General features: G+C 49.5%; 6 protein-coding genes across 24 annotated transcripts; 4 read left to right on the top strand and 2 right to left on the bottom strand.

Annotated features, from left to right (window-relative positions):
• Positions 1–21,299: 21,299 nt before the first annotated feature.
• CAPZB (capping actin protein of muscle Z-line subunit beta) lies at positions 21,300–51,405 on the top strand. The gene is made up of 9 exons (XM_073570326.1): positions 21,300–21,461; positions 37,195–37,284; positions 41,623–41,744; positions 42,773–42,886; positions 45,333–45,474; positions 45,557–45,673; positions 45,776–45,841; positions 46,164–46,240; positions 50,843–51,405. Exons 1-9 carry the CDS (start codon positions 21,459–21,461, stop codon positions 50,928–50,930), a joined length of 819 nt encoding a protein of 272 aa, XP_073426427.1. The 5' UTR covers positions 21,300–21,458; the 3' UTR covers positions 50,931–51,405.
• Positions 51,406–52,922: 1,517 nt separating this feature from the next.
• SLC66A1 (solute carrier family 66 member 1) lies at positions 52,923–64,128 on the bottom strand. 4 transcript variants are annotated; one of them, XM_073570321.1, is made up of 8 exons: positions 63,975–64,128; positions 58,277–58,452; positions 57,602–57,731; positions 57,445–57,532; positions 57,196–57,347; positions 56,940–57,032; positions 55,234–55,419; positions 52,923–54,094 (listed from the first exon to the last, which is right to left on the bottom strand). In XM_073570321.1, the coding sequence occupies exons 2-8, from the start codon at positions 58,441–58,443 to the stop codon at positions 53,990–53,992; spliced, it is 921 nt and encodes a 306-aa protein (XP_073426422.1). In that variant the 5' UTR covers positions 58,444–58,452; positions 63,975–64,128; the 3' UTR covers positions 52,923–53,989. The 4 variants fall into 4 exon arrangements, with proteins under 4 accessions (XP_073426422.1, XP_073426423.1, XP_073426424.1 ...); XM_073570322.1 differs by having other exon boundaries at positions 63,946–64,100; XM_073570323.1 differs by lacking the exon at positions 63,975–64,128 and adding an exon at positions 63,886–63,905.
• Positions 64,129–70,605: 6,477 nt separating this feature from the next.
• AKR7A2 (aldo-keto reductase family 7 member A2) lies at positions 70,606–92,394 on the top strand. The gene is made up of 7 exons (XM_073570320.1): positions 70,606–70,925; positions 71,460–71,647; positions 72,102–72,206; positions 90,202–90,298; positions 91,648–91,747; positions 91,816–91,945; positions 92,110–92,394. The coding sequence occupies exons 1-7, from the start codon at positions 70,610–70,612 to the stop codon at positions 92,269–92,271; spliced, it is 1,098 nt and encodes a 365-aa protein (XP_073426421.1). The 5' UTR covers positions 70,606–70,609; the 3' UTR covers positions 92,272–92,394.
• Positions 92,395–92,939: 545 nt separating this feature from the next.
• Positions 92,940–105,220, bottom strand: MRTO4 (MRT4 homolog, ribosome maturation factor). Its single transcript, XM_073570327.1, has 8 exons — positions 105,088–105,220; positions 104,943–105,001; positions 100,524–100,627; positions 96,246–96,327; positions 96,098–96,165; positions 93,898–94,049; positions 93,619–93,695; positions 92,940–93,539 (listed from the first exon to the last, which is right to left on the bottom strand). The coding sequence occupies exons 1-8, from the start codon at positions 105,113–105,115 to the stop codon at positions 93,390–93,392; spliced, it is 720 nt and encodes a 239-aa protein (XP_073426428.1). The 5' UTR covers positions 105,116–105,220; the 3' UTR covers positions 92,940–93,389.
• On the top strand, positions 105,066–128,094 carry EMC1 (ER membrane protein complex subunit 1). Of its 3 annotated transcripts, none has more exons than XM_073570319.1 (23): positions 105,066–105,191; positions 107,218–107,342; positions 107,418–107,483; positions 107,838–107,928; positions 108,106–108,234; positions 108,378–108,504; positions 108,584–108,733; positions 108,927–109,097; positions 109,591–109,662; positions 117,847–117,891; positions 117,973–118,095; positions 118,175–118,271; positions 119,519–119,635; positions 120,153–120,352; positions 120,502–120,651; positions 121,012–121,173; positions 121,435–121,554; positions 121,638–121,775; positions 121,878–122,051; positions 122,129–122,339; positions 126,335–126,419; positions 126,665–126,794; positions 126,864–128,094. In XM_073570319.1, exons 2-23 carry the CDS (start codon positions 107,240–107,242, stop codon positions 127,041–127,043), a joined length of 2,841 nt encoding a protein of 946 aa, XP_073426420.1. In that variant the 5' UTR covers positions 105,066–105,191; positions 107,218–107,239; the 3' UTR covers positions 127,044–128,094. The 3 variants fall into 3 exon arrangements, with proteins under 3 accessions (XP_073426420.1, XP_073426419.1, XP_073426418.1); XM_073570318.1 differs by lacking the exon at positions 105,066–105,191 and adding an exon at positions 105,225–105,354; XM_073570317.1 differs by lacking the exon at positions 105,066–105,191 and adding an exon at positions 105,291–105,515.
• A 15,172-nt stretch (positions 128,095–143,266) lies between these two features.
• UBR4 (ubiquitin protein ligase E3 component n-recognin 4) lies at positions 143,267–277,403 on the top strand. Of its 14 annotated transcripts, none has more exons than XM_073570314.1 (106): positions 143,267–143,420; positions 149,750–149,847; positions 149,942–150,045; positions 150,147–150,276; positions 151,881–152,020; positions 152,320–152,419; positions 152,604–152,745; positions 153,057–153,181; positions 153,265–153,389; positions 153,468–153,527; positions 153,905–154,092; positions 154,234–154,333; positions 154,765–154,905; positions 155,052–155,169; positions 155,634–155,818; positions 155,901–156,060; positions 156,144–156,229; positions 156,939–157,108; positions 174,652–174,934; positions 175,038–175,164; positions 175,265–175,344; positions 175,445–175,573; positions 175,656–175,838; positions 175,925–176,047; positions 176,142–176,481; positions 181,113–181,210; positions 181,293–181,450; positions 181,529–181,741; positions 181,813–181,914; positions 181,993–182,093; positions 187,562–187,760; positions 187,833–188,021; positions 188,094–188,157; positions 188,246–188,437; positions 188,990–189,060; positions 189,185–189,332; positions 189,408–189,632; positions 189,737–189,907; positions 189,981–190,163; positions 190,379–190,537; positions 190,639–190,791; positions 190,886–191,113; positions 191,196–191,353; positions 191,511–191,682; positions 191,757–191,958; positions 192,049–192,212; positions 192,285–192,501; positions 192,949–193,165; positions 193,880–193,943; positions 194,017–194,151; positions 198,050–198,224; positions 198,322–198,462; positions 198,545–198,666; positions 200,049–200,160; positions 200,400–200,471; positions 200,618–200,757; positions 200,854–201,031; positions 201,111–201,215; positions 201,410–201,565; positions 201,847–202,015; positions 202,108–202,204; positions 202,291–202,398; positions 202,481–202,597; positions 202,749–202,958; positions 203,042–203,191; positions 203,291–203,518; positions 203,605–203,683; positions 204,215–204,433; positions 204,516–204,684; positions 204,938–205,082; positions 205,162–205,247; positions 205,339–205,426; positions 205,516–205,709; positions 232,474–232,713; positions 232,812–232,950; positions 233,586–233,711; positions 233,790–233,918; positions 234,019–234,362; positions 234,444–234,534; positions 234,892–234,976; positions 235,130–235,257; positions 235,372–235,501; positions 246,032–246,189; positions 246,322–246,431; positions 246,509–246,650; positions 247,158–247,239; positions 247,574–247,747; positions 247,913–248,034; positions 248,532–248,729; positions 248,828–248,908; positions 249,317–249,404; positions 249,489–249,616; positions 255,298–255,405; positions 255,636–255,755; positions 256,039–256,229; positions 256,432–256,605; positions 270,412–270,511; positions 271,129–271,347; positions 271,875–271,988; positions 272,145–272,287; positions 272,407–272,532; positions 272,619–272,813; positions 273,339–273,563; positions 274,303–274,393; positions 275,010–275,172; positions 276,731–277,403. In XM_073570314.1, the coding sequence occupies exons 1-106, from the start codon at positions 143,296–143,298 to the stop codon at positions 276,793–276,795; spliced, it is 15,534 nt and encodes a 5,177-aa protein (XP_073426415.1). In that variant the 5' UTR covers positions 143,267–143,295; the 3' UTR covers positions 276,796–277,403. The 14 variants fall into 14 exon arrangements, with proteins under 14 accessions (XP_073426415.1, XP_073426408.1, XP_073426405.1 ...); XM_073570307.1 differs by having other exon boundaries at positions 271,126–271,347; XM_073570304.1 differs by having other exon boundaries at positions 192,031–192,212; positions 200,618–200,748; positions 271,126–271,347.
• Positions 277,404–285,969: the final 8,566 nt, after the last annotated feature.

The following is a 285,969-nucleotide window of genomic DNA, read 5'->3' as shown; positions in this document are numbered from 1 at the left end:
TCAATATTGGGTTAGACGCAAAACATTCTTTTAAAATAGAAAATGCCTGAAGTGCCTCAGGCTTCCAATTAACGACATCCGACCCTTTCCGGGTCAAATCCGTGAGTGGTTTAGAGATCTCCGAAAAACCTTTGATAAATTTGCGATAATAGTTCGCGAACCCTAAGAATCGCTGCAGCGCTTTAAGAGACTTGGGTTGTACCAATTCCTTAATGGGTTGGATCTTGGCAGGATCCATGCGAAACCCTTTAGCTGAGAAAAGGTATCCTAGAAACTGTACCTCCTCAGCCATAAAAACGCATTTCTCTAATTTGGCGAATAGAGAATGTTCTCTAAGCCTCTGGAGAACAGAACAGACATGTTGGACGTGCGTCATAAGATCAGCAGAGTAGATCAGGATGTCATCCAAATAAACGACTACACATACTCCACAGATATCTCTGAAGATATCATTAACAAAATTTTGAAACACGGCAGGTGCGTTACTGAGCCCGAACAGCATTACAAGGTACTCAAAGTGGCCAAGGGGTGTGTTAAACGCGGTTTTCCACTCATCTCCATTTCTTATACGGACAAGATTATATGCTCCACGGAGGTCAAGCTTAGTAAACCAACGGGCTCCCAACAGCTGATTAAAAAGATCAGGGATGAGTGGAAGCGGATACTGTTTTTTTTTACAGTGATTGCGTTTAACTCACGGTAGTCAATGCAAGGTCTGAGACCACCATCTTTCTTTTCCACAAAAAAGAACCCAGCTCCAACAGGTGAGGTAGATGGTCTAATAAACCCCTTATGTAAACTGGCTGCTATGTAGTCTTTCATGGCCTGACGCTCTGGACCAGAGAGATTAAATATTCTCCCCTTTGGGAGACAAGAATCTGGTATCAAGTCTATGGGGCAATCGTACTCTCTGTGAGGGAGTAATTTCTCTGATTCCACTATGGAAAAAACATCCTCATAATCTCTAAATGCATACGGTACAAAGGGAGGTTTGATTTTAACTTGGTTCACCGATAGCAATATACAGTTGTCCTGACACTGTGGGCTCCAGCGCACAATATCGCCAAGGTGCCAGTCTATGACCGGATTATGTGTACGCAACCATGGCATACCCAAAATAACTGCAGCTGATAAATTATCAGTCACAAAAAATGACATGTTCAGTATGTAATGTCCCCACTGACATTGCCATTTCTGCAGTAACAAACTCCACTCCACCCTGGACAATAGATGTGCCATTAATCGCAGTGGTTTTAATAGGGGCATTAAGCCTTAGCAGTGGTACACCAAGCTTCTTTGCCACCAAGAAATCCATGAAGTTTCCCTCAGAACCACTATCCACATAAGCCTCCAAACACAGAGATTTTTTAAGGTATGAAAGAGAGATGGGTAAAAAAACTTTAGCCGCATCTGCGGGCAATACCTGAGCCACTGGGCAGGCATGACCAGAACTGCCCAGGGGCTGATGTCCCAGGAGTGAAGATTTCTGTTGTCCAGCGTTTTCCCTGAAGTCTCCAGACTGCAGCATGCTTGTGTAGGAGGATGGGAGTGTTCCTCCAGGCTGTGCAATGAAGCAGGTGGCAGGTGCTTTTAGCCAAATAATCAGCTCAGGCAGGATAGCGAAAAAAAAGTTCAGGGATAATGCTTTTATATATATGCGATATATGTAAAAAAACGATTTTTGGGGGGCGCCAGAAATAATGTGACGTCCGTCTGCGAGTCTGGGCTGCAGTACCACCACATAGTGACTGAATAATACCACACAGAAGGAGCAAATGCTGCCACACCTTGGCTAGACCACATATTACCACCACATAGTGACCAAATAATACCACATACAAGGAACAAATAGCTCCACACCATGACCAGACCACATATTACCACCACATAGTGACTGAATATTACAATACTGATCATTAATAAAAAAAACACAATACTAAGTGCCATTGTATACAGGAATTCTGTATTTACTGTCAGTGTACAGGTAATACAGTGATCACTGGTGACATTATACACAGTAGCTCTGTATATAGTGTCAGTGTACAGGTAATACATGGATCACCAGTGACATTATACACAGGACTGCTGTATATAGTATACAGTGTCAGTGTACAGGTAATACAGTGATCACCAGTGACATTCTACACAGGAGCTCTGTAAAAAGTGTCAATGTACAGGTAATACAGTGATCACCGATGATAATGTACACAGGAGCTCTGTATATTGCGTCAGTGTACAAGTAATACAGTGATCACTATTGTCAGTGACATTATACACAGGAGCTCTGTATATAGTATACAGTGTATAGTGTCAGTGTACAGGTAACACACTGACTCACCAACGACGTCTCTAGCTGAAGTCCTTCATCTTTGGTTTTCTTTTTCATCAAGCACAGACCGCCATCACTTCTTCCAGCCAGGACTCGACCCTGCATAAAAAAACACAGTTACTAAAGCACCACTTCCAGAGCACATTCCCCACTTTTTCCGTTTCTTCTACACTACACATCTGAATACAGACGTGCGCTCACAATCAATATATAATTGGTTATTATGCAACCCACCATTCCAAATATAAATTATAATCCACCACTGTGCACCAACTAACTATAAATAGCCACTTTCCCCATTTAATATATAAATTAATAAGCACCTGTGCCCTTTCCCCCAATTCATTACCAGGCACTTAATCCTCAGCGCCCCTCACTATGTATCTCCCGCTCTAACCGTTACCCCAATTCATTATATTTACATGCCCCTCCCATCTCAATTCATTGTCATGTCTTTCTCTCCCACCCTCTATTCATCATCAACTGCTCTACCCCACATTCAATACATCATTTAATCCCCCACTCTCAAAATTCATTATTTGTTCTCCCCATAGATCATCATTTGCTCTCCCCAGCCCCACCTTCAATTCATCATTTGCTCTCCTCACCCCCCACCTTTAATTAAATTGCTGTGCCCCGTCACTCACACTGAATTCATAATTTGCAGTCCCCCGTCCTCTCACCCACTTCATCATTTACAGTCCCCCCACTTTAATTTGAAGTCCCCTTACTTCATCCATTGCAGTCCCCTATCACCCCGACTTCTTCTGCAGTGCCCCTTCATCATTTGCAGCCCCCTATCCCCCTTCCATTTCATCATGTGCAGTCCCCCCTCAGACACACTTCATCATGTGCAGTCCCCTTCCGCCCACTTCATCATGTGCAGTCCTCCTTACCCCCCACTTCATGTGCTTCCCCACTCCCCCATCATCATGTGTAGTCCTCCTTACCCACCAATTCATCATGTGCAGTCCCCGTTACCCCAATTCATCATGTACAGTTCCCCTTAACCCCCAATTCATCTTGTGCAGCTGAACTCCCCCCACTTCATCATGTGCAGTCCAACTCACCCAACTTCATCATGTGCAGCCCCACTCCCCCCACGCCATCATGTGCAGTCCCACTCACCCCCCCTTCATCATGTGCGACCCCACTCACCCCCCTTCATCATGTGCGGCCCCACTCACCTCCATCATCAAGTGCAGCCCCACTCCCCCCACGCCATCATGTACAGCCCCACTCACCCCCTTCATCATGTACAGCCCCACTCACCCACCTTCATCATGTACAGCCCCACTCACCCACCTTCATCATGTACAGCCCCACTCACCCCCTTCATCATGTACAGCCCCACTCACCCCCCCTTCATCATGTGCGGCCCCACTCACCCCCCCTTCATCATGTGCTGCTCCATTCATCCCCTCTTCATCATGTGCGGCCCCACTCACCCCCTCTTCATCATGTGCGGTCCCACTCACCCCCCCTTCATCATGTGCGGCCCCACTCACCCCCGTCATCAAGTGCAGCCCCACTCACCCCCACGCCATCATGTACAGCCCCACTCACCCCCTTCATCATGTACAGCCCCACTCACCCCCCTTCATCATGTGCAGCCCCACTCTCCCCCTTCATCATGTGCAGCCGAACTCCCCCCACTTCATCATGTGCAGCCGAACTCCCCCCACTTCATCATGTGCAGCCCAACTCACCCAACTTCATCATGTGCAATCTCCCTTACCGCGTCATCAAGTGCAGCCCCACTCCCCCCACTTCATCATGTGCAGCCCCACTCCCCACACGCCATCATGTGCAGCCCCACTCACCCCCCTTCATCATGTACAGCCCCACTCACCCCCCTTCATAATTTGCAGCCCCCGCACTCCCTCATGTGCGGTCTCACTCACCCCCCCTTCATCATGTGTGGCCCCACTTACCCCCCTTCATCATGTGCAGCCCCACTCACCCTCCTTCATCATGTGTGGCCCCACTCACCCCCCCTTCATCATGTGCGGCCCCATTCACCCCCTCCATCATGTGCGGCCCCATTCACCCCCCTCCATCATTTGCAGCCCCACTCACTCCCCATTCATCATTTGCAGCCCCCGAACCCCCTCACACATATAATTCATGTCATAAAGAAAAAAAAAAGTTTGCCATACTTACCTCACAGCCGCCCGCTCCCCAGCAGCCCCTCTCTGCTTCCAGGGTCCGGACTCTGGTACATGTTGGCGCGCGCAATGACGTCATCGCACACGCCTGACCTGGAAGTGGAGAGGGAGGGAGCGGGACTGCAGGTGCAGGCAGCAGGAGCTGTGCACAGCTCCCGGCCGGCATGATACACTGTGACGCGGTGGCTTTGTCTGCTGCCGGCCGCATCACAGTACAGCGTGCATGGCCGCGCACAATTTGCTGTGCGGCCGGCCCTGTAGAGGTGCTGGGGGAGCGGCCCGGGGGGCAGTTGCCTCCCTGCCACCCGGCCCAGCCCGTGCCTGACCAAAGGCGTAGTCAGGAATCCAAGTCTAAACCAGGCGAGCAGCAGAGGTACAAAAACGGCAGACAGTAGCAGAGTCAAATCCAGGCCAAGGTCAGAGTCATAAACCGGGAGGGAGGCAGAGGTACAAAATCGTTAGGCAGTCGCAGCATCAAAAACCAGGCCAAGGTCAGAGTCGTAAACCAGGAGGGCGGCAGAGGTACAAAATCGTCAGGCAGGAGCAGAGTCAGAAATCGAGGCAAAGGTCAGAATCAAAGATAGCAATAACAAACTAGCACACTGGGGAAACCAAGACTATATCTGGCGGCCTGCAAGACAGGCCCCAAGGTATTTGAAGGATCAGGCTATCCCTCACAGGTTCACAGTCTGATGGTGTCATTTGGACCGCCCCCAGGACCAGGCCAGATGGTGATGCACCAACCCTTTCATGACTGACAGAGGAGCGGAGCCTGCGCCCACCAGATGCCTGCGCAGGAGCCCCTTCTCTGTCACCACCACCCACGGGGAAACCACGGCGCCTCCTAGTGGCCGAGGCAGGAACAGCCGTCCCCGAGTCTGACGGTGATGTGACCGCCCGGCGCCTCCCAGTGGTTGAGACCGGAACAGCAGTCCCTGTATCTGACGGCGACGCGACAGTCCGGCGCCTCCCAGTGGCCGAGTCAGGAACAGCAGTCCCTGTATCTGACAGCGACGTGAGAGTCCGGCGCCTCCCAGTGGCCGAGGCAGGAACAGCAGTCCCTGTGTCTGACGGCGACGTGACATAGTGGAGATGGGTGCAATACTGAAGTTTGGCCACAAGATGGGAGTAGAGAGAGTTGTGAGAAATGGACTTAACATCAGCTTATGGCTACGAAACCGCTCAGTCATGGGGGGCGGGGTTACCAGAACTCTGGGAGGAATCCTCAAGGAGGGGGATAAAAAGCAGGTAGAGAGTTCTAGAAGCAGTCAGTCCAGGGAGAGGAGCTGAGGAGAAGAGTAGACCTGGGGAAGAGAAGTACAGTGGTGAAGCTCCAGAAGGGACTGACATCTGAGACAGTCAGGGGGGTGGCCCTGACAAGAGAAGCCGCAGACGGAGAGACAAGAGAAGCCACAGACTGAGAGAGCCTGGGGGTACCACAAGACAGACGGACGGACTCGGGCAGGCGAAGCGCTGTAGTGGTAGGCCTAGGGCAGCTGCAGTGAAAGAGCCGCGAGAGCCGTCATACAGAAGGAAGAAGGAAGCGAAGGTACCCGGGCCTGTGTGCGGAGTGTCTAGCTGCTGCTGTATGTTGCTGCGGTCAAGAGGACGGCCAATAAAGAGGACCTGTTGGACGCACTTCACTCTTGCCGGCTTGTAAAAGGGACATATAATGGAGCGCAATGACAGACTAAAACACATCGAAAGAATAGATATAGACACATAGAATACACACACATATATATATATATATATATATATATGGCATTCTCTTGATGAGCTTCAAAAGGTAGTCACCGGAAATGGGTTTTCACTTCATAGGTGTGCCCTCTCAGGTTTAATAAGTGGGATTTCTTGCCTTATAAATGGGGTTGGGACCATCAGTTGTGTTGTGCAGAAGTCTAGTGGATACACAGCTGATAGTCCTACTGAATATACTGTTAGAATTTGTATTATGGCAAGAAAAAAGCAGCTGAGTAAAGAAAAACGAGTGACCATCATTACTTTAAGAAATGAAGGTCAATCAGTCCGAAAAATTGGGAAAACTTTGAAAGTGTGCAAAAAACCATCAAGCGCTACAAAGAAACTGGCTCACATGAGGATTGCCCCAGGAAAGGAAGACCAAGAATCACCTCTGCTGTGGAGGATAAGTTCATCCGAGTCACCAGCCTCAGAAATCGCAGGTTAACAGCAGCTCAGATTAGAGACCAGGTCAATGCCACACAGAGTTCTAGCAGCAGACACATCTCTACAACAACTGTTAAGAGGAGACTTTGTGCAGCAGGCCTTCATGGTAAAATAACTGCTAGGAAACCACTGCTAAGGACAGGCAACAAGCAGAAGAGACTTGTTTGGGCTAAAGAACACAAGGAATGGACATTAGACCAGTGGAAATCTGTGCTTTGGTCTGATGAGTCCAAATTTGAGATCTTTGGTTCCAACCACCGTGTCTTTGTGCGACGCAGAAAAGGTGAACGGATGGACTCTACATGCCTGGTTCCCACTGTGAAGCATGGAGGAGGAGGTGTTATTGTGTGGGGATGCTTTGCTGGTGACACTGTTGGGGATTTCTTTAAAATTGAAGGCGTACTGGACCAGCATGGCTACCATAGCATCTTGCAGCGGCATGCTATTCCATCCGGTTTGCGTTTAGTTGGACCATCATTTATTTTTCAACAGGACAATGACCCCAAACACACCTCCAGGCTGTGTAAGGGCTATTTGACCAAGAAGGAGAGTGATAGGGTGCTACGCCAGATGACCTGGCCTCCACAGTCACCAGACCTTAACCCAATTGAGATGGTTTGGGGTGAGCTGGACCGCAGAGTGAAGGCAAAAGGGCCAACAAGTGCTAAGCATCTCTGGGAACTCCTTCAAGACTGTTGGAAGACCATTTCCGGTGACTACCTCTTGAAGCTCATCAAGAGAATGCCAAGAGTGTGCAAAGCAGTAATCAAAACAAAAGGTGGCTACTTTGAAGAACCTAGAATATAAGACATATTTTCAGCTGTTTCACACTTTTTTGTTAATTTTATATTTCCACATGTGTTAATTCATAGTTTTGATGCCTTCAGAGTAAATCTACAGTTTTCATAGTCATGAAAATAAAAAAATGTCTTTGAATGAGAAGGCGTGTCCAAACTTTTGGTCTGTACTGTGTAATATATATATATATATATATATATATATATATATATATATATACAGTGGGGCAAAAAAGTATTTAGTCAGTCAGCAATAGTGCAAGTTCCACCACTTAAAAAGATGAGAGGCGTCTGTAATTTACATCATAGGTAGACCTCAACTATGGGAGACAAACTGAGAAAAAAAGATCCAGAAAATCACATTGTCTGTTTTTTTTTAATTTTATTTGCATATTATGGTGGAAAATAAGTATTTGGTCAGAAACAAAATTTCATCTCAATACTTTGTGATATATCCTTTGTTGGCAATGACAGAGGTCAAACGTTTTCTGTAAGTCTTCACAAGGTTGCCACACACTGTTGTTGGTATGTTGGCCCATTCCTCCATGCAGATCTCCTCTAGAGCAGTGATGTTTTTGGCTTTTCGCTTGGCAACACGGACTTTCAACTCCCTCCAAAGGTTTTCTATAGGGTTGAGATCTGGAGACTGGTTAGGCCACTCCAGGACCTTGAAATGCTTCTTACGAAGCCACTCCTTCGTTGCCCTGGCGGTGTGCTTTGGATCATTGTCATGTTGAAAGACCCAGCCACGTTTCATATTCAATGCCCTTGCTGATGGAAGGAGGTTTGCACTCAAAATCTCACGATACATGGCTCCATTCATTCTTTCATGTACCCGGATCAGTCGTCCTGGCCCCTTTGCAGAGAAACAGCCCCAAAGCATGATGTTTCCACCACCATGCTTTACAGTAGGTATGGTGTTTGATGGATGCAACTCAGTATTCTTTTTCCTCCAAACACGACAAGTTGTGTTTCTACCAAACAGTTCCAGTTTGGTTTCATCAGACCATAGGACATTCTCCCAAAACTCCTCTGGATCATCCAAATGCTCTCTAGCAAACTTCAGACGGGCCCGGACATGTACAGGCTTAAGCAGTGGGACACGTCTGGCACTGCAGGATCTGAGTCCATGGTGGCGTAGTGTGTTACTTATGGTAGGCCTTGTTACATTGGTCCCAGCTCTCTGCAGTTCATTCACTAGGTCCCCCCGCATGGTTCTGGGATTTTTGCTCACTGTTCTTGTGATCACTCTGACCCCACGGGGTGGGATTTTGCGTGGAGCACCAGATCGAGGGAGATTATCAGTGGTCTTGTATGTCTTCCATTTTCTAATTATTGCTCCCACAGTTGATTTCTTCACTCCAAGCTGGTTGGCTATTGCAGATTCAGTCTTCCCAGCCTGGTGCAGGGCTACAATTTTGTTTCTGGTGTCCTTTGACAGCTCTTTGGTCTTCACCATAGTGGAGTTTGGAGTCAGACTGTTTGAGGGTGTGCACAGGTGTCTTTTTATACTGATAACAAGTTTAAACAGGTGCCATTACTACAGGTAATGAGTGGAGGAAAGAGGAGACTCTTAAAGAAGAAGTTACAGGTCTGTGAGAGCCAGAAATCTTGATTGCTTGTTTCTGACCAAATACTTATTTTCCACCATAATATGCAAATAAAATGAAAAAAAAACAGACAATGTGATTTTCTGGATTTTTTTTTCTCAGTTTGTCTCCCATAGTTGAGGTCTACCTATGATGTAAATTACAGACGCCTCTCATCTTTTTAAGTGGTGGAACTTGCACTATTGCTGACTGACTAAATACTTTTTTGCCCCACTGTATATATACATGTCAGTGAGACACATATATATATAAATTTATAAATATATATATATAAATATTTATATTTCATAGAGTTCTACATAGCAGAATAGTCGCTAAATCAATAAATCAATTGCCGGCTTCTGTGAAATCAATAAAAAACCTGATATGAAATGACACATGGTTTACATACAGTAAACCATTTAATTTCATTTAATTTTTTTATATGTGTTTGACTAATAATTAGATTAGGGTATGTGTGTAAATTTTGGGACATCTAGGTGTTAAATTAAGGGGTTAATTCGTTGAAAAAAAAATGCATGTGCCACCGCAGTAAATTCTCAACCAGAGAGGGAAAGCCAGTGAGTGAGGGTAGATATTAATAGCCTTGAGAGGGACCATTGTTATTGGCCCGCCCCCTGGCTACAAAAATCTGCCCCCAGACACCCCAGAAAAGGCGCATCTATAAGATGCGCCTTTTTTGGCACTTAGCCTCTCTTTTCCCATTGCCCTGTAGCGGTGGCTAATGGGTTAATAATAATGGGTTAATGTCACCTTGCTATGGATAAGACACCTATCCACTATTAACCCTAGACTAGTAAAGGGTTAAAAAATCACACAGACATTAATTACAAATTCTTTTAATGAAATAAAGACACTAAATTTTTGACCAATTGTATTCCTCCGTTAATCCATAAAAAAACCATGGTCCTATAAAAACAAACAAACAGAAAAGCAACAATATACTTACCTCTCCGCTGGTCAGTCAGGTCCCCCGCTGCAGTCCATCAGAAGGTGTTAACTGGTTTACAACGGGACTGGTGCTAATGTGACTAGCCCTCTGTAAACCACTTTCCCACGCTCATCAGTTAACCTCAGGTCAGCCAGGGGACTCCGCACAGCCTCACTGATGTCCCTTCAAAGACATTTAAAAAAATAAATGAAATGAAATGGTTTACTGTATGTAAACCATGTGTCATTTCATGTCGGGTTTTTTATTAATTTTACAGAAGCCGGCAATTGATTTAGCGACTATTCTGCTATGTAGAACACTTTGAAATATAAATATGTATATATATATGTGTCTCAATTACTAATTTATATATATGTATTCTATGTGGCTATATCTATTCTTTTGTTTGTGTTTTAGCCTGTCATTGCGCTCCATTATATGTCCATTTTGCAAGCCGGCGAGAAAATCTCGGCATACGGATGCAATATGGATGTCATACGGATGCTTAGATGCGCAAAAAACAGAGCCACACCTTGACAACGGATGACATACGGATCACTGTTCAGGGAACATTTCTGCGTATTACGACCTTAAAATACGGTCCGTATTTTTATACGTTGTGTCTGACTCCAGCCTAACAATCCGATACGATCACTGCTGTTACTGGCAGCTACTGGCAGTATAAGGGCCCTATCACACATAGTGATCTCGCTAGCGAGATCGCTGCTGAATGACAAGTTTTGGGACACAACAGCGATCTCACCAGCGAGATCGCTGTGTGTGACAGCGATCAGTGACCGGCCCCCCTGCCGGTATCGCTGATCGCTGTAGGAAAGCCCTGGTCTTTTCTTTGATCGCTGGTCTCCCGCTGGCCAGCATGCATCGCTGCGTGTGACAGGCGGGAGACCAGCGATCAGCTGGTAACTAACGTACACATCGGGTATCCAAGGGACGCACATCTGCGATGTGTACATTAGTTACCAGCTCCCTGCATCAGCGCGCTGGTAACTAACGAACACAGCGACGCCGCGCCAGGCGTCGCTGTGCTGATCGCTGGTGAAGCTGCCTGTTTGGCAGCTCACCAGCGATCATGTAGCGACTCACCAGCGATCCTGACACGTTGATATCGTTGTCGGGATCGCTGGTGAGTCGTTATGTGTGACGGGGCCTTAACACAGCCGGCTCCAGGTGCTTGTGCAGCACACTACACAGTCATGGAAGGTAGAGAGTGACAGACCCCGCACTACACATAGAGGATAGGTAGAGAGTGACAGAACCCGCACTACACAGTCATGGAATGTAGAGAGTGACAAACTTCGCACTACACATGGAAGACAGGCAGAGAGTGACACACCCCACACTACACATAGAGGACAGGTAGACAGTGACAGACCCCGCTCTACACATAGAGGACAGGTAGAGAGTGACAGACCCCGCACTACACATGGAGGACAGGTAGAGAGTGACAGACCCCGCACTACACATAGAGGACAGGTAGAGAGTGACACACCCCACACTACACATAGAGTGACAGACCCCGCTCTACACATAGAGGACAGGTAGAGAGTGACAGACCCCGCACTACACATGGAGGACAGGTAGAAAGTGACAGACCCCACACCACACATAGAGGACAGGTAGAAAGTGACAGACCCCACACCACACATAGAGGACAGCTAGAGAGTGATAGACTCCGTACTACACATAGAGGATAGGTGGAGAGTGACAGACCCCACACTACACATAGAGGACAGGTAGATAGTGACAGACCTTGTACTACACATAGAGGACAGGTAGAGAGTGACCTACTCCGCACTACACATAGAGGACAGATAGAGAGTGACAGGCCCGCACTACACATATAGGGCAGGTAGAGAGTGACAGATCTTGCACTACACATGGAGGACAGGTAAAGAGTGACAAGTAAGAAAGAAACTTGGCACTTAACTTCTGAATGAATGCAGTTGTATTTAATGCAGTCAAATTAAACAAAAGGTTTCAGCCGACGAACGGTGGAAACCGCGTCACTGCAGGCAGCACGCGCACACTCTTTTGACGTCTGTAAGGACGCTGTACAGCAATATGCCCACACCTACTGCTGCTTACCAGCAGCCGCATTTAAATGGTATATATTCCCCTACCTGTTACATTGTCAAAGATCTTTTCCTATCTCTGAGCAGTCTGCTAACTGATGAAGGCCAGACGAGGCCGAAACGTTTTGTTTAATTTGGCTGCATTAAATACAACTGCATTCATTCAGAAGTTTAGTGCCAAGTTTCTTTCTTACTTTACACAAGGTGTGGGACCCTACTTGTGCACCTCTCCAAGTAGTGCATATGGTGTTTTCTTATTAGGTAAAGAGTTACAGACCCTGCTCTACACATAGAGGACAGGTAGAGAGTGACAGACCCCAAACTACACATAGAAGACAGGGAAAGAGTGACAGACCCAGCACTACACATAGAGGACAGGTAGAGAGTTACAGACCCTGCTCTACACATAGAGGACAGGTAGAGAGTGACAGACCCAGCACTACACATAGAGGACAGGTAGAGAGTTACAGACCCTGTAATACATATGGAGGACAGGAAGAGAGTGACAGACCCCAAATTACACAGTCATGGATGGTAGAGTGCCAGACCCTGCACTACACTAGTTCTGCAGGTGAACAACTGGCTACGTCGATGGTGCCGTCAGCAAAGATTTGGATTTCTGGATCACGGAGTGAATTACTTATATGATGGACTACTTGCTAGAGATGGGGTGCACCTTACGAAGACTGGAAAGCATGTATTTGGAAGTCGCCTTGCTACACTTGTAAGGAGAGCTTTAAACTAGAACAACATGGGAAGGGAAGCAAAAGACCAGAAAAAGCCATACACCTGACAAATGCTATTGAGAACTCTGCTATTAGAAGTGGAAAGGAAGAACAAAGACAAAAGAATCTAATTAATAAAAAAATTGGAGAAAGAGAAACCAATCACAAACTAAAATGTTTCTATACTAATGCACAAAGCATGGGCAACAAACAAGGAGAATTGGAACTACTAACACAGGAAAAGAAATATGATGTCATTGGAATCACTGAAACTTGGTGGGACGATACACATGATTGGAATACAAGACTAGAAGGATACAACTTATTTGCAAGAAACAGACTTGATAAACGAGGAGGAGGTGTTGCATTGTATGTTAGAAACGCGTATATCTGCACAGAGATTGAAGCTTCAGAGACTGGGAGTTCTGTGGAAACTGTTTGGGTAAGAATACAAGGACAGAACAATGGAAAGGACACCATTGCAGGCATTTACTACAGGCCGCCTGTGCAAGCTGAAGATATGGATGAACTCTTTATGCATCAAATGGCCAAGTTCTCCAAAAAATATGACATAGTTGTCATGGGAGATTTCAACTATCCAGACATTTGTTGGGAATCTCTCTCAGGCAAAACTAACAGGTCAAGGAAATTCTTATCCTCTCTTGCTGACAACTTTATCTTCCAAAAGGTAGGGGAGAAAACAAGGGGAACTGCTACCTTGGATCTAATCCTTATAAACAGGGAGGAAATGGTTGAGGAGGTAAAAGTGGCTGGGACCCTAGGAGGTAGCGACCATGCTATTTTAGAATTTTGGATAACTAGAGGAGGAAGACCTGTGAAGACTCAGACGTCAAGGTTAGATTTCAGAAAGGCAGATTTTAAGGGATTCAGAAAGAGAATTGGAGGGATCCAATGGCTGGATATCCTTAAAGACAGAAATGTCCAGGAAGGATGGGAAATCTTGAAAAGTGAAATTCTCAAAGCACAATTGTTAACAATTCCGAAAAGAGGGAAGAATAGGAAGCATTTAAGGAAACCAGGATGGATGAACACAGAACTTAAGCACATGCTAAAAAGGAAGAAAAAAATGTTTATAAAATGGAAAGAGGGAGGCATATCTAAAGAAGAATATAATGCTGTCTGCAGAACCTGCAGGGCACAAATCAGATTATCTAAAGCTGAAAATGAATTGAGGCTTGCAAGAGATGTCAAAAGCAATAATAAAGGATTTTGGGGATATGTCAAAAGTAAAAGAAAAGTCAAAGATGCTATAGGATTTTTACAGGATGAAAATGATGAAATGGTAAGACAGGATGTTGAGAAGGCCGAACTTTTAAATTTCTATTTTGCATCTGTTTTCTCTCAGAAAGGAAATGTAACATCAACTGTTCTTCACTGTCCTATTAAGGGAATAGAAGAATCCAGGATATCTATAAACAGAAAGATAGTGAGGAAACACTTAGCTAACCTAAATGAATTCAAGTCTCCAGGTCCAGATGAATTACACCCCAGAGTACTCAAGGAGATAGCAGAAGAAATTTTTGAACCGCTCTCCATAATCTTTGAAAATTCTTGGAGAACAGGAGAAGTCCCAGAAGACTGGAGAAGAGCAAATGTTGTTCCTATCTTCAAAAAGGGGAAGAAGGTGGACCCAGGCAACTATAGGCCGGTGAGTCTGACTTCTATACCAGGAAAGATCTTGAACAGATTATTAAACAACATGTATGTCAGTACCTGGATAAGAATGAAGTGATTAAACAGAGTCAGCATGGGTTTGTAACTAATAAGTCATGTCAAACTAACTTAATTTCCTTCTATGACGGAATCACTGATTGGGTGGATCAAGGAAATGCTGTAGATATAGTATATCTTGACTTCAGCAAAGCATTTGACAAAGTATCTCATACAATCCTTATTGAAAAAATGACTAAGTATGGAATGGACACGGCAACTGTTAGGTGGATTCATAACTGGCTTAGTGATCGGACCCAAAGAGTGGTCGTAAATGGCTGCACATCCAGTTGGAAGACTGTGTCAAGTGGGGTACCACAGGGCTCTGTCCTGGGCCCTGTATTGTTCAACATCTTTATCAATGATTTAGATGAAGGAATTGAGGGTAAACTGATTAAATTTGCTGATGACACAAAGCTAGGAGGGATAGCTAATACTAGAGAAGAGAGAGGGAGGATTCAAAAAGATATAAATAAACTGGAGAAGTGGGCAGCAACTAACAGAATGGTTTTTAACAGGGAAAAATGCAAAGTACTACATCTGGGCAATAAAAATGAAAAAAGCATATACAGAATGGGAGGAATAGGGCTAAGCAACAGCACATGTGAAAAAGACTTGGGTATACTAATAGATCACAGACTGAATATGAGTCAACAGTGTGATGCAGCAGCAAAAAAGGCAAATGCAATTCTAGGATGTATTAACAGAAGCATACAGTCTAGATCACGTGAAGTCATTATTTCCCTCTACTCCTCGTTGGTCAGACCTCATCTGGAATATTGTGTCCAGTTTTGGGCACCACATTTTAAAAAAGACATCAACAAACTGGAGCAAGTTCAGAAAAGAGCGACCAGAATGGTGACCGGTCTGCAAACCCTGTCTTATGAGGAAAGGTTGCAGGATTTGGGAATGTTTAGTTTGAAAAAGAGAAGACTGAGAGGAGACTTAATAGCTGTCTACAAATATCTAAAGGGCTGTCACATTGTAGAAGGATCAACTTTATTCTCATTTGCACAAGGAAAGACTAGAAGCAATGGGATGAAACTGAATGGGAGGAGACACAGATTAGATATTAGAAAAAACTTTTTGACAGTTAGAGTGATCAATGAGTGGAACAAGCTGCCACGAGAAGTGGTGAGTTCTCCTTCAATGGAAGTCTTCAAACAGAGGCTGGACAGACATCTGACTGGGATGATTTAGCGAATCCTGCTTTGAGCAGGGGGTTGGACCAGATGGCCCAGGAGGTCCTTTCCAACTCTACGATTCTATGATTCTATGATTCTACACATAGATGACAGGTAAAGAGTGACATACCCCGCTCTACATATAGAGGACAGGTAGATCTACATATAGAGGACAGGTAGATATTGACAGACCCCACACTACAAATGGAGGACAAGTAGACAGTGACAGACCCAGCACTACACATAGAGGACAGGTAAAGAGTGACAGACCCCTCAGTACACATAGAGGACAGGTAGATATTGACAGAGCGCACACTACAAATGGAGGACAAGTAGACAGTGACAGACCCTGCAGTACACATAGAGGACAGGTAAAGAGTGACAGACCCCTCAGTACACATAGAGGACAGGTAGATATTGACAGAGCGCACACTACAAATGGAGGACAAGTAGACAGTGACAGACCCTGCAGTACACATAGAGGACAGGTAAAGAGTGACAGACCCTGCACTACACATGAAGGACAGGTAGAGAGTGACAGACCCTGCACTACACATAGAGGACAAGTAGACAGTGACAGACCCCGCAGTACACATAGAGGACAGGTAGACAGTGACAGACCCTGCACTACATATGGAGGACAGGGAGAGAGTGACACATCCCACACTACACAGAGGACAGGTAGACAGTGACAAACCCTGCACTACACATGGAGGACAGGTAGAGAGTGACAGACAGAAGAAAGAAGGGGCATTCCAGCTACTAAAATTGATTGCTTTATTCCAAAGTAGAAAATTTTAAAATTACATATAACAGCTTTCTCCCTGCAGACATATGGATGTAATATCGGGCACTAGATCATCAGCTACGCGTTTTGATCCTGAGCGGTTCTTTTTCACAGTACTACACATACAGGTAGAGAGTGACAGACCACACACTACACATGGAGGACAGGTAAAGAGTGACAGACCCCACACTACACATAGAACACAGATAGCGAATGACAGACCCCGCACTACACATAGAGGACAGGTAAAGAGTGACAGACCACGCAGTACACATGGAGGACAGGTACAGAGTGACAGACCCTACACTACACATAGAGGTCAGGTAGAGAGTGACAGAGAGAAAGAAAGAGGGGACAGAAAAAAACATAGAGACAGAGAAAGAAAGAAAGAGAAAGACTGAAAGAAAGAACAGAGAGAAAGAAAGGGGACAGAAAAAAAGAACAGAGAAAAAGAAAGAGTAAGAAAGAAAAAAAGAACAGAGAGACAGAAAGAAAGAACAGAGAGAAAGAAAGAAAGGAGAAAGAAAGAGAACAGAGAGAGAAAAAAGAGAGAAAGAACAGAGAGAGAGAGAGAAAGAGGAAAGAAAAGAAAGAACAGAGAGAGAGAAAGAAAGAGGGGAAAGAAAGAGAACAGAGAGAGAAAGGAAGAGCAGAGAGAGAGAAAGAAAGAACTGAGAGTGAGAGAGGAAGAACAGAGAGAGAAAGAAAGGGGGAAGAAAGAACAGAACAAAAGAAGGAACAGAGAGAGAAATGAAGAGGGGAAAGAAAGAAAGAAAGAATAGAGAGAGAAAGAAATAAAGATTCTATAAAGGTACTATAGCAGCCTGGCTCACATTGTAGTGCCCAACGGAGCCTCCTGATACAGGACATATCATGATCCGCTCACATGGCCAACATCCCCGAGTCCAAGGTGATCCCGCTGTCTGCGCTGTCGGAGGAGGACACGGCTCCGCTCCATACACACGTGGCTCCACTCCGTACACACACACGGCTCTGCTTAGCTCCGTAAACACACGGCTCAGCTCCATACACATCGCACACACACAGCTCAGCTCCATACACCTCGTACAAACGCGGCTCCGCTCCGTACACCTCGTACACACGCGGCTCCGCTCCGTACACCTCATACACACACGGCTCCACTTCATACACCACTGCTCCGTACACCTTGTACACACACGGATCCGCTCCGTACACCTCGTACACACACGGCTCCGCTCCATACACCTCGTACACACACGGCTCCACTTCATACACATCTCTGCTCCGTACACCTTGTACACACACGGCTCCACTCTGTACACCTCGTACACACATGGCTCCGCTCTGTACACCTCGTACACACACGGCTCCGCTCCGTACACCTTGTATACAGCTCTGCTACATCCACGCTGTAAACTCCTCCTGACCCCACACATAAACTTCCCATATCCAGCACTGCACCATGACAACCAGCACAGATGGAGTCCCCTGATCATGTGACCCCCTGACTCCTCCCATACTGTGACCTCATCACAGGTCCTGTGCGCACAGCCACAGAAGAGCGGAGCGATGTCATTGCTGGCTGTGAGGGGCTGCGGGGTGGGTCTCTGGGAGGGCGAGGATGGGGTTGGTGCATGGGTGGGCGGAGCAAAAACGGGACTGTCCCGCGAAATCCAGGATGGTTGGGAGCTATGACCGCCATGTTTACAGTGGAGCCATGCTGCCATTATTATTACCGGCAGTAGATCAGACTGTGCGGGTTATTACAGCTCTGCACCAGGTTATAATGCTCCAGTCATCATTATCCACCGAATATCACCAATCTGCCAGATTGAAGGCAATTGTTACCACCCACCTTTCGTGTCTCCCCTTTTTCCTCATAGACTGTAAACTTGCAAGCAGGGCCCTCATTCCTCTTGGTATCTGTTATGATCTATGTGTTTATGGTTATGCTGTAATGTCTATTGTCTGTACAAGTCCCCTCTGAAATGTAAAGTGTTGCGGAATATGTCGGCGCTATAGAAATAAAATTATTGCGTTGCTATGGTAGTTATTATTATACTATGGAGATTATCATTCCGTTGCTATGGTGATTATTATTTTATTATAGAGATTACACTGGGGAACGCAATTTTTTAGGAGTTAGGTCAGACAACTGTTCTTAATTAATTTTTGGATACTGAATCCAGAAATGATCTCAGTTTTTCTCTATCACGTCAAGTTTTTGAACTATAGGATTTTTGTCGTCTCAAAAATATGTAAACTACTGTACCTAAAAAGTTTTTTTTTTTTTTGTTTTTTTTAAATAGTACAAATATGAACAAAAAATGAAATATATAAGAAATAGGCATGACAAATATGTTTTTTTAACACTATCATGTTTTTTACAAAGGATATATATATATATGCAAGTATTTAAGGTAAAAATATACATTTATAGCTTTTTCTGGAGTGTTTAACTTGAGGACAATCACGTTTGATGCTCCAGCAATAGTCAGCCATCATATGTACATCCCATCTACCCTGGTAACGGTCTTCCATAACCTTCAAATCTTGGTGAAATCGTTCACCTTGCTCATCGCTAACAGCACCAAGATTTTCCGGAAAGTTGGCAAGATGGCAATGCAGAAAATGTAGTTTAATACTCATGTTGCAACCAAGCGCTTTGTAGCTCTCCAATAGTTTCTGAACAATTTCTTTGTAATTACTTGCACGTGTATTTCCAAGAAAGTTCTTGACGACGTCTTTGAATGATAACCAAGCATTCTTCTCAAGATCTGACATAGTCCCGGTGAAATGTTCATCTTTGATGAGCTGTCGAATTTGTGGACCATCAAACACACCAGCCTTGATTTTTTCAATGGACAGTCCAGGAAGTGCCAACATGATGTACTTAAAACAATCGCCGTCAGTTGGCAATGCTTTTACAAATTGCTTCATGAGACCTAGTTTTATGTGCAGAGGTGGGAATAGTATATTCTTCCTGTCAACAAGTGGCTGATGTAGAGTGTTAGGATCTCCAGGTTTAAGACCAGATCTTGGAGGCCAATTCGACTCAACCCAATGCTTTTCTCGAGCTCTGCTATCCCACATACAGAGAAAGCAGGGATACTTTGTGTACCCACGTTGCTGACCAAGAAGGAAGCAAACCATTTTAAGGTCAACACAGATGATCCAATTGTGTGTGTCATATTTCAATAACTCAATAACTCTCTTTACATCTCTATGTTCTTCACGAAGAGAGACAGAATGCCCAATAGGGACTGCACCAAATTGCCATTGTGTAGAAGGACACACTTAAGACTCCGCTTTGAGCTATCAATAAACAGTCGCCATTCATTTGGATTGTACATTCTTGTAGTAAACCAGGAATATTATGGCAAAACACAAAACCGCTGTCACACCGAAAGTACTGCAAAAATGTACTTTCTCTAGTACGAAAGTATGATACCTTCGCTCCTTGTTCAAGTAACTGTTTCTCATTCAGCCTTGATGCTAGTAATTCTGAAGCTTTTTTTGATAAGCCCAATTCACGTGCTAAATAATTTAACTCGTGCTGATCAAATCCCTTACGAACCGAATCCTTGTTACTGTCAAATTCTGCATCATTGCTGTCACTGTGTTCGTCAACGTCACTCAGAACTTCTAGAGATGGTAGCTGTTCGAAAACTGGCACTGGAATTTCAGCTGAATGAGGCATTGGTCTGATAGCTGACGGTAGATTTGGATATTCTATTTTACTTTTATTTTTCCTGTTAAATCCTGATGTTTTCACTAAACAGAAGTAACAGTCTGTGGAATGACTTTTTTGCTCTCTCCACGCCATGGGGATACCAAATGCCAACTTTTCACGTGTTCCTTTGGTCCACATCCGTAAACTCTCGACACACTGCTTGCACACTATGTGAGGGGCCCATGGCTTATCTTGATCACCGAGTTTTACTTTAAAATATGCAAAATATGCTTGTTTGACAAATGCACTGATGTTTGCCCTTTGAACTGGAATGGTGAAAACACCACAAATATAGCAGAAGGAGTCAGGGTTGTTTAGGCATTTACGACGAGAGGAAGAAGGAGCAGACATGATCTGAAACAAAGGAAATATGTACATAAGTAAATAAAACACTGAGATGGAAAGTTACAAGCTTTGAAAACTAACAAAGAAAAAAATCATAAAAGATATATAAATTACAACTAAGCGCCCAATGTAAAGAGAAAAGCTATCACAAATCCTATTTATTCCTACTATGATACATTTTTTGTGTAAAGATATTGATAATTATGACATATTGGGAGCTGTACACACCTCTCACCACACTGTCTCAGTTGTGACTACTCTTACAAGTTGCCACGTAGCTCTATATGAGTCGAATTGTACTCAGATAACAAGTCTTATTACAGAAATCAGTGCAATTGTGCTTTTATGGCAGGTAAGTTGAGGAGGAAAAACTTGACGTGATAGAAAAAAACTGACTACATTTTTGGAATCAGCATGCCAATTTTAGTATAAATGAGCTCAAAAACCCTTAGTCAACAGAAATTTTTTTTCAAATTGTTCTCCAGTGTTATCATTCCATTGCTATGGTGATTATTACTTCACTATAGAGATTATCATTCCATTGCTATGGTGATTATTATATTTCAGGCTCCTCCTCCCTTATTATTATTAAAACACCTGGTCCCGCCCCTCCCGCACAGCCACAGGCTCCGCCTCACTTTCAGTGACGTCACGCTCTCCATACTTGGTGATGGCTGGGAGGAGATGTTCTCATTGGCTGACGGGTTTTAGTGGTGGGCGTGTCCGGAGCACGGCAGCCGCTGACCCGGATGTTCACTCCTAGGTCCTGAGGAAGTGGAGGCGCCGCCGGGCCTACGGGGCACAGCGATACCGAACCGACACAGTACCGAAGAGCCCGGCCTCACCCACCGCAGCCATGGTAACATCAGGAGACGCCCCCAGTGGGTGGCGGGTGGGAAGGACGCCCGCGTGTGATAGTCGGGACCTGTTTGTCACAATGCGCTCGTGACGTCACTCTGCGGGCACTATGACGACACATGGGAGACGGGGGCTTTATAGGACCCGCGGCCCCAGGGTCATACCCCGGCATAACGCCGTGTCCTATGTATAGACCCCCTCGTATAACACCCAATTACTCCGGCCCGTCCTATTTAGAGAGCATCTCTTGTATAACACCCTGTACTCCGGCCTGTCCTATATAGAGAACACCCTGTACTCCGGCCTGTCCCATATAGAGAACACCCTGTACTCCGGCCTGTCCCATATAGAGAACACCCTGTACTCCGGCCTGTCCCATATAGAGAACACCCTGTACTCCGGCCTGTCCCATATAGAGAACACCCTGTACTCCGGCCTGTCCCATATAGAGAACACCCTGTACTCCGGCCTGTCCCATATAGAGAACACCCTGTACTCCGGCCTGTCCTATATAGAGAGCACCCCTGTATAACACCCTGTACTCCGGCCTGTCCCATATAGAGAACACCCCCTGTATAACACCCTGTACTCCGGCCTGTCCTATATAGAGAGCACCCCCTGTATAACACCCTGTACTCCGGCCTGTCCTATATAGAGAACACCCTGTACTCCGGCCTGTCCTATATAGAGAGCACCCCTGTATAACACCCTGTACTCCGGCCTGTCCCATATAGAGAGCACCCCTGTATAACACCCTGTACTCCGGCCTGTCCTATATAGAGAACACCCCCTGTGTAACACCCTGTACTCCGGCCTGTCCCATATAGAGAACACCCTGTACTCCGGCCTGTCCCATATAGAGAACACCCTGTACTCCGGCCTGTCCTATATAGAGAGCACCCCCTGTATAACACCCTGTACTCCGGCCTGTCCTATATAGAGAACACCCCCTGTATAACACCCTGTACTCCGGCCTGTCCTATATAGAGAACACCCCCTGTATAACACCCTGTACTCCGGCCTGTCCTATATAGAGAACACCCTGTACTCCGGCCTGTCCCATATAGAGAACACCCTGTACTCCGGCCTGTCCCATATAGAGAACACCCTGTACTCCGGCCTGTCCCATATAGAGAACACCCTGTACTCCGGCCTGTCCCATATAGAGAACACCCTGTACTCCGGCCTGTCCCATATAGAGAACACCCCCTGTATAACACCCTGTACTCCGGCCTGTCCTATATAGAGAACACCCTGTACTCCGGCCTGTCCCATATAGAGAACACCCTGTACTCCGGCCTGTCCCATATAGAGAACACCCTGTACTCCGGCCTGTCCTATATAGAGAGCACCCCCTGTATAACACCCTGTACTCCGGCCTGTCCTATATAGAGAACACCCCCTGTATAACACCCTGTACTCCGGCCTGTCCTATATAGAGAACACCCTGTACTCCGGCCTGTCCTATATAGAGAGCACCCCTGTATAACACCCTGTACTCCGGCCTGTCCCATATAGAGAACACCCCCTGTATAACACCCTGTACTCCGGCCTGTCCTATATAGAGAACACCCCCTGTATAACACCCTGTACTCCGGCCTGTCCCATATAGAGAACACCCTGTACTCCGGCCTGTCCCATATAGAGAACACCCTGTACTCCGGCCTGTCCCATATAGAGAACACCCTGTACTCCGGCCTGTCCCATATAGAGAACACCCTGTACTCCGGCCTGTCCCATATAGAGAACACCCTGTACTCCGGCCTGTCCCATATAGAGAACACCCTGTACTCCGGCCTGTCCCATATAGAGAACACCCTGTACTCCGGCCTGTCCCATATAGAGAACACCCTGTACTCCGGCCTGTCCCATATAGAGAACACCCTGTACTCCGGCCTGTCCCATATAGAGAACACCCTGTACTCCGGCCTGTCCCATATAGAGAACACCCTGTACTCCGGCCTGTCCCATATAGAGAACACCCTGTACTCCGGCCTGTCCCATATAGAGAACACCCTGTACTCCGGCCTGTCCCATATAGAGAACACCCTGTACTCCGGCCTGTCCCATATAGAGAACACCCTGTACTCCGGCCTGTCCCATATAGAGAACACCCTGTACTCCGGCCTGTCCCATATAGAGAACACCCTGTACTCCGGCCTGTCCCATATAGAGAACACCCTGTACTCCGGCCTGTCCCATATAGAGAACACCCTGTACTCCGGCCTGTCCCATATAGAGAACACCCTGTACTCCGGCCTGTCCCATATAGAGAACACCCCCTGTATAACACCCTGTACTCCGGCCTGTCCTATATAGAGAACACCCTGTACTCCGGCCTGTCCTATATAGAGAGCACCCCTGTATAACACCCTGTACTCCGGCCTGTCCCATATAGAGAACACCCCCTGTATAACACCCTGTACTCCGGCCTGTCCTATATAGAGAACACCCCCTGTATAACACCCTGTACTCCGGCCTGTCCCATATAGAGAACACCCTGTACTCCGGCCTGTCCCGTATAGAGAACACCCTGTACTCCGGCCTGTCCCGTATAGAGAACACCCTGTACTCCGGCCTGTCCCGTATAGAGAACACCCTGTACTCCGGCCTGTCCCGTATAGAGAACACCCTGTACTCCGGCCTGTCCCGTATAGAGAACACCCTGTACTCCGGCCTGTCCCGTATAGAGAACACCCTGTACTCCGGCCTGTCCCGTATAGAGAACACCCTGTACTCCGGCCTGTCCCGTATAGAGAACACCCTGTACTCCGGCCTGTCCCGTATAGAGAACACCCTGTACTCCGGCCTGTCCCGTATAGAGAACACCCTGTACTCCGGCCTGTCCCGTATAGAGAACACCCTGTACTCCGGCCTGTCCCGTATAGAGAACACCCTGTACTCCGGCCTGTCCCGTATAGAGAACACCCTGTACTCCGGCCTGTCCCGTATAGAGAACACCCTGTACTCCGGCCTGTCCCGTATAGAGAACACCCTGTACTCCGGCCTGTCCCGTATAGAGAACACCCCCTGTATAACATCCTATTCTATGTAGAGGTTATCCTCTGTATAACACCCTTTACACCAGCCTGTCCTATGTAGAGATAACCCTATATCACTGCATCCTGTTGGCAGGTGATGTCACATCAGAGACAGCTGTGGTCCCAATGGTCAGGTGATTTCACATCGGAGACAGTTCAGGTCCCGGTGGTCAGGTGATGTCACATCGGAGACAGTTCAGGTCCAGGTGGTCAGGTGTTGGCACATCGGAGACAGTTCAGGTCCAGGTGGTCAGGTGATGTCACATCGGAGACAGTTCAGGTCCAGGTGGTCAGGTGATGTCACATCGGAGACAGTTCAGGTCCCGGTGGTCAGGTGATGTCACATCGGAGACAGCTGTGGTCTCGGTGGTCAGGTGATGTCACATCGGAGACAGCTGTGGTCTCGGTGGTCAGGTGATGTCACATCGGAGACAGCTGTGATCTCAGTGGTCAGGTGATGTCACATCAGATACAGTTCAGGTCCCAGTGGGCTGGTGATGTCACATCAGAGACAGTTCAGGTCCCAGTGGGCAGGTGACATATCAACTGTGCTTACAGCGTGATGTTTCCTCTCCTTGTATATAGCGTGTGCGCTCTGCATATAACCGTATCAGTGCTGGAATCCCCCGCCCCCAGCTCGTGCGCCGACACATTGTAACCGTCCCTGAATGTTCTCCTGTGGCAGTTTCTGTGCTTGCTCTGGATTTCCCTGCCTGCTATTGCGAGCAGCGTTTCTCCGCTACATTGTCTTTCTGCTCCTATGACTCCTCCACTAGTTCCTGTTTGGTCTCTGACGTTCCTGATCCGTCCTGGGTCGCGTCTCCTTTAAGAAGTTTTTAGTAGCTTTGTTTTCCACTCTGTGCTATACTTTGTCACAGCAGTTTTGAGCTGGCTGTTACTGTCAGAAGGCTCTTCAGGCCTGTTACTTGTCATAACTGAAGGTTTGTTACAGTTGTTGGTCCTCTACAGTCTTTTTGTTGGCTGACTGCAGACGCTCAGTGATAGTGCAACCAGCTATCCAGTCTGATGTGTGTAGACAATAGAGGAAATTCAAGACTCGGTGTAATTGTAACAAATCCCGAGCTTAAAAAGTAATGTTTCTATCCAGTGCCAGCAATAAGGAATCCTGCAAAAAGCGTAAAACTTCTCTATGTATTTCTTGTTGGTGGGAGATTCCCCCCCCCCCCAGAGGGAGTAGCCGTGTCTTTCACACCTGAGGCATTCAGGGGTGTAGGGAAGCCGGGTGCTGTGCATTCTGGGAAATCCTATATGGTTTCTTCCTGAGTGGAGAATGTGGGCAGTGCCAGACACCGAGCTTTCTCCTGCCAGCTGTCAGTGCTGCGTGCCTGGTCCTGTCCTCAGCCCCGGGTCCCTGCAGGATGTACATGGCATTTGGTTCCTTTGGTCACATGATCGTTTGGAGGCTTAGTCCCCGCTCCGCACCATGGTCTGGGCACTTCTATACCTGTCTTCCTGCTGCAACAAACATGGCGCTCGTTTTTACCTAAGTTTCCAGCCTAATTGTAATTTTTTCCAATGGTTGCATTATAATACGGGCACATTATGACACGAGGAGCCGCGCCAGGTGCTGCAGCTAATGTCCTGACCGCTGCCTTCAGTCTGAGAATCCTCCTCCTCTTTATTATACACTTGTCTGTCTTGTACGTTCTATTGATATTACAGCTCCAGGGTGGGCAGCGCAGCGCCAGGCTCCACATTCCAGCACATTAGTGCTTTCCCATCTGCTGTAACCCTGTCTCCAGGGCAGCCGCTTCATGACTCTTTCCATTCTGCCCAGCCAAAAATAGATCAGGGTCCAGGATTGCAGCTCGGACGTGGGGGCACGGTGAAGTGCTGGAATTGTCACGGGTGACCCCCCCCAGGCAGGAGATGAGCCTGTACTCACTGTACTCGTATATACACTGGGTAACATGACAGCTTGAGCTTTGCCCCTGGTTGGTGACATCGTGGTCCTGGGCGCTGGTCTGGTTGCTAGGCAACTGAACGATTTGTGGTTGCTACAACATTTCTTTAGTAATCCATCTGTCCGCCAGCTCTGTGCTATGTTCTGCTTCGGATGATCAGAATTTCCAGATTACTGGATGACGTCGTATTCTTAACCCTGTTATTGCTTCCTTCTGAGCTTGATTTGCCGCTGGGTCATTTTTTCTGCTGATTTTTTCCTGAATTTGCATCTTTCTCGCCGAAACGTGACGACTTCCTGATAATTAGACATGAGTTACGCCGCGGCGATGGCGTCTATATCTGTAGGCTTATGGGTGCCTACGAAAACAAATACTTTTTTGTTTTGGTTTTCTACTCCAGTCACCTCCAGAGCTGCATTCACAGTCTGTCAGGAGTCCAAACTATGAGTGAATAAAACTGAAAAGAAAGGCAAACTGGACATCATTTCACACAAAACCCGAACAATGGGCCGGACAAAATTGTTGGCAAAGAGGGTGGTGGGGGGGGGTAGGAGGGCATCATCAAAAATCAGGTGGGATCAACCAGAATCATGTCAACAAACTGTAGCCAAAAAGTAAGAAAAAGAAACATGCCAACAGTCAGGGACCACCAGATAAATAACAATATTTCTTAGGGTATACAACAAGCCAAAAAACTTTAAAAACATTTAAAAAGGACAATTGAAATACACACCCATTGGAGAAATCAAGCCCAACAGACACAAATACACCAATAGGTAGGCATGAAAAAAGGTATTAATTGAACACCATAATATCAATGGAATATACAACATAATAAGCTCTGGCCCCTGCAAGAAAATCAGTCAACATTTTGACACCAAGTGTAAAGCCCCCGTTACACACAGCGAGATCGCTAGCAATATCGCTGAAACGTCGCTGGTTTTGTGACGCAGCAGCGATATCACTATGTCTGATACCTGCGACCGACTCCCGCGCTGGTTATCGCTGATCGCGCGAGAAGGTCCTGGACCATCTCTCGTCGGGCGCTTCCTGCTGGGCTTCCTGTGGCGCCGACGAGCGACGCGGGCGGGAGGACGTCAGGATCGCCGCGTCTGACAGGTAAGTAGCGACCGCTGCGTCGCTGGTGAGATCTGCCTGTGTGGCAGCTCACTAGCGACCACTTAGCGATGCACCAGCGATCCATATCGTTGTCGGGATCGCTGGTGCATCGCTTAGTTTCACGGTACCCTAAGACCACATACCCTATCTACTATATAATCGTCTAATTCTGTCTGTAACGGAAATCCCGCATCGCTGATGGCGTGGAATTCGAATGACGCACGCTACCGTCGGGAGATTTGCGTGACGTTTGCCGCAGGTCATCACCTGCCGCACGGACTTGCTGCCATCAGAGATGTTGACACGGAATTTAAAGGGGATCCGTCACCCCATTTTTGGCCTATCAGCTACAGCCACCCCATCAGGGGCTTATCTACAGCACTCTGTAATGCTGTAGTTAAGCCCCCGATGAAACCTGAAAGATAAGAAAAAAGAGTTAGATTATACTCACCCCGACGTTCGGTCCGATGGGTGTCACCGTCCCGTCCGGCGCCTCCCATCTTCATACGATGACGTCCTCCTCCTTGCGTCTCCCTCGGCTCCTGCACACGCGTACTTTATCGGCCCTGTTGAGAGCAGAGTACTGCAGTGCGCAGGCGCCGGACCTCTCTGACCTTTCCCGGCGCCTGGGCACTGCAGTACTTTACTCTGCCCTCAACAGGGCAGATAAAGTATGAGTGCGCAGGAGCCGAGGGAGAAGCAAGGAGGAGGATATCATCGTATGAAGATGGGAGGCACCGGACCACAACACCCACAGCACCCGACCCCCTGGTGAGTATAATCTAACGTGTTTTTCTTATTTTTCAGGTTTCATTGGGGGCTTTTCTACACAGAATGCTGTAGATAAGCCCCTGATGGCGGTGGCCCCAGCTTATGGGGCAAAAATGGAGTGACAGATTCCCTTTAAATAAACTACATACATATTCTAGAATACCCGATGCGTTAGAATCGGGCCACCATCTAGTAATTCTATAAGAGGCTTGCAAAGAAAACCCTTATCCGACACCTGCACCTTCCTCTGGTCCTGTTCTATAGGTATATGTCTGTGGACTTTACTTACGGCACTCTAATCGCACTGCCGTGGGTAAGCTCACTTTCTGCACTTTATGCCTTCAAGGATTTCTCTTTGTGCCTGCATCAATCCCTCGTTCATGCCTTTGATTTATATTAGTATTGCATGGATTTATTCTGATGTATATCAGGAAGGACGTCCTGATATCATGTAAGTGGGACTTATTCTTTGATAACCATTAACTAAGCAATGCTAATATTTATGTCCCTCTTTTTGCCATCTTCAGGGACTTTTTCCTCCTTTTTGGTTCACTCTATACATGGTAGCTTGTCCAGATATACAAATAGGATTTCTTAATGATATATCAAATGCCGGTTTATATAATTATTATTATGCATTTATATAGCGCCATTCATTCCATGGCGCTTTACATGTGAAAAGGGGAAATAAAATGTATATATGTATGTATACTGACAAGGGTTTTCTATGCAAGCCTCTTATATAATAGGGTATGTGGTCTTATACTTGGTGTATTAAAATGTTGACTAATTTTCTTGCAGAGGCCAGAGCATATTATATTGTATATTCCATTGATATTGTGGTGTGCAATTAATACCTTTTTTCATGCCTACATATTGTTGTATTTGTGTCTGTTGGGCTTGATTTCACCAATTGGTGTGTATTTCATTTGTCCTTTTTAAATGTTTTTAAAGTTTTTTTTTTTTTTTTTTTTGTTGTATACCCTAAGAAATATTTATCTGGTGGTCCCCGACTTGTTGGCATGTTTCTTTCTCTTACTTTTTGACTACACCTTTCAAAAAATGTTGCTAAATAGCCTCGTTTTTGGATTGTTCCAACACACACACAAAAAAAATGAACATGTATAACAAAATGTCTAGCTTCATTTTCTGAAACAATTTCAAGGCTGCCATCACTATCGCCATGACTGTATATTAGTACTGGAGCATTATAAGAAGCTGCTATCGGTCACATTTACAGTGGCATGTAAAAGTCTGGGCACCCCTGGTCAAAATGCATGTTATTGTGAACAGTTAATCAAGATGAAGATGAAATAATCCCTAAAAGGCCTAAAGTTACAGATTATACATTTCCCTAGTAGTTTTGGCCCAAAAAATCTCTCTCTCGCTTTTTTTTTTTTTTTTTTATATATCTCTATATATAAAAATGAATGTGTGTGTATCACCAACCAATCACAAAGCATCTTTCATTTCAACAGAGCTGTTCAAAAGAAGCTGAGCTGTGATCGGTTGCTATGAGCAACAGTTTTCCTTGCAACCAATCACTAAGCATCTCTCATTTCACCAGAGCTGGTTAAAAGAAGCTGAGCTGTGATTGGTTGCTATGAGCAAGTTTTCCCACTTGACAACACCTCAGCATGGTGGGAGAAATCTAGCATCCCTGGGAACATAAGCTCCCAGCCATTGTCAGCCCCCAGAAAGGAGCAGAGAGCACATGACAGAAATGAATCACCCCCTCCCGTGCCCATATACCCATCACACATCCTCCATAATATAGGCACATCTTCCCTCTTAAAGGGATCATTGATATGGATGTCAGAGCAGATCCATCCAGCGCTTTGGTTTTTGACCTCAGGCCTCTCTTAAAGGGATCTCCGGTATAGAAGTTAGGACCGTTCCACTCAGCTCTGTGGTTCTGACCCCAGATTCTCTTAAAGGGATCATTGGTATGGAATTTAGGGCAAATCCACTGCTCTTTGGTTCTGACCCCAGGCCTTTCTTAAAGGGATCTCCGGTATGGAAGTCAGGGCAATTGCCTTCAAATGCTCTGATACTGACCCCAGGCTCTCTTAAAGGGATCGATAGATATAATCATTATAATTTGTATATTGTGTGTGTAATATCTCTATATATAATATCTATCATTTTAAAAATTACAAATCGGAAAACAGGTCAGTGCAAAAGTTTGGGCTCAGATAACTTTGTGCAAGGTTTCAGACCTTAAGTAGCCTGTTACGGTTGTGGCTTATTCACTGTTGTCGTTAGCAAAGGCCAGGGGATGCAAATTTCCCAGCTTTATAAATACCCAGCCTCCTCTAACCTTGTGCCGAAAGCCAGCAGCCATGGGTTCTTCTAAGCAGCTATCGAGCACTCTGAGAATGGTGGAGGCCACAAAGCAGGAGAAGGCTATAAGGAGATGGCAAAGCGTTTTCAAGTTGCCCTTTCCTCTGTTCAAAATGTAATTAAGAAATGGTCGTTACCAGGAACAGTGGAGGTCAAGATAAGGTCTGGAAGACCAAGCAGCATGTCAGTGAGAGCTGCTCGTAAGATTGCTAGAGAGGCAAATCGGAACCCCTGCTTAACTGCAAAAGACCTTCAGAAAGATTTATTAGACTCTGGAGTTGTGGTACATTGTTTACTGTTCAGACGCACATGCATACATATGGCCTTCATGGAAGAGTCATCAGAAGAAAACCTCTCCTGCGTCCTCATCATAAAATTCAGCATCAGAAGTATGCAAAATAACATCTAAACAAGTCCTGTGGACCAATGAGGATAAAATAGAACTCTGTGGCCACAATGATCAAACGTACAGTACAGACTAAAAGTTTGGACACACCATCTCATTCAAAGAGTTTTCTTTATTTTCATGACTATGAAAATTGTAGATTCACTCTGAATGCATCAAAATTATGAATTAACACATGTGGAATTATATAATTAACAAAAAAGTGTGAAACAACTGAAAATGTCTTATATTCTAGGTTCTTCAAAGTAGCCACCTTTTGCTTTGATTACTGCTTTGCACACTCTTGGACATATTTTCAGTTGTTTCACACTTTTTCGTTAATTATATAATTCCACATGTGTAAATTCATAATTTTGATGCCTTCAGAGTGAATCTACAATTTTCATAGTCATGAAAATAAAGAAAAATCTTTGAATGAGAAGGTGTGTCCAAACTTTTGGTCTGCACTGTATGTGTGGAGAAAAAGGGCACAGAATTTTCAGGAAAAGAACATCCACCAACCATTAAAGGGAATCTGTCACCCTATCAGCTGCCGGCACCGACATCAGGGGCTTATCTACAGCATTTTGTAATGCTGTAGATAAGCCCCCGATGTAACCTGAAAGATAAGAAAAAAGAGTTATATTATACTCACCCAGGGGCGGTCCTGGTCCGGTTCGGGTCCGATGGGCGGTCCGGCGCCTCCCATCTTCTAACGGTAACGTTTTCTTTCCTTCCTGTCACGGCTCCTGTGCAAGCGCACTGCTCTGCCCTTTTGAGGGCAGAGCAGAATACTACAGTGCGCAGGCGCCGGACCTCTCCCAGTGCCTGCGCACTGCAGGACTCTGCTCTGCCCTCAATAGGACAGCAGTGCGCCGGAGCCGCGACGGGAAGGAAAGAAGACATCACCGTTAGAAGATGGGAGGCACCGGACCGCGACACCCATCGGACCCGGACCGGACCAGGACCGCCCCTGGGTGAGTATAATATAACTTCTTTTTCTTCTCTTTCAGGTTACATCGGGGGCTTATCTACAGCATTGCAGAATGCTGTATATAAGCCCCTGATGGCGGTGGCCGCAGCTCTTAGAGCAAAAATGAAGTGACAGATTCCCTTTAAGCTCGTGGGAGGGTCAATCATGCTTTGGGATTGTGCTGCAGCCAATGGCACAGGGAACATTTCACGGGTAGAGAGAAGAATGGATTCAGTGGAATTTAAAGAAATTCTTGATGCAAGCATAACACATCTGTACAGCAGCTGAAGGTGAAGAGAGGAAGAGGATGGCTTTTACAATTGGATAATGGTCCTAAACACACGTCACAATCCACAATAGACGACCTCAAAAGGCGCAAGCTGAAATTTTTATAATGGCCCTCACAGTCCCCTGGTCTGGACATCATTGCTATTTTCAGTTCTCCGCAGATTTTCAGAGGATGCAAGACGGCCCAGGAATCTCCCAGAACTGGAGGAATTCTCCAAGGAAGAACAGAGGAAAGTCCCTCAAACAAGAATTGAAAGATTCTTGTCTGGCTACAAAAAATGTTTACATCTGTGAGACTTGCAAAATGGGGTGCTACTAAAGGTCCCGTCACACCTAGCGATGCTATAACGATCCCGACAGCGATACGACACGACAGGGATCGTTGCCGCATCGCTATGTGGTCGCTATTGAGATGTCAGACAGTCCAATCTACCCAACGACGGAGCAACGATCTAGCGTGTCATAGCGACCTTTGTAACGATGTCGGTGGTCGTTGGGACCCTGTCACATTGCATGTTCCATTGACGATTCACACCTCGATGAGGGATGTACTGTGTGACGCTGTATTTACACAGGCGTGGATTGCTCTCCATTTCTCACGCCCTCTCAGCTCTGAATGGTGGACGCTACTGCGTCCTGATTGGCCGTTAATTTAAAAGAAGGTGACGTACTAGCGCTCCATTTCATTAAAAAAATACCTACCATTAACTGGCTAGAGAAGCAACGAAGATGGAAAAGCAGATGATCCAAAATGGAGTCGCAGCCGTTGGACAAAAACAGGATCTCAACTTGGACACACCCGGGTCAGGAACAAAGAACTGAAGCGCTACTTTGTTAGTTTCTTTTAAAAGGAAGCCCGCCAATCAGGAAGCTGTAGTGACCACCAATCGGAGCCGAAGTAGGCGTGGAAACGGGAACGCTAATCCCCGCCTTGTCTTGCTTCTGAGTCGCTAACTAGGTCGTTAGGCTAGGTGTCAAACGTGACGATACAAGCGACTCAGCGGGACATGAGCGACCAAAGAAATGTCCAGACATTTCGGGCACGATCAGCGATACCCGGCAGGGGGGCTGGTCACTGTCACACACAGCGATCTCGCTGGTAAGATCGCTATAACGTCACAGTTCTTAACTTGTATAACTGCGAATCATGCCTGGTGGGCAGCATGTAGGGGATAACTCTGAGGTTGGCTTTGACACCTGTGTGGGTCCGGAGATGCCTTTGTCCAGTGCTGACCATTATAGGCTCCATCACATCTCTTCCACAGACCCCGGGGTGCAGAGATCCCAGAACCTCACATACCAGGAGCGGCTCCCTCTCCGCTTTCACTGCTGAGTGGAGGAGACAACCTGATACCTGAGCAGCTCTGCTATTCCGCCCGTCGGCACATTCCCGCGGCCAGGAGGAGGCACCGCAGGGAGTCTGCTGCCATCCAGCCACATACATGAAGGGCATGGCTGAGCGCGGCCTCTGTGGCGTACTGTGAGCTGCTGCTATCTGTTTTCAGTTTTCATGTGGTTACATTGGTAAGATCTGACGGCTGCAACAAAGGCTACTATAAATAGGGGCAGAGGTCTAAACCGGGACCCCCGAGATCCAGAAAGGGAGAGTTATGTCAGTCATTATCAGAGTGCTCTGGGGACCCCTCTAATTCGCCTCCTTGGGATTAAATGGTGATTAGGTTTCGTTTCGTGATGAGAAGATCTGTCGCCATTCCCACTGGTGTTTTCTTAGGATTCTCCACCGCACCGCCTCTGTGATCTGCAGCTTAATGTGAGATAGTGTTCACTGCTATCAGCCAATTCAGAGCAGGTAAAGCGTGGCAGTCATGGCCTTATGCTGTGGCGTCCCGTACGACTTCTTGTTAATGGTTTTAACCATCAGTCTACAACTTTCCAAAACCGGAATTTACTCCAGTCACATAAAGAGCTGCGCTTACAACCCAGTGAGCAGTGCATTGTGGGAGCCGAGTTATCAATTTTCACCTGACATGGGCGACCAGGAGAAGTTTTGGAAGCAGGTTTGTGTGTGACTGGAAAAAAAGAACACAATCATTCAAAATAAGGGAAAAAAGGCTTTTACAAAGGGACTTATTTTTATTATTTTGTGTGTTGTTGATTGCGGCTCGTTACCGCAGGCCGGTCAGCGGGGGCGCTGTATCTGTGCGTGACAATAGGGGGACGGTTGGCGTCAGTGCGGAATGATTCCCATCTGCTGCCAGGGGAGAACGCGTCCAGCCGCCATGCAGAAAACTATCCAAAACGCATATTGCTCGCAGCGAGGCGTCCTGCCGACCACAGCACGGATGGGATCTTGGCAGCGGATGAAAGGGAAGTCAGATTTCCTCGCTGCCTTTAACAAGGGGAGAAAAATGAAGCTTTAGACATATAAACATCCCGTCAGCAGGATAAACACTGGCGCAATAATCACTGCTGCACGTGGACAAAGCTGGCGGCTCCACTGACCTCCCCCCCCGGTGCTCCGATGTAACCTGAGGCTGTGTGTGAGCATCTGTGTCCAAGCCCAGCATGCCCAGAGGTCTGAATATCTGCCCGCAGCTGTGCCCCACATATCTGCCCCCTATGTATGGATTCACCCCGCGTATCTGCCCCCTTGTCTGCGGCTGTGCCCTGCATATCTGCCCCCCTGTATATACGCTGCACAGTACCACTCTTCCTGTCCTGTGTATATACACTGCACAGTACCACTCCTCCTGTCCTGTATATATACACTGCACAGTACCCCTCCTGTCCTGTATATATACACTGTACAGTACCACTCCTCCAGTCCTGTATTTATACACTGCATAGTACCACTCCTCCTGTCCTGTATATATACACTGCATAGTACCACTCCTCCTGTCCTGTATATATACACACTGCACAGTACCACTCCTCTTGTCCTGTATATATACACTGCACGGTACCACTCGTCCTGTCCTGTACATATACACTGCACGGTACCACTCCTCCTGTCCTGTATATATACACTGCATGGTACCACTCCTCCTGTCCTGTATATGTACACTGCACGGTACCACTCCTCCTGTCCTGTATATGTACACTGCACGGTACCACTCCTCCTGTCCTGTATATATACACTGCACAGTACCACTCCTCCTGTCCTGTATATATACACTGCACAGTACCACTCCTCCTGTCCTGTATATATACACTGCACAGTACCGCTCCTCCTGTCCTGTATATATACACTGCCCAGTACCGCTCCTCCTGTCCTGTATATATACACTGCCCAGTACCGCTCTTCCTGTCCTGTATATATACACTGCCCAGTACCGCTCCTCCTGTCCTGTATATATACACTGCACAGTACCCCTCCTGTCCTGTATATATACACTGTACAGTACCACTCCTCCAGTCCTGTATATATACACTGCATAGTACCACTCCTCCTGTCCTGTATATATACACTGTACAGTACCACTCCTCCTGTCCTGTATATATACGCTGCACAGTACCACTCCTCCTGTCCTGTATATATACACTGCATAGTACCACTCCTCCTGTCCTGTATATATACACACTGCACAGTACCACTCCTCTTGTCCTGTATATATACACTGCACGGTACCACTCGTCCTGTCCTGTACATATACACTGCACGGTACCACTCGTCCTGTCCTGTACATATACACTGCACGGTACCACTCGTCCTGTCCTGTACATATACACTGCACGGTACCGCTCCTCCTGTCCTGTATATATACACTGCACGGTACCACCCCTCCTGTCCTGTATATATACACTGCACAGTACCACCCCTCCTGTCCTGTATATATACACTGCACGGTACCACTCCTTTTTTGTACACTGGGTGTAATTATACATTAGTGCCACTTTGCTCCTGGTTGGATTCGGCTGATCTGTGCAGAGATTTTCAGGTCATGTAATACCTGGCTCCAGATATCCTCAGGGTATGATGTGTGCAGGTGTTGGGGGTCCCAGGTGCTCCTCTGTGCAGGTGTCACTCGCTCCCAATGCTGCCTCAGTCACCGCAGGGACTTCTCATTTGAAGCGACTGTGATGTGGGGTCACTGGACTGATAACTGTGAGGCTTCCCTGTTGGTCTTTTTTTCTCTGCAGTCGTTTCCTCATTTTGTAATTTATTACATTGAAGCAGGCCTTTTTTTTCCTGCTTCTTTTCGCCGTTTGACCTTTAGACTTCCTCTTCCTCTTTAGTGAAATGCTGGCTAATGTGACTCCTATGCTCCGCTCACATCCAGAGCTGCTGCACTTTTCTACCAGTTTCCACCAACTATCAGGGAAAGCACTGCTAGTAATTGTGACTATACTGGTTCAGGGGGACCCTACATTATAATTCCAGTGTCACTGGAGGAATATAGCAGTGTATGGGGTGAGGGTGGTGGGCTCTGAACAGAGTGGGGGCTTGGTAGTCTGATTAGATCTGGTACCAGTTTCTTCGCCATCTAGTCCCCGAGTTTTAACATTTGTGTTGAGAGCATCAGCAGCCTTGACTAAATGCTCCATTAGATTATAGAGGATGCTGGGCAGCATTGTGTGCAGATACACCAGGGTGTGCCCTCGGTAGGTCTGTGGGTGAATGCTGCCAGGATCTGGGAGTATCCACACACAGTGCTGACTACAGACATCTGTGCAGCGCCACCTGCTGGAAAACACTGCTATTAGCGCCACTGCCTGAGATCACACTGGACCGAGCTTTGAAACTCAAGTGTAAAACGGTGAGGAAGGGACAGAAGTCAGGTAATTGGTGCCATACAAGGACTTTAGGGGGCACTGCTGCTTATGGTGCAGTCTTTTCTGTACTGGAGCATTCGCCTGGTGCGGGGATTTGTGTTAAGCATCAGGTGTCTCATGATATAACTTATATTTCTGTATATTTTATCTTTCAGAGTGACCAGCAATTGGACTGTGCCTTGGATTTGATGAGGCGTCTCCCTCCCCAACAGATTGAGAAGAACCTCAGTGACCTCATTGACTTGGTAAGTACCTGATTGTTTGAATTCAGACCGTACTAGTTCTGGTAGGTGCCCTCAGTTGCCTCCTGTCCTAGAACTGGTACAGGCCCTCTGCTCTTCCTGTCCTAGGTCTGGTATGAGCCCTCTGCTCCCCCCTCGGTCCTAGGTCTGGTATGGGCTCCCTGTTCCCCCCCTCCCCCCCCCCCCACTCCCTGTTCTAGGTCTAGTACTGGCTCTCTGTTCTCAACCCTTCCCCCCCCCCCCCCCCCCCACCCATCCTCAGCCTGGTACAGCTCTTCTGTTTCCCCACGTCCTAGGATTGGTATGGGCCCACGGTTTCCCCCCTCATCATAGGTGTGGTACGGGCCTCAGCTACCACCTTCCTAGGTCTGGTACAGTTCCCCTGCTTCCCCCCTCCCCATCCTAGGTCTGGTATGGGGTCCACTGCTGCCCCCTTTCCCGTCCTAGGTCTGATGCAGGCCCTCTGCTTTCCCCATCCTGCGTTTTTTCTATTACTCTACATGTCGCAGACTTCTCTCCTGGTACGGGATCTTGCACTCACATTGACTGTGCCACTTGGGAGTAATGCTGCAATACCTGGTTCTTACATGATGAGTGCACTCTCCCCGTCGGGCTGAGCTTTGTAGTGGAGAGCACAGTAACCCGTGACTAGCCGCCTCCCCAGATTGTTTACCACCATTAGCGAGGCCTCCCGGAGCTGATTAGACCACATTAGCCACCCTGTCAGTCACATGTCTTGTGATCCAGATAAGCCGGGGTGAGAGTGCGACAGGAGCGAGACAGGAAAGAATTGGGCCAGAGCGCTCATCTATATCTGAATAATGGAGCTGGGGACTGAGGCCTTTATGGGTGGAAATCTGCTCCAGGTAGAAGCAAGACCCTCACCGCAGCCGCTCGGAGTCTGGAGCGCACACTGATCAATGCCACTTGCTGATCCACCAGCACTTGCTCTTCCGTCTCTTGGGGGTTGAGGTTGTCCCCGTCTCCTTCATTCATCGTTGCGGCACATAAATGTTATGTTGTAGGAGGAGGGCTATTGTCAGAAATATCTGGGCTCCATTATGCACAGATGTATGAAGTTGTGTCTGAGCCCCCCCCCCCCCCTGTCCACTTCCCACCTGTCAGCTGGCCCCGCCTGGACACTCGCATTTCCCTCTTGGTCCATATCCCAGTTCGCCATCTCTGCGGGGATCTTGTTTCTGGCCAGGACAATGGCCACAGTCTTGCAAGATCGGTTTACAAGCAAGTGGTTAAGTTTAATTAAGTTTGTTCAGATACCTGGCTGAGTGACTCGCGGAGGGGGCCGCGGCCCGGGGGACAACAAGAGGAACCTTGTTCCACGCATGGTACAAGAATCTCATTAACTTCTCTCAATTTGTCGTCTTTGTATTCCTCCTCTCTGAATGTCCCCTGAAAACTTTCTGAAGTTTCATTGTTACCTGCACCCACCTCGACATCCGGAGATTTCTGTATGTCATACCACCCATCCTCTCACCGCTGATAGCCGATCTGTCCACACCTCACTCATACATGACCTGCGTGTGATCTCGGCCCACCCAAGTCTGTCACCTTCCCCTTCATCACAGAGCCAGGTGCATTACATCCAGTCCTTAGTGATAGCTGCCATTGTGCATGGTTCACTAACGTCACATACACAGCGGCCATTGTGCATGGTTCACTAACATCACGTACAGCAGGTGAAATAAGGGTTAAAATACAAAAGTGCTACTGACATTACCAGACCTGGATCCTATAGAAAATGTATGGAAGGAACTAAAACTTAGAGTTCATAGGAGTCAAGGAAGATTCAGGATATGAAGTGTTTGTGTACAAAAATGGGCCAAAATCACACCTGAGCAATGCCTGCAACTACTTTCTCCATAACCAGTTCCTCCATAACTTATGGACATCTATAGTTTGATTTCTTTTCCTATGTGGATTGGATGTTTTTTTTTTTTTTTACTGACATCTGTTGAGAATTTCATGTCAATAGCAGCTTTACAAATATATTTACTTGGAAAATTGTGACGTGTTCAATACTTTTTTCACCTGCTTATATATATTCGACATGACAGTCAGTGTGTGCATGCATTGTTTATCCTTTATTATACTTCAGAGCTTCAATCACTGTTCGGCTGGTGCAGTCACTGTGTACATAAATTACCGTATATACTCGAGTATAAGCCGACCCGAGTATAAGCCGACCCCCCCCCCTAATTTTGCCACAAAAAACTGGGAAAACTTATTGACTCCAGTATAAGCCTAGGGTGGGAAATGCTCCATAGATTATTCCCCCATATGCTGCCCCCATAAGAAGCTCCATAGATTGTTCCCCCATATGCTGCCCCCATTAGAAGCTCCATAGATTATTCCCCCATTAGAAGCTCCTTAAGATTATTTCCCCATGTGCTGCCGCTGCTGCAGCATGTAAAAATAAAAAAAATGACATACTCACCTCTCCGTCGCTGGGTGTCAGATACTCACCTGTCCTGCGTCCATGGCTGCTCACCGCTATCTGCCACGTCATCAGTCAGTGACGTTCAGACTGCAGGGGGCGCGGCGCGCACTAATCACGTCACCGCGCCCTCTGCTGTCTGAAGTCACTGACCGATGACAGACAGCAGCAAGCAGCCATGGACGCAGGACAGGTGAGTATCGCTATACTTACCCGTCCTGACGCTGTGTCTTGAGCCCCCAGCTTCTCCGCGCGCTCTCGTCCTGCCTTCAGCGGTCACGTGGTGCCGCTCATTAAAACTCATGAATATGCGCATATTCATGAGTTTTAATGAGCGGCACCACGTGACCGCTGAAGGCAGGAAGAGAGAGCACGGGGAGAAGCTGGGGGCTCAAGACACCGCGTCAGGACGGGTAAGTATGACCTGACACCCCCGCCCCCCCTCCCCCTCTGACCCCCCGGTGTATATGACTCGAATATAAGCCGAGAGGGGGACTTTCAGCCCAAAAAAACGGGCTGAAAATCTTGGCTTATATTCGAGTATATACGGTACTGATCCTGAGTTACATCCTGCATTATACTCCAGAGCTGCATTCACTATTCTGTTGTTGATGCCTCATTGGTTGTCCCTCAGTTTTCCTAGAGCCATTTAACACTATAGATTCAATTTTTTAGTATGTCATGGATTTCGTTTTTGAAGTTATCTGCCCCCCCCCTCCCTTCCCGCTTTTCTCCTCTTTTCTTCTAGACTGAGCTCATTAGGCATCTGCCCAGGACTGTACAAGGTGCAGGAATGTGACCGCTGCTCTGGGCGCACTAATCGCAGAGCATTCCTTTTTTATTGGGAGCTGGGGGAAGTCTGTGGGGAGAGGGTGGCCACAGCCTTTGATGTGTCTGCTCTGTTCATATCTTTCTTCTTTTTTGCTGGTGTAATAGAATAAGCAGCGATCACTTTAATGGAGTCCTCCTCCTCTTTGTCCTTTCCCTCTTGTTTTTCCCTGTCCTTACCCCTTCTCTCCTCTCTCTCTCCCCCCTCTCCTCTCTCTCTCCCCCCTCTCCTCTCTCTCTCTCCCCCCTCTCTCCTCTCTCTCTCCCCCCTCTCCTCCCTCTCCTCGCTGCTCCTCTCCCCCCTCTCCTCTCTCTCTCTCCCCCCTCTCTCCTCTCTCTCTCTCCCCCCTCTCTCCTCTCTCTCTCTCCCCCCTCTCTCCTCTCTCTCTCTCCCCCCTCCTCTCTCTCTCTCCCCCCTCTCCTCTCTCTCTCTCCCCCCTCTCCTCTCTCTCTCTCTCCCCCCTCTCCTCTCTCTCTCTCTCCCCCCTCTCCTCTCTCTCTCTCTCCCCCCTCTCCTCTCTCTCTCTCTCCCCCCTCTCCTCTCTCTCCCCCCTCTCCTCTCTCTCTCTCCCCCCTCTCCTCTCCCTCTCTCCCCCCTCTCCTCTCTCTCTCTCCCCCCTCTCCTCTCTCTCTCTCCCCCCTCTCCTCTCTCTCTCTCCCCCCTCTCCTCTCTCTCTCTCCCCCCTCTCCTCTCTCTCTCTCCCCCCTCTCCTCTCTCTCTCTCCCCCCTCTCCTCTCTCTCTCTCCCCCCTCTCCTCTCTCTCTCTCCCCCCTCTCCTCTCTCTCTCTCCCCCCTCTCCTCTCTCTCTCTCCCCCCTCTCCTCTCTCTCTCTCCCCCCTCTCCTCTCTCTCTCTCCCCCCTCTCCTCTCTCTCTCTCCCCCCTCTCCTCTCTCTCTCTCCCCCCTCTCCTCTCTCTCTCTCCCCCCTCTCCTCTCTCTCTCTCCCCCCTCTCCTCGCTGCTCCTCTCTACCTTCTAGTTTGCATACCTCTTACCTGATGAGTTGGTCACCTGTGCTTCTCTTTACTGCTTGCTTTAAAGTGTTTTGTTGTGTTGCAGGTCCCCAGTCTCTGTGAAGATCTCCTGTCCTCGGTGGATCAGCCCCTGAAGATCGCTCGGGACAAGGTGGTGGGCAAAGACTATCTGCTGTGTGATTACAACAGAGATGGCGACTCCTACAGGTAACCTCTGGTGCCGCAGGCTGCTCAGTATGATCTGAGCCACCCACTGGAGCGCCCCTTTAAAAGGAATCTGTCAACCCATTTTAGCCCTATCAGCTGCCGGTACCGCCATCAGGGGCTTATCTACAGCATTCTGTAATGCTGTAGATAAGCCCCCCCCGATGTAACCTGAAAGATAAGAAAAACAAGTTAGATTATACTCACCGGGGGGGCGGGGTCTGGTGCGGTGGGTGTCGCGGTCCGGTCCAGCGCCTCCCATCTTCATACGATGACGTCTTCCTTACTTCTGCCGTGGCTCCGGCGCAGGCGTACTTTCTCTGCTTTGTTGAGGGCAGAGCAGAGTACAGCTGTGTGCAGGCACCGGGTAAGGTCAGAGAGGTAGAAATAAGAAGGAGGACAGCATCGTATGAAGATGGGAGGCGCCAGACCAGACCGCAACACCCATCAGACCAGAGCGGACGCCAGGGTGAGTATAGTCTAACTTGTTTTTCTTCTCTTTCAGGTTACATCGGGGGCTTATCTACAGCATTAGGGTCCCGTTACATTTAGCGATGAACCATCGATCCCGACAACGATATGACCCGGTTAGGATCGCTGGTGCATCGCTAAATGGTCGCTAGTGAGCTGCCAAACAGGCAGATCTCACCAGCGACACAGCAGCGATAAACGATCCATCGGCGGTCACTCTTACCTGTCACACCGCAGCGATGATGACTTCCGCCTGCGTCGCTAGTCGGCGCCAGCGGGATGCCAACGAGGAAAAAATGGCCCAGGCACTTCGAGCGTGATCAGCGATATCCAGCGGGGGAGCCGGTCGCAGGTACGTGTCACACAAAGCGAGATCGCTAGCGATATCACATCACAAAATCGGTGACTCTTTAGCGAGATCGCTAGCGATCTTGCTGTGTGTGAAAGGCCCTTTACAGAATGCTGTAGATAAGCCCCTGATGGGGGTGTCGGCAGCTGATAGGGCTAAAATGGGGTGACAGACTCCCTTTAATTTCCCCTCTCCCCTTCCTTACATGCAGGTCACCGTGGAGCAATAAGTACGACCCTCCCCTGGAAGATGGAGCCATGCCGTCCGCCCGGCTGCGCAAGCTTGAGGTGGAAGCCAACAACGCCTTCGACCAGTACCGCGACCTGTAGGTCGTCTCTTGCTGGGGATGTGTGGGGGAAGGGCGGCCGCTACGTGGGACGATGATTGCATCCAGATTCATTTGTTTGGTAGTTAAGCACCAGGGCAACGCAGGAATGGTGGCAGCGACCCAACGCAGGCAGCGTGATGTCATTATTAGGTCATCGGCGAGTGCGGTCTGCACATCACAGCCGACAAGCGATTCTCCAGCTGCCTGGGCAGAGCGCGACTGAGTGTGGGGCCCCGGGGACCCGCAGCACTTTGTATGCTTCTATTCCTATGGAAATCTAACTACAAATCTGCCCCGACTCTGGGAAATGACTGGACCCCAAACATATCACTGAAATACACTTGATTCACGCTGTGTCAGGAGAGACCTGGGGAGTCTGGGGCTGGCACCCTTATCTGCACCAGGCGGGCATCTTATAGCTGAAAATCTGGTGTATGACCCACTGTGAAAAATTCTCACCGCTTGTGTTAGTGCAGCATACATTTTTCTGCAGGAAACAGTCAGCAAGCCTGTATAAGCAGATATTCAGGATCAGTAATGTATGTACACAGTGACTGCACCAGCAGAATAGAGAGTGCAGCTCTGGAGTATAATACAGCAGGTAACTCGGGATCAGTAATGTATGTATACAGTGACTGCACCAGCAGAATAGTGAGTACAGCTCTGGGATATAATACAGAATGTAACTCAGGATCAGTAATGTATGTACACAGTGACTTCACCAGCAGAATAGTGAGTGCAGCTCTGAAGTATAATACAGGATGTAACTCAGGATCAGTAATGTAATGTATGTACACAGTGACTGCACCAGCAGGATAGTGAGTGCAGCTCTGGAGTATAATATAGGATGTAACTCAGGATCAGTAATGTAATGTATGTACACAGTGACTGCACCAGCAGAATAGTGAGTGCAGCTCTAGGGTATAATACAGGATGTAACTCAGGATCAGTAACGTAATGTATGTACACAGTGACTGCACCAGCAGGATAGTGAGTGCAGCTCTGGGGTATAATACAGGATGTAACTCAGGATCAGTAATGTAATGTATGTATACAGTGACTGCACCAGCAGAATAGTGAGTGCAGCTCTGGAGTATAATACATGATGTAACTCAGGATCAGTAATGTAATGTATGTACACAGTGACTGCACCAGCAGAGTAGTGAGTGCAGCTCTGGAGTATAATATGTGATGTAACTCAGTAACTGCATGGTTTATCCAGATGTCTCCCGGTAATGGTTATACTGGTATACATTTATGATTGTTCTCTGTGGATGTCAGCCGAGCATGCTGGGAGTAGTAGTTTAATCTTAGCTGATGACCAACTGAATGACCCTCAGTTTTATCATGAGTTTTATCATGTTGATCCAGCAGTGTGATTTTGATATGTTGCTGTGGGGTCCACAAGACCAGTGCCTTCCTCTTACTGGTCTGTACTGATGAGTGCCCGGCTGGTGTGAGTCGGGGACATGGTCTCCTGATCAGGTTTCAGCTCGGATGTGCAGATGTTCGCTGGCTCTGACTCCAGGGTCTTGGCATGTTGGCCAGGGGGCTGCACCTGTGCGTCCCTGATAGAATTTCACTGCTTATACCTGATTGGGTCAGCTGCCGTCATTTTGAGACTCGACAATCATTCTGCGGTCAGTAACATGTTCCTATTTGATGAGGACGAATCAGAGTTACAGCAGAATACCAAGTGTGCAGAGACTTGGTGTAACGCCGACACTCGGTACGGGGTGGTGACGCCAACACTTGGGATACAGGGTGATGTCGCTGACGCTTTTGGCACCGGGGTGATGATGCCGACACTGTGAACTGGGGCGCTGACCTGGGTATTGGGGAATCATGTGCCCGGTCTTTACTTATTGGGGGGATTCTCTTCTGTTTCTTGTGATGAGTTATTCAGTATTAATGGGGTGGTTTCTTTAACCCTTCAGTGGGCGACCGTGTGCCGCGTGCCAGCAGTGTGGGTTGAGGCAGCACAGGCTCAGCTCTGCCATGTGGTTGCTGTTAGGTCAGCTCCCTCGTACCCTGGGGATTTGTGTGGTTTCAGACATCGCTTTAGCACATTCCTCAAATACCCACAAAAGCTGTTATGTAAAATCTCATCAGCAGCAACCACATCAAACCCCTCCGCCACCCCCATCCCCTCTATCGCCCCCATCCCCCGCTGCCTCACTGCTGCCGCTCCTCTCGTGTTGTTGCGAAGGGTCTGAAGCCGCTGTGACTGTAGGACGGGGTCGGCTCCATTTCCCGCTGAGATCTACGGGGCTCCGTCTTCCCATTACTACGCGGTCAGGTCCGTCCGGCAGCTAAGGGCATTCAGGAGCTATGTAGTGATGGGTCCTGCGGATGTTGGGAGTTGTGTTCCACCTAGTCACATTAGCCCCATGTGATGATCATTTTTCGAAGCCTGTTATGATCCCATTTCTTGCGCCTACAGGTACTTTGAAGGTGGCGTCTCCTCCGTGTATCTCTGGGATCTGGACCACGGATTTGCCGGAGTGATCCTTATCAAGAAAGCTGGAGACGGTTCAAAGAAGATCAAAGGATGCTGGGACTCCATCCACGTGGTGGAAGTGCAGGTAACGGCTCCCTCTGTGGCCACCTGGTGAACGTCTGGGTGCGAGGCTGACCCCAGCTCACGTCTCGTCCTTGTCTTGGCAGGAGAAGTCGAGCGGCCGCACTGCTCATTATAAGCTGACCTCCACTGTGATGCTCTGGCTGCAGACAAACAAGAGCGGCTCCGGGACGATGAACCTGGGTGGCAGCCTCACCCGGCAGGTAAGTGACCGCTCCCAGCTCCAGTCACAGGGCACGCCACCGCAGGGTTAAAATATCCGGAATTTTTGCTTCTGTTTTTCATCATAAACTTCTTCCTTTTAGATGGAAAAGGACGAGACTGTGAGCGACTCCTCCCCACACATAGCAAATATTGGGCGGCTGGTGGAGGTGAGAAGGAGGCAGCTTTTTACCCACCGCAGAAATCGCTTCACCACAAAAGGAAACCGGCACGGGGGGGTGGGGGGCGCGGCGCTATCCTTGTACATGAGTAGACGCGGGGAGGCACTGTCTCCGTACACGGGGACAAGACGGGCTGGCGCTTGCCCCGTATGCAGAGTGTTTCCCACCCTGAAGTCCTAATTGTGTAGCTTACGGTATTCCGCCCTCGTGGTTCCTGTCTGTTTCGGACCCTTGTGCCTGCAGACGTCTTTATTTTGGGTTTTGTCTCCTTTTTTTCCTTTATTCAATAATCTTTGTTTTTCCCCCTCAGGACATGGAGAACAAAATCAGGAGCACCCTCAACGAGATTTACTTTGGGAAAACCAAGGACATAGTCAACGGGCTCAGGTACCGTACTGCACCCCATGTGGTGACATACTCCCCAGCCGCGGGATAATCCTCGCAACCATTAACTATGTCCTGCAGTCACTGCCATCATTGTGGCTGTTCCCTCCCTGAGTTTGGTCGCAGTCATATCCATACTTCTTCCCTCTCCTTTGTGCTCGTTCCCGCTTAACCGCCACCTGTTTTCCCGCAGTTTCATGCCGCTTCTTCTGTCCTCCTCCTGGTGCCCCTTGTCCTCTGCTCCTCCTCCTCCCTTGCCCTCTGTTTGCTCGCAGTGTCATGCCGATTTTTCTCTCCTCCTCACGTCCCTCACCCTCTCCCTGTGTTTGCTCGCAGTATCATGCCGCTTCTTCTCTCCTCCTTCTTGAGTCCCTCGCCCTCTCCCTGGGTTTGCTTGCAGTCTTATGCCTCTTCTTCTCTCTCCTCTTCGTGCCCCTCGTCCTCTGCTCCTCCTCCTTCCTCTCTCCCTCCTGTTTGCCCGCAGTCTCATGCTGCTTCTTCTCTTCTCCTCGTGCCCCTCGTCTTTCCGCGGCCCTTCCATATTTGGTCGCATTCTCATGCTGTTTCTTCTCTCTCATCCTCGTGCCCTTTGTCCTCTACTCCTCCTCTCTCGGCCTCTCCCTCCTGTTTGTACGCAGTCTCATGCTACTTATTTTCTGCTGCTCCTCCTCCCCCCTCACCCTCAGCTGCTGCTGCTCCTCTTCACCCTCAGCTGCTGCTGCTGCTGCTGCTCCTTCTCCCTCACCCTCTGCTGCTCCTCCTTCTCCCTCACCCTCTGCTGCTCCTCCTTCTCCCTCACCCTCTGCTGCTCCTCCTTCTCCCTCACCCTCTGCTGCTCCTCCTTCTCCCTCACCCTCTGCTGCTCCTCCTCCCTCACCCTCTCTCTGCTGCTCCTCCTCCTCCCTCACCCTCTCTCTGCTGCTGCTCCTCCTCCCTCACCCTCTCTCTGCTGCTGCTCCTTCTCCCTCACCCTCTGCTGCTCCTCTTTCTCCCTCACCTTCTGCTGCACCACCTCCCTCACCCTTTGCTGCTGTTCCTCCTTCTCCCTCACCCTCTGCTGCTGTTCCTCCTTCTCCCTCACCCTCTGCTGCTCCTCCTTCTCCCTCACCCTCTGCTGCTCCTCCTTCTCCCTCACCCTCTGCTGCTCCTCCTTCTCCCTCACCCTCTGCTGCTCCTCCTCCCTCACCCTCTCTCTGCTGCTCCTCCTCCTCCCTCACCCTCTCTCTGCTGCTGCTCCTCCTCCCTCACCCTCTCTCTGCTGCTGCTCCTTCTCCCTCACCCTCTGCTGCTCCTCTTTCTCCCTCACCTTCTGCTGCACCACCTCCCTCACCCTTTGCTGCTGTTCCTCCTTCTCCCTCACCCTCTGCTGCTGTTCCTCCTTCTCCCTCACCCTCTGCTGCTGTTCCTCCTTCTCCCTCACCCTCTGCTGCTGTTCCTCCTTCTCCCTCACCCTCTGCTGCTGTTCCTCCTTCTCCCTCACCCTCTGCTGCTGTTCCTCCTTCTCCCTCACCCTCTGCTGCTGTTCCTCCTTCTCCCTCACCCTCTGCTGCTGTTCCTCCTTCTCCCTCACCCTCTGCTGCTGTTCCTCCTTCTCCCTCACCCTCTGCTGCTGTTCCTCCTTCTCCCTCACCCTCTGCTGCTGTTCCTCCTTCTCCCTCACCCTCTGCTGCTGTTCCTCCTTCTCCCTCACCCTCTGCTGCTGTTCCTCCTTCTCCCTCACCCTCTGCTGCTGCTCCTCCTTCTCCCTCACCCTCTGCTGCTGCTCCTCCTTCTCCCTCACCCTCTGCTGCTGCTCTTCCTCCTCCCTCACCCTCTGCTGCTGCTCTTCCTCCTCCCTCTGCTGCTCCTCCCTCGCCTTCTGCTTTTTCCCTCGCCCTCTGCTCCTCCTCCTTCTCCCTCTGCTGCTCCTTCTACCTCGTTCTCTGCTGCTGCTCCTCCTCCTCCCCCGCCCTCTGCTGCTCGCAGTCTCATGTCACTTCTCTCCTCCCCCTCCTTGCGTCCTTTGCCCTATTCTTTCCGCGACCCTCTCCCTGTGTTTGCTCGCAGTCTCATGCCGCCGCTTCTCGCGTCCCTCGTCATCTCCTCCTCCCTCGCCCTCTCCGAGTTTGCTCAGTCTAATGCCGCTTCTTCTCTCTCCTCCTCCTCTTATTCCTCGTCCTCTGCTCCTCCTCCCACTCCGTTTGCACACAGGCTCATGCCGATTCTTCTCTCTCCTCCTCCTCGCGTCTCTTGTCCATTGCTACTCCTCCACTACCCTTTCTGTGTTTCTCTCAATTTCATGCCTCCACTCTCCCCCTCCTCGCATCTTCTGCTCCTCCTCATCCTCTGCATCTCCTCCTTCTTCCCTCTCCATGTTTGCTCAGTCTCATGCCAATTCTCCTCTGCTCCTCCCTCTCTCTGTTTCCTCGCCGTCTCATGCCGCTTCTCCTCCTCTTATCCATCGCCCTCTGCTTCGCCTCCTCCTCCCTCTCCTTGTGTTTGCTTGCAGTCTCGTGCTGCTTCTTCTCTCTTCCTTCTCCTCCCTCTCCATGTGTTTGCTTGCAGTCTTGTGCCGCTTCTTCTCTCCTCCTCCTCGCATCCCTTTGCCGTCTGCGCCTCCTCCTCTTCCCTCTGTTTGCTCGCAGTCTCATGCCGCTTCTTCTCTCTCCTCCACTGGATGCTGTAGATCTATAGATGCAATCCCCGACAACGTTAAGTTTAGGCAACTCCAGCGGGAGCTGTCTCAGGTGCTGACACAACGCCAGATCCTCCTTCAGCCCGATAACTAGTCCAGGTACCCACTGCCCGTCGTCTGGCGGCACCGGTCCCCTGACGCACGCTGGCGGTGTCCGCATGGTGTGCCCAGGAGTGACGTCACGTTCTGCATGGCCGTAGGCGACGTGCATTTCGCCAGTGTTGTGCATGGCAGGATGAGACGAGCAGCGACGAGTCGGTGCCACCTGCGCTCAGGCACGGGCTTCTTAAAGGGATAGCTGTAGTATTCTCAGCTTCTCGCGCCTACTTTGCTTAGATGTGGGGATGCTTTTGGGACAGTGACTGCACGGAGTGACTAATCCCAGAGTGGAGTTTACTGAGACGCATGATATCTAACACCATGTAGTGTGTGGGGGATGGGCTGCACATAGGGGGCAGCTGCTTTCACCAGGGGAGTGGCTTGTTCCTAGTTCAGGTATGTTGTATCATGCTCCGTCCCCCGACTTATTAGAGAGCCCCTCGTAGTACAGTAAACCCTGATGGGACCTGGACCCCTATTAGTTAGAGCAGCGATTGGCTGCCGGGTGACGCTTTACATTACTGCTGAGAGAGGGCCGAGGTCTGTACTGATTACGGGGCATTCACAGGGGTTTCTGCTGCCGGCCTTGTATATTAGACCTTTCTGCATCATTCCGTTGTTTCCGTCCCACACTGTTCTCAAGATCTCTGTTCGTCCTTTGCAAATGGAAATGCGAAGTGTTCACATCCAGAAGCCAAACACCCTTTCAGAACTAGTCCTTCTCACAGCTGAGGGTTTGTTACCGTTGTATCTGTAAATGAAGGGCTGAATCGGACGATTGTCCTGACTGGGTGGAATTCCAAAGTTCATTCCCTTCACTAACAGCAAGCAGAGGTGGTGACTAAGTGTTAGAAGGTAGGAAAGCGTTCATATGACAGATGTTCTTACAGTGGAGCGTACCACATACAGCCACATTTACCCCCACATATGCCACCAGTCACACACTGCCTCCTGCTGGCCCCATAAGTCCTTGCTCCTGTACGAATGATGGGAGTCGCCTCTTCTCTCCGTGATGCGGCAACTGGTGTGTAAGTCGCAACGCTCCCCGGAGGATGAGGCGGACCACAAGAGGACTATGATAATCATAGAATCTGTGTGAGAAATCTCCATCTGGGAGCACAGCGTCAGGCAGCTGCAGGATAAGCCAGTGGAATAATGTTAGGACGGCGGATTATGTTGTGACGCCGGAGGATTTCCTAAAGGAAAATGACATTAATGCTGCGAGTTATGGCGGTGAATTGTCTTTGCTCAGATTTCTCTACTTTCCCTAATTTAACTTGGACACAAACTATTTAGTGTGACCCGACGTGTGAGGGGACATGACCCGACAGTTGAGGGGAGAGCGTGGCGCTGCCCGAGGCGGCATAGGAAGGAGGTGGTGGTGGTGGCGTGGCCTGAGTGGAGGAGGAGGAGGCGGTTTTGCCGAAGGCAAGTAGGGGCTGAGGAAGTTTGACCTGACTGTTGAGGGGTGGAGATTTGACCTGACTGATGAGGTGCGAAGGGCAGAGGAAGTGTGACCTGACGAGCAAGGGTAGGAAGTGGTGCTGCCCGAGGCGGCATGGGGAGGAGGGGGTGATGCTGCCAAAGGCGGGGGTAGGAGGCGGTGCTGGAAGGAGGTGTGACCTGACAGGCGAGGGGAGGAGGCGGCCTGACCTCACTGATGAATCCTATAGGACTGATGTACTGACTATTATCAGCGATGCCCTGTGGGGTTGCAGTGGAGTAACAGTTTGTGACGCGGCAGCACCACCTGTTTTTCGCCATCTTCCCTCCATACAAGCTCCACATTCCTGTGTCGCCCTCACACTATGCCTCTTTCTCGCCCCCTACAGGTCTGTCCAGACGTTTGCAGACAAATCTAAACAGGAGGCTTTGAAGAACGACTTAGTGGAGGCTCTGAAGAGGAAGCAGCAATGTTAAATGTCCTCCCCCTCCCCTTTCATTTCTTATGGTTCCCATCAGTCCCCTTCTTTCTGATTATTTTTGCCCCCACGCCCGTCTGTCGCCCTGTCTGCATCACGTACATAGCCATTCAGCTCCTATGAATAAAGCTGTATGAACCCATCACCGTCTGAGGCTCGTTTCCCGGTCCTCGCGTTACCCAGTTATATACTGCACATCCCTCTCTGCCCTCCGCAGCGCAGCAATGGTTACCTCCTATCGGAGAATGGATGGATCTGTCCGGAGGGTGAAAGAAGAGACTTGATGTTTTCATCATGGGATCCCCGCGGCCCTGACTTCTGCCCCCGATTCTCAGTTTTCCTGGTGACTGTCTGGGGAATGCGTAGGGTTTATTTCCCCCATTTTTTTTTTTTGTTATATATATATTTTTTGTAAAGCTTTAAGTCTTCTATATGAGCCTTCCTGTACTAACAATAAAATGATTCTAAATATCTGTCCTGACTCTGGACCATCAGTCACTGACGGGTGAAATCTACAGGAGCTCCAGTCACATCTGGAGCTGCACTCACAAGTCTGCTGCTTTCCTGTTGGCTCTCAGGCTGCAGGTAACGTCCCACTGCTGCCACCTGCTAGTTACAAGGCTGCTGTATGGAGCCTGGTGTCAACACTACTACTCCCATCATGATGCAACTTGATAGAAAAGTTTCTGTTTCCTGCCTTCACCATTTTCAGGATCTGTGCTTGCTTTCAGCAAATAAAAACCTCCTGTTATGCTTGGATATTAAACACTGGTTCTGCTGCCAAGTCGCACCTATAGAAAAGCAGATTGGTGACAATTATGGAGGACGGGACACTGTCCCAGTAATCTCTACTGACCTGTGGATCAAGGGGAGGAAAGTCAAGTCACTTTGTATTTGGGGTATTCTGTTCCAACAGCCGGAAATACGAGACTATCAGTCAGTACAGCTCTGGCAAAAATTAAGAGACCACTTCCAAATGTTCAGTTTGTCTGATTTTTCTCTTTATAGGTATATTTTTGAGTAAAATGTAAATTGTTCTAGTCTATATAAACTTCTGACAACATGTCTTTGAATTTCCAAGCAATAATTTTTTTTTTGAAAAGGAGAAATGCTTTCAGACCTCAAGAAAACAAGTTCATTATCATTTAGAACCAACAATACTAATGTTTTAGCTCAGGAAGAGTTCAGAAATCAATATTTTGTGGAATAACCATGATTGTTAATCACAGCTTTCATGCGTCTTGGCATGCTTTCCACCAGTCTGTCATACTGCTTTTAGGTGACCTTATGCCACTCCTGGTACAGAAATATAAGCAGTTCTTCTTTGTTTGATGGCTTGTGACTCTACATCTTCCTCTTGATTACATTCCAGAGGTTTTCAATGGGGTTCATGTCTGGAGATTGGGCTGGCCATGACAGAGATTTTATGTGATCGTCTCTTAATTTTCACCAGAGCAATATAGCACCAACATATTCAGCGGCACTTTACAATTATAAATATATTTACAGCCACACTTTTTTAATCATTTTTATTCCAAGGTGGAGAGAACAAAAAATATATTTTTTGGCATTGTCCTTTGTTTGTTTTTTACGGATCCATACCAATGTGGCGATTATCAAATCAGCCCGTTTATATCTTTCAAATATTACATAGATGTATCTTTTTTTCTTTTTCTTTTATAAATACATTTATTAAATTACCTTTTTTTGGTCCTTGCAGGGGACTGACCTCCTGATCCACTGACCCACCCCCAGGCGGGGGCCCGTCAGTGACTCCGGCCTAATGACTAAGGTGTACATAAGTGCCATCATCAGGCCTACGGCCACCATGGCGGGCCATAAATACCGCAGTATAAGGGGTGCTAACTGTGACCCCTCTACCTCTAACCATACAGAGGTGCGTCGCTGAATGTGACATAAGGGGTTAATCGTGCAACAATAAGATTTAGTAAGTGCCAGACTGAACCATCTGGATTATCAGATCTGCTGCTCTTCTGCTTCTGGTCCAGTTTCGTTCATGCCAATTCTGCCATTCTAGATTATTGAATGCCAGATAAAAGGAATTTCAATATAAATATAACTGTTAACCCTTTTCTGAAGTTGTCACATTTCTACAGAAACAGATCTTAGTAGTTTTTTTTTCCCTTTTAAAATAAGATTAAATCTAGGGATGAGCCAATAGCTTCAGATAAAAGGTTATCCGAATAGCTGCATTGGGAACCCGGATACCTGGCGCGCTCCTGATGATCAGCTGTTCGGCGCTACAGGTGTCGTGGCTGTGTGACAGTCACAACAAACAGGCTCTCCATGCATGTGTTGTGACTGTCACACAGCCGTGACACATGCAGCTGATCGGGAGCGCTCCATGTATCCGGGTTCCCAGTGCAGCTATTCGGTAAGCGCTATAGCTATTCGGATAAGCACTTATCCGAAGTTATTCACTCATCCCTAATAAATCCCTATAACTGTATCCTTGTCCTGGTGCGCAGCACACAGAGTAGGGGTCCGGGAATCATTGTCCTGGTGCAGAACAACAGAGCTGGGATCTGGGAATCATTGTCCTGGTACAGAGCGGGGATCTGGGAATCATTGTTCTGGTACAGAGCGGGGATCTGGGAATCATTGTTCTGGTACAGAGCGGGGATCTGGGAATCATTGTTCTGGTACAGAGCGGGGATCTGGGAATCATTGTCCTGGTGCGGTACAGCACAGAGTGGGGGTCTGAGAATCATTGCGCTTGGTCATTTTTCCCTTCTGTATCTTCCCGAGAGAACGGCCGTAAAGCAGCTGCCGCCTCTGAATCCTGTAAAATCACGTTCAAACTGTAAATAGTCCCTTGTGTGACCCCAGAGGTCGACATCACCAATTATAGAAAAAAAAATACATATTTGATACTAAATTTGTTAACAAACGGTCCATTTCCCCAAAGTGTTCCACTAGAGGATCTGATGTGATCTGATGAAGTGACTTTGAAAGGGTTAAATCATTCTAAAATGTCTATTAAAAAAAAAGTGGTGAGGAAGACAAGGGGCTGTAAATCGGGAGAACGCTCGGTCCTCAGGCGGAGAAGCTCCGTTTGTCTGACTGCAGGAGTGGTTCTCGTTCCCGTGTTGTAGATCCATAAGAATTTTTCACCCCAAACACAAAGAATTGGGTAATTATCTGATCATGAGTCAAGAAAAACGTATATATTTTTTTTTTCATTAACTGAAGTTTATTAACTTTTGTTTTTGTTATTGCCACCAGAGGGCACACTATTGGTTTCTGGTATATATACAGTATATAAGGTCAATAGGAGTCTGTACAGATTGCCCTCTGGTGGTAGCAACAGGTATCTTGAGTTCTAAAAGTTTTCAGAATGGGCTCAATAAGAGGCACAGTTAGAGGGGAAACAGAGGCTCCAGGAGCCCAAAAGCAATGCAATCTTAGAAGTACCAAGTGATAGCTGCGGGGCTCATGTCACTTCTCTGGGTGCCCTACACTAAAATAACACATCAACTAAAGTCAGTATAAGTGTATAGGAGAATATATGCAGGAAGGCCATATAGCTGACCTGAGTATTTGACCATAGGCAGGACTTCATTCTGTCTACGGGGAGGCACCTGCCTCTACATTCTGTCCCCGGCCTTCAGGAGAGGCTCCCATATCTGCACTCTGTCCCCAGCCCATGGTGGAGGCACCTTCCCCTGCATTCTGTCCCTGGGCCTCGGGTAGGCGCCCACCTCTGCATTCTGTCCCTGTCCTCAGGGGAGGTGCCTTCCTCTGCATTCTGTCCCTGGGCATCGGGTAGGCGCCCACCTCTGCATTCTGTCCCTGTCCTCAGGGGAGGTGCCTTCCTCTGCATTCTGTCCCTGTCCTCAGGGGAGGCACCTTCCCCTGCATCCTGTCCCTGGGCCTCGGGTAGGCGTCCACCTCTGTATTCTGTCCCTGTCCTCAGGGGAAGTGCCTTCCTCTGCATTCTGTCCCCGGCCCTCAGGGGAGATGCCCATCTCTGCATTGTCACCGGCCCTTGGGGAGAGGCTCGCCCCTACATTCTGGCCTTGGGGGGGCCCCTTCCCCTGCATTCTGTCCCCGGCCCTCGGGGGAGGCGCTCGTCTCTGCATTCTGTTCTCGGCCGTCCCCGGCCCTCGGGGGAAGCGCTCGCCTCTGCATTCTGTTCTCGGCCCTCGGGGGAGGCGCCCGCCTCTGAATTCTGTCCCCAGCCCGCAGGGAGGCACCCGTTTCTGCATTCTGTCCCCGGCCCTCAGTCAGGTGCCCACCACTAAGCTGTACCCCACCCTCGCAGACAGAGCAAAGGATACAATGATGTCCAAGCACATGACGCCCAGGCTCCCAATCAGCCACGACACGTGGTGTAGGATGTAGTTGGCCTCGGACTGGCCGTGGTCGGGGTTCTTCAGCAGGATGCTGAGGCCGTATGTCAGGTTGCCCACAATCACCATACAAAAGAGGGACAGCGCCAGCCCTTCAGTCGATCGTCTCCGGAACTACAAATGCCAGAAAAACGGGTCTAATGCACCATTCTGTAACTTCCTAATATACTTTGTTTCAATTTTCTGTTTCCAATATCTCTGCTTGCTGTCAGTGAACAGAACCATCCTTGTTTTTCAAGCAGACTGAGAGCCAATCCTGCCCTTGTAATTTTTATACAGCTGAGGCTTTGTTACATTGTATCAGTCTCTGTATGGTTAAACACAAGGAGCACAACAAACCTCATCCTGTCCTGATTGTTACAATTTATCAGCTTGGGTGCAACTGTAGCAAACCTTATGCTGTGAGTGGTCTATCAAAGTTCTGGAGATTTTTTTTTTTTTTTTTGGGGGGGGGGGGGCTGTGGCTGCAAGGAGGGAGGGAATCATAGGAAAAACCTATAAACTATAAAATCCAAAATGTATTTAAATCACCTTAAACAAATACGCAATATAAGTACAGATGGCAAAAGGTATATAAAGGAATGATTTAGTTATCAGACTGGTGATCTTCCAGCAGAGGGCGTCTCAGGTCTGCCTCAATGCGTTTCACCCTCCTGGTTCATCATAACTTCATGTTCCTTGATGTCAGCTCATGTCTGTGATGCTCCTACCACATCATTCCTTTATAAGCCCCGCTTGTTTCAAGCCCTGCGCCAAACACATGATAATTTCCTGCCTACACTGCTGTTGTCTGGCGCCGGCATTATCATACCTGGGTGTGCGCAGGTTCCTTCCTTGGACGTGTTCCACCTTGGAACACACAGGTGACCGCGGCTACATCCGGCACCAATTAACACATAGCCAGAAGTGACGACCTCAGCTTAATATGCGCCATCGCTAAGGCGTCCGGACCGGAAGTGATGTGCCGCCCTCCTTATGTCACATGACCAGGCACTGTAACGCGCGTACAGGCCATCCGTACTCATACGTGCCCCCACTATCTGGAGGAGTCAGAGATGTAGACCCATGAGGTTAGTATCTGTACTTAATACCAGGGGAGGGGATCCACAGGGGGCCCCAGATATGTGGTGAACATAGGACATCGGAAGATGGAATGCATAATATCAATCGATAGTTACATAAATATGTGCCGGATTCAATAGCATATGGGTTAGAGAAAAGTCTAAATAGAAGGTCCAAGTGTCAGTTATGGTTACCAGAAGCAGGGTCGGGGGTCAGTGCATCTGGCAGGTGTACAGCACAGAGTATAGGGTCCATAGATGTGGGTACATATATAATCGCCTTTTCATGGTGTGTGTCGGATTGTGACTTTTTTTTTTATAAGTGATGTAAACACATTTTGGATTTTATCTGGGTTTTTCCAGGATTCCCCACTGACTTAGAACTTACAAATTGATTATTTTTCCATAATATGCCTCTGAATACTCAAATCCACTGACAACAAGCAGAGATCTTACAAACGTACAAAATAAGACAGCGAAAAATTCTGTGCGAGCGGTGAATTTTCCAGCATGCATCTGTAGCCTGGGTCGACCTCCAGCCACGAACCCCTCACCAGATGACGGCCTGCTTACGTTAGTGACTATCTGTGGGACCCGGGAGCCGAGGTAAAACATGGAGGAGATGGATCCGATCACACATCCCACGATCTCCTGGGTGCTGAAAGGCTGAAACATACAAACATCAACATGGAGACGCGGTGACCAAGTGTTTTCAGTCAGTGACAGCAAGCAGAAATCTTCATGAAAAGCTGAGAAAGTCAAGAAGAAAGTTGCAAAACTTTGTAGCGTGCTGAACGCCGGCCCTTTAAGGGAAGCCTCCGTCACTTACCTCTTCCCCCGAGCGGTCGGTTGACAGCAGGCGTCTGGCGCTCACTATGGCGGAGCCGTCCTCTGCAGCCGAATCGGAACCGCCCATCAGAGGCAGCAGAGCGGCAGAACCGAGCAGAGCAAATCCGCAGGCGGCGTTTATCCGGAGAGACGCTGTGAAGGAGAGTGGGCGGAGTAATCAGGGGGCCGCAGCTTAGCAATTACACGGGGGGGTCTGAGAGCCCCCCAGCTGAATGTGTGACCCACTTACCGCTCGGCCCCCGATTTCGGAGCTTGTAGTACATGTACAGTGAGAGCATGACGAGGTCGGCCATCACGTAATACACCGCTGTGTACGTCTGCGGAGGAGAGGAGAGGTGACGCCAGGGTCCGCTCACCAAGAGGTCCATTCACGGAGTCACACTCACCTGGATGGGCAGCTGATGGGACAGGAACGCCCCCACAAAGTTACAGGAGTCTCCGGCCAGCCACCCCAACAGGAACCAGATGGACAGTGCCTGGTCCATGTTACCCGTCTTACAGGACTTGAAGTATTGTCTGGGAAGAGAGAAGACGCAGAGTAACTGGCGGCCATTACTGTATAGCACGGTGGACTGGGGGTGGGTGACTTTCCAGAGACCCTGAATGTGCAGCAAAGCAAACTGAAACACAACACTCTACTATATTGCCCGTAAGTTAGTCTACAATGCAGGACTGGTATTCCACTCAGGAACCAGGAGGCCCTGGATGAGCAGCAGTAGAAGCTTTGACAAGGCATGTTCTCCCTATTACTCATGAACTAGGAGGCTCTTGATGAGCAGCAGAAGCTGTGACCGAAACATTCTCTCTATTACTCATGAACCAAGGGTCCTGGATGGGCAGCAATAGAAGCTGTGACACAACATGTTCTCATTATTACTCATGAATCAGGTAGTTCTGGATGTGCCCCCACTTCAGGGCAGGATATTGTGGTCAGACACAGAGACATTGCTGGGTCAGCGTGCACGAGACGCCCGTGGTCAGAGAAGCTCTGTGTCAGCTCCTGAGTCATCCATGTCCTCAGCACAAACCCAACATCCTGACTAATGGATGTACATACTCACGGGAAGGAAGCCGCAACGAAGCACAAGATGGAGAAGAGGCCGAGGTAGATGCTGGCAAAATCCCGGCCATCCGCCGCGCACTCGTGGAACACGTTCCACACCCACACCGTGCCATTCACACAGTCCGAGAAGTTCTGGGGTGGAGAAGGTTTCCCCAGCGCCCACATGCTGCACCCCTGAAAGAGAGCAGGGAAGACAGTCCTCATACATCAGTAATTGCTGCTTCACTCACACCCAGAGCTGCAGGCACAATCCTGCTGGTTCCCCTCCAGCAGACTTCTGAGCGCAGCTCTGGATTCGCCTGCAGAATAAGGGCTGGAGCGCACGGAGACATCGCCCATGACAATGCACAGCGGATCCCCTGGTCCTGGACGGCAGCCACAGCTTTATAGTTAATGTCAACTGCATTGCCTCTATGGCGAATCCACAACAGCAGAATTATAGATGCAGCTTTAGCTGTGACTGGAGTAAAAGTCTGCAACAAAATATGTGTAATATCAGGAATATCGCCGCCATATACGACAGATTCCAGAAGGGTCAGCGGAGCTCCTCTGTCCTGCCCTCTACCCTATATGTACTCCTTTGTGGCCCCCTACATGTGTAGCCTCTATATGTGCTCAGTTGTGGCCCTCAATACTGCTCCTCTGTGGCCCCCAGCCCCCGATATCTGTGTGGCCTCTATATATGCTCAGTTGTGGCCCCCAATACTGCTCCTCTGTGGTCCCCTATATCTGTGTGGCCTCTATATGGGCTCAGTTGTGACCCCTGTATCTTCTCGCTGACATGTTAATTATTCTCATGATTCCAGTATCAGACATCGGGGGCGCTGTGATTCCATTGTGGAGATAGAAAGTTTGTTAACCCTTCAAAATTTTTCATTCCTTCATAAATTTGACATAAAACTTCACACAAGTCCTAAAAGTCGATAAAGAACAAGGTGCTTGCAATCAATGGGATGACGATCAGCGGCGATTGGGTGACATGTTATATATAAGGCCGAGGTCACACTTGCAGCTACAATGAGAGAAACTCACGCGAGTCTCTCGCCTCAATACCCGGTACTGCTGCCAGCACTCGGGACCGGAGTGCTCAGCTGCATAGAAATACATGCAGCCCCACACTCCAGCCGAGTACCGGCGGCAGAGCTGGGTATTGAGGTGAGAGACTCGCGCGAGTTTCTCACATTGTTTCTTGCAACATTGCAGTCGCAAGTGTGACCCCGGCCTAAAGAACAGAAATCTATCAATGTCTGAACTTCACAACATATCTGAGGAAATGTATCTGGGCACAAACAGATTTCTGAGAAGCTCAGAAAAAGGTTACAGAAGCGTTTCTAAAAAGTCTGGACTCCACCAATTCACAGACAGATTGTGCACAAAGGAAGGAAATTCAGTAGCAGTTGATCAAGAACGATCACTCCAAGAACACAAAGGAACCCAAGGTCATGTCTAAAGGCCCCGTCACACATAATGACTCACCAGCGATCCCGACAACGATATCAACGTGTCAAGATCGCTGGTGAGTCACTACATGATCGCTGGTGAGCTGTCAAACAGGCAGCTTCACCAGCGATCAGCACAGCGACGCCGAGCGCGCTGTGTCGCTGTGTTCATTAGTTACCAGCGCGCTGATGCAGGGAGCTGGTAACTAACATACACATCGGGTTTCTAAGGGACGTGCAACCCTTAGATACCCGATGTGTACGTTAGTTACCAGCTCCCTGCATCAGCGCGCTGGTAACTAATGAACACAGCGACACAGCGCGCTCGGCGTCGCTGTGCTGATCGCTGGTGAAGCTGCCTGTTTGACAGCTCACCAGCGATCATGTAGCGACTCGCCAGCGATCCTGACACGTTGATAAGGTCTCACGCAGCGATGCGTGCTGGCCAGTGGGAGACCAGCAACCAAAAGAAAAGTCCAGGGCTTTCCTGCAGCGATCAGCGATACTGGCAGGGGGGCCGGTCGCTGATCGCTGTCACACACAGCGATCTCGCTGGTGAGATCGCTGTTGTGTCACAAAACTTGTGACTCAGCAGCGATCTGGCTAGCAAGATCGCTATGTGTGACGGGGTCCTAAGCAACTAAAGGCCTCGCTCACAACAGCTCATGTTAATGTTCAAGAGTCCGCCCTCAAATGAGCTTGACAGGATTGCAAAGAGAAAGCCACTGCAATGTTTATTCCTTCTGTGCGGTGTTTCTGGCATTCCTAATGACTATGCGACACGGGTGTAATGTATCACATGACGTTTTTATCAGTTTTTATCGTTTTTAACCCACCTGAGAGATGCAAACCCACCACAAAAAATGAACATAATGCACAGGAATGACACAAGTGTCAGACCTTTTCAGGGAAAAGAAACTGTGAAGTGGTAAAGAGAAGTGATGTCTCATTCTTCAGGGGGAGACAAAGCCTCGTTATAGATGAAAGTACAAGACAAGACGGCAAAACCGCCAGCGACGCCGCGTCAGGAATAGGAGCGCTGACGGACACTGAATGCAAAGGGAAGGGGGCGCGCCGGACACCAAACGCAAAGGGAAGGGGGCGCGCTGGACATCGAGGGCATCGGGGAGGTGTGTCTCTGGGGTGCAACGTGTACATCGGGGAGGTGTGTCTCTGGGGTGCAACGTGTACATCGGGGAGGTGTGTCTCTGGGGTGCAACGTGTACATCGGGGAGGTGTGTCTCTGGGGTGCAACGTGTACATCGGGGAGGTGTGTCTCTGGGGTGCAACGTGTACATCGGGGAGGTGGGTCTCTGGGGTATAATGGTTACATTAGAGGGGGTTTCTGGGGTATAAGGTGTACATTAGGGTGGGGGGTTTCTGGGGTATAAGGTGTATATTAAGGGGAGGTCTCTAGGGTATAATGTGTATATAATGTGTTTATTGGGGAGGGCTCTGTCACCACAACCCCCCACCTACTGCCTCCTTCCCATTAGCTGTACTGTGAGCCCGCAGGGGTCTCTGCTCCTCTCCCATCTGTCACTATTTGTTTACTGTAATTTATATTTGTATTTTCTATGTCACTTCCTCACATGAGCAGCCAGGAAGCAAATAATAATAATACTAGGGGTCTCTGTACCTCTGCGCTGTATATCGTGGCTCTCTGTCTCTGCTTCATATATCGGGGGCTCGCCATATATCGGGGGCATCCGTACCTCTGCGCCATATATCGGCGCTCTCTGTACCTCTGTGCTGTATATTGGGGGTAAATGTACCTCTGCGCTGTATATCGGGGGCTCGCCGTGTCTCTGCCCCATATATCTGGGTTTTCCGTACCTCCGCGCCGTATATCGGGGGCTCACCGTGTCTCTGCGCCGTATATCGGGGGTCTCCGTACCTCTGCACCATATATCAGGGCTCTCCGTACCTCTGTACCGTATATCAGGGGCTCACCGTGTCTCTACGCCATATATCGGGGCTCTCTGTAGCTCTGCACTGTATATCAGGGCTCTCTGTATCTCTGTGCTGTATATCAGGGGCTCTCCATACCTCTCCGCCATATACTGGGGGCTCTCTGTACCTCTGCGCCGTATATTGGGGGCTCGCCGTGTCTTTGCGCTGTATATCGGGGGCTCGCCATGTCTCTGCCTCATATATCGGGGGCTCTCTGTACCTCTGTGCTGTATATTGGGGGTAAATGTATCTCTGCGCCGTATATCGGGGGCGCTCCGTACCTCTGCGCCGTATATCAGGGCCCTCCATACCTCTGCGCCGTATATCAGGGGCTCGCCGTACCTCTGCGCCGTATATTGGGGGCTCACCGTGTCTCTGCGCCGTATATCGGGGCTCTCGGTAGCTCTGCACTGTAGATCAGGGCTCTCTGTATCTCTGTGCTGTATATCAGGGGCTCTCCATACCTCTCCGCCATATATTGGGGGCTCTCTGTACCTCTGCGCCGTATATCGGGGCTCTCTGTAACTCTGTGCTGTATATTTGGGCATCCGTACCTCTGCGCCGTATATTGGGGGCTCACCGTGTCTCTGCGCCGTATATCGGGGCTCTCGGTAGCTCTGCACTGTAGATCAGGGCTCTCTGTATCTCTGTGCTGTATATCAGGGGCTCTCCATACCTCTTCGCCATATATTGGGGGCTCTCTGTACCTCTGCGCCGTATATCGGGGCTCTCTGTAACTCTGTGCTGTATATTTGGGCATCCGTACCTCTGCGCCGTATATCGGGGGCTCGCCGTGTCTCAGCGCCATATATCAGGGCTCTCTGTACCTCTGCGCCATACATCAGGGGCTTGCCGTACCTCTGCGCCGTATATTGGGGGATCGTTGTACCTCTGCGCCGTATATTGGGGGCTCGCTGTATCTCTGCGCCATATATCAGGGGCTCTCAGTACCTATGTGCTGTATATCGGGGGTATCTGTACCTCTCTGCTGAATATCGGGGGTCTCCATACCTCTGTGCCGTTTATGGGGGGTATCCGTGGCTCTCTGCCGTATATTGGGGCTCTCTGTAACTATGTGCTGTATATCGGGGGTTTCTGTACCTATGCACCGTATATCGGGGGGGGACGGGGTTCTGTTCCTCTGCGCTGTATATCGGGGGGGGGTCTCTGTTCCTCCGCACTGTATATCAGGGGTATCCATTCCTCTCCGCTGTATAGTGGGGGTATCCATACCTCTCTGCTGTATATCAGGGGTCTCTGTACCTCTGCGCCGTTTATTGGGGCTCTCTGTACCTATGTGCTGTATATCGGGGGTATCCATACCTCTCCGCTGTATATTGGGGGGGGGTCGCTGTTCCTCCGCACTGTATATCGGGGATATCCGTACCTCTCTGCTGTATATCAGGTGTCGCTGTACCTCTGCACCGTATATTGGGGCTCTCTGTGCTGTATATCGGGGGTCTCTGTACCTCTCCGCTGTATATCAGGGGTCTCTGTACCTATGTGCTGTATATCGGGGCTCTCCGTACCTCTGCGCCGTATATCAGGGGCTCACCATACCTCTGCGCCATATATCGGGGGCTCGCCGTGTCTCTGCGCCATATATCGGGGGCTCTCTCTACCTCTGTGCTGTATATCAGGAGACTCTGTACCTCTGCACCGTATATCAGGGGTCTCTGTACTTCTGTGCCATATATCAGGGGTCTCTGTACTTCTGTGCCATATATCAGGGGTCTCTGTACTTCTGTGCCATATATCAGGGGTCTCTGTACTTCTGTGCCATATATCAGGGGTCTCTGTACCTCTGCGCCGTATATCAGGGATCTCTGTACCTCTGCGCCGTATATTGGGGCTCTCAGTACCTATGTCCTGTATATCGGGGGTCTCAGTACCTCTGCGCCGTATATTGGGAGTGTCCATACCTCTCCTTTGTATATCAGGGGTCTCTGTACCTCTGTGCCATTTATTGGGGGGTATTCGTACCTCTCTGCCGTATATTGGCGCTCTCTGTACCTATGTGCTGTATATCGGGGTCTCTGTTCCTCTGCGCTGTATATCGGGGCTCTCAGTACCTCTGCGCCGTATCCGTACCTCTCCGCTGTATAGCGAGGTGGTGTCTCTATTCCTCCGCACTGTATATCGGTGGTATCCGTACCACTCCACTGTATATTAGGGGTATCCGTACCACTCCACTGTATATTAGGGGTCTCCGTACCTCTCCGCTGTATATCGGGGGTCTCTGTATCTATGTGATGTATATCGGGGGTCTCTGTACCTCTGCACTGTATATCGGGGTCTCTGTACCTCTGGACTGTTCCTCTTCCTTCTATGTCTCTTGCCGGCTGTCTCGTGTCTTCTCTTTTGTTTTCCTCTTCACATGGTCACATGACCAGCGGACGTCACATGACTCCAGCGCTAGCCCCGCCCTTCTAGCAGTGACCTCATCACTCCGGAATGCAACAGGAATGGGGGAGCCACATTGTTCTCCTCCTTCCTGTCACATCAGCACTGACTTCCTCGTTTCCTCACTTGGTTTTCCCCTGATTCGTATAGAAGCTTTTGCCATATGGCTGATACCATGGACAGGAGAGGGGGAATACCTGTGGCAAAAAATCAGAAATGCATTTTGTGTCACTTTTTAATTATTTTCTTTTACTTTGCTGGTGATATATATTTTTTTCCTTGGTGGGGTGGAAGGGGGGGTGATGGGGGTTTCAATTTTAATTTTTTGCAGTTTTCTCTACAAGATTGTCGTTGAGAACATCGGAAATCGCACAGATGCCACCGCTGCTGCTAATCTTTAGGGCAATTACGTAACAGTGATGGACGAGGGTGCGGCTGCTCCCACTACTGTGCCGGATATTGGGGAACTCGAAGGACACCTCTGATTCTAATGCCTGGTATATATATACTAGATTATGGCCCGATGCTATCGCATCGGGAGGATGCGATAGCATCACACCTCTTGCCATGTTAACCCTCAACACACACACTCCTCTCACCTTTCACCATCTCCACTCACTCTTTCACTCCACATACGACCCCTTCTCTCACTCCGTCTCTCATACTCACGCTGTCATCACCGCTGCTCCACGATCCCCGACATCTTCTTCCGCCGGCGCCATCCTGGATCCAGACGTTGTCCACGCCGGCGACATGTTCTTGCGGCGACGCCATCTTGAGTATCGTGAAATCCCGCGATACTAAAGATGGCGTCGCCGGAAGAACATGTCGCCGGCGTGGACGACGTCGGGATCCAAAATGGCGTCGGCGAAATCTCACGAGTTTTCGCCGACGCCATTTTGGATCCCGACGTCGTCCTCACCGGCGACATGTTCTTGCGGCGATGCCATCTTGAGTATCGCGGGATTTCGCTGATCCAAAATAGCGTCGCCGCAGGAACATGTCGCCGGCGTGGATGCTGTCGGGATCCAAAATGGCGTCGAGATATTTTGCCAACGCCATTTTGGATCCCGACGTCCTCCACGCCGGCGACATGTTCTTGCGGCGACGCCATCTTGACTATCGCGGGATTTCGCCGATCCAAAATGGCGTCGCCGCAAGAACATGTCGCCGGCGTGGAGGACGTCTGGATCCAGGATGGCGCCGACGGAAGAAGATGTCGGGGATCGTGGATCAGCGGCGATGACGGCGTGAGTATGAGAGACGGAGTGAGAGAAGGGGTCGTATGTGGAGTGAAAGAGTGAGTGGAGATGGTGAAAGGTGAGAGGAGTGTGTGTGTTGAGGGTTAACATGGAAAGAGGTGTGCGGTGACGTCACCGGTTACAACCAGAAGCTGCTTAGGGCATTTATTATTATAGATATATGTACACACATATACAGCTCTGTCAAAAATTTAAGAGACCACTGCACAGTTTTATAAAAATCAGCTTCTCTACGTGTCTGACAGCCATTCCATTCCAGTGTCACTTGAATTCCAATCAGAGTACACCTCGTTCTACTTAATGTGCTTCTGATTAGGTGATCATCTGAACCAAATCTTATTTAATGAAGGAAAGTATAAAAAACCCTGCTGTGGTGTTCACAATCCTCTTGCAATAGGAAAACCTGGATTGCAAAACAAGTGCTAGTAATATCCCAAAAGTAATAGGAATGAAAAAATATCTTTTAACCATGCCAAAGGAGTTGAAAAGAAAAGTCTTGAGTGAGAAAAAGAAGGGCTCAATTGTGGCTTTACTAGCAGAGGGATACAGTGAGCATCATGTTGCCTCCATCCTTAAAATTTCTAAGATGGCAGTCAATTACAACAAGGTCAAGCAGCAGAAATTGGGGACAACAAAGCTACAGACCGGCAGAGGGCGAAAATGGCTCTCCACTGACCGAGATGATCGTCATCTTATTCGAATGTCACTCAGCAACTGCAGGATGACATCAAGTGACCTACAAAAGGAATGTCAAATTACAGCTGGGATGAAGTGCACGGCAAGAACAGTTGGTAACAGGCTCCTAGAGGCAGGGCTCAAGTCATAAAGCTAGAAAAAAGCCTTTCATCAATGAGAAGCACTGTGTCTTGCACGCACTGTGAAATTTGGTGGAGGATCGGTGATGATCTGGGGATGCTTCAGTAATGCTGGAATTGAGCAGGTTAATCTTTGCTAAGGACGTATGAATCAAGCCGCATACAAGGTTATCCTGGAAGAACAGTTGACTCCTTCTGCTCAGACAATGTTCCCCAACTCCGAGGACTGTTTTTTCCAGCAGGACAATGCACCATGCTACACAGCTAGGTCAATCAATGTACGGATGAAGGACCACCACATCAAATCCCTGTCATGGCCAGCCCAATCTCCAGACCTGAACCCCATTGAAAATCTCTGGAATGTAATCAAGAGGAAGATGGATAGTCACAAGCCATCAAACAAAGAACTGCTTACATTTCTGTACCAGGAGTGGCAGAAGGTCACCCAAAAGCAGTGTGAAAGACTGGTGGAAAGCATGCCAAGATGCATGAAAGATGTGATTAAAAAATCATGGTTATTCCACAAAATATTGATTTCTGAACTCTTCCAGAGTTAAAACATTAGTATTGTTGTTTCTAAATTATTATGAATTTGTTTTCTTAGCATAATGTGAGGTCTGCAAGCACTGCATTTTTTGGTTATTTTGACCATTTCTCATTTTCTGAAAATACAAAATTTAGTGCTTGGAAATTCGAAGACATGTTGTCAGTAGTTTATAGAATAAAAGAGCAATTTACATTTTACTCAAAAATATACCTATAAAGAGAAAAATCAGACAAAATGAACATTTTGCAGTGGTCTTGTCACGGTCACGTGTGTCTGGACGCAGCGAGTACCGCAAGGTGAACCCATGACATGCGTGACCCTGGATACACCGTCTCCAGTAAGGCGAATTTAAATAATAAAACGTGCAGCTGGATACGCCACCTCCAACTGGCGAATTTAGGTAATACACGTTATATATACAGTAGTCTGGAAACCCCGCCTCCAGTAAGGCGAATTTAAATAATAAAGGGAAATCTGGGTAACATTAACAATGGTGGGCCCTGCGATAGGGAATCGGGTAAGTGGAGACCTCCTGCACTCCCCTGAGCCAGTGTCCCTGCACTCCTAACGTTCCCTATGCCGGTTCCGCACCGGGCGATGCACAGGATACCTTTTAACCCTAGCTCGCCCTGCACCTAAACCCTCACTAGGGAGTTGGTCGATGCAGAAACTAATCCCACCACTGCACTAAACACACATGAGGAAAAATGACAATACAGGGGAAACACCACTTAGCTTTGCTCTGTTGTGTACGCTCCTAGCAACAGAGCCCACCTACGTGCATCTTCTCCTCCACCCAGATCTATCACCATAACCGGATCCATCACCATAGTGCAGCCTTGGAGCAGAGTCCACCACTAGTTGCAGCTGCCCAGTAAACAGAGTCCCAAAGATGAGTCCAGCTTCTGCCAAAAATTCGAGCATGCTCGAGTCCAACTTTTCTGCCAAGAAGTCAAGCATGCTTGAGTCCAGCTCTCAGCAACCAAGTCCAGCATGGTGAATACAACTCTACACCATAGTCGCCACTCCACCAAACCATGCGAGCACTTCCTGCCGACACCAAAACTGCGACTCCACCACGCCATGCCAGCCCTTCTTGCAGACTCCAACGATGAACTCCACCAATCCATGCTAGCACTCCTTGCAGACTCCATAGCTGACTCAACCCCTCTGGCTGGGCTGGCCAGGACTCTCATTCAGCTCCTTTATCACACAGGTTTGCTTCCCAAATGATGAACTCACAATATCACCAACGGTGACCAAACACACCTGACACTCTTTTATAGAGCCTCACACCTGATTGGTAATTACGTGCACATTAAACCAAAGAACTAAAGTGCAATACCACTCGCCACCACCGGGGCAACTTACAATAAACAACACCACAGTGCAATAATTCTAATGGCCACCGGGGGCAATCACACCACTTTGGCTCACAGCCGAAGGAAAAAAAGTTCATTATGTACATTTAACCTGTCAGATCCACTCTGGATCATGACAGGTCTCTTAATTTTTGCCAGAGCTGTATATACCCCAGGACGGTCATTGCTAGCCCCCAATAACAAAAGGGAACTACTAAACCTGATGTCATGAACATGGTTTCAAGCTCAGCGGGGAGGAGCTCCTTAGAACAAACTTTCGGCCAGAACTGACAAAAACCCAAACTCTGATTTAGCTCAATGCTGCGCCCTCATATTCCACCTAGGTCAACTCATAAGGGGGTTGGTTGTCGGATGTGCTTGGTCTGTTAGACGTTTATGACACCCCCAACTGACAGGATATCGTCACCCCTGGAGATCCCAGGCTGGAGATATTGTTATCATGTTACCAATCACCATTTTACCTTTCTATAGAGATGGCATGGATAGCATCCTCCGAGGGGTTAGGCCGGCCTTATGGTGATGCGAGTAAATGTGCGCTGTTAGTCCCTTCACTACAACGCTGAAAATATGTCTCCCACAGATTTCGTATCTATGCAAACCGCAATATTCATCACTGGCTCCAGAAAGTCTGAGATAATTCCTATGAACACAGGAAGCACCTGTGCTTTTCTGCCTCTGAGTATACGACTCCTAGGCTTATTGGCTGGTTCTCATAGATCCCTTGGTATTTACTAGTGATGAGTGAGCGTGCCTGACTGCTAAAAGAGCATCTTCATGTACTACAACATTATGTTCAAGTCCCCATGGCTGCATGTCTCGTGGTCGTGGCTGCTCGACAGCCTAACACATGCAGAGATTGCCTGTTACAGCAAGGATGAGATTGGGGTGAAGGTTTGGATTACGGCCAGGGATGAGACGCAGGATTAGCGGGGGGGGGGGGGGGTTAGGTTTGTGGCTGGGAGTACAGAGCGTGGTGCAGTGAGGAGCCGAGGATGAGGTTGGGGGGAAAGATTAGGTTGGGGCAGGATTAGTGGGGGCGGTTAGGGTTGTGGATGGGAGTACAGAGCGTGGTGCAGCGAGGATGAGAAGGTTCGGGTTATGGCCAGGGATGAGGCAGGATTAGTGGGGGCGGTTAGGTTTGTGGCTTGGAGTATGGAGCGCGGTGCAGTGAGGAGTCGAGGATGAGGTTGAGGGGAAGGTTCGGGTTGGGGCAGGATTAGAGGGGCGGTTAGGTTTGTGGCTGGGAGTACAGAGCGAGGGGCCGAGGATGCGGTGGAGGTTCGGGTTATAGCCAGGGATGAGAGGCACGATTAATGCGGGCAGTTAGGTTTGTGGCTGGGAGTACAGAGCGAGGGGCTGAGGATGCGGTGAAGGTTCGGGTTATAGCCAGCGATGAGAGGCACGATTAATGTGGACGGTTAGGTTTGTGGCTGGGAGTACAGAGCGAGGGGCTGAGGATGCGGTGAAGGTTCGGGTTATAGCCAGCGATGAGAGGCACGATTAATGTGGACGGTTAGGTTTGTGGCTGGGAGTACAGAACGAGGGGCTGAGGATGCGGTGAAGGTTCGGGTTATAGCCAGCGATGAGAGGCACGATTAATGTGGACGGTTAGGTTTGTGGCTGGGAGTACAGAGCGAGGGGCTGAGGATGCGGTGAAGGTTCGGGTTATAGCCAGCGATGAGAGGCACGATTAATGTGGACGGTTAGGTTTGTGGCTGGGAGTACAGAACGAGGGGCTGAGGATGCGGTGAAGGTTCGGGTTATAGCCAGCGATGAGAGGCACGATTAATGTGGACGGTTAGGTTTGTGGCTGGGAGTACAGAACGAGGGGCTGAGGATGCGGTGAAGGTTCGGGTTATAGCCAGCGATGAGAGGCACGATTAATGTGGACGGTTAGGTTTGTGGCTGGGAGTACAGAGCGCGGTGCAGTGAGGGTCCATGGATGAGGTTAGGTTGGGAAGGTTCGGGACGAGGAAGGATTAGTGGGGGCGGTTAGGTTTTTGGCTGGGAGTACGGAGGCGGTGCAGTGAGGGTCCATGGATGAGGTTGGGGGGAAGGTTCGGAACGGGGCAGGATTAGTGGGGGCGGTTAGGCTTGTGGCTTGGAGTACAGAGGCGGTGCTGCGAGGGGCCGAGGATGTGGTGAATTTTCGAGTTATAGCCAGAGATTAGGCAGGGTTACTCAGGGCAGTTAGGTTTGTTTCTGGCAGTACAGAGCGCAGAACAGGGAGAGGGTGAGGATGCGGTGAGCGGTCGGGTTATGGCCAGGGATGGGGGGTCAGGTAAGAAAATAAAAAAGCCTCACACTGTAATAAATTCCACCAATAACTTTTATAACTTTTTACTTTTAACCTTCTTGTGGGGCTTTGGGAGATCCAGGGTATGGACTGGACTCAGCCACCGATCAGTGAGCGCTTCTTACAGTTTATTGGCAGGATCCTTGCTGCAGCTTTGGCTGTAACTTGAGTAGAGGTCGCAGCTCACCAATTATTAATCTACATCACTATTAATGAGCAGCCAGGGGTCATGTGATGAGGCTACCGCCGCGCATGCGCCTCCCTGCCATGCTGTCAGTGCCAGTGGCCCTCAGGTCGGCTCAGCGGTTGGTCTCCGTTGCTGTGCTCCGTTCTGCAGCCATGTCTCGGTCTCCCCCCACCGCGCCGCCGCCTCCGCTCCCCAGCACCGTCCTGGGCACCATGGAATTTGGGCGCCGCATGGACACTGCGGACAGCGGGGCGGCAGTGCAGGAGTTCCTGAGACGCGGCCACAACGAGCTGGACACCGCCTTCATGTACGCGGACGGGGAGACGGAGCGGGTGCTAGGGCAGCTCGGCCTCGGTGCGGGAGGTAAGAAGAGATACCTTCCGGGATTACTGTGGGTCAAGCCTCAGCTTCATGCTGAAAGCAGCCAATCACTAACTCGTATGGGCGGGACTTGGCGTCAAAAAGAGGCTTGAGGCGCATGTGGCTTGTGCCTGACAGCTGGGGTTTAAAGTTCAAGCCCCATGTTTTGCACGTGATGGCGCATCAGGGGCCCCTGAGCATTAGGTTATGGACATGTCACCAGCAACGTGTATAATGCCCGGATGTCGCTGTAATCTGCCGGTGTCCGCCCTGTTACCGTAAAAAAAATTAGATGTGACTGGTTTGCATGTAATTTACAGCCTACTTTGATAACGCAGGCGTGAACCTTAATGACTGGAAGGTTACAACTGTAACAGACCCTCAGCTGTGGGAAAGGTTAGGTCTATGCAGGATTTCTGTGCTAAGAATAAAGCGGTTTCCGTTCAACAACCGTAAGCAGAGATGGTGACCCCCGACCTGTGTCCGGACCCGTTTATACGAAGGCTCCCGCTGAGGATTCCCCTTTTTCTTCTTCAGTGAAGGTGGCGACTAAGGCCAACCCCTGGGGAGGCAACTCGCTGAGAGCGGAGAGCCTGCGGCGGCAGCTGGAGACCTCGCTAGAGCGCATGCACCTGCCCAGCGTCCAGCTCTTCTACCTCCATGCCCCCGACCACCAGACCCCAGTGGAGGAGACGCTGGCCGCCTGCCACGAGATGCACCAGGAGGTAATGCCCCTCTGGAGGGCCAATGCAAGGAAAGGCTACTGCCGTCCCCCATGCTTTATACTGTAGCGTTACTTGTGCAGTACAAATGAGCTGGTAATCTGATTCTCCAGATAGGTGCCATTATGGCGGTATCAGGCTTGGATTGTATTCTTAATTGTAACTTTAAAAAACTTCATCCTTTTATGAAGAAAAATTTTTGGTCACTTTTTAACATTTTAAGGAGCCACAAGCGGCTGATCTGGCATTGTACTGTTATTCCTGTCCTGGTGGCCAGGGCCTCGTACAGAGGTAATAGTACTGTCAGGTCTCATTGTGGGACAACTGAGCAATAAGAAGCAGAATTACACTCCGAGCACTACATTTGAATACAACAATTTTTTGCGCTGCACTGAAGGGATAGGATCCATGATTGGGGCACAGTGTCTTTTTTTTTTTTTTTTTTTTTCTTTTATAGGGGAAGTTCAAGGAGCTGGGACTGTCCAACTACTCATCCTGGGAGGTGATGGAGATTTACTGCATCTGCAAACAGAGGAACTGGGTGCTGCCAACAGTCTACCAGGTGCTCAAGTGGTTAAATGTAATAAGTCCGTGCAGATCACTGATGGGAATGTTAGAGATATTTCCATAGCAAGAAAATATCCAATGCACACAATGCACCAAATTCTTCATAACTTATATATTCATCACCATTATTATACACTAGAGCTGCGCTCACAATTCTGCTGGTGCAGTCACTGTGTACATACATTACTGATCCTGAGTTACATCCAGTATTATACTCCAGAGCTGCACTCACTATTCTGCTGGTGCAGTCACTGTGTACATACATTACTGATCCTGAGTTACATCCAGTATTATACTCCAGAGCTGCACTCACTATTCTGCTGGTGCAGTCACTGTGTACATACATTACATTACTGATCCTGAGTTACATCCTGTATTATACTCCAGAGCTGCACTCACTATTCTGCTGGTGGAGTCACTGTGTACATACATCACATTACTGCTCCTGAGTTACATTATGCATTATATTTCAGAGCTGCACTCACTATTCTGCTGGTGCAGTCACTGTGTACATACATTACTGATCCTGACTTACATCCTGTAGCTCTTTTTTATTATAAAAAAATCAAAACATAATACATAAGACAGACAAAAACAACATTCCAGAACTAAAAACCAAGACAAAACCATACAGAAACATACAACGCCTGTGCAAAACTTGCAATGTCCTTTGTGGTCCTCAAGCTTTCAAGCTTGGAAGGCCCCCAGCAGGAACTCTCCACCAACACTATACAATTTAAAAAAAAATAAATAAAAAACCCAGATATAATCTATTCATCCTCATGCATACCCTTTCCCACCCCATTCACGCTTCCCACCCATACCTATATACAAATAACAAAAGAAATACTTCCGGCCCATACTGCCTCAAAAGTAGCTTTAGCCATTAACTTGGCAAGAAAACCCCCACCGAGCTTAACACCCCTAACCTTTATTTCTTTTTTTCCATTCCCCCCCCCCCCCGCCCCCCACACCTTTTTTCCTCACCACAGGTCCATATACGTCCATGGCCTATCACTCCACAAGGTCCATAAAAGTTCGTGGCCTTATCACATCTACTTCTCTTGATAGAGCACAAAAGTTTTATGCTCCTCAAGAAAAAAAAAACCCTCCACCATTTGCCTCCGATGTGCTCCAGCATGCCTTTTTCCTCCATGGTATGATATCTCTTTCCACTTGCCACTTCCCTTTGACTTTGGGTTCTTTGATTTTTCCCACTCTCACCTCCCCCATTCACCCCCCTCCCAACCTCACTATACCCTCCCATGCCCTCTAACTAAAGAAAATAATAACACATACACAACACATAACATATATTATATTGTAACACATAATACAAGATGACCAATTAAATATAATTAATTACTAAATACACCATACCCTTCAAAACTTTTCTTACAGGCCCAAGTTCAGTGCCTGCAAGCCCAATATCCATCAATGCTCTATGTTTCCAAAACAAAAGACTAGAGTGGCATGCTTTAGCCCACCACCAGGAAAAGGAGTTCTCGAGGCCCCGTCCCTCATTAACTCATTCACCCTGTCCCTGCTTCTGTCCCTAAAGAAACTGTCCCTATCTGTCCCTTCCCGTCCCTACTCCACCTAACTTATCATAACTAACTCTCTATCTGTCCCTCAGTGCCTGTCCCTCCCTGTCCCTATCTGCCCCTACTTCTGTCCCTAACACACCCAGTGAAACTTGTTATCCCTACCCTCATTCACACGGAGCTAGCTCTCCCTTGAGTGTGTTTTTAAAAGGAGAGGCCTCTCTAAAGCCAAGAGGCCTTCCTCACACCCAACCTTTTGATCTCCAAAAAATGGACCTTCACCAGGTCACCCAAGATGTTTCCTACCACCTCATCCCTTGGGAGGGTTTTTTCCACGTCGAAACTAGGCACCGTGCCTTCCAAGTGTAGAACCTAACCACTACACTGACTAGGAATAAAGTGCACGGGTCCCGGCCACCCAGGGATCTGAACGCTCCATAGGCCCACTCAGCGTAGTAGAGGGATGCCAGCCGCGGCCAACATATGGAAGCACCCACCCTGTTGTAAACCTCTGCATTAAAGGGACAATGAAGCAGGAAGTGCTCCATGCTTTCCAGCACGTCGCAACACTCCTCACGGGGACAACCCCGATCATCGGATTTCCTGCACTTCAAGTTATCCTTTACATACAGCCTCCCGTGGAAGCAACGCCAGGTCAAGTCCCAAAACTTCATGGGGATCCGCTTAGAATTTAAAAGCCCCAGCCCGACCTCCAGATCCCGGCCTGGGCAATCCTTAAGGGCCAGGGGCTTCTGGAAATGGGTCAACAGGACCCTCCTGTCAAGGCATTGCCTCGACATGGTCCTGATTTCCCACATTCCCAGACCCCACCGGCGGATCACCTTCAGAACCGGGGTAGCGTAAGCCGGGAGATGCCCATGAGGTGTGCGTAGGTCCTTCACCCGCCCTCCTGTCTCCCATTCCTGGAAGAAAGGCCAAAGCCAACCCTTGCAGGAGACTACCCACGGAGGAGCCCTCTCTAGCCAGAGGTTGGAGATGTTAGTCTTAAGAAAGGTGTTTACTAGAAACACCACCGGGTTGACCATACCCAACCCGCCTAATCTCCTCGCACGGTATGTAACCTCCCTCTTGATTAGGTTAAGCCTATTCCCCAATTGGAAGAACAGGCTATAGACCCGTGTCCAGAGAGGTTCTGGCAAGATGCACACACTGCCCAGGTATATTAATAAAGCTAGCAGAAAGCCCTTAGCCAGGGCAACCCTTTCCCTCAGGGTTAAAGACCAACCCTTCCATTGGTCCACCTTTTGGGCGGCAATCTTAAGTCTGCCCTCCCAATTTTGCTGGGGGTAATCCCCGGGGCCAAATTCGATGCCTAGAATTTTGGCGGTGGCCTGGGGCCCTGGAAGGGTGTCCGGGAGATCAAAACTGGGATCTCCCCCTCCCAGCCAGAGACTTTAACACTTATCCTGGTTGATCATGGACCCGGATGCCTCCGAGTAGCGCACTACCTCCGACATGACCCAATCCGCCTCCCCTCTCGAGGACACGAAAAGGGAAACATTATCGGCGTACGCCACCACCCTCAGAGGACCCAGAGCCCGCCTGGTCCATCCCGACTCCCGCCAACGGTCCACGATCTACCCTCCTTAGGAAGGGATCGATCGCAAACACGTATAAAAGCGGGCTCAGTGGACAGCCCTGACGGACCCCAGAACCCACCTCAAAAGGGCGACCTGACCAACCGTTCACCAGCAGAAAAGTCTCAGCCCCTTGGTACAAGATCTCTAACCATTTTACAAACCTCCCAGGCAGACCATACCTCAAAAGGACAGACCAGAGGTACTCGTGGTTGACCCGGTCAAAGGCTTTCGCTTGATCTAATGACAGCAAGTACCCCTTCCAGTGACCTGCCCTACCCTGCTCCACTGCCTCTCTGACACCGAGCACAGCACTAAAAGTACTGTGGCCTGGAACAGAGCAATGCTGGGCCCCTGAAAGGAGCCGGGGTGCAAACTTCACCAGCCGATTAAACAGCACCTTGGCCAGAACCTTCCGGTCTGTATCAAGAAGCGCTATGGGACGCCAATTCTCGATACGGGACGGATCCTTACCTTTTGACAGAATATTGAGGGCTGACTTCCTCATTGAGTCGGGAAGAGTGCCCGAGGATAGACACTCATTAAATACCCCTGTCAAGAGGGGGACCAAGGAGTCCCTAAAAGTCTTATAGAACTCGGATGTTAAGCTATCCGGACCTGGCGATTTCTTGGGCCGAAGCCCATCAATGGCCAGTCTCACTTCCTCTTCCCTGATTTCTTCTGCCTAAACACCGAGAGGGGTCACCCCCTGGCTCAGGGACGGCTTCACCCAGGAAAGCAGACATCCTGTCCCGATCCAGATCCTTCTTTTCCAAGAGGTGTGAATAGAAGGATCTGACCACCTCCAGGATCCCTGATTTGGATCTGTTCAGGGACCCCGTACTGTCTATCAGTCCTGTTACCATCTTACAATTCACTGACATCTTACAGTTTCTGTAAGGGTCGGGCGAGAGGTACTTCCCGAAGTCCCTCTCAAAAACCAAAGATGTGTGCCTATCATACTGACACCTCTTGAGTAAAGATTTCACTCTGGAGATTTCCTCACGGTCACCTCCAGTCGAGACAAGCTGCTCGAGTTTCCTCCCCAGAGCCTGATACAAGTGGTGCCTGTTCAGACTTCTGAGGTTCGAGAACTGACGGAAGAACCCCGCCACCCGCTTTTTGAAGATCTCCCACCACTCTGACTTACTACTACAGAGATCCAACAGCGGTACCTGGCTCTGAAGAAAATCCTCGAAGGATTGTCTCACCTCCGCTTCTTCCAGCAGGGACGAATTGAGCTTCCACAGCCCTCTTCCCATCCGAGGAGTCTCTGCAACATTCAGAGAAAAGAAAATTAGACAGTGATCGGAGAACTCCACCTCAACGGCGGACACAGCAGAAAAGATGGCTTCCTCCTTCAAAAAAAACCTGTCTTTTCTAGACCTACTGCTACCCCTATGGTAGGTGAAACCCCCGTGACCTGGGGTGTGCCGGATGTGGACATCCACCAGGCGAGCTTCACTGGCTATGCTATTCAACGCGACGCTATCATAAGCCAGGCGATCTCCGGGACCCCCCCCGGTCACGGGACCTTGTAATGGTGTTGAAGTCCCCACCGAAGACCACCTGCCGGCTCGTAAAAAGAAAGGGCTTGATCCTCAGGAAGAGACATTTGCGGTCCCACTTGGACTGCGGGCCGTAGATGTTGATGAGCCGGAGCTCTTGTCCCCTCATGAAGACATCTAGGATCAGGCACCTCCCCATTTCCAACTCAGTAACCCATCGGCATTCAACAGCTGCAGTCTTAAAAAGGACTGCCACCCCACTATACGGCTCGGCCGCAAGAGACCAGTATGAGGGCCCGCACCTCCACTCCCTCCGTGCTTTATAGATGGCCCCCATGTCTGTTAGTCTGGTCTCTTGCAAGAATAAAATTTCTGCCTCAATCCGGGAGAAAAAATCAAAGGCCGTGAAGCGAGCCGCATCTGACTTAATGCTGGCGACATTAATGGACGCCAGCGTCAACGGGGCGAGTTCAGCCATCATGGGTGATCGAGTTGGATGGCCAGTTTCTTCCCTGCCCCGCTATCACCTCCACCTGGGGAGGGGTCAGACACTTTCCTTTTCAGGGAAGCTCCCGACGCGTACATCCCACCCCCCCCCCCCCCCCCCCCGGTGTCCTCGCCTCCGGGTTCCAGGTCTGTCCCCGGAGGACTTCAGGAGGAACAGTGCCCCCTGAAGGAGCCTCCGGTGATGCCCCCGACCCAGCACCCTCGTCCTGCGGCTCATCATCTGAACCTCCGAGGGCGCTGAACCGGTTGGAGAGTCTGATCAGAGGGGGGTCAGCGGGCCCTTCCATGTGCACCCTGGTGGTCGGGGGCGACTTTGAAGGCTTGTCAGTCTTCTAACCCCCCCCCCCCCCCCGTTTTGCGCTTGGCACGCCCGGTTTTGCCACCTGATGCTGTAGGCTGCTCCTGGACATCCTCATCGACACTTTCATACCGAGAGGAACCGTCTGAGTCAGCCACTTTCTCCTCTCTCTCCAGCCTCCTGATCTCACTCACCGCACTCTCCCCCAGGGCCTCAGAGGCTTTGGCCACGGGCCTGGAGGGAGGAGCAGGCATCACCCCGGTTGCCCAAGGCTCCCTGTCCCTTACCTCCCTGGCGCTTTTCCTGCCTCTGCTGGTACGCGTGGCCCCTTGCTGCATTGCCCTTCCTCACTGGCCCCTCAGCCCTTCCCCCTCCGCAACCACCACCTGCCACAGCAGAAGAAGCGCCACCGGGGGTTGCCCCCCCACGGTCTCCCCCCACCAGGCCTGCAGCGGCATTAGAGAAAGAGTGAGGGCAGCGGCTGAGAGGGTGACCTAGGTCACCACACAGGTGGCACCGAATATCCTTACATAAGGCGGCCAGGTGACTTACCCCACCACACAACGTGCACTTCTGCACCTTGCAGTTGGCGCTGAAGTGGGTGGGGTCGCCGCACTTGTGGCAGACCTTCGGTTGCCCCTGGTAGAAGACCAGGATCCTGTCCCTTCCCGGGAACGCCGAGGAAGGGATGTGGGTGACCGTGCCGCCGGAAACCTTCAATTTGACCATGAAGGTCCAGCCCCCCGACCAGATGCCGAACTCGTCGCTGTTCTTTTTTGGGACCTTGGTGACCTCCCCGTAACGGGAAAGCCACGTCATGATGTCCACGCCTGCGAGTGACTCGTTACATGTAACCACGGTCACTCGCTTGACGGAATTTTGGCGAGACACCGCTTGAGCCACGAAGTCTCGCCATCCGGGCTCTTCTCGCACCAGCTCGTAATTCGACCAGAAGAGCTCAAGCCCCTCTGGCCGCACGAAGCTGACGTCGAAGAAGCGGGACGCCGAAGGATGTATCAGGGCAAAGATGTCATTCACCCCGAAGCCCATCTTAAGGAGGAGCTCCACCACCTTGCTCCTAGGTGGCTAGGCTTCACTGCCCCCCCACCTAAGGCCTGTTTCACACTTCCGTTTTTGTGTCCGCCAAACGGATCCGTTTCCGTTTTTTTGACGGAAACGGATGCCAACGGATCCGTTTTTAAAAAAACGGATCCGTTTTTTTTTACGGATCCGCGGTAACCGTAATGGAAGTCTATGGGACAAAAAAACCGGATCCTGCAAAAAATGGCGGATCCGTTTTTTTACAGAAAACAACGGATTTTGACGGATTTGAAAAAACGGAAGTGTGAAACAGGCTTAAGACGGACCACATTCCTTCTTGGAGGCCCCTGCCCGGCTGTGGGGAGAGACCAAACAGTCCCTCCCCTCCCTTTGATTTTGGAAGGCAGCAAGGCCGTGTCTCTCTATCCAGAAAGTCCACTGTCCTCCCCTCTACCACTATTGATCTATCTCCCCTATTGAGAGCCTCCAGGAAACGGCGGTGCGAAACGCCGTCCCTGGAGCCCGGAGGCGAGGAGACCCCCCCCCCCCCCAGGACCACCCCGACCCCCAGCCGCGGCCCCCGCATAATTGCGTTGGGGTCTCGTGGCCGGAGGGGCAGACGGGCCAGCCCTCCCACCACTACCACCACTTGTGCCAGCACCCTCATTTGTCCTCCCAGTCACTCTCCCATTCACTCTTTTATTATTTGCATTCACCCCAGCATTCACTCCAGCACTTTCACCCACATTCACACTCGCACTCACTCATATCACCATTCACTTCAGCAAACATCTCAAATATGTCCACTCCGCTTTCGTACTCACTCACTCGCACAATTGGTGTTCATAGCAACATTATTTACATTATTTACAATTACTGATCAGTGCAGTTCCTTTCTTTGCCTGCTGGGGGCCCTGAGCTCTCTTGCTGGGAGCTACTCCAGCTCCTGTCCAGGAGCGTCGCTGCCCCTTTTAAATGTCTCAGTGCTGATGACATCATGCACACTGCCCTGGCTGGGCCTAGGAGCAGCAGCAGCTTCTAGTTTCTGCTCCATTTTTTTTTTTTCTTTTCCTGGGTTTTCCTTGCTCTGGGCAGGGACAGCCACTGGCACCGCTCCCTGCCCTGCACTTTTCTTCACCCCCGCCGGCTTGCCAGGGAGCGCCAGAGTCCCTGCACCCTCAGATGAAGGTAGGTGGGCCAGGGACCCCGACAACTCCCCGGCAGCTTTTGGGGGCAGCACAGCATTACTTGGAAGGGTGGGTGGGACAGAGGGCAGCGGGCCCGCCGCGGCCCCCCCGGGCGATGCGAGCACAGCGGGCGGAGCCGCGACCGCTGAGGCCACGCCCCTCGCCAGTCACGGCCACCACGGGCAGAGCAGTGACCCCTTGCGAGGCCACGCCCCCCGGGTGACGCGGACGCAGCGGGCAGGACGACGGCCGAGGAGGACACGCTTCCCCGCATGCCGCAGCCTTTGCTGGCCGGGCAACACTCGGGGAGGCCACGCCCCCCTCACGGACCACCGCCGCCACCCTATGCCCACCACTTGAGACAGGCAAGGCCGGCCACTCCCCCCTCGTCACCCATCGGTGGCAGAGCCCCCTGCACGGACCCCTTTTTGGGTTGACGTGCCGGAGACCCCGCTCTCACCACAGGCGCCGACATGGGAGCGACCAGCACTTTGCACCACCTCAGCTGCTGCTTGATGTTCTGTTCACCCTTCCTAGGCTTCTGGACCCCCACTAGCGATCCAGACTTAGCGGATCCGTACGTGGGGGGCCCAGAAGCCCCAGCACTCGCCGCCGGAGGTGCAGCCCTGGCTGTACCAACTTTACCTGGTGCCAGGCCAGCCCCCCCTGCCACCGAGGGCTGAGCCCGGACACCACAACCAGCACCGACCTCCATGTCGCTGCCCTGGTCTGAACTGTCACCAGATGCGACAGTCAGGTCACAACAGTCATCTCTCTCCCCGCTCCCTTGCTGCGGACCCATCACAGGGCCCGAGCCGAGGTGGGTAGCGGGTTCCACACAGCGGGACAGAGGGTCCCCGGGAAGAGGAGCAAAAACCAGTTGTTCCTCCACGCCTTCAGAGGCCTTACGCCTGCGCCTCCTGTTTCTCCTCTTCGCGGTTGCCTCATCCTCCGGGCAGACTTCATACCCAAACAACAGCGTGCCAAACCGTGCTGGGGATTCCGCCTGCCGTACTTGTTTAAGGATGAGGCAGCCCCCCTCAGAACTACTCCCGCTCCCTCCATCCTCCCCCTCGCTTCCGCTTTCCTCCGCGTTACTGGAGTCCAGCGGGAGGGCCACCTGCTCGGGGGCTATCCCACTGTATGTTACCTGGCTCACGCTGGTGTCCGCCAGGTCTTCAGGTGGAGGCGGCCCGGGTGTGGTGTGGGCGCCATCTTGCTCTTCCTCCTCCTCGCTTTCCTCCACCTGGATGGGGCCTCCTGACCCCCCCCCCCCCAGGAGACCCACCGGACATGGCTCTGAAGCGGTCCTCGTTTTGTAGCTTTTCAGCAAAGGGGCTGCTGCCGGCCATGATGGAACTTCGCCGGCCCTACAGGGCCCGAATCTCCCCTTTCAGCCGCTTGACCGTGGCGGCGACCTCCGCTCTCTTTGAGGCAGGGAGCCTGTTTTTACTGATGACCCGGGCTCCCTCCAACTCCCCCCGTAGTCTCCTGAGCTGCTTGCCGGCCTCCTCGTACTCGGAGAGGTGGGCATGGATGCGGGAGGCGTAGGTGGTAGCCGGCTCTCCCGCAACCTTGGAGCCCCAGATGTTAAGGGGGGGCCCCACCTCACCTCTGCCGGCTGCTGCACCTCCGGGGGAAGGGCCCGCCACAGCCTTCACTTCAGGGGTCCCGGACCCTGGAGCCTTGCGGCCCCCTGGGGTCCGCTTTTTCCCCCTCCCTGGGACTGGCAGCCTGTGCCTTGGGCCTCCTGATGGTGGATGAGGCGGCTTGCCGGGGGGTGGGAGCCAGGGGCACAGCCCCGGCGCTCAGTCTCAGGGAGAGTCCTCTTTCCTGTGAAGGGGGCAAATGGAAAGTCCTTGCAGTAAAAAACCTCCCTTCCCAGGAGCTTAGCAAAACCCTAGCCTGCAGACGCTCAGCACAGACGCTCCTCCTCTTCCTGGGCGTGCCCAGAGCTGCACTCACTATTCTGCTGGTGCAGTCACTGTGTACATACATTTCAGTACTGGTCCTGAGTTACATCCTGTATTCTACCCCAGAGCTGCATTCACTATTCTGCTGGTGCAGTCACCGTGTACATACATTACGTTACTGATCCTGAGTTACATAATGCATTATACTCCAGAGCTGCACTCACTATGTACATACATTACAGATCCTGAGTTACATCCTGTATTATACCCCAGAGCTGCACTCACTATTCTGCTGGTGCATTTACCGTGTACATACATTATTGATCCTGAGTTACATCCTGTATTATACTCCAGAGCTGCACTCGCTATTCTGCTGGTGCAGTCACTGTGTACATACATTACTGATCCTGACTTACATCCTGTAGATCTTTTATTATAAAAATGAAAAACATAACAATAATAACAGAACTAACAAGAATATCAGGCAGAAAATAATCTGTATACTGAACACTGGTCCAGCTGCTCATTCTCTCCTCTTACACATATTATACATATATACAGATTAATAACTTACACCTTCCGGTCTGGTCACCAACAAACTAATAACAAACAAAATAAAATAAACAATAGCAAACAAAAACTATATACACATACTTTTTTTTTATTTTAAATGAAATAACCACAAAATATACAAATATATACAAGACTAAACTAATCACCCCACACTCAAGCCCACCATTCCCAACCCCCGCACTGTACTGAGAGCTGGTCCTGCGTCTCATGCCTCAGTCCATGTCCAACGTCCATAGGCCAGATCAGGCAGTGCCAGAGTTTCCCCAAACACCCCAGTGTCCCATAGTCCCACAAGATAAACCCACCTCCCCCCTTTTCCCATCACCCAACCTAACACCTACACCCAAATCTATATCCCTATATACAATATATACAGAAACACACTACAATACCCGCAAGTCACAAAGCCCAAGTTCAGCACCTGCAGCCCTACATCACTGTATACTGATCACAAAACAAAAATCTACAGTGTCAGCAGCAGCCCACCACCAGGAAAGGAGATGACCAGACTAGGGCACACTAAAAGAAATGCCCCTCCAAAGGAGAGCGGCCCTACGTGTGCCCAGTCTCTCATACTCCAGAGAGCGCACCTTCACCAGGTCACAGAGTATGCTCCTAAACACATCGTCCACTGGGAGGATTTTCCGTTGCGTCGATACTAAGCACCGTACGTTCCACGTGTGATAGCTAACCACTGCGCTAACTAGAAATAATGTGCAGCGGTCCTGGCCACCAAGGTCTCTGAATGCTCCATAGGCCCATTCCGTATAAGAGAGACCGGCCAGCCGAGACCAACCAATGGAGGCGCCCACCCTGTTGTACACCTCTGTGTTGAAGGGACAATGAAGCAGGAAATGGTCCATGCTTTCCAGCACGGTACCACAATGCTCCCGAGCACAGTTCCTGTCCTCGGAGCTCCTACACTTCAGATTGTCCCTCACACACAGTTTCCCACGGAAGCAGCGCCAAGTCCCAAAACTTTGAGAGGATCCGGATAGATTTCAAAAGATGCAAACCCACCCCAAGATCCCGACTTGGGCAATCCCTGAGCACCAGATGCCTCTGGAAATGGGTCAACAGAACCCTATTGTCAAGGAGTTTCCTTGGCAAAGTCCTGATCTCCCACATTCCCAGACCCCACCGGCGAATTACCTTCAGAACCAAGGTAGCGTAAGCCGGAAGATGTCCATGCGGTGTGCGAAGATCCTTCACTTGCCCTCCTGTCTCCCATTCCTGGAAGAAAGGCTGAAACCATTCCCTACAGGAGAATACCCACGGAGTAGACCTCTCTTTCCAGAGGTTTGCAATATTGATCTTAATGAAGGTATCCACAAGGAATACCATAGGGTTGACCATACCCAACCCTCCTAGTCTCCTCGTACGGTAAGTAACCTCCCTCTTGACCAGGTTCAGTCTATTCCCCCATAACAGTTGGAAGAACAAACTGTAGACCCGAGTCCAGAGAGACTCCAGCAAGATGCACACGCTGCCCAGATAAATCAGTAAAGGGAGCAGGTAAGTTTTGATCAGGTTTACTCTTTCCCTGAGGGTCAAAGACCAACCCTTCCATTGGTTCACCTTCTGAGTGGCAATCTCTAGCCTGCTGTCCCAATTTTGTTTGGGGTAATCCCCCTGGCCAAATTTGATGCCAAGGACTTTTGCAGAGACTTTGGGTCCTGGAAGGGTGGTCCGGGGGATCAAAACCAGGATCTCCTCCTCCCAGCCAGAGACTCTCTCACACTTATCCCGGTTAATCTTGGACCCGGATGCCTCAGAGTAGCGATCTACCTCTGACATCAGCCACCCTGCCTCCTCGTGAGAGGAAACAAAAAGTGACATCATCAGCATACGCCACCACCCTCAGAGTGGCTTCTGATGCTGCCCGGTCCATCCCGGCCAACGGTCCACGCTCCACCCTCCTAAGAAGTGGGTCAATCGCAAACACAGCAGCGGGCTCAAGGGACAACCCTGGCGAACACCAGATCCAACCTCAAAAGAGCTGCCAATCCAACCGTTCACAAGCGGGAAACTCTGCCCCACCGTACAAAGTTTTAAGCCAATCAACAAACACCCCCCCCCCCCCCCCCCCCGGCAGGCCATATCTCAGAAGGACAGACCAGAGGTACTCATGATTAACCCGATCAAACGCTTTTGCCTGGTCCAGTGACAGCATTTACCCCTTCCAGTGACTAGCCCTTCCCTGCTCCACTGCTTCCCGGACACCGAGCATAGCACTAAATGTGCTGCGACCTGGAACAGAGTAATGCTGGGCCTCCGAAAGGAGTTGTGGTGCAAATTTCACCAGCTGACTAAACAGCACCTTTGCCAGAACCTTCCTGTCTGCATTGAGAAGCACTATGGGACGCCAATTCTCAATGCACGATGGGTCCTTACCCTTTGACAAGATGATCAGGGCAGACCTCCTCATTGACTTTGGCAGAGTGCCCGAGGAAATACACTCATTGAATACCTCAGTCGAGAGGGGACCTAAAGCATCCTTAAAGGTCTTATAAAACTTAGATGTTAAGCCATCTGGACCGGGTGATTTTTTTTTTGTTTTTTTTGGGCAAGCCCTTCAATCGCCAACTTAACTTCCTCTTCCCTGATCATCTCTGTCAAAACGTCAAGAGGAGGGCTCTACCCCTGGTTTGGGAACGGCTTCAGCCAGAAAAGCCAACATCTCATCCCAATCAAGATCCCTCTTCACCAAGAGGTGCGAGTAGAAGGATCTGACAACCTTCAGGATCCCTGATCTGGATCGCCTCAGGGACCCCATAGTGTCGACCAGTCCTATAACCACTTTACTATTCACTGACATCTTGCAGTTTCTATAAGGGTCGGGCGAGTGATCCTTCCCGCAATCCCTCTCAAAAACCAAAGATGCGTGTCTATCGTACTGACACCTCATGAGCAAAGATTTCACTCTGGAGATCTCCTCGCGGCTATCTCCAGTTGAGACATGATGCTCGAGTTTCCTCCTCAGACCCTGATACAGGCGGTACCTGTTCAGACTCCTGAGGCTGGAGAGCTGGCGGAAGAATCTCGCCAATCTTTTTCTTGAACATCTCCCACCACTCTGACTTACTACTACAAAGATCCAGTAAGGGTACCTGGCTCTGAAGAAAATCCTCAAAGGACTGTCTTATACCCTCTTCTTCAAAGAGAGATGAATTGAGCCTCCAGAAGCCTCTTCCCATCCGGAGGGTCTCTAACATTTCAGAGAAAACAAAATTAAACAGTGGTCGGAGAACTCCATCTCAACAACAGACACTGCTGAAGAGACAGCTTCCTCCTTTAAATAAAACCTATCTATTCTGGACCTACAGTTACCTCCATGATAGGTGAACCCCTCGTGGCCTGGGGTGTGCCGAATGTGGACATCCACCAGGCGAGCCCCACTAGCTATACAATTAAGGGGGAGGCTATCATAAGTCAGCTTGTCGCTGGAACCTCCTCTATCTCAGGGCTTCGTGACAGTATTGAAGTCCCGTCCAAAGACAACCTGCCGACTTGTAAAAAGGTAGGGCTTGATCCTCATAAAGAGGCACTTCCGGTCCCACTTAGATTGGGGACCATAGATGTTAATAAGCCAGAGCTCTTGTCCCTTCATGAGGAGACCTAAGACCAGGCAGCTCCCCATTTCTAACTCAATAACTCGTTGGCATTTCACCGGTGCGGTAAAAGGACCGCCACTCCGCTATACGGCTCGGCCGCAAGAGACCAATAGGAGGGCCCGAGTCTCCACTCCCTTTTGGCTTTGAACACATCTGCCGTATTTGGCAGTCTGGTCTCTTGCAAAAACAAAATGTCAGCTTCAACATGGCTGAGAAAATCAAAGGCCGCAAATCTGGCTGTATTTGACTTTATGCTGGCGACATTAATGGATGCCAGCGTCAACGGAGTGGGTACCGCCATCATTGGTGATTGAGTTAGATGGCTTCTTCCCACTCCCCTTATCCTCTGCCTCAGAGGAGGAATCCTTCCCCCTCTTTAATGACACAGAGGTGTCCATTCCCACGTGGTTTTTCTTTGTCGTCCTCGTCTCCGGTCCAGTCCCTCCCTCCAAGGACCTTACATTCCTAGAAGAAGGAGACTCGGCACCCCCTGTAAGCTCCGCCGAAGCCGGAACCTCACCCTCAGCCTCCTCCTCAGAGGAAGAGATGTTCTCAAGGGCTTGGAACCGGTTAGAAAGACCAACCAGAGGGGAGTCAGTTTTTCCTTCCTTAGGTTCCTTGGTCAGAGCGGGAGAAGATGTTTTATCTCCCTTCTTTCTCTTCTTTTTGGTGGCAAGCTTACGCTTGTCCTCTAGCCACTGCCTACTATCCTCATCCATACTTTCATAATGGGAGGATTCGGAGGCAGTGGCAGTTTCCTCCCTGTGGATCCTCCTGACCTCCTCATCCAACTCATCATCCCTCGGGGCCTCAGCAGCAAGACTGGCATCCAGGACAGGGGTCACCGCAGTAGCCCGGGGCTCACCCAGCTCCCTCTCCTGTCTGCGCTTGTCTAGAAGCCTCAGCTGGGCAGGCATCTTTTTATTGCTTTTCTTCCTTAGCTCCTCAGCTCCCTCACCCCTGCTAGTCCCTTCCCCAGCAGAATCAGCCTCACGGCTTTCTCCCACCAGGGTCACGACTGCATTAGCGAAGGAGCGAGGACAACGGCTGAATGGGTGACCTAATCTCCACACAAGATGCAGCAAGATGGCCGATATCCCCACACAATGCACATTTCTGCACAGTGCAGTTTGCACTGAAGTGTGTGGGGTCGCTGCACTTGTGACAGAGCTTCGGTTGCCCCTGGTAGAAGACCTGGATACGATCTCTACCCAGGAAGGCAGATGGAATGTGGGCAACCGTACCACCTGAGCGCTTAAGTTTTACCATAAACGTCCAGGCCCCTGACCAGATACCATACTCATTGTGGTTTTTCTTTGGCATTTCCACCACTTCTCCATATCTGCCAAGCCACGTCATGATGTCATAACAAGAAAGCGACTCGTTACAAGTCATCACGGTCACTTTCTTGACTTGATTTTGGCGAGACACCGCCTGGATGGCAAAGTCTCGCCAGCCGGGCTCATTTTTTGCCAACTCATAATTCGACCAGAAGAGCTCAAGACCCTCTGGCCGAACAAAGCTGACATCAAACTCAGGCGTGGAATAGGGATGTATCAAGGCGAAGATGTTAATAGCCTTGAAGCCCATCTTCAGCAGGCGCTCCACAACCTTAGAGGACACGCATCACTGCCCCTCCACCGAAGACGGACCACATTCCTACGCACACTACCTGGCCCAACTGTCTGAAGGGACCACACTGTATTTCCCCCATTTTGCTCTCGGAAGGCCCCGAGGCCATGCCTCTATATCCAGAAGGATAGATCAACCTCTCGACCCTCTACTGTTAGTGATCTCTCCCCCCCTTCTTTAGAGCCTCTAGGAGACGCCGCTGCAACATGCCGTCCCCAGAGCCCGGAGACGAGGAGGATGCCCTATTTCCCTCGGAGGTGACAGCGGCATAACTACTAATGGGTACAGCCACCACCGGGGGGGCAACCGGACCAGTGACCACATCAACACCAACAGTATCACTATTACCCATCACCATAACACCCTCTCTCTCCACCAAACCAGCAACCACACCACTAGACAAAGAAATTTCCTCATTCATACCCCCCCACCACATTCACTCCTGCTGGACCAGTGACAACAGACAACATTTGAACCTTCGCATCATCAGGCACAAGGGGCTCAGTCTCCTCCACAGAACTGGAGGCGATCTCACCCCTGGACTTACGGGTGCCCTCCGCATCATCAGTTGGTAGTTTTCTTTGCTTCATTAGGCACCGCTGATCTTTTGCCGCTGTGAGGCGCCACTGATCCTTTACATCAGGATCTTGCGGACCAGCGGCGCCAATGCAGAACAGGATTTTGGGAGGATCGGAACGCCCAGCCCCCTCACACTGCAGCCGCTCCTCAACTAAATGATCAGCGGCAACAGCACTGAGGAGCGCCAATGCTACCGGAGCTGCCCCCGTCTCTAGGCCACTCCCCCCTCCAAGGAGCGCACCACAGTATCGTGGCCTAACCGTATGCCCGCCGCCCTCACTGTCCAGCCTCTCGGCTGATGCACCTGCTGCTACGTCCCCGCTACTACAAGCAGAGATGGAGCTCTGCGCCTCACTACCGTGTGCTCTGTACTCTCCCCACGCCTTTGCACCGGATCCACAGCAGAACCCGGACTGGGCAGGGCAACGGGGCTTATGCAGCGAGCTGACCCTGCAGCTGACTCTGGGTACAGGGAGGGGGGCATATACATAACTCACCACTTCCTGGAGCTTTGGTTTGGTGGTCTTTGTCTTTTTCTTCTGGCCCCCAGGTGCCTCCTCTGGTAAATCATCACCAAGATGGAAGTTCTGAAGGCACACTGGGGACTCCAGGAGCTTGATCTCCGCCATTAGAGCCCCTCCCTGGCCGCTGTTGTCACAGTCCTCCCCAGAGCCAGCAGAACTGTGACCAGATGCCAATGTCGCCTGTCCAGCAGGGAGCTCGCTGCACGTGGCCTGCGGGTGACTTTGCAAGCTGCCAGGTGGGGCTTTTTGCTGGTCATCATCATCATCATCATCATCCACCTAGCTCTCAGGCTGCAGCCCCATCTGCCGTTGCTCTCTGTTTTCAGCCATTTCTCTGAATCTGTCCTCTTTCATCAGTTTTTCTTTAAATGGGCCACTTTTCTCTCTTAGGAATGCTTTCCTCACCTCCAGCTCATTAATATCTAGCTTCAGTTGCTTTACCTCTACCTGGAGTTGGGTCTTCCTGGGTCTGGAGGAACCTGCAGCTTTGGCGCTTGTGCATCGTAGCTCCTCCCGGAGCCTTCTGATGGTCTTGCTTGCCTCTTCATACTCACGGAGGTGGCTTATGACCCGGGAGGCATAGGTGGACACAGACTCCTTCTGCAGCCCCCAACTTTCCCCAGTGAGGTCGGCCTCACCTTCGTGAGCACACAGCTTTCCTCCGGAAGGACCGCCATCTTGCACGCTGCTAGCAGGCTTCTCCATGTCTCTGCAGACCTGGGGGGAGTAGGAGCCACATTGCTGCGACTCCTGGTGGAGCGTTTCACCCCCGTGTCCTCTGATTTGCAGGCCGGCCTGGTCCGGGAAACAGAAGCCTGGGACTTGGCTCCTTCACTCATCCCAGGAAACCCACACCTCCCTGGGTAGGAGAGAGAGCAGGTCCCTGGGTGGAGAGGTGTTGGTTCTCTGGAGCTCAGGAGCACACAGCAGGATCAGTGTCGACCGCACCCACAATCACCACAATGAGCAGCAGCTGAACAGAGCTGTACTCACTATTTTGCTGGTGCAGTCACTGTGTACATACATTACAGTACTGATCCTGAGTTACAGCCTGTATTATCCTCCAGAGCTGCACTCACTATTCTGCTGGTGCAGTCACTGTGTGCATACATTACTGATCCTGAGTTACATCCTGTATTATACTCCAGAGCTGCACTCACTATTCTGCTGGTGCAGTCACTGGGTACATACATACATTACTGATTCTGAGTTACATCCTGTATTATACCCCAGAGCTGCACTCACTATTCTGCTGCAGTCACTGTGTACATACATTACTGATCCTGAGTTACCTCCTGTATTATACTCCAGAGCTGCACTCACTATTCTGCTGGTGCAGTCACTGGGTACATACATACATTACTGATTCTGAGTTACCTCCTGTATTATACTCAAAAGCTGCACTAATTTTAAGCTATGCAGAATCGTGAGTACAGCTCAAGACGTAACTGCATGACCATTTCTCCCTCCAGGGAATGTATAACGCGACCACACGACAGGTAGAGACGGAGCTGCTTCCCTGCTTGCGACAGCTCGGTATCCGGTTCTACGCCTATAATCCGCTGGCGGGTGAGTGCCGGACTCGGCCGCTGTAGCTATTCGGTTCCAGACGCGTTTTAGATTAGTCATATTTATGGTAGCCGTGTAATGTAAAGACAAGGTGCCACAGAATGGTATATAAAATGGAAATGTACTTTATTGACAATAATAAACACATAAGATAAGGTGCTGAATACATAGAGAGGGGCAAAACAGCCATAGGAAAGCCACTAAATCAATGAATACCGCCCACAATAATAGCTGGTTTCACATGCAAAATTAGTCAACAATTGTGGATGCCTGTGAGTAACAAGTGACCACAGCGTCCTATTATATAGTTCAACAAGTGCCAGACTGGCATACAAATGTAAAGTAAATGAATAGAAACTGCAGACGGCACCGCTATTTTCATATATCAGCTGATGGTATGCGTCTGGCAGCAGGCTGTCATCCAATGCTCCTGGGTGCTTGACCTCGCAGCGATCAAATCATTGAATCCAAGTATAGGAAAGGTCGCACTCGACAGGATAAAATATAGCTCCTTTATTGACACATATTTACATGTCAGGTCAGAGTGGTGTGGCAAAAGTGTTCACAAGCTGAAAACGGCCGTTTCGCGCTGTTCAAGCGCTTCCACGGGACCCCCCGTGGAAGCGCTTGAACAGCGCGAAACGGCCGTTGTCAGCTTGTGAACACTCTTGCCACACCACTCTGACCTGACATGTAAATATGTGTCAATAAAGGAGCTATATTTTATCCTGTCGAGTGCGACCTTTCCTATACTTGGATTCAATGATACAAATGTAAAGGACTAGGCAGAAGCTTCTCCCCAAATACACAATTGTCCGTGCACATAAATATGGAAATGCATATGAACATACCAGCAGCAAATAAGTGGAGCTCCCCGGACGTTCCTCTGCCCCTAGTCCTTTACATTTGTATGCCAGTCTGGCACTTGCTGAACTATATAATAGGACGCTGTGGTCACTTGTTACTCATTAGCATCCACAATTGTTGACTAATTTTGCATGTGAAACCAGCTATTATTGTGGGCGGTATTCATTGATTTAGTGGATTTCCTATGGCTGTTTTGTCCCTCTCTATGTATTCAGCACCTTATCTTATGTGTTTATTATTGTCAATAAAGTACATTTCCATTTTATATACCATTCTGTGGCACCTTGTCTTTACTTTACACGGTTACCATAAAAGTGAATAGTTGATTCTGTGGTATATAGTTTCCCCAAGGTTCATGGGGTATATTCACATTTGGGGCATATTTGTGATTTAAGTGTTTTAGATTAGACAGTTGCCTCGGTGATGGGGCAGAAAGATATTTGATGCGAGTTCTGCAGGACTGGGGTTGTTTTCTCTTACAGGGGGGCTTCTGACCGGCAAGTACAAGTATGAGGACAAGGACAATGAGCAGACGCCCTCCAGGTTTTTTGGAAACAATTGGGCTGAAGTCTACAGGAACAGGTCAGTGCTGTACATATGGGGAGGACGGGGCAGTTATTGCTGGATTGTCACTATTGGGGTGTCATCAGGTACTGGAAGAAGTATCACTTCGAGGCTATAGATGTGGTGCAGACAGCGCTGCAGGAGGCGTACGGTGCGGATAGACCCAGCCTGACGGCGGCTGCGCTCCGCTGGATGTACCACCACTCTAAACTACAGGTACGTGCACCTTCTGCAAGAGTATACTGCAGCATACATAGGGCACAGGCATAATGAATGCATTCAGCTAGGACTTCACAAGGTGAGTGATGCATAAAGGAGTGTTGATTTTTTTTTTTTTAGCAGCACAGTTTCAGTGTTTTGTGGGTTTATTTTCTTCTCAGGGGATTCAGGGTGATGCTGTGATCTTGGGGATGTCCAGTACGGCGCAGCTGGTGCAGAACTTGGATGGAGCAGCAGGCGGACCCCTGCTCGCACCTGTGGTTACCGCCTTTGAGGAAGCCTGGAACCTGGTCGCCCATGACTGCCCAAACTATTTCCGCTAAACCAATGCAAAGGATGACTTTTATATTATGATTTCTACCTAATTGCCTTATTTGCCTCATCTCCAGCTGGCAACAGACACTTGCAAAAGATTTCCTAAATAAAATCTGATCTTTGATTATTCACTAGTGGAGAACCTTGCCTGGTCCTGTTCTGTATGGATGGTAAATAGCTGTGCGCTTCTCTAAAGCACCGAATTTCCCTGGAACAGAAATTTTATTCATCTAAGTGGGAACTCTCGCCATCATTTGGCGCACACAATGGTTTATGTGCAAAACTGCTCTAAAGAATCCCCTGCGGATCAGATCCCTACAGCCCCATCCTGAAAGGAGCGGAGGTGTACATGTATTGGCCTCCGCTCCAATGTTTACAGCAGAGGTCCCTAATGCCAGGCCTCCGGGACCCACCAACAGATCATGTTTACAGAAATTTCACATGGAATTATCAATTCTGTGCAATACTAAGGAAACCATGATTTTGTGCTGGATCTTGAGGCTTGGAATTAGGGAACATTGCCATAGACCACAGAGTGGAGGCCATACATTCAGGACGGGGTGGGAGACTCCTGCCTGCTCAGGATCGCCTGTGGCCCCAGCAATCACTAGGTTATTCCCCAACTATAACATACAATCTTAGGAATAGCTCTTAAATTAAACGTGCAAACTAAGTGTTAAAGCCATGTCACCCAGTTTATTACATTCCATGTTCACAATGAAGTCTGTGCTGTCACTCAATACAGAAGAGAGGAGCTGCACCACACAGAGCGTCTATCAGGTGATATTCACTCTGTATATTTATCATGGCAGGAAATGTACACAGAGTGAATATGGCCGTGTCCCTCTTCATAGACACCTAACTGCTGATCACACATGGCCAATGACAATGGTGTATGGGAGGTACAATGTCCGCTGGTGATGGCTCCTCCATCCTGGCAGTTTGGGGCTGAACCCTCCGTGTACAGTAATCACTACACATGGAGCAGTCCTGCATCCAGCATGGCGTCTGCTAAAACACAGTAACGCCTCTGTTCCCCTGGAACATTAAGTCTTTGCATTGGAGATTCATCTCTTCCTATACTGTAACTCTCCAGCAAGCCACTGCCGCGTACACAGGACAACCATTACTCTGCTTCTTCTTGCTCGTCGTCGTCGTCGTCATCATCATCCTCCATCTCGTCTCCCTCTGCAAATTGCTGGAATTCTCCGGTTTCTGACACCCACATGGATTTTATGGACACTTTAAATTCTGCCATTTGATACCCAAAGAGTTTCTTAAAAAAAGAAAAAGAAATCAAGTACAGAACCAAGGTGACCGCACTGATCACAATGTACAATACATTGTACACTAACCAGGATCCGCGCCTGCTCCGGTGTTAGGGTGTCGCCCTCCTTACACACCTCGTACTCAGACAGAAGGGTCACCACTCCTAAAAGGAAAATGGAGGAGCATAGTTACAAGTCAGTTCAGATCTTTTTGGGCCGGGGATTTCTAGGAACACCTGTGATCGCTGCACAGGGAGTACCCCCCTCTTTATTACTGAGAAGGGGTCCCCCAATACCTGCATGTGACCCAACAGGCAGACACTATGAACTGTTCGTATACAGCAGTATGGAGGGACGAGCACAGACCTTTCTTCAGCGTGGTGGGCAGGCCTAGCTGTCGTAACTGTGGCTCCATCGAATGGGTGAACTGTTCCAGGGGCCCCTCATCCAGGACCACTCCGTAGGTGGCCTTGTTCCCGGCCCGGGCAAAATCCATTTCTCTAAACTGATTAAACCATCTGTAAAAATGCATCCACAGGTTAATAAACACCAGCTGCAGTTTGTGCTCCTGAGCTGCGCTCAGTACTGTACTGATTATTTTCATCTCTCACACAGCTGTGACCTCTGAGCCTCCTAATAAACATCCAAATGACAGACCACATATTTCCAGGAACTAGTAACTACACTGCATCTCTCAGGAACCTACGGGGGGGGGGGGGACATGATCATCCCTCCGACCCCAAAAGAAAATACAAGCTTTAACCGCATGTTTGCTCAATAAACTTCTATTTTTTCTCACCCTCCCCTTTATGGCGCTTTTCAAAAAAGTGGTCAGAGCTTAGCACTAGATGGCGCCATACCACCATACAAAATGGTGTACAGTCATGGCCAAAAGTTTAGAGAATGACACAAATATTAATTTTTACAAAGTCTACTGCTTCATTTTTTCTAATGTCAATTTGCATATACTCCAGAATGTTATAAAGAGTGATCAGCTTAACAGCAATTACTTGCAAAGTCAATATTTGCCTAGAAAATTAACTTAATCCCCCAAAACACATTTCAACATCATTGCAGCCCTGCCTTAAAAGGACCAGCTAACATCGTTTCAGTGATTGCTCCATTAACACAGGTGTGGGTGTTGATGAGGACAGGGCTGGAGATCAATCTGTCATGATTAAGTAAGAATGACACCACTGGACACTTTAAAAGGAGGCTGGTGCTTGGCATCATTGTTTCTCTTCTGTTAACCATGGTTATCTCTAAAGAAACACGTGCAGTCATCATTGCACTGCACAAAAATGGCCTAACAGGGAAGAGTATCGCAGCTAGAAAGATTGTTGACTGAGGTGCAATCTATCGCATCATCAAGAACTTCAAGGAGAGAGGTTCCCTTGTTGCCAAAAAGGCTCCAGGGCGATCAAGAAAGACCAGCAAGCGCCAGGACCGCCTCTTAAAAGTGTTTCAGCTGCGGGATCGGGCTACCAGCAGTGCAGAGCTTGCTCAGGAATGGCAGCAGGCAGGTGTGAGTGCATCTGCACGCACTGTGAGGCGGAGACTCTTGGAGCAAGGCCTGGTCTCAAGGAGGGCAGCAAAGAAGCCACTTCTCTCCAGGAAAAACATCATGGACAGACTGATATTCTGCAAGAGGTACAGGGAGTGGACTGCTGAGGACTGGGGTAAAGTCATTTTCTCTGATGAATCACCTTTTCGATTGTTTGGGACATCTGGAAAACGGCTTATTCGGAGAAGACCAGGTGAGCGCTACCACCAGTCTTGTCTCATGCCAACTGTCAAGCATCCTGAAACCATTCATGTGCGGGGTTGCTTCTCAGCCAAGGGAATGGGCTCTCTCTCAGTCTTGCCTAAAAACACAGCCATGAATAAAGAATTGTACCAGAATGTCCACCTAGAGCAACTTCTCCCAACCGTCCAAGAGCAGTTTGGCGATCAACAATGCCTTTTTCAACATGATGGAGCACCTTGCCATAAAGCAAAGGTGATAACTAAATGGCTCAGGGAACAAAACATTGAGATTTTGGGACCATGGCCTGGAAACTCCCCAGATCTTAATCCCATTGAGAACTTGTGGTCAATCATCAAGAGACGGGTGGACAAACAAAAACCTTCAAATTCAGACAAAATAAAAGCATTGATTTTGCAAGAATGGACTGCTATCAGTCAGGATTTGATCCAGAAGTTGATTGAGAGCATGCCAGGGAGAATTGCTGAGGTCCGGAAGAAGAAGTGTCAACACTGCAAATATTGACTTGCTGCATTAACTCATTCTAACTGTCAATATAACCTTTTGCTACTCATAATATGATTGCAATTATATTTCTGTATGTGATAAAAACATCTGACAAACACACATAAAAACCAGAGGCCAGCAGATCACGTGAAAATATAATATTTGTGTCATTCTCAAAACATTTGGCCATGACTGTACTCAGTGGATAAAATCTACATCCTGGCCGGCACAGACTTCATCCATTATCACAAGGACAGTGACGGATGAGTCGGCAGAAATAACACAGTGACAGACAAGACACCAGACATATCTTACTCTCTGACTTCTTGCTCCGTGCGATTGGTGAACAGGATCCCGACTTCTCCTTTAAGAGATTTTCCCAACTGCAGGATAAGAACAATATAAGTAAAACATTCCAGGTGTCGAGCTGTGGACGGAGCGGATTTGTGCCAAATCCTCCTACCTTGTGCAAATTGTCCTTGTACTCATCACACGGATCCTTCCCCAGAGCCACAGTCATCACCTTGTTCTTACCAAAGAATAACCTGGAAGGTAGAAGAGGAGGAGGAGAAGAGGCATCACTACTGTGCGGAGGAGGAGAAAAGGCATGACTACTGTGCAGAGAGGAGAAGGAGGAGAAGAGGCGTGACTACTGTGCAGAGAGGAGAAGGAGGAGAAGAGGCGTGACTACTGTGCAGAGAGGAGAAGGAGGAGAAGAGGCGTGACTACTGTGCAGAGAGGAGGAGGAGGAGGAGAAGAGGCGTGACTACTGTGCAGAGAGGAGGAGGAGGAGGAGGAGAAGAGGCGTGACTACTGTGCAGAGAGGAGGAGGAGAAGAGGCGTGACTACTGTGCAGAGAGGAGAAGGAGGAGAAGAGGCGTGACTACTGTGCAGAGAGGAGAAGGAGGAGAAGAGGCGTGACTACTGTGCAGAGAGGAGAAGGAGGAGAAGAGGCGTGACTACTGTGCAGAGAGGAGAAGGAGGAGAAGAGGCGTGACTACTGTGCAGAGAGGAGAAGGAGGAGAAGAGGCGTGACTACTGTGCAGAGAGGAGAAGGAGGAGAAGAGGCGTGACTACTGTGCAGAGAGGAGAAGGAGGAGAAGAGGCGTGACTACTGTGCAGAGAGGAGAAGGAGGAGAAGAGGCGTGACTACTGTGCAGAGAGGAGAAGGAGGAGAAGAGGCGTGACTACTGTGCAGAGAGGAGAAGGAGGAGAAGAGGCGTGACTACTGTGCAGAGAGGAGAAGGAGGAGAAGAGGCGTGACTACTGTGCAGAGAGGAGAAGGAGGAGAAGAGGCGTGACTACTGTGCAGAGAGGAGAAGGAGGAGAAGAGGCGTGACTACTGTGCAGAGAGGAGAAGGAGGAGAAGAGGTGTGACTACTGTGCAGAGAGGAGAAGGAGGAGAAGAGGCGTGACTACTGTGCAGAGAGGAGAAGGAGGAGAAGAGGCGTGACTACTGTGCAGAGAGGAGAAGGAGGAGAAGAGGCATGACTACTGTGCAGACAGGAGAAGGAGGAGAAGAGGCATGACTACTGTGCAGAGAGGAGGAGAAGAGGAGGCATGACTACTGTGCAGAGAGGAGGAAGAGGAGAAAAGGCATGACTACTGTGCAGAGAGGAGGAAGAGGAGAAGAGGCATGACTACTGTGCAGAGAGGAGGAAGAGGAGGAGAAGAGGCAAGACTACTGTGCAGAGAGAAGAGGCATGACTACTGTACAGAGAGGAGAAGGAGGAGAAGAGGCATGACTACTGTGCAGAGAGGAGAAGGAGGAGAAGAGGCATGACTACTGTGCAGAGAGAAGAAGGAGGAGAAGAGGCATGACTACTGTGCAGAGAGAAGAAGGAGGAGAAGAGGCATGACTACTGTGCAGAGAGGAGAAGGAGGAGAAGAGGCATGACTACTGTGCAGAGAGGAGAAGGAGAAGAAGAGGCATGACTACTGTGCAGAGAGGAGAAGGAGAAGAAGAGGCATGACTACTGTGCAGAGAGGAGAAGGAGGAGAAGAGGCATGACTACTGTGCAGACAGGAGGAAGAGGAGGAGAAGAGGCATGACTACTGTGCAGACAGGAGGAAGAGGAGGAGAAGAGGCAAGACTACTGTGCAGACAGGAGGAAGAGGAGGAGAAGAGGCAAGACTACTGTGCAGACAGGAGGAAGAGGAGGAGAAGAGGCAAGACTACTGTGCAGACAGGAGGAAGAGGAGGAGAAGAGGCAAGACTACTGTGCAGAGAGGAGAAGAGGCATGACTACTGTGCAGAGAGGAGAAGGAGGAGAAGAGGCATGACTACTGTGCAGAGAGGAGGAAGAGGAGAAAATGACTACTGTGCAGAGAGGAGAAGGAGAAGAGGCATGACTACTATGCAGAGAGGAGAAGGAGGAGAAGAGGCGTGACTACTGTGCAGAGAGGAGAAGAGGCGTGACTACTGTACAGAGAGGAGAAGAGGCATGACTACTGTACAGAGAGGAGAAGAGGCATGACTACTGTACAGAGAGGAGAAGAGGCATGACTACTGTACAGAGAGGAGAAGAGGCATGACTACTGTACAGAGAGGAGAAGAGGCATGACTACTGTACAGAGAGGAGAAGAGGCATGACTACTGTACAGAGAGGAGAAGAGGCATGACTACTGTACAGAGAGGAGAAGAGGCATGACTACTGTACAGAGAGGAGAAGAGGCATGACTACTGTACAGAGAGGAGAAGAGGCATGACTACTGTGCAGAGAGGAGAAGAGGCATGACTACTGTGCAAAGAGGAGAAGAGGCATGACTACTGTGCAGAGAGGAGAAGAGGCATGACTACTGTGCAGAGGAGAAGAGGCATGACTACTGTGCAGAGAGGAGAAGGAGGAGAAGAGGCATGACTACTGTGCAGAGAGGAGAAGAGGCATGACTACTGTGCAGAGAGGAGAAGGAGGAGAAGAGGCATGACTACTGTGCAGAGAGGAGAAGAGGCATGACTACTGTGCAGAGAGGAGAAGGAGAAGAGGCATGACTACTGTGCAGAGAGGAGAAGGAGAAGAGGCATGACTACTGTGCAGAGAGGAGTAAGAGGAGAAGAGGCAAGACTACTGTGCAGAGAGAAGGAGAAGAGGCATGACTACTGTGCAGAGAGAAGGAGAAGAGGCATGACTACTGTGCAGAGAGAAGGAGAAGAGGCATGACTACTGTGCAGAGAGGAGGAGGAGGAGAAGAGGCATGACTACTGTGCAGAGAGGAGAAGGAGGAGAAGAGGCATGACTATGCAGAGAGGAGGAAGAGGAGAAAAAGCATGACTACTGTGCAGAGAGGAGGAAGAGGAGAAAAGGCATGACTACTGTGCAGAGAGGAGGAAGAGGAGAAGAGGCAAGCCTACTGTGCAGAGAGGAGAAGGAGCAGAAGAGGCAAGACTACTGTGCAGAGAGGAGAAGGAGCAGAAGAGGCAAGACTACTGTGCAGAGAGGAGAAGGAGGAGAAGAGGCATGACTACTGTGCAGAGAGGAGGAAAAGAGGCATGACTACTGTGCAGAGAGGAGGAGAAGAGGCATGACTACTGTGCAGAGAGGAGAAGGAGGAGAAGAGGCATGACTACTGTGCAGAGAGGAGGAGAAGAGGCATGACTACTGTGCAGAGAGGAGAAGAGGCATGACTACTGTGCAGAGAGTAGAAGAGGCATGACTACTGTGCAGAGAGGAGAAGAGGCATGACTACTGTGCAGAGAGGAGAAGAAGCAAGACTACTGTGTAGAGAGGAAGAGAAGAGGCATCATATTGAGGAAATGTGTGCCATGTCCACCTCCGGGGGGCTTCTCTGTCCTCCATAGACATTAATATGGGGTCCTTCCACGGCAGATATAATGGCTGTGATCTTCTGGGAAGGATTTCTTCAGGATTTTGGAGGCGTGGGGATTTTTGCTCCATCATCCAGAAGATTTGTGGGATCATACCCTGATGTTGGGGGGAGGCTGGGGTCACTGTTAGAGTTGAGTGAATTTGTTTGGATTCGGTCGCAGAATCTGAAATTGCCATATTGGTACCCTATTTGTGCTGAATGTATGTCTGATGATCGGTTTCGAACATATTCGGTAATTTCGACTCCCACTGACTAATGATGTTCGGCTGTGTTCGACGAATATTGCAAAAACAACATTCGCTGCAGATTGTGTTCGGAACCGAATCCGAACAAATTCGATCAACTCTAGTCACTATCTCCATTCTTGGATGGAGCGGCCGCTCATACTCTTCTCTCCATGTCTGTATAGTCTCTTATGATAAATCATAGGGTTGCATCTGTGGTCTGGGTCCCTTTAAAGGGTTATTCCCATCTTCAAATAGACGGTAAAAAAAAGCAATTTATTGGTTATCAAACTTTGCAGCCATTCTCGTGATAGAAACGTTTGTCTACAGCTTGTTGCCTAGGAGACCGACCACCGCTGCTGTCTTGCTTGTAAGCTGCGCTGAATCTGATTGGGATTAGGAGGTAACAATGTGCTCCAGCGATCCTGGCAGCTTCAGAGCAGAGCTTGAAAGCCCTACACAAAAAACATTTACAAGCACTGCACATGTCCTGTGCATCAATAGTGGTCGGTCTCCAAGGCGACAATTTATAAAAAAGTGATAACTTCAGAACGGCTAAAGATTTTAATAGGAAACTGAGAAATAACTTCTATTTACAACACTGTCTGACAATATCCGTCTATGAAGATGGGAATAGGCCTTTACACTGATTAACCCATTGTTCTCAGGACAGTACGAGAGTGGGGTACCGGCTGTGCTTCCAGGCGTTTCGCACGTCCTTCAGCTTGTTGTTCCTCATGTTCTCCACAGACAGAACAAACAGATACTTGTAGGTGTCCACACATTTCCGGAGCTGAAAAAAAAAGAAATGCAAAAATTAAACATAATGTGAATACGGCTCAACCAGTCTTATAAAGTTCCAGAGTGGAGTCCTCATCTGGTGAAGTAACGCTGGGATGATCAGTAGGAAGAAAATCTGACCTAATTCTTCTCACAGTTGAGGGTTTGTTACAATTGTATCCAGTCTGGATTGTGAGATATACAGTCTGGAAAGTTCACCAATACATTGTGACAAGGCGAGAGAGATTGGCGCCGCTGCTAGTGTTTTCCTCACAGGATTGTTTAGGCTAGATATAAGTGTAACAAACCCTCAGCTGTTGGACATCACATACAGATAAGACTGTCTTTTATGTCTTTTCCTGGAAGAAAGAACCCGAGTCTATCAGTGCGAATGGGAACAAATTCAGACAGTAAATGAAGCCTATAAAGAGTTGAAGCTTGAGATCAGGCAGAAAAAAAACAATTATTCTACATTTCAGCCTAATTTGTAATGAGGCCCCCCAGGGGACGTCAGTCTAGGGAAGAGCGGTACTATGGGTCAGTTGGGGGGTGGAGTACCGATATCCAAGGGTACACTGTATTAGCGAGGGGGATAGAGGAGCAGGAGAAACCAACTAGAAACTAAAATGTGTAGACAAATGCACAGAGAATGGGAAACAAACAAGGATAATTGGAGCTGCTAACACAGGAAGAGAGATATGGCATCATAGGCATCACTGAAACCTGGTGGACGATACACATGCTTGGAATACAAACCTTGGAGGCTACAACTTATTTATTAGAAACAGGGTTAACAAGAGCGGAGGAGGTGTTGCATTGTATGTTAGGAAAACATATCTCCCCAGAGATCCAAGCTTCAGAGACTGGTTGCTCTGTTAAAAGGAGAGAAGAACAGAAATAACGCGATTGAAGGTGTTTACTATAGGCCTCCTGGACAGACTGAAGATATGGATATCTTTGTTCTTAAAAAAGTGCAACATAGTGATCATGGAAGATTTTAACTATCCAGATGTTGGGAATCTCCCTCAGGCAAAAGTACTGGGTCCAGGAAATCCTTATCTTCTCTTGTTGACAACTTTATCTTACAAAACATAGAAGAGAGAACCAGAGGATCTGCAATCTTGGACCTAATTGTTACCTACAGGGAGGAAATAGTTGAGGAAGTGAAGGTGGCTGGGAATTTAGGAGGCAGTGATCATGTTACCCTAGAATTTTGGATTACAAGAGGAGGAAAACCAGCGAGGACTCAGACTTTAAGGTTGGTCTTCAGAAAGGCAGATTTTAATGGACTCAAACAGGGTAGGAAAGGTCCAATGGCCGGATGTTCTAAAGGACAGAAATGCCCAGGGAAGATGAGAGATTTTACTAATTGAAATTCTCACCGGACAATCATTAACAATCCCGAAAAGATGAAAGAATTGGAAGAATTTAAAGAGACCAGGCTGGATGAACACAGAAGTCAATCACTTGTTAAAAAGGCAAAAAAAGAAATGTATATTACCATATATATTCGTGTATAAGCTGAGATTTTCAGCACTTTTTTTGTGCTGAAAATGTCATTAGTCATTGTGCAGAAAGCCAGCGGGGGAGGGGGAGCGGCGGCAGGAACCGGTGGCTGGGACATCATACCCTCCTCGTGCCATCACTGAACATCCCTGCATCCTCCATTGTCCCAGGTCCGGCAGCTTCTTCCTGTGTTGAGTGGTCACGTGGTACCGCTTATTAAGGTAATGAATATGGATACGACTCCATTCCCATAGGCATGGAAACATATTCATTACCTTGATGAGCGGTACCACATGACCGCTCAACACAGGAAGAAGCTGCCAGCCCTGGGACAATGGAGGATGCAGGGACGTTCTGCGATGGCACGAGGAGGGTAAGTATGACGGAAGAGGATTGGGGGAGCACTGAGGAGGACGGGGGGAGCACTGGGAGCTGAGCCATACATAGAAGGATGGAACGGGGGAGCCGAGCCATGCATACTGGGAGGGGGGAGAGCCACACAGAGCAGGACAGGGATGAGGTGACAATGCATACCCGGCTAATACTCGAGTCAGTAAGCTTACCCAGTTTTCCGTGGCAAAATTAGGTGCCCCGGCTTATACTCGGGTCGGCTTATACTCGAGTATATACTGTAAATGGAAAGAGGGAGGCATATCCAAAGAAGAATATAATTGCTGTTTGTAGTGCAAGCGTTAGAAGAGCTAAAGCCAGTGATGAAGTGAAGCTTGTAAGGGAGACTAAAAGCAATTTAAAAAAAAAAAAAAAAAAAAAAAAAAAAAAAAAAAGAATTTTGGGGGAATGTCACAAGCAAAAGAAAAATCAAAGATGCTATAGAATTTTTACAGAATGCAAAGTGTGAAGTGGTCATATATGATGTTGAGTAACCAAATTTTTACATTCCTATTTTGCATCTGTGTTCTCTTAGAAAGCAAATGCAACATCAAGTCATCAACTCAGCTTCACATTGCAATGGAAGGAATAAAAGAATCCACTCTATCCATAAACAGAGAGATGTGAGGGAACACTGAGCTAATTTACATGAATTTCCATCTCCTGGTCCAGATGAATTACATCCTAGGGGACTGAAAGAGTTAGGCCGGGGTCACGCTAGAGAGAAAGCAGAAATCAAAGCAAAAGGTGGCTACTTTGAAGAACCTAGAATATAAGACATATTTTTAGTTGTTTCACACTTTTTGGTTAATTATATAATTCCACATGTGTTAATTCATAGTTTTGATGCCTTCACAGTGAATCTACAATTTTCATAGTCATGAAAATAAAGAAAACTCTTTAAATGAGAAGGTGTGTCCAAACTTTTGGTCTGTACTGTATATGTATATATATATATATATATATATATATATATATTCTCTATGTGTATATATCTATTCTTTAGTTTAGGTTTTAACCTGTCATTGGGCTCCATTATATGTCCATTTTGCAAGCCTGCGAGAAAATCTCGGCCTACGGACATTTCTCCGTATTACGCATGGAAAGTACGGACCGTAATTATCGTTGGTTAGTGTGACCCCAGCCTTAGAGGAAATTACAGAACCACTAGCCAGAATCTTTGAAAAATCCTGGAGAAGGGCAAATGTTGTCACTATCTTCAAAAACGGAAAGAAGACGGAGCAAGGAAATTGCAGGCCAGTGAGCCTTACTTCTATGCCAGGAAACATCTGTGAAAAAATTATTAAGTAGAACATGTAGAAGAAACAGTTCAGTTCACCCTCGTGAAGGACTTCATGTGGTCCATGTGTGGAGCACTGGATTCCATCTCAGCCAGACGTAAAAACGTTAGAAAGGTACGATAATCCAGCTCACACAACAGGTGCGGTAAAAAAAATCTGTGCTGTGCCCCAGTGTTGTTCAACATTTTTATAAATGATCTAGATAAGGGAACTAAAAGGTAAACTAATCAAATTTACAGACAATGCAAAGCTAGGAGGAATAGCTAACACTAGAGAAGACAGAGGAAGAATTCAGAAGGATCTAGATAAACTTCAACAATGGGCAGTGACTAACAGAATGGTATTTAACAGGGAGAAATGCAAGATTCTACATCAGAGGAAGAAAACGAAAATTACATCTACAGAATGGGAGGAATAGAACTAAGCAACAGCACGTGTGAAAAAGACTTGGGTATACTAATAGCTCACAGACTGCATGAGTCAGCAGTGTGATGCAGCAGCAAAAAAGGCAAACACAGTTCTAGGATGTATTAAGAGAAGTATAGAGTCTAGATCACGTGAAATAATTATCCCCCTCTACTCCTCCTTGGTTAGGCCTCATCTGCAATACTGGGTCCAGTTCTGGACACCACATCATATAAAAGACATTGACAACTGGAGCAAGTTCAGAGAAGAGCGACCAGGATGGTGAGTGGACTGCAGGGTATGTCCTACGAGGATCTGGGAATGTTTAGTATGTAAAAGAGGCTAAAAGGAGACTTAATAGCTGTCTACAAATATCTGAAGGGCTGTCACAGTGTAGAGGGATCATTATCTACACATGGAAAACACGAGAAGATATGGAATGAAACTGAAAGGAAGATACAGATTAGATATTATAAAAGACTTTTTTGACAGAGTGATCAATGAGTGGAACAGGCTGCCACGGGAGGTGGTGAGTTCTCCTTCAATGGAAGTCTTCAGAGGCTGGACAGACATCTGTCTGAGATGGTTTAGTGACTCCTGCATTGATCAGGGGGTGGGACACGAGGACCCTGGAGGTCCCTTCCAACTCTACCATTCTAGGATTCTAGTGGTAATTTGTCCCCCAGTCTCCCGGGTGCCCCCCGCCGCTGTTCGGCCTCCACTCACCTCCTGGATCAGGCTCTGCTTCACCTCCAGCCCTTTCTTGCTGGTCTTGGTCAGGGACACTGGGAATAAACAGCAGAGATCAGTCAGGTAACAGCTCGGCCCCCAGACACCCGTCATACAGCTGTGGCCCCCGGAGGCCCCTCACCTTTCTTGTCACGCTTGGACTTAGGCATCCTTCTGCTCTCAGTCACGTGTAGCTCAGTCTGGCTGTGTGAGGCCCCCGGCGGCGCGCTGCATTCTGGGATACAGGTCTGTCTCTCTCGGTGCCTGCTGATACTGCAGCCCGCTCCGCGCTTCGTTCTTTCCCGGCCTCGTACACAACAATCACAAACGGTTTCCGGAGAGAGCCGTTTTGTAACGGAGCCAACAGTAGTAGGCAGACAGGCGGCGGACGGAGGACTCAATCCGCGCGGTGAGTGGAGCTTCCGGTCCGTTTCTGTGGTGCTGCTCGGGCGCTCTGCTCACTGCCGGGCTCTGCGCTGTCATGGCGGCCGTGGTGCGGCTCGGGCTGCTGCTGCTCTCTGCGACTGTCAGCGCCGCTGTGTACGAGGATCAAGTGGGCAAGTTTGACTGGTGAGTGCGGGAGGAAAGAGGGGAAGGGAGACTACAGTCACGGGGGAAACCTCCACAGTGCTGGGATATTCAGGAGAGGTCCGCAGAGATGTCCTTCCTCCGACATGTGAGAGAGCGCCCCCAGAGGTGCGGGGTGACAGGAGGAGAGAGCACCCAGAGGTGCGGGGTGACAGGAGGCGAGAGCCCCCAGAGGTGCGGGGTGACAGGAGGAGAGAGCAGCCAGAGGTGCGGGGTGACAGGAGGCGAGAGCAGCCAGAGGTGCGGGGTGACAGGAGGAGAGAGCCCCCAGAGGTGCGGGGTGACAGGAGGAGAGCGCCCCCAGAGGTGCGGGGTGACAGGAGGAGAGAGCACCCAGAGGTCCGGGGTGACAGGAGGAGAGAGCCCCCAGAGGTGCGGGGTGACAGGAGGCGAGAGCCCCCAGAGGTGCGGGGTGACAGGAGGAGAGCGCCCCCAGAGGTGCGGGGTGACAGGAGGCGAGAGCCCCCAGAGGTGCGGGGTGACAGGAGGAGAGCGCCCCCAGAGGTGCGGGGTGACAGGAGGAGAGAGCCCCCAGAGGTCCGGGGTGACAGGAGGAGAGAGCCCCCAGAGGTGCGGGGTGACAGGAGGCGAGAGCCCCCAGAGGTGCGGGGTGACAGGAGGAGAGAGCCCCCAGAGGTGCGGGGTGACAGGAGGCGAGAGCCCCCAGAGGTGCGGGGTGACAGGAGGAGAGCGCCCCCAGAGGTGCGGGGTGACAGGAGGAGAGCGCCCCCAGAGGTCCGGGGTGACAGGAGGAGAGAGCCCCCAGAGGTGCGGGGTGACAGGAGGCGAGAGCCCCCAGAGGTGCGGGGTGACAGGAGGAGAGCGCCCCCAGAGGTGCGGGGTGACAGGAGGAGAGAGCCCCCAGAGGTCCGGGGTGACAGGAGGAGAGAGCCCCCAGAGGTGCGGGGTGACAGGAGGAGAGAGCACCCAGAGGTCCGGGGTGACAGGAGGAGAGAGCCCCCAGAGGTGCGGGGTGACAGGAGGCGAGAGCCCCCAGAGGTGCGGGGTGACAGGAGGAGAGCGCCCCCAGAGGTGCGGGGTGACAGGAGGAGAGCGCCCCCAGAGGTGCGGGGTGACAGGAGGAGAGCGCCCCCAGAGGTGCGGGGTGACAGGAGGAGAGCCCCGCACCTCTGGGGGCTCTCTCCTCCTGTCACCCCGCACCTCTGGGGGCGCTCTCCACCTGTCACCCCGCACCTCTGGCTGCTCTCGCCTCCTGTCACCCCGCACCTCTGGGGGCTCTCTCCTCCTGTCACCCCGCACCTCTGGGGGCTCTCTCCTCCTGTCACCCCGCACCTCTGGGGGCTCTCGCCTCCTGTCACCCCGCACCTCTGGGGGCTCTCTCCTCCTGTCACCCCGCACCTCTGGGGGCTCTCTCCTCCTGTCACCCCGCACCTCTGGGGGCTCTCTCCTCCTGTCACCCCGCACCTCTGGGGGCGCTCTCCTCCTGTCACCCCGCACCTCTGGGGGCGCTCTCCACCTGTCACCCCGCACCTCTGGGGGCTCTCTCCACCTGTCACCCCGCACCTCTGGCTGCTCTCTCCACCTGTCACCCCGCACCTCTGGCTGCTCTCTCCTCCTGTCAGCCCCCAGAGGTGCGGGGGCTCTCTCCATATATATGTATATATATCCCTGTGATGGGGCGGTGTGTGCAGCTGATGACACACATCTTCCCCCCGTGTTGCAGGCGGCAGCAGTATGTCGGGCGCATGAAGTTTGCTGCACTCGAGTCTGGACAAGGAGCCAAGAAACTGATTGCCGCCACCGAAAAGAACGTGATTGTGGCCTTGAATTCTCGCACGGGCGACATCTGTGAGTGTCTCTTCATTGTCTGATCTCACTGATCAGTTGCTGTCTCGTGTCACTGATCACCTCTCTCTCCTGCAGTGTGGCGTCACATAGACAAGGACACCGCGGAGGGCGCCGTGGATGCGCTGCTGATGTACGGGCAGGGTAAGTATACTGTCAGGGCCAGTCAGGAATTCACCTGTTGTATCAAAGGCCCGGACTGGTACTCTTAATTCTCCTTGCTTTACACTGCAGCTCATCTTTAGAATTGCTGTTTTTCATTGTGATGAATTTATTACGTTCACAACTGCAATAACTTAATGTTCCTTTATTACTTAAATTGTCCCTGGTTAGAATAGGCTTGTGTGCTGCATACTGACGAGTTCCCCTGATTATGACGATTCCTTTGCTGCAGTTCCGCTTCTCACCACCTCAGTCATCAAAATTTTCCTATAAACAATGCAACAGCGCCCCCACTGGCGATATATCTGAGACGTATCAAATGCTTTTTTTTCCCAGATGCCATCACTATTTCAGGTGGTCGTGTTTTGCGCTCTTGGGAGGTTAACATTGGGGGTCTCAATTGGGAAGCTCTTCTAGACGCTGGCAGGTAAGAAATTATGACACAAGCAGAAGGCTTTGCTACACTATTAAACAGGACTAATCCTGTATAAATTGTGATGACCAACCTCATACGATCCGATCACCTCCCAGCTCCTCTGCTGTGCGCTGGCCACTCTGCCCCCTGCTGGCTTTCTGTATATAGTGACATTTTGTATTTCTTCAGTTTTCAGGTGGCCGGTTTTGCTGGAACTCAGGATTCGGCACGATACATTGCCGTGCTGAAGAACTCTGCATTATCGCTTTACTATCTGTCCAATGGGCACATGAAGTGGTCCGAACCTCTGCCGGACAGGTACAGTCATAGGTTTTTGCTGTGCAGTCCTCCACACTGTGTCTTCAGTGCGATCTGTAGGTTTCATCCCTCTGAACTCAGTTTGGTTTATGAACAAACCTGTTTCTGGGAAAAAAAAAAAAAGTGTTTTCTTCTATCCCCAGTGGCGCTGTCCAGTACCAGCTGCTGCATTCCTCCTACAAAGGGGTTGTTCATGTGGTGGGAATCGTCCCCAACGATCACATCCGGATCCTGACATTTAGCGTGGATGATGGATCGATCAGTCAGCAGGTTGGTGACCGTCTGCAGCCGCCAGTCGTGCCAGTGGTCTGATTGTGTTCTGACCACTGATCATTGTGTCTTTACACAGTTTCAGGTACCCACTCACTGGCTTCATACTCTACAAGGGACGTGTGGGATCGTCACAGAGGGTGTCTTGGTCTGTGCGGACACCGTAACTGCCTCCCTCCATACCTTGTCCTTGGTTTCCGGGGAGGAGACCACCCAGCATCACCTGCAGGTTAATTACCTCCACTTCACCCCCCCACACCATCACACAGTAGAACCCTCATTGAAGAATGCTATAGTAATCTTTTTCTTAGCCTGAAATGGGTGACAACGCACAGATAACTGCACAATGCAGAATATTATGGGTGAGTGCTTACATAGGATCGTATGTATGATACGTGGTGACTGCCATGTTTTTATTTTAGGCCCTTGGTGTGGAAGCGATTGATGACATCACTGAGCTCGGTGTTGTGACCGCACCACGTACAACCACGGGATCGGCACTGCCACAGTTCTTTCTCCAGATATCTCCACAACGCTTCTTGCTGATGCAGTATCGAGATGGGATCCTCACCCCTCTGCGAGACTTCTTTCACGTGAGTATTTTCCTTTTCTCGAGATTACTACTGATAATAGGATACCTTTAAAGGGGTATTGATGCGTTTGGAAGTTATCCCTTATCCATGTAATGGGGATGACTTCCTGATCGCTCCCCAAGAAGGAGCAGTGGTCGATCATGTGCACTGCCGTGCCATTCATTCTATTCGAGTGCCGAAGTGGTCCATTTAAGAATGAATGAAACCATTCACACGGGGCTTTTCAGAGTCACGGTTCTCGCAACTGGTGGTGATGAACCCACAGTAATCAGGATGTTATCCTCTAATCCATTGATAACTTACAAACTGAGAATACCCCTGTAATCTGACATTTTATAATTATTTCATTATTCCTGGCACCTGCAGTGCCGCTTTGTAACAGCAGCAGTACTGCTTAGGCAGATACCTGTGCGATATTTGCATTCCAGGACTTCAGCCATAGTTATCATTTCCAAGCATGTTTTGTAACTTTTTTTTTTTTCCTATATCTTAGACGTACTCGGTCACTTTTGCTTCCACGGGTGACAAGACAGTGGCAGCAGTTCTGCAGTGCAAGACTGACACGGTGAGTGCCCCATCTCTTATCATTCTTATTAAACCCTTACTGCCATCGGACAGTATAGTACGTCCGATGGCAGTATCCCCCGCTTTGATGTGGGCTCTGGCGGTGAGCCCGCATCAAAGCCGTGACATGTTAGCTGTTTTGAACAGGTGACATGTGCCCGCAATAGGCATGGTTGGAATCACGATCCACCAGTGCATATTAACTAGTTAAATGTCGCTGTCAAACTCTGACAGCGGCATTTAACGCGCGCTTCCGGCCATCGGTCCAGAAATACGCACACCGAATTGATGACCCCCCGATCACGTGACGGGGGTCCCGTCACGTGATCGGGGGGGTCAGGGGTCATCGGTTCGTCTGCATAACAACTAGAGGTCTCCTTGAGACCTCTATGGTTGTTGATGCCGGATTGCTTTGAGCGCCACCCTGTGGTCGATGCTCATAGCAATGCAGTAATTCTGCTACTTATGGGCGATCTGAGCATCGCCTCTATGTAGTAGAGACGATCGAGCTATGGCAGCTTCTGGGCACTACATACAGTAAATGTTATTCTTACTCTGCTCCCTTGGGATATATATTGTCTCCCTTTCCTTCCCCAGCTTACCTTCATGTCTCCTCCATATTTCCTCTCTGTGTCTGTAATGTAATGTTTATTGGATACTACATTTGTATGTGATAAATACTAAACAAAAGTTGAACACTCATTAATAATATACGGGTAATATATGCATAATCCCCCAAGCATATACAAAGACCAACAGGCTATACATTATGAGCATGTATATCAATCATATCTCACAGGCCTTTATCATGTCGCTCAGATAATGTAGATTAATTCTAAGTTCCTAAACTAAATTACGACTACGTCCACTATTTACTAATTCGCAGCCTACTATCTTTCACTATATTATCTCATATGCAAAGTCTCCATTCTACAAAGTAAGACGAGAAGAATTCCACCTCTCCAAGATCTTTTCAAATTTTCCCAAGCATCCCCTGTTCTGATATAATGTGTGCTCGTATGGAACAATCGTATATTCCAAGTCAATCCAAGTTCTAAGAGAGGGACATGAATTACCCATCCACCGTAGTGCCAATACTTTCCGTGCCATAAACAGTGTCTCACGTAGAAAAATCCCAACATGGTGACCCCAAACCTCCTCCTCCCATACCCCAAACAAGCAGACCAGTGGTTCAAGAGGGACAGGAGTTTGCACCAGTGATGACAAGAATAGCGTCACCTCTTTCCAGTACTGTAGGATAGCGGGACATTGCCATATCATGTGAATAAAATCTGCATCTGGTGAGTGACATCGCAGACATTCTGATGATTGGAATCGACCCATCCTAAAAAGTCGTATCGGAGTCAGATATGATTGGTTTATTATATACAGCTGTATCATTCTATTAATAGATGATGATACTCCGATCGGATACTCCAGGATCTCTTCCCACTCCTCTCCCTGCGTATTAGGAATGAGTCTTTCCCACTTCCCTTTAACAGAGCTTATGGCAGATTCTGCTCCCACCGACAGCATGTACGTATATAAAGAGGAGATAAGGCCTTGGGGACCCTGTGAATTAAGAATTCCTTTCAAAGGTAGGGACGAAATGGCACGGCCCTCACCCATACACCTTATGTGTGACTGAAGAGCAGATCTTAGTTGTAAATAGCGGAAAAATTGAGATCTCGGAACATCACGTTTAGCCTGTATCTGTTCGAAAGACTTTAAGGTTCCATGATCATACAGGTCTCCTATCAAGGAGACATTATGTTGAATCCAAAAATCAGTGGACGGGTGACTTAGTAATACCGGAAAATAGACATTTTTCCATAGGGGAATTTCAGCTATGATATCCTTAAATCCGATCACTTTCTTAATTTGCCTCCATACTAATCGTGCCAGACGGAGCAAGGGCAGTAAATGAGGGACACTAGGCCTCTCCAACTCCAGGAAACCCAGTGGGCAATCACTTCTTGTCGCGTTAAGCAAGTGACTTTCAGAATTAGGAAGATAATTACCCTGCATCCATTTACTTAGGGCTTTAGTCTGGTCAGCCAAATAATATAGGAAGAAATCTGGCAGCGCCGCCCCACCTCCCTTTTTAGGCCTCTGTAGAGTGGACAATTTAAGTTTGGGTCTGGTTTTCCCCCACATAAAAGATGTGACCTGGGAATTAAGATTCACAAAGAAGGACTTGGGTACCATTACAGCACTGTGCTGAAGGTAATAGCTAAGTTTGGGAAGTAATATCATCTTAATCAGGTTAATGCGTCCGGCCACAGACAGCGGTAATTTGCTCCAAGTTGCAAATTTAACTCTAACCAGCTCTAGCAATGGGTAGACATTAAGTTGTAAGTCGAGCGTACTGTTATGGGATACATGGACACCCAGATATTTAAAGCTAGATACAATAGACAACGAGGAGAGAGCCTCAAGTCGAGGCATCGGGGAATGGGATAGGGGTAACAGGGCATAAATATCACCCCATCATCTGCATATAAACCTATGGTATCTACCCGACCCGCTATATCTATACCCTTAATACCAGGGGAAGACCTTATACGTATTGCCAATGACTCAATCGCAAGGGCGAAGAGGATCGGGGAAAGGGGGCACCCCTGACGGGTCCCCCTGTGTAATGAAAAGGACTCAGATATGGAATTGTTCACGATAATACGGGCTTTAGGTTTCATATAGTGTTTCGACCCATTTTATAAACTTATCACCAAAGCCATATCTCTGTAGGCATGCGGAGAGGAAAGGCCACTCAAGAGAGTCAAAAGCCTTGGCGGCATCTAACGATGCCAGTGCCCATTTGTTGTCTGACACTAGAGAACTATATTGGACTATTGACTGGACTCGTCTGATGTTAATTGAAGTGCTCATACCAGGCATAAAGCCCGTCTGGTCAGGATGAATAAGGTTTAGTATTATCGAATGTAATCTGGTGGCGAGAATCTTAGTAAAGGTTTTATAGTCCACATTTACTAACGATATGGGACAATAGGATCCACATTCTAAAGGGTCCTTCCCCTCCTTCCTAAGCACTATGATATTGGCCTCGTAAAAGGATTCAGGCATAGATTCCCCCTCCCATATTCCCCGAGATACCTTTATCAGAAGTGGCGTTAATATGTCTCGGTATTTTCTATACAATTCAATAGGGAACCCGTCCGGCCCAGGAGCCTTCCCAGATGCCATGTCCATTATGGCATTCTCTTATCTCTTCCACAGTGAATTCAGCGTCCATAAAGGCTCGCTGATCAGGATCTAAGGTAGGGAATTGTTACATCTGACAAATAATCCAAACACCCCAAATCATCAGAGCCACTTTTAGATTCATATAATGACTTATAATAATCACAAAAGCAGCCGAGAATCTCCTCAGTTGAAGACACCAACGAATCATCCGACTTACGGTTCTGTAGTATTGTGTTAGAGGTATTATATTGGTGCACCAGATAGGCCAAAAATTTACTTGCTTGGTTTCCCAGCTCAAAATAAGACTGGCGAGCAAAGAATAATTTGCGCTTAGACTTAGTGTCCATATGCTGGGTGTATAATCGTTGGGCAGCCAACCACTTAATCCTATTGCCATTAGTTTGGTTAGATATGTATGCAGCCTCTGAATCCTTCAATCGCCGTTCCATCACATCATCCTCCCTTGAGGTTACCCGCTTAATATAAGAAATTGTGGAGGACAAGCAGCCCCTCAGATATGCCTCAAGGGCATCCCAAAATAAATTAATATCCTGAGGTTCCTGGTGGGACAAAATGAAGCAATGCAATGATCGATTGTTCTATCGGTGGGTACTATCAGTTTCAGCCAGAAAGGGTTCAACTTCCAAACCACACTGTTATTTAATTGCCCGTACTTAAGTCTAAGGATGACCGGGCTATGGTCTGAGATCCCTCTACTGCCATTTTCTATATTATCTACCCACATCGCCAGACCACTGGATCCGAATATGTAATCTATGCGTGATAGGGAGCGCTTAGTAGATGAGTTGTATACTCTCCCAACTCAGGGTGCCGCACTCTCCACAAATCTAGCCACCCGCTACCCTCCATAAATTGCGACAGCTGGGTTGCTGTCGGCGAAGGAACCCCCCCCAGACACTCCATCATCCAATCTCAATTTATCAAAACGGTTATTCATGACCATATTGAAGTCCCCCATACAGATAACATCCGCATCTGGATAATTTAGGGCGAAGCTCATCGCCTTCTGAAGAATGGACATATTAGCCGGGAGTGGATTATAAACACAATTACATATTCCCTGGTATTTATCGATGCATATGCGAAGACAAAACGACCCTCAGGATCCCTCCGGGTCTCCCTGGCTTCCCATCTAACATCTCTATGCACCAACAGTGAAACCTCTCTCGAGTATGGAATGCATGGACAGACCATTGTACCCAAGGCTTCTGCACGCACCGAGCTGTAACCTTGGTCAGATGCGTCTCCACCAAGGCCACAATGTGAGGGCGGTAATGTCTAATCTGCGAGAAAACTTTGATCTTTTTCCGGGGGGTTTTTATACCTCTCACGTTCCATGTCATACATATAATCTCAGACCCCATGTTTACTCCGCTGGATATGGCCTACATCAGTACCCGAGTAAAATTTAGAGACACCACACATAGATTGAAACTGCTGTTGGCTGCAAATTCTACCTAAAAAAACAAATAAAACCACTATAAAGAAACATCAAAGTAAAGAAACAAACAATACGGGAGCAAAGTCCTGCTCTCCCGTCATGAAGTAGACAAGGGGATACCATCACTGGGCTCAGTGTCCGGTATTGTTGGTAATCCGGACGCCTGCGGAAAAAGCTCCAATCGAACCATCAATAAAAAGAATTCTGATTAACAGTAGAAACATTAGGATTCCTTCGCAGCAGACCCTTTGTGGGACCGCAGCCGCTTCCACCGGATCCGTAAAAAATATAGAAGAACCTTCATGGACCACCCGGAGCCTGGCCGGATAGATCATGGAGTACACAACATTCTTCTCCCGGAGCTGCTTCTTGATGTCCATGAATTGTGCCTGCTGTTTCTGGAGTTCCATAGAAAAATCTGGAAAAATTGAGATCGTGGCAATGTTGAACTTGATGGGACTTTACTGTCGAGCTAGACGTAGAATCGCATCCCTATCCCTGCAATTGAGGAGACGCGCCAGAAAAGGTCTAGGTGGGGCTCCAGGAGGAAGAGGTCTTGTAGGAATCCTGTGAGCCCGTTCCACAGCAAATGTTGGGGAGAATTCATCTCCCAGAGAAGTTTTGAGCCAGTCTTCTAGAAATTGTTCCGGATGTTGACCTTCCTATCTATCCGGCAGACCAATAACTCGGATGTTATTCCGACGCATTCTATTCTCCAGGTTGTCTGCTTTTTGCCTCCATGCGTTCATAGAGCCCACCGCTTTCGCAAGCATGGCCTCCATGGGTACGATGGTGTCCTCTACCTTGGACACCCTCATCTCCACCTCTGTAATGCACCCTCTCATGGCCTGCATATCTTGTCGAAGATGCCCCACCTCGGTATGCACGTCCTCTATTTTCCCCGTCAGCGATGTCCCACTTAAGGAGATGACCTGCATCAGTTGTTCAGATGCTTGCTTGAGGGTTAATTCCTCCTGCTCACTCTCCTCTTCACCCTCAGGCCGGTTTTTACGCTGAGTCTGGGAGGGGTTATTTCTGAGGGACCGTGTGGTATCAGAATGGTCAGGTCTAGCAAACTCTTTCAATTTTTCGGCTGCTCCTGTCCCCTTAGAGCGGTTCATTTTCAATAGCAATATGGCACAGCCGGGTAACAGTAATGGTATATCCAGGGGATTCTCATATCCAAGTTATGAGCACAGCGGTGCTATAATATAACGGTGACAAGTGTCCCAAGGGCAACACAGAGCAATAGGACCACACAGAAGGATAATATCCCGCTCTGACAAGTAAACGAGAGGTCTTATGGCTGGGGAGAGATCTGCAGCGCCCACAAAGACAACAGCCAGGGAGGGGTCCAGAGGCCCCTAAAGTAATAACACTGGCAAGTTAGGTGACTTAGCAGAGGGGAGTGCGGGGCCCAATCTTCCAGGGCACTCACCACTTCTCCCCTTCAAGTCCTCAGGATGTATGCTCACCGTCCTGTCAGCGCTGCAAGGAGGGAGCCAGCGCCACGTCTCTCACAGCCAGAGCGCGCGCTTCTGAAAATGGCCGCCGCCTCATGCAGGCCCCGCCGGCTGCCCCTACCTATGCAGCTATCAGCCCGCCGAGATTCGGCTTCCCACGGGGTCCAGAGGTGCTCCACAGTCCACAGGGTCCGACACTGGCAGGTATGTCACGGCGGCCCGAGTCCACTGACCGGATTAATTGCAGGATATGAGGAGCGCTCCCTGAACGCGTCCTCTCTCCGCCGCTACATAGCCACGCCCCCCCAAGTTGTTCATTTTTTATTATGTTTTGTGGGACATTTTTACTCAATTTCTATTTGTCTGCAATATTTTTGGGAGTTGTCCGCTTAGCCCATTTTTCTGGGTGTTTACTCTGGGAGAGTGATATTCTTCCACTCTTGGCTACAGTGTAACATTGTGCTTGATGATTATTGTACTGAGCTGCACATATTAGGTATCGCCGTGTTCAGAATTGCCCGATCAATAAAAAAAAACCTGATCACTAAACGGCGTAGCGAGAAAAAAAAAATTGAAACCCCAGAATTCCATTTTCTGATCACCGCAACTTTGCATTAAAATGCCATAACGGGCGATCAAAGAACGTATCTGCACAGATGTGGTATCATTAAAAACGTCAGCTTGGTGCGCAAAGTATAAGCTTTCAACCAACCCAAGATCATGAAAAATGGAGACGCTACCGGTCTCGGAAAATTGCACAATTTTTTAAGCAAATTGTGGAATTTTGTTTCACCATTTAGATAAAAAAGATCCTAGACGTGTTTGGTGTCTATGAATTCGTAATGACCTGGAGAATCAGGTCAGTTTTAGCATTTAGTGAACCTAGCAAAAAAAAGCCAAACAAAAAACAAGTGTGGGATTGCACATTTTTTGCAATTTCACCGCACTTGGAATTTTTTTCCCGTTTTCGAGTACAAGACATGCTAAAACCAATGGTGTCGTTCAAAAGTACAACTCGTCCTGCAAAAAATAAGCCCTCACATGGCCATATTGACGGAAAAATAAAAGTTAAGGCTCTGGAAAGAAGGGGAGCGAAAAATGAAAACGCAAAACCGGAAAAAGATCCGGTCATGAAGGGGTTAATGTGAACGCCCAGTCGCTATAAGCCTCTCAGACCAGCAATTTGTTAGGCCTGTTTCACACATCCGTTTGTCTCCATCAGTCAAAATCCGCTGTTTTGCCAAAAAAAACGGATCCGCCATTTTTATTGTTCTATCCGTTTTTTTCCCATTGATTTGCATTATCGGCGGATCTTGACGGATGGTCATCCGTTGGATCCGTTTTTTTACGGATCCGCCATAATTTTGGCTTCCGCTGCACACTGCGCATGCCCGGAAGAATTGCCTTTGCCGGAAATTTAACCTTAAATCCCGGTCTGGCGGCTGAAAAATTCTCTCTCCCTCTCTCCTTTTTTACGAGCACGGGTTCCTTTGCCGACGGATCCGTTTTCCGCCATTTTGGCGGATGGCGACGGATGTGTGAAACAGGCCTTACAGACCAATTACTTCTTAGGCCGGGTGCCCACGAATCTGATCTAGCAGTGCTTTGGATGCAGTGTTTGATCACTTTGTCTAAAGCGTTGTCTTTGATTGAACGCAGGTGACTCCTCTCTGATTACTAAAGCGTGGGGATTTACCACCTCTAATAAATCCAGTTGATGTAATTTCTGTTGTGGACACTAACGTCTCCACAAGAGACATTGACATGCTGCGGTCTGGAGAAACGCGTTGCATGTCAGTCTCTGCGGGTGATCCGCAGGCGCACATGTACGCATAGTGGACATGGGATTTCTAGAAATCCCATCCACTATGCTCTAACATCTAGCCGCTGCGGGTCTCAAGCTGCATAAATACGCAGCATCAAACCCCCAGCAGTTCCTGATCGTGCGCACATACCCTTATAGCTGAAGGTTTGCTACAGTTATAGAAACTGATGCTTATGTATAATTTACATGTGGATCCGGTGTTTTTCATATATTTTTCATTTTCCAAAGCAGAAAATCCCAGAGGTGGAGATCCCAACCGGACTGAGCTGCTCGCAGGTAACTCTGTCGTTGTAACTCCCGGAGGATTGAGCGTCCGTGATTGATCGCGTCCTGTAACATCATGTCTGTTCTGTGCAGGAGACCTGGTCATGTCCCGGACAGACCTATACTATCAGCCTGTACATGGCGGACAGCGGCCGGAGGCTCCTGGACACCACCATGACATTCACGCTGGAGCAGAGCTGCGTGAAGCCCGACGATGTGAGTGTCTCCATTACTCCTCTCACTGTTTATAATCGTCGCACTGTCGCCTTTCCTGACTTTCTCTGTGTTTTCTCAGTTGTACCTTCAGCTTTTCCTGAAGAAGGATGACTCTGTGGGTTATCGAGCGTTGGTGCAGACCGAGGACAACCAGCTCTTGTTCCTGCACCAGCCAGGTGACCTCTGCTTCCCTTATGGCCTGTGAATTGCACGCTTGTGTAGCATTATTATTATTATTTATTTATATAGTACCATTGATTCCATGGTGCTGTGCATGAGAAGGGGTTACATACAAATTACAGATATCACTTACAGTAAACAAACTAACAATGACAGACTGATGCAGAGGGGAGAGAGGACCCTGCCCTTTCGGGCTTACATGCTACAGGATGGTGGGGAAGGAGACAGTAGGTTGGTGGGTTACAGCAGTTCCGGTGTTGTTTGAGGTGATATCACCGGTAGTGGTGAGCGAGAAGGAGGCAGCGGGGTCTTGTAGGCTGTAGGCTTTCTTGAAGAGGTGGGTTTTCAGGTTCCGTCTGAAGGATCCAAATGTGGTTGATAGTCGGACTTGTAGGGGCAAAGAATTCCAGAGAAGAGGGGCAGTTCTGGAGAAGTCTAGGAGGCGGTTGGGTGAGGAGCGAATAAGTGTGGAGGAGAGGAGGTGGTCTTGGGAGGACCGGAGATTACGTGAGGAAAGGTATCGGTAGATTAGTTCAGAGACATGGGGGAGCCAGGTTATAGATGGCCTTGTAGGTCAGTATTAGTAATTTGAACTGGATACGCTGAGGGAATGGGAGCCAGTGAAGAGATTTGCAGAGGGGAGAAGCGGAGGAGTAGTGAGGAGAGAGATGAATTAGTCGGGCGGCAGAGTTAAGGATGGACTGGAGAGGTGCGAGGGTGTTAGCAGGGAGACCACAGATAAGGATGTTGCAGTAGTCGAGGCGGGAGATGATGAGGGCATGCACAAGCATTTTAGTAGATTGAGGGTTGAGGAAAGGACGGATTCTGGAAATATTTTTGAGCTGGAGGCGAACAGGAGGTAGAAAGAGCTTGGATGTGCGGTTTGAAGGACAGGGCAGAGTCAAAGGTTACTCCGAGGCAGCGGACTTCCGGTACTGGGGAAAGTGTGATGTTATTAATTGTTATAGCTAGGTCGGGTAAGGAAGATCTGAGAGATGGAGGAAAGATGATGAGTTCAGATTTGTCCACATTGAGCTTGAGGAAGCGAGTGGAGAAGGAGGATATGGCTGATAGACACTCTGGGATTCTGGATAGCAGAGAGGTGATGTCTGGGCCAGAGAGGTAGATCTGAGTGTCATCAGCATAAAGGTGGTAGTGTAATCCGTGGGACTTTAAGGCTGTAGATTGCAGATTATTGGTGCTCAGTTTTCTATTAGTAACTATTCTTGTTTATTATCGGCAGGGAAGACCTTGTGGCTACGAGAGGAGGCACTGGCCGATGTCATCACTATGGAAATGGTCGATCTGCCTCTTACCGGGGCCCAGGCTGAGCTGGAAGGAGAATTTGGAAAGAAAGCAGGTACAGGGGTTGTTGGACACAGCAATGGAATTGTGGGGTGTCGGAAGCCTCTCTGGGGGTATTTTGCTTTTTGACCTTTCTTACTGTTTCTGTTATAAGACATTTTCTTATTTTTTTTATGCTTTCCTGGAACCAGCTATTCAAGGTAACGCTGACCTGTATAAACCCTTTATTTATGTAATTGGTTGCTGTAAGCGGCGTCAGTGTTTGTCTGTGCAGTGACGTCACAGTTCCTGTAATTTCAGATGTCATCCAGATTAATATTATAATCCTGGGAAATCCAATTGTGCACAAATCTAAGAGTAGGAAAAAAAATGTTAAAAATCATCATTACTCTTGACTCCTTCGACATGGTGCCTTGTGATCTTGCAGTGATATCAACAGGTGCATTATTCACTGCATTTGCCAGTCAGAATCATGTACAAGACATCATCACTGCAGGACGGGCACGGACCTCTGAAGCAGAGGTGCTGGAGTAGCAAAGGATTTAATCTGCTGTTCCTCTCGCCCCTTGCAGACGGTCTCCTGGGAATGGTATTTAAACGCTTGTCCTCCCAGTTGATTTTGCTGCAGTCCTGGAGTGCTCACTTATGGAAGATGTTTTGCGACGCACGGAAACCACGCAGCCAGATCCGCAACGAGATCAACGTCGACACGCTGGCCAGAGACGACTTCAACCTGCAGAAGATGATGGTGACGGTGACGTCCTCTGGGAAGGTGAGCCGTCCTGCTCCGCACCATACATTACACATTGCCACTATTAACAACTGGTGTATAAATGGCAATGTTATTTATCTGCCACCGATCGGTTTATTTCTGGGTGTCTGAGGTTGTTTGTTTTTGGGTCTTTTTCTCTATACCTGCAGCTTTTTGGGATAGAGAGCAGCTCCGGCAGCATCCTGTGGAAGTTTTACCTGCCAGGAGTTAAGCCCGCAGCCTCCTTCAAGCTCGTGGTGCAGAGGACGACGGCTCACTTCCCTCACCCTCCGCAGTGTACCCTGCTGGTGAAGGACAAGGTGAGAACATCTGTCTTTCATGGTCCAGAACATCATAGGTAGCAGAGCTGAGATTATCAGGTAAAGTGGAGACGATTCCCAATCTGTATTGTCAGTAAGCCTGCTGCATTAAAGGAGTATTTCAGCAATTTCTGGAGCTTGTGTGCACAACCACCTCTCCATTTCTGAGTCCATGCTGGGACCCTGTGCTCGAAATAATGACGAGACCCGCATCTATCAGTTATCTGCTTTACTTTTAATTTATCTTAAAATTAAAGGGTTAATGCAGATCTCGGCACTGCTACATCTGTGCATTCTTTCAGTGAGGATCGCATTTGTCTTCTCTTACCATTTTGACAATATCCTGGTTTCTTTTTTCAGGAGGCAGCCATCACTTCTATCTATGTCTTTAACCCCATCTTTGGAAAGCTGAGCCAGATGAGCCCTCCTCTCCTGCAGCGACCCATCCTTCAGTCCCTACTGCTCCCTATAATGGACCACGACTATGCCAAAGTGCTGCTCCTGCTGGACGATCAACACAAGGTGAGAGCAGAATCATGTCGCCCCCCCCCCTCTGTTGAGCCGCAATAATGTCAGTAATAGTTTGGGAAGTTGAGTGACAACCAATGACCGCAGATAACTATTCCACTGGGAAACAGCAGATCTGCCTCGCTCTTTAGCTTTATGAGACACAGTTTTATGAGAACCCAAAGTAAAATGATTGACAACCATAATGGCCGCTGTTGAAGCTCGGAGTGCCGGACTATGAGAATAACCATGCACTGTATTTCCCAATCCTTCCAGGTCATCCCCTTCCCATCCACCAAGTACGTTTTGCAGCAGTTGCAGGAATTGTCATCGGCTGTCTTCTTCTACCTGGTGGACGCTGAGCGGGGAATACTCACTGGACTTCGTCTACACAAGGTATCCTGCTCTGTGGAGACACATTTGGGGGTTCGTCTCTGTCCTCCTAATTCTTCTGGGTTTTTTTTCACTTCTTCTACCAGGATCTTTCCACAGAAGAGATTTGGGAAATCCTGCTCCCACCAGAGCTGCAGAGGATTACCGTGGTGAAGGGGAAGCGTTCCAATGAGCATGTTCACTCCCAGGGGCGCGTTATGGGCGACCGCAGTGTCCTCTACAAAGTAAGGAGAGCGGTTGTTGCTGCAGCCGATCGTGCATCCCCATCAAACCATGATAGTGCCCCCTATAGGACTTGGTGCTCATATGTGTCTGCATTTTTGCAGTACTTGAACCCCAACTTGTTGGCATTGATTACTGAGAGCACAGACACGCACCCCGACCGCTGCTTCATAGGAATCTACCTGATTGATGGTGTGACAGGACGTATCATCCACTCATCTGTGCAGAGGAAAGCCAAAGGTCCCGTCCACCTGGTGCACTCCGAGAACTGGATGGTGGTAAGATCCAGCTTCTGATGACAGTATATTCCCTCTGTCTGCCCATACAGTGCACATCTTCATTTCTCCCCGTCCAGTACCAGTATTGGAACAGCAAAGCTCGCCGCAATGAGCTGACCGTCCTGGAGCTGTACGAGGGGACCGAGCAGTATAACAGCACCAGCTTCAGCTCTCTGGACCGACCTCACCTCCCACATGTCCTGCAGCAGTCCTACATCTTTCCCTCATCCATCCGTGCCATGCAAGCCACAATCACCGAGCGTGGTATCACCAGCCGACACGTCCTCAGTAAGTACAGACTCCGCCCCCCAGCGGACACTTCCTCAGTAAGTACAGACTCCGCCCCCCAGCGGACACGTCCTCAGTAAGTACAGACTCCGCCCCCCAGCGGACACGTCCTCAGTAAGTACAGACACCCCACCCCAGCGGACACGTCAGTGAGTTCGGACCCCCCAAGCCAACACGTCCTCAGTGATTGCGGATCCCCTAGCTGACACGTCTTCAGTAAGTACAGACCACCCAACTGACACGTCTTCGGTGAGTGCGGTCGCCCCCCCCAGCCGACACGTCCTCAGTGAGTACGGACGCCTAGACCCCCCAACCGAACGTCCTCAGCAAGTACAGACCCCTCCCAGCCGACACGTCCTCGGTGTGTACGGACCCCCCAGCCAACACATCCTCAGTAAGTACGGACCCACCAGCCGACATGTCGTCAGTAAGTACGGACCCCGCGCTCAGGTAACTTCTTCTCTGCAGTTGTTTTACTCTGTCGCCTCATTGGGGGACACAGGACCTTGGGTGTTATGCTTTCTGTCCACTAGGAGGCGACACTATGCTTAATCTGAAAAAGATTTGGCTCTGGCTCCTCCTCCACAGTATACACCCCTGGGCGGCATCCGCCTTACCTCAGTTTTTGCTTAGTGTCGCAAGGAGGCACACCTAAGAAGATTCTTCTTGACACAAATGAAGAAAAGAGGGTCTCTCTGAGACTCCCGGCATGGCTCCCTCCTCGGTCCTCTTTTTAGCGGTACCCCGGTTGAGGTAGAGATGGCTCTTCCCCATGTCGCTCCCTCCCCAGTCCTTCGGGTGCATGGTTCGAGGTCGAGGACCCCCCTCCTTCCCCAGCCGCCCTGGGCCTTTTGGGTTGAGGCTGAGGTGAGGAAGAATTCCTCCTGATGGCGGTGAAGCGCCCTCCCTAACCCCCTCTAGGGATGTTAGGTTGAGACGCCACAGGTAGGAGCTGCGTTCGCAGCGCTAACTTTATTGTAGCCCCAGCACTGCTGTGGTCTGCTATGGGGCCGGGGGCTGTCATATTTGGGCCACAGTATGCAGGGATTCCTGTCCCTGCGGCAGCGTCAGCCCTCTAAAGGGGTCAAAAAGACCCTTCACATGGCTGCGCTGCGTATATAGGGGCGTCTGGGCGATATGGCACTCATCCGGGGGGGTTTTTGGTTCGTTTTCCTCCCCCCTCCGGACTACCGCGCTGCTCTGGAGCCCTTCCCGGGCAGGATTTTGTACTTTAGACCGCGGCTTCTGCCTAAGCCGAAGCCGCCGCCCTTGTTACCGCCCCCGGCCTGCCCCCCTGGATGATAATGACGCTGCACAGCGTCATACAGGGGGCGGATTGAGCCAGGAAGGCGCGGTTTTGCCTGTCTGCGCGCCCTTTTCTGCTCTCCGCCCCTCCTCCCTCCCACCTTTTTACCTCAGGGAAGAGAGCAGCGCTGCTATATTGCTCAAGAACACTGCACAGTCTCCAGGGGGCGCAGAACCGAAGTTTTTCTGCTGGCGCCGGATCTAGGAGCACACCGGTGGGGTAAGGCACAGCAGGATATTATCCTGCTGTGGACACAGACTCCCTATAGGTTCCCTATAGCGCTCCTCTGCATAGCCACCCCTGTAAGGTTTTTGGTCATAGAATAACCTGCCGGCACTCAGTGCACTATGTCGGTCTGGACTCGGGGGAGTGGTCTCTCCATCCCAAAATCTTTCGTCGGATCTGTTATCGCTGGGGGACTCCGGACGTGGACCTATTCGCATCTCATCTCAATGCCAAGGCCTCCAATTTCATGGCAAGGACACGCGATCCGAGGTTGCTCGGGGCGGATGCCCTGGTTCAGGACTGGACTCAGTTCCAGCTTCTGTACATTTTCCCACCTCTTCCCCTGATGGCCAGAGTTATGAGGAAGATCAAACAGGAAGGAGTTCCGACCATCCTAATTGCGCCGGACTGGCCCAGACGTACATGGTACGCCGACATCCTTCAGCTTACAGCAGACACCCCTTGGCGTCTTCCAGACCGTCCCGATCCCGTCTCACGGCCCATTCTACCACCAGAATTTAGGGACTCTCAATTTGACGGCGTGGCCCTTGAAACCTGGGTTTTAACCCAGGCAGGTTTTGCTCCAGACGTCATTAGAACCATGATCAGGGCACGGAAACCAGCTTCCGCCAAGGTTTATTGTCGTACCTGGAAAGCGTATTTTACTTGGTGCGACTCTCGCGGGCGAATTCAGTTCCCTTACTCTCTTCCGAAAGTTCTTGGTTTCCTTCAATCAGGTCTGGACGCCGGCCTATCCTTAGGATCGCTTAAGGGTCAGGTGTCAGCGCTTTCAGTGCTCTTTCAGAAGCGTATTGCTAACAAACCACAAGTCAGGACGTTTCTTCAGGGAGTCTCCAGATTGGTCCCTCCTTACAGACGTCCACTGGATACGTGGGACCTTAATTTGGTCCTAACTGCTCTACAGGCACCTCCTTTTCAACCTCTTATGGAAGTTCCACTTCGAGTTTTATCACAAAAGGTGGTCTTCCTCGTGGCAATGACCTCGCTACGCAGGGTGTCTGAGCTGTCAGCGCTCTCCTGCGAACAGCTTTTCCTATTCTTCCACCAGGACAAGGTGGTTCTCCGTACAGTTCCATCCTTCCTTCCAAAGGTTGTGTCTGATTTCCACCTCAATGAGGGCATCTCATTACCGACCCTTTGCCCAGCTCCGGTTCATAGAGTGGAGAGGGCCCTGCATACGCTTGACCTTGCCAGGGCATTGCGTATGTGTGTGTCTAGGACTCCACGCTTCCGGAAGTCTGATTCCTTTTTTTCCTTATTCCAGAAGGCATTCGCAAGGGTTTACCGGCTTCAAAAGCTACCCTTGCCAGGTGGATCAGGTCCACCATCCATGACGCCTACCGCCTAAACAATTCTCCTATTCCGGCCGGTATCACGGCACATTCCACACGGGCGGTAGGAGCCTCCTGGGCCATTCGACGCCAGGCTTCAGCACAACACATGTGTAAAGCGGCCACTTGGACTAGCTTACACACGTTTACAAAACAATACAGTGTGCATACTCAGTCCTCAGTGGAAGCGAGTCTGGGTAGACGGGTACTGCAGGCGGCAGTGTCCCAAGTCTAGGGACCTGTCAGCACAATATTCGTCCATTGCTTCCCACCCAGGGACTGCTTTGGGACGTCCCAAGGTCCTGTGTCCCCCAATGAGGCGACAGAGTAAAGGAGATTTTTGTGTACTCACCGTAAAATCTCTTTCTCTTAGCCTCTAATTGGGGGACACAGCTCCCACCCTGTTGCCCTTGCGGGCTGTTATTATGTTGGGTACTCATATTGTTCCTTGAGCTGTACATAGTAGCCTTTGTTTATAGGCTTGGTTATGTTGGATTTGTTATCTCCTCCTACTGCTTGGGTACAAAAACTGAGGTAAGGCGGATGCCGCCCAGGGGTGTATACTGTGGAGGAGGAGCCAGAGCCAAATCTTTTTCAGATTAAGCATAGTGTCGCCTCCTAGTGGACAGAAAGCATAACACCCAAGGTCCTGTGTCCCCCAATTAGAGGCTAAGAGAAAGAGATTTTACGGTGAGTACACAAAAATCTCTTTTTCCTCTAAATCCTCTCACTTTGGCCCAGAACGCACATGTATATCCAGCGGCAGCAGGAGCCGATAACCCCGGACAGCCCTCTTAAAGCTCTGTTCCCCATAATGTCACTATGTGTCCTTCATAAAGTTGTCCCCAAGTTCTTCCAAAAGTATTATTTCCCCTAGTAGAGCACCCAAATCGTGTGCACATAATAAACCCTATATTTATGGGCAGAAAGCAAAGATCTTGAGAAGTATACGGAATAGTATATTCCACTTTACAAGTAGTGAGCAGTCATCTGGGTCCGGATTAGCGGTCAGTCAGGAGAAACAGAGGCCATTTTTGGGTCTGCGCCTCTAAGTTTTGATGATGGGTGGTGTCGTGAGTAGCACTTATCGCTCTTCTCTTTGATTTCTGCAGTCGGACTCCCATCGGGCGCGATTCTTTCCCTTCCTAAGGCTTTACTGGACCCTCGACGACCAGAAATTCCCACAGAATATACGAGGTGAGGCAGAGCCATATGTCTCCAGTGATGGATCTTGGCTCCTTTATGGCCTCTTTTTGTCAAATATGTGGGGGTACACCCCTGTACTCAGTGTCGGTGAGGTCTTGGTTGCCTCTTTTTGGCAGAGTTGTGGCCTGTATAGTCTATGGGAGATCTTTAGAACTGCTCAATGGGGGTCAAATACTTTTCCCTGAAGCCCATGCTAACACTTTCTGCCACTGATGAACTTTCCGATTTCTTTGCAGAGAAGAAAACCTGATTCCCTACACACCGGACATTCAGATCCACGCCGAGCGCTTTATAAACTACAACCAGACTGTGTCCAGAATGAGGGGGATTTACACAGCACCGTCTGGTCTGGAGTCCACCTGTCTTGTAGGTTGGGGGAAGGGGTCAGGTTTTTTTCCTGTGCTGAGTCTGACGCTGCTTTCTTTGCTCCTGCAGGTTGTGGCTTGCGGACTGGACATCTACCAGACCCGCGTCTACCCCTCCAAGCAATTTGACGTGTTGAAGGACGACTACGACTATATCCTGATCAGCAGTGTGCTCATCGGCCTGGTGTTCGCCACTATGATCACCAAGAGATTGGCGCAAGTAAAACTCCTGAACCGCGCCTGGCGCTAAGGTGGGAGGACGGTACCACCATCAGAAGACCACTGGAGCCAGAGACTTGCCTCTCCCATCTCTGATGACTGAGGAGAGGATATTGGGAAATGACTTGAATCTGTGACACCCCGGCCTGCCATCATGTCACTGCCGCCCGGCGGCCGGGCATGCACTGGAGCGAATGGTTGAATGAATGAGCGACATGAATGTTACACGGGTTAATTCTGGCTGGTGTTTAACCATAGTTCTGCCACACAAACCATTTTCACAATCTCTGCTTGCTGATAACACTTGTTAACAGTTAGGGTGGTTTCACATTAGTGTCTCAGGCCGCAGCGTCGGCCTGCGCACGGCCGCCGCTAAGCCCCGCCCCCTGCTGTGCCTCCTCCGGTAGCTCCGCCTACGGGCGCATGACGCTGCATGCGTCCCCTATCTTTAGCACTGGGGGCGCAGGCCGTGCACAGGTATGCGTTTGGCGGCGCATGTGTCCTGGACGGCGCACCGTCAAAAGGACGCATGCGCCACAAAACGCAGACCTGCTAAAGATAGGGGACACATGCAGTGTCATGCGCCTGTAGGCGGAGCTACCGCAGGAGGCGCGGCAGGGGGCGGGGCTTATCGGCGGCCGTGTGCAGGCCGACGCTGCGGCCTGAAACGCTAATGTGAAACCACCCTTACCGATCACCGCTGCAGTCTATCAGAGGTGGCTGGTCTGGAGATAGGAGCGCAGCACTTACAAGCTCTTTTTTCTACAGCTAGATCTCAGCTTTCAACATTGGAAAGTGCACAGTTCGGACTGGTGGCGCAAACTGCCCATCATTAGAAAAATGCTCCTGAAAAGACGCAATAAAAAAATCTCTCTTAAAGGGATTATTTTAGATCAGAAAAATGTGGCTACTTTCCTGCAAAAATAAAAAGTGTGCACACATAACACATACAATAAAGTAGCTCCGCTCAATAGACATCAACGAGTCACAGTCTGCACTGATACATTGTAGCAAACTAGCAGTGAATTGTAAATAGTTTTTCCAGAAAGCAGAGATTTTGAAAACGCTTAAAAAATTCCATAGAAAAATATTCAGGATTGAGAGTCCTCAGTGGTAGAGTTGAGCGACTTTGGTCGGATCGGGTTTCGTGAAACCCGAATGAAACAAAATAAGTTTCAGATGAAACTCGTCCGACTAGAGCAAAAAAAGTCGGAGTTTCGTCCGACTTTTATTTCCCATTGACTTGCATTGGGGTCGGGTTTCGGACGAAACTCCGACTTTGTTTTGCTCTAGTCGGACGAGTTTCATCTGAAACTTATTTTGTTTCATTCGGGTTTCACGAAACCCGATCCGACCAAAGTCGCTCAACTCTACTCAGTGGTTGATACCTTTTAATGGCTAACTGAAAAAAAATTTCAGAAACTTTTTGTAATACAGCAATGTAAGTTTGGTTCCATCAAAGTGAAAACCCCTCTAAAAGGTTGATTACTTGTTGGCTGTGCTGCTGAATTAGAGACCCTCTACCTCCATGGGTGGCTGGGAATAGGTAATCTGAGTGTGTGACTGCCTCTCCATTCCCGGGGGGCATAAGATGAAATTTAATTCTCGTGATGGGTCGTATCGGTCAGTAATTTGCACCCTGTGCAGAATCTTCGTATACAGCATTTATAAAGGGACGGTCTTGACCAGGCTGTCACTTTAATTACCACTATTAAAGGGGCTGTGCAGTGCCACTCCCTTCTGCATCGCCAGCGGTATCAGGTCATCTGCTATCTGCCGCCTTGTGTTTGGAAATGACCGGTATCCTGCTCATGTACGTTACCTGCTGCTCGCCCACCTGAGCCGGAAGCCCCCTTTATTGTGTTATATAACACATCTATACTTCAGGTGGTGCCAGATTATCAGAAGTTCTGTACCACTGGATGCTACACCAGAAGCACAGGGTGAGGCTGAGATTAGGATTCCCACCTGTACTGGTCAGCTCGCCCCCTGCGCTGTGTGCACGTGAAGTGTCAGGAATTCGATTATCCATGTCCTTAATTTATATCGTTCTTGTTTCTCCCCAGAATCTGAACATAGGAAAGTTTTATGCAAAATTTCCAATTTTTTTTGTTGTTGGAGAAAATAAAATCTGATAACTCTGGAGCCGCTTTTGTCTCTGAAATGATCATATGACTGCAGGGGCCCGGCCCTTCACAGGGAGAGCGGTGATGGCAATGGCGGACACACAATGCTCCCCCATATTAAGGCTCATCCCCCAAGTAATAATTACAGCAATTATTTGATGTTATCCTGTTCTCACCGGAGGGTCAGTAATCCATTCATTACAATCATTCTGTCTTTGCTGTGAGAGACCCATTCTCCATGCAATTTACTGGGGAGCTTGTGCTGGGCTTGTTATACACAGCACCCAATCAGAGGAGGTTGGAGAAAGAAGTCTGAACCGATTTTGAGACTGGAGGTGTGGGCCAGACTACCACAGACTCCCTGCAGGCACACATCACCGCTCTGCACTCATGGAGCAGACGGCCAATGATGGAGAAGGATATACATATATTGTAGGGATTCGCTCTGGTAGGTAATGGCAGGGCTGCAGTAACGAGGCCACACACTGGCTTAAAGTCCAATTTCAGTGGTTTAATGTCACGTTGCAAACGGCAGGTTTAACAGAAAGTAAGGAAAAACATAAATATACTCCAGCTTGGAGAACCACTGGTCTCAGACTCACCGGGCCTAAGTGGCTGCCAGGTCCGCGGCATCCGCCAGGTGCCATTCCCAGGGCTGTTGAGAGTTGCTGCTAGAGTCCTGCAGCACGGCGATCCTGTATATAAGTTCAGGCTAAGTCCAGCCAAGTTCCTGTAACTTCCAGACACACTCACCATGTGCCAAACACCAACCTCCATTACATAGCCCATAACCCCTCCTACAATTGAGGTAAACATCACATGGGCTGATCACGTGACCATGACATCATCGCAGGTCCTGTCTTTAGGGAAAAGCCCGGCCAAACAACCTGCTGGGAGAAATGTATCTCCCATCCAGTAAAACACCCTTTACTGTACCACATACCTCCCTCCTATGTTCAACCCTAAGGTGGTGGACATATGACATACAGTGAACTCTGGACAGGGCATCTGCATTTGCCTGTAGTCTGCCTGCCCGATGTTCTACTGAAATTTAAACATTTTGCAGGCACAGGAACCACCTGGTGACTCGGGCATTCCTCTCCTTAGCTTGACTCATCCACGTAAGGGGAATGATCTGTCACCAATCTAAATGTTCTCCCCAGCAAATAGTAGCGCAATGACTCCAGTGCCCACTTGATGGCCAGGCACTCTCCACAATACTGTACCTGGTTTCAGCTGGGGTAAGCTTCCGGCTTAGGAAACTAACGGGATGCTCTTCCCCGTTAACCTCCTGAGACAGCACGGCCCTGAGCCCTATCTCAGAGGCATCTGCACAGCGAACTCTTGAAATTTGGAGTGATCAGGACTGGTGTACCACACAGTACCCCTTTTAACTTTGTAAAGGCCTCCTCTAACTGATCATTCCAGTGGACCATCACAGATTTCCTCCCTTTTAAGCAGTCTGTTAAAGGCGCAGACAGGGTTGCAAAGTTTGGAATGAACCGCCTGTAATATCCCACCAAACCTAAAAAGGCTTTTACCTGTTTTGTTGTGAAGGGACGGGGCCAGTTCTGATTTGCTTCCACTTTGTTTACTTGAGGCTTGAGAACTCCTCTCCCAATGACGTAACCCAAGTACCGAGCTTCCTCCAAAGCTATGGAACACTTCTCTGGGTTGGCATTTAGCTCTGCTTGTTGCAGAGAGTCTATCACTGCCTGTACTTTTGCTAAGTGACTTTCCCAGTCGGTGCTGTACACAATAATATCGTTTAGATAGGCTGAGGCATAGTGGCGATGGGGACGGAGAACAATATCCATTAATCGCTGGAATGTTGCTGGTACGCCATGCAACCCAACGGGTAACACCTTATACTGGTACAGCCCCTCGGGTGTTACAAAAGCCGTTTTCTCCTACGCCTCATTGGGGGACACAGATACCGTGGGTGTTTAGCTGCCTGCCACTAGGAGGACACTAAGTAAACCAGAAAAAGTTTACTGCAGGGGAGGAGTTTACACCCTCTCGCTGGATGAGATTTCTCCAGTTCTTTGCTTAGTGTCTGTAGGAGGCACTTGGGTCTAGTTTCAGACCCCAAAGTTTTTATTTTATTTTTGAATTTTTCTGTAAATTTTTATTTTTTAATTAACGGAGTGAAGGGGGCGACGGTTCCTTTCTACGGCCCGCTCTCCCCCGAACCAACAACAGGCAAGCACGTGGAGTAACCCTTCACGTACACTTTCGTGCGACGAACGGGGCTGATTTTCTTACCGATTTCACAGATTCGAGGGCAAGCGCAGGAGACCCATTATGGAGCGCTTTCTTCAGCCCTGAATCAGTCCCATAGCTCTCCGTCCCCCTTCCCATAGGGAGGACCAACTGAGCATACCTCTTTAAGCTCTCTGTCCCCCTGCCCAGAGGGAGGACCGATCGAGCATCCCCCTTCAAGAAGAACTCCAGCTCTGCTACATCACCCCAGGATGAGAAAAATGGACTCGGCGCTGAATTGAGCACTGGAGTAGAGGTACGGGGTCGGGTCCTGTCCCCGGGAGAAATTAGCGTCAGCGGCGCCCCCCCCCCCCCGCGCTCAGCGTCCTTGCAAATCTACTTTGCCCATCGCCCAGACTAATCCGTTATGCACGGACTGCGACGCGACCTGCGCTCAGACGCCTCTCGCCGCCGCTGCTGCGGATCTTTCTGCATTTAGTCCCCCTGAGTGGGCTGCGTCCCTGTCACGGTCAGTAGAGTCACTGACCCAGGCTATAGACTCTCCGGGAAGCCTCTTTAAGCAGGGCTCTGGCGACGGCGGGGAACCGTCCACCAGCAGGGGCCGTACTTGTTCAAGGGACAGTCAAGCTAGAAAGCGGACCCATGACGCATCCCCAGTCATGCTCGTGCTTCACCGGCGAGTTCTGTTTCTCGCTCTCCTTCCCCTAATGGTCGCAGCCAGTACGACTCTGAATTCGAATCTGACGCGTCAGCCCCCCAGAATCCTCCACCTTACCAAGAGTCGCTTGATTCACTTATAGAATCCATCAACAGGATTCTGGAGTTGAAGGAGGAAAATACTCCCCCTCCAGTACACGCTTTTTCGTTTAAAAGGACCAAACGTGTACGCAAATTATTTACCAGCCACCTGGATTTTAAGGACATTGTCCAGAAACATAGGGATCGACCACATAAGAGGTTCACAGGGCAAAAGTCTATTGAGGCTAAATACCTTTTTGACCCAGACCAAATGAAAGAGTGGTTGCAGTCCCCTTCTGTGGACCCTCCGGTATCGCCGCTGGCTTCTAAAACGCTCCTATCTGTTTCGGAAGGCTCCTCAGTCAGAAATCCCTCCAATCGTCGTATTAATTACCTCGCCCGCTCAGTTTTTGAAGCTTCAGGAGCGGTGCTTTTTCCATCGTTTGCAACGATCTGGGTCACAAAGGCTATGGCCGCTTGGACAGAAGTCTTAATCCCTGCCTTTCAAGGTAGTAATCTCCCTCCGGAGGCTACCAGCATCGCCAGGCAGATGGTTCACGCAGGGGATTTTGTAGTTGACGCCTGATTTGATGCCGCCAATGGTGCTGCTCATATTGCCGCTAATGCAATCTCCATTAGAAGAGCCCTATGGCTCCGCGACTGGCGAGCGGACGCCAGGTCTAAAAGATCGCTGACTTCTCTACCCTATCAAACTGGTCGCCTTTTTGGAGAGAAACTGGACCAGCTCATCTCATACTACCGGGGGAAAAAAGTAAATTCCTTCCTCAACAAAGGGCTGTTCTGCCGTTTCAGAACCAACAGCCGACGCGTTTTCGATCTTTTCGCAATAACGCCGGTTGGTCCTCCTCTACCTTCTCTTCCGACTCCGGTCGGCCCCCGCACGGAGACAGAGGCCCCAAGGTCTCATACAGACCTAATCTCTCTTGGAAGCCCAGACCCAGGGCATCCGGATCTCGGGGATCCCTATCCCACAAATCTACGCAATGACTTGTTGCGGTATCCGGCGGACGACGGCAAAGTAGGCGGTCATCTACTTTCCTTCAGCAACACCTGGCTCGCGGTTGTCCACGACAAGTGGGTCAGGGAACTCCGCCAACACGTTTCTTCCCATCCTTACCCCCAAGAAGAAGACAACAGCATTCCTTCGGGCTGATCAGACGCTGCAAAAAATTGGAGCCAACATTACGGTCCCTCAGGACGAACGGTTCAGAGGTTTTTAATCAAACCTTTTTGTGGTTCCAAAGAAAGACGGGACGATGCGGCCCATACTGGATCTCAAACTGTTAAATCAGTTTGTCAAGGTACGGCGGTTCCGAATGGAATCTCTCTGATCAATTGTCGCTTCCATGGAAAAAGGAGAGTTCCTAGCGTCCATTGACATCAAGGAAGCTTACCTTCACATTCCGATCTCCCCGTCCCACCAGCAGTTCCCACATTTTGCAATTCACGAGGAACACTTCCAGTTCGCTGCCTTGCCCTTCGGACTCGCCACCGCCCCTAGGGTATTTACCAAGGTCATGGCGGCTGTCATGGCCATTTTTCACTCTCGGGGAGTGGTAGTGTTACTGTATCTGGACGACCTGCTCATCAAGGGTCCGTCCCTTCCAGCCTGCGAGGAATCCGTGGAAATATCAGTAAATACACTTTCTCGCCTGGGCTGGAAAATAAACTTTGAAAAGTCCTTCCCAAAGCCGGCTCAACAGATTTCCCTTTTCGGAATGATCTTGGACACTTCCCGTGGGTTGGTCATTCTCCCTTCCGAGAAGACCCGAGCCTTACAACAAGCAGTGCGGTCTCTTTCTCGACCAGTTTCTCGCTCCATTCGTTTCAGCATGAGAGTTATCGGTCAGATGGTAGCAGCGATGGAAAGCTGTCCTGTTCGCTCAGTTCCATCTTCACCCCTTGCAACATGCGCTTCTGTTAGCCTGGGACAAGAACCTGTTCTCCCTGGACCGTCGGTTCCTTCTGTCTCTGCAAGTCAGACAAGCCCTCAAGTGGTGGACTCTGAAATCCTCCCTGAATCAAGGGAAGTCCTTTCTCCCAGTACAATGGTTGGTAGTAACCACCGACGCAAGTCTTCTGGGCTGGGGTGCGGTTTTTCGTCACCACACGGCACAGGGTCGGTGGTCTCCTCGAGAGTCGTCTCCCCATCGACATCCGAGAGATTCGAGCAAACAGATTAGCCCTACGGACTTTTCACCATCTCCTTGCAGGCCACTCCATCAGGATCCAATCCGACTACGCCACGGTTGTGGCGTATATCAACCACCAGGGGGGGTACTCTGAGCAGGATGGCCATGCACAAAGTGAGTCACATCCTCCGTTGGGTCGAGACCAATCATTCGCCCATCTCGGCAGTCCACATCCCGGGCGTAAAGAATTGGGCGGCACATTTTCTCAGTCGCCAAGGCCTTGCCTCGGGAGAGTGGTCTCTTCATCCGGAGGTTTTTCAGCAGATTTGCCATCGTTGGGGGACTCCGGATGTGGATCTCATGGCTTCGAGACTAAACAACAAAGTTCCTCAATTCATCGCCCGATCACGCGATCCATGCGCCATCGGTGCGGACGCCTTAGTTCTGCCGTGGCACCGTTTTCAGCTCCCGTACATCTTTCCCCATCTTCCCTTGATCCTGAGGGTCATCAAAAAAATCAGAACAGGAGTAGTATCTGTGATTCTTGTCGCTCCAGATTGGCCACGCCTGGTATGCAGAACTGATTCACCTAGTCGCCGACGTTCCCTGGCGACTTCAAGATCGCCCGGATCTTCTTTCTCAGGGTCCGATTTACCACCAGAACTCCAGGGCCCTGTCTTTGACGGCGTGGCTGTTGAATCTTGGATTTTAACAAAGGCTGGGTTCTCTCACGACGTGATTTCCACAATGATGAGTGCTAGGAATCCCGTGTCCATGCGCATCTATCACTGCACCTGGAAAACCTTTTTCTCGTGGTGCAAGGATCATGGCCGATCCCCTAGGGCGTTTTCCATTCCTACTATATTGGAATTCCTTCAATCCGGACTAAAGTCGGGCCTCGCGCTTAGCTCGCTCAAAGGCCAAATTTCAGCCTTGTCAGTGCTATTCCAACGCAGACTTGCCACCAAACCTCAAGTCAAGACTTTCTTTCAGGGAGTTGCCCATGTGGCGCCTCCTTATAGAAGGCCATTGGAACCATGGGACCTTAACCTGGTTCTTGGGGCCCTACAGGAGGCTCCCTTCGAACCCCTCCACGATGTACCACTGACTGTTCTCTCTTGGAAGGTGGTCTTTCTAGTGGCAATTACGTCAATGAGACAAGTTTCAGAATTGGCGGCTCTGTCCTGCCGCCCCCCGTTCCTGAATTTTCATCAGGACAAGGCAGTTTACAGGATGTCTCCGTCCTTCCTACCCAAGGTCGTATCCTCTTTCCATCTCAATGAGAACATTGTTTTGCCTTCCTTTTGTCCGGCACCAGTCCATCGTATTGAGAAAGCCCTCCACACTCTGGATGTGGTTAGGGCCCTGAGACGGTACATCTCGCACACAGCTCCCTTCCGCAAGTCAGATGCCCTGTTCATACTTCCAGAAGGGCATAAGAAGGGTCTAGCCGCTTCAAAGGCAACGATAGCCAGATGGATACGCTTAGCGATTCAACAATCTTACCGTGTCAGGAACATGCCTGTCCCAGCAGGGATTAAAGCGCACTCTACCCGCTCAGTGGGCGCCTCTTGGGCCATTCGGCACCAAGCCTCGACAGTACAGGTCTGCAAGGCTGCGACTTGGTTCAGCCCGCATACTTTTACAAAGCATTACCAAATTCATTCTCAGGCCTCTGCGGATGCAGCTCTCGGCAGACGCATCCTGCAATCGGCAGTACCTCAGAGTTGACTCAGTGATACATGGAGTATTAGCAGATATATGCTCCCCACCCAGGGACTGCTTTAGGACATCCCACGGTATCTGTGTCCCCCAATGAGACATAGGAGAAATAGGGATTTTTGTGTACTCACTGTAAAATCCTTTTCTCCAAGCCCTTCATTGGGGGACACAGCACCCACCCTGTTTAGCCTACTGGCTCATTGTAGCAGCTTTATGTTATGACATAGTTATGGTTTTTGTTGAACTGTTTAAGCTCCTACTGCTTTTTTCACAAAACTGGAGAAATCTCATCCAGCGAGAGGGTATATACTGCAGGGGAGGAGTTAACTTTTTTTCTGGTTTACTTAGTGTCCGCCTAGTGGCAGGCAGCATAACACCCACGGTATCTGTGTCCCCCAATGAATGGCTCGGAGAAAAGGATTTTACGTTGAGTACACAAAAATCCTTATTTTTCCTTTGCCACCTCTGCTAGGGGTACCTGCCAATAACCTTTTGAGAGGTCCAGAGTTGTAAAATACCGTGCCTGCCCAAATTGCTCTATCAACTCGTCAACCCAAGGCATAGGGTAGGCGTCAAACTTTGAAATGTCATTAAGTTTTCTAAAATCATTACAGAATCTTAGAGACCCATCAGGCTATTTGGCTGGCCCACTCACTTTGAGACTCTTCTATGACCCCTAACTGTAGCATAGTTTTTACCTCTTCCGAGATGGCTTGTCGCCAGGCCTCAGGCACCCGATTATGGCTTTAGTCTGACTTTGGCCTGTGGCTCCATGACAATGTCATGTTGAATCAGGGAGGTGCGTCCGGGGAGCTCCGAAAAAACATCCTTCTGTATTTCGGCTAACGAACTCCCGGACCTCCTGAACCTGTCTAGGAGACTAAGTGTCTGCAAATTTGACTGTGGGTTGGGCTTCTCCTGCCTCGCCCCGAGGTGATGGAGCCTTCTCCATCTGAAACGCAGGCCGCGGACTATCCCCACCAAGGTTTTCTCTATCTTTCCATGGTTTAAGCAAATTAACATGGTAAACCTATTCTGGCTTTCTCCGTTCTGGCTGGTGTACCTTGTAGTCTAATGGCCCCACCTTTTCCATGATCTCGTAGGGTCCCTGCCACCTTGCAAGAAATTTGCTATCTACGGTAGGCACAAGTACCAACACCTGAGCCCCCCGGTTATAGACCCGACTCTGTGACTGTTGTGTTGCCTCTATATGTTCCCAGACTAAGGGTAGGACTGTCTCCATTCTTTCTTGCATTTTTGACACATGTTCTATCACACTTATGTGGGGGGTAGGTTGGTTCTCCTAGGCCTCTTTGGCTATATCGAGTAAGCCCCGTGGATGTATGCCATACAATAGTTCAAAGGGCGAGAACCCCGTAGATGCCTGAGGCACCTCATGCACTGCAAACAACAAATATGGCAATAAGAGATCTAAGTCCTTCCTATCTTTGGAAACTGCCTTTTTTAACATGTTCTTCAGCGTCTTATTGAATCTTTCTACCAGACCATCTGTTTGGGGATGATAGATCGATGTGCGCAACTGTTTAACATTTAGTAAACGGCAGAGTTCCTTCAAAATTTTTGACATAAAGGGGGTTCCCCATTAACAAACAGTACATTTTCTCTGGCCCGGGCCAAAGTAGGGTCTCGGAGTTGCGACGTACCAAAATTGTCACCTGCTACATTCAAGTCTGACAACTCTGGTCTCGGCGGCAAGTCTTCCACCTCTCCAGCCAATACTTCTATGGGAGAATTCTTCCCCTTCTCCACCGAAGGGAAGGTTACCCCTACCGCCAGCACTTCTTCCTCTGGGCCACCAGGTTCATGCCCTACTTCTGGAGAATGTAACCTGGTTGCCTCTGGTGCCGGCAGTTGCTCCATGGGTGGGACAACAGATGGCCAAAGCACAGAAAATAAAGGAAAGTCTCTTCCAATTATCACTTCATAATGCAGATTAGTCACAACCCCCACCTCGTGGCACTGCCTTCCCACTGGCATGTTTATCACCACTAGTGCGGTGGGATAGTCTTTTAAGTCCCCATGTATACACAACACCCCTATTTTCCGACCTGTATACTCGCTGGTTTGTATCCAGCTGGCTCGTACCAGGGTTACATGACTCCCTGAGTCCAATAGGGCTACAGCCGGGGTGCCTTCCACTTCAACCCGACACAAATGTTCCATATTGGGACCTTTCGGAGTGCCCATTGCACACATCGGTTTGGCATAGTGAGACTGGCGGTACCCAAAGTTTGTGTCCATGGGCTCAGCCGGGGGGGCAATCAGCTCTCATATGACCTAATTCCTGGCACCGCCAGCAGATTATAGGGCTCCTTACATTCTCCGATAAGTCCAGAGCGGCCTACCTGGGCTCCGCTCGCCGAACCAGGGGTGGAGACTTTGGGAACCTTCCTGTTACCTTCCGGGGAGTCCCTCCCTGTAGCTCTTTGGTAGCCCCATTCCTTTCTATGAGGTCTATCATTTGCATGGCATTAGTAGGGGATGCCTGTCCGACCCATGTCTGGAGGGAGGGGGGCAAAGCCCTCCAAAACTTATCAGTCACTATGCAGTCCAGCATGGCCATGGGGGACAACACCTCAGGCTTCAACCACTTTCCATAACAGGTGCATCAGGTCGTAATACTGGGACCGAGCCGGCTTCGAGGGGGTAAACTCCCACTGGTGTACCTGCTGGGCCCGAACTAACACATTTACCCCAAGACGTGCCAGTATTTCACCCTTGACAACTGTGTAGTCCGCCCTTTGCTTCGTGGGTAGGTCCTGATACGCTTTCAAAGGTCCTGGGGCCAGAAACGGAGTGATGATTTCTGCCCACTGGTGCCGGGGCAGCTTCTCTCTCTCAGCGACTCCTTCGAACATCTCCAGGTACGCCTCCACATCGTCCGACTTCCATTTTGGGCACCGCTGTACGAACCGCTTTCCGGACATCATGGATTCCCCGGTTAGTTCCTTTTGTCTGCGCTGTCGGGATATGCTGTATCAACAGCTGATTGGTTTCCTGCTGCTGCTGCATAGCCTGCTGACGCATGGCCTCCTGCTGCTGCTGTCGCATGGCCTCTGCAAACAGCAGGTTTAACAGAAAGTAAGGAAAAACATAAATATACTCCAGCTTGGAGAACCACTGGTCCCAGACTCACCCCTTGCATGGGACGGGCTTAACTAAGCGGCTGCCAGGTCCGCAGCATCCGCCAGGTGCCATTCCCAGGGTTGTTGAGAGTCTTGCTGCTATAGTCCTGCAGCACGGGGATTCTGTATATAAGTTCAGGCTAAGGGGACCGTTACACCTAGCGACTCACCAGCGATCCCGACCAGCGATATGACGTGGTCAGGATCGCTGGTGAATCGCTAGGTGGTCGCTAGTGAGGTGCCACTCTGGCAGATCTCACCAGCGACATCGCAGGGGACGGGGATCGCTACTTACCTGTCAGACGAGGCGATCCTGCGTCCACGCGTCGCTCGTCGTCACAGCAGGAAGTGGACGACGAGGAATGGTCCAGCAGCTTCTCGCGCGATCAGCGATAACCAGCGGGGGAGCCGGTCGGAGGTAAGTATCACATGTAGCGATATCGCTGCAACGTCACAAAATCGGTGACTTTACAGCGATATCGCAGTGTGTAACGGGGGCTTTAGTCTAGCCAAGTTCCTGTAACTTCCAGACACACTCACCATGTGCCAAACACCAACCTCCATTACATAGCCCATAACCCCTCCTACAAGTGAGGTAAACATCACATGGGCTGATCACGTGACCATGACATCATCGCAAACATTAACCTGCTGGGAGAAATGTATCCCCCATCCAGTAAAACACCCTTTACTGTACCACAATATATATACACAGTTGTGCTCATAAATTTACATACCCCATCAGAATTTTTGCTTTCTTGGCCTTTTTTCAGAAAGTATGAATGATTGCACCAAAACTTTTTCTCCACTCATGGTAAGGGGTTGGGTGAAGCCATTTATTGTCAAGCTACTGGGTTTTCTATTTTTAAATCATAATGACAATCCAAAACATCCTAATGACCCTGATCTAAAGTTCACATGCCCTGGTGATTTTGGCCTGATAATATGCACAGAAATTGACACAAATGGGTTTGAATGGCTACTAAAGGGTAACATCCTCACCTGTGACAAATGCCAGGAAAATTGTTCGGGATGCTAAGAAAAACTAAGAAATAACACCAGCTGAAATACTGGACTCTCCGAAAACTAGCAGTGTGGCCTTTTCAAGATGGTCTTCAAGTGGGTGTTGGGCTTAGAGCCCAACACTGTGCAGAACAATTGACATTTGCCAGAGAACACTAAGATTGGCAGATTAGACATTGGCGACCTGTGCTCTTCACGGATGAGAGCAGGCTCATACTGAGCACATGTGACATAGTCTGGAGATGTCGTGGAGAACGCTCTGCTGCCTGCAACATCCTCCAGCATGACCGGTTTGGCAGTGGGTCAGTAATGGTGTGAGGTGGCATTTCTTTGGAGGGCCGTACAGCCCTCCATGTGCTAGCCAGAGGTACCCTCATCACCATTAGGTACCAGGATGAGATCCTCAGACCCATTGTGAGACCATATGGAAGTGCACTAAGCCCTGGGTCCCTTCTGATGCAAGACAATGCTAGGCCTCCTGTGGCTGAAGTGTGTCAGCAGTTCCTGCATAAAGGCATTGATGCTATGGACTGGCCTGCCCGTACCCCAGACCTGAGTCCAATCGGGCACATCTGGGGCATCAGGTCTCGTTCCGTCCACCACGTTGTACCAGACCTATCCACTTGTCTGATGCTTTTATCCAGGTCTGGGAGGAGATCCCTCAGGAGAACATCCGCCGTCTCCTCAGGAGCATGCCCAGGCATTGTGTGGAGGTCATACAGGTACATGGAGGCCACACACGCTACTGAGCATCATTTCCTTGTGAGGCATTTCCACTGTAGTTGGATCAGCCTGTAACTTGATTTTCCACTTTGATTTTGAGTATCATTCCACATCCAGACCTCCATGGGATATTGTGATTTACATTGATCATTTTTATGTTTTATTGTTCTCAGCGTATTCCACTATGTAATGAATAAAGATTTGCAACTGGAATATTTAATTCAGTGATATCTAGGATGTGGGATTTTAGTGCTCCCTTTATTTTTTTGAGCGGTGTAGTATGTCATCATTGTGCATTGACATCTGCAGAAGTCTGGTCTGTGTGTGGTGACTCTCTGCAGCAATCTGGGTGTTTTTCAGTGATGGCCTGCAGTGGTCTGGGCGTCTGTGTGATGATACTGCAGCAATATTATTTTCTGACTGCAGTGGTCTGATTGTGTGATGATGCTCTGCAGCAGTCTGGATGTGCAGTAATGGTCTGAGATTCGGGTGTACAGTGATGTTCTGCAGTGGTTTGGGAGTGTTGTGATGGTCCACAGCGGTCTGGGCGTACAGTGATGGTCTGCAGCGATCTGGGTGTGCAGTGATGGTCCACAGCGATCTGAGTGCGCAGTGATGGTCCACAGCAGTAATAGTCTGCCGTGGTCTGGGTGTGCAGTAATAGTCTTCCGCAATCCGGGTCAGCAGCCGTCTGGGCGTGCAGTAATAGTCTGTAGCCATCTGGGTGTGCAGTGATGGTTCGCAGAGGTCTGGGTGTGCAGGGATGGTCTGCAGTGGTCTGGGTGTGCAGTGATAGTCCGCAGCGGTCTGGGTGTGCAGTGATAGTCCGCAGCAGTCCGGGTGTGCAGTGATGGTCTGCAGCAATCTGGGTGTGCAGTGATGGTCCGCAGCGGCCTGGGTGTGCAGTGATGGTCCACAGCGGCCTGGGTGTGCAGTGATGGTCTGCAGCGGTCTCAGTGTACTGTCATGGTCCGCAGCGGTCTGGATGTGTAGTGATGGTCAGCAGCGGTCTTGGTGTGCAGTGATGGTCCGCAGCAGAATGGGTGTGTGGTGATGGTCCGCAGCGGTCTGGGTGTGTGGTGATGGTCCGCAGCGGTCTGGGTGTGCGGTGATGGTCCGCAGCGGTCTGGGTGTGCGGTGATGGTCCGCAGAGGTCTGGGTGTCTGCAGTGATGGTCCGCAGCGGTCTGGGTGTCTGCAGTGATGGTCCGCAGCGGTCTGGGTGTCTGCAGTGATGGTCCGCAGCGGTCTGGGTGTGCAGTGATGGTCCGCAGCGATCTGGGTGTGCAGTGATGGTCCGCAGCGGTCTGGGTGTCTGCAGTGATGGTCCGCAGGTATCTGGGTGTCTGCAGTGATGGTCCGCAGCGGTCTGAGTGTGCAGTGATGGTCCGCAGCGGTCTGGGTGTGCAGTGATGGTACGCAGCGATCTGGGTGTGCAGTGATGGTCCGCAGCGGTCTGGGTGTCTGCAGTGATGGTCCGCAGGTATCTGGGTGTGCAGTGATGGTCCGCAGCGGTCTGGGTGTGCAGTGATGGTCCGCAGCGGTCTGGGTGTGCAGTGATGGTCCGCAGCGATCTGGGTGTGCAGTGATGGTCCGCAGCGGTCTGGGTGTGCAGTGATGGTCCGCAGGTATCTGGGTGTCTGCAGTGATGGTCCGCAGCGGTCTGGGTGTCTGCAGTGATGGTCCGCAGCGGTCTGGGTGTCTGCAGTGATGGTCCGCAGCGGTCTGGGTGTGCAGTGATGGTCCGCAGCGGTCTGGGTGTCTGCAGTGATGGTCCGCAGGTATCTGGGTGTCTGCAGTGATGGTCCGCAGCGGTCTGGGTGTGCAGTGATGGTACGCAGCGATCTGGGTGTGCAGTGATGGTCCGCAGCGGTCTGGGTGTCTGCAGTGATGGTCCGCAGGTATCTGGGTGTGCAGTGATGGTCCGCAGCGGTCTGGGTGTGCAGTGATGGTCCGCAGCGATCTGGGTGTGCAGTGATGGTCCGCAGCGGTCTGGGTGTGCAGTGATGGTCCGCAGCGGTCTGGGTGTGCAGTGATGGTACGCAGCGATCTGGGTGTGCAGTGATGGTCCGCAGGTATCTGGGTGTGCAGTGATGGTCCGCAGCAATCTGGGTGTGCAGTGATGGTCCGCAGCGGTCTGGGTGTGCAGTGATGGTCCGCAGCGGTCTGGGTGTGCAGTGATGGTCCGCAGCGGTTTGGGTGTGCAGTGATGGTCCGCAGCGGTCTGGGTGTGCAGTGATAGTCCGCAGCAATCTGGGTGTGCAGCGGTGTTGTTGGGTGTGCAATTTCCCAAGCCCAGTGCCCACACCAATGTGGTGCACAAGTGGCTGCCACACACGATGGTGGTCGGAACCGGATGTCACATGACTTCGCCTTGTGAGTTAAAGTACGTCACTTCCGGTTGGTGCTCAGTCACTGTCCGGGAGGAAGATGGCGTCTATCGGCGGCTGCTCGGGCCCCGGCTGGGAGGTGGCGGTGCGGCCGCTGCTCTCCGCTTCTTACTCTGCTTTTGACATGAAGGAGCTGCCACAGCTGCTAGCCTCCGTGATAGAGAGGTGAGGCGGCCGGGACAGGGGCGGCGGGGCCGGGACCAAGAGAGCTGTGTCACTGCGGCCATGACAGCTGGGGGGGGCGGCCCCGACAACCACTGACACTAGGGGCACTGCGACATCGTGACGTCATCCCTGACACCCTCCTCATGGAAAAACCCAGGCTGACAACCGGTTCTTTATAACTGACAACTCACACTGTAATCTCACCCCAGTGCCGCCCAGAGTACACGGCGCCCCCACCAGATCTACGGCTGGCCAATGTATTACACCCTGACAGGAATATTATACCTCCCCCAGATCTGACAACCCGAGTGTGGTGTGTCCTGCTGGGTCGCTGGCTGACCCCCCCATCCATGTGACGGACCACATACCACAGGATCCCCGACACCCCACATTATTATGCATTTACGGTATATAGCGCCATTTATTCCATGGCGCTTTACATGTGAAAAGGGGAAATATAGACAAGTATAGTAAACATGTGTAAGACAAGGGACACACAAGTACATAAGGAGAGGGGACCCTGCCTGCGAGGGCTCACAGTCTACAGGGATGGGTGAGGATACAGTAGGAAAGGGTAGAGCAGGTCGTGCTGTGGTTCAGTAGACCGAGGATCATTGCAGGGTGTAGGCTTGTCGGAACAGGTGGGTCTTCAGGTTCTTCTTGAAGATTTCCGTTGATGGTGAGAGTCTGATGTGTTGCGGCAGGGAGTTCCAGAGTATGGGGGAAGCACGGAAGAAGTCTTGTATGCGGTTGTGGGAAGAAGAGATAAGGGGGGAGTAGAGAAGGAGATCTTGGGACGATCGAAGGTTGCGTGCGGTTAGGTACCTAGAGACCATGTCACAGATGTATGGAGGAGACAGGTTATGGATGGCTTTATATGTCATGGTTAGGGTTTTGAATTGGAGCCTCTGGGCGATAGGAAGCCAGTAAAGGGCCTGGCATAGGGGGGAGACAGGTGGATTAGTCGGGCAGCAGAGTGTAGGATGGACTGGAGCGGAGCCAGAGTGCTAGAGGGGAGGCCAGAGAGTAGTAGGTTGCAGTAGTCGAGGCGGGAGATAAGAGCATGCACTAGTGTTTTTGTGGTTGAGGAATGAGCGGATCCGGAAAATATTTTTGAGTTTGAGGCTGCAGGAGGAGGCGAGGGCTTGGATATGTGGTTTGAAAGAGAGTCGAGGATCACCCCAAGGCACCGAGCGTATGGGACTGGGGAAAGAGAGCAGCCGTTGACATTTATGGATAGGTCTGGTGGAGGGGTTGAGTGAGATGGGGGAAAGATGATGAATTCTGTTTTGTCCATGTTCAGTTTGAGAAAGCGAGCAGAGAAGAAGGCTGAGATAGCAGACAGACATTGTGGGATTTCAGTCAGTAAGGAGGCGAGATCGGGTCCAGATAGGTAGATCTGCGTGTCATCTGCATAGAGGTGATACGGCAAACCGTGGGATTCTATGAGCTGTCCCAAGCCGAAGGTATAGATGGAGAATAGTAGGGGTCCTAGGACAGAGCCTTGGGGAACACCGATAGACAGGGGGCGAGGTGAGGAGGTGGTGTGTGAGAGGGAGACACTAAATGTTAGGTATGATGAGATCCAGGATAGGGCCAGGTCTGTGATGCCAAGAGATGAGTCTGTAGCAGGAGGGAATGGTCTACGGTGTCGAAGGCAGAGGACAGGTCCAGGAGAAGGAGGACAGAGTAGTGTCGCTTGCTCTTGGCGGTTAGTAAGTCGTTGGTGACTTTAGTTAGGGCAGTTTCAGTTGAGTGATGCGGTCGGAAGCCAGATTGTAACCGGTCAAAGAGGGAACAGGAGGAGAGGTGGGAGGACAGTTCAAGATATACATGCTGTTCCAGTAGTTTTGAGGCGTAAGGGAGAAGAGATATTGGGCGATAGTTAGACACAGATGATTGGTCAAGGGAGGGCTTTTTGAGGATGGGTGTGATTGAGGCATGTTTGAAGGATGAGGGAAAGACACCATTTGTAATTGAAAGGTTGAAAAGGTGTGTTAGAGATAGGATGAGGACTGTGGCCAAGTTAGGGATGAGGTGAGACAGGAGTGGGTCGAGGGCACAAGTGGTGAGGTGTGATCTTGACAGAAGGGTGGAAAGCTGATCTTCTGTCATGGTGGAGAAGCTGGCTTTTGCAGAACAGGGAAGAAGGGCATTGGGGGCTGCGGGCCAAAGTTTTGTCTGATCGTGCCGATCTTCTGCTTAAAGAAGGAGGCAAAGTCTTTGGCAGAAATGAGGAGGGGGAGGAGGTGCTGTGGGACGGAGTAGAGAATTGAAAGTGTTTGTAGAGCTGTTTAGGGTTGTGAGACAAGGAGGATATGAGAGATGCGAAGTAAGTTTGTTTTGCGGCAGAAAGCGTGGACTTAAAGCTGGCAAGGGACTGCTTGTGTGCGTTGTAGTGCTCAGTAGAATGGGTTCTCTTCCATCTCCGCTCAGCGGCCCTAGAAACCCGTCTCAGTTCTTTGGTCAGGCTGGTCAGCCAGGGCTGCCTGTTGATTGTTCGAGTTTTGCTCTGCGTGAGGGGGCAGCCGAATCAAGCGTTGCTGTTATTGTGGTGTTATAAAAGGTGGCAGCAGCATCTGTGTCATGAAGGGAAGCTATGTCTGTAAGAGGTAGAAGGAATTCAGAGAGTGATTGTAAATTGAGGTGTTTGAGATTCCTGCAAGGGTGAGCAAGTTTATGGAGTGGGGGTTGCACAGTAGGAGAGGAGAGGGAGGAGAATGTCAGTTGGTTGTGGTCAGACAGGGGAAGGGGTGAGTTATGAGATTAGTGAGGGAACAGAGACGGGTGAAGATAAGGTCCAGTGTGTGACCATCTTTGTGAGTAGCTGCAGAGGACCATTGAGTGAGGCAGAGGGAAGCCGTGAGTGATAGAAGTTTAGAGGCAGCCGGGGTGGAAGTGTCAATGGGGATGTTGAAGTCACCCATGATGATGGTGGGGATGTCAGCAGAAAGGAAATGGAGTAGCCAGGTGGTGAAGTGGTCGAGAAAGGTGGAGATGGCTAGTTCTGGGGGGTGGTAGATGACAGCCAGTTGGAGGGGGAATAGATGCGGACGGAGTGCACCTCGAATGAGGGAAGAGTAGCGGAGGGTGGCAAAGGAATTGGGGTAAAGGAGCAGGTATCAGGCAGGAGCAATCCAACTCCTCCACCACGTTTGTTGCTGGGGCGAGGGGTGAGAGAGAGATGGAATCCACCATAGGAAAGCGCAGCTGGAGAGGCTGTGTCAGAGGGAGTGATCCAGGTTTCAGTGATGGCGAGGAAGGAGAGTTTGTTGGTGATAAAGAGGTCATGGATAAAAGCTTGTTGCAGACAGAGCGTGCGTTCCATAGGGCTCCAGGTAAGGGGGTTGAGGGAGTGGGGGCTGGATGAATGGGTATGAGGTTATCATGGTTGCGAAGACGTGTAGAGGATCGTGGTAGAAGTGAGTGTAGGGAGGTGTTGAGGAGGGCCAGGATTTGGGGATATGTCGCCAGCAATAAGGAGTAGTAGACAGAGCATTAGAAGGTGGGAGCAGGATAGGACATGATGTGGCCGTGTGTGTCTGGAGAAAAAAGACTGTATGTGGAGGAACAGTTGTGACGAAGAGGTGAGATGGCTGGGAAGGATGGAGGGGGAAATGACAAGTTCCTTACTGGGTGGAGGGATTGCAGGAGTTAGGGAGAAAGAGTAGTATTGGGGTGATAGTAAAAAGGCGAAACATTGTTGTGGTGTTTTAGTCCGTTACCTTACAGTCAATTCCAGTCCAATTCAAGTCTAATTCAAAGTACTTAGAAATTAGTACTTTGACATTGATGGAGCCGACCCATGGTGGTGAATATATGTGCAGCTAAAGACAATCAAGTGTGAGTGAAAGTGGGGTGTGACTGCCCAGGCCAAATGCACAGAGTTAGGGTACCGTTACACTTAGCGATGCACCAGCAATCCCAAAAACGATATGGATCGCTGGTACATCGCTAAATGGTCGCTAGTGAGCTGCCACACAGGCAGATCTCTCCAGCGACATCGCAGGGGTCGGGGGTCGCTACTTACCTGTCAGATGCGGCGATCCTGACGTTCCCCCGCCCGCGTCCACGCATCGCCACAGGAAGCGCCCGACGAGAAATGGTTCAGGACGTTCTTGCGCGACCAGTGATGAGCAGCGGGGGAGCCGGTCAGAGGTAAGTATCACATGTAGCGATATCGCTAGCAATATCGCTGCTATGTCACAAAATCGGTGACGTTACAGCGATATTGCTAGTGATATCGCAATGTGTAACGGGCCCTTTAAGCAGAGGTCATAAGGGGGAAGGGGTTATACAGACCACTTAGATGTGTTTCAGAGATAACAAGATGGAGTATAATTATGGATACAAGAAGATCGGTAAGCTATGCATACCATATAAAATACAATGCAGTTCACATGGGGCATTCAGGAGCCTGAGAAAGTGGTGGAAATTCAACAATGCATACCATATAAAATACAATGCAGTTCACATGGGGCACCTCCCCGACCCCCATCCAGCACAATCTTATTACTACAATCCCTCCCCGGCTGTAGCATCACCTCTGACAACTTACTTTGTTTCCGCGATCCCCCCCTACCACCTCAGACTTCCCAAATGTTAACATCTCCCCCTACATAGACTTAAGGCCCTTTTACATTTAGCGATGCACCAGCGATCCGACCAGCGATCCGGCCCGGTCAGGATCGCTGGTGCATCGCTAAATGATCGCTAGTGAGCTTTCATACAGAAAGATCTCACAGCGATGCAGCAGCGACGCAGTGGACGATACTCACCTTTCACACACAGCGATCCTGGCGTTCTCCCGCCCGCCTCCACGCGTCGCTCGTCGTCTCAGCAGGAAGCGCCCGACGAGAAATGGAGCCGGACATTCTCGCGCGATCAGCGGGGGAGCCGGTCGGAGGTAAGTATCACACATAGCGATATCGCTATAACGTCACAAAACCAGTGACGTTTTAGCGATATTGCTAGCGATATCGCTATGTGTAAAACCCCCTTTACTCCTGCTCCCCTTACTGATCCCTGGAGACCCTCTGAATCCTGACCTCTGCACTGACACCGGCCCTTATACATTTCATTCTACACCCTGACAACCCAATTATGTACCTGTAGCGCTGTGAGGTCCTCTGCAGTAGACGGGCCGGCTGGACGCGGTTTCTGCGCACTCTGCCGCCATTTCTGCTGTTTTTTTCATGTGGGGTGTGAATATTGATCTTTGTAACCTCTGTAGACGTTTCTTTTTTTCTTTCTCTCATTAACTGTAAACTGTTGTCACCTTTCGCACAGAACAGTCCTCGGTATGTGCAGTCTTGCCGTACGGCCATGTCCTCATATCACCTGGCAGTTGAGCAGCCACTTTCCGCCTATATTTATTCCTCACATTTCGGCTGTCCAGGCGCTGCACTATATGCTCATTACTACTGTGTTGGGTAAACAGGTTCCTGGCGCAGAACCGAGTGTTAACAATGCAGATATATCAGCTCCGGTGTGACTTGTGCGACACCATTGAGAGGACTGTAAAGGAGCCACCGTGAGCGCTGCAGACAGATACATTGTATCTATCTATTAGATACTTGTAGCTTGGCTCAGATGATTATCCAGACTGCCTATAATGGTAGCAAATCCTCAGCAGTGAGATGGTGACGTCACAGCTGGCATACAAATCAGAGACTGTGCCGAAAACTGGTAGCGCGAGATAAAGTTTTCTTTTTTTTTTTTTTTTTCTTTCCCTTGACATATTCACCACATACGACTTTTAGCAATATCGCTCTTGTTTGTTGTCTCCCTACAGTCCGGGCCTCCCGGCGTGAGGTTTCTGGTGGGGCTTACATTTTGTCGCAATTAGACTTAACATGAAACATTTTAGTGGATGGTCGACTTTTTAATTTAAAAAGTCGTAAAAGCTGTTAGGGACAAAGTGATTATGTTCACTGATTGCCTGCAGCGCTCTCTGTGTTGTCAGCACTGCAGGCACCAGGGGCAGAGGTGGAGACTGCGTTGGAATCGGGGAGGGGGAGTAAAGCTCAGGTTGTCTTCATAAAACAAACCAGCTGAGCGATGGATTTTCTGAAGCCAGGATGCCCACTTAAATCCTGGAGTTATGTCAGGATCCCACTTTGTCAATTGCACAGCACATCTTAGGGTGCGTTCACACCACCGGGTAGCCTCCATATTTTCTGGTTCATGTCGCTTCTAGAATTCCCGGCCAGATTGTGAGTCTCTGAACTCAGACCATCTGTCCTCGTGGCCTGGGGCTTTTACCCTTAGGGTCTCGTCAGCTGTGGGAGCGGAACTAGGTGTTAGGATGAGTCTTTTTGTCTTTGCAGTGAATCAGAGATTCTTCACCATGACAAGCAGTACGAACCTTTCTACTCGTCCTTTGTGGCGCTGTCCACGCATTACATCACCACCGTGTGCAACCAGAGTAAGTATCTCCGCACAAAGGAAGGCATGCTGGTGCTTGTTGTTCTGCCCTTGTCATGTAACTTTACCTGGACTTTTGGTGTCTTTATCCCCAGTTCCCAGGAACCAGTTACAATCTGTAGCTGCCGCTTGTAAAGTTCTGCTGGAGTTCTCGCTGCTGCGGCTGGAGAGTCCAGATGAGGCGTGTGCAGTGTCCCAGGTGGGTGCATGCAGTCCATCCAGGGCAGGATCCCTACAGTGGAGCACAGACCGTGCGATATGTATGGGTTGTAATTCTGATTCTTTTTTTATATTCTGCAGAAGCATCTGATCCTGCTGATCAAGGGTCTGTGCACTGGCACCAGCCGCCTAGATCGCACCGAGATAATCACCTTTACTGCAATGATGAAATCTTCTAAATTGCCACAAACTATACAGACTCTCTCTGATGGTGAGCGAGAAGATTTACTGTCCATGCTTCCTATGTATGAATAGCATGCAATTTACCTACTGATCCTGAATTACCTCCTGTATTATATCCCACTCACTATTAATAGTACTAATAATAATAATCTTTATATAGCGCCAACATATTCCACAGCGCTTTACAGTTTAACAGTTTCAATACACAAGTTATAAGTAACAACGTTAACAATACAATAATTAGAGCAAAATAAGATGACCCGGCTCGTGAGAGCTTACAATCTACAATGAGGTGGGGGAGGTACAAAGTACAGGTGTTGTTTACAGTGATGTATTTACAATAATGGTCCAGCCATCTTGAGGGAGTGGGGGATAGATGGAGATAGTGAATGGGCTACACATGCACACTTACACATAGAATGAACATGATAGGCTGCTCGAACAAATGCGTTTTGAGGGAACGCCTAAAACTGTGCAAGTTGTGGATAGTCCTAATTTCTTGGGGTAAAGCCTTCCAGAAGATTGGCGCAGCGCAGGACAAGTCTTGGAGTCAGGAGTGGGAGGTATGGATTAGTGCCGAGGTCGGTCGAAAGTCGTTTGCAGAGCACGGCGGTCAGTTAGGCTGATAGACAGAAATGAGGGAGGAGATGTAGGGGGGTGCCGCACTGTGGAGAGCTTTGTGGGTGAGAACAAGTACTTTGATTTGGATCCTATAATAAATGGACTGCCAATGTAATGATTGGCGAAGAGCGGACACATCCGAGTACCGATTAGCCAGATGGATGATCCTGGCTGCTGCATTAAGTATGGACTGAAGAGGGGAAAGTCGAGTAACGGGGAGGCCAATTAATAGAGCATTGCAGTAGTCCAGGCGGGAATGGATCAGAGCGACAGTGAGGGTTTTTGTTTCCATGGTGAGAAAAGGGCTGATTCTAGAGATGTTCTTTAGGTGTAATCAGCAAGAGATTGCATATGGGATGTGAAGGAGAGATTGGTGTCAAACATAACACCCAGACAGCGCGCCTGCTGCCGGGGTGGTGTTATGGTGCCATCCACGGAGAGGGAAATGTCAGATTTATGGAGGTTCATAGATGGCGGGAGCAGAAGTTGTTCAGTTTTTGAGAGGTTGAGTTTCAGATAGAGCGTGAACATGATATTGGACACTGCGGACAGACAGTCACTGGGGTTCTGTAGCACAACGGGGGATAAGGTCGGGGGATGACATGTATAGTTGTGTGTCATCAGCATAAAGACTATTCTACTGGTGCAGTTACTGTGTACATACATTACTGATCCTGAGTTACATCCTGTATTGTACTCCAGAGCCACACTCACTATTCTGTTGGTGCAGTCACTGTGTACATACATTACTGATACTGAGTTACATCCTGTATTATACCCCAGAGCTGCACTCACTATTCTGCTGGTGCAGTCACTGTGTACATACATTACTGATCCTGAGTTACATCCTGTATTATTATCCAGTGCTGCACTCACTATTCTGCTGGTGCAGTCACTGTGTACATAAATTACTGATCCTGAGTTACATCCTGTATTATACTCCAGAGCTGCACTCACTATTCTGCAGGTGGAGTTTTCTCACATCATATTTTTTTTTTCTTTTGCCCACAGTGGAGGATCAGAAGGAGACCACCATTCTCCTCAGTCCGGAGTTGCGTCAGAAAGAGGTCAAAATGAATTTTCTTAACCAACTGACATCAGTGTTTAACCCCCGAGGATCCTCGTCATCATCCTCGTCATCACACATGCAGGTCAGTAATGTTCTAGAAGCATCCACATTGGCTTTCTTATTTTCTGTTATGTCCTTGTGACCCTGCAACTATGTCGGGAAAAAAAAGTGTACTGCTAAATCAGAAATAAGGATTTTTTTGTTTTGTTTTTTTGGCGAATGGGGTGACAAGACCGGTTCATCGGTGACTAGTATAGCTCCTGTACAGCTGAACATGTCGCCCATTTCCTCCAGTGTCTAAAAACGCCGTCCAGTTTTCATTCCCCTATTTCCTTTTCCTAAAGCATTTTTTTTTTTTTTTGGAAATTTTGTTTTTATTAGGTGGAAACAGAAGTGGATGACACGACATCAGATCCGGCATCAGCAGCGAAAACAAAGAGCATCTTCATAGCGCAGAACGTGGCCAATCTCCAGGAGCTGGGTAAGCCTGCGTCGGCTGCGCCCCTGGGGAAGGCTCCTGCTCAGCGATTCCTCCTTTCGTTCTCCATATGCAGGGGGTCACCGCCTTAATGTATCCACCTCTAATATCTTTGGATGTGTAACTCAAGCATCCACCTTCTTGTAACCTCTCCTTGTATTTTAGCTTTGCCCTTTGTTTGCTGCAGGTGGGTCAGAGAAGCTGCTCAGAGTTTGTTTGAACCTGCCATACTTTTTGAGATATATTAACCGTTTCCAGGACGCAGTTTCTGCCAATTCCTTCTTCATTATGCCGGCGACGGTTGGCGATGCCACAGCTGTTCGCAATGGGTAAGAAGGCTACTGTTATTGGGATCATCTGGTGCCTCTCACTTTTGCATCAGGCAGTAAGTGGCATTAATGACATTGCGCCTACCTGCCTCGATCGTGTACGCAGCCTAACAAACCTGATGTCATCAGCACCGCTCACCTGGATTCGGTGCCAGACATCCCCTTAAGTTTTGCATACGATCCCCTTTTCTCAGCTGCGCTATATATTGGTGGTGATCCACCCATTTCAATGTGTACTGCACACTTCACTCCTTAAGATGCCAGGTTCTGCATTCAGGAAGGTTTTAACCCTTTGTCCTGAAATTTAACAGGTTTCACTCGCTTGTCATTGATGTGACCATGGCACTGGACACACTCTCTCTGCCCGTCATGGAGCCATTGACCCCTCCACGACTGAAAGACGTCACCCTCCTGGCCCTGAGCTGTTTGTATGCTGGTAAATGTCACTTCTGTTCACTTATTTCCTCTTTCATCATGTCCCTTACATGACCATGACCGCTTCTCTTCCCCTATGTGAAGGTGTAAGCGTGGCTACATGCATGGCGATCCTCCATGTTGGGGGCACCCAGCAGGTGCGGACTGGATCTACAAGCTGCAAAGAGGAGGACTATGAAAACGATGCAGCCACCATCGTGCAGAAATGTGTATGTTTGTTCTTCTGCTGCCGGCGTCTGTGCCTGTCATATGATTAAATCACACTAATTAATTTTTGTTTGTGATAGCTGGAAATCTACGAGATGATAGGACAAGCGATAAACAGCTCGAGGAGAGCGGGTGGAGAGGTAGGAAGACTAGATTCATCATTGCTTGTCATCTGCGCTGGATTCCAGTATAACGCACCCAGCCCTCTGTATCACGTCGTCTTCACTTGTGGCTTAGGCTAGTTTCACACTAGCGTTCGGCAGAGCTGCGGAGGGCTGCGTAGTTCCTTCGTGAAGCTCCCAAAATGCAACATGTTCGCCACAGCGTCAAAACGACGCAAGCGGAGGCATCCGCATACATCCGCATGGCCTGCGGTACGCAATGTTTAAGCTAGGGTACGCAGGACGCATGCAGACGTAGGCGGAGCTTCACGGAGGAAGTGCGCAGCCCTCCGCAGCTCTGACATCCGCAAATGTGAAGCCGGCCTTATTCAGGGTCTGGGGTTTTTGTTTTGTAGCATTACCAGAACTTCCAGCTCCTTGGGGCCTGGTGTTTGGTGAACAGTCTGTACCTGATCCTCAATCTCAGCCCCACTGCCCTGGCAGACAAAGGCAAGGAGAAAGATCCGCTGGCAGCGCTCCGAGTCAAAGACATTGCCCGGACAAAGGAAGGAGTGGGCTCCCCAAAACTGGGCCCAGGAAAAGGGTATGTCTGCACATGGCAGAGATGCACACTCATCAAAGGAAACGTTAAGGTTTTATTTCCACATAGATCCAGATGCCCGGGTTATATCACGAGATATAGCTCAAACTCTCATAAGACTGCAAAAATCTGTTTTTCCTACAGGCACCAAGGGTTTGGGGTCCTGTCTGTTGTCCTCGCTAACCATGCAATCAAGCTGCTCACGTCCCTCTTCCAAGATCTGCAAGTTGAGACTTTGCACAAGGTGCTTGATGTCTACCACCTTATTATACTGCAGCCTGGCACAGTCATAGCCATTTTATATATTTTCTGTACTGTTCTTCCCTTCCTTTCTACAGTGGGTAAACTCTGCCCTCCCTGACAACACAGATGCCTAGTCCTCTCTCTCCATACTTTTAATCAGTCATGTCACCAGGTCCCAATAAATATAATGAAGCAAATAAGCAATTAAAAAAAAAAAAATAGAATATGTACAAAGTTGTAAAAGCCTGGAAGTTGTGCAGCTGAGGACTCCTCAGCACAGATTTATTATGACCTCTGATCAGTAATGCTTTCATTTATTGAGTTGCAGACTTCAATCACAATAAATGCAAGCCCTGCAAAAACCCTAAATCCCATTTACAACTATACTTTGCATTTTCTTTAATTTTGCTTTTTAATTTCCTTTCTAAACAGCAAACCTGGAACACAGATGGCCCCCTGGCCGAGCTGAGCATCACAGGCCAGAGCACGTCCATCCAGAGAATACAGAGACTCATTGATTCCGTTCCTTTGACAAATCTGCTCTTCACAGTTTTATCTACATCTTACCGAAAGGTGAGGAGGTTTCTGAGCTCATTGAGATCATTTTTTTTTTTTCTATGAAGTCACATTTTGGTGTTAAATAGTTGTAGACCGTGAGGTTCGTTATTGGTACAGACTCTTTAATTGCATACTAAATTTTTTCCCTCTTGTGCTCACAGGCCTGTGTGTTACAACGACAGAGGAAAGGCTCCATGAGCAGCGACGCCAGTGCATCCACAGACTCTAACACTTACTATGAAGACGACTTCAGCAGCACAGAGGAGGACAGCAGCCAAGGTAACGTGCACAACTGTGCTGCTTATTACTGGCATAGGATAGGGGAAGTAAACAAGTCTTGGTACAAACTCGTCAGTATGATTTTTAGGAAATGGAGGTGAGTGGATACATTTGTAGGACCTGGTCCAGTGTCCTTGATGGGAGCCATGAGAGCCACCTCCTGCCAGCTGGCATTTCCAGGTCTTACGATGACACCAGCTAATCCGAAGAGGAGCCAGGGATGCCAGCTGGTAGAAGGTGGTTCTCGGGGCTTCTGTCCAGTGGCTGCAGGATAGTGACCAGGCCTCTGCCCCATGGTCTTGCCAATTGATATGCTCAGCTCTACTAAAAATATATATATTTTTTTCCGTTCACACCCTGAGCAGCTTGCAAAAGTTCTTCCATCAATTTTGGAAGCAGACATTGATTTAGCGCTAGTCTGTCAGTCACGTGACTTTATTCTAATACTTGATGTGTTCATACAGATGATGACAGTGAGCCCATCCTGGGCCAGTGGTTTGAAGAGACAATCTCTCCAAGTAAAGAAAAGGTGCCTCCGCCACCCCCGCCGCCGCCGCCTCTCGAGAGCTCCCCCAGAGCCAAAAGTCCAAGCAAGCAGAACCCTGCGGGAAATGGCAATATCCTGGCCAGCCGCAAAGATCCAGAACTGGTATGAATCGCAACCTAGCAGTGTTATAACCTTCCAATGGAGCCTCTTATTCAATGGTAACGTGACCTCCGTCTTTCTCCAGTTCCTCAGCCTCGCCTCCAACACCCTGAACTTCATCACCAGCTGCATGCTGAACTCCCGCAGCAACTTCATCCGCAACTACCTGAGCGTGTCGCTGACCGAGCAGCATATGTCCACCCTGGCATGTATCATCAAGGACGTGGACAAGGATGGACTGAAAGGTGCTGAGTCTTTGGATAAGGATGCTGTTACTTTGCTGAGAAGACCTAGTTCCTCACTTTTTTTTTTTTCCCCCCTTTTCTAGGCTCATCTGATGAGGATTTTGCTGTGGCTTTGTACCAGTTTAATCATTGCTTGGTGACGTCTGATCTCCAGTCTCCAACACTGCAGGTAGTTGCACTTTTTTTTATCTTTAAAGGGAATCTGTCATGTCCCCCATGCTCTTCAACCAGCAGCATTCACTTATTTATAAATTCCCTGCCTAACCAGCCATGTATAACGTTTTATGGAAAAATTAGGTTTAAAAGAAGCCTTTATATTGTCCCCGGTTCCTATGCTAATTAGGGCTTTGACTAGTCGATGGGGTGTTATTTGCCCCAGACTATTCAGCCCTCTTTCCATGTTATCACGCCCCTGTGGGCGTGATAATATTTTCTGCCTTCATCGCTGGCCCCTGCAAAATATTGCACACACATCTTGGCAGCATTGCTGCACCTCTCATCCTGGTGTAAGCTTCCCAGCTTCAGAGGTGCACTGCGCATGACCGGATGTTCAGAAGATGGCCTCCGGTCATGAGAGCCACCTCTAGAGCCGTGAATCGTACACCTGGCTGCAATGACGCTGTCCAAATGTAGGTGCGATTTGCAGGAGCTGGCGAGGACGACTGCTCCTGCAAATTATCATGCCCACAGGGGTGTGATAACATGGAAAGAGGGCTGACTAACACTCCATCAACCAGTCAAAGCTGTAATTATCTTAGAAAACAGGGACAATATAAAAGCTTTGAAAAGAAAAAAAAAGTTATGCAGGGAATATCATTATATTATATTTTTTTGTAATTTATTTTTTCCTCTTTTTGTTTTAACCCTTTTATTGGCAGAGCGCTCTTCTCCAGCACCTTGGCATTGCTCCGCTCAGTGAGGGTCCATGGCCCCTGTACATCCATCCTCAGAGTCTGTCTGTCCTGTCGCGTCTCCTGCTGCTGTGGCAGCACAAGGCGAGCGTGCAGGGAGAACCAGATGTACCTGAATGTCTCCGTGTGTGGGAGAGGTGAGCGCAGGATATGCTTCCATTTATAAACTTGGGGCCATCAAGCTATACCAGACGGGCTTCTGTAGTGTTAGAGGGGCTGGTTGCTACTGAACCCCCTCCACATCTCCGTGTGTCACCATCCGGCTTCTTTTTCCTACGCCTCATTGGGGGACACAGACCCTGGGTGTTATGCTGCTTGCCATTAGGAGGACACTAAGTGAACACAGAAAAATGAACTCCTCCTCTGCAGTATACACTGTGTTCCAAATTATTATGCAAAAAATATTTCCTCATTTTCTCTAAATTACCTATATGAATTGCAGTCATTATAATAGCGCTATATAAAAATAAAGATTAACATATTCCGCAGCGCTTTACAGTTTTGCACACATTTTCATCTCATTGTTATTTTCCAGTCATCTAATATTCTAGTATAATTGCAATGTTTTTGAACAAACTGCCTATGAAAACAGTATATTTTTAAAAATAAGAAACACTCAAAATGCATGTTCCAAATTATTATGCACAGTAGAGTTTTCAACCTTTATTTACTCTGTTGCCTTATTGGGGGACACAGAACCGTGGGTGTTATGCTGCTGTCCACTAGGAGGCGACACTATGCATAATCTGAAAAAGAATAACTTTGGCTCCTCCTCTGCAGTATACACCCCTGGACGGCGTCAGCCTTCTCCAGTTTTTGCTTAGTGTCGCAGGAGGCACACCTAAGAATTTTTTTTTTACTCCGTCTTTTTCCTGGATTTTTTTCCAAAGGACTACAGATGAAGAAAAGCGGGTCTCCAGCGAGACTCCCGGCATGGCTTCCTCCTCGGTCCCCCATTAGGGGTACCTGGTTGAGGTCGAGGTGGCTATTCCCCATGTCGCTCCCTCCCCAGTCCCTCGGGTACTGGTTCGAGGTCGAGACCCCCCCTCCTTCCTCAGTTCCTTTCGGCTCTGAGTCGAGGTGACGATGAAGCCCCCTGACGGTGACAGCAGCACCCTCCCTAATTCCCCTCTGGGGGTATTAGGTTGAGACACGGCAGGTAGGGCCTGTACCAGGCACCAGGGACCCCAGTCCACCTGTGGGCTCCTTTTGGGACCGGGGGAGGTGCAGAAAGGCACGGCACTTATCAGAGATCGGGCTCCCTGCGCCCCGGTCTCTGCGGCAGCAGTAGCTATATAGCGCCCCAAAGTGACCCTCCACAGGGCCCCAGTCACGGCCATGGCCCCACCGCCAGCCTTCCTTTCATTCTGGGGGGGGTCTGGTTTCTGAGCTCATTGAGATCCCCCCCCCCCCCCCCGGACGACCATGCCATCCTGGAGCCCTGCTGGGCGGGAGATCTCAAATTTAGGCCGCGGCTTCGGCCTAGCCGAAGTCGCCGCCCCATTCCCGCCCCCCGGATGACGAAAATGACACTGCAGTGTCATAGAAGGGGCGGATCGAGGCAGGAAGGGCATGCTTTTACATAGCTCAGCGCGCCCTTTTCCAGCTCTCCGCCCCCTTCCCTCTCCACCTCAGAAGCCGGTGGCCAACTTGCTGCACCTGAAGGAAGGCAGCACAGCAGTCTGTGGGGGGCACAGGACGTGGGACTTATCAGCGCTGGACCTAAGGGGGAGCACCGGTGGGGTAAGATCACAGCTGGGTTCTTTGTACTCAGCTGTGAATTCCTATAACCTATAGCGCTCTCCTACTCCTTTCCTCTGCGTAGATACCCCTGTAGGCCCTCCACTAATCAGCCTAGGTACTATGTTGGGCTCAAGGAAAAGAACCAGGCAAGACTGCTTTCATGCAGTCTGCACAGCCTGCTACTGCGCCGGAATGGGCGACTCAGATGTCGCAGTCTATGACACAGTCTATAGATAACCTGACCTCCACATTACTGCAGGCTCTGCAGGGTCATGTCTCGGCTATGAACGTTACCCAGCAAAGGGACGTCCGGTCTCATGAACAGGGCGCTTCCGACAGTTCGAGGCGTAAGCGGACCCACAGGTCGCGTTCATCTGCGTCCTCACATAGCAGTAGGTCTTCCCCCTCCAGGGAAAGACACAGTGGCCTCAGGTCACCGAGGCCATCCCCTGATAGAGAAAAACAATGCGGATCTCCACAACGATCCCAGACCACGGGAAACCTCCGCTCTAGTTCGCCCGCTAGGGAGCTCCTTAGCGATGCGCAAGACTCAGGGCATATGTGACTCCAATTCAGATAACGAAACAGCGAACGTTTTGCTCCCTTGTCCCCCCTAGCAATACTGCGATAGTTGAGGATGTCGTCTCTTCCATCCTTCGGGTGCTGGACATTTCAGATCCAACCCCGGAAGCACCAGAACGCAAGATTTCCTTTGAAAGTGTTCAGAAACCATCGAAGGTCTTCCCTAATCACCCGGAATTTCAAAAAATCCTTTCTAAGCATTTTTCGCAGCCTGAGAAAAAATTCGCCAATCGCAAGTATTTGGAAGCAAGGTACCCCTTTCCACAGAAAGACACCAAGGATTGGACAGATCCGCCTGAAGTGGACCCTCCAGTCTCTAGACTAGCAGCACAAACGCTTCTCTCGCTGCCGGACAGTTCAACCCTCAAGGACACAGCAGACAGACAAGTAGAACGCATGGCTCGTTCAATCTTTGAAGCGGCAGGTGCCTCTCTAGCTCCCGCATTTGCTTCAGTTTGGGTAGCCAAGGCCATCATGGCCTGGGCTGATCTATTGTAAAAGGGCTTTCAAGCTTCAAATCCTCAGCTGGCGGACCAGGCGGTGCAAATTGCAGTAGTGGCAGATTACATGGTCCATGCAGCGTTGGACTCTGCAAGAGTGATAGCGGGAATAGCATCAAACACCATCACAATCCGGCGTATTCTCTGGCTAAGAGAATGGAAAACGGATGCGGCCTCAAAAAAGTCTCTAACAAATCTCCCGTATTTCAGTGGCCGTCTTTTCGGGGAAAAGCTGGATACAATGATATCCAACGCTACCGGGGGCAAAAGTACTTCCCTCCCTCAACTAAGACCAAAACGCACGTTTAAAAAACGTAATCAATCTCGTTTCCGATCCTTTCGGAATTCTTCAGGCTGGTCCGTCTCACGCCCAGCACAAAACCGTAATCATTCCCCCCCGCAGGGACAACACACGTGCGGCACAGAGGCCGGACAGGAACTGGCAGTCAAAGGCAAGCCAGGCAAAATCTAAAGGAGGAAAACCTCAGACTTTTCCCTCATCTTGACTCATGCCCTCTGGAAGACACCCCACTTGTAGGCAGATGACTGCTACTCTTTCAGCAGGTCTGGCTGCCTATTACAGAAGACAAGTGGGTCAAGGAAATAGTGTCTTCAGGATACAAAATCGAGTTTACTACCAGCCCACCGCACAGGTTTTTTCCCTCTGTCCCTCCAAAATCCCCGCTCAAAGGTCAGACCTTCCGTCAAGCGGTTTCTTCCCTCCTGCAAGCAGGAGCCATAGTGCTAGTCCCAGCAGAAGAGCGCTTCCGAGGGTTCTACTCCAACCTGTTCGTGGTGCCCAAGAAGGGAGGCAGCGTCCGACCCATACTAGACCTCAAGCAACTCAACAAGTATGTTCGAGTTCGTCACTTCCGCATGGAATCCCTCCGGTCAATCGTTGCGTCCATGGAAAAAGAATATCTCGCCTCCATAGACATACAGGACGCATACCTGCATATACCGATTGCTCCCGCCCATCAGAGGTTTCTCAGATTCGCAATCAACCAAGACCATTACCAGTTTGTGGCCCTCCCGTTCGGTCTCGCCACGGCTCCCAGAACATTTACAAAGGTCATGGCAGCTACCATGGACGTTCTGCACTCCAGAGGCATAGTAGTCGTTCCATACCTGGACGACCTTCTCATCAAGGCCCCCACCCTCACGATCGACACTCTGAGACGCCTGGGATGGTTAGTCAATTTACATAAGTCCTCGACTACCCCGAGTCAGTCTCTGACCTTCCTGGGGATGCTATTCGACACCTCCAAGGGTCTGGTGATTCTCCCCAGGGACAAGGCACTGGCTCTCCGTCTGGGAGTTCACACACTCCTCCGCAAGTCCCCCAGATCTCTCCGGTATGCCATGAGAGTACTTGGCAGGATGGCAGCAGCAATGGAGGCGGTACCATTTGCCCAGTTTCACCTCAGACCCCTTCAACTGGCCATCCTCAAGTCATGGGACATGAATCCGTTCTCCCTCGACAGGGAGTTCCGGTTATCAGCAAACACCAGGAGGTCCCTGCACTGGTGGCTCGAGCCAACCTCGCTTGCAAGGGGAAAATCCTTTCTCTCCGGTCAATGGAAAGTTTTGACCACCGACGCAAGCCTTATGGGTTGGGGCGCGGTGCACCTACATCACAGAGCGCAAGGCAGGTGGTCACCAAGGGAATCGACCATGCCCATCAACATCCTGGAAATTCGGGCCATCTTCCTGGCGTTGAAAGCCTTCCATCACTTGCTAGCAGACTCTCATATCAGAGTACAGTCAGACAATGCCACGGCAGTGGCATACGTGAACCATCAAGGCGGCACCCACAGCATCCATTCGATGACCGAAGTAACACGTATCCTACAATGGGCGGAGGCTGCAAGGTCGGTACTCTCCGCGGTCCACATTCCTGGTGTTGGACAACTGGGAAGCCGACTATCTCAGCCTACAAGGAATGGACTCGGGGGAGTGGTCTCTCCATCCTGAAGTCTTCTGTCAGATCTGTCATCGTTGGGGGACCCCGGACGTGGATCTGATGGCATCCCATCTCAATGCCAAGGTTCCCAATTTCATGGCCAGGACGCGCGATCCGCGGTCGCTCGGAGCAGATGCCCTGGTTCAGGACTGGACCCAGTTCCAGCTTCTGTACATTTTTCCACCCCTCCCCCTGATCTCCAGAGTCCTGAGGAAGATCAAACAAGAGGGTGTTCCCACCATTCTGATCGCGCCAGACTGGCCCAGGCGTACATGGTACGCCGACGTCATGCAACTCACAGCAGACGCTCCCTGGCGTCTCCCCACACGTCCCGACCTCCTGTCACAAGGCCCGTTCTTCCACCAGAACGCAGGGGCTCTCAATTTGACGGCGTGGCCATTGAGACCTGGGTTTTGACCCAAGCAGGTTTTTCACCGGACGTCGTTAAAACCATGATCAGGGCTCGAAAGCCAACTTCAGCCAGGATTTACTAACGTAACTTGAAGGTTTTCTTCACATGGTGCGAATCTCGTGGGCAGATCCCACTTCCCTATTCTCTTCCAAAGGTCTTCGGTTTCCTTCAGTCAGGCCTGGATGCCGGGCTATCCCTGGGCCCGCTGAAGAGCCAGGTGTCAGCGCTTTCAGTGCTCTTTCAGAGGCGTATTGCTAACAAGCCGCAAGTGAAGACTTTTCTCCAAAGGGTTTCCCGATTGGTTCCCCCCTACAAACGTCCGTTGGAGACGTGGGACCTCAGCCTGGTCTTGACAGCACTACAGTCACCTCCTTTTGAACCCCTTAGGGTGGGCTCACTCCGCTTTTTATCACAGAAAGTGGTTTTCCTGGTGGCAATCACCTCGCTACGCAGGGTGTCTGAACTTTCAGCTCTTTCCTGCAGACAACCCTTCCTGGTTTTTCATCAGGACAAGGTGGTTCTCCGTACAGTACCATCCTTCCTTCCGAAGGTCGTGTCCAGCTTCCACCTCAATGAGGAAATATCACTACGGTCTCTTTGCCCGGCTCCCGTTCATAGGGTAGAGAAGGCTCTGCATACGCTTGACCTTGTCAGGGCATTGCGTATTTACGTGTCTAGGACTGCTCCCTTACGAAAGTCTGATTCACTTTTCCTTCTTCCAGAAGGCGTTCGCAAGGGCCTACCGGCTTCTAAAGCCACCCTTGCTAGGTGGATCAAGTCCACCATTCAAGAGGCTTACCACCTCAACAATTCTCCCCTTCCGGCCGGTATCACGGCACACTCTACGCGGGCGGTAGGGGCCTCTTGGGCCATTCGGCATCAAGCCTCGGCACATCAAGTGTGTAAGGCAGCCACTTTGACTAGCCTGCACACATTTACAAAACACTACAGAGTGCATACCCAGTCCTCAGCGGATGCGAGCCTGGGTAGACGGGTCCTGCAGGCGGCAGTACCCCAAGTCTAGGGGACTGTCCGCACAATATTCGTCCACTGCTTCCCACCCAGGGACTGCTTTGGGACGTCCCACGGTTCTGTGTCCCCCAATAAGGCGACAGAGTAAAGGAGATTTTTGTGTACTCACCGTAAAATCTTTCTCTTAACCTTTAATTGGGGGACACAGCTCCCACCCTGTTGCCCTTGCGGGCCGTTGTTACGGTTGGGTTCTCATATTGTTGTTTGAGCTTGTTTATAGTAGCCTTTTTTACAGGCATGGTTATGTTTCTGGTATATTCCTCCTAATGCTTTTGCACAAAACTGGAGAAGGCTGACGCCGTCCAGTGGTGTATACTGCAGAGGAGGAGCCAAAGTTAATCTTTTTCAGATTATGCATAGTTTCGCCTCCTAGTGGACAGCAGCATAACACCCACGGTTCTGAGTCCCCCAATTAAAGGCTAAGCAAAAGAGATTTTACGGTGAGTACACAAAAATCTCCTTTTTATTTTGAACAAAAAAAAATGGTCAATTGTGAAATTATAAGCATTATCAGCTTATTACAAAATGAAATCAACAGTTTTCAAGTCAAAACTTTATTCTAGGTGATGTTACATTTGCACATAGGACCCCTTGTTCGAAAAAAGCTTCTTAACTCTCTCGTCCATTGAATTTGTCAGTTTTTGGATGGTTTGTGCTTCAATTGTTTTGCATGTGGACAGAATACCCTTCCAGAGCTGTTGCTTAGATGTGAACTGCCTCCCGCCATCATAGACACTCCTTTTGATGATGCTCCAGAGGTTCTCAATGGGGTTGAGGTCAGGGGAAGATGGTGGCCACACCATAAGTTTGTCCTCTTTTATGCCCATAGCAGCCAGAGATGCAGATGTGTTATTTGCAGCATGAGACGGTGCATTATCATGCATGAAAATGATCTTACTGCGGAAAGCACGGTTCTTCCTCTTGAACCATGGCAGGAAGTACTGTTTTAGAAACTCCACATAGATTATGGAGTTCATCTTGGCCCCTTTAGGATCCCTGAAGGGGTAAACAATCTCTCTCCCCATGATTCCAGCCCAAAACATTACTCCACCTCCTCCTTGTTGGCGCCTTAGCCGTGTTTTCATGGGGTATCCATCAATCAACCAGCCATCCTCCACTCCATCCATCTGGACCATTGTCTTACCGAGTTTTCACCGTAAGAGGGGCAAGCCCCTTACGTACGTAGCGCTCACTAATATCCTAATTAGGCAAGAAGACTACTAGGTCTTTATATCGGTAAAACAATTTATAGTTTATTAATATAATAGTCCAATATATATGTATTATAGGCACATGAATTATAGCAGCACTAGTCTAACATCACATGATCATCATCATCATCATCTATAACATAGAGAAAGTCATCATCTATAACATAGAGAAAGTAAGCATCAATATATATTACCAGATATTGCAGCATCACTCCTCCATCGGGGGACTCGACTGGTGAGGAGGAATATCCAGCAGCACATCATCACAGAAGTTATGCGTCCATAAAATCTCCTGGAATGTCCCCGCTCACCAGTGAGAACCCCCTTTGTTATATGCTGTTTACGATCAGATATCAGTTCAGTCATGCGCAGTACACTTTTTGTAAGTAATACTCATATAACATGTTTACGTTTGACGCCTGCATGATTAATTCTTGAGTTCATAATCAGCTCATGTCATACAGGCACTGTATAGTTGTCTCCCACCTAAACCTCCATGCTCTTATCAGGTCATGTAGCGGTCAACCCTTTCAGCTATCTGCTTGGCGCCTGCGTGGTTAATTCTTGAGCTTGTAATCAGCTCATGTCACGCAGGCGCTGTATAATTGTTTTTTTTTCACTGAAACCCCCATGCTTTTATCAGGTCATGAAGCGGTCAACCACTTCAGCCATCTTAAACTGTGCTGAATTAAATGCAAAAAGGAATAATAAGACCCGTGATCACCTAATCTGGAATCTGGACACCTATCTTCTTCATGCACACACCATACATATCACATAGGTATCACAACCATCGAGCGTTGCACGGCACTCATCGGTGAACAAAACCGTTTGGAAGTCAGTCTTCATGTATCGTTTGGCCCACTGGAGCCGTTTCTGCTTGTGTGCAGTGGATAGAGGTGGTCGACAGGATGGCTTATGCACAGCTGCAAACCTCTGAAGGACCCTGCATCTTGTTGTTCGGGTGACGTTGGAGGCACCAGCAGCTTCAAAAACTTGTCTGCTACTATGACAAGGCATTTTTGCAGCTGCTTTTTTAACCTTACGCAATTGCCTGTTGGAAAGAGTCCTCAATTTTTCCTTAGCACGCACACGTGTGTGCTGGGAATCAGCTACATACTTCTTGATTGTGCGATGATCACGATGAAGTGTCTTGGCAATGTTGATTGTAGTCATGCCTTGACCTAAATACTCCACAATTTGTTGCTTCTCAGCAGCCGACACATCCTTTTTCTTTCCTATTTTGGCAAAAAACGTAGGCTGCTTAATAATATGGAACAGCCTTCTTAAGTAGTCTTGCCTTTATTTGGACACACCTGCCAAACTAATTTGCATAGGTATCTGCAATTGCTTTCAGTGATATAAAGAGCCCTGACACACATCACCATCAATGAGTTAAAATGACAAACAAAAAAAATTCTAACCTTATCACTCCTAAACTCTTTTTGCATAATAATTTGGAACACAGTTTACACCCTCTCGCTGGCTGAGATTTCCTCAGTTCTTGCTTAGTGTCTGTAGGAGGTACTTGGGTCTGACTTCAGACCCCAACATTTTTATTTTCGATTTTTGATATTTTTTCTGTAAATTTTTATTTTTTAATTAACGGAGTGAAGAGGGCGACGGACTCCTTTCAAGGATCCGCTCTCCCCTGAACCAACAGCAGGCGAGAATGCGGAGTATACCTCCCCGTTCCCTTTCCTGCGACGACTGGGGCATACCTGATTCTTCTCGGTGATGGTTCCTTTACGTTCCCGATCTCCCCAAACGGATATGAGGGAAAGTGCACGGAGTAGACTTTAGGAGTGCTTTCGGATGCCCTGAATCAGCCCCATAGCCTCCCCATCCCCCTGCCCATAGGGAGGATCGATTGAGGTATACCTCCTTTAAGAACTCCTCCGGCTCTGCTACATCGCCCGGGAGGATGAGATTTGCAGGCTCCTGGACAGCGCGGCCACCGAATTGGAGGTATGGGATCGGGTCCTGGTCCCTGGGAGAAGCGCTGACTTAGTATCAGCAGCAGTATACCGGCGCCCCATTGCGGGATTCCCCGCTTCACCCAGCGCTCACCGCAGGAAGGCCCAAAAATTTATTTCCCAGCTTTTCGGCCTGCTAGGCCGCAATTTGCATAGCGCTGCCCACCGTTAGCGCCGCCTCCCACGTCTTTGGCGCTTCTCGCCCTGTACGAGAGGCGCCCTGCTAGTCTCGGGGGGCCATGTCCTTTTCACCTCAGGCTCTGTGACGGCTGCGGGGGCGCGCGCACGTAATGACAGCACCTGGTGACGCTAAAGGGCCACCGCTATTCCTCCCGGAGACACAGCATCAGGACCGTGGGTAAGCTGCATCTGCCCTCAGAACAAAGCTTAACCCCTTCTCTGCACATTCCCTGCGGCTGCAGCCTAGGCTCTGCCTGTAACCCTTTCAGGGGCGCTATGTCTCAATCTAAGGAAGCTAAAAGGGGCTACTAAGAAGCACACTATTCTTTACCGCTTGTACCACTTGCAAGACTGCCTTGCCCAGTGCCCAAACTAATCCGTTATGCACGGATTGCGACCCGGCTTGTGCTCAAACGCCATCCGCTGCAAGTTGCTCCCTGCGTTTAGTCCACCTGAGTGGGCTGCATCCCTGTCACGGTCTGGGAAGTCACTGACCAAGGCTATAGACTCCCTCCGGGAATCCTCTTTAAGTCAGAACGCGTCTTTACCGCCCGAGGAGGGCTCTGGCGACGGCCGGGAACCGTCCACCAGCAGGGGCCGTACTCGTTCAAGGGATGGTTAGGTCTCCAGAAAGTGGACCCATGACGCGTCTCCTAGTCACGCTCGCGCCTCAGCATCGACGAGTTCTGTCTTTCGCTCTCTCTTTCGCTCTCCCTCTCCTAATCGCGGCAAATATGACTCTGAATTCAAGTCTGACACGTCAGTCCCTGAGAATCCCCCAAATGACAAAGAGTTGCTTGATTCTCTCAAAGAATCAGTCAACAAGATTCTGACGGACGAGGAAAATATTCCCGCTCCGGAACACATTATCTCCTTTAAGACTAAACCTGTATGCAAGGTATTTGTCAGCCATCCGGAGTTTAAGGACATTGTCCAAAAACATAGGGACCGGCCACATAAACAGTTCACAGGGCAAAAGCCTATCGAGGCTAAATACCCCTTTGCTCCAGATCTAATGAAGGATTGGTTACAGTCCCCTTCGGTGGACCCTCCTGTATCGCGTCTTGCTTTTAAAACGCTTCTATCTGTTTCTGAGGGCTCTTCAGTCAGAAACCCCTCCAATCGTCAAATTGACTACCTCGCTCACTCAGTTTTTGATGCTTCAGGAGCGGCACTTTTTCCATCTTTCGCGGCGACTTGGGTGGCTAAGGCAATGGCTGCTTGGGCAGAACTCTTAATTACTGCCTTCCAAGGTAGCAATCTTCCTCCGGAGGCAACCAGTGTCGCCAGGCAGATAATTCACGCAGGGGACTTTGTAGTGGACGCTTCTTTAGATGCCACTAATTGCGCTGCTCAGGCAGCCGCTAGTGCAGTCTCCAATAGAAGAGCCCTTTTGGCTACGCGACTGGCGGGCAGATTCCACCTCCAAAAGATCGTTGACTTCCCTGCCCTATCAAACTGGTCGCCTATTTGGAGAGAAGCTGGACCAGCTCATTTCTGACACTACCGGGGAGGAAAGTAAATTGCTTCCCCAACAAATGGCTGTTCAGCCGTTTCGGAATCAACAGCCGACTCGTTTTCGACCTTTTTGCAACAATTCCAGTTGGTCCTCCACAACCTTCGCTTCCGGATCAGGTCGGTCCCCGCGTGGAGACAGATATTTCCAGGTCTCATACAGACCTAACGACTCTTGGAAGCCCAGGTCAAGGGCATCTGGATCTAGGGGAGCCAGATCCAATAGGTCCTCTACACAATGACTTGTTGCGGTATCAGGCGGACACCGACAAAGTAGGCGGTCGTCTACTTTCATTCAGTCACACCTGGCTCGCGGCCCCCCCGACACGTTTTTCCGGTCCTCACCTCCCAGGACAAAGACAACAGCCTTCCTTCAGGGCGTTCATGTGCTGCAAAGGGACGGAGTCATCATTCCGGTCCCTCAAGACAAAAGGTTCAGGGGTTTTTCAAACCTTTTTGTGGTTCCAAAGAAGGACTAAACGATGCGGCCCATACTGGACCTCAAGCTGTTAAATCAGTTTGTCAAGGTACGGCGATTCCAAATGGAATCCCTCCGATCAGTTGTCGCGTCCATGGAAAAAGAGTTCCAAGCATCCATCAATATCAAAGATGCTTACCTTCACATCCCGATTTGCCCGTCCCACCAGCAGTTCCTGCGTTTTGCAATTCGCGAAGAACACTTCCAGTTCGTTGCCTTGCCCTTCGGACTCGCCACTGCCCCTAGGGTCTTTACCAAGGTCATGGTGGCTGTCATGGCCATTCTTCACACTCCGTGGTACTGCCGTTTCTGGACGACCTGCTGATCAATGGTCCGTACCTTCCAGCCTGCGAGGAATAATAATAAACTTTATTTCTATAGCGCCGACATATTCCGCAGCACTTTACATTTCAGAGGGGACTTGTACAGACAATAGACATTACAGCATAACAATAATCACATAGATCATAACAGATACCAAGAGGAATGAGGGCCCTGCTCGCAAGCTTACAATCTATGAGGAAAAAGGGAGACACGAAAGGTGGGTGGTAAGTTGCCCTGATTGTATGGACCAGCCATAATGTTAACTGTGTAACAGTACAGATGCAGAGGGCTAATGGATGCATAAAGCATGTGGGAACATGATGCGGGGAACCTGGTTATGGTAAAAACTTTTGGCTGTGCCCCATAAGGATAGATTAGGTTTATGTGTTGAGGCGGTAGGCCAGTCTGAATAAATGCGTTTTCAGGGCACGCTTAAAATTGTGGGGAATGGGGACTAATCGGTTTGACCTGGGAAGTGCATTCCAAAGAATTGGCGCAGCACGTGTATAGTCTTGGAGACGTGAGTGGGAGGTTCTGATTATTGAGGATGCTAACCTCAGGTCATCAGCAGAACGGAGGGCGCGAGTAGGATGGTATACTGAAACAAGGGAGGAGATGTAGGGTGGTGCTGAGCCATGAAGAGCTTTATGGGTGAGGGTAATAAGTTTGTACTGGATTCTGGAGTGGATGGGTAGCCATTGTAATGACTGGCACAAGGTAGAGGCATCGGTGTAACGATTGGCGAGGAATATGATCCTGGCAGCAGCATTCAAGACAGATTGGAGGGGGGAGAGTTTGGTAAGAGGGAGACCGATTAGAAGAGAGTTACAATAGTCGAGACGAGATTGAATAAGAGAAACAGCAAGAGTTTTTGCGGAGTCAAAAGTTAGAAAAGGTCGAATTCTAGAAATGTTTTTGAGGTGCAGATAACAAGAGCGAGCCAGTGATTGTATGTGGGGGACAAAGGAAAGCTCTGAGTCAAGTATAACCCCAAGACAGCAGGCATGTTGCTGGGGAGTAATAGTGGAACCACACACGGAAATGGCATTGTCGGGTATAGGTACATTAGTAGCGGGAGGAAACACAAGGAGTTCAGTCTTTGACAGGTTCAGTTTCAGATATAATGAGGACATGTTAGACACAGCGTTTAGACAATCGCCGGTGTTTTCTAGAAAGGCTGGCGTGATGTCAGGAGAAGAAGCGTATAATTGGGTGTCGTCAGCATAGAGATGGTACTGGAAACCAAATCTACTGATTGACCAATAGGGGCAGTATACAAAGAGAAGAGTAGGAGGCCTAGGACTGATCCTTGAGGAACCCCAACAGTAAGGGTAAGATGAGAGGAGGAGCCAGCAAAAGATACAGTAAAGGAGCCGTCAGAGAGATAGGAGGAGAGCCAGGAGAGAACGGTGTCCTTGAGGCCAATGGAATGTACCATAGTGAGGAGGAGCTGATGATCCTCAGTGTCGAATGCTGCAGAGAGATCCAAGAGAATTAGCATGGAGTAATGACCATTTGATTTAGCTGTTACTAATCATTAGAGACTTTAATGAGGGCAGTTTCAGTAGAGTGTAAAGAGCGGAAACTGGATTGGAGAGGGTCGAGAAGAGTTATCAAAGAGATAGCGGATAAGACGGGAGTGGACCAGGCTTTCCAGGAGTTTAGAGATGAAGGGAAGATTAGAGACAGGTCTATAGTTAGCGGCACAGTTTTGGTCGAGGGATGGTTTAAGTAGTGGATATATGACGGCATGCTTAAATGAGGGAAAGATACCAGAAGAGAGAGGTTAAATATTTTAGTTAGGTGAGGGATGACAGCAGGGGAAAGGGGCTGGAGTAGATGTGATGGAAATGGGTCACTGGTGCAAGTGGTTGGGCGAAAAGATGCAAGGAGCCTGCTTACTTCTTCTTCTGTGACTGGTTCAAAATCATAGAGTGAGCTAGATACATTGGGGGAGGGAGGACAGTGCATGGTATGAGGTGATTGGGAAATAATTTCCTGTCGGATCTGGTCAATTTTTTCTTTGAAGTAATCGGCCAGATCGTCAGCTCGAAGCTCCGTGGTTGGGGCCTGTACTCTTGGGATGAGTAGAGAATGAAAAGCGTCAGACGTTTAGGGTTATTGGACAGTGAGGTGATGAGGGTGTTGAAATAGGTTTGATATGAGAGGTGAAGGGCAGTGTTGTATGTTCGAAGCATAAACTTATAATGGATGAAATCTTTGGGTAGGTTGGATTTTCTCCACAGACGTTAGGCTCACCTGGAGCACCGCTGCAGGAAACATGTTTGCAGGGTGTGCCAGGGTTGTCGCCGTCTGTGTTGTGGTGGTCTATGTATAGGAGGTGCAAATTCATCCAGGGCTCTTTGACGTGTTTCATTGTAATGCTTCAATGCAGAATCAGGACATGAGAGGGAGGAGATGGGGGCCAATGAAGACTGCAAGTTCTTCATAAGTTTCTGGGTGTTAATGGCCTGTATGTTTCTATAAATATGGACAGTGGTGGTGACCTGAGCAGCCTGGCAGTTCTTGATAGAGAATGAAAGAAGATTGTGGTCAGAGAACGGGAGAGGGGAGTTTGCAAAATCATCCACTGCACAAAGCCGAGAGAAGACCAAGTCGAGGGAGTTTCCGTCTTCATGCGTTGGAGAATTAGTAAGCTGCAAAAGGCCAAACGAGGAGGATCGAGATAAGAGGTGAGTAGCAGATGGGGAGAGGGGAAGAGCAATGGGGATGTTGAAATCGCCCATGATGGGGGTAGGGATGTCACAGGAGAGAAAATGTGGAAGCCAAGTGGCAAAGTGAACCAGGAACTGATGGGAGGGGCCGAGAGGACGATATACCACCGCCACTCGCATGGAGAAGGGGGTGTAGAGTCTGACAGCATGGACCTCAAAAGAAGGGAAGGCAAAAGAGGAATCTGTGGATATCACAGTAAATACACTTTCTCGCCTGGGTTGGTGGAAGATAAACTTTGAAAAGTCTTCCCCTACACCGGCCCAGCAGATTTCTTTTTTGGGAATGATCTTGGACACTTCCCGCGGGTTGGTCATTCTGCAGAAAAGGCCCGAGCCTTACAAAAGGCAGCGCGGACTTTTTCCCGATTAAGTTTCTCTCCATTCATTTCAGCATGAGAGTTCTCGGAAAGAAGGTGGCAGCGATGGAAGCGGATCCATTCGCACAGTTCCAGCTCCGCCCTTTACAACATGCGTTGCTGTTAGCTTGGGACAAGAACCCGTTCTCCCCGGACCGTCGGTTTTTCTGTCCCTGCTGGTCAGACAAGCCCTCAAGTGGTGGACACTGAAATTCTCCCTGAATCAAGGGAAGTCCGTTCTCCTAGTACGGTGGTCAGTGGTGACCACCGACGCAAGTTTTCTGGGCTGTTGGGCGATTTTTCATCACCACACGGCACAGGGTCTTTGGTCAATTCGAAAGTCCCGTCTCCCCATCAACATCTTGGAGATACGAGTGATCAGATTAGCCCTACTGAGTTTCCACCATCTCCTCGCAGGTCACCCCATCAGGATCCAATCCGACAATGGGTGTGGCATTTATCAACCGTCAGGGGGGTACTCGGAGCAGGATGGCCATGCACGAAGTGAGTCACATCCTCTATTGGGCCGAGACCAACCATTCGCCCATCTCAGCAATCCACATTTTCTCAGTCGCCAAGGCCGTGCCTCAGGAGAGTGGTCTCTTCATCCGGAAGTCTTTCAGCAGATTTGCCATCGTTGGGGGACTCCGGATGTGAATCTCATGGCCTCAAGACTAAACAACAAGGATCCTCGATTCATTGTCCGATCGCGCGATCCATGCGCCATCGGAGCGGAGGCCTTAGTTCTGCCATGGCACCGGTTCCGGCTCCCGTACTCTTTTCCCCCTCTTCCCTTGCTTCCGAGGGTCAAGAAAATCAGAGCAGAGGGAGTACCAGTGATCCTAGTCGTGTCAGATTGGCCACGCCGAGCATGGTACGCAGAACTAGTACAACTAGTCGATGACTTCCAGATTACATGGATCTACTCATAGGGCCCGATTTGCCACCAGAACTCCGGGGCCCTGTGTTTAATGGTGTGGCCATTGAATCCTGGATTTTAACACAGGCTGGTTTTTATCACGACGTGATCTCCACCATGATTAGTGCTAGGAAGCCCGTGTCTATGCGCATTTATCACCGCACCTGGAAAACCTCATGGTGCAAGGACCATGGTCGATCCCCTCTGGTGTTTTACATTCCTTCCATATTGGAATTCCAACAAACCGGATTAAAGTCAGGCCTCGCACTTAGCTCGCTCAAGGGCCAAATTTCAGCCTTGTCAGTTCTATTCCAACGCAAAATTGCCACCAAACTTCAGGTGAAGACGTTCATTCAGGGAGTTTCCCATGTGGCGCCTCCCTATAAAAGGCCATTGGAATCATGTTACCTTAACTTGGTTCTCTGAGCCTTACATGAGGCTCCTTTCGACCCACTGCAGGACGTACCACTAACTGTTCTCTCTTGGAAGGTGGTCTTTCTAGTGGCAATTATGTCAATCAGACGAGTCTCTGAATTGGCGGCCCTGTCCTGCCATCATCAGGACAAGGCAGTTCTCAGGACGTCTCCGTCTTTCCTGACCAAAGTCGTGTCTTCCTTTCATCTTAATGAGGAAATTGTTTTGCCTTCCTTCTGTCCGGCACCAGTCCATCGCATTGAGAAGGCCCTCCACACCCTGGATGTGGTTAGGGCTCAGAGACAGTACATCTCGCAGACGGCTCCCTTTCGCAAGTGAGATACCCTGTTCGTACTTCCAGAGGGGCATAGGAAGGGTCTAGCCGCTTCAAAAGCCACACTAGCCAAGTGGATTCGCTTGGCTATTCAGGAATCCTACCGTGTCAGGAACACACCTGTCCCAGCAGGGATTAAGGCGCACTCTACCCGATCAGTGGGCGCCTCTTGGGTCATTCGGCACCAGGTGATGGCAGAACAGATCTGCAAGGCTGCGACTTGGTCCAGTCTGCATACCTTAACAAAACATTACCAAATTCATTCTCCGGCCTCGGCGGATGCAGCTCTTGGCAGACGCATCCTGCAATCGGCAGTACCACAGTGTTAAGTCAGTGGTACATGGGGTACTAGCAGTTGTATACTTCCCACCCAGGGACTGCTTTAGGACATCCCACGGTCTGTGTCCCCCAATGAAGAGTAGGAGAAATGGGCATTTTTGTGTGTAGGCACCGTAAAATCCTTTTCTCCGAGCCAGTCATTGGGGGACACAGCACCCACCCTGTTTAGCCTATTGGCTCACTGTAGCATTCTTAGGTTTTGACATAGTTATTGTTATTTGTTTAATGCTCCTACTTTTTTTTCACCGAACTGGGGAAATCTCAGCCAGCGAGAGGTTGTATACTGCAGAGGAGGAGTTCATTTTTCTGTGTTCACTTAGTGTCCTCCTAGTGGCAAGCAGCATAACATCCACGGTCTGTGTCCCCCAATGATTGGCTCAGAAATAAGGATTTTACGGTGAGTACACACAAAAATCCCTATTTTTCCCGTTTTCGGATGTTGCATGATCGCTGCGGTCAGGTGCCTACTGAGTGATTGGAAAAACATTCTTTTTGCACGCAAGGTTTCTGTGCTAGCAGTACTCGTCCAGAGGTCCCTGACACCCCACCCTGCAGTCTGAGCTTGTATTTATATTACCCCAGTTCTTAAATGTCTCAGGAGACTGGCTGTCAGGCCAGACACTAATATGTTCGCCTACTTACACAATCTTAACTTTTTTTTCCCCAGGTTTGTTGGGACCCTGAAGCAGAGCGCCCTCCAGGGAGTGGTCCCGGGCGACATAGAAGATGTCAACGTGGATCATCTCCAGCTGCTGCTTCTCATCTTTCACAATTTATCAGATGGGGGACGGCAGGATATCCTGTTGCTCTGTATACAAACGCTGCAGGATTTGGCCAGTAACCTGGATTCCCAGTTGCCGGGGGCCCCCCTCCTCCTTGCTAGATTGCTTCTAGTGTTTGACTATCTCTTACACCAGTACTCCAAGCCGCCGCTCTACCTCTTCGAGCAGGTGAGGTTTGGGATGATTTCTTCTCGCTGGTGTCTCTCGTGGGTTCTTTATTTTTGTTTTGCTCTTTATGTGGCTTGTTTTGCAATGTCTTTCTGTGCTGTAGGTGCAGTACAATCTGCTAACACCTCCGCTTAGTTCTGGAGCGTCACATGAGGGGTTCGGCCGTTATTCAGCTTTGTATTATGGATTTAAAGAAGTGGAGGAAAATTGGACAAAACACTGCGCAACTGGTGAGAATATGGGTACCTGTGTCCTCATTACTAAACCGCCCATCCCGGTGGTAAGGTAATTTGGAGGACATGCTTTTTGACATGTAATGTTGGGTTACAGATGTGGCTCCTCAGCCCCGATTCTACAGCATCCTCACCCAGGAAGCCTCTGAGGATGACCTCCACCGTCTTGATGCCGAGGTAGGTCCTTATCCCCAGTGTCAACGAAAGCCAGCCCCCCCCCCCCCCCCCCCCCCCCCCGTGATCTACCCAGTGTGACCCATCTTTTATCTTTCTGCAGGTGTGTGAAGTCCTCTTCTCCCGAGTGCTTAAATATGACGACTTGTACACTGCCCTGATTTCGTTACTGGCCGCTGGAACCCAGCTAGACACCGTCCGGAGGAATGAGAACAAAAGCATCACTGCCCTGGTGAGCGCGATGTCTGCCGCGTGAGGTGCAAAGAAGGGGGCTCTTCGTTTTCTGTCTCGTGACGTGTTTGTGTCCTCATCAGGAGGCTTGTGCCCTGCAGTATCACTTCCTGATTCTGTGGAAGATCCTGGGAATTTTACCACCCTCCATACACTACATGAAGCAGCTGTCGCAGAACGTCTCTGGACCAAGTGAATGTGAGATACTTCACACCTTGCGCTGGGCATCTCGACTCCGAGTGCCATCATATCAGCTCTGGATAAAGGTACTGAGCAAAGATGCTCTGCAAATCTTAATTATTGGACGTAGATGTGAGGATGGATGTTTATAGGATTATCGTCTTGTGTTTAGGATCATCTTGTGACGCAAGGATTGAAACCAGAACAAGCCGCGTCAATGACTGAGCAAACTTCAGCCAAGTGCAACTTGGTTAAATATGACGTAGAAGTCGCTGAAGAGTATATCACCCGGCAGGTGCGCTCCTTTGCCTGCGTCTTTTTATTTATTACTTTGTGCCTTGAAATTGATGCCTAATTATTGGCTTTTCCATTTTTTTTTTATATCCTAGATCTCGACTTATTGCAGCTCTAATGGATACACGTTCGAACAGCTCCGTAAAGGGCCCAACCTGCAGTGTATCTACACATTGGATGCGATGATCTGCAAGGTGCAAGTGTCTCTGGATGAACATTTCTCTAAATTATCAGCTGAGACCGACCCTCACAAGTCCTCTCAAGTGGCGAAGAACCTCCTGCCGGCTGCGTTACAGCTGCTAGACATGTACGCTTCTCTCACCCGCTGTTACTTGTTGCGGAGCCTTCCAGAGGAAGGGATAGAGGAGAAGAAGCTGCAGGGGTATGCAGCCGTACTTGCCATTGGGTCTTCCCGATGCAAAGCCAACACTCTTGGTAAGTAGCAAGAAAATGGGGTTATCCCCTCCATAGATTAATATTTCTTTCTCGCTTCATTGGGGGACACAGGTTGCCATGGTCGTATGCTGCTGTCGCTAGGAGGCGGACACTATGTAAATAATAAAAAAAAAAATAGCTCCTCAGCAGTATACACCTACAGACAGGCACAAGGCAATCCAGTTTTTGCTTAGTGTCTGTAGGAGGCAGACATGGATCTAACACCAGGGCTGCAAGTGTTTTCCTTTACAGGTTTTGTGTGCGTTTTAATCTTTTCCCCTTTGTTTTTCAGATACAGCTCTTCGGGTAACAGGGTGCAGTTTTTCTCACCCTGTTTTCCCACATTTGTGCGACCGAGAGAGCAGTGTGGTATCACCCACATCACCCACTCTCGGACCCGCAGGCAGGACTTTGTCCCCTGTCCCCCTTTGGGGTGTTTCAGGGTGACTCTTGGTGGGCCAGTCCTCGCTTTTCCATATGGGTGACGAAAGCCACATCGGCCTTGCCAAGATACTTCGCCAAGGCATTGTGGCAGCAGCTCCCACAGAGGAGCTAGCAGATTTCGCAGACCAAATTGCCCATGCGGTAAATACCTGTTGAATGCCTCCCTGGATGCGGCTGCTTGCTCGGCAAGAGCAAACAGCAACATTATTGCTATTCGCCGCATCCTTTGGTTGAAGGCATGGAACGCAGATCCAGCATCCAAAAAAAACCTCACTGGCCTACCGTTCCAGGGCTCCAGGCTCTTTGGGGCCAAGCTGGACCAGATCATTTCGGATACCAGTGCCACCGGAGGCAAAAGCACTTCTCTGCCCCAATCCAGGCCAAGACGCCCCTTCAACAGAAAGGGGACCCAGCCCTTTCGACCCTTCTCTTCCTCAGGCGGCTCCTCCCAGCAGGACCGTTCTTCGCACAAGGGGAAAGAAGGAAACCTTCCTTCAAACCTACCCCTCACTGCAGGTCAAAGAGCCGCCCCTCTAAGCCCTCCGGTTCTCGCAGCCACAGATTTTTCCTCTAAATGACGGGTCACTCCCACCTGGGAATCTTTCCAGGGTGGGAGGCAAACTACTTCTTTTCAAGAAGACTTGGTTGGCGGCGGTTGACGCCTGGGTCAGGGAGATTGTCACTTCAGGCTACAAGATAGAATTTTATTCGCCCCCAAACGGACATTTCTTCTTCTCTCGTCCACCAAAACAGCCCTCTCATGCCCCAGGGCTTTTCCAGGCTGTCTCTTCCCTTCTAAGCTCAGGAGTAATCGTACCCGTTCCTTGGCACAAACGGTTTTCCGGATTCTACTCGAATCTGTTCATAGTCTCGAAAAAGGACGGTTCCCTTCGCCCGATCTTGGACTTCAAGCAGTTGAATCGCCACCTTCAGGTTCGCCACTTTCGAATGGAGTCCTTGCGCTCGGTGATCGCCTCCATGGAGCCGGGGGAATATCTTTGCTCTATGGACATTCAGGGTGCTTATCTGCATGTTCCTGTTTGTGTGCAGCATCAGAGGTTCCTTCGGTTTGCCATACAGGAGCACCATTACCAGTTCAGGGCTCTCCCATTCGGTCTGGCGTCCGCCCCCAGGGTGTTCACGAAGGTCATGGCCATCCTACATTCAAAAGGAATTCTTATAATCCCTTATCTTGCCGATTTCCTGGTCAAAGGGCCCGTCTTGCCGAGACTATCGCAGCCTCCAGATCAATCTGGACACACTGCATCGTCTCGGCTGGATAATCAACAAAGAGAAGTCAACCCTGATCCCAACTCAGCGTCTCGGTTTCCTGGGCATGGAATTCGACACCATCCAAGCTCAAGTCTTCCTTCCAAAGGAGGAGTTCTCGTCCCTCCGGCAGAGGGTCAAAGCTCTATAGCGCCCGATCCCTCTTCCCCTTTGGCTCTGCATGAGAATCTTAGGGAAGATGATTGCCTCCATGGAAGCAGTGCCGTATGCCCAGTGTCACTCCCGCCCTCTCCAGCTGGCCCTCCTTTCTGCCTGGGACAAGACAACGGTCTCCTTGGACCGGCCGGTGCTTCTGCCTCAAGGTGAGGCAATCCCTAACCTGGTTTACGCTATACACCTCGGTCCTACGCGGGAGATCCTTCCTTCCTATTCGGTGGCAAGTCATCACCACCAACGCCATTCTCCTGGGTTGGGGAGCAGTTTTCCTCCACCTCACAGCCCAGGGCCTCTGGGGATGCTCAGGAGACCTTCCTACCAATCAGTCTTTTGGAGATCAGGGCAATCCTTCTTGCCCTCATCCGCTGACAGTCCATCCTCGCAGGCAAGCTGGTCCACATTCAGTCGGACAACGGCGTGGCTTACATAAATCACCAAGGCGGAACTCGCAGCAAGCAGATCATGCTGAAGGTGGCATAGATTCTGCGTTGGGCGGAAAGCCATGTTCCCGCCATATCGACAGTCCACATTTCAGAGGTGGACAGCTGGGAAACCGATTTCCTGAGCAGTCAGGGCCTCGTGTCAGGCGAGTGGTCTCTCAACCCTGCCGTCGTCTTCCAAATTTGGCAGAGGTGGGGCTTTCTGGATGTCGACCTCATGGCGTCTCAAACAAACCACAAGGTTCCCCAGTACGTAGCCAAGTCCCGGGATCTGATGGCCGTTGGTTGCGACGCACTTGTGATCCCGTGGTCCCAGTTTTGCATGCCTTATCTGTTCCCACCTCTTCCCTTGATTCCAAGAGTCGTGAAAAAAATAAAGGCAGAAGGGGTCCCCGTTCTGTTAGTAGCTCCAGATTGGCCACAGAGGGCCTGGTATGCGGAGCTAGTGAACATGCTCTCAGACGTTCCCTGGAGGCTTCCAGACCGTCCAGACCTTCTATCGCAAGGACCCCTCTGCTACCCGAATTCTCGGTTTCTGAGTTTAATAGCATGGCCGTTGAGGCCACGGTCCTGAGAAACACAGGTTTTTCCTTTTTTGAAGGTCATTCAGACCATGATTGAGGCAAGAAAACCAGCGTCATCACACGTCTATCACAGATGTTGGAGAGCCTTCTTTCAGTGGTATGAGGACAACAGTTTTTTTCCTATGGCTTTTTCTCTTCTCTCCGTTCTTGATTTTCTACAGACGAGTCTCGATTCCGGCCTTTCCCTCAGTACCTTAAAGGGTCAGGTGTCCGCTCTGGCTATCCTCTTCCAAAGGGATCTGGCTTCCCTTCCCCAGGTGGACTTTTCTTCAGGGCGTTGCTCACATAGCGCCTCCTTACCAGTTTCCGGTCGATCCATGGGATCTAAATCTTGTCTTGAGCATCCTCCAGCGTGCGCCCTTTGAGCTGATTCAGGTTATTTCCTTTTCCCTCCTCTCGTGAAAGGTGGCCTTCCTAGTCTCCATCACCACTATTAGGAGGGTCTCAGAGTTGGCAGCATTGTCCTGCCGTTCTCCTTTCCTAGTTTTGCACCAGGATAAGATGGTCCTCAGACCGGGTTCCTTCCTTCCTGCCAAAGGTAGTTTCTGCCTTTCACATCGAGGACATCGTCCTCCCTTCTGTGTCCCTCTCCAACTCATCCCTTGGAGAGATCCCTCCACGAGTTGGACTTGGTCAGGGCTATTTGAGTCTACCTTGCTAGAACTGTTTCCTTTCGTTAGTCCGATTCCCTGTTAGTCGTCTCTGAAGGTCGTTGGAAAGGGCTTTCAGCCTCGAAATCCGCCATTGCTCGTTGGATTCGTTCAGCGGTTCAGGAGGCATACCGCGTTCAGGACAAAGAGCCTCCTCCGGGGGTGAGGGCTCACTGTACCCGGGCTGTGGGAGCTTTCTGGGCCATCACCAAGCTTCGGCCTTGCAGGTTTGCAAGGCCGCAACCTGGTCGTCCCTCCACACTTTCGTGAGATTTTACAAGGTAGATACTCGCGCCTCTGCTGATGCAGGCTTGAGTAGGAAGATACTGCAGGCAGCGGTCTCCCACCACCCAACCTAAGTACCCTTCTCTCAGCATTTCTTTCCCACCCTTGGGACTGCTTTTGGACGTCCCATGGTAACCTGTGTCCCCCAATGAAGCGAGAAAGAGGGATTTTTGGTATTACCGTAAAATCTTTCTTGGAGCCTTCATTGAGGGACACAGCACCCTCCCTTAATGTTGTACCGTGTTGGCCAATTTTGGGTTGGTACATAGGTTGAGTTTTTTTTTTTGTACTTGCTCCTCCTACTGCTTTAGCACCAACTGGATTGCCTTGTGCCTGTCGGTAGGTGTATACTGCAGGTGTATACTGCCGAGGAGGAGGTATTTTTTTTCTTATTTGCATAGTGTCCGCCTCCTAGCGACAGCAACATACACCCATGGTAACCTGTGTCCCCAATGAAGGCTCCAAGAAAGAGATTTTACGGTAAGTACCAAAAATCCCTCTTTTGCATTTTACTAATTCATAAAATTTACAGCCATTCTTGCGATATTAACACGTTTGTTGCCATGGAGTTCGACCACCTTTCCTATACCTGACCTTCCGTCTAGCAGCAGTGGTGGGTCTCCAAGGCAATGTGCTTGCAAGCAAATGTTAATTTCTAAAGAAAGGCCGATCCTTTTAATAAGCAGTAAATTGCAGAGTTCCTTTGTTTACCAGCTCGGGCCATTTAGGAAGATGGGAATATTCCTTAAAACACCATTTTCTGCTTATTAATCTCTCCCCAGGCCCCGTCTTGATCCAGAACCTCCCTACTTCTGTGCAGACCCTATGTGAGTCATGGAACAACATTCACACCAATGAGTTCCCCAGTATCGGTTCCTGGGTAAGTGGCTTGTATACCATGTGTGGCATTGGTGCAAGTTTTGCGATGCGATGCAGTAACCCTGTCCTGGCTTATATTGTAGCGCAATGCCTTTGCCAATGATACCATTCCTTCAGAAAGCTACATCGGGGCAGTGCAGGCCGCCCACCTGGGCACGTTGTGCAGCCCCAGCCTGTCACTGGCTGCTTCTCTGAAGCACGTTCTCCTGTCGCTGGTCCGGTTGACAGGCGACCTCATCGTGTAAGTTCTTCTGCAGTTCTCAAAGTGCATTTGTTTAATCCCACTGCTGGATTTTTATCCTGGATCGTTGCCATTTAGATGGTGCCCTGAAGATCTGAATTCTCAGCAGCTAATCCAGTCGCTGCTTCCTCTTCTGCTGGAGAGCAGCACGGAGAGCGTGGCTGAGCTGTGCAGCACGTCGCTGGAAAGAGTGCTCGGACCTGCCGAGTCTGATGAGTTTTTGTCCCGGATGTATGAGAAACTGATCACCGGTTGTTATAACATCCTCGCTCACCACTCCGATCCCACTAGGTAAGTGTTCTTGTAAGAGAATGAGGTCTTGTTATAAGCCTGGTCCTCATTCACCATTGCGTCTTCTCTAGTGGCCTGGATGAGTCCATCCTCGAGGAGTGTCTGCAGTTCCTAGAGAAACAGCTAGAGAGTAGCCTGGCTCGGAAAGCCATGGAGGAGTTCTTTACTGAGAAGTAAGTACCGATATATATCGCATACGTACACGGAGAGGGGAGCGAAGGTGTATACAGCTGACTGTGCTTCTCTTATAGAGGAGAGCTGGTACAGATAATGATGGCGACTGCAAACGAGGCGCTGTCCGCTAAATTCTGCAATAGAGTCCTGAAGATGTTCACAAAACTATTCCAGCTCAGTAAGTAATGTTCTCTCTGGTAAGGGGTGGGGAGAGGCAAATATTGATGGTCTCCGGTGATGGGTGAAGAGAGGCAAGTATTGATGGCCTCCAGTCATGGCCGGAGTAGGGAGAGGCCAATATTGGTCTCCGGTGATGGTCGGAGTGGGGAGAGGCCAATGATTGATGGTCTCCGGTGATGGCCGGGGTTGGAAGAGGAAAATATTGGTGATCTCCGATGATGGCTGGGTTGGTGGGAGGCAAATATTGATAATCTCCGGAGACGGCCAGGTTGGTTGGAAGGCAAATATTGATGATCTCCAGTGATGACTGAGTTGGTGAGAGGCAAAAATTGATGGTCTCTGGTGATGGCTGGGGGAGGCAAATATTGATGGTCTCCAGTGATGGCTGGGTTGGTGGAAGGCAAATATTGATCATTTCTGGTGATGGCTGGGTTGGTGGAAGGCAAATACAGTTAGGTCCATATATATTTGAACAGAGACAACATTTTTCTCATTTTGGTTCTAGACATTACCACAATGAATTTTAAACAAAACAATTCAGATGCAGTTGAAGTTCAGACGTTCAGCTTTCATTTGAGGGTATCCACATTAAAATTGGATGAAGGGTTTAGGAGTTTCAGCTCCTTAACATGTGCCACCTTGTTTTTAAAGGGACCAAAAGTAATTGGACAGATTAAATAATTGTAAATAAAATGTTTATTTCTAGTTCTTGGTTGAAAACACTTTGTTGGCAATGACTGCCTGAAGTCTTGAACTCATGGACATCACCAGACGCTGTTTCCTCCTTTTTGATGCTCTACCAGGCCTTCACTGCGGTGGTTTTCAGTTGCTGTTTGTTTGTGGGCCTTTCTGTGTGAAGTTTAGTCTTTAACAAGTGAAATGCATGTTCAATTGGGTTGAGATCAGGTGACTTGGCCATTCAAGAATATTCCACTTCTTTGCTTTAGTAAACTCCTGGGTTGCTTTGGCTTTATGTTTTGGGTCATTGTCTATCTGTAGTATGAAACGACAACCAATCAGTTTGGCTGCATTTGCCTGTCTCTGAGCACACAGTATGGCTCTGAATACCTCAGAATTCATTCGGCTGCTTCTGTCCTGTGTAACATCATCAATAAACACTAGTGACCCAGTGCCACTGGCAGCCATGCATGCCCAAGCCATCACACTGCCTCCGCTGTGTTTTAAACATGGATGTGGAAACCACAAAAATACGACCAAAAGATCCTTTATCATGATATAAATGTTTCTTTATTAGAAAGGACATAAAAGGACAAGAAGGCAGACATGTGCAAAATGCAAACTAAAGTGCAAATAGTGCCTAAAGACAACCTGGACCACCACCAGTCACAGAGGAAAGGTAGAAAGATATACAAATCTATTATACAAGAGGCATATGGTATATTGAGGGCAAACAGAGGCCAAGATTTAAAGTATATCACAGAGCTACACAGGAAAACCTATATCACCTGCGCTGCGCACTTTTGACGGTGCGCCGTGCGCGCCAAAATCCGAAAAGTTCGATTTTGGCGCGCACGGCGCACCGTCAAAAGTGCGCAGCGCAGGTCAAAGCGCAACTAGCGCACGGCCTGCGCACGATCTGCGCACCCTATGCTAAAGATAGGGTGCGCCGATCGCAGGCGCCGCTGTCCGCTAGGAGGCGGCGCTACAAGCAAGGGGCGGGCACGCCGGGCAGAGAGCCGGCTCGGGGGCGGAGCTACCCCCGGCCGTGCGTGCGCTTAAAATACGCTAATGTGAAACCAGCCTAAGCGGGCTTCTCTCCCGCCCGTCCTAGGCCTTCCCAGCCCCCTTGCCTCACACCAGCCTGCTATTGGACAGCGGGCGGTGCTAAGGGGATCTCTGCAGCGAGCTCCGCCCTTCTCCCTCTGGCAGCGCGCCCTTTCCCTGGTGGTCGCCATCTTCTCAGCCTGCCAGCCGGACCTCATTCCCTGCCGGATTTCGGTCGCTGGGCCTTTTTTCAGCCGGATTGGCCTGGCCTCATCCTGCAGCCAGATCAGAGAGCGTCGCCCTTGGGGACACCGGACCGTGAGTAGCTCTGCACCTGCAGACTGACACCCTTCTCTGCCTTCTGTCCCCCAACCGGCCGGCACTGCCTCTCTTTTCACTATGTCCAACGCTAAGTCTGATCGTACCCGCTCTGCGTCCAGCCCGACGCCGCTCAGGAGCCATCCATAGCCCCAGGGGCGAGTGAGCCCCCCATGCCGGGTTGGGCCTCCTCTCAATCACAGTCAGTGGCAGACCTCATCAAGGTGTCTCAGTCCCTAGTAGCCGTTCTGGACAAGTTGCCCTTGGGAGCTTCGGCGGGACCCAGCACGTCTCAGGACGTCCCATCTGAGCCAGCCAGCGGCAGTCGCAAGAGGCCCAGGCAGGACCTCCAGGCGGAGTCCTCCCCTCGTCCTACCTCACCCCATAGTCCCCAGCAGTCTCCCTCTCGGGCCTCCTCCCCCGAGTCAGGCGAAGCGCTTTCGGAATCGGAAGGGGTCTTAGAGCTGGATTCGGACCAGGATGCGAACATGAAGGTTACGGTGCAAAACCTCATTGCCGCGATTCACCATACCTTAGACATCGCTGACGCCCCTGCGAAATCCTCAGATCAGGAGGTTTCGTCCAGATGGGCGGAAACACCATCCAGGGTGTTTCCCTTCCATTCTGAGTTTGGAAAGATTTTTACAAAGGAGAGAGAAGGTCCGACCAGACGCTTTCAAAGAGGAAAGCGTCTCGGCGTGCTGTACCCGTTTGCTAAAGAGCTCACGGACAACTGGGCCGCTTCTCCCTCGGTGGACCCTCCCGTGTCCAGACTTTCTAATAATACGGTCCTTCCGCTGTCAGGTGTGGCGTCGCTAAAAGATTCTAATGATAGGATCATAGAATCTCTAGCAAAATCTGCCTTCGAAGCGGCATCAGCAGCGGTATGTCCAGTCTTTGTTTCTTCTTGGGCAGCAAAGGCCATATCCACTTGGGCAGATGACCTTCGGCAGGGCATTCTGGATAAGGCACGACCAGAGCATTTGGCCGATCTCGCCAATCAGATTTCCCATGCGGGGGATTATCTGCTTTCTGCCTCCTTGGATGCCGCATCTTGCGCAGTTCAGGCGTCAAGTAACATCATGGCAATCCGACGTACAATTTGGCTCAAGGCCTGGCAGGCGGACTTGTCCTCTAAAAAGTCTCTGACCAATCTGCCTTTTCAGGGAGTGCGTCTCTTCGGATCACAATTGGATCAGATTATTAAGGACGCTACCGGAGGTACGAGTTCTCTTCTCCCCTCCAAGCCTCGCAGACCTCCTCCAATTCGTCAGTTTCGTCCCTGTCGGACTTTCCGCCGTTTCAATACGGCGGAAAACCCTTCCAACCAGCAAAGGCCACAGGCACGTCAGGAAAGAAAGAAAGTTTCCTTCAGGCCCACTCCGTCCTGGCGGTCCCACTCTTCCCAGGGAAGACCGTCCAGATCTAGATCTGGACGGTCTACGTCCGCATGACTACCATCGGTCTCCCGTGGGTCCCTTCCAATTGGGAGGTCGACTTCTCTTCTTCAGCGACGTCTGGCTCGCCTCAGTAGAGGACGCTTTGGTCAGAGAGGTTGTATCAACAGGATACAAAATAGAGTTCATTTCTCTTCCACGGGATCGTTTCTTACAATCCCGTCCGCCGAGGGGTCCGGCCTTGGTCCCGGGGTTCGGTTCGGCCATCGCCTCTCTTCTCAGTTCCGGGGTGATTGTGCCCGTTCCCGAATCGGAACGCTTCACAGGGTTTTATTCAAACCTGTTTGTGGTGCCGAAAAAGGACGGGACAGTTCGACCCATCTTGGATCTCAAGTTACTCAACAAGAGAGTTCGCCTTCGCCACTACCGGATGGAGTCAGTTCGCTCGGTAATTGCTTCCATGGAGGAGCAGGAATTCATGGGTTCCATAGACATCCAAGATGCCTATCTACAGGTGCCCATATTTCCCGGACATCAGAAGTTCCTGCGGTTTGCGATTCTTCACGAACATTACCAGTTCGTCGCGCTTCCTTTCGGGCTCGCCACCGCTCCCAGAGTCTTCACGAAGATTATGGCGGCGTTGATGGCCTTGTTGAGGATCAGAGGTCTCGTTCTTTTTCCGTACCTCGACGATATCCTGATCAAGGCCCCCTCCTTTCAACAGGGGCGTGTCAGAATTAGCGGTACTTTCTTGCCGCTCTCCTTTTTTGGTCCTTCATCAGGACAAGGTAGTTCTGCGGCCTCCGCCCTCTTTTCTTCCAAGGGTGGTATCTTCGTTTCACCTCAATGAGGACATTGTTCTGCCATCCTTCTGCCTGAGCCCAGCTCACCCTCGGGAGCGGTCTTTGGACAAGCTGGACCTAGTCAGGGCATTGAGAGTCTATCTAGCCCGGACGACTTCCTTGCGGAAGTCAGACTCTCTGTTCATCACCCAGCCTCAAAGGCCACTATTGCGCGCTGGATCAGATCGGCAATTTTGGAGGCATACCGGGTCAAGCATCGAGTGGCCCCTCCAGGGATCAGAGCGCACTCTACCCGGGCAGTGGGTGCCTCCTGGGCGGTGCGCCACAGAGCTTCCGCGCTGCAGCTTTGCAATGCTGCAATGTGGTCATCGGTTCACACCTTTGTGAAATTCTACAGGGTCCACACCTACGCTTCGGCGGACGCCAGCCTAGGTAGAAGGATTCTGCAGGCTGCGGTGGCGAGTCCACTGGCCTGATGGAAGTTTGTTTCCCACCCCAGGGACTGCTTTGGGACGTCCCATGGTCTCTGTGTCCCCCAATAAGGCGAACGAGAAAACAGGATTTTTTGGGTTGCTTACCGTAAAATCTGTTTCTCTGAGCCTTCATTGGGGGACACCGCACCCTCCCATGTTCTACAACGCCTGTTCTTATGTTTGTCGGTTTGTTACAGTTGAGTTGTTTGTTCTGCTTTCAATCTATTCTGTTACTTCTCCTACTGCTTTCTCACTAACTGAGGAACTTCCTGCCGGTCGGTGGGGTGTACACTGCGGAGGAGGAGCTAACCTTTTTTTGTGCATAGTGTCAGCCTCCTAGTGGCAGCAGCATACACCCATGGTCTCTGTGTCCCCCAATGAAGGCTCCGAGAAACAGATTTTACGGTAAGCAACCCAAAAAATCCTGTTTTCAGATGATCTCTGTGCAGGAGTTTCTGGTCCGTAGCTCTCCATACAGTTAAGAAAAATAAAAGTTACGGCAGCATCTGCATCACCAGTGCTGTTCAGGTCATAAGGCGCCCTTTTGGTCTCGTACATGGCCCTATACATACAGTGAAACTTTACATTGGTATCAGGACTGTGGATTAATATGCACAAAGCTGAACTGTGGAAGCCATCATTTTCATCAGTACGACTGTATCCCCCAGAATTATTACACCCTGCCTCTGTAATGTGAGACATAGTAGACGAGAAAATATTTGTTGTTTATTAATTGCTTTTACTTTGCAGCCGAGAAAAATCCAAGCCCCAGTCTGCTGCGTCTTTGCGGCACGTTGGCACAACTCGCCTGCGTGGAGCCGTCACAGCTGCAGTCTTGGCTTGTCCGTATGACAACACCGCCTCCCAAAGACTCCGACCAGACGGAGATAGTCCAGGAAAACCGTCAGCTGCTGCAGCTGCTCACAGCGTACATTGTGCGGGAGAACAGGTGCGTCCTTCATTCGTCACAGCGTCCAAGTGATGTATTTTCCGATCATTGAGTTTTTCTTGTGTCCTGCAGCCAAGTTGGGGAAGGTGTGTGCACCGTGCTGCTCAGCACCCTTATCCCAATGGCTACTGATCTCTTGGCTAATGGGGACGGCTCTGGGTTTCCTGAACTCATGGTGGTGATGGCCACTCTGGCCAGCTCTGGACAGGGAGCTGGACACCTACAGTTGCACCGCGCAGCAATGGACTGGCTGGCAAGATGGTGAGTAAAATTTTATGCTCTGTAAGACTGACACGAATACTGAGCAAGTAATAAACCGTCTGTCTATTCCAGTAAGAAATATCTATCCCAGAAAAATGTTGTGGAAAAGCTGAACAACAATGTAATGCAAGGAAAGGTGAGTTCTGCAGCATCTGTCAGCATGCACCATTAGTGACTTATTGGGCAAAACGCACTATAACTCTTCATCCTTTTTGGTTCTTAAGCATGTGACCGTTCTGGAATGCACGTGCCATATAGTGTCGTACCTGGCAGATGTCACCAACGCGTTAAGTCACGGAGCAGGGCAAGGTCACTGCCACCTTCCCGTGGATGGAGAAGAGCGAGCCATAGAGGTGGACTCGGACTGGGTGGAAGAATTGGCTGTGGAAGAAGAGGATTCCCAGGCCGAAGACTCGGTAAGACCCCGGTGAATAGGTGATGTCTGGAGGTCTGACCGATCCACAGTAGAGGGAACTTTTTTCCCCTTAAAATTAAGTGTCTGTACACGTCCCGACCATTCTTTTTGGCAGCCGTTAGAGAATGAATGGGGCTGCGTTTTTTTCTTTTTTTTGTGTGCAACTTTAGTCCAACACTTTATACATCAAGAAACCTAAATAAATACTAAACAATTAGGCTCTACAGCACAGTCCTGTACTCCACTCCAGCCCTGCGGCCAAGGCACATACGATGACGCCGATGGGCTGGAGGGTTCATAGTGTTGACGCTAATCAGGAGTCTGCTCACTGGAAGTCTGTTGTCTCCCCTTCCATCTCTGCTGGGATCCTGAGGGTGTCAGTGGTAGACAGAGTAGTGTGCTGTATTTTACAGTGTCAACCTTTTGGCTGACACTCAGAAATGTCCCTGTTGATCGGAGAAGCCCTTTAGTGACGTCCACCCGTTCTTTTAATAATAAGCTGCGATCTGCTGATGCGATGCTTGTGACACATGGATGTATATCTTCATTCTAGGATGAAGATTCGCTCTGTAACAAGCTCTGTACATTCACAATCACCCAGAAAGAATTCATGAATCAGCACTGGTGAGTCTGACGTTACCAGCGCACTTTTATCCGTAAAGTAGATGAGAAATGTATGGTAACTGTGAGATGCACGCACATTACATTTTGTCAACTGCTGTATTAATGCAGGTTACTCCCTTCTCAGGTATCATTGTCACACCTGTAAGATGGTGGATGGGGTCGGAGTGTGCACAGTCTGCGCCAAGGTCTGCCACAAAGACCATGAAATTTCCTATGCAAAGTATGGTTCGTTTTTCTGTGACTGTGGAGCCAAGGAAGATGGCAGCTGCATGGTGGGTCGTCGTCTCACATCCACCGCGCAGTCCAGGCGCCGTTCACATAAAACTAAACACTACTTATTCCCTTAGGCTTTGGTTAAAAGAACCCCGAGCAGCGGTATGGGATCTACTATGAAAGAATCGGCCTTCCAGAGCGAACCTCGTCTGCCAGAAAGCGCCATCCGACACCCCGGCTCTGCCCTCACAGATAAAGGAAAAGTGACAATCAGTGACGGCAAAGGAGATGACGAGAAGCCAAAGAGGAGCAGCTTGTGCCGTAACATTGAAGGCTGCCGCGAGGAGCTGCTGTGCCAGGTGTGTGCCGCATGGCAAGACGGGTTCTGCCTTGTGCGATGGTGCCGTTCAGATCCTCATTCACATTAACTGCTTGGTCCTCCATGAAATTCTTCTTCTTACAGACCAATGTTTCGTTTGCACCATTGATTTTGGATATGTTGAATTTCCTGATGAGCCCCGTACGGAATAACTTCCAGCAGGCTTCTGCTGTTGGGAGTAGTAGTCGTGCTCAGCAAGCTCTGGACCAGCTGCACACTGTGGAGAAAAGTGTGGAAATGACAGACCAGCTGATGGTGAGGAACACAGAAATGGATAACTAGCGACCTATAGAGAGGTGGACAGACCCGTAATATTTGTGACTTTCAGGTCCCTACTTTGGGATCGCAGGAAGGAGCGTTCGAGAACGTGAGGATGAATTACAGCGGCGATCAGGGCCAGACCATCCGACAGCTGATCAGTGCTCATGTATTGCGTAGGGTTGCTATGTGCGTCCTGTCCTCTCCTCATGGCAGGAGGCAACACTTAGCCGTCAGTCACGAGAAGGGAAAGGTGAGCATGGTGCTAATGTTATGTAACTGAGCGGCCTGACACATTCTGGCAGTCATCGTCAATGCAGTGGCCTCCTGCTGTCTATGGGTCTGGAACGACTGACTCTCGTGTGTGATTGGGTGTATTTGCTATAAATGTGAAGCCGTTCATTGCTTTGTGATCATTTCCTTCTTCTTTAGAGACTTTCATAGACTTATTACTGTTTCTTGCCTCAGATTACAGTATTGCAGCTTTCAGCACTGCTGAAACAGGCAGACTCCAGCAAGAGAAAGCTCACCCTGACACGTCTGGCCTCTGCTCCGGTCCCGTTCACCGTCCTCAGCCTCACTGGCAATCCATGCAAAGAGGATTACCTGGCTGTGTGCGGACTGAAGGTCAGTTTTCTTGAGCTGATCCTTTTTTTTTTTTTTTTGAGTAATTTAACGCTAAATTTAGGTTTTTATCGATCTCGTTTTTGTTTCTCCCGACCTCTTAGGACTGTCATGTGCTGACTTTTAGCGGCTCGGGGTCAGTTTCCGATCACTTGGTCCTTCATCCCCAACTCGCCACCGGCAACTTCATCATTAAAGCAGTCTGGCTGCCTGGCTCCCAGACTGAGCTGGCCATTGTCACTGCCGACTTTGTTAAGGTTGGTAAAACCATTCAGAGAGCGTATGAAATGTCTGTTCCGTTTGGGGGATCTAGTAATGAAAGTTATGACTGTGCGGTCATTTATCTTCCAGGTCTATGATCTGTCGTCCGACGCGCTAAGCCCGACCTTCTACTTCTTGCTGCCAAGCTCCAAGATCCGAGACGTCACTTTCCTGTTCAATGAAGAAGGGAAGAACATCATCGTTATCATGTCTTCTGCAGGCTACGTGTACACTCAGCTTATGGAGGAGTCCAGCAGTGCTGTGCATGGCCCGTTTTATGTCACCAACGTTCTGGAAGTTTCTCACGAAGATCTGAAGGTTTGTGAATTGCAGTGTTTAGTATTCAAACCTAAACGTTTCTTACATCTATTTCTGACTTCTGCTTTTCCGTCTGTTACAGGATAGTAACGGTCAGGTCGCTGGTGGCGGCGTGTCTGTGTATTATTCACACGTACTCCAGATGCTTTTCTTCAGTTATTGCCAAGGGAAGACTTTTGCCGCCACCATAAACCGATCTTCGCTGGAGATAGTCTTGCTCTTCCCCATCAATGTAAAGAGGTGAGATGACCCTATGCCCCTTGGCCGTGCGGACGCTCTGTCATCAGTCGTCAGAAATGTGCACATGATCCATTGTCAGTCGTCATTTGTGCAAAATTTGGTGCTACTGATAACTCAAAAGCTTTAATTATTTTTCTTGCCACATCTCATTATACAGTTCCAATGGCGGAAGCAAGACCTCCCCCGCGCTCTGTCAGTGGTCCGAAGTCATGAACCACCCCGGTCTAGTGTGTTGTGTTCAGCAGACCACAGGGGTCCCTTTGGTGGTCATGGTCAAACCCGACAGTTTCCTCATCCAGGAGATAAAGACTCTGCCAGCAAAAGCCAAGGTAAGTATATAGCAGGTAGGACGCCGTGCCCAACGTATCTTCCGTGCTGTAAAGTCTTTCCTGCTTTCTCCTAGATTCAGGACATGGTAGCCATCCGGCACACGGCCAGCAACGACCAGCAGAGGACGACCATGATTCTTCTGTGTGAGGATGGCAGCTTGCGAATTTACATGGCCAATGTGGAGAACACGTCATACTGGCTCCAGCCGTCCTTGCAGCCCAGCAGCAGCATCAGCATCATGAAACCTGTGCGGAAACGCAAGCCGGCAGCCGTCAGTGAGTAGCAATTAAAGCCCCCTCCTAATGGCAGCGTGTGTCTTCTGCGGCAGATGTTTAAGGGTAATGCAGTGATTTCTCTTTCTGAAGTGACACGAGCGTCGAGTCAAGTCACCTTTCCCATCGACTTCTTTGAGCACAACCAGCAGCTTACAGACGTGGAGTTTGGTGGGAACGACCTGCTCCAGTTATACAACGCCCAGCAGATAAAGCATCGTCTGAACTCTACCGGGATGTACGTGGCAAACACGAAGGTACGCAGAGCGAAACATGGCGCCTGGGTCACATCTACAGCCGCACAGCTAATTGATTGTCCTCTCTGACAGCCCGGAGGATTTACTGTGGAAGTCACCAATAACAACAGCACCATGGTGATGACAGGGATACGGCTTCAGATTGGCACCCAGGCCATCGAGCGGGCACCTTCTTACATCGAGATGTTTGGTCGCACAATGCAGCTCAATCTCAGCCGAGCGCGATGGTTTGACTTTCCTTTTACCCGAGAGGAAGCGTTACAAGCTGATAAGAAACTCGCCATATTCAGTAAGTGCGTTCTTTACCCCCCCCTTCCCCATAATAGATGTGTGATTTTTGGTCGTCCCTGTGTCAGTACAGAGTCGTCTAGTGTAGATGTTGTCATATTTACAGAGCTGCAGTCAAATGGTGAGCTCTGCCTGTTTGGAGCCGTTCACAGCCAGAGAGCTCCCTGATTAGCGGCAGTTCTGTAGATAAGATATCGGGAGCAGCGGTGGAGACTGGACCCTGGGAGGGTGAGAAAAGCATAAAAAAAGCTTGGAGCAGTGGCTTAAAACCCCTTTAAAATGACCAAGCTTAACCTTTGATTAGAAGCCCCTCTTACATTTGCTTTGTAGTGCTAATTACATGTTGGGCTTGACGCTGCAATCCTTAGGGACTAGTTGAAAGACTTGAGTCCTATTTGCACGTGGTTTAATATTGTCGCCTTTATTTCCGTGGTTTTGCTTCTTTCAGTCGGGGCCTCTGTAGACCCAGCCGGGGTCACCATGATTGACGCCATTAAAATATATGGAAAAACAAAGGAACAGTTCGGCTGGCCGGATGAGCCCCCTGAGGAATTCCCTTCTGCCTCAGTAAGCAGCGTTTGCCCCCCAAACCTAAATCAAAGCAATGGATCCACAGACGGTGAGGCGGCTGCACCGCCCTCCTGTAACGGCACCGTCATTGAAAGGTGAGCAGCGCTTCTGCTGGCACATCCGATATTTCCCCTGAGCAGGGTCGGCACCGGCTAATCATGTGTTCACATTCTGGGGTTCCTCCTGAGTTTGGGCCCCATTTTCTCTCTCGGCTTCACATGTTTTTTATTTTTGTTGTTTTTTTTTTTTTTTTTTTTTCTTTGCTCCTCAAAAGTTCTGACCCCGAACCTTTAACGATCTTGGACCGGTTAGTACGTCTTCCTTACTCTGCACGAGTGAGTGTGCGCACCATCCCCGCTGGTATACCTCCTGCGCTTGTTTGAGTTTTTGGCCCTGAGTGCATGGCGGTGTCTGGGTAACTGGGTAATGGCGAGTCCCACCAGCCATTGTAGATGATGATGTATGGAGGATAATGACTGGAGCTTTGGGCATGACCAATTTAGGATCAAACAGGTCAATCATTAAATAAAAGATACTATGAAGCCACCAGAACAACACGGGACACCACAAAACGCAGTCTGATGTTGGCACAGGCCTGTGGCTTTGAGCGGCTTGGCTTGCACCCAGGCACCTTTTCTTGCATTAACCCTTCACCTTTGTGACTTCTGACCTTTTTACCTGATAAGCCTTAACACAACAAAGCCGTACTCCTTGTCTTAGGCTGTAAAGTAAAGAGTAGAAGCTTCAGATACAGCAGAGCTGTCATTCTAGAGAAGTCTCTGACATGCTGCGTCTTGTTCTCTGTACAGGTTGGTGGGAAGTTCCCTCGAAGCTTTGGAAAGCTGTTTTGCCTTCGGACCGCTGCCGGAGAAGGTAGGTGCTTGTTTTTGGCTTATATCTGCCTTCCATCATTCGCACACTAATTATTTTTGATTATGTGGCTTAGGAGAAGAACAAAGTGTCAGCTCTGGAGCTGGCGACCGTCCTGCTCTCCATGCCCACGCCATCCAGCGTCCAGCTCCAAACCAAGAGTCTGCTGGCCAGTTTGCACACGAGCCGCTCTGCATACCACAACCACAAGGTAAGGACCTCAATTTATTATTATTATAGTGCCATTTAGTCCATGGCGCTTTACATTTGAGGAGGGTATGCATAATAAAAACAAGTACAGTAATATTAAGCAATAAAAGTTGCAACAGGAGGAGAAAGGATCCTGCCCGCGAGGGCTCACAATCTACAAGGGATGGGTGAGGGTACAGTAGGCGAGGGTAGAGCTGGTCGTGCAGTGGCTTGGTCGATTGGTGGTTACTGCAGCTTGTCAGAAGAGGTTACAGTGCCTTGCAAAAGTATTCGGTCCCCTGGAACTTTTCATCCTTTTTTCACATATCATGCTTCAAACATAAAGATGCCAAATGTAAATTTTTGGTGAAGAATCAACAACAAGTGGAACACAATTGTGAAGTTGAATGAAATGTATTGGTTATTTTAAATTTTTGTGGAAATTCAAACTGAAAAGTGGGGCGTGCAATATTATTTGGCCTTTTTAACTTAATACTTTGTTGTGCCACCTTTTGCTGCTATTACAGCTGCAAGTCGCTTGGGGTATGTCTCTATCAGTTTTGTACATCGAGAGACTGAAATTCTTGCCCATTCTTCCTTGGCAAACAGCTCGAGCTCAGTGAGGTTTGATGGAGATCGTTTGTGAACAGCAGTTTTCAGCTCTTTCCACAGATTCTCGATTGGATTCAGGTCTGGACTTTGACTTGGCCACTCTAACACCTGGATTCGTTTATTTGTGAGCCCGTTTCATTGTAGTTTTTACTTTGTTTGGGATCATTGTCTTGTTGGAAGACAAATCTCCATCCCAGTCTCAGGTCTTTTGCAGACTCCAACAGGTTTTCTTCAAGAATGGCCCTGTATTTGGCTCCATCCATCTTTCCATCAATTTTAACCATCTTCCCTGTCCCTGCTGAAGAAAACTAGGCCCAAACCATGGTGCTGCCACCACCATGTTTGACAGTGGGGATGGTGTGTTCAGGGTGATGAGCTGTGTTGCCTTTACGCCTAACATATCGTTTGACATTGTTGCCAAAACGTTCAATTTTGGTTTCATCTGACCAGAGCACCTTCTTCCACATGTTTGTTGTGTCTCCAAGGTGGCTTGTTGCAAACTTTGAACAACACTTTTTATGGATATCTTTGAGAAATGGCTTTCTTCTTGCCACTCTTCCATAATGGCCAGATTTGTGCAGTGTATGACTGATTGTTGTCCTATGGACAGACTGTCCCACCTCAGCTGTAGCTCTCTGCAGTTCATCCAGAGTGATCATGGGCCTCTTGGCTGCATCTCTGATCAGTCTTCTTGTTAGAGATGAAAGTTTAGAGGGACAGCCGGGTCTTAGTAGATTTGCAGTGGTATGATACTCCTTCCATTTCAGTATGATCGCTTGCACAGTGGCTCCTTGTGATGTTTAAAGTTTTGGAAATCATTTTGTATCCAAATCCGGCTTTAAACTTCTCCACAACAGTATCACGGACCTGCCTGTTGTGTTCCTTGGTCTTCATGGTGCTCTCTGTGTTTCAATCAGAACCCTGAGGCTATCACAGAGCAGGTGCATTTATATGGAGACTTGATTACACACAGGTAGATTATACTTATCATTAGTCATTTAGGACAACATTGGATCATTCAGATCCACACTGAACTTCGGGAGTGAGTTTGCTGCACTGAAAGTAAAGGGGCTGAATAATATTGCACGCCCTACTTTTCAGTTTTTGCATTTCCCCAAAAATTTAAAATAACCAATAAATTTTTTGTTCGTCTTCATAATTGTGTTCCACTTGTTGATTCTTCATCAAAAATTTACATTTGGTATCTTTATGTTTGAAGCATGATATGTGGGAAAAGGTTGAAAAGTTCCAGGGAGCCGAATACATTTGCAATGCACTGTATATCTTCAGGTTCTTTTTGAAGGTTTCCACGGTAGGCGAGAGTCTGATATGTTAGGGTAGAGTTCCAGAGTAGGGGTGATGTGCGGGAGAAATCTTGTATGCGATTGTGGGAAGAGGAGATGAGAGGGGGGGAAATATTTTTGAGTTGAAGTTGGCAGGAAGTGGAAAGGGCTTGGATTTGTGGTTTGAAGGAGAGATCAGTGTCAAGGATTACCCCGAGGCAGCAAACTTGTTGGGACTGGGGATTGTGGGCAGCCATTTACTTTATTGGATTGGTCCGTTAAGGGGGACTCGAGTGACATGAGGGAAAGATGATGAATTCTGTTTTGTCCATAATAAGTTTTAGAAATCTAGCGGAGAAGAAGGATGAAATTGCAGACAGACATTTTAGGATTCTGGTTAGTAGGTAGGTGATATCTGGTCCAGAGATGTAGATCTGTGTCATCGGCATAGAGGTGATACTGAAAACCGTGAGATTCTATGAGCTGTCCCATGCCATAGGTGTAAATGGAAAAGAGCAGGGGTCCTAGGACTGAACCTTGCGGGACTCCGACAGATAGGGGGCAAGGTGAGGAGATGGTGTGCGAGTGGGAGACGCTGAATGTCCGGTCTGTTAGGTATGATGAGATCCAAGATAGGGCCATGTCTGTGATGCCAAGAGATGAGAGGGTTTGTAATAATAGGGAATGGTCCACTGTGTCAAAGGCAGAGGACAGGTCCAGGAGGAGGAGGACAAAGTAGTGTCGCTTGGCCTTGGCGGTTAATAGGTGATTGGTGACCTTAGGGCAGTTTCAGTGGAGTGGTGCGGCCGGAAGCCAGATTGTAAGCGGTTGAAGAGGGAGCAAGAAGAGAGGTGGTCGGACAGTTCAAGATGAACGTGTTGTTCCAGTAGGTTTGAGGCATAGGGGAGGAGTGATATGGGGCGATGGCTGGATACAGAGGATGGGTCCAGAGAGGGCTTTTTTGAGGATAGGTGTGATTGAGGCATGTTTAAAGCTTGAGGGGAAAACACCAGTTGTTAGTGATAGGTTGAAAAGATGAGTTAATGTTGGGATGAAGACACTGGTGTGGTTTGGGATGAAGTGGGATGGGATCGAGTCAAGTGCAAAGGTGGTGAGATGTAATCTTGACATTAAAGTAGAGAGTCTATCTTTTTTAATGGTAGAGAAGTTGGTTTTGGTGGAGGAGGGCTGGGCAGTTACTCGAAAGGGCTCTGGAGGTTGTCGACCAAAACTGTCTCTGATGTTCTCAATCTTCTGCTGGTAGAATGAGGCAAAGTCTTCAGCTGAGTGGAGAGGGAGGAGGTGCTGGGGGACGGAAGATAGAATTGAAAGTGTGGAAAAGCTGTTTAGGGTCGTGAGACAGGGAGGATATATGAGAGTTGAGAAGTAGGTTTGTTTTGCTGCAGCGAGTGTGTCTTTGAAAGTAGTGCGGGACAGTTTGAATGCGATGAAATCCTCGTTGGAGTGGGATTTTTTCCATCTCCGCTCAGCAACCCTGGAAAGCCCATCTCAGTTCTTTGGTCAGGCTAGTGTGCCAGGGCCGTTTGTTGATTTTGCGAGCTTTGGTATGTGTGAGAGGTGCAACCGATTCAGAGCTGCAGCTATTGTGGTGTTATATAGAGTGGCAGCGGCATTCGCATTGTGTAGGGAACTTATGTCTGTAAGAGGAAGGAGGGATTCAGACAATGAGTGTAGATTGAGGTGTTTAAGATTTCTGCGAGGGTGTGCAAGTTTGTGGCGTGGGGATTGTGGACCTGGAGAGGAGAGGGAAGACCATGTAAGTAGGTTGTGGTCAGAAAGAGGAAGAGGTGAGTTAGAGAGGTTAGATGGGGAGCAGAGGGGTCGGTGAAAATTAGGTCCAATGTGTGGCCAGTGGCTGCATTAGACCATTGAGGCCGAAGGAGGAAGTGAGAGATAGTTTAGTGGCAGCTGAGAGGGAAGTGTCAATTGGGATGTTGAATTTATGGGGGATCTTGCAGTGCTCCACGGCACTGGGTTCATGACAGTCTGGTCCCTCCTGTGCAGGATCAGGCTCTGCTGAGCCACGCCGTACAGTGTCTGAACTCCTGCACACACGATGGAAAGGATTTGGACCCAGAAGTGTTCCAGAGACTGGTGATCACTGCCCGCTCCATTGCTATCATGCGCCCAAACAACCTCGTTCACTACACAGATTCCAAGTTGCTTTCAGCAGAGACCGGTGAGTTCATGGCTGATGTCTATAGGTCACTGACAAACTGTCTTACTTTGGAAAATGCATATAAAAAATCTAAAATTTTTTTTTTTTTTTTTTTTAGATATTGATGAAGGTAAAGATGTCTTGAAGACCGACGAAGGAGAAGACGGGTACGCCTTCATTACACAACTGGTCAACCAGTTCTGGAAACTACATGCATCCAAACCCAAGAATGCCTTCCTGGCCCCAGCGTGTCTGCCAGGTGTGTGGCTCACAGGTCTCCCTCCTTGTGACATTGGTCTCCAGCAAGTGTCCATATATCAAACCCGTTCTGTTTTTTGAAGGTCTTACCCACGTGGAAGCGACAGTCAATGCCCTAGTGGACATCATACACGGATACTGCACATGTGAACTAGACTGCATTAACCTGGCCTCTAAAATCTACATGCAGATGTTGCTGTGCCCGGTGAGAGCCCGCTCCAGGGGACTAATGGATGGGGGGGGGGGTTTGGGACTTATCTGTAGAAAAAAAAAAATTGCTGCCACATCCTTCACCCCCACCTCTCTTTTCGCCACTGCAGCCGCCCTCCTGTCTCTTTTTTGACGCTGCAAACCCCCCCCCCCCCCCCCCCCGTCTCTCTTCGCCGCTACTGCAACACACACACACACACACACACACACACACACACACACACACACAGTCTATCCTGTTAAAGGGAATCTGTCACCCTTATTTTTTGACTATCAGCTGCCGGCATTGACATCAGGGCCTTATCTACAGCATTCTGTAATGCTGTAGATTAGCCCCCGATGTAACCTGAAAGGTAAGAAAACCACGTTAGATTATACTCACCGGAGGGGGAGGTCCGGTCCGACTCCTCCCGTTTTCATACGATGCCGTCCTCCTCTTCCCTTCCTGTAGTGGCTCCAACGCAGGCGCAGTGCTCTGCCCTGTTGAGGGCAGAGCAGAATACTGCAGTGCGCAGGCGCCAGACCTCTCCCGACGTCTGCGCACTGCAGGACTCTGTTTTGCCCTCAACAGGGCAGAGCACTGCGCCGGAGCCACTACAGGAAGGGAAGAAGAGGACGGCATCGTATGAAGATGGGAGGCACCGGACCGACCCCTCCAGTGAGTATAATGTAACTTTTTTCTTATCTTTCAGGTTTCATCAGGGGGCTTATCTACAGCATTACAGAATGCTGTAGATAAGCCCCTGATGACAATGCCGGCAGCTGAGAGTCAAAAAAAAAAGGGTGACAGATTCCCTTTAAGCCCCAGCTGTGACACCTCATGGTGATAGTGCTGCAGCCAATCACTGAGTGCTGCAACTCATGCTATCCACATCAATAGGCGCTCCGATGTTGGTGATTGGCTGCAGTGCTGTCAACGTGACTTCACCACTGTGGAGAATGAAGCAAAGGCAGTGCTGAGCCCAGGAGGTTGAGAAAAGCTCTGTTTTTATTTTTTGGGGGATTGTTTTTTTTTCTTTTCTTTTTTTCCAAGCAAAAAGGGTCACATTCATGTTGCTGCGAGTGGAAGACTCTCATGTTCATATGGGAGCTACAAAAAATTGCAAATCAAGTCCAGTTCTGCGATTTTTTTTTTTTTTTTATTTTTTATTTTTTTTTTTTTTTTTATTTTTTATTTTTTTTTTTTTTTATTTTTTTTTTTTTTTTTCCCCCCCCCCCCCAGCTCCCATAGAAGTGAGTTCAGCGACCTCTCCACAGTTCTGTGTCGCACGTGGCTGCGTTCTCCAGACAGATACATTTTCTACAGATCTGACCTCCCCTATGTGCACCCTATAATCCAAAGTGCATCAGGTCCTCATTTTCTTGCTCTATTTCCAGGATCCATCTGTAAGCTTCTCCTGCAAACAGGCTTTAATTCGGGTTCTCCGTCCTCGGAATAAACGCCGCCATGTGACTCTTCCGTCCTCACCACGCAGCAACACACCCATGGGTAAGAGCGGCCTTTTTCTGACAGCTTGTGAGCTACATCAGGAGCCGTCGAGTCCTGAACCAGGTTTCCTTCTTGTGATATGTGACTCTATTGAACCCTCTCGGTGTCACAGCAGTGAGTTTTATCCCTGACATGGCGTCCGTGTTATTCCGGCTGAGATACCCACCTTCTCCTTTTTACCCCCAAAGACTGGAGCTTCTCGCTGGACACCCGTACATCATCATTTCAATTCCCTCTAGGTTGGAGAGCTTGGTTTCCTTCAGGTGTGGCTGTCATTAGGATGCCTCCGCCATACAAGGACCTCTTTAACCGTGAGCACTTGGGTTTCTATCACCCTTGGCTAGGAAGGGTCTCCTTTCATTGTGGTGGTTATAGTGGTGTCACATGCAGGCAACCATGTTGTTTAGTTGGGTGCGAGTGGATGAGGTTTTTTTGATCATCTGTATTTCTGGCCCAGGGGACAAGGACGACGACGATGATGACGAAGCAGAAGACAAGATGCAGACTTCAGTGATGGCAAATGGAGAACACATCCGACAGCAGAGCCAAGAGCAGAACGAGGTCGACCACGGAGACTTTGAGATGGTGGTGAGAATTGTGTGTACTAACTGAGCATCTCTTGTAACTTTACTTTTCACCACTTTACATAGTTTGATAGGAAAAACTAAACACCATTGCCTTTTAATTTATCAGTCCGAGTCCATGGTCCTGGAGAGCGCTGACAACGTCAACAATGGCAACCCATCACCTTTAGAGGCTCTCCTGGCTGGAGCTGAGGGATTCCCTCCAATGCTGGACATCCCACCTGATGCGGATGATGAGACCATGGTGGAGTTGGCCATCGCTCTGAGTCTGCAGCAAGATCAGCAGGGTAGATTAGGGATTACTGTCATACCGGGATAACTCCGGGTCTGCCGACCACATGCTGACTGTCCTCTCTGACACGCCAGGAAGCAGCAGCAGTGCACTGGGTCTGCAGAGTCTGGGATTATCTGGACAAGCACCGAGCTCCTCGTCGCTGGATGCTGGGACCTTGTCAGACACCACTGCATCAGGTAACGGTAGTGCATGCAAGCTCCACCAAAATGTAACGCTGCATGCAAAACCAAAACTGTGCTTCCAGGGAATCCAGCAGACACTTGATAATCGCACCGCTTTGCTCTAATAGAGTTGCCCTGTCGCTTGTTGTGGTGGGGGGTCGGTGTCTCGCTGGCTCGGTAGTTAGAGACTGTGTTTTTACCTGTAACAGCTCTCCTCATGCTTATAGCTCCAGCATCGGATGATGAAGGCAGCACGGCCGCAACCGATGGTTCCACACTGCGCACCTCCCCAGCAGACCACGGAGGGAGCGTGGGCTCAGAGAGTGGTGGCAGTGCCGTGGATTCGGTGGCTGGTGAGCATAGTGGTACGTCTGTCCCCATTTAGTATGAGGAGTTGGACTGACGAGGAGGTTATAGCGCGGCACGATACAAGGGTAATGCCGTTAAACCCCCCCATTCGGAAGCCGTGTGATGGAGGCAATGTTCGCCTGTATCCCTGGCATTTACCGGGGAGAGGAAGATTTAGGTACACTCAATCTTCCACAGTCGTTGTGGTGAAATCTGTGGTTTTTGTGTGTTTGTATTTTAGCCTGTTGTCGTTAGATCACGATCTTTCCAAAAATCATACGTGTCTCTTCTCTTCCAGTATCGGGTCGGAGCAGTGCATACGGGGATACGGCAGTCGAGGGTCACCCCACAGGACCGGGCAGTATAAGTTCTAGCACCGGAGCCATCAGCACTGCAACCGGACAGCACGAAGGTGAAGGTTCGGAGGGTGAAGGAGAGACTGAGGGTGACTCGCATACCAGCAACAGGTCTGTGCGGCTCTATAGTGCAATACCACGAATAGCCGACTATCTGTAATTGCGCCCTATGCTGAATGCGCATGCATGTGTTCCTCCATTAGACTCCACATGGTGCGTTTAATGCTTCTGGAGCGCCTCCTTCAGTCCATGCCAAGTCTCCGTAATGTTGGAGGAGTCCGGGCCATTCCCTACATGCAGGTACAAATCGCTGATCGTCTAGTGGCATCCTCTCTGGTGGCTCTCCTTGGTGTATCTTAACAATCGGCATGGCTTTTCTTCTCCAGGTGGTGCTGATGTTGACTGCTGACCTGGATGGAGAAGATGAGAAGGATAAAGGAGCCTTGGATAACCTCTTAGCCCAGCTCATTGCAGAACTGGGGTTAGATAAAAAGGTAACTGATGAATGCTCAGGTGGATGCATACGATGTGATTCTGGACTGGTATTTGTAATGTTCCTCTCTTCATCCTATCTAGGATGTCTCTAAGAAAAACGAGCGCACCCCCCTGAACGAGGTCCATCTGGTAGTCATGAGGCTGCTGAGCGTCTTCATGTCAAGGACAAAGTCTGGGTCCAAATCCTCCATCTGTGAGGTATGTGGGGTGTTGTATGTAGAGACGCGAGCCCTCATGACATCGCATCAGGCTTACTTATATAGAGGCGCCAGCAGGTGAGTGGAATGGTCGCCACTTGCATGAATCCTTCACTCCTTTTTTTTTTTTTTTTTTTTTTTTCTCTTCCTAGTCGTCCTCCCTGATTTCCAGTGCAACAGCGACTGCTCTTCTAAGCTCAGGGGCCGTGGATTACTGTCTCCATGTCCTGAAATCTCTCCTGGACTACTGGAAGAGCCAGCAGAGCGACGAGGAGCCGGTGGCTACCAGCCAGCTCCTGAAGCCTCATACCACTTCCTCTCCGCCTGATATGAGCCCCTTCTTCCTCCGCCAGTATGTGAAGGTAAGAAGCATGAAATTGACTTTACTTTCTGCCTGCAGACTTTTTTTGGAGGAATTTGATGCAACTCCGGCTTGTTCACTCAGGGTCACGCTGCAGACGTCTTCCAGGCCTACACTCAGCTGCTGACCGAAATGGTTCTCCGACTACCTTACCAGATTAAAAAAATTGCTGACACCAATTCTCGCATTCCTCCGCCTGTGTTTGATCATTCTTGGTTCTACTTCCTGTCTGAGGTTTGTATATCAAGGCGCAGTATCCCAATAAAATATTCAGTGCATTATCTGTCTCTTACATATGTCTGATTTACACTCATTTCTTTCCTTTTTGCTTAGTACCTGATGATTCAGCAGACGCCATTTGTGCGCCGTCAAGTGCGGAAACTTCTTCTGTTCATCTGTGGCTCAAAGGAAAAATACCGCCAGCTCCGCGACCTTCACACACTCGATTCCCACGTCCGGGGTATCAAGAAGTTGCTGGAGGAGCACGGGATTTTCTTGCGTGCCAGTGTAGTGACGGCGAGCTCCGGATCTGCACTGCAATATGACACGCTGATCAGTCTGGTAAGAAGCAAAAAGTCCCACATGTTCTTCTGGGTATGAAATGTAGAACTGACGCAGCAAGGTCTGATCGCTGACCTGTGTTTCAGATGGAGCACCTAAAAGCCTGTGCTGAAATTGCATCCCAGAGAACTGTGAACTGGCAGAAGTTCTGCATCAAGGATGACTGTAAGCTGCTGCTTGTGTTATTGCTTTATGGGCGACATGTGGCGGGCATTAATGCATCTAGTGAAAAATAGCAGTAAAATGAATGCATTCTCATGATGGCGTACCCATAGATGAAGCTCCCTGATCCTTAATCAGCTGCCATTCGTGTGTGCAATTTAAGGGTCCTGAGACCCCATATTCTTCACTGCACTAACCCAGTGAGGGGGAGATTTATTGGGGCATCTAAATGTCATTTATGGGAAAAGCCCTTCAATATAAAGGGGTTGTGCAGTTATGGGATATTAATGATCAGAGAGTTCCGACCACTGGAGCCACCACCGGTCAGCTATTATTTATCCTGGCAGAGGCCTATAGATCTTTCAACTCCAGTCCATGTATTTAGCAGTTCGGTGGGTCTGCCGGATGTTGGACCCCCATGATGTAATATTGATGACCTATCCCTTTTTCACGACCATATAACCCCTTTACTGAGCACTTGATGTGTTTCACCTTTATAAGCCTTTGTTGCCCTTTTATCCTCCCGTTCCCCAGCGGTCCTGTACTTCCTGCTCCAGGTCAGCTTCTTGGTGGATGAAGGCGTGTCTCCCGTCCTGCTGCAGCTCCTCTCCTGCGCTCTCTGCGGCAGCAAAGTCCTTTCCATGGCATCGGGTTCTTCCTCTGCACCATCGTCAAGCTCTGGCCAGTCAGGATCTCAGAGTAAGTCATCAACCAAGAAGAGCAAAAAGGAAGAGAAAGACAAGGACAAAGATGGTAAGAGTCCTGTAGCCGTAACGCTGAGGCCGCATCATCCGGTAATCGCTGCAGCAGTCGGTAATCTGTTGATCTGTTGCAGGTGAGGGGTCCAATAGTCAAGAAGAGCAGCTCTGTACCGCACTCGTCAACCAGCTGAATAAGTTTGCAGACAAGGAGACACTGATCCAGTTCCTGCGCTGCTTCCTGCTGGAGTCCAACGCGTCTTCTGTCCGCTGGCAGGCTCATTGCTTAGCGCTGCATATCTACAGGTGAGAATAGCGGCCAGACGTTGGTGAACCACTGCCCCGGCATCCTCTTTACACATTTATCCATGGTATGTAGTGGCTGACGATGCACATAGACCTGTGGGTTGGGCCCATCTGACATATTGTCATGCCGTAAATCCAAGGTCCTTGTGCAATTTACACTTTCTGAAGTCCCTGCCTGTTATTGTGATACCTGAAAGAGTGTCCATGGAATCGATTTAATTTCCATTTATGTAAATTACTGATTTCTTCTCAGGAACTCCAACAAGGCCCAGCAGGAGCTTCTCCTCGACCTCATGTGGTCCATTTGGCCAGAACTCCCGGCCTACGGACGCAAAGCTGCTCAGTTTGTTGATCTCCTCGGATACTTCTCCCTGAAGACTCCTCAGACAGAAAAGAAGGTGCACACACTCAGATCCTGGCTCGTTAACAATTTTGCCATTAACGGAGTGATTAAATACGTTGTTGCTTGTTCTTTAGTTCAAGGAATATTCCCAAAAGGCTGTTGAGATCCTGAGAACCCAAAATCACATCCTGACCAATCACCCAAACTCCAATATCTACAAGTAAGACCCGACAAGAGGTTGGATCCTCCGATCCTGCTGATAACCTACCTCGGCTGTATAAATTTACCTCTGTTTTTCTCCGATATTCCAGCACGCTTTCCGGTCTGGTGGAGTTTGATGGATATTATCTGGAGAGTGACCCATGTCTCGTCTGCAACAACCCTGAAGTCCCGTTGTGTGTACGTCTCGGGTTGAACGGTTTCTTGCCGTGGTGAAGTTTCTTTTGATTCATTGATTTTTCTCTTTTGTTTTTTGTTTTTTTGGACAGAACATCAAACTTTCCTCCATCAAAGTGGACACTCGTTACACCACTACCCAACAGGTGGTGAAACTTATCGGAAGCCACACCATCAGCAAAGTGACCGTGAAGATCGGAGACCTGAAACGCACCAAGATGGTCCGAACCATTAACCTGTACTACAACAATCGCACCGTGCAAGCCATTGTGGAGCTGAAGAACAAGTGAGTGCTGCTTACTGGAACGAAGTGATAACTACATTGGAAAGGATAATTGGGATATCAATTGAATGTAGTCCAGAATTATGTATCTTGGGTATTGTGGATGGAGAACTGTGGTTACAATATGATAGAGTAGTTCTCTGGGAGGTTATATTTATTGCTAGGAAAGCAATAGCCCCAAGGTGGATGGGGGGGGGAAGCCTCCTACTATTAATCAGTGGAAAAAAATTAGTGAACGATTTAATACCATGTCAATATATTATATAGAAATAGAAGATGCCCTCAGAAATTCCATAGGATATGGGAGAGATGGTGTGATTCTCCCTTAACGCATCTATCCCCCTAATGCCATGACTTCATCTATCTCACAATATGAACACTGATGTTATCCCTGTCAACATATGGAAGGTGTTGATGTCTTTAAACTGCAAGAGTGTACTTTTGTTATGACCCAAACTGGTACGTGATCTGAGGACCTGTTAATTCAATTGAGTGTGCAGTGCTTCATAATGGAAATTATCCTAACATGCTGTAGATATAGTATATCTTGACTTCAGCAAAGCATTTGACAAAGTATCTCACATAATCCTTGTGCAAAAAAAGGTAAATGCAATTTTGAGATGTATTAACAGGAGCATACAGTCTAGATCACGTGAAGTCATTATTGCCCTCTTCTCCTCTTTGGTCAGATCTCATCTGGAATACTGTGTCCAGTTTTGGGCACCACATTTTAAAAAAGATATCAACAAACTGGAGCAAGTTCAGAGAAGAGTGACCAGAATAGTGACCGGTCTGCAAACCATGTCCTATGAGGAACGGTTGCAGGATTTTGTAATGTTTAGCTTGCAAAAGAGAAGACTGAGAGGAGACTTAATATTTTAGAGTATAGCTTGAGATCAGTATTTAAAAGGGATATTGGCCTAAAATTATTCGGATGATCAGGTGTTTTACCTGGTTTAGGGAGGGGGACTATGGTTGCTTGTAACATTTCATCGCGTATTTTACCCGTTTCAAATATGTTTTGGAAAACCAATAATAGATGTGATAAAATTTGCTGGAAGAATTTGAAATATTCATTCGTTATACCATCCGGCCCTGGGGATTTGTTATTTTATTTAAAATATTAGCAAATAGAATTTCTGAAATAATCCCTTCCCTGGTGCACAGGGATCAGGTTGGATTTATTAAATCTAGGCAGATATTGGACGCCACCAGACGAATGATTAATCTCATTCATGTGGCAGGAGGAACAGGACGCCTTCTTTGCTCCTATCATTGGACGCGGAGAAGGCGTTCGATCGGGTGCATTGGGGATATTTGTTTGAGGTCCTAACCAGGTTCGGATTCGCGGGTAATATTGTTAAAGCAATCGCCCTGCTGTATTCTCATCCATCAGCGTCGGTTTCTATCTCCGGAATGATATCAGATAGGTTTTTCTCCTACGCCTCATTGGGGGACACAGACAGTGGGTGTTATGCGGTTTGCCGCTAGGAGGACACTAAGTAAACCAGAAAAAAAAGTTAACTCCTCCCCTGCAGTATACACCCTCTCGCTGGATGAGATTTCTCCAATTCTTGCTTAGTGTCTATAGGAGGCACTTGGGTTTCAGACCCCACCGTTTTTTTTTTATTTTTGAATTTTCTGTAAATTTTTATTTTTTTAATTTAACAGAGTGAAGGGGCGACGGTTCCTTTCTATGGCCCGCTCTCCCCCGAACCAACAACAGGCAAGCACGCGGAGTATACCTCCCCGTACACTTACCTGCGACAAATGGGGCTGATTCCTCTGACGATGGTTTCCTTACGGTCGGTACTCCATGGATACAAGGGCAAGCGCAACAGGACGAAGCACAGGAGTGCATGGAGAGGACTTGAGCAGCGCTTTTTGGAAGCCCTGAATCAGCCCCAGAGCTCTCAATAACCTAGAACCTCCTCCACCTCTGCTGCATCACCCGGAGGATGAGACACCTGCAGCTGGAAAACCCCGGACAGCGCGACCTGCCTGAGCACAGGAGTGGAGGTATGGGGTTGGATCCTTGTCCCCGGGAGAAGCACTGACAGCGGCGGTACACTGGCGCCCAGTCGCGGCCACCCCCCGCCCTGCACTTACCGCGGTGAGGCCAAAAATTTAGTCCCTGGCTTTTCTGGCCTACTAGGCCGCAATTTGAATGGTGCTGCCCGCGCTACTGGCGCCTCTCATTCCTTACGAGATGCACAATTCTAATCTTGGGGGCCATGTCTCCCAGGTCTCATACAGACCTAACCGCTCTTGGAAACCCAGGCCTAGGGCTTCTAGATCTAGGGGAGCCAGATCTCATAGATCTACCCAGTGACTTTTTGCGGTATCCGGCGGACACCGATAAAGTGGGCGGTAGCCCACTTTCCTTCAGCCACACCTGGATCGCGGTCGTCTACGACAAGTGGGTCAGGGAGCTGGTGTCCTCCGGACACAAGATAGAATTTTCTTCTCCCCCTCCAACTCGGTTTTTCCTTCTCCCCCCCCCCCCCCCCCCCATTGAAAAAGACAAGAGCCTTCCTTCGGGCTCTTCAGGCTCTGCAAGGGGACTGAGTCATCATTCCGGTCCCTCATCACGAAAGGTTCAGGGGTTTTTATTCAAACCTTTTTGTGGTTCCAAAGAAGGATGGGACGATGCAGCCCATACTGGATCTCAAACTGTTAAATCAGTTTGTCAAGGTACGGAGATTCCGAATGGAATCTCTCTGATCAGTTGTCGCTTCCATGGAATAAGGAGAGTTCCTAGCATCCATCGACATCAAGGACGCTTACTTACCTTCACATTCTGATCTGCCCGTCCCGAATCTGCCGTGCCCGAATTTTGCAATTCACGAGGAACACTTCCAGTTCATTGCCTTGCCCTTTGGACTCGCCACCGCCCCCGGGGTCTTTACCAAGGTCATGACGGCTGTCATGGCCATTCTTCACTCCAGTGAGTATCTGGACGACCTGCTCATCAAGGGTCCGTCCCTTCCAGCCTGCGAGAAATTCGTGAATATAACAGTAAATACACTTTTTCGCCTGGGGTGGAAGATAAACTTCGAAAAGTCTTTCCCAAAACCAGCTCAGCAGATTTCCTTTATAAGAATGATCTTCGACACTTCCCGTGGGTTGGTCATGCTCTCTCCAGAAAAGACCCAAGCTTTACAACAGGCAGCGCCGACTCTTTTCCCGACCGGTTTCTCAATCCATTCGTTTCAGCTTGAGAGTTCTCGGAAAGATGGTGGCAGCGATGGAAGCAGTTCCATTTGCACAGTTCCACCTCCGTCCCTTACAACATGCGTTGCTGTTAGCTTGGGACAAGAACCTGTTCTCCCTGGACTGTCGGATCCTTCTGTCCCTGCAGGTCAGGCAAGCCCTCAGGTGGTGGACACTGAGGTCCTCCCTGAATCAAGGGAGGTCTTTTCTCCCAGTAAGACGGTTGGTAGTAACCACAGATGCAAGTCTTCTGCGCTGGGGTGCGGTCTTTTTTCACCACACGGCACAGGGTCGTTGGTCAACCCGAGAGTCACCCAGATAAATTTTAGCACAGCCAATGTGAAGAGAGGTAACAGCAGAAGGTTCCCAAACCTTAAGAATAAATATCAAATACTGGGCACACTCATTGATTTTGATGTGAGAAAAATAAATTTTAATTTTATACATACAGTAGCCACTAGTAACAAACGTTTCGGTCAAGTAAGACCTTCATCAGTGTACTAGGGTGAATGCAGATTCATGTGAAATCTCACATAAGATATCGTGATAGAGGGGACACCTCTCTGACTAGTGGCAGTACACCATGTCATATGAAGCACAGCAGCGCGCAGCTGCTTAGTACTGTTTATCATAGTGGTCACTGACCACCAATTCCCCTATCATACTGCGTACTAAGATTACTCCTCTATCACTGCGATATCTTATGTGAGATTTCACATGAATTTGCATTCACCCTAGTACACTGATGAAGGTCTTACTTGACCAAAACATTTGTTACTAGTGGCTACTGTATGTATAAAATTAAAATTTTTCTCAAATCGAAATCAATGAGTGTGCCCAGTATTTGATATTCAACCCGAGAGTCACGTCTCCCTATCAACATTTTGGAGATACGAGCGATCAAATTAGCTCTACGGAGTTTCCACCATCTCCTCGCAGGTCACTCCATCAGGATCCAATCCGATGAAGCCACGACTGTAGCGTATATCAACCTCCAGGGAGGTACCCGGAGCAGGATGGCCATGCACGAAGTGAGTCACATCCTCCATTGGGCCGAGACCAACCATTCGCCCATCTCAGCAATCCACACCCGGGCGTAGAAAATTGGGCGGCAGATTTTCTCAGTCGCCAAGGCATTTCCTCGGGAGAGTGGTCTCTTCATCCGAAAGTCTTTCAGCAGATTTGTCATCGTTGGGGGACTCCAGATGTGGATCTCATGGCCTCAAGACTAAACAACAAGGTTCCTCGGTTCATTGCCCGATCGCCGCGATCCATGCGCCATCGGAGTGGATGCCCTAGTTCTGCCATGGCACAGATCCCGGCTCCCGTACATCTCTAGCCCCCCCCCCACCCCCCTCCTCTTCCCTTGCTTCTGAGGGTCATCAAGACGATCAGAGTGGAGGGAGTACCAGTGATCCTTGTCGCGCCAAATTAGCCGCGCCGAGCATGGTATGCAGAACTAATACAACTAGTCGCCGACGTCCCCTGGCGACTTCCAGATCGCATGGCGCTACTCTCGCAGGGCCCGACTTACCACCAGAACTCCGGGGCCCTGTCTTTGATGGCGTGGCCATTGAATCCTGGATTTTAGCACAGGCTGGGTTGTCTCATAATGTGATTGCCACCATGATTAGTGCTAGGAAGCCTGTGTCCATGCGCATCTATCACCGCACCTGGAAAACCTTCTTTTCATGGTGCAAGGATCATGGTCGATCACCTCTGGAGTTTTCCATTCCAGCCATATTGGAATTCCTTCAATCCGGATTAAAATCAGGCCTCGCATTTAGCTCGCTCAAGGGCCAAATTTCGGCCTTGTCAGTGCTTTTCCAATGCAAAATTGCCACCAAACTTCAGGTCAAGATGTTCATTCAGGGATTTTCCCATGTGGCGCCTCCTTATAGAAGACCATTGGAATCATGGGATCTTAACCTGGTTCTCTGGGCCTTACAGGAGGCTCCTTTCAAACCGCTGCAGGACGTGTCGCTGACCGTCCTCTCTTGGAACGTGGTCTTACTAGTGGCAATTACGTCAGTCAGACAAGTTTTGGAATTGGCAGCCCTGTCCTGCCATTCTCCTTTCCTGAATTTTCATCAGGACCAGGTGGTTCTTAGGACGTCCCCGTCCTTCCTGCCCAAGGTCGTCTCCTCTTTCCATCTCAACGAGGAAATTGTTTTGCCTTCCTTTTGTCCGGCGCCAGTCCATCGCATTGAGAAGGCCCTCCACACCCTGGATGTGGTTAGGGCGCTGAGACGGTACATCTCGCAGATGGCTCCCTTCCACAAGTCAGATGCCCTGTTCATGCTTCCAGAGGGGCATAGGAAGGGTCTAGCCGCATCAAAAGCCACGCTAGCCAGGTGGATTCGCTTAGCGATTCAGGAATCCTACCGTGTCAGGAACACGCCTGTCCCAGTAGGTATTAAGGCGCATTCAACCCACTCAGTGGGCGCCTCTTGGGCCATTCGGCACCAGGCTTTGGCAGGACAGGTCTGCAAGGCTGCGACTTGGTCCAGCCTGCATACCTTTACAAACATTGCCTAATTCTTTCTCAGGCCTCTGCGGATGCAGCTCTCGGCAGACGCATCCTGCAATCGGCAGTACCTCAGTCGTAACTCAGAGGTACATGGGGTATTAGCAGCTGTATGTTCCCCACCCAGGGACTGCTTTAGGACGTCCCACTGTCTGTGTCCCCCAATGAGGCGTAGGAGAAATAGGGATTTTTGTGTGCTCACCATAAAATCCTTTTCTCCGAGCCAATCATTGGGGGACACAGCACCCACCCTGTTTAGCCTAGTGGCGCACTGTAGCATTCTTAGGTTTTGACATGGTTATTGTTGACTATTTATGCTCCTACTGCTTTTTTCACCTTACTGGAGAAATCTCAGCCAGCGAAAGGGTGTATACTGCAGGGGAGGAGCTAACTTTTTTTCTGGTTTACTTGGTGTTCTCCTAGTGGCCAGCAGCATAACACCCGCTGTCTGTGTCCCCCAATGATTGGCTCTGAGAAAAGGATTTTACGGTGAGTACACAAAAATCCCTCTTTTACTCCAGACCTAATGAAGGATTGGTTACAGTCTCCTTCGGTGGACACTCCTGTATCGCGTCTTGCTTCTAAAACGCTCCTATCCGTCTCTGAGGGCTCCTCAGTCAGAAACCCCTCCGATCGTCAAATTGACTGTTATGGGTTCATTTTCTCTTTCACCTCTGATGTCTGATGAACTCCCTCTGCTTGGTGAAAAGAGGTAGTGAAATTGATCTGGATGGGGAAGAACCTGTCATCTGAACAGGTGGAGTGTGATTGGACATCCGGAATTTCTGAGTGTATATAAGGCAGCTGACGCCCTGCTGGGTTGCTGGTGATCCTTTCTGCTCTGAGCTCTGGCATCAAGTTTAGTTCCTGTCTACTAAAAGCTAAGTTTTTGCTCTGCTATTTTTCCATGAGATTTTGTCTGTTTACTTAGTGTTTGTGTTCAGCCTGCCCTGGTTGGGACGGGCTCAACTCCATTTTTGTCTCTGATCAGTTGTTCTCTTTGCTCTGTCTTCGGAATATACCTGAGTGCTGATGTGGTGATTTTGAAGTCTGGTGACTTCAGGGCCTTTTCTATCAGACGTGTTGGACATTATTTTTGACAGGGTTTTTTGCGTGATTGCAGCCAGCATCTTTTTCCCGTCTCCCATGACGGCACACATGAGAGAGGGGATCCGCCCAGTCAGGACAGGAACCCTACTGAAGATAAAAGGGCGGTACCTCTCCCTCGCTTCAGTTGGGTTTCCTGTCCTGACAGGGACCCGTGTACTAAAGACGTACCTGCCCCTCTCTCGTGCCGGCGTGGAAGAACAGGTAGGGTCCTGGGCGCCGTGCGTTGGGGGAGGGAAGCGCCGTCCGCTGGTCCCTCGGGGGCTCAGCGTCCGAGCGGGAGCAGGAGCAGCACGTCTTGGGGCTCTGCCGTGGCTGCCGCGCCGCCCTCTCCCCCTCTGCCGCATCCAGGAGCGTCAGGGAACGGCCACTTCCGGGTCGCGCTCCCCTGACGTCACACGCAGGGCACGCTGGTAGGGGGCGTGCCTGCGTGACGTTGGGAGGCGGCGCTGGCAATCCAAGATGGCGGCGCCCATAGCAAATAACGCCGGCCTGCGAAAGGAGATCATGGCGGCGGGGGGAGGGGCTGTGGGGTAACCGGAGGAGGCGGAGAGTGCAGTGGATCCCCCTTACAAAAGGGGGATGACCACAGAAGACGCACTCATGCCCAAGACTACATGATGGAAGTGGGGCAAGACGAGCAGCGTCGGCAGCAAGACCTCTCGCCAGATGCCAGGCTGAGCCGCCAACATACCAGAGCCTCCGAGATCGGTACCCCTGATTGACAGCGGTGGTGAGTGATCTACGTGAATGTCACCCTTATGGTAACGGGGTTCCATTTTCTCTGTTTGATCACTAGGGGTCGAGGAAGGCCAGCAGCAAAACCAAAAATGGAGAATGCGCCCTATGTAAACACCAGCTGGCAGATCAGTGGCAGAAAGACCTCTGCGCTGACTGTATAAATAAAACTATACAGGAGGAGACCCCTGATTTGGTGACTAGCCTTAAACAGTTAATTCAACAGGAGGTGAAAGGTTCCCTAAAGGCAGCCCTTAAAAAGAAAGATAAAAGAGATCGTAGAAGAAGCTCCGATTCAGAGGCCTCGCCAAGGCAGAAGGGGCGGGATAGATCCTTGTCCCCCTCCACCTCCTCTTCCTCTACTCAGTCCTCAGAATCCTCCTCGGACAGCGATATAGGCGGCATTCCATGTTTCCCAACAGAGGATGTGGAAAAACTGGTCTGAGCGATTAGGGCTACAATGGGCCTAAAAGAGGAAAAAGCTCCCAAATCATTAGAGGATGTAATGTTTGGAGGACTGGAGGAAAAACGAAAACGTACCTTCCCTGTAAATGATAAAATAAAAGCGCTAATTGACAGGGAATGGAAAAAACCGGAGAGATCAGGGGGCTTACCTTCCGCATCAAAGAGGAGGTACCCTTTTGAGCAGAAGGATTCAGAAGCCTGGGAAAAAGTCCCAAAAATTGATGGGGCCGTAGCCAGATCCTCAAAAAAGGTATCCCTACCATTAGAGGACTCTGGCGTGTTGAAAGACCCGCTTGACAAAAAAGCAGACTGTTTCCTGAAGCACATCTGGGAAGCTTCAGCAGGTGGATTGAAACTAGCAATAGCTGGTACCTGTACCGCTCGTGCCCTAATGGTCTGGCTGCAACAAATAGAGGACCAGATCAAGGATAGAGTTCCTAGGGACGAAATTCTGGCTAATTTGACACTGGTGCACGGAGCAGCGGCTTTCCTAGCAGATTCCTCTGCAGACTCCGCAAGATTGACAGCTAGGGCAGCAAGCCTGTCAAACGCGGCAAGACGAGCGCTGTGGCTTAAAGGGTGTCCTGGAGATTTACCATCAAAGCATAGGTTATGTTCCATTCCATGCGATGGCCAATTCCTCTTCGGGAAAAAACTAGAAGAGATTTTGGAACATGCGGGGGATAGGAAGAAAAGCTTTCCCCTATTTCCGGGAGAACCTAAAAAGCAGCCCTTTCGGAGGAGGAGATTTAACAGGGGTCGTCCCCCGGGAGATAGAAAAAGCTGGGACTTTAAAGAAAGAAGAGGATCAGGCTATATGTTTAAAGGGCCCTCCACTTCCTCCAAAAAATCTCCCCAATGACATTGGGCCGGAGGTAGGGGGAAGGCTTTCTCTCTTCCTTTCCGCCTGGGCAAATATCTCCCCCCAGTACATGGGTCCTAAATATAATCAAGGACGGCTTAAAAATAAAATTCATCCGTCCGCCCAGGCATACCTTCATAGTGACACCCAGAAGGAAAGCCCAAGAGCAACAGTTGGCCCTGGAGACGGAAGTCTTGGGACTAGTGAAAAAACAAGTCCTACGGGAAGTCCCAGTGCAAGAAGAAGGAAGGGGGTTCTACTCCCCCCTCTTCTTAATACAAAAACCAGACGGCTCTTGGAGAACCATTGTCAACCTGAGGAGACTCAATCAGTGGGTAGACAATTGCTCCTTCGAAATGGAGTCAATCAACACGGCCACAAAGATCCTGTTCCAGCATTGCCTCATGGCAGTGATAGACTTAAAAGATGCTTACTATCACATCCCAATTCATCGAGAGTATCAAAAATATTTGAGAGTAGCGCTCTATGTCCAGGGGCAGGTGAAACACTACCAGTACGCAGCCCTTCCATTTGGCCTGTCTACAGCCCCCAGAGTATTCACCAAAGTGATGGCCGAAGTAATGTCTTTTCTGCGTTCCAGGGACATAGTGATTGTCCCATACCTAGACGACTTTCTGGTAAGGCTGTGTGCACACGCTGCGGATTAATCCGCACGGATTTTGCAAAAACCGCAGATAATCCGCAGGTCCAAAGACCTGCGGATTATCTGCGGTTTTGCCTGCGGTTTGGTCCTGCGGATTCACTATCTCCACAATGGTGGAGATAGGAACCCGCAGCGGTTTCCGCAGAAAGAATTGACATGCAATTCTTTCTGCGGATTCAAAACCGCAGCGTCGGCACAGCGTTTTTTTTTTTTTTCCATTCAAATGAATGGTACTGTACACCGCAGCTAAAACTGCTGCGTGTCCGCAGCGGCCAAAACCGCTGCGGAAACGCAGCGGAATCCGCAGCGTGTACACACAGCCTAATAGGGAGGTCGGAGTCCCACTGCACACATCAAGTGAAGGAAGTGATAGCAATTCTAGTAGGACTAGGATGGATAGTAAACAACCCCAAGTCAAGGATAACCCCAGTAAAACCGCAATCCTTCCTAGGGTTGATATTGGACTCCGAGCAACAACGCTGCCTCCTACCAGAGAGCAAATATGACACTGAGGAACGCAATGTCCCTTTTAGGCTCGTTGACATGCATACTCGCAGTAGCATGGGCGCAGTACCACTTAAGGCAACTACAGTGGGAAGTTCTGTCAGCACAGAAACAATTAAAAGGGCATTTAGAAGGCAAACTATGTCTCTCAGTGGCTGTAAGAGATTCCCTGCTCTGGTGGACTGTAGAAAAGAATCTAACAGCCGGTGTCCCGTGGCAAAAACCAGTCGAAGACATCATTACAACAGACGCGAGTGCCACAGGATGGGGATCTACTCTTCCAGCTAGCAGAACAACATCTGTTATCCATCTCAGCACTGCACATAAAGGGGGCAGAAAATATACAGGCAGACTTCCTGAGTCGCAGGCACCCAAGACAAGGGGAATGGTCCCTAAACCCCCAAGTCTTCCAACAAATAGTTCAGGCCTGGGGCAGACCAGAAATAGACCTGTTCGCTACCGCACACAACTGGAAGGTCAGGAAGTTCTGCTCACTAAACCCAAGGGAAAACCCCTTCGCAGTAGATTCCCCTACAAATACCCTGGAAGTTCATCCTGGCCTATGCATTTCCCCCGATAACAATGATCCCAGTAGTGGTCAGGAAAATCAGGTAGGATCGAGCGAGAATAATTCTTATAGCTCCGTTTTGGCCGAGAAGGCCTTGGTTCTCCCTTCTGAGGCTTATGTCAGTGACAGATCCATGGATACTACCGGAGATTCCAGACCTGCTCTCCCAGGGACCAGTGGTCCACTCTCAGGTGAAGGGTTTCCATCTAGCAGCCTAGAATTTGAGAGGGCGCTACTGAGTCGCCAGGGATTCTCTCCAGGGTTAGTCTCCACCCTGTTGAAAAGTAGGAAGCCTATAACATCCCAAATCTACGGTAGAACGTGGAAAAAGTTCCTAGACTTCCTGGGGGAACCCTTGGGGGATGTAGTGCCAGTGGGACCTATCCTAGAGTTCTTACAGTCGGGGCTACAACTGGGGTTAGCCACTAAGACACTCAAAGTTCAAGTCTCAGCTTTGGGGGGGCCCTTTATAACTGCAACTTAGCAGCCAATAGGTGGGTGTCCCGATTCATAAAGTCCTGTGGCAGGTCAAGGCCGGTCATTATCCCAAAGATACCACCCTGGGACCTCAACCTAGTCTTAGAGGCCTTAACCAAAGACCCCTTTGAACCACTACTAGAACTGTCACCAAAGCTACTTACACTTAAAACTGTCTTACTGGTAGCCTTAACATCAGCCCGAAGAGTCAGCGACCTTCAAGCTCTGTCTATATGTCCTCCATATACACAGATCTTGGATGACCGAGTGGTTCTAAGACCAGACCTGGCCTATCTCCCCAAGGTAGTCCAAAAGTTTCATAGGACTCAGGAGATCTCTTTGCCAACAATCCCAGAAACCCTGGGAGCAAAAGTTCCATACATTAGATGTAAGAAGAGCCATATTACAATATATGTCAGTAAGTAGTCAGTGGAGGAAAGATCAGTCCCTTTTTGTAGCCTTTCAGGGTAGTAGAAAACGGCACGGGGTAGCTAAGAGTACCATTGCCAGATGGATCAGGGAGGCCATTATGTTATCCTACTCCGCAAGTGGCGCTCCGGTTCCAGAAGGCATCAAGGCTCACTCCACCAGAGCCGTGGCTACCTCCTGGGCAGAGAAGGCTGAGGTATCAATTGAACAAATTTGTAAAGCCGCTACTTGGTCCTCACCTTCCACCTTTTTTAAGCACTACCGACTTGATCTGTCTTCCTCTACTGACCTAACCTTTGGTAGAAGGGTGCTGCAAGCGGTGGTCCCTCCCTAAGGTGTCTTATTCTACAAAAGTCTCTTGTGTGCCGTCATGGGAGACGGGAAAACACCAAGGTTACTTACCGGTAGCCGGTTTTTCCGGAGCCCATGACGGCACCTGTATATTCCCCCCCCCCTTTTCACTCCTTTGGTGTGCACTATAGTTTGGGTGTTTTTTTAGTTAGATATAATGTGGTGATAGTTTTACCATGTGTACTAACCCGGGGGGCCTCTCATGCTTTGTAAACCAACTGAAGCGAGGGAGAGGTACTGCCTTTTTATCTTCAGTAGGGTTGCTGTCCTGACTGGGCGGATCCCCTCTCTCATGTGTGCCGTCATGGGCTCCGGAAAAACCGGCTACCGGTGAGTAACCTTGGTGTTTCTGTCCTTTCCTGTCTAGTTAGTTGGGCCCCATCGTTTGCTCAGCCTGTCTTTCTGTCTGTGTTTGTGTTTTCATCTGTTTTTCACCAACAATACATGTTGGGGGCTGTCTATTGCTTTGGCGTCTGCTCTGGGGCAGTTTAGACTTCCCCTTTCTTTCTTTGGGCTTGTTTAGCTCTCCGGCTGTGATGAGGTGTCTAGGGCACCGTAGGAGCCCCCCACGGCTACTGTTAGTTGTGGTGAATAGGATCAGGGGTCTGCAGTCCGCTGGCTGCCAACCTCTCCGGTTTTCTGGACTTGGCTTGTGTTTTTGTTTTATCCTCCTCCGGTGACTCATTCATAACAATTGACTACCTTGCCCACTCAGTTTTTGAAGCTTCAGGAGCGGCGCTTTTTCCATCTTTCATGGCGACTTTGGTCACTAAGGCAATGGCCGCTTGGGCAGAAGTCTTAATTACTGCCTTCCAGGGTACCAATCTTCCTCCGGAGGCAACCAGGGTCGCCAGGCAGATAATTCATGCAGCGGACTTTGTAGTGGACGCTTCTTTTGATGCCGCCAATTGCGCTGCTCAAACTGCTGCTAATGCCATCTCCATTAGAAAAGCCCTATGGCTCTGCGACTGGCGGGCGGATGCCACATCTAAAAGATCGTTGACTTCCCTGCCCTATCAGACTGGTCGTCTTTTTGGAGAGAAACTGGACCAGCTCATTTCTGATACTACCGGGGGAAAGAGTAAATTCCATGGAAAAAGGAGAGTTCCTAGCATCCATCGACATCAAGGACGCTTACCTTCACATTCCGATCTGCCCGTCCCACCAGCAGTTCCTGCGTTTTGCAATTCACGAGGAACACTTCCAGTTTGTTGCCTTGCCCTTCGGACTCGCCACCACACCCAGAGTCTTTACCAAGGTCATGGCGGCTGTCATGACCATTCTCCTCTCTCGGGGAGTGGTGGTGTTACCGTATCTGGACGACCTGGTCATCAAGGGTCCGTCCCTTCCAGCCTGCGAGGAATTCGTGGATATAACAGCAAATACACTTTCTCGCCTGGGCTGGGAGATAAACTTCAAAAAGTCTTTCCCAAAACCGGCCCAGCAGATTTCCTTTTTAGAATTGATCTTGGACACTTCCTGCGAGTTGGTCATTCACCCTCCAGAAAAGACCCAAGCCTTACAACAGGCAGCACGGACCCTTTCCCGACCGGTTTCTCACTCCATTCGTTTCAGCATGAGAGTTCTCGGAAAGATGGAGGCAGCGATGGAAGCAGTTCCATTCGCACAGTTCCATCTCCGTCCCTTACAACATGCATTGCTGTTAGCTTGGGACAAGAACCCGTTCTCCCTGGACCGTCGGTTCCATTCTGTCTCTGCGTGTCAGACAAGCCCTCAAGTGGTGGACACTGAAGTCCTCCCTGAGTCAAGGGAGGTCTTTTCTCCCAGCAAGATGGTTGGTAGTAACCACCGACGCAAGTCTTCTGGGCTGGGGTGCGGTCGTTGGTCAACTCAAGAGTCACGTCTACCCATCAACATCTTGGAGATACATGCGATCAGACTAGCTCTACGGAGTCTCCACCATCTCCTCGCAGGTCACCCCATCAGGATCCAATCCAACAACGCTACGGCTGTAGCGTATATCAACTGCCAGGCAGGTACTCTGAGCAGGATGGTCATGCACGAAGTGAGTCACATCCTCCGTTGGGTCGAGACCAACCATTTGCCCATCTCAGCAATCCACATCCCGGGCGTAGAGAATTGGGTGGCAGATTTTCTCAGTCGCCAGGGCCTTGCCTCAGGAGAGTGGTCTCTTCATCTGGAAGTCTTTCAGCAGATTTGTCATCATTGGGGGACTCCGGATGTGGATCTCTTGGCCTCAAGACTAAACAACAAGGTTCCTCGATTCATTGCCCGATCGCTCGATCCATGCGCCATCGAAGCGGACGCCCTAGTTCTGTCGTGGCATCGGTTCCGGCTCCCGTACATCCCCCCCCCTTCTTCCCTTGCTTCTGTGGGTCATCATAAAGATCAGAACAGAGGGAGTACCATTGATCCTAGTCTCACCAGATTGGCCGGGCATGGTACGCAGAACTGATACAGTACAACTGGGCGCCGACGTCCTCTGGCGACTTCCAGATCGCATGGATCTACACTCTCAGGGCCCGATTTACCACCAGAACTCCGGGGCCCTGTCTTTGACGGCGTGGCAGTTGAATCCTGGATTTTAGCACAGGCTGGGTTCTCTCACGACGTGATTTCCACCATGATTAGTGCTAGGAAGCCTGTGTACATGCGCATCTGTCACCGCACCTGGAAAACCTTCTTTTCATGGTGCAAGGAATCATGGTCAAACCCCTCTGGTGTTTTCCATTCCGGCCATATTGGAATTCGTTCAATCCGGATTAAAGTCAGGCCTCGCGCTTAACTCGCTCAAGGGCCAGATTTCGGCCTTGTCAGTGCTATTCCAACGCAAAATTGCTACCAAACTTCAGGTCAAGACGTTCATTCAGGGAGTCTCCCATGTGGCGCCTCCTTATAGGCCATTCGAATCATGGGATCTTAACCTGGTTCTCTGGGCCTTACAGGAGGCTCCTTTCGAACCGCTGCAGGACGTGCCACTGACCATTCTCTCTTGGAAGGTGGTCTTTCTACTGGCAATTACATCAATCAGACGAGTTTTGGAATTGGCGGCCTTGTCCTGCTGCCCTCCGTTCCTGAACTTTCATCAGGACAGAGCAGTTCTCAGGACGTCCCCGTCCTTCCTGCCCAAAGTCGTATTCTCTTTCCATCTCAATGAGGAAATTGTTTTGCCTTCCTTTTGTCCGGCGCCAGTCCATCGCATTGAGAAGGCCCTCCACACCCTCCCCTCCAGAGGGGCATAGGAAGGGTCTAGCTGCTTCAAAAGAAACACTAGCCAGGTGGATTCGCTTGGCGATTCAGGAATCCTACCGTGTCAGGAACGCGCCTGTTCCAGTAGGGATTAAGGCGCACTCTACCCGCTCAGTGGGCGCTCCAGGCCTCGGCAGAACAGGTCTGCAAGGCTGCGACTTCGTCCAGTCTGCATACTTTTACAAAACATTACCAAATTCGTTCTCGGGCTTCTGTGGATGCAGGTCTCGGCAGACGCATCCTGCAATCGGCGGTACCACAGTGTTAAGTCAGTGGTACGTGGGGTATTAGCAGATGTATGCTCCCCATGCAGGGACTGCTTTAGGACGTCCCACTGTCTGTGTCCTCTAATGAGGCGTAGGAGAAATAGGGATTTTTGTGTACTCACCGTAAAATCCTTTTCTCCGAGCCAATCATTGGGGAACACAGCACCCACCCTGTTTAGCCTATTGGCTCACTGTAGCATTATTAGGTTTTGACATAGTTATGGTTATTGTTGACTATTTATGCTCCTACTGCTTTTTTCACCGAACTGGAGAAATCTCATCCAGCGAGAGGGTGTATACTGCAGGGGAGGAGTTTACTTTTTTTTTCTGGTTTACTTAATGTCCTAGTGGCAAGCAGCATAACACCCACTGTCTGTGTCCCCCTATGATTGTCTTGGAGAAAAGGATTTTACAGTGAGTACACAAAAATCCCTATATTTGGTGAAGTATCATCCGTATCAAATCCCACAGAATCTCTACCGGCAGCAATGCAAATTATCGATTCATTTACTAAAATATCATATTATAAGCTGAACTTGTCCAAATGCCAGGTGCTTTATTATTATTATTATTTATTATTATTATTATTTATTGTTATAGCGCCATTTATTCCATGGAGCTTTACATGTAGGGAGGGGTATACATAAAAACAAGTACAATAATGTTGAACAATACAAGTCATAACTGGTACAGGAGGAGAGAGGACCCTGCCCGCGAAGGCTCACAATCTACAAGGGATGGGTGAGGATACAGTAGGCGAGGGTAGAGCTGGTCATGCAGCGGTTTGGTCGATCGGTGGTTACTGCAGGTTATAGGCTTGTCGGAAGAGGTGGGTCTTCAGGCTCTTTTTGAAGGTTGCGATGGTAGGTGAGAGTCTGATATGTTGTGGTAGAGAGTTCCAGAGTAGGGGTGATGCACGAGAGAAATCTTGTATGCGATTGTGGGAAGAGGAGATAAGAGGGGAGTAGAGAAGGAGATCTTGTGAGGATCGGAGGTTGCGTGCAGGGAAGTACCGGGAGACAAGGTCACAGATGTATGGAGGAGACAGGTTGTGGATGGCTTTGTATGTCATGGTTAGGGTTTTGTACTGGAGTCTCTGGGCAATGGGGAGCCAGTGAAGGGATTGACAGAGGGGAGAAGCTGGGGAATAGCGGGGGGACAGGTGTATTAGTCGGGCAGCGGAGTTTAGAATAGATTGGAGGGGTGCGAGAGAGTTCGAGGGGAGGCCACTGAGCAGGAGGTTGCAGTAGTCAAGGCGAGAGATAATGAGGGCATGGACTAGGGTTTTTGCAGATTCTTGGTTGAGGAATGAACGGATTCGTGAAATATTTTTGAGTTTAAGTCGGCAGGAAGTGGAAAGGGCTTGGATATGTGGTTTGAAGGAGAGATCAGCATCAAGAATTACCCCGAGGCAGCGAGCTTGTGGGACTGGGGAGAGTGGGCAGCCATTTACTGTAATGGATAGGTTCGTTGGGGTGGCCACGTGAGATGGGGGAAAGATGATGAATTCTGTTTTGTCCATGTTAAGTTTCAGAAATCTGGTAGAGAAGAAGGATGAAATAGTGGACAGACATTGAGGGATTCTGGTTAGCAGGGAGGTGATATCTAACTCCATCTGTAAAATATTCAAAAGATTATGAGAATAAGTACCCTTTTAAATGGGGGAACGATAATATTGAGTATCTGGGTATTCGACTTACATTATCAGCAGATAAAATGTTAGCATTGAACTATGAGGCTCTGAGAAAGAAAATTCAAATTGACATGTTACATATGAAGAAGCATGATTTATCTTGGCTGGGCAGGATAGCATCAGTTAAAATGTTCATTCTCCCACAGATATTGTATTTATTCCGCAAACTCCCCATTATATTCCCAATTAAAATTTTAAGAGATCCAAGCCTTGATCTTAAAATATATTTGGCAAGAGAAAAAATCCAGGGTCCAAGCGGACACGCTTTATATTCCTCTGAGTAAGGGAGGCTTTGGGATGCCCCTCAGTGGCCCGTTATTACAGAGCCGCGTTATTCGAACAATTACGATTCATGTGGAATAACGAGGATGACAGTCACTGGATAACAATTGAAAAATATTTAATGGGAACCTCTAAAGTATCAGCTTTTTACCATGCACATCACAATACAGTTCCCAATAGAAATCTAAACATGTCCACAACATTTGATGCGGCTCTGGAACTTTGGAAGGTGCTGACTATTAAATTAGGTCTTATACAAACCACGTTTCTAAAGACTCCCATAGAGACGCTGGAGCATTGCATTTTAGACCTCAAAAATTGGAAAGCTTCCGTAGTTGTCTTGGTTGGGGATATGGATGAAGGGGAGGAATTAATTATTCTCATTATTGCGGGATAGATACAAGGTCCCACAGCGGGACTTTTACAAATACTTGCAGATCTGGCATTTCTTAAAGCTAAGTGCACACGTTGCAGAAAATTTCTGCTCAAAAACCTGAATCCCTTCCCAGAAACCGCACCTATTTTTCCCACGGCGTTTTTTGCGCGGTTTTGATGCGTTTTTTTCCGCAGCGGTTTCTAAAAGCATGGGAGAAGCCTAAACCGCGGAAAAATCCGCAAAATTAATGTGCATGCTGCGTTTTTTACCGCGATGCGGTTTTTTCGCGGTAAAAAACAAATCAATGTGCACAAAAAGTGCAAAATGCATAAAAATGACTGTGCAGCTTCTTTTTAGCGGTTTTATAGCGGTCTTATAGTGAAAACCGCTAAAAAAACGCTGTGTGTGAACACAGCCTCACCGAAAGGAGTGTTTGGGTGCATGCTCCGCCATCTAAACTATACTCTATGCTAATTAATCCGACATCACAAATTAGGGCGTTATCCATAGGCCATGACTGCATGCTAGAGAATACCTTGCCCCCACTATCCACATACCTACAAAAGTGGGAAAAAGACCTTAACCGCACATTCACACCGGATCAATGGGAAGCATCCTTTTTAATTATTGGTAGCCAATCTAAATGTACTAACCACATAGAAAATGCAAGGAAATTGTTATATAGGTGGTATTTCACTCCTTATAGGCTTTCTGGGATGTTCCACGGCTCCCAGATACGTGCTGGAGATGTGGTGATCCTGGAGCAGATATGCTACACATATGGTGGAAGAACTGCGGCAATATTAGACATTTGTGGGAAGCCATTGATCATTTAATATTCCAGATTTGTGGTATACCAGTTTCTCTTAACGCACAGCAGGCACTTCTTGCTATCGATCTGGATTCACTTCCCTATGAGTTCCATACTGTAATTGCACACGTTATCGTAGCGACAAGAATTAAAATTGCTAGCTCCTGGAAAAATTCCCCAAATTCCCTGGGGTTGGACCAGATGATCCAGGAGGTTCCTACCAACTCTACCATTCTATGATTCTCTATGCTATGTTCTATATTGTTAAAGGGAATCTGTCACCTATTTTTAGCCCTATCAGCTGCCGGCACCACCATCAGGGGCTTACCTACAGCATTCTGTAATGCTGTAGATAAGCCCCCCTCGATGAAACATGAGAAAAACAAGTTAGATTATACTTACCGTGGGGCGTAGTCTGGTGCGGTGGGTGTCGCGGTCCGGCGCCTCCCATCTTCATACGATGCCGTTCTCCTTCTTACTTCTGCCTCGGTTCCTGCACAGGCATACTTTCTCCTACGCCTCATTGGGGGACACAGACAGTGGGTGTTATGCTGCTGCCACTAGGAGGACACTAAGCAAATCAGAAAAAAAGTTAACTCCTCCCCTGCAGTATACACCCCGCAGCTGGATGAGATATCTCCAGTTCATGCTTAGTGTCTGTAGGAGGCACTTGGGTCTGGTTTCAGACCCCACCGTTTTTATTTTATTTTTGAATTTTTATGTAAATTTTTATTTTTTAATTGACGGAGTGAAGGGGGCGACGGTTCCTTTCTACCGCCCGCTCTCCCCCGAACCAACAACAGGCAAGCACGTGGATTAACCCTTCACGTACCTTTCCTGCGACGTTTTGGGGCTGATTCCTCTACTTTGGCGATGATGCCTAATGGAAGTTCCCGTCCAGGGCAGGCGCACGTATCGGAGAAGATTTGGGACAGCGCTTACGTAGGCCCTGAGTCAGCCCCATAGCTCTCCATCCCCCTATCACAGGGAGGATCGATTGAGCGTGGCCCCTTTAATAACTCCTCCAGCTCTGCTACATCACCAACTTGGAGGATAAGAGCCTGCATAGAGAGCCGGACAGTGCTGAGCACTGGAGTGGAGGTATGGGGTCGGGTCCTGTCCCCCGGGAGTAGCACTGATGTAGCATCAACGGCGGTGCACCAGTCCCCCCTCCCCCGTGGCGCTACCGCGGGTAGTGCAAAAAATGTAGTCCCCAGCTTTCAGGCCTGCTAGGCCACAATTTAAGTGGCGCCGCCCCGGCCCGCCCACCAACGCCTACCTCGGGTAGGCTCAAAATCCAGGCCCCAGCTTTTCCGGCCTACTAGGTCGCAATTTGAATAGCGCCGCCCGTGCTATTGGCTCTGCCCCCCTCACTTTGGCGCCTCTCAGCCTGCACGAGACGCGCAATCCTAATCTCGGGGGCCATATCCTTTTTACCTCAGCTGGAGACAAGCTGTAAGGCGAACAGCTGGATACCAGGTGACACCGCAGGGCCACGCCATTCCTCCCTGGGGACACAGAATAGGACCGGGTAAGCTGCATCTGCCCCAGATTAAAGATTAACCCCTTCCCAGCACGTTCCCTGCAGCTGCAGCAGACTCTGCCGTTAACCCTTGCAGGAGCGCTATGTCTCAATCCAAGGAAGCGAAGCGGTTTGCAAAAAAGCACACTGCATTTTTTACCGTGTACCTCTTGCAAAGCCCGGCCTCCGCCCAGTCCTGCGCTCAATCGCCCCCTGTCGCCGCTGCTGACGGGTCTCCTGCGTTTAGTACCCCTAAGTGGGCTGCGTCCCTGTCATGGTCGGTGGAGTCTCTGACCCAGGCTATATTCTCTCTCTGGGAGGGCTCTTCAAGCCAGAAGGCGTCCTTGCCTCCCGAGGAAGGCTCTAGCGTTGAAAGGGAACCGTCCTCTAGCAGGGGCCGTACTCGTTCAAGGGATGGTCGGGGCTCTAGAAAGCGGACTCATGACGCTTCCTCTAGCCCTGTTCGCGCTTTTGCATCTGCGACTCCTATTTCTCGCTCTCGCTCTCCCTCTCCCGGAGTTCTCAGCGAGCACGACCGAGTTTGATTCTGACACGTCTGCCCCTCAGAATCCCCCATCTGATCAAGAGTCGCTTGATTCTCTATACGTTCAGTTAACAAGATTCTGAAGTTGGATGAGGATAATGTTCCCGCTCCAACACACATAAGCGGTTCTCAGGGCACAAGTCTACTCAGGCTAAATACCCCTTTGACCCAGACCTAATGAAAGATTGGTTACAGTCCCCTCCAGTGGACCCGCCTGTATCGCGCCTGGCTTCCAAAACGCTTTTGTCCGTATCCGAGGGGTCCTCGATCAGAAACCCCTCCGATCGTCAGATTGACTACCTTGCCCGTTCAGTGTTTGAAGCTTCAGGAGCAGCGCTTTTTCCATCCTTAGCGGCAATTTGGGTCACAAAAGCGATGGCCGCTTGGGCAGAGTCTTGATTACCTCCTTCCAGGACTCCAATCTTCCTCCGGAAGAAACCGCGGTCGCCAGGCAGATAATTCACGCAGCGGACTTCGTAGTGGACGCCTCTTGACGCCTCCAATTGCGCTGTTTAAACTGCCGCTAATGCGATCTCCATTAGAAGAGCCCTATGGCTCCGCGACTGGCGAGCAGATGCCACGTCTAAAAGATCCTTGACTTCTCTCCCGTTTCAAACGGGTCGTCTTTTTGGAGAGAAACTAGATCAACTCATTTCGGATGCTACCGGGGGGGGGAAAGTAAATTCCTCCCTCAACAAAAAGCTGCTCGGCCGTTTCGCAACCAACAACCGGCGCTCTTTCGTTCCTTTCGCAACAACTCCGGTTGGTCCTCCTCTACCTTCTCTTCCAGATCAGGTCCATCTCCGCGCGGAGATAGAGGCTCCCAGGTCTCGTGCAGACCTAACCGTCCTTGGAAACCCAGGCCTAGGGCTTCTGGTTCCAAAGGAGCCAGGTCTCATAGACCTACCCAATGACTTGTTGCGGTATCCGGCGGACGCCGACAAAGTTGGCGGCCGCCTACTTTCCTTCAGCAACACCTGGCTCGCGGTCGTCCACGACAAGTGGGTCAGGAAGCTGGTGTCCTCCGGATACAAGATAGAGTTCTCCACTCCCCCTCCAACTCGTTTTTTCCTTTCCTCTCCGCCCAAGGGAAAGACAAGAGCCTTCCTTCGGGCTATTCAGGCTCTCTTAAGGGACGGTCCCTCATCACGAGAGGTTCAGAGGATTTTATTAAAACCTTTTTGTGGTTGCAAAGAAGGACGGCTCCATGCGTCCCATTCTAGATCTCAAACTGTTAAATCAGTTTGTCATGGTTCGGCGATTCAGAATGGAATCCCTCCGGTCAGTGGTCGCTTCCATGGAAAGAGTTCCTAGGATCCATCGACATCAAGGATGCTTACTTTCACATCCCGATCTGCCTATCTCACCAGCAATTCCTGCGCTTTGCAATTCACGACGAACACTTCCAGTGTTCGTGGCCTTGCCCTTCGGACTCGCTGCTGCCCCCAGGGTTTTTACCAAGGTCATGGCCATTCTCCACTCGCGGGGAGTAGTAGTGTTACCGTATCTCGACGACCTAATCATCAAGGGTCCGTCCCTTTCAGCCTGTGAAGAATCTGTGGAGATAACAGTAAATACACTTTCACGCCTGGGGTGGAAGATAAACGTCGCAAAGTCTTCGCCGAAACCGGCTCAGCAAGTCTCCTTTTTAGGAATGATCTTGGACACTTCCTGCGGGTTGGTCACTCTCACTCCGGAAAAGACGCAAGCTTTACAATAGGCAGTGTGGACTCTTTCCCGTCCAGCTTCTCACTCCATTCGTTTCAGCATGAGAGTTCTTGGAAAAATGGTAGCTGCCATGGAAGCACTTCCGTTTGCACAGTTCCATCTCCGTCCCTTACAACACGCGTTGCTGTCTGCTTGGGACAAGAACCCGTTCTCCGTGGACCGTCGGATCCTTTTGTCCCTGCGGGTCAGGCAAGCCCTCAAGTGGTGGACACTGAGGTCCTCCCTGAATCAAGGGAGGTCTTTTCTCCCATTTAAGATGGTTGATAGCAACCACTGACGCAAGTCTTCTCGGCTGGGGTGCGGTCTTTCATCACCACACAGCTCAGGGTCGTTGGTCAACCCAAGAATCACGTCTCCCCGTCAACATCTTGGAAATACGAGCAATCAGATTGGCTCTACAAAGTGTCCACCATCTCCTCTCAGGTCGCCCCATCAGGATCCAATCAGACAACGCCACGGCTGTAGCGTATATCAACCGCCAAGGAAGTACCCGGAGCAAGATGGCCATGCACAAAGTCAGTCACATCCTCTATTGGGCCGAGACCAACCATTCATCCATCTCAGCAATTCACATCCCTGGAGTAGAAAATTGGGCGGCAGATTTTCTCAGTCGCCAAAGCATTACCTCAGGAGAGTGGTCTCTTCATCCAGAGGTCTTTCACCAGATCTGTCTTCGTTGGGGGACTCTGGATGTGGACCTCATGGCCTCAAGGCTAAACAACAAGGTGTCTCGGTTCATTGCCTGATCGCGTGACCCATGTGCCATCGGAGCGGACTCCCTAGTGTTGCCATGGCACTGGTTCCGACTTCCGTACATCTTTCCCCCTCTTTCCTTGCTTCCGAGGGTTGTCAAGAAGATCAGAGCAGAAGGGGGTGCCTGTAATCCTAGTCGCGCCAGACTGGCCGCGCCGAGCATGGTATGCAGAACTAATTCAACTAGTCGCCGACGTTCCCTGGCGACTTCCAGATCACTCGGATCTGCTTTCTCAGGGCCCGATTTACCACCAGAACTCCGGGGCCCTGTCTTTGACGGCATGCCTGTTGAATCCTGGATTTTAGCACAGGCTGGATTCTCTCCCGACGTCATCTCCACCATGATTAGTGCTAGGAAGCCCGTATCCAGACGTATCTATCACCGCACCTGGAAAATCTTCCTTTAATAGTGCAAGGATCATGGTCGTTCCCCTCTGGTGTTCTCTATTCCGAGCATATTGGAGTTTCTCCAATCCGGACTAAAATCCGGCCACGCGCTTAGCTCGCTCAAGGGCCAAATTTCGGACCTGTCAGTGTTTTTCCAACAAAAAATTGCCACCAAACCTCAGGTCAAGACGATTATTCAAGGAGTATCCCATGTGGCCCCTCCTTAGAGGAATCCATTAGAACCATGGGACCTTAACCTGTTTCTCGGGGCCTTACAAAAGGATCCTTTTGAACCATTGCAGGATGTGTCATTGACCATCCTCTCTTGGAAAGTGGTCTTTCTAGTAGCAATTACGTCTGTCAGACGAGTTTCGGAATTGGCAGCTCTGTCCTGCCGTTCTCCACTCATGAATTTTCATCAGGACAAGGTGGTTCTCAGGACATCCCCGTCCTTCCTGCCCAAGGTCGTTTCCTCTTTCCATCTCAACGAGGAAATTGTTTTGCCTTCCTTTTGTCCGGCGCCAGTCCATCGCATTGAGAAGGCCCTCCACACCCTAGATGTTGTTAGGGCACTGAGACGGTACATCTCTCGGACGGCTCCCTTCCGCAAGTCAGATTCCCTGTTCATACTTCCTGAGTGGCATAGGAAGGGCCTAGCCGCGTCCAAAGCAATGCTAGCCAGGTGGATTCGCTCTGCGATTCAGGAATCCTACCGTGTCAGGAACGCGCCTGTCCCAGCGGGGATTAAAGCGCACTCTACCCGGTCAGTGGGTGCCTCTTGGGCCGTTCGGCACCAGGCCATGGCAGAACAGGTCTGCAAGGCTGCGACTTGGTCCAGTCTGCATACCTTTTCAAAACATTACCAAATTCATTCTCAGGCCTCTGCAGATGCAGCTCTCGGCAGACGCATCCTGCAATCGGCAGTACCTCAGTCGTAACTCAGAGGTACATGGGGTATTAGCAGATGTATGCTCCCCACCCAGGGACTGCTTTAGGATGTCCCACTGTCTGTGTCCCCCAATTAGGCGTAGGAGAAATAGGAATTTTTGTGTACTCACCGTAAAATCCTTTTCTCCGAGCCATTCTTTGGGGGACACAGCACCCGCCCTGTTTAGCCTACTGGCTCATTTGTAGCATTCTTAGATTTTGACATAGTTCGTTACTGTTGACTGTTTAAGCTCCTACTGCTTTTTTCACTGAACTGGAGATATCTCATCCAGCTGCGGGGTGTATACTGCAGGGGAGGAGTTAACTTTTTTCTGATTTGCTTAGTGTCCTCCTAGTGGCAGGAGCATAACACCCACTGTCTGTGTCCCCCAATGAGTGGCTCGGAGAAAAGGATTTTACGGTGAGGACACAAAAATCCCTATTTATCTGCCCTATTGCGGGCAGAGTAAAGTACTGCAGTGCGCAGGCGCGGGGAAAGGTAAGAGGTACGGCGCCTCCGCACTGCAGTACTTTACTCTGCCCTCAACAGGGCAGATAAAGTACGCCTGCGCAGGAGCCGCAGCAGAATTAAGGAAGAGGACTGCATCGTATGAAGATGGGAGGCGCCGGACAGGACACCAGGTCAAGTATAATCTAACTTGTTTTTCTTATCTTTCAGGTTAAATCGGGGGGGGGGGGGGCGGCTTATCTACAGCATTACAGAATGCTGTAGATAAGCCCCTGATGGCAGTGCCGGCAGCTGATAGGGCTGAATTGGGGTGGTAGATTCCCTTTAAGGAATTTGCTCTTCAGACCTTCTGGGGTCATCACACAACACAGAACCAGACACCAATCAGAGGGCAATAAAACTTTCACACTCCTTATCTATGAACTGTTCCAATATTTGTTTATCCCTCTCCCGTAATGACAATTCTGCTTCATGTCACTTGTCTTATCTATTGCGTTATTTCTGTGCTGTTTTGTGTATAAATATGTATAAACGATACGACCTGGTCAGGATCGCTGGTGCATCGCTAAATGGACGCTAGTGAGCTGCCAAACAGGCAGATCTCACCAGCGACGCAGCAACGATCCAGCGATGCTCGGCGGTCGCTCTTACCTGTCACACGGCAGCGATGATGACTACTTACACCTGCGTCCATACGTCGCTAGTCGGCACCAGCGTGACGCCAACGAGGAGAAAATGTCCCAGGACATTCCAGCGCGATCAGCGATATCCAGCGGGGAGACCGGTCGGAGGTACCTGTCACATGTAGAGAGATCGCTAGCGATATCGCTGTTGTCACAAAATCGGTGTCGCTTTAGTGATATCGCTAGCGATCTCGCTATGTGTAAAAGGCCCTTTAGGGCCCCGTCACACATAGCGACTCACCAGCGATCCCGACAACGATATGAACTTGTCAGAATCGCTGGTGTGTCCGCTACATGATCGCTGGTGAGCTGCCAAACAGGCAGATCTCACCAGCGATCAGCACTAGCGACGACAATCGCGCGCTGATATCTAAGGTACACTGCGGGTTTCTAAGCGCGGCGCTTAGAAACCCGCTGTTTACCATGGATATGAGTTGGGAGCTAGCTGATCGTTGCTCTCCCGCCTGCCACAATCAGCGATGCGTGCTGGCCAGCGGGAGACCAACGATCAAAAAAAGTCCAGGGCTTTTGAGCACGATCAACGATACCCAGCAGGGGGGCTGGTCTCTGATACCTGTCACACACAGCGATATCACTGGTGAGATCGCTTTTGCGTCACAAAACTTGTGACTCAGCAGCGATCTCGCTAGCGATCTCGCTGTGTGTGACGGGGGCTTTAGTCTAGCCTGATGAGACCTGCGTAGTCTCGAAAGCCTGCAACGTGTTACCATCTTTTCAGTTAGCCATTAAAAGGTATCAACCACTGAGGACTTTCAATTCTAAATATTCTTCTATATTGTTTGTTCACTTTTTTTTTTTTTGTTTACTCTATTGTTGAGAGTGTAATGTTATCTACATGTTATTGTTAAGTGTGACTGGATCATTCTGACCTTCTACTGTGATAGTATATGTTTGTAACTTTATCCTGTGGAATCTTTCAATAAAGAGTTTAAAAAAAGAAAAAGTGAGTGCTGCTGACCGAGGGCAGATTTCCTGATAATCTGGCATAATGGAACATTGATGTGCCAGATTATCAGCAATCCCAGTCTATGCTTCCATTAATGCTCAGCATTACTTGCACTTTTTCTTCTTTATGACCCTGCATTTAGGCAGGTCTGCTTTCCATATTTCTCCCATTACTGAAAGGGAAGATTTTATTATATTAACCCTTTCCTCTCGCTTTGCTCTAGACCTGCCCGCTGGCACAAAGCTAAAAAGGTGCAGCTGACTCCAGGGCAAACAGAGGTGAAGATTGACCTCCCGCTTCCCATCGTCGCCTCCAACCTAATGATCGAGTTTGCCGACTTCTATGAAAACTACCAGGCTTCCTCTGAAACTCTGCAGTGTCCTCGTTGTAGCGCCTCCGTACCAGCCAACCCTGGTGTTTGCGGAAACTGCGGTGAAAATGTCTACCAGTGCCACAAGTGCAGGTCAGCCCGCAATCGGGTTACACAAGCCCTGCAGGTGTTTTTTTTGTTTTTTTTTATTTGCAGTATGTTATGTTTTCTTTTTTTTTTTTTTACCTTAGATCCATTAACTATGACGAAAAGGACCCATTCCTGTGCAATGCTTGTGGATTTTGCAAATATGCCCGTTTTGATTTCATGCTGTATGCAAGACCTTGCTGCGCCGTAGATCCCATTGAGAATGAGGAAGATCGGAAAAAGGTGAGGCGGCAGACGAGGTTTATCTAGTTGTATCTAGTGTGAGAATTATATGCCACTTTATCAAAACTTCCACAACTTTCTAGTGCACTTTTGTGTTTTAAGAGATGAGCAAATCAATTCCATGGCCGCCAAATGGGAGTCCTGTAAAACGTCTCCTACCTGCCATGTCCTCAGCACGTTTTTTGGTTATTGGGCCCGGTGTGATGTTACACTGGGCCTAGAAGTCAGAGGAGGTGCAGGTAGGAAACTGTTCGCAGACTTTCCGTCCGGCGGCCATTGACTCTTGATGTCGCTGCTAGACAAAGTTCCTGTGAATCGATTTTGCTGATCACTACTTTTAACTCACTACCGTTGTACTGATCTCTGCTTGTTGTCAGTGAATGGGACTCCTCTAAACCAGTCCTGTCCACGCTTCTAGTAACTATTCCCATCTCATGTATTCATGGCTTATCCACTAGCTGTACCCCATTAGTCTGACCCCTGCAGGTCCCACCTGTTGAACCGCAGCTTTCTTGAGAACAGAGAGATTTTCTCCTTTTATTCTCTGGGAGTTGTGGATATTGCCCAACATGCTTGCTTGATGCCACCTCTATCAGACATTTGTGGCATTTTCTGTCCATACGTTTCATTTACAGGCCGTCACCAACATCAACACGCTGCTGGACAAGGCGGACAGAGTCTATCACCAGCTCATGGGCCACCGACCACAACTAGAAAACCTTCTGTGCAAAGTTAACGAAGCCGCCCCTGAGAAACCACAGGTAAGCGCCATATTTGACATCCCTGCGTCATCCCCTTCGTAGCTCGTCTGCTGTCACATTGCTCCCCTTCCCGTATAGGATGATTCTGCCAACGCCGGAGGGATCAGCTCCACCTCGGCCAGCGTGAATCGGTACATCCTGCAGCTGGCGCAGGAATACTGCGGGGACTGCAAGAGCTCTTTTGATGAACTTTCCAAGATCATCCAGGTAATATTGCTAATCTGAAGACCACTAGTGATGTATTAGGAGACGCCGACAGATTACTCCTCCTGGGCACTTTCCTGACGGCTGAATTCTATTTTCACAGAAAGTATTTGCCTCCCGTAAGGAGCTTTTGGAGTACGATCTGCAGCAGAGAGAAGCCGCCACCAGGTCCTCCCGCACCACGGTGCAGCCAACGTTCACCGCCAGTCAGTACAGAGCCTTATCGGTGCTCGGATGTGGTCATACATCCTCCACCAAGTGCTACGGGTGTGCCTCAGCTGTGACCGAGCACTGTATCACTCTGCTACGCGCCCTTGCTACCAACAGCACCATACGGCACATCCTTGTGACACAGGGTCTCATCCGGGAACTGTTCGATTACAACCTTCGCCGTGGTCCTGCATCCATGCGTGACGAAGTGCGACAGGTCATGTGCCTGCTCACCAGGTAGAACTTAAACCATGTGCTGCTTTCTTTATTTTTTGGGGGGTTTTTTTGCATTGCAGGTTATTTTGATTCATTTTCCAGGGACAATCCAGAAGCCACTCAGCAAATGAACGACCTAATTATTGGAAAAGTATCTACGGCCCTTAAAGGACACTGGGCAAATCCTGACTTGGTAAGTCTGATGTATCCAATCCATGGGTGGGGGGGGAATGCGCTCGCTATTCCTTGGGCGGGGGGGGATGCGCCACCCCTTTTGGGTTTCCTCCACACTTAGGCACCATGCAGAGAAGAATGAATGGTCAGAGTTTCCGCTCTCGTACACAGGACGTGGTTTATCAATTAAAGTTAACTTTAGTCCGCAATATTACATTTTACCTGGTAACAGCTTTGTAGAATAACAATGAGATATTTCATCCTCCAGATTATTTAATCTACTAAATTCTGCTGTTGTAACCTGATATGTTGATGAATTGTCAGGCTTCTATAACCTTCTTGTGATGGTTTCCAATGTTGCAATTCTGTCTTCCAGGCCAGCAGTCTGCAATACGAGATGCTGCTGCTCACCGACTCTATATCCAAGGAGGACAACTGCTGGGAGTTGCGTCTGCGATGCGGTATGTACTACAACAGGTGTTTGTCACCACATACAGAATTTTAAGATGTAGCAGAAGTTTTGTAAAGTTGCTGTGAAGTCTCCCTCTGTGCCGCCACATAGTGCTGCGTCATGCGATCTTCTATGTATTGTGACCCGGCTCCGTCTCTTGCAGCGCTCAGTCTCTTCCTGATGGCTGTGAACATCAAAACCCCGGTGGTGGTGGAGAACATCACATTAATGTGTCTGAGAATCCTGCAGAAGCTCATTAAGCCCCCAACGCCAACCAGCAAGAAGAACAAGGCAAGTCCGACTCCTGTGCTCGTCTCCGCTCCTTCTAGCGCCCCGTTATAATATCAGGTTCTCCAGATACAGACACATATAATGATCTCTGTGTCTTGTGTGTCTTTGCTCCAGGACGTTCCTATGGAGGGATTAACCACAGTGAAACCATACAGCAACGAAATCCACGCTCAGGCCCAGCTCTGGCTAAAGAGGGATCACAAGGCCTCGTACGAGGCCTGGAAGAAGTGTCTCCCTGCCCGAGGTGAGACGCTGTATGGCCAGATTCACATGCAGCGTGTCCGCTTTTATCCATGGTGTAAAAGTTTAAAATCTACAATGGATTTGGTTTTACAAAATCAATTGTGAAATTGCAGATTTCTTTATCGCTTCATTGGGGGACACAGGTTACCATGGGTGTATACTGCTGTCGCTAGGAGGCTGACACTAGGTAATAAAAAAAAAGGAAATAGCTCCTCCCCAGTAGTATACACCCACTGTCAGGAACCAAGTACCTCAGTTAATGTTAAAGCATTAGGAGAAGCAACCAAAAACTCGACACATGTACCAACTCAGCAACAAAAGGCACGTAAGCCCAAAGACAGTACAAACAGGGAAGGTGCTGTGTCCCCCAATGAAGGCTCCAAGAAAGAGATTTTACGGTGAGTACCAAAAATCCTTCATTCTAACTTGGGGGACACAGGTTACCATGGGACGTCCCAATGCAGTACCCAAGGGTGAAAAACAGAAAACAATCAAAGAAATAAAAAACCTAGGTCGGCTGGTGCATAACCCGCCACCTGAAACACCTTCCTTCCCAGGTCTGCATCAGACTAGACATGGGTATGAAACTTCTAAAACTGTGAAGGTGTATAATGAAGACCAGGTCGCAGCTAACAATCTGTTAAGCCGAAGCCTGGTGACAAACTGCCCAGGCAGTTCCCACTGCCCAGGTGGAGTGGGCCTTTATCCTTGGAGGAAGTTGTTAGTCCTGAACGAGGTATGCCTCCAATATTGCTGAACAAAACAAAAGGGGCAATAGTGAACCTGGAGGCTGGGAGTCCCTTACGACGCCCTTCAGAGATGGTCGAATAGGGCATCAGAGAGGCGAAAGGGAGCAGTCCTTGAAAGATATACTCGGATAGCTTTGACCAGATCTAACTTGTGGAGGGACCGGAGAGGGACATAGAGAAGGAAGGACAATAGAGAAGGAAGGTGACCTGTGTCCCCAATGAAGGCTCCAAGAAAGATATTTTACGGTGAGTACCAAAAATCCTTCTATTTACTTCACGCCTGTGTGCACATGTACTACGTGAGGATTTGGGTGTAGTATTTTATGCCGTGTGTGAACCCAGTGCAGTTCTTACACATGTCAGTGCAAGGGAGGTTTTCTCCTACGCCTCATTGGAGGACACAGACAGTGGGTGTTGTGCTACTTGCCACTAGGAGGACACAAAGTGAAAACAGAAAAAAAGTTAACTCCTCCCCTGCAGTATACACCCTCTCGCTGGCTGGAATGCCCCAGTTCTTGCTTATTGTCTGTAAGAGGCACTTGAGTCTGGCTTCAGACCCCACCGTTTTTATTTTCATTTTTGAATTTTCTGTAAATTTTCATTTTTTAATTAACGGAGTGAAGGCGGTTCCTTTCAACTGCCCACTCCCCCCGAACCAACAACAGGCGAGCACGCGGAGTATATCTCTCCGTACTCTTTCCTGCGACGACTGGGGCATACCTGATTCTTCTGGGCAATGGTTCCTTTATGGTCCCGGTCTCCCCGCATGGATACTAGGGCAAGCGCACGGAGTGCAGGAGAAGACTTTGGAAGCGCTTTCGGGGATGCCCTGAATCAGCCCCATGGCCTCTCCATCCCCCTGCCCATAGGAAGGATCGATTGAGGTATACCCCCTTTAAGAACTCCTCCGGCTCTGCTACATCGCCCGGGAGGTGCGATCTGAATCTCCTGGACAGCGCAGCCGGTGCGAGCACCGGACTGGAGATATGGGGACCCGGCGCTCGCTGCGTATAGGCTCAAAAATGTAGTCCCCGGCTTTTCGGCCTACTTGGCCGCAATTTACATAGTGCTGCCCACGTCTTTGGCGCCTTTCGCTCTGTATGAGAGGTGCCTTGCTAGTCTTGCTTGCCCGATCGCCATGGCAGAACTAGGGCGTCCGCTCCGATGGTGCATGGGTTGCGCGATCGGGCAAGCAAGACTAGCATGGCAGCGTTGATGGCCATTTTGAGGATCAGAGGTCTAGTGCTCATCCCGTACTTCGACAACATCCTCATCAAGGCTCCATCCTCTCAGGCTCAGGAAAACCTGGCCAACGTTCTCGACACCCTTTCCCTTTTCGGGTGGCTTGTCAACAGGAGGAAGTCCTGCCTTGTTCCAACTCAGCGCCTCATTTTTTCTAGGCATGCTATTCGACACCCGTCAGACGAGGGTTTTTCTCCCCAAAGAGAAGAGGGCAATACTCCAGCAGCAGGGAGTTTGCTCTCTACAAGGCCCTCAGCTTCCTTCCTTCCACTCAGACATGAAGGTCGTAGGGAGGATGGTGGCAGTGTTGGAAGCGATCCCCTTTGCCCAATTCCATTCAAGACCATTTCAGCAAGCCATCCTTTCGCAGTGGGACAGGTCTGTTCTCACACTGGATCGTCCGATTGGGCTCTTTCCTAGTCAAACGGTCTCTCAATTGGTGGCTGGCATCCTCCCTCATCTTCCAGGGCCGGTCCTTCCTGCCCGTTCTCTGGCAGGTGGAGACGACTGATGCCAGCATTCTCGCCTGGGGTGCGGTATTTAGTCATCTGACTGTCCAGGGACGTTGGTCCGCACAGGAATCTTCTCTGCAGATCAACGTCCTTGAAATAAGCGCCATCCTTCAGTCCCTCCTTCACAGTGAGAGGCTTCTCAGGGGTCTGCCAATCCGGGTTCAGACAGACAGAGCCACGGCGGTGGCATACCTCAATCACTAGGGAGGGACTCTGAGTTCCTTGGCGATGGCCGAGGTATCCAAGATCCTGCTTTGGGCAGAGGTGTCGTTTCCAGCGATATCCGCAGTGCATATCCCCGGCATGGACAACTGGGCCGCCAACTTTCTCAGCTGCAAGGTTTTTGCGGCAGAAGTGGTCCCTGCATCAGGAGGTCTTCCATCAGATTTGCCTTCGATGAGGGACTCCGGCTGTGGACCTCATGGCGTTCTGGCTGAACAGGGAAGGTTCCACGGTTCGTCTTCAAGTCCCGTGATCCTCTTACGGTGGGCGCCAATGCTCTGGCCATTCCCTGGTCACAGTTCGTGTTTCCTTATCTGTTTCCTCCCCTTCCCCTTCTTCCCAGACTATTGAAAAAGATCAAGGCGGAGGGGGTGCCAGCCATACTGATCGCACCGGATTGGTCCAGGAGGTCTTGATTCGCGAGATCGTCAATCTTCTCGCGGATGCTCACTGGAGGCTCCCAGACAGACCGGATCTGCTGTCCCAAGGACCGATCTGTCACCAGAATTTTCTGTTTAGTTTAATGACTTGGCTGTTGAAGCCGCGGTACTGAGAGCGTCCAGATTTTCAGATCGGGTGATTCACACTATGATCCGGGCTAGAAAGCAGTCTTCTTCCAGGGTCTATTATCGAACCTGGAAGGCTTATTTCAGCTTGTGTGAGTCCAATCATATCCCTCTTTTGTCCTTTTCTCTTGCTTCTATTTTGGCGTTTCTCCAGGCGGGACTGGACGCTGGTCTTGCCCTTAGTTTGCTAAAGGGTCAGGTATCAGCGCTTTCCAGTCTCCTCCAGAAGAGTTTATCCTCCCGCTCTCAGATTAAAACCTTTCTTCAAGGGGTATTGCATGCGGCTTCTCTGTACCAAACTCCCGTGGACCCCTGGGACCTCAATTTAGTCCTGGAGGCCCTGAGGGGTTCTCCCTTTGAACCTCTCAGAGAGGTTTCCCTGTCCTTTCTGCCCTGGAAGGTGGCATTTCTCGTGGCCATCACCTCCATCATGTGAAAAATGAGGATGAATGAACTCATGGAGATCAACATCCAACACTGCGGAGACACCATCACATGTTTCTCAATGCGGTGATTCTAGAGCAATGCCCCCATCCCTTATGGGAAATATGTAAAAACATGCAAAACACAAGCCGCGGAGACACCATCACATGTTTCTCAACGCAAGCAATGACTAGCCAGGTCTTTCCCCGGGAAGGAATAACTACGGGAAGGGCAGTATCCAATGAAGGAAACCACCTATGCCAAAACATGGTATCCACAGACAGCTGTTTCGGGGTATTGCCCCTCATCAGTGTGGAGTAGGAAACTGGCCAGTAGGAGCAATGCCTAGTTGAAGACTGTGAAAAATGAGGATGAATGAACTCATGGAAATCAACATCCAACACTGCGGAGACACCATCACATGTTTCTCAACGCGGTGATTCTAGAGCAATGCCCCCATCCCTTATGGGAAATATGTGAAAACATGCAAAACACAAGCCGCGGAGACACCATCACATGTTTCTCAACGCAAGCAATGACTAGCCAGGTCTTTCCCCGGGAAGGAATAACTACGGGAAGGGCAGTATCCAATGAAGGAAACCACCTATGCCAAAACATGGTATCCATCTACAGACAGCTGGTTCAGGGTATTGCCCCTCATCAGTGTGGAGTAGGAAACTGGCCAGTAGGAGCAATGCCTAGTTGAAGACTGTGAAAAATGAGGATGAATGAACTCGTGGAAATCAACATCCAACACTGCGGAGACACCATCACATGTTTCTCAACGCGGTGATTCTAGAGCAATGCCCCCATCCCTTATGGGAAATATGTAAAAACATGCAAAACACAAGCCGCGGAGACACCATCACATGTTTCTCAACGCAAGCAATGACTAGCCAGGTCTTTCCCCGGGAAGGAATAACTACGGGAAGGGCAGTATCCAATGAAGGAAACCACCTATGCCACCTCCATCAGGCGCCTCTTGGAGTTGGTGGCCCTTTCTTGTCGCCCTTCTTGGTCCTTCACCAGGCTAAGGTGGTTTTGCGGCCCCCGCCTTCCTGCCCAAGGTGGTGTCCGCTTTTCACCTAAATGAGGACATTGTTCTCCCTTCTTTTTGTACTGCTCCGAATCTGGAGCGTTCATTGAAAAAGCTGGACCTGGTCAAGGCGGTGAGGGTCTATCTGACTAGGAACGCTCTCTTTTCGTCATTCCAGATAGTACGCGTAGAGGCCTACCGGCCTCCAAGGCTACGATTGCTCGCTGGATCAGAACTGCAATTTTGGAGGCTTACCGGGTCAAGAACAGAGTGCCTCCCCCTGGGATTAAGGCTCACTCTACCCAGGCAGTAGGCGCCTCCTGGGCCGGTACACCATAGGGCAATCGTCCTACAGCTTTGCAAAGTGGCAACCTGGTCTTCCATCCACACCTTCGCAGAATTTTATAAGATCAATACCTACGCTTCGGTGGACACCAGCCTAGGCAGAAGGTTCTTGCAGGCGGCAGTGGTGAGTTCTCCAACCTGAGCGTAGTGTCTGCCATTCCCTCCCCATATTTTATGGTAGGCAACCAAAATCCTGTTTTTTCAGCTAAGGGTTCGATTACTAGCGCGAATATTAGCAGAGAGAGTGGGCACCCATGCCTCGTTCCATTAGTAATATTAAATGTGTCTGACATCATTCCTGAAATGAGAACTGCCGCTGACGGGTTAGAATATAGAGGGGTTCGATCAGGTGTTTTCCCTGGTTTGGGGAGGGGTATAATTGTTGCCTGAATCATCTCTTTTGGAATTTTCCCGGTTTTCATAAAATTTTTGCCATCATGTGAGAGATTAGTATGTCTTGAAATGTTATGACGTATTCGCTCGTTTGTCAGTTAGGGCCGGGTGACTTTTTGTCTTTCGTTCCTCTAATTGCTGTATTTCTGCTTGGGATATTGGTTGGTTTAGTATATGTAATGCTTCTTCTGGTATTTTATGGAGTTGTATGTTCTCCAAGAACTGATTTATCAGTTGGGGGTGGGTTGTGGTATTGCAGTATTTTCCTGTAGGTTATAGAGGGAAGAATAATAATTTGAGAAGGTATTGACGATTTCCTTAATGTTATATATTATGTTTTTTGGACGTCCTGTATGTGGGATAACCTTAGTTTGGTCATTTTGGCTTTGATTTTGTTGGCTAGTATTTTGCCCGCTTTGCTTCCCTGCCAGTAATATTTGGCTTTACTTTTCCGTAGACTGTGCTCGTATTTGTGTTAGAGCAGTTGGTATAATTCATACCGTAGCTTCTGTAATTTTTGGAGAATTAGGTTTGTGCATCTCTTCTAGTGCAGTTATATTTTCATTAATTTCCTCTATTTGGCGTAGTCTTGCTTTTTTATTTTTGTACGCTATTTGGAGCAGATTATTATTATTATTTATAGAGCGCCATTAATTTCATGGTGCTATACATGAGAAGGGGGGTTACATACAAAGTTATAGATATCGTTAACAGTAAACAAATTTACAATGACAGACTGGTACAGAGGGGAGAGGACCCTGTCCTTGCAGACTTACATTCTATGGGATAGTGGGGAAGAGACAGAAGGTCGGGGGTGCAGCAGCTCTGGTGGTGGTGAGGCGGCAGAATGGTTATTGCAGGCTGTAAGCTTTCCTGAAAAGATGGGTTTTCAGGTTCCGTTTGAAGGATCCGAGGGTGGATAATTGGACGTGTTGAGGCATGGAATTCCAGAGGATAGGGGATATTCGGGAGAAATCTTGGAGGCGGTTGTGTGAGGAACGAATAAGTGTGGAGGAGAGTAGGAGGTCTTGGGAGGATCGAAGATTACGTGAGGGAAGATATTGGGAGATTAGTTCAGAGATATAGGGAGGGGATAGGTTGTGGATGGCTTTGTAGGTCAGTGTTAGTAGTTTGAACTGGATGTGTTGGGAAATTGGGAGCCAGTGGAGGGATTTGCAGAGGGAAGAGACAGGGGAGTAGCGAGGAGAGAGGTGGATTAGTCGGGCAGCAGAGTTGAGGACAGACTGGAGTGGTGCAAGAGAGTTAGCAGGGAGGCCACAGAGGAGAGTGTTGCAGTAGTCAAGGCGGGAGATAATGAGGGCATGTACAAGCGTTTTAGTAGATTGAGGGCTGAGGAAGGGACGAATTCTGGAAATATTTTTGAGTTGAAGGCGACAGGAGGTGGCAAGAGTTTGGACGTGTGGTTTGAAGGACAGGGCAGAGTCGAGAGTTATTCCGAGACAGCGGATTTCAGGTGTGGGAGAGAGCGTGATGCCGTTTACCGTAATAGATGGATCAGGTAAGGAAAATACGTGAGATGGAGGAAAGATAATGAGTTTAGTTTTGTCTACATTGAGTTTTAGGAAGCGAGAGGTGAAAAAGGAGGATATGGCTGATACACTCTGGGATTCTGGACAGCAGAGAGGTGGATCTGAGTGTCGTCTGCATACAGGTGGTACTGGAAGCCATGGGAGTTTGAGTTGTCCTAGGCCAAGAGTATAGATGGGAATAAGTAGGGGCCCCAGGACAGAGCCTTGGGGGACTCCAACAGATAGAGGGCGGGATGAGGAGGTAGTGTGGGAGTGGGAAACGCTGAATGTGCGGTCAGAAAGGTATGAGGCAATCCAGGACAGGGCAAGGTCTTTGATGCCAAGGGAAGAAAGAATTTGTAGCAGTAGGCAGTGGTCGACTGTGTCGAAGGCAGAGGACAGGTCGAGAAGGAGGAGGATGGAGAACTGTCTGTTAGCTTTGGCTGTGAGTAAGTCATTAGTAATTTTGGTCAGGGCAGTTTCAGTGGCATGGTGGGGGCGGAAGGTGGGAGGAAAGTTGAGCGTGTGGACATGCTGTTCAAGGTGTTTGGAAGAAAACGGGAGCAGTAATATAGGGCGATAGCTGGGCATAGCAGTTGGGTCAAGGATTGATTTTTTTTTTTTGAGGATGGTTGTTATGGTGGCATGTTTGAAGGCAGAGGGGAATGTACCAGAAGATAGGGATAGGTTGAAGAGATGGGTTAGAGCTGGAATGATCATGTTAGTGAGGTTGGGGAGCAGGTGGGAAGGGATGGGGTCAAGTGCACAGGTGGTGAGGTGTGATTTGGAAAGGAGATGAGTAGGCGCTCCTTCAGTGATGTTGGAGAGGGAGGTTATTAGGGAAGGGCAGAGGTCTGGTATGTGGAGTGGTTGGGGTGTTGGAACAGTAAAGGTTTGCCTTGTTTGGTCGATCTTGTTTTTGAAGTAGGTGGCAAAGTCCTCAGCAGAAATTAGTGGAGTTGGAGGTGGCAGTGGTGGGCAGAGGAGAGAATTAAATGTGCTGAGCAGTTGTTTGGGGTTGTGGGATAATGAAGATACAAGGTTTGTGAAATAGGTCTGTTTAGCAGAGGTGAGGGCTGATTTGAAGGCAAGTGTAGCTTGTTTGAAAGCAGTGAAGTCATCTGGCAGGCGTGTTTTCTTCCAACGCTGCTCAAAGAACCTGGATGCTTGTTGGATGTAGGCCTTGTGCGCACACAATACTGTTGAAAAATCTGGTGTTATTAATTGTGAAATATATTAATAATGCTTCCTGTAACGGGGCCTATTTTTATAGGATGTGATTAAATAATTATTTACCCTCCATGGGGAATGTCAGGTATTTATATCCCTCTATGATTTGGCAGGAGACGGGGCGTGCTCTGACCAGGTGATGTTCCCTATCATGGCCGTTTGGATATTCTGTACCAACCATTTATCTGTGACCATTAGGTCAATTCTGGAGTAACCTCTATGTGAGTGTGAGTAGAAGGTGTAATCCCGTTCAGAGGCTGCAGAACCCGCCAGACATCAGAGTTCTTCCGCTAGGAGGGTCTGAGAGAGTCAGCGGGTATTTTCTTTCTTTTGAGAGTGTATCGATTTGTCAATGTTGGGACAAGGGGTGATATTAAAGTCCCCGCAGACTAAAACGGCGCCTTTTTTAACCTTTGCTACTACCGCCAGGGTGTGTTTAAGAAATAGAATCTGCTTGGCGTTTGGGGTGTAAATGGAGAAAATTGTGTAGGTTTTGTTATTTATGGTGCAGACTAGGATAATGTACCTGCCCTCGTCATCCACTACGCTGGTGATTAGCTGGAAGTCGACTGTGTTCTTTATCGCAATTACTACTCCCCTCTTTTATGAATTGCATGGGAAGTTCCCATTCTGCAGTCTGGGGGTGTCCATGCTATTTAGGTGGGTTTCCTGAACACATAGTACGTCGGCTTTTAGGGATTGCGCCTCTTTCCATAGAAGGGATCTTTTGAATGGACTATTCAGTCCTTTTACATTAGTGCTGGAAATGTGAAGAACCATATACAAATTACAGATAAAATCTGTCACTACTAGACAATTAAGGAAAAATGGAGGAATAACAAAAACCACATTTGTAAAAAACTGTAAGTTTCAAAAATAGTTTGGTTCTAAGTGAACCTCCTGGATATGCTCCGCTCTCCAGTATATAGTGGGTGGTATTGAGGGAAACGAAAATTCTCCTCTCATGCCTCCGCAGACCATGGTGGAAAAAGTTTTTTTTCTTCTGCTTTCTTGCTCATATCCACTCTTTCCTCAATGTGGGCGGCGTCCTCTTCTATAATGGGGAGCTGGTATCCTTGTCCACATTTGCCAGAAACCACTTCTGTAGCAGAGTCATGGCGCCTCGGGGGGGGAGGAGTCAGGACCTGTGTGGTTCCATTCTTGGTGATGATCAGCTTCACCGGGTATCCCCACTTGTGCACGATCCTGTTGTCCCGCAGGATCTTTGTAGCTGTGGAAAATTCCCGCCTTCTGTTCAGGGTGACGGTGGAGAGGTCTGTGAACACCAGGATGCTTTTGAATCTCTCCGGGAGCTCCGGTCCGCTTGCTGCTGCTATACTGATGGCTTCTTTCAAGTGGTAAAAGTGAAGTCGGGCAATTACATCCCTGGGCGTAGAGGCGGGGGCACTTCTGGGTTTGGGGATTCTGTGCGCTCTATTATGAGGTCTCGCTGTTCCGCCTCGGGGAATAGTGCGGTAAAAAAATCAGTTCGGAGCTCCTTCAATGCGTCCGCAGCAACGCTCTCTGGTATCCCCCTGAAGAGCAGATTGTTGCGCCTGGAGCGGTTCTCCAGGTCCGCCAGCTGCAGTTTTGGAGCGATGATCTCCTCATCTGCCTCATTGTGAGCATCTAGTAATTGGTTGTGGGCTGTGTTGAACTCCTCCAGCTTCTCCTCAATATGGGCTGTTCTGTCCCCTACGTGCACAATGTCTTTCTGTAGTGCAGTGAAGGCTGAGGTGATGTCGCTATGTATAGCCTGCTTTCGTCGATCTCCTAGCAGGGACTTTAGTGTGGCCTCTGTGATGGAAGTGGAGCTGTGCCATGTGTCAGGTGCATATACTTGCGATTTGCTGCCTGATGATTTCTCTGGGCTCCTGCATGGTAATCTGTTCGTCTCCCCCTGTGCCTGTTCCATTCCGCTGATGCTCCTCTCCGGTGAGATCTGACCCGGTGTTAGGAGATCAGACCCCCAGAGCGCTCCACACCATCGGTGGCCGCATGGTGAGTGCTGTGATTTTCCCGGGCGCTGGTACAAAGACCGTGATCTTGCCTGGCGCTGCTCCCCATCACCGGACCGGAGTGTGCCTGAGGCCGCGGTGTGCGTTTGGAGAGGGTTTCCCCCCGCCTTCTTATGCTGCTGTGATCCACTGTTAGTCCGTGGAAGCACGGAGATAGCGCTGCCTGCTTACCGCTCAGCTCCTCATACGGACACCACCACCCCGATCATTGATTTTTATTTTTTCACTTTTTTTTTTCCTCTTCTTCCCCATTCTTTTAACATTAGGTATAGACAACAGTGGGAACTCGCCAAGCAAAGTCGAGCTGCGGCAGATGTACCTGCAAGAGAAGTATGTATGGAAGTGGAAGCAATTCATGAGCAAGAAAGGCAAGAGGACGACCCCACTCGATCTGAAACTGGGACATAACAACTGGCTGCGACAGGTAAGGGGCAACAGGTGAGGGGCAGGCTAGGGTGTGCTCCCACACTCCTGCTGTCGGCAGCACCGCTCGCCCATCAATTCTGAATTGCACCTTTCAATATTTGGTCTTCAGCCTCTGTCTTTGCGCTCGCAGGTGTTGTTCACCCCCGCCACACAAGCCGCTCGCCAGGCAGCGTGCACTATCGTTGAGGCCTTGGCCACCATTCCCAGCCGCAAGCAGCAGGTCCTGGATCTTCTCACCAGGTGGGTGGTATGGGGTATACGCTCAGGGTGTCTTATCTGAGGGGTCTCTGCCTTGACGTGTGGTTTCCTTCCCGTAGCTATTTAGATGAGCTGAGTGTTGCTGGGGAATGTGCGGCGGAGTACCTCGCCTTGTATCAGAATCTTATCAAGCCCGCTCACTGGAAGATCTATCTGGCAGCGCGGGGCGTGCTACCGTATGTTGGAAATCTTATCACAAAGGTAACAGACTGGCCGAAGTGTATTGTTACACGAGGCGTCCCTGCTATCTGGACAGCCCTTAGTTATATACAGTAGTGCCCTATAGAATAAAAAAAATCCCTACACATACCTTCCATTCCAGCTATGTCTACGCCGGGTCTGCCGGTGCTTGCATGACTTTGTCAGTGAATGCTGCAGCCAGTCAATGGCAGCTGAAGGGTTCAGTGCTCTCACTTCCACCGGATGTCTGAGTTTTGACCAAGGGAAGTGCGAGCGCCTTAACCGCTCCTACAGGATAATGTCACTTGAGCGACAATCAATGCTCTCCTTGAAATTGCTGAAACAGTCCCAAACCGGGAGGGCAGTGTAAGTATTTTGTTTTCTGTGGGGCGTTACTGCAGGTAGTGGATAACTCCTTGAGACAGAAACGGCACATTTTCTTTCAGTCCTTCACTTTCAGACTTTTTAGAAGTTTACCCTTGAAGTCGAGATGCCGAGGAGTCTTAGCTTGTTTTGAATCTCCTTTAGGAAATCGCCCGCCTGCTGGCGTTAGAAGAGGCGACTCTCAGCACAGATCTGCAGCAGGGATACGCTCTGAAGAGCCTGACAGGTAGGACCTCGTCTCATCCTGCCGCAATCTCAATATCCAGAGGACCGCTTTGTTGTTTTATACTCCTGGTGTCCTGCGAGAGGCAGCATACAGGATCTTTACAGAGTGACCAGCTGATTTCAGGGCAGTCACCGCTAAGATCTGTTCATTGCTGATCTCTGCAGGCGTCCAGCTTTATCCCAGTACAACCAGTGCCCTGTCTACCATTATATGCCTGGTGCTGCCCACTGTGGGTAGTGATCCCCTTTGTCATACATTGGGTGAGCTTTATTTCTGGCCCTTGTATTTAATTATATAATCTGATCTTTGACCCCTCGCATCTCCCAATCCTCAGGTCTCCTCTCTTCCTTTGTGGAAGTGGAATCAATCAAGCGTCACTTCAAGAGCCGCCTGGTGGGCACCGTGCTCAATGGTTACCTCTGCCTCCGAAAGCTGGTGGTGCAGAGAACCAAGCTGATAGATGAGACCCAGGACATGTTACTAGAGATGCTGGAGGACATGACGACTGGTAACCGCTCATCTTATTAGGTGTACGCTTGGACATCGCTGTGACTAGTTTTGCAGGTTCATTATTTGACACCTGTAGATTGTCGCCATTCACCCAGTGTGAAGCTTCTGTGAATGTTCGGGTACACCGTTCCCATTTACCTAAAGCAACTTGTTCTTTTTACAGGAACGGAGTCAGAAACCAAGGCCTTCATGGCGGTGTGCATCGAGACGGCCAAGCGGTACAGTCTGGACGATTACCGAACTCCCGTGTTTATATTTGAGCGGCTCTGCAGCATCATATACCCGGTGAGTGGTGGTATCTAGTTGGTAATATGTCCTCTGAAATTAAGTCATGAGGGCCTCCTAGTTACCGACATTCGCAGCTTTTCTTCTGATTAGCTGGATTGGCACGACGTCGTGTAGCAATGATGTCACGCCAGGCCGGCTAATCAAAGGGGGGAGTCAGGGATGCCGGTATGTAAGAGGCTGTTCTCCCGGGGTGTGGTGACAGATTAACAATGTGGCCATGACCGCAATTATATGGTTGCCCATGCATTCCTTTCCAGTTACTGAAGGTACAAGTTTATATTCAGTCCAGGTCTATGATTTTTTCAGAATTCTCTGTCCCACAGATTTAGATTGACTGCTCATATATTGTCAGTGGTATTGGAGCGGTGCTCGTGGGTTAGGTGAATCCTTAGCATAACGAGCGAAATTTTGGCCCTGCCGTTATTATTCTGCTCCTGAGTGTTACAATAGCGTCACGTCATACTTGTGGTTATCTTACATTGTCCTTTCATCAGGAGGAGAATGAAGTCACAGAGTTCTTTGTGACCCTTGAAAAAGACCCCCAGCAAGAAGATTTCCTCCAGGGCCGAATGCCTGGAAACCCGTACAGCAGCAACGAGCCAGGAATCGGCCCTCTCATGAGAGACATCAAGAATAAGATCTGCCAGGACTGCGACCTCGTTGCCCTGCTGGAAGACGACAGCGGGATGGAGGTGAGACGTCAGCAGTATTATATGTAGATTGTTGGAGAGCTGGAGTGGTGGGTGTAGGAGCGTTCAGCCATATCATTAATGACTGCGTCTCATTCCAGCTTCTGGTTAATAACAAAATCATCAGCCTGGACCTGCCGGTGGCCGAGGTGTACAAGAAAGTATGGTGTCCAACTAATGAGGTGTGTCTCGTTCTCCTCTGTATGAGCATTTGTCCATTATATCAGGATGTTGTTAGGTTTTATTGCAGTCCTATTACCCTTCGATTTTGTTTTTTTCTTTGTTTTTTTGTTTGCGTCTTTTTGGTTGTCCATATTTGCTGGGAGCTTTGTCTGGTATTGCAGCTAAGCTCCTTTGCAGAACATGGGGTTGAGCTGTAATAGCACACGGTCTGTAAAAAGGCATCTCCATGTCTTCGTAATCTTGAAGGTCCTCGCTATTGCTTCCTCGGCTGCACTGTTCATCTATGAGAGATTTTCTGTGATTGTGCAGCATTTTGTATTCCCCTTAACCTGCCGTTCTCCATCTATAGCAAAACTATAACTCCCAACATGCCCTGACAGATACAGACTTGTGTGCTTTTGTTTCAGGGAGAACCAATGAGAATAATTTATAGAATGAGGGGTCTTCTGGGGGACGCAACAGAAGAATTCATCGAGTCTTTGGACTCCACCACAGGTGATCTTTATAGGGGGACGGTTAGGGAAGGGTTTATACACCAGTTAGCGTTTTTCCCACTGTTATTTCTTGTGCATTTATTAGATGAGGAAGAGGATGAGGAGGAAGTGTACAAGATGGCGGGAGTGATGGCGCAGTGTGGAGGACTGGAGTGCATGTTGAATCGTCTGGCCGGTATCAAGGACTTCAAGCAGGGTCGCCATCTTCTTACGGTGAGTCGGGGCCATTGGTTTTGATCTGGTGCTTGTCGTTCTTTAGATGTCGTTATACATCACAGTCAAAAGGCAATACAGTCATCAGGTCAACAATAAGATTAATTTTATTAGAATACAAGTATAAAAACGTATACAGAAGGACTGATAAAAGATGGGGCTATAAGGTGGAACAAGTCATTCCAACCACACTACCAAGGCCCAGGACAAAACTGCAGGGAAACAGGCATACAGAAAGCATCATGATAGCGCCTATATATCTCACACATAGCTCCTCTACGAATAAATATAGCCACAGGTATAAGGTAACTATATCGAGCATCCATAACAGAGTCTGGCATAAAGCCATATAAAGTATCAGGCTAGTAGCGCAACATAATGGTTCACAAAATCAGGATGCAATTACCTTATGAGGAGCAGAATGGAACACCTTCCCCGACAGCCTTATCCGCCCCGACGCACGTTTCGGCGCGCCTTTATCAAGGGGCATAAGGTCCAGGTTGTATGTATGGTCTATTAACAGTAACAGACCCGGAAATCACCATTGCTGCCGCGCGGCCCCCTGATGACGTCACATCCGCCGGATCGCGCTCCAGCGGGCAGCCGAAAGCCAGATTCACGTGGAGCCCCACGTGATCCAGAGCTCAGCGCACCGCCGAACTGCAACCAGCCGACATGCTGAAAGCAGGTCGCACGTGCGCCGCAATGTGAGACAGGACGCACCATCACAAGTGCTGGCAAAGAATGATAGCTGGAATAGTGCAAAAATGTACATAAACTATACATAAATTGTGCAAAATGTGGCCAGATAAATAAATGCATATAATTACAGGGTATTAATAAATCCTTATTATTGGCAATTATAGATGCAGTAATATACACATATAAAAGAAGAAATATTAAAACCAAATACAAACGGTTTATGCGGAGGAATAGCACAACAATAGCTAGCGACTACAGAAACGATGAAAAGCTGAGGTTTTCATTTAATCCCAGTGGCTGAACAGTATCGAGGGTCCAAATCCACCGACTTTCCAACTGGCCAAGGCGCTTAGACAGCTTGCCTCCCCTAATATTTATATCCAAAATATCAATACCCCGAACTCTTAGAAGGGTACCATCACATTTATGGAATTGTGTTTGGGGATTGTTTTGAGGGTGGTTGTCTCATCATTTCCGCTGGCCGCCTGGATACCCAAGACACGTTCTCTAATACGAACTTTTAATTGTCTGGTCGTCATCCCAACGTATATTAACCCACAAGGCCCACATCTATTTTGCCACCTGCCCTTGTGGGCTGATATGGGATGACGACCAGACAATTAAAAGTTCATATTAGAGAACATGTCTTGGGTTATGGTTTAGGGCATTGTATGCCGCTTTATTGACATACTTGTATGTATGTGTTTCTTTAGATATATGCGTATTCCGACCATGTATTGATAAAATATATACACTCACTGGCCACTTTATTAGGTACACCATGCTAGTAAGGGGTTGGACCCCCTTTTGCCTTCAGAACTGCCTCAATTCTTCGTGGCAGAGATTCAACAAGGTGCTGGAAGCATTCCTCAGAGATTTTGGACCATATTGACATGATGGCATCACACAGTTGGCGCAGATTTGTCGGCTGCACATCCCTGATGCGAATCTCCCGTTCCACCACATCCCAAAGATGCTCTATTGGATTGAGATCTGGTGACTGAGGAGGCCATTTGAGTACAGTGAACTCATTGTCATGTTCAAGAAACCAATCTGAGATGATTCGAGCTTTATGACATGGCGCATTATCCTGCTGAAAGTAGCCATCAGATGTTGGGTACATTGTGGTCATAAAGGGATGGACATGGTCAGCAACAATACTCAGGTAGGCTGTGGCGTTGCAACGATGCTCAATTGGTACCAAGGGGCCCAAAGAGTGCCAAGAAAAAATTCCCCACACCATGACACCACCACCACCAGCCTGAACCATTGATACAAGGCAGGATGGATCCATGCTTTCATGTTGTTTACGCCAAATTCTGACCCTACCATCCGAATGTCGCAGCAGAAATCGAGACTCATCAGACCAGGCAACGTTTTTCCAATCTTCTACTGTCCAATTTCGATGAGCTTGTGCAAATTGTAGCCTCAGTTTCCTGTTCTTAGCTGAGAGGAGTGGTACCCAGTGTGGTCTTCTGCTGCTGTAGCCCATCTGCCTCAAAGTTCGACGCACTGTGCGTTCAGAGATGCTCTTCTGCCTACCTTGGTTGTAACGGGTGGCAATTTGAGTCACTGTTGCCTTTCTATCAGCTCGAACCAGTATGCCCATTCTCCTCTGACCTCTGGCATCAACAAGGCATTTCCGGCCACAGAACTGCCGCTCACTGGATTTTTTTTCTTTTTCGGACCATTCTCTGTAAACCCTAGAGATGGTTGTGCGTGAAAATCCCAGTAGATCAGCAGTTTCTGAAATACTCAGACCAGCCCTTCTGGCACCAACAATCATGCCACGTTCAAAGGCACTCAAATCACCTTTCTTCCCCATACTGATGCTCGGTTTGAACTGCAGGAGATTGTCTTGACCATGTCTACATGCCTAAATGCACTGAGTTGCCGCCATGTGATTGGCTGATTAGAAATTAAGTCTTAACACACAGTTGGACAGGTGTACCTAATAAAGTGGCCAGTGAGTGTATATTTGTAATGTTCTATTCTAGTTTTGGCTATTCTTCATATGTGTCTGTAATACATATGTTAATACATCTAGTTATGGTCCAATATATGAATATATTTTCATTATAGTGATTATTTTGATCAATTGGACCGTTCTAATGTGTTTTACAATTGTATGTATGGATATATTTCTTATATGTATTACCTTGAATGGCCATAAAATGATATACAGTGGGGCAAAAAAGTATTTAGTCAGTCAGCAATAGTGCAAGTTCCACCACTTAAAAAGATGAGAGGCGTCTGTAATTTACATCATAGGTAGACCTCAACTATGGGAGACAAACTGAGAAAAAAAAATCCAGAAAATCACATTGTCTGTTTTTTTTCATTTTATTTGCATATTATGGTGGCAAATAAGTATTTGGTCAGAAACAAAATTTAATCTCAATACTTTGTGATATATCCTTTGTTGGCAATGACAGAGGTCAAACGTTTTCTGTAAGTCTTCACAAGGTTGCCACACACTGTTGTTGGTATGTTGGCCCATTCCTCCATGCAGATCTCCTCTAGAGCAGTGATGTTTTTGGCTTTTCGCTTGGCAACACGGACTTTCAACTCCCTCCAAAGGTTTTCTATAGGGTTGAGATCTGGAGACTGGCTAGGCCACTCCAGGACCTTGAAATGCTTCTTACGAAGCCACTCCTTCGTTGCCCTGGCGGTGTGCTTTGGATCATTGTCATGTTGAAAGACCCAGCCACGTTTCATCTTCAATGCCCTTGCTGATGGAAGGAGGTTTGCACTCAAAATCTCACGATACATGGCCCCATTCATTCTTTCATGTACCCGGATCAGTCGTCCTGGCCCCTTTGCCGAGAAACAGCCCCAAAGCATGATGTTTCCACCACCATGCTTTACAGTAGGTATGGTGTTTGATGGATGCAACTCAGTATTCTTTTTCCTCCAAACACGACAAGTTGTGTTTCTACCAAACAGTTCCAGTTTGGTTTCATCAGACCATAGGACATTCTCCCAAAACTCCTCTGGATCATCCAAATGCTCTCTAGCAAACTTCAGACGGGCCCGGACATGTACAGGCTTAAGCACTGGGACACGTCTGGCACTGCAGGATCTGAGTCCATGGTGGCGTAGTGTGTTACTTATGGTAGGCCTTGTTACATTGGTCCCAGCTCTCTGCAGTTCATTCACTAGGTCCCCCCGCGTGGTTCTGGGATTTTTGCTCACCGTTCTTGTGATCATTTTGACCCCACGGGGTGGGATTTAGCGTGGAGCACCAGATTGAGGGAGATTATCAGTGGTCTTGTATGTCTTCCATTTTCTAATTATTGCTCCCACAGTTGATTTCTTCACTCCAAGCTGGTTGGCTATTGCAGATTCAGTCTTCCCAGCCTGGTGCAGGGCTACAATTTTGTTTCTGGTGTCCTTTGACAGCTCTTTGGTCTTCACCATAGTGGAGTTTGGAGTCAGACTGTTTGAGGGTGTGCACAGGTGTCTTTTTATACTGATAACAAGTTTAAACAGGTGCCATTACTACAGGTAATGAGTGGAGGAAAGAGGAGATTCTTAAAGAAGAAGTTACAGGTCTGTGAGAGCCAGAAATCTTGATTGCTTGTTTCTGACCAAATACTTATTTTCCACCATAATATGCAAATAAAATGAAAAAAAAACAGACAATGTGATTTTCTGGATTTTTTTTTCTCAGTTTGTCTCCCATAGTTGAGGTCTACCTATGATGTAAATTACAGACGCCTCTCATCTTTTTAAGTGGTGGAACTTGCACTATTGCTGACTGACTAAATACTTTTTTGCCCCACTGTATATGGATGTGTATAGGGGGGGTTTCTGTATTAATCCCTATATTTTTGTAAAGGGTGCTTGGCAGTAATTAGCATGAACTGCGTTGTGGGATGATTTATGATGTTAATAATGTACTACACCGTGAGAATAATCTCTTGCTACTATATTGTCAGCCTTATTTACATTGCTGTTGTTAATGTGGCCGTTATGTGTATATTACTGAATCTATAATTGCCAATAATAAGGATTTATTAATACCCTGTAATTATATGCATTTATTTATCTGGCCACATTTTGCACAGTTTATGTACAGTTTATGTACATTTTTGCACTATTCCGCCTGTCATTCTTTGCCAGCACTTGTGATGGTGCCTCCAGCACTTGAGATGGTGCGTCCTGTCTCACATTGCGGCGCGCGTGCGCCCTGCTTTCAGCATGTCGGCTGGTTGCAGCTCGGCGGTGCGCTGAGCTCTGGATCACGTGGGGCCCCACGTGACTCTGGCTTTCGGCTGCCCGCTGGAGCGCGATCCGGCAGATGTGACGTCCTCAGGGGGCCGCGCGGCTGCAATGGTGATTTCCGGGTCTGTTACTATTAATAGACCATACATACAACCTGGACCTTATGCCCCTTGATAAAGGCACGCTGAAACGCGCGTCGGGGCGGATAAGGCTGTCGGGGAAGGTGTTCCATTCTGCTCCTCATAAGGTAATTGCATCCTGATTTTGTGAACCATTATGTTGCGCTACTAGCCTGATACTTTATATGGCTTTATGCCAGACTCTCTTGTTACGGATGCTCGATATAGTTACCTTATACCTGTGGCTATATTTATTCGTAGAGGAGCTATGTGTGAGATATATATGCACTAGCATGATGTTTTCTGTATGCGTGTTTCCCTGCAGTTTTGTCCTGGGCCTTGGTAGTGTGGTTGGAATGACTTGTTCCACCTTATAGCCCCATCTTTTATCTGTCCGTCTGTATACATTTTTATACTTGTATTCTAATAAAATTAATCTTATTGTTGACCTGATTACTGTATTGCCTTTTGACTGTGATTATATCATTGCAGTTGGTCACATACGGTCCTAGTTGGGTAGTTTTTTCTGAGATTGTGTTTCTACTCTGTACAATTTTGGTTGACTTTTTCCACCAGTTATGTTCATTGGACTTCTCTTATATGTCGTTATACATGTGTTGTCGTCCTCTGCAGGTTCTTCTCAAGCTTTTCAGCTACTGCGTCAAGGTGAAGGTGAATCGTCAGCAGCTAGTGAAACCCGAAATGAACACTCTGAATGTGATGCTGGGGACCCTGAACTTGGTAAGTCCAGAACATAGCCCCCCCATAAACATGAAATTAATGTCGGCCAATCCTGATATTGATCGGCTCGGCAGACCTCACTCTGTGTATGGGGGGCCGTGGACCTCTCCTGTCGGTGGAGAGAAGGATTGTGCCCTCCTGTGTGTGGAAAGAGCTGACTGAGCAGCTGAACCATTGCTCAACCCACCATGGTCTTGCTTTTGGGGGCTCATATCTGGTCTCTTCTTCAGGCGCTGGTGGCAGAACAGGAGAGCAAAGATAGCGGCGGGGCTGCTGTAGCTGAACAGGTCCTGAGTATCATGGAGATCATCCTGGACGAGTCCAATGCTGAGCCGCTGAGTGAGGACAAGGTGACGCTGCATGGTGTAACCCCCCCCCAGCAGCCTTTCCTACCACGTTTCTTGCATTATTAGGATATACCATCAATGTCTGATCCGTTGGGGGAAGGGAACTGCTGAATTGATTTCCTTGTAGTGCTGGTGCGGAGCCACTAGGGGGCACTATCATCACTGACTGTGGAACTGTGGCAACCTTGGCGCCCTCTTGTGGTGTAAGGGGTGTATGACGGTAGTGACGGCAGCACTTACACTATTTTATAGCAGGTGTATGTAATGTCCTCCATCTTCTCCGCAGGGGAACCTTCTACTGACCGGGGATAAGGACCAGCTGGTCATGCTGCTCGATCAGATCAACAGCACGTTCGTCCGCTCCAACCCCAGCGTGCTGCAGGGCCTGTTGCGCATCATCCCGTACCTGTCGTTTGGAGAGATGGAGAAGATGCAGATACTGGTAGATCGCTTCAAGCCGTACTGCACCTTTGAGAAGTAAGCCTCGATGTCTGGACCCCGTCCTCACTTATGGGGCGGGGGGGGGGGGGGGCTTGTCCTGTAAAATTATCCTATGCTTACTTTCTCTTACATGTGATTATAGACAGTCTAGTGTTCTGTTATCAACCTTGTGCTGTCTTTTTTCAAACCTTTTCCCACATTAGATCTGTGCTGGGAGTAACCCCGTCCTCTCTTCCAGGTACGATGACGAGCATTGCACCGATGACAAGGTGTTCCTAGACTGTTTCTGTAAGATCGCCGCCGGCATTAAGAATAACAGCAACGGCCACCAGCTGAAAGACCTCATCCTGCAGAAGGGGATCACACAGAACGCCCTGGACTACATGAAGAAACACATCCCCAGTGCGAAGAAGTAAGACCCCCCCCCCCCTCCCATCCTCCCTCGGATCAGCAACCATGTTGACACTGGCACAGACATTACGGCCCCTGCTCATAAATATGGGGGTCGCATTGCTGCGTTCAAACAGGACGCCACAGTCTTGTTTTTTTCCAGGATGGGTCGGTGGTCTCGGCGAGACTGTAAACTTCCCGCAGCTGAAAGCTGGCCTCAATGTGTCCAGTTAGGCTATGTGCTCAAGTTGCAGAAATGCTGCGGAATTGTCCGCATTTCTGCAACTGCCTGCCGCGGGTAAAACATTCGGAATTCGCATGCATTTTCCCGCAAAATATAAGCGTTATGCAAGCGTTTTTAGCTTGCGGAATTCAAGCGCTTTTCCAAGCGATTTGAAGCATCGCTTGGACAAGTGGTTGACAGGTTGGTGCTGCTTATGCAGCAAAATAGTAAAAGATAGAATGTTTAAAAAAAATTAATATGTATATACTCACCTTCTGTCGGCCCCCGATCTCCTCAGCGGTGCTCCCAGTCCGTTTCGTTCCGAGGTGTGCTTTGCGAGAATGACCTTTGTGACGTCACGCAACCGCGACGTCGCAAAGGTCATTTTGTCGCTGAGGACCGGGAAGACTCCAGGGTCCGACAGAGGGTAAGTATATCCCTATTTTTTATTTTAATTCTATTTTTAACAAATATGGTACCCATCCGCACATGAAACGCTCACTTTACGCATGGTGGGCATAGTGACATGCGTAAAGTAAGCGTTTCAATGCAAATCTTAAGGTGGCGGAATCACCACGATTCTACAAAATTAATGGACATGCTGCGGATTTTTCCGCAATGCGATTCCGCAGCGGAAAAATCCGCAGCATTGGCACAGCAACTGCGGAATCCCATAGGATTGCATGGGATGCATTTTAACTAGCGTTTTTAAGCTTAACTCCCGGAGCTTTTTGCAATTTTTCGTTTTTCGCTCCCCTTCTTTCCAGAGCCATAACTTTTTTTATTTTCTCCTACGCCTCATTGGGGGACACAGGGCCATGGACCATGGGTGTTATGCTGCTTACCACTAGGTGGACACTAAGTGAACACAGAAAAATTAACTTCTCCTCTGCAGTATACACCCTCTCGCTGGCTGAGATTTCCCCAGTTCTTGCTTAGTGTCTGTAGGAGGCACTTGGGTCTGGCTTCAGACCCCACCGTTTTTATTTTCCTTTTGAATTTTTTCTGTAGATTATTTTTTAACTAACATAGTTAAGGGGGCAATGGACCTTTTTTTTATGGGGTCCGATCTCCCCTGAAGCATCAACAAGCGAGAACGCAGAGTATACCTCCCCGTGCCCGCTCCTGCGACGAAGGGGTCATGCCGAGGCTCATTTATGGCGACTGTCCCTGCCGGTTCCGGTCTCCCAACGGCAGCAGAGGCAAATGGAGGCTATCCTTCATGTTTCCTCCCCCGGACCCATCCTGCAGCCCAATTATGCAAGTGGCAACCTCTCCATCCTCCTGTGTAAAGGGGGATCGATTGAGCAATATACCTTTAAGACCAGCGCAGCTCCAGCTCTATGCCGCCTCCGTGAGTATGACGGGCTGATCCGGACGGCTTGTCACGGCACAGCTGTCATGACCGTGCAGTGGGTCCTGTTCCCTGGGGGGCAGGGGGGGAGGCGCTAATCTGGCGTCCAGCGGCTTTTGTGCTGTGTCCGGCCGCGGCCTCTCTTCAGCCGGCGCGCATCGCCGGCGGCCGTCATAAATTGAGCCTCCGGCTTCTAGCCGGCCTAGGCCGCAGACCCATAGAGCCGCCCACCGCGAGTGAGTGCCGCCCACGTTACTGGCACTTGTCGTGCTGAACGAGAAGCACCTTCCTAATCTTGGTGGCCATACCTTTTTTCACTCAGCCTGCTTCCTGACTGCTGAAAGGGGCACTTATTGCTGCATGAATAACGCTGAAAGGAGCCTCAAAGGGACTGCGGAGAACACAATTCTCCCCCTGGGGACATCAGGACCAGGACCTGAGTAAGCTGCACTGTGCCACAGCAGTGACATTAACCCCTTCTCTGCTCATTCACATTATCTGCAGCCCAGGCTCTGCCTATAACCCTTTGGGGGCGCTATGTCTCAATCTAAGGAAGCCAAAAGGGCTACCAAGAAACACCCTGCGTTCTTTACCTCTTGTGCCACTTACAAAACTGCTTTGCTTTGCCCAGTGCTCAAGCTAGTCCATTATGCACGGATTGCGTCCTGGCTTGTGCTCAAACGCCGTCCGCAGCTGCTGCCGTGCCCTCTGCGTTTAGTCCTCTTGAGTGGACGGCGTCCCTGTCACAGTCTGTGGAGTCTCTGACCAAGGCTATTGACTCCCTCTGGGACTCCTCTTTAAGTCAGAACCGATTGATACCGACCAAGGAGGGCTCTGGCGACGGTCGGGAACCGTCCACCAGCAGGGGCCGTACTTGGTCAAGGGATGGTCAGGTCTCTAGAAAGCGAAGCTCGCGCTTCGCCATCTGCGAGTTCTGTTTGTTTCTCTCCCTCTCCTAATGTCTGCAGCAAACATGACTCTGAATACGAGTCTGACACGTCATTACCTCAGGACACCCCGAATGACCATGAATCGCTTGATTCTCTTATAGAGTCAGTCAACAAGATTCTGAGGTTGGATGAGGAAAATATTTCTCTTTCCCCCATGACGGCACCACGGAGAGAGGGATCCGCCCTCAGGGACAGGAAACCTATAGATGAAAAAGGCGGTACCTCTCTCCCACATCAGTTGGTTTCCTGTCCCTGACGGGGAACCTACAGCACGTACCTGGAAGTCGTCGCAGGATTCCAGGGACCGATCCAGACCGGCAATAAGGCAGTGGGTCGATGGGCCCACCATCGGGGTCGGCGGGCCTTGAGGGTGAGTGGGGAGAGGCAGTGAAGAATCCAGGAAGTCTGCCGATCTCGGGAAAAAAAAGGGAAAAGGAAAAAAAAAGGGGCCTCCTGCAGTATAGTGACGCCCAGCCGATCTGATAAGGGGCAGGTGGCGGCGGTCACCAAGGGCCATACAGCAGAGCCTGCCATACCCGGGACGGAGGGGGGCCACCGAGAGTCGGGAAGCGGGCAGGCCTCTGCAGCACACGGCGGGGGCGGCCACCGGAGCCAGGTGTGCAGCGCCGGAAGGCCGCAGGAAACTGGGGCCGGACGCGCGGTACACCAGAGGATGGGGGCGCGCACGTGTGCCATGTCAGCTTCCTTAAGGGAAAGGGAGCGCGGTGCACCGCTGGGTGATCGCGCGGTGCGCATGCGCGAAACTTCCAGAGGGCCGCGGTACTTCCGGCGGGGCACAGGGATCCCTGGGAAGGGGGCGGCGGAGCGAAATTTAAAAAAAAAAATAAAAAAATGAAGCTTTAAAAAGCACGCTGGAAAAGAAAGAAGCGGTCACCATGAGTGGGAAACCGCAGAAGAAGGAGACTCGGAGGCGGTCCCCGAAGCAGGGACCATAGCAAACGCAGGAACAGAGCCAACAGCGCCAGCGCGACTCTTCCCAGCAGCGCAGCAGCAGCGGTCACACGAGATCGCGGCGCAGCCAAAGCTCCACTATGGCAGCACAGCCAGAAGTGGATTCAGCAGATAATCCCTACGCCCGAGACGGTATCGTTCGTTCCACGGGGGGTGAGTGATCTCCGTGAATGCCGTCTGCTAATTTGCGACTTAATTTTTCTTTTTCAGGGGCGTAAATGCACTACCAAATCTAAACACGTGGTATGTGCTTATATGCACAGAGGAACTACCCCCTAAATGAGAGAAAAGCTCTGTGCGGCTTGCATAGAGCAGACAATACAAGAGGTATCCCCAGGGTTTGCCTTAGACCTCAAAGCATTAATAAAAATTCATATCGAAGACGCCCTTAAGGGCGCCAGGACCTCAAAGAAGAAACGTCGGTCCAGGCATAGATCCCCAGAGTCGAGCATCAGTGAGTCGGAAAGTCAACTAACCAACTCAAGTGATTCATCATCCTCCCAATCCTCTTCGTCATCCTCAGAAGGGGGACGCAGCTGCTTTCCCATTGAGGAGACGGACGCCCCGGTAAAGGCCGTGAGAACAACTATGGGGCTGGTAGACGAATGGCCCAAGAAAACAACCCAAGATATAATATTCGGAGGGCTAGAGCAAAAGAAACGGAGGGTTTTTCCGATTAATGAGAAAATCCACTCCCTCATCAAGCGAGAGTGGAAAAAGCCAGACAAAAAAGTCCTCCTAACACCAAAGAGAAAATATCCCTTTGACGACCCGGCCTGCTCCTTTTGGAACAAAGCTCCTAAGTTAGATGTAGCGGTAGCAAAAGCCTCTAAAAAGTTTGCCCTGCCCTTCGAAGACATGGGCACCCTGAAGGACCCAATGGATAAGAAGGCTGAAACTTTCTTAAAAAGCGCTTGGAAATCAGCAGGAGGGGGGGCTAAAACCAGCCATAGCAGCCACATTTACGGTACGGGCCCTGATGGTATGGCTGGACCATTTAGATTCCCAAATAAAGGAGAAGGTCCCGAGGGAAACGATACAGAGGTCAGTTTCCGTAATGAAGGGAGCAGCAGCGTTTCTGGCGGATGCGTCGGTAGACTCAACCAGACTGGCAGCCAGGACAGCGGTCTTTTCAAATGCCGCAAGACGCGCCTTATGGCTGAAATGCTGGCCTGGAGATTTGCAGACGAAAGCCAAATTGTGCGCAATCCCGTGCGAGGGGGAATTCTTGTTTGGCCCGATACTGGACACGACATCTTGGACAAGGCCGGGGACAAGAAAAAAATCCTTTCCCGGGATCCCCAGCCAGTCATACAAACGACCCTTTCGGAATAGGAGGTTTATGCTGCGGAAGCCCCCAAAAGGGAACAAAGAAGGTTGGGAGGACAGAAGGAACAAGAGTAAAGGCTTTATGTTTAACAAACCCCCCGACAACAAGAAGCCACAATGAAGGTACTCCCCGGGTCGGGGGAAGATTATCATACTTTCTCCAGGCCTGAGAGAAAATATCCGCGAGTTCTTGGATACTGGACATAATAAAGGAAGGTCTGAGGCTAAAATTCATTTGCCTCCCAAACAGCTCTTTCGTAATAACCCCTCAAAGGACATCACAAGAGCAGCTTGCTCTACAACAAGAGATAGCGAACCTAAGGGAGAAAAGCGTGTTACAAGAAGTCCCCTACCAAGACAGGGCCAAAGGCTTCTTCTCCCCTCTTTTCCTTCGCAAGAAACCAGACGGATCGTACAGGGTGATCATAAATCTGTAAAGGCTGAACAAATTTCTAGAAATTCAGCACTTCAAAATGGAGAAGATAAAATCTTGTATAAAAATGCTTCCCCCAGCCTACTTCATGGACGTATTAGACTTGAGGGACGCATATTATCATGTGCCTATCCACAGAGACCACAGGAAATACCTCAGAGTAGCGGTGACGATTCAGGGGGAGTTAAAACATTATCAGTTCAGAGCCCTCCCCTTCGGGCTAGCCATTGCTCCAAGGGTATTCACAAAGGTAATGTCAGAGGTAATGGCCCATATAAGAGAGCAAAACATTCTGATAGTCCCATACCTGGACGATCTCTTAATAATAGGGGTCACCTCTCACCACTGCAATCAACAACTGGACATAGTCATGAGGTCCCTACTGAGTCTAGGGTGGATGCTGAAATTACCCAAGTCCAAACTCGTACCGAGTCAGGTACAGGAGTATTTGGGGATAACACTGGATTCAATCGAACCGAAATGTTATCTGCCGCAGGCAAAGGTTCAAAAAATGACACAAATGGCGTCACAAATGATAGCCTCCCCAAACACTACCCTGAGAAAAGCGATGTCACTGTTAGGATCCATGACAGCCTGCATGCCAGCAGTTCAGTGGGCTCAGAGCCATACTCAAGACTTACAATGGGAAATATTAAACGCAAACACTTCCCTACACGAGAATTTAGACATGTAGTTAAACATCTCACCAGAAACAAAACATTCCTTAACGTGGTGGACAATTCCAGCCAACCTAGTCAAGGGGGTTCCTTGGACATTGCCTGCGACAAAGGTCCTAACTACAGACGCAAGCCCCTGGGGGTGGGGTGCACATCTAGACAACCAAGTGGCACAGGGGGCCTGGGACCAGGGAAGAAAGTCCTCTTCCTCAAATATGAGGGAGCTGCTGGCAGTAAAACTAGCTCTCAATCATTTTCTGGACTCTCTTCGTTCCCATCACGCAAGGGTCTTCTCAGACAATCAGGTAGTGGTGGCATACCTAAACCACCAGGGGGGAACCAGATCTCGACCACTGATGGAGGTAACAAAATCCATCTTCCACTTGGCAGAGCACAATCTAGAGTCCCTGACAGCCCTTCACATAAAAGGTGCAGAAAATCGAACGGCGGACTTTTTAAGCAGAACACGTCTAAAACAGGGGGAGTGGGAACTAAGCCAGCTAATCTTCAACCAGATCGTGAAACTCTGGAGCCGGCCACAAATAGACTTATTTGAGAACAGTCAGAACTGGAAGCTGGAAACCTTCAGCTCATTCAATCCCCGGGGGGGCCCAGTAGCGCTAGACGCTTTCACGATACCCTGGGGTTATCAGCTGGCCTACGCCTTCCCACCAATATCTCTCATCCCCTTAGTACTGAGGAAAATACGGGAAGACAAGGCAACGGTAGTGGTAATAGCGCCCTTCTGGCTGAGGAGAATGTCCGTAACGGATCCCTGGGTTCTACCAGAAACTCCAGGCCTGCTATCCCAGGGACCAGTGTATCACCCCCACATAAAAAATCTACACAAGACAGCTTGGCTTTTGAGAGGGAGCTCCTAAGTAACAAGGGCTTGTCGTCAAACTTGGTATCCACACTACTACAAAGTAGAAAGCCAGTAACCACCAAAGCATATGGCAAAGTGTAGAAGAAGTTCATGTCAGTGTCATGCTCTTACCCAACGGGCGAAATCCCTGTAGCCAAGATTCTGGAATTCCTTCAGAGGGGTTAGAAAAGGGGTTAGCTACCAGCACCTTAAAAGTACAGGTGGCGGCCTTGGGAGTTCTGTATAACCATGACCTAGCCAAAAATAAATGGATTATGAGATTCATTAGAGCCTCAAGTAGGTCCAGGCCGATCCCTCTACACCCCCCCGGGATCTAAACCTGGTGCTAAACGCACTAACCAAATCTCCCTTCGAACCCCTAGCGGAGGCTCCCTTAAAAATATTGTCACTTAAGACTTCCCTCCTCGTAGCCTTAACTTCTGCCCGCCATATTAGTGACATGCAAGCTCTGTCTGCCCACGCACCCTTCACGCAAATTCTGGATGATGGGGTAATTCTTAAAACCGACCCAGCATATCTCCCCAAGGTGTCGTCACGGTCTCATAGGACCCAGGAAATTTCCCTACCCTCTTTCTGCCCCAATCCCAAAAACAAAACAGAAAAGGTGTTGCACACTTTAGATGTAAAAAGATGCCTGGTCCAATATTTAGCAACCACGAGGGAATTTAGGAAGGATAGGGCTCTGTTTGTTTGCTTTCAGGGTCCTCGGAAGGGTCAAAAAGCATCGAAGGCCACACTTGCGAGGTGGATAAGAGAAGCCATCACCCTATCCTACTCCTCTTGCGGGGCGGCCATACCGGAGGACGTAAGGGCCCACTCAACCAGGGCAGTGGCATCATCCTGGGCAGAGAAAGCCGGCGCTTCAATAGATCAGATATGTAGAGCTGCCACTTGGTCTTCCCCCTCTACATTTTTCAACCATTACCATCTAGACTTGACCTCCTCTTCAGATCTCACCTTTGGGAAAAGGGTTCTGGAGGCGGTGGTCCCTCCCTAGATGTACAATCTTTGTAATTCTCTCCGTGGTGCCGTCATGGGGGAAAGAGAAAATCGTAGTTACTTACCGATAACGGTATTTCTCTGATCCCATGACGGCACCCGTTACATCCCCTCCCTTTCACACACACAGGTGTGCACATAAGAGTGAGTTAGTTAGCGTTAGTACTTAGCCACGTGGTGCCTTTTTTAAGCTTAATTTGATTAATGTTGGATTTTTTTATATAAAGCCCCCCGTTACACACTGCGATATCGCTGTAAAGTCACCGATTTTGTGACGTTGCAGCGATATTGCTAGCGATATCGCTGCATGTGATACTTACCTCCGAACGCCTCCCCTGCTGGTTATCGCTGATCGCGCAAGAAGCTCCTGGATCATTTCTCGTCGGTCACTTCCTGCTGGGGCTTCCTGTGGCAGCGACGTGTGGAGCCGGGCGGGAGGACGTCAGGATCGCCGCGTCTGACAGGTAAGTAGCAATCCCCGTCCCCAGCGATGTCGCTGGTGAGATCTGCCTGTGTGGCAGCTCACTAGCGACCACCTAGCGATGCACCAGCGATCCTGACCGTGTCATATCGCTAGTCAGGATCGCTGGTGCATCGCTAGGTGTAACGGTACCCTTACAGTTTGAGTTGCAGCTGAGAGTTCTGTGTAATGCTCTGTAAACCAACTGATGTGGGAGAGAGGTACTGCCTTTTTCATCTGTAGGTTTCCTGTCCCTGAGGGTGGATCCCTCTCTCCGTGGTGCCGTCATGGGATCAGAGAAATACCGTTATCGGTAAGTAACTACAATTTTCCGCTCCGGAACACGTTGTGTACTTTAAGAAGACTAAACGTGTGAGCAGGTTATTTGCCAGCCATCTTGAGTTTAAGGGCATTGTCCAAAGACATAGGGTCTGGCCAGTAAACTGTTCTCAGGTCAAAAGCCTATTGAGGCTAAATACCCTTATGCTCCAGAGCTAATGAAGGTTTGGTTACAATCTCCTTCTGTGAATACTTTCTATATTGCTTCCAAAACACTCCTATCCATTTCTGACGTTTCTTCAGTCAAAAATCCCACTGACCATCAAATTGACTACCCACCATCAAATTGACTACCTTGCTCGCTCAGTTTTTGAGGCTTCAGGAGCGGGTGCGCTTTCCATCTTTCGCGGCGACTTCGGTGGCTAAGGCTATGGCCGCTTGGGCAGAGGTGTTAGTCACAGCCATTCAGGATTGCAACCTTCCTTCCGGTTTTCTGGACTTGGCTTGTGTTTTTGTTTTATCCTCCTCCGGTGACTCATTCATAACAATTGACTACCTTGCCCACTCAGTTTTTGAAGCTTCAGGAGCGGCGCTTTTTCCATCTTTCATGGCGACTTTGGTCACTAAGGCAATGGCCGCTTGGGCAGAAGTCTTAATTACTGCCTTCCAGGGTACCAATCTTCCTCCGGAGGCAGCCAGCCTCGCCAGTCAGTTCACGCAGGAGACTTTGTAGTGGACGCTTCTTTAGATGCCGCCAATTGCGATACACAGGCAGCCGTGAATGCAATCTCCATTAGAAGGGCCCTATGACTCCGCGACTGGCAGGCAGACCCCGCTTCCAAAAGATCATTGACTTCTCTGCCTTATCAAACTTGTTGTCTATTTGGAGAGAAACTGGATCAGCTCATTTCTTAAACGGGGGGATGAGTAAATTCCTTCCCCAACAAAGGCCCATCCGGTCGTTTCGGAATCAACAGCCGTCTCGTTTTTGGCCTTTTCGCAGCAATTCCAGTTGGTCCTCCACAACCTTCTCTTCTGGATCATGTCGGACCTCGCGTGGAGACAGATTCTCAGGTCTCATACAGACCTAACCGCACCTGGAAACCCCAGCCAAGTGCATCAGGAACTAAGGGAGCCACATCCCGTAGCTCCTCTGCACAATGACTCGTTGCGGTGTCTGGCGGACACCAACAAAGTAGCCCCCCCCCAAAAAAAAAAAAAAAGCAAAGACAGCGCTGCAAAGGGACGGAGTCATTATTCCGGTTCCTCACGAAAAAAGGTTCAAGGGGTTTTATTCAAACCTTTTTGTGGTTCTGAACAAGGACGGAACGATGCGGCCCATACTGGACCTCAAGCTGTTAAATCAGTTTATCAGGGTACGGTGATTCAGAATGGAATCTCTCCGTTCTGTCGTCGCCTCCCACCAACAGTTCCTGCGCTTCGCAATTTGCGAGGAACACTTACAGTTTGTTGCCTTGCCTTTCAGACTCGCCACCGCCCTCAGAGTCTTTACCAAGGTCATGGCCATTTTTCACGCTCAGGGAGTGGTGGTAAATCCCTATCTGGAAGACCTACTGATCAAAGGCCCGTCCCTTCCAGCCTGCGAGGAATCCATAGGTATCACAGTGAATACACTTTCTTGTCTGTGTTGGAAGATAAACTTTGAAAAGTCTTCTCCAGCATCGGCTCAGCAAATTTCCTTTTTGGGAATGATCTTGGACACTTCCCGCGGGTTGGTCATTCTCCCTCCAGAAAAGAGCACGGAGTCTTTCCCGACCAGTTCCTCACTCCATACGTTTCAGCATGGGGATTCTCGGAAAGATGGTAGCAGCGATAGAAGCGGTCCCATTCGCACAGTTCCATCTCCGCCCTTTGCAATATGCGCTGCTGTTGGCTTGGGACAAGAACCCGTTCTCCCAAGACCGTCGGTTCCTTCTGTCCTTGCGGGTCAGACAGACCCTCAGGTGGTGGACAAGGAAATCCTCCCTGAATTCCAGGAAAGTCCTTTCTCCTAGTACAATGGTTTTCTTGGCTGGGGTGCGGTTTTCTTCCACCACACAGCACAGGGTCATTGGTCAATTTGAGAGTCACGTCTCCCCATCAACATCTTGGAGATACTGTACGAGCAATCAGGCTAGCCCTACTGAGTTTCCACCATCTCCTTGCAGGTCACCCCATCAGGATCCAATCCGACAACGCCACGGCTGTGGCGTATGTCAACCGTCAGGGGGGTAACCACAGCAGGATACCCATGCACGAAGTGAGTCACATCCTCCGTTGGGCCGAGATGAACCATTCGCCCATTTCGGTGAGCCACGTCCCGGGAGTAGAAAATTGGGCGGCGGATTTTCTCAGTCGCCAGAGCCTTGCCTAAGGAGTGTGGTCTCTTCATCCGGAAGTCTTTCAGCAGATTTGCTGTCGCTGGAGGACTCCGGATGTGGATCTTATGGCCTCAAGACTAAACAACAAAGTTCCCTGGTTCATTGCCCAATCGCGTGATCCAGGTGCCATCGGGGCAGGCGCCCTAGTTCTGCCGTTGCACCGGTTTCGACTTCCTTCCATATTGCAAGTCCTACAATCCGGATTAGTCGGGTCTCGCGCATAGCTCGCTCAAAGGACAAATTTCAGCTTTGTCAGTCCTATTCCAACAAAAGATTGCTGCTAGATTACACGTGAAGACGTTCATTCAGGGAGTTTCCCATGTGACGCCCCCCTATAAAAGGCCGTTGGAATCATGGAATCTTAACTTGGTCCTCGGAGCCTTACAGGAAGCCCCTTTCGAACCACTGCAGGACATATCACTAACCTTTCTTTCTTGGAAGGTGGTTTTCCTAGTAGCGATTACATCAATCAGACTAGTTTCGTAGTAGCTGGCGGCCCTGTCCTGCACTTCCTCCATTCCTGAATTTTCATCAGGACAAGGCAGTTTAGAGGACGTTCCCGTCCTTTCTGCCCAAAGTCGTGTCTTCTCTTCATCTCAATGAGGAGATTGTTTTGCCTTCATTCTGTCCGGCACCAGTCCATGGTATCGAGAAGTCCATCGTATCGAGAAGGCCCTCCACACCCTGGATGTGGTTAGGGCTCTTAGACGGTACATCTCGCGGACGGCTCCCTTCCGCAAGTTAGATCCCCTGTTTGTGCTTCCAGAGGGGCATAGGAAGGGTCTAGCCGCCTCAAAAGCCACGCTAGCCAAGTGGATTCACTTGGCTATTCAGGAAACCTACCGTGTCAGGGGCACACCTATCTCAGCAAGAATTAAGATGCATTCTACTCGATCAGTGGGCGCCTCTTTGGGCCATTCTACACCTGGCATCAGCAGAACTGGTCTGCAAGGCTGCGACTTGGTCCAGCTTTGGTAGTGCTTTGTAAAAGTATGCAAATTCACTCTCAGGCCTCTGCAGATGCAGCTCTTGGCAGGCACATTCTGCAGTTGGCAATACCACAGCGGTAAGCCAGTGGTACATTGGGTATTAGCAGTTGTGATTGCTTCCCACCCAGGGACTGCTTTAGGATGTCCCATGGTCCTGTGTCCCCCAATGAGGCGTAGGAGAAATAGGGATTTTTGCATACTCACCGTAAAATCCTTTTCTCCGAGCCAATCATTGGGAGACACAGGACCATGGGTGTTATGCTGTTTGCCACTAGGAGGACACTTAAGTGAACACAGAAAAATGAACTCCTCCTCTGCAGTATACACCCTCTCGCTGGCTGAGATTTCCCCAGTTCGATGAAACAAAAAAAGCAGTAGGAGTATTAAACCAAGAATAATAAACTATGTCAAAACCTAAGAACGAGACAAGCCAATAGGCTAACAGGGTGGGTGCTGTGTCCCCCAATGATTGGCTTAGAGAAAAGGATTTTACGGTGACTACACACAAAAATCCCTATTTTTCCATCAATGTGGCCATGTGAGGGCTTATTTTTTGTGGGATAAGCTGTATTTTTAAACGACACCATTTGGTTTTACCACGTCGTGTACTCGAACGGGGAAAAAATTCCAGTTGAGGTGAAATTGCAAAAAAAAAGTGCAATCCCACACTTGTTTTTTGCTTGGCTTTTTTGCTAGGTTCACTAAATGCTAAATCTAACCTGCCATTATTATTCTCCAGGTCATTACGAGTTCATAGGCATCAAACATGTCTATGTTCTCTTTTATCTAAGTGGTGAAAATAAAATTCTAAAGTTTGCTAAAAAAAAAAAAAATTGCACAATTTTCTGAGACCCGTAGTGTCTCCATTTTTCATGATCTAGGGTCGAGTGAGGGCTTATTTTTTGCGTGCCGGGTTGACAGTTTTAATGATACCACTTTTGTGCAAATGCGTTCTTTTGATCGTCCGTTATTGCATTTTAACGCAATGTTGCGGCGACCAAGAAAACGTAATTCTGGTGTTTTTAATTTTTTTTTCTCGCTATGCCGTTTAGCGAACGGGTTAATGCTTTTTTTTTTTGATTGGGCGATTCTGAACTCTGCGATACCTAATGTGTGTGTGATTTTTTTTTTTTTTTTTTTTTTTTTTTGATTAGGGTGAAGGGGGGGTGATTTGAACTGTTGAGTTTTTGTATTTTTAAACTTTTTATTTTTTTTAATTTTGGCATGCTTCCATATCCTCCATAGGAGGCTTGAAGCATGCACAACTCTATCGGCTCTGCTACATACGGGCGATGAGCAGATTGCCCGTATGTAGCAGATTTAGTGCAGTGCTTTGAGCACCGGGCGGCGCTCAAAGCGATCTGCCTGCAACAACCATAGAGGTCTCTGAGATCTCTGGTTGTCAGGGCACGTGACGGAGGGTCAGCGATGAGCTCACTTCCAGCCCGGCGGCTGGAAGTGCTATTTAAATGCCCACTGTCAGCTTTGACAGCGGGATTTAACTAGTTAATAGGTGCAGGCGGATGGCTATTCCGCTCGCGCCTATTACGGGCACATGTCAGCTGTTTATAACAGCTGGCATGTCGCGGCTTTGAGGTGGGCTCACCGCCGGAGCCCACCTAATAGCAGGGGATCCTTACCGATGTACTATTCCGTCATCGGTAAGGAAGGGTTAAAAAACACACCGTGGGCACACAGCCTAAGTCATCCACTGATTTTATACATTGTATTAGGCTGGATTCTGGACTGTTCATCTTACCGGTGATTGTCCAGACTGAATACATTGTAATGATCCTTCATCTGTGAGACATCCAGGATGGGGTAAAGGAGGGCTTTCGGTCCGTGTGCGCTGTCAGGTTCTCGCTGCAGACTCTTCACACCTTTGCTTCCCCGCAGCTTGGACGCAGATATCTGGAAGAAATTCCTCTCGCGGCCTGCTCTTCCCTTTATTTTACGGTTACTAAGAGGATTGGCCACACAGCACCCCCCCACACAGGTGAGAGCTCTGTCCCGGTCATCCCCACCACTTCCGGGTTATCTATCCATAACTGTACTGATGATTAGGGTTAGACCCTGAATGCAAAGTGGTCTGCAAACATTCACAAAGGGAGACGCTCAAACAAAAACACCACATGTAGTGCACATCCGCACAGAGTGTTTCAGGAGAGCGGGAGTGCTCATCTCATAAACTCAGTTAAAAAGGCAGGGATCTTCAGCAGCACAGAGTAGCTCAGGATTAGAATATGCTGATCTTGTGGGAGGTCACAAAGGGTTAAGTATTCAGCAGCACAGAGTATGTCAGGAGAGGAGAGCGCTGATCATTTGGATGGTATCACAGACAGAATTACTGAAAAAGGAAGGTCCTCAAGCAGCACGGTGTGTTTCAGGGAAAAATGCTGATAGACTGAAAGTTACATTGAGGAAGGGGCAAGGGCCACAGCAGCACAGTATTTCGTTAGAGGTTTGCTGTTTTTGTGGGGTTTCACACAGTGTTATATAGTGGAAGGAGCCAGGTTCAGGGGAGACTCCCCAGCAGCACAGAGTATGTCAGGAGCGGATGGTTCTGTGTCTTATGTTCAGCCTTCACTCCTCATCCTCTCCGTTATCTAGCAGGCGCTCATTGGCACAGACTCCATCACGAACCTTCACAAGCTGGAGCAGGTGTCCAGCGATGAGGGGATAGGGACCCTTGCAGAAAACCTACTAGAAGCCCTGCGAGAGCACCCCGACGTCAACAAGAAGATCGATGCAGCCAGAAAGGAGACTCGGGCCGAGAAGAAGCGTATGGCCATGGCCATGAGGCAGAAGGCACTGGGAACCCTGGGCATGACTGTAAGCGGATGATGAGCGGCATTGTAGGACGGATGGTAGGGGTGCAATTTCCTCAGTCCATCCTACATACAACTGATTCACAATTCTGCTGGTCCTTATTGGAAACAGTCAGCAAGGTTGTGGAGAGGCCGATCCCCTGATAGCGTCGCTGAGCTCCTATAATGTAGGAGTGGGTGGACAGAGGTATTTCTTACAAGGGTTGTCTAGGCAAAACAAAAACCTTTGCACATCTCCACAGGGACAAAGTGGAGACATCATCATTTTTCCAGCTGCTGGACCGCTGTCACCTTTGGCTGCAGCGGTCAGGTGTCTTTAAGCAGGACATCAGTGGATGTTTTCTGATTACTGGTGGTGTGGCCTGCATTGAGTTGGCAGGCTCATCAAGGTTTTACTTTGCCTTAACAACCCCTTTAAATGCCTTCTAGAATGTGGATCTCTAGTGCAGGGAATGCTGGGAGATGTCAGCTCTGCAGAGAAGTGAATTCTGCTCTGATGCTTGTAGATGAGATTATTGCTTTCTCCTCCAGACCAATGAGAAGGGTCAGGTGGTGACGAAGACTGCTCTTCTGAAGCAGATGGAAGAACTGATCGAGGAGCCCGGACTGACATGCTGCATCTGCAGAGAGGGGTACAAGTTCCAGGTACTGGAGACCATGCCCTCTCTGTCTTGACTCAGAGGGTCCCTCTCTGATGCCCTAGTGGGGCTCCATGAGCTGAAGTTGTCACTGCCCCTGTAAGACTTATCTAGGAAACACCTTTAAGATCTGAGAGTCGTAAATTCTTTTTTTTTTTTTCAGCCGACTAAAGTGCTGGGGATCTACACGTTTACCAAGAGGGTGTCGCTGGAGGAAGCCGAGAATAAGCCCCGCAAGCAGCAGGGGTACAGCACCGTCTCCCACTTCAACATTGTTCACTACGACTGTCACCTGGCAGCAGTGAGGTAGTGTCATCCTCCCGTCACGGGGGGCTGTAGGGTGAACGTCTTCCTTCAGCCAGTTTTTAGGTTGAGTTTGGGGCGTATTGTCCTGACTGTAAGGTTTTGGGGCTCTCGCTCTGCAGATTAGCTCGTGGCCGGGAGGAATGGGAGAGCGCTGCTCTGCAGAACGCCAATACGAAGTGTAACGGCTTGCTGCCTGTCTGGGGTCCCCACGTGCCGGAGTCTGCATTTGCCACGTGTTTGGCAAGGTGAGATATCCGCGTGTCTGCACTGATACCCTGTGATGACCCCACGCAATCTAACTTGCACGATGACACCTCCATCTCCCCCGCAGGCACAATACCTACCTCCAGGAGTGTACAGGGCAGCGGGAGCCCACCTACCAACTCAATATCCACGATCTGAAGCTGCTGTTCCTGAGATTTGCCAACGAGCAGTCATTCAGTGCGGATACTGGGGGAGGGGGAAGGGAGAGCAACATCCATCTCATCCCCTACATCATCCACACCGTGCTGTATGTGCTGAACACGTACGTATCCCAGCTGCACACGCAGCGTCATGAGGGGTTGGTGGAGAAAAGGTACAAGCAAACAGTGGAGCACCATACTGGGGCTGGTAGAGTGGTAGTAAAAGCATGCAGTGTTGCATTATACCGGGGCTGGTGTAGAAATAGTACAAGCTTGCAGGAGGATAGTACAAGCATGCAGCGAGGCGCTATACTGAGGCTGGAAGGGTGACAGTACAAGCATGCAGCGAGGTTCCATACTGAGGCTTGCAGGGGTGATCGCGTGAGTCTGCAGTGATGCGACATACTGGGGTTGGTAGAGTACAAGCGTGTTATTTAATGAAGTCAACTAAATGCTTCTTAAATAACCTGTTTAATGTGTTGTCGATAGAGAGGTTGTGTTATATTCTGGAGTAACAGCTTGTACCAAACGCTCAGCTATGTTGACAGGAAGAGTTTCCAGTATCTAAGTGTAAAGCGGGATCTTCAATTCACTGATGCTGCAGATAAGTCTCATTAACCACTTCATCATTTACTTGGGTGTTACAGAACCCGGGCCATATCACGCGAGGAGAAAAATGTCCAGAATTTCCTAGAACAGCCCAAAGAGAAGTGGGTGGAAAGTGCCTTGGAGGTGGACGGGCCGCATTACTTCACGGTGCTGGCGCTACACCTGCTTCCTACAGAGAAGTGGAAAACCATCCGCATAGAAGTGCTGCGCAGGCTGCTGGTCATCAGCCACGTGCGAGCGGTGCCACCCAGCGGAGCAAACAGGTACGGTACAGGAGCGGCGTCATCAGGATGTACCACAGATACTGCACCAATCATCGGGGGCTGATGGAAGAGCAGCACCTTATAGACGCTGAACTGTGATCTCAGCTCTGGACTGTAGGGCACGGCTCTGTGACCTGTCAAACATCGGGGCCGTGCCCGAAGCACGTTGATCTCAGTACCGGGGTCACAGCACAGCGTCCAGTGGATCCATTAGATGGTAGAATCACTCGGCTGCGGCTCTTCATCCTAGAAGCCAGGCATGTCGTAGTATGTGTACAAGAGGCGCCTGTCTGTGATCGGCTCGCACGCTGCCTGTTGACATTGAGCTTACAGGACATCTCAGGACTGAGGCATGTCCCCAAGGGCTGGGTTAGTGCTGCACAGAGGCAGCAGCAGGAACCCATGAGAAATGTGGTTATACTGGAGCACGGGCCGGCCCAGGAGCAGCGACATGGCTGGGATTCCAGCACTGGGCGAGTCTGTGATGAGCTGACATCTTGCTCTGTAGTCACACAACAGACGGTCTCCTGGGAAGGTGACTTTGTTAATGACTGTCTGCAATTAATAAAGTAGCTAGACGCTCACGCTGCAGTACATGATGCGGGGAGTTGTCTGTAGGTCTCATCCATTATGTATCTGGCACAGATCAGTTTTGGGGGACCATGAAGCTGCTTGTTGTGTGGGCGCTGCTGATCAGAGCCGGAGGATCAGCGTTACTTTCTCTGTTGTCCCTCCATAGATTAACAGACAAATCGGTGAAGGAGTATCCTGTGTATCGCTCCAGCCTCCTCTTCTGGGCCCTGGTGGACCTAATCTACAACATGTTCAAGGTAACACTACGAGACACAGACATATACAGAGCCCCTTTAAGTGACACCTTTCCCAGACGGCTTCTTTAAAGGGTTGAACACCTGATAGGGCTCTGACGCCTCGCTGCTGACCAGCAGAATGTAGTGTCTCTTTACGTTGGCGCTCTGCGTATGATTTTGGCTCGGCTCCACTGTAAACACTGTATGGTTGGCTCGCACGCTGCCTGCTGACATTGAGCTTACCAGACATCTCAGGACTTTAAAGCAGCTCCCCGAGGGTTCGTCTTAGTGCTGCCCTGTAATTTCCACATACCACAGCAATCGCCCCAGGAGACCTTGAGAAATATTTGCAAAATGTATCCATAGAGAATAGGAGGGATCTGCAGTACCTGGCTCAGCCACAAGCAGCCGTAGGGCGCTGTCCCTGGGTAGACAATTAAAGGGCCCCTCCTTTCAGCTGAATGGCCAGGGTGTCCGGAGTCGGGTACTTACTTGATTAGTGGATAAGCCATCACTATTACAAGTCACAAGATTTGTCTCTTAGTAGCTTCCAAGGAGAATCTTAGACTCTTAAAAGGATGGTCGTGCGGTTCGCTGAGTGGACCTCTGCATCATCTCTTGTGTTTTTGTCACACAGAAGGTACCAAACAGTAACACGGAGGGCGGCTGGTCCTACTCCCTGGCAGATTACATCCGGCTCAATGACATGCCCATCTACGAGGCGGCAGACCGGGCCCTGAAGACCTTCCAAGATGAGTTCATGCCCGTAGAGTCCTTCTCCGAGTTCATGGACGTCGCTGGTGAGTAACTGGAGGCCGCTCTCCATATCCAATCCTAATCGTGAACCTCTGCTCTTTCCAAGATCTCTGCTTGCTGTAATTATCCTGAGAGTGAAGTATATGACGTTGCTAAACCTATACACAGCACAGACCTCACTTGTCCTGATGCTTTGCTATAACGTGTCTGCAGTCCTGCTTGTGTGAGGATTGTCTAGACTGGATATACTGTAACAAACCCTCAGCTGCGAGAAGCATTAGATAATAGGTTTTAGAGATCTGGATATTAAAGGGAATCTGTCACCCCTTTTTTTGAATATGAGCTGCCGGTATCGATAATCAGGGGCTTATCTACAGCATTCTGTAATGCTGTAGATAAGCCCCTGATGTAACCTGAAAGAAGAAAAAGGAGTTAGATTACACTCACCGGGGGGGCGCGGTCCGGTCTTGGTCCGATGGGTGTTGTTGTCCGGCGCCTTCCATCTTCATACGATGCCGTCCTCTTCTTTCCTTCCTATCGTGGCTCTGGCGCAGGCGCACTGCTCTGCCCTGTTGAGGGCAGAGCAGAATACTGCAGTGCGCAGGTGTCGGACCTCTCCCGGAGCCTGCGCACTGCAGGGCTCTGCTCGGCTCTGCTCTGCCCTCAACAGGGCAGAGCAGTGTGCCTGCACAGGAGCCAAGACAGGAATGAAAGAAGAGGACGGCATTGTATGAAGATGGGAGGCGCCAGACCGGACGGCTACAACCATCGGACCGGAACGAACACCAGGGTGAGTATAATCTAAGGGCCCCGTCACACATAGCGACTCACCAGCGATCCCGACAATGATATCAACTTGTTAGGATCGCTGGTGAGTCGCTACATGATCGCTGGTGACCTGTCAAACAGGCAGCTTCACCAGCGATCAGCACCAGCGACGCCGAGCGCGCGGCGTCGCTGTTACGTTAGTTACCAGCGCGCTGGTAACTAAGGTACACATCGGGTTTCTAAGCGGCGTGCGTCACTTAGAAACCCGATGTGTACCTTGGCTACCAGCTCCCTGCATCAGTGTGCTGGTAACTAAGGTACACATCTGGTTTCTAAGCACTGCGCGGTGCTTAGAAACCCTGCGTTTACCTTAGTTACTAGCGTGCTGATCGCTGGTCTCCCGCCTGTCACACGCAGCGATGCGTGCTGGCCAGCGGGAGACCAGCGATCAAAAAAATGTCTTGGCTATTCCAGGACGATCAGCGATAACCGGCAGGGGGGCTAGACGCTGGTCAGTGTCACACAGCGATTTCGCTGATGAGATCGCTGTTGCGTCACAAAACTTGTGACTCAACAGCGTTCACGCTAGCGAGATCGCTATGTGTGACGGTGGCTTAACTTTTTTTTTTTCTTATCTTTCAGGTTACATCAGGGGCTTATTTACAGCATTACAGAATGCTGTAGATAAGCCCCTGATGTCGGTGCTGGCAGCTCATATTTGAAAAAAGGGGTTACAGATTCCCTTTAAAGAGCTGAACCACAAAATGCAGTAGAAAGTTGTGGAACTTTTTATTTTACTTCTGAATGTAATTGTTTTTGTTTTTTCCTTCTCAGGGCTTTTATCAGAAGTAGATGACCCTGAGCAGTTCCTCAAGGATCTCCTGAACTCTGTTCCCTGACTCCTCAGTTCTTGATGTGGGGGCGCTCCACATTCCTCCCCGCCTCTTGCAGTAATTTGTGGTTTTCCTCCATCTTGTATTTCTGGTGTTTCTAGGGGGGGAGGCGTGAAGCGTGTTTATCACCATCGGCCGCTGCCGCGCATTTCGCCGTTCCTATATATACTTTTATATCTTGAGTTTTAGAATCGGCCGCTGTTGTGTTTTGTTTTTTTTTTGTTTGTTTTTTTCTCTTTTGTTTTGGGTGCATTTTTGTGGATTTGGGACATTACTGCTGATGAAAATCCCAGGAGGAACTGGACTGTCCCTCAACCCCCGCATGCATGAAATTTTCAGCCCACCAAAGACAAAGCTGCATGCGGGAAAAAAAACGTCTCCCATCATGTGACAACAACGGGGCGGCCTCGTGTGTAGAGTGGACTGCTCCAAGGTTGTCAGTAGGAGACCCCAATCATTTCCACTTATGACAATCTGAATCTGGCGGAGACGGTCAGTCATTTGTCGTTCTGGAGCGGAGGCTCTGCACTTCGGTGGGGGAAATCACCTCCTCGGCCAACAATATAATCGCAACTTCTTGTTTTCTGCTTGATAAAATAAAATCTCATCATAAATCTTCTGTTTTGACTGCACTGATACACTGTAGCAAACTGAGCAGAGAGATCTGTGCTGCTTACAGGTGATTGCCTAGACTTGGATATGTTGTAACAAGCTGAAGTATCTGGTCTGAAAGAGTTTACAGGTTCTGGGTATAAACAATTGTTCCTATTGACAGCAAGCAGATCTTGGTAATGGTGAGGAGTTGGGATACAAAGTAGGTTAGAAAGTTACAAACCTCCTTCTTGGTTCGGATTTGGAAGTGATTACCATTGAAATTAAGTAATTAATAAATGGCAGTGGAGCGGTCCGGGTGCGGAGCCGACGGGCAGGCGTGTTCCTTAATCTGCTTCACAGCTGTGGGCGGCATCGGGCGTGTCCTTTGCCAGGATAACCCCTCAGACCTGATGCCACCTATATGCCAAATAATCTGTGACGGACGCATCCCATCTGTTCCTGGGACAGCAGGGTGACTACCAGTATGACTGCCATGGCCGGGCTGGTCGTTTTCGCCAAGATTTCCCATACACTATTACCGTCTCTGACATGAAAACAAGACCCTCCTCACTGTATCTTATGATCTGCGGCCAAGAGATTTGTGCAGACAGCGAGGACAGATACTCCAGACAGTGGCTGATTGTTCTGTAATGAAAAAGCCACATCTTAGTGCACCCCTGGAGGGTTTAGACTTTGTGCAAAAAGCACCCAAGAAAACATCTCGTATCTACAACGAAAATTATGGCTGGTCCCTTCTTATGACAGCTTGTTACTTAAATGAGCTGCAATACCAGACAAAACTGTAGACCGGGGTGGCGCTGTTTAGTTTTAAAGTCCTGAACAACCCAATTGTCTCAGCTTGAGTTGTCTGAGATAACTTGGTTGTTACAATGTACCCCGAGTAGCCAGATTATCAGACAGAACTTGGGCTTATGGCAGAGAAGAGGAGAAGCAGCATCTGCGTTAATGGGGCGGCTACTCCGGCTGCTGACCTCATGTAAGGAGACGTGAATGATACAACAATGTGACATATGTCTAACTAGATTTGCTCTAAGCCCAAAACGTCCAAGAAGACCAGACGCTCCACCTGGTGTTTCTCAATCAATGTCTTGAAATAAATGCTGATGACTGTGGCGGCGGCGGCAACATCTGCAACCCTCAGGCAACTCCACCTGATGAAATCACCCTCTGTCACTGAGGGAGCTGAGACGTCCTCAGCTGGACATCTGTGAGTCACTGACCCAACTGACAGGTCCTAGCGTTTTTAATGATCACGTGTGTTACTGCTTTATGGGATGTGTCATCCACTGCTTTGTATCTCTGCTCATCATATATTCACACTTATAAATGCCAGAGGATCCTGTGTGATAAAGGAGCACCTTTAGTGACACCATGCAACATTAATACCTGCTGCCTCTGACGCCATGGGCACTGCAGACGACTGATGATACAGGGTCGTCCCAGACTACCAGGAATAGAGATGCCAACTCTGGTTACATCATGTACTGTATGTGGGTCCATCACAGGCACTGACATAGCTATACTGCAGGGGTGGGGAACCTCCTGATTTTTCTGCAGCCTCCTGGCAGATTCTTTTGGATCACAGTGCTCGGATAAATCCGGAGATCCATTTAAGTTTTTCTTTCTTTTGTAGAGTTTTTGGTGTTTTGCTTTGTTTTTTATGTTCACCACGGTGGCCAGGGTTTTAGGGTTTCCAGATGATTTTGGCTGATTCATAATTTGAGGCTTTTCAAAAGAAAAACATTTTCAAACTTTTTCGCTAATGTTCTCTGTTCTCCTCCAGCAGTGATTTATGCATTTCTGAATTTTTTTGCAGTCCTTTTTCTACATTTTAGCTGAACGTGCAACTGTTTGCGCTAATAAGTTGCAAAACGGATTAATGATAAAAATAAAGAGCATTTTTTTTTATTCTGCACAACCTTCATGAACGATGTGCACCATTTTGAGGAGTTTTGTGCAGGAAAAAAAAGTTAGTGAACATGAAACATAAAAGAAAAGTGACTTTAAAAAGAATTGCAAATAATGAGTCAGCCACAGATCTGCGCCGCCTCTATTGCAGAAATCAGAGATTTAGTTTTGATGTTGAGAACATAACTTGTGGGCAGGTAAGGACCCCCAGTATTGTGTAGGAATGTCTGCCTATATAACTAGGAGGATGACCTGCACCCACCGCATCCTGCTTAGGCTCTACTTCCTCTCCAGTATTGTTAGTGAGGAAGAAGGTCCTGGCAAGGCCCTACAGAGGATATTCTTTCGAATGCAGCTTTTTACTAATTGGATCGATCGAGTGGAAAATCACCATAGTTGTTCTCGTACAGGGCTTGATTTTATATTTTTATACTGGATCTCCAGTTTATTGCAAGGAAACAGTCCTAAAGCAGGCAGAGCTAGTCGCATGGGCCACCTGCAGCCCTGCCGCAGTGCATCGCCACGAAGTCAACGGGAGAGAACACATGCTCAGGTTCATTTAAAGGGAATTTGTCACCCCTTTTTTGAGATATATAATGATATCATTCAATTGTGTGTCACATAAGGATTCTCTTAGTACTTTTGCTTCCCCCTGACCCCGCACCTTTCATGCATAAATACCTTTTCTCGTTCGTCTTATTGGGGGACACAGAGACCATGGGTGTACGCTGCTGCCACTAGGAGGCTGACACTATGCACAAAAAAAGGTTAGCCCCTCCTCCGCCGTATACACCCCACCGACCGTCAGGAAGTTCCCCAGTTTAGCTTAGTGTCAGTAGGAGGTGGACACGGGTCTTTGATTAGACCCATATCTACCTCGATGTGCGTCGTTTCTTTTCAGGTTTTTCCGGAGGGATACAGTGTGAATAGTCACATCTGTAGTCCCACAAAGAGACTATGAGTACGGCGTGTACTGCCACCCCGTATCCTCATAAGTCTACAGCAGGACCAAGACCCCTAACATGGATGTGGCGTTCCAGATGGTCCTCGCTCCCCGTCTCCCACCCACTCGCCTACCAGAGCCGGTCGGTCGGTTGAGGCGCAGGATACTCTCCTTGAAACAGTACGCTGGATGAAACGGATCAGGAGGGTAAGTATGAGACCTGAGTCCCATTCTCCCCTGCGGGTTCCACGCCAGGCCACTCCATGGATTCTTCGGCAGCGGTCGCTGTGACAGTGCTGCGACGCGTCGTCTCCAGGCGGCCGCTGCAGCTATTTAGGCCCTGGCTGGTTATCGGACAGCTCTTCCCCCCCCCCCCCTCTGCCGGGTCCTAGCTGTCCTCAGTAGCGGCCACCGCGGCGGTTCTGCGACGCCTCCGCGCCGCCCTGTGCTGACAGGCGGCCGCCTCTTCTAATCCAGGCCCCGGCTTCATCTGGGGCCTTGTCTGGCGTCGCGGCCACGCCCCCGCCTCCATTCTCGGGCGGGCTTCCCTCCCGCCTGCTCTAAGCCCGCCCACGGCCTTCTCCCCTCAGGTTGAGCGTCCCGGAGGCGGCGCCGTCCCTCCCACCCTACCATCTTAGCGGGCGGCACCATTTTTATCATCGGCGCCTAGCCCCGCCTACTTCCCTCCTCTGCATCTGCAGGAAAGCGCGTGCTTCCTGCTCGGCTCCTCTCTGGCTGCCGCCACTTTCGCAGCCTGTCAGCCGGACGCTGTTCCCTCATCCGTGCCCCTGCAAACCGGACGAACCGTGCATCTCCATTTATTGGAAGCTGCGATAGGACACCGGACCGTGAGTAGCTCTGCATACTGCAGACTGACACCCTCCTCTGCCTCCTGTCCCCCAACCTTCCGGCAAGGCTTCAGTGACTGTCCGTCAGTATGTCTAATTCTAAGTCTGACCGCGCTCGTCCCCCTGCCTCCTCTGGCACCTTAGTCAAGTACTTTGCATGCTCTTCTTGCAATCGCAAACTTCCCTCAGGTCAGTCCACTCCCCTCTGCCTGGACTGTAGCAATCCAATCCAGCCCGACGCCGCTCAGGAGCCATCCATAGCCCCAGTGGTGAGTGAGCCCCCCATGCCGGGCTGGGCCTCCTCTCTATCACAGTCAGTGGCAGACCTCACCAAGGTGTCTCAGTCCCTAGTAGCCGTTCTGGACAAGTTGCCCTTGGGAGCTTCGGCGGGACCCAGCACGTCTCAGGACGTCCCATCTGAGCCAGCCAGCGGCAGTCGCAAGAGGCCCAGGCAGGACCTCCAGGCGGAGTCCTCCCCTCGTCCTACCTCACCCCATAGTCCCCAGCAGTCTCCCTCTCGGGCCTCCTCTCCCGAGTCAGGCGAAGCGCTTTCGGAATCGGAAGGGGTCTTAGAGGTGGATTCGGACCAGGATGCGAACATGAAGGTTACGGTGCAAAACCTCATTGCCGCGTTTCACCATACCTTCGACATCGCTGACGCCCCTGCGAAATCCTCAGATCAGGAGGTTTCGTTCAGACGGGCGGAAACACCATCCAGGGTGTTTCCCTTCCATTCTGAGTTTGGAAAGATTTTTTACAAAGGAGAGAGAAGATCCGACCAGACGCTTTCAAAGAGGAAAGCGTCTCGGCGTGCTGTACCCGTTTGCTAAAGAGCTCACGGACAACTGGGCCGCTTCTCCCTCGGTGGACCCTCCCGTGTCCAGACTTTCTAATAATACGGTCCTTCCGCTGTCAGGTGTGGCGTCTCTAAAAGATTCTAATGATAGGATCATAGAATCTCTAGCAAAATCTGCCTTCGAAGCGGCATCAGCAGCGGTATGTCCAGTCTTTGCTTCTTCTTGGGCAGCAAAGGCCATATCCACTTGGGCAGACGACCTTCGGCAGGGAATTCTGGATAAGGCACGACCAGAGCATTTGGCCGATCTCGCCAATCAGATTTCCCATGCGGGGGATTATCTGCTTTCTGCCTCCTTGGATGCCGCATCTTGCGCAGTTCAGGCGTCAAGTAACATCGTGGCAATCCGACGTACAATTTGGCTCAAGGCCTGGCAGGCGGACTTGTCCTCTAAAAAGTCTCTGACCAATCTGCCTTTTCAGGGAGTGCGTCTCTTCGGATCACAATTGGATCAGATTATTAAGGACGCTACCGGAGGTACGAGTTCTCTTCTCCCCTCCAAGCCTCGCAGACCTCCTCCAAGGCGTCAGTTTCGTCCCTTTTGGACTTTCCGCCATTTCAATACGGCGGAAAACCCTTCCAACCAGCAAAGGCCACAGGCACGTCAGGAAAGAAAAAAGGTTTCCTTCAGGCCCACTCCGTCCTGGCGGTCCCACTCTTCCCAGGGAAGACCGTCCAGATCTAGATCTGGACGGTCTACATCCGCATGACTACCATCGGTCTCCCGTGGGTCCCTTCCAATTGGGAGGTCGACTTCTTTTCTTCAGCGACGTCTGGCTCGCCTCAGTAGAGGACGCTTGGGTCAGAGGTGTTGTATCAACAGGATACAAAATAGAGTTCATTTCTCTTCCACGGGATCGTTTCTTCCAATCCCGTCCGCCGAGTGATCCAGCCTTGGTCCCGGGGTTCGGTTCGGCCATCGCCTCTCTTCTCAGTTCCGGGGTGATTGTGCCCGTTCCCGAATCGGAACGCTTCACAGGGTTTTATTCAAACCTGTTTGTGGTGCCGAAAAAGGACGGGGCAGTTCGGCCCATCTTGGATCTCAAGTTACTCAACAAGAGAGTTCGCCTTCGCCACTTCCGGATGGAGTCAGTACGCTCGGTAATTGCTTCCATGGAGGAGCAGGAATTCATGGGTTCCATAGACATCCAAGATGCCTATCTACATGTGCCCATATTTCCCGGACATCAGAAGTTCCTGCGGTTTGCGATTCACCACGAACATTACCAGTTCGTCGCGCTTCCTTTCAGGCTCGGCACCGCTCCCAGAGTCTTCACGAAGATTATGGCGGCGTTGATGGCCTTGTTGAGGATCAGAGGTCTCGTTCTTTTTCCGTACCTCGACGATATCCTGATCAAGGCTCCCTCCTTTCAACAGGCCCACCTAAGTGTGGCGATCGTTCTAGACACCCTGTCCAGTTTTGGGTGGATTGTCAACCGGAAAAAGTCCTGTCTGGTCCCTACTCAACGCCTTGTGTTTCTGGGCCTTCTGTTCGACACTCGTCGGTCAAGGGTATTTCTCCCACAAGACAAGATCCTTTCCCTGCAGCAGGGCGTGCGATCATTACAGATCACACGATTTCCATCCCTCAGGACAGCCATGAGGGTCCTGGGGAAGATGGTGGCGGCGATAGAGGCAGTTCTCTTTGCCCAATTTCACGCCAGGCCACTCCAGCAGGCCATTTTGTCCAGGTGGAACAGGTCGGCTCTGTCTCTGGATCGTCCGGTTCGCCTTTCATGCCGGATCAAGCGGTCTCTCAACTGGTGGTTGACGTCTCCCCTCATTCTCTTGGGGCGGTCTTTTCTTCCCGTTTACTGGCAGATTGTCACTACGGACGCCAGCCTCATCGGCTGGGGTGCAGTGTTCCGCAATCACACTGTTCAGGGTCGATGGTCGACTCAGGAATCAGCTCTGCAGATCAATGTCCTAGAGATAAGAGCGATCCATCTAGCCCTCGTCCACTGGGAAAGGCGCCTCAAGGGCCTGCCTGTCAGGATTCAGACAGACAATGCCACAGCGGTGGCATATATCAACCGCCAAGGGGGGACACGGAGTGTCTCAGCTCTGGCGGAAGTGTCCAGAATTCTTCAATGGGCAGAGACCTTTGTTCCAACGATTTCCGCGGTTCACATTCCCGGCGTGGACAACTGGGCCGCCGATTTCCTCAGCCGCGAGGGTCTCGCGGCAGGGGAATGGTCCCTACATCCGGAGGTGTTTCATCTGCTCTGCCGTCGGTGGGGAACTCCGGATGTAGACCTCATGGCATCTCGCCTCAACAGGAAAGTCCCACAATTCGTGTCCAGGTCTCGGGACCCTCTGGCAGTGGGCGCCGACGCTCTGGCTGTCCCTTGGTCACAGTTCGATCTCCCCTACCTGTTCCCTCCTCTGCCTCTTCTTCCCAAGTTGTTGAAGAAAATCAAAGCAGAGGGGATTCCAGTCATCCTCATCGCCCCGAATTGGCCCAGAAGGTCTTGGTTCGCGGACATTGTCAACCTTCTCGCGGACGCCCCCTGGAAGCTTCCCGACAGGGCAGATCTGCTGTCTCAAGGCCCGATTTGCCACCCCAATTCTCGGTCGCTCAATTTAACGGCGTGGCTGTTGAGACCGAGGTTTTGAAACGGGCAGGATTCTCTGATCGGGTAATTCATACCATGATCCGCGCCAGAAAGCCGCCTTCTTCGAAGATCTATTACCGTACTTGGAAAGCCTATTTCTCCTGGTGTGAGACCAATGACATCGCGCCCTTTGGTTTTTTCGCTCCCTTCTATTCTGGCGTTTCTGCAGGCAGGGATGGATGCGGGGCTTGCTCTCAGTTCCTTGAAGGGTCAAGTTTCGGCACTGTCCATTTTATTTCAGAAAACGCTGGCCTCCCGGCCCCAGGTCAAAACCTTCCTCCAGGGTGTGGCTCACACGGTTCCTCCGTACCGAGCGCCCGTGGATCCTTGGGATCTTAATTTGGTTCTTCAGGTGCTGCAGGGTCCTCCTTTTGAACCTCTCAGGGACGTTTCCCTTTCCCTCCTTTCTTGGAAAGTGGCCTTTCTGGTGGCCATTACCTCCATCCGGCGCGTGTCGGAATTAGCAGCACTTTCTTGCCGCTCTCCTTTTTTGGTCCTTCATCAGGACAAGTTAGTTCTGCGGCCTCCGCCCTCTTTTCTTCCGAAGGTGGTATCTTCGTTTCACCTCAATGAGGACATTGTTCTGCCATCCTTCTGCCCGAGCCCAGCTCACCCTCGGGAGCGGTCCTTGAACAAGCTGGACCTAGTCAGGGCATTGAGAGTCTATCTAGCCCGGACGACTTCCTTGCGGAAGTCAGACTCTCTGTTCATCATTCCTGACGGGGCGAGGAAAGGTCACCCAGCCTCAAAGGCCACTATTGCGCGCTGGATCAGATCGGCAATTTTGGAGGCATACCGGGTCAAGCATCGAGTGGCCCCTCCAGGGGTCAGCGCGCACTCTACCCGGGCGGTGGATGCCTCCTGGGCGGTGCGCCACAGAGCTTCCGCGCTGCAGCTTTGCAAGGCTGCAACGTGGTCATCGGTTCACACCTTTGTGAAATTCTACAGGGTCCACACCTACGCTTCGGCGGACGCCAGCCTAGGTAGAAGGATTCTGCAGGCTGCGGTGGCGAGTCCACTGGCCTGATGGAAGTTTGTTTCCCACCCCAGGGACTGCTTTGGGACGTCCCATGGTCTCTGTGTCCCCCAATAAGGCGAACGAGAAAACAGGATTTTTTTGGGTTGCTTACCGTAAAATCTATTTCTCGGAGCCTTCATTGGGGGACACAGCACCCTCCCATGTTCTACAACTCCTGTTCTTATGTTTGTCGGTTTGTTACAGTTGAGTTGTTTGTTCTGTTCTCAATCTATTGTTACTTCTCCTACTGCTTTCTCACTAACTGAGGAACTTCCTGCCGGTCGGTGGGGTGTATACGGCGGAGGAGGGGCTAACCTTTTTTTGTGCATAGTGTCAGCCTCCTAGTGGCAGCAGCATACACCCATGGTCTCTGTGTC

Source organism: Dendrobates tinctorius, unplaced genomic scaffold (genome assembly GCF_039654945.1).
Source record: "Dendrobates tinctorius isolate UK_male_01 unplaced genomic scaffold, ASM3965494v1 ptg000028l, whole genome shotgun sequence".
In the NCBI taxonomy this organism is placed as follows: Eukaryota; Metazoa; Chordata; class Amphibia; order Anura; family Dendrobatidae; genus Dendrobates; species Dendrobates tinctorius.
Note: the sequence above shows the minus strand (reverse complement) of the source record. Positions and strands in the feature narration are given on the sequence as shown.

What these genes read in the sequence shown, in the direction of transcription:
- EMC1 (XM_073570317.1), top strand. Translation starts at nt 105,427, where the DNA reads ATGGCGGCCGTGGTGCGGCTCGGGCTGCTGCTGCTCTCTGCGACTGTC. An exon ending in CAAGTGGGCAAGTTTGACTG is followed by an intron (nt 105,516 to 107,217) that starts GTGAGTGCGGGA and finishes CCCGTGTTGCAG; the next exon opens with GCGGCAGCAGTATGTCGGGC. An exon ending in TGCAGTGCAAGACTGACACG is followed by an intron (nt 109,663 to 117,846) that starts GTGAGTGCCCCA and finishes TTTCCAAAGCAG; the next exon opens with AAAATCCCAGAGGTGGAGAT.
- SLC66A1 (XM_073570321.1), bottom strand. Translation starts at nt 58,443, where the DNA reads ATGTGGGCGCTGGGGAAACCTTCTCCACCCCAGAACTTCTCGGACTGT. An exon ending in TTCGTTGCGGCTTCCTTCCC is followed by an intron (nt 57,732 to 58,276) that starts GTGAGTATGTAC and finishes CTCTCTTCCCAG; the next exon opens with ACAATACTTCAAGTCCTGTA. An exon ending in TCATGTGCTTGGACATCATT is followed by an intron (nt 54,095 to 55,233) that starts GTATCCTTTGCT and finishes ACTCATGATCAG; the next exon opens with ATAATTACCCAATTCTTTGT.
- AKR7A2 (XM_073570320.1), top strand. Translation starts at nt 70,610, where the DNA reads ATGAGGCTACCGCCGCGCATGCGCCTCCCTGCCATGCTGTCAGTGCCA. An exon ending in TGCTGCCAACAGTCTACCAG is followed by an intron (nt 72,207 to 90,201) that starts GTGCTCAAGTGG and finishes TTCTCCCTCCAG; the next exon opens with GGAATGTATAACGCGACCAC. An exon ending in ACCACCACTCTAAACTACAG is followed by an intron (nt 91,946 to 92,109) that starts GTACGTGCACCT and finishes TTTTCTTCTCAG; the next exon opens with GGGATTCAGGGTGATGCTGT.
- UBR4 (XM_073570302.1), top strand. Translation starts at nt 143,296, where the DNA reads ATGGCGTCTATCGGCGGCTGCTCGGGCCCCGGCTGGGAGGTGGCGGTG. An exon ending in ACAATGTAATGCAAGGAAAG is followed by an intron (nt 188,158 to 188,245) that starts GTGAGTTCTGCA and finishes TTGGTTCTTAAG; the next exon opens with CATGTGACCGTTCTGGAATG. An exon ending in TGGCTGTGTGCGGACTGAAG is followed by an intron (nt 190,538 to 190,638) that starts GTCAGTTTTCTT and finishes CCGACCTCTTAG; the next exon opens with GACTGTCATGTGCTGACTTT.
- MRTO4 (XM_073570327.1), bottom strand. Translation starts at nt 105,115, where the DNA reads ATGCCTAAGTCCAAGCGTGACAAGAAAG. An exon ending in ACAAGGACAATTTGCACAAG is followed by an intron (nt 96,166 to 96,245) that starts GTAGGAGGATTT and finishes CTTATCCTGCAG; the next exon opens with TTGGGAAAATCTCTTAAAGG. An exon ending in GCCCACCACGCTGAAGAAAG is followed by an intron (nt 93,696 to 93,897) that starts GTCTGTGCTCGT and finishes TTTTCCTTTTAG; the next exon opens with GAGTGGTGACCCTTCTGTCT.
- CAPZB (XM_073570326.1), top strand. An exon ending in TCCACGTGGTGGAAGTGCAG is followed by an intron (nt 45,475 to 45,556) that starts GTAACGGCTCCC and finishes TTGTCTTGGCAG; the next exon opens with GAGAAGTCGAGCGGCCGCAC. An exon ending in ATATTGGGCGGCTGGTGGAG is followed by an intron (nt 45,842 to 46,163) that starts GTGAGAAGGAGG and finishes TTTCCCCCTCAG; the next exon opens with GACATGGAGAACAAAATCAG.